We start from the raw sequence: 231,057 nt of genomic DNA, 5'->3' as shown, positions 1-231,057 counted from the left end.
CATTTTTTACATAGGACATATTAGGTTAGGCTTTTTATTGTATCTTTCTTTTGGCCAACTCATGATCTTTTTAATCTTTAGACTGTGAAACTAAACAACCACCCCACAAAAGAATGGCACAGGACAGGACCCAGCTGTTCATCTTCACCTCAAAGAAAAAGGACAACAATGTTCACATCTTAGACAGAGAGGACAGGTGAAAGAGGAGTCAAGGAAGCCATCTATGTTAGGCTGTAAAAACCTTCCCTTAACAGAGGTGGTGGACATCATCTTTCTAGCACATACAATGCAGTGCTTACATCCATTTCCAGAAAGGTCTTATTTGCCCAGCAAGAACAATGGGCTGTCATCCTGTCCCACCCCTGTAGTCTCATAGTCGTTAGCCAGTCGTTAGACAGACACAGACAGTCATAGCAACACAGGAAAGTATGGAGACATTTAGTGCCATTGTTTGTGAGTTTCATCCAGACCCACCCACTGAGGTCCTCCCCCACATATAAACCATGTTTCCCCACCAAACAGATAGAACTGATGAAGCTGCTTGGAGTAGCAGTGAAATGTCTTCAAGAAAACTCTACAAGTGCAGATGCCTTGCTTCAGTCATCTCTACGTATTATGACCTGGATGACTGAGAATCTTCATCAACATATTCTTTAGACTGAACATTTAAGCATGGGATATTGTATAAGCAGTAGCCCTGAACTGGATTTGGATGTGTTCTATGTAAATGTTTGCTTTCAATACATTTTTACATACAGTTTACATAATACACAATCCCTCTGTCCCTAGTGCTTATATCAAGTCATCATGTCTTAAAAAAGGATAGCCACTCCTACACTGGCTCCTGGTTAGAAACAGAAACTAAGGCATGCTTTGGTATAGATCATCACATTGATACACTGGACAGAATCTGCTTGCCATCACAGTCCTATGCTTTAAAACTAGAAGCTTAAAAATGATCTTCAATGGAAATTGTTTTCAGTTGATGAGTGAAATTGCCATTGACAGTTATTGTGTTTCCATTAAGAAAAATCAATGCTCATGAAAAAAGGGCCGTGAGCAGTTGCTGTGGTGGTCACATGCTCTTTTTGTTGCTGACCTAACATAATTTAACATAACATTTTTGTGCATACTTCCCAAAAGTAAACTATCCCAGTCAGTGAGAACATTGACTCCAGATACTATTATTAGTAATAATTGTAAGTCAGTGAACATTTGTGACATTCAGCGTGTCTGGAGGTATTATGTAATACCTGGGACTGTTGAATAGGAAGCTCATTACTGATGGCCAGCCCCTTTTAGTTTCTGCTCATGTTGTATATACTTTCACAGAAGCAATACACACTGATTTGCAATTGGTCTGTGTGTGCTGTGTATCCTGTCAACAGCTCCACCGGCATGAGTTTATGTCGGGTTGTGTTAGTGCAGAGCTGCGTTGCCGGGGCTCTGTCACACAGAGTCACCACGAGAGGGAGGGACTTAGGAAGCAGGACAATACTGGTGTTTGTGTAACGGTCCCTGAGTGGCCGCTGGCTCTCTCAGATTGTTTTCGCTTGACTACCATTGCTGCATGCATTGTTGAAGTGAAAAGAAAGTGGACAGTTTGATCCTGCGTGTGGGATGCATCAGCAGAGGTAAGACTCACATTCCCCACTGCTGTGTCTCTGGATTGGGAGAAAATGTTTTTTAAAAGTTTTTTGAAAGCTTGTCTCGTAGTGCTTGTGCTGTGTGAGCTGTGTGAAAAGGGAGCTCTGGTGCAGTTTTAGGGGAAAGCTGGAGGTTTGCTTGGGGTGAGGCACTCTTGTCTGTGTTTTGGCAGGGTCACCACTGTGTGTGAATGGAGCTGAAAGAAAGTTTCACAGAAAGAGGTTCAGTGAAAGCATGTGTAGAATGTGACTAGGCTCCAGCAATGGGAAATAGTGATGGAAAAATAAACCTAAGACAACTGCAAATCAAGATGAGTTGGAAAAAGGAAAAAAAACCTGATTGTTTCTGTTACTTTCAGTGGGAAAGACAGGGAAAGATATAGTGAAGGTTAACAGTGGTAAAAATAGAGGCAGAATGGAGGTGGAGAGATTAAGAGAGAGATTAATAAGGGTGCTGAAAGACAGGGGAAGTCAGGGGGGAAGAGGCAGAAAACGAACAAAACTGACAGCATAGTAAATGAAAGCATGCACCAACACAAGTTTTCCACTGCATTTGTTCTATCTGTAAAACACGATTCTTAAGCTGGACTACAAACTATCTGATTTATAGAAAGGAAAAAACTTAAGACAGCTCTTTCAAACTCCCTTCAAATCTTCTTTTTATATAGTTGTAAACGTGTGTTAAAGGAATACTGGTAAGCCCCTCATTTTCAGATCTGCCCTCCTTGCTAGATCAAATACTCTTATCCCTTTTAGCTGACAGATTAGAGAGACTCAAGATGTTCTGTCTCAGTGTGGTAGTCTTGGGATATACTGCTGTTCACATTTATGAATGACTAAGGCTGCATTTTATGGAGCCTGACATTCAATGTGAGATGTGTCAGTCCTTTACCACAACCATGCCCACCTACTGCAAGAATACATGTCTCTTTAGAAAGGCTTTGAGACACAGAAAAATACCTCTAACTGCATGTGATTTGTGTGTCCAGACAGTGGGAGAGAGATTGTGTGTTGGTGTGAAGCACAACAAAGCAGAAAGTCTGGCCAGAAAACACATATCCAGCGCAGGTGGTCTTGGCCACAGCAGAAAAGAGGGCGTCCACTCCCGCAGTACCAAGGAAAAAAGGAACAAGGCGGACCACTCCAACCACATTAGAAGAAGCTTTGTGTTGTGGGTGGGCAGGTGAAAGCTGAGCTGCGGTGACAACTTTGGGAGAGGAAGAGGAGGAGGAGGGTGGGTGGAGTAGGAGGAATAGTGGGCCTGGGCGTGGAGCCCAAACACCAGCAGGATGGGGGAGAAAAAAGTTAGGTATGTAGTATATCATTTGTTTGAAGATGTTTTTACTAAATGAAAGCAGCAGCAATGTTAACTTTAAATTATCTGTACTTTCCCAATGAATGAATGTGTCATTTACATGGCTTGTCTTGGTGACTGTGTAAATGGGTCTGCATGCATGTGTGTGCGTGTGTCTATGTTGATCCCTTCACAGTCTCCCTGCTAAGCTGATTAATGGGGGCGTGGCAGGCCTGGTTGGTGTGACATGTGTATTTCCTATTGACCTGGCCAAGACCCGCCTACAGAACCAGCAGGGCATCCAAGTCTACAAAGGAATGTGAGTGGGGCTTCCCTGGCTAAAGTTATTTAACTGTGATTGATCTGTCACATCTGCATACCTCCTTTCATAAAAGCAATGTATTTTGATTCTACTGAAATCACTAGAAAGCCACTGCATTACATGCGCTTTCTAATTAGAGCTCCACCGGGACAACAGAATCTAGATAACCACGTCTCACATACTTTTCCACTGAATCTCAGAGGGCGGAGCAAAACAGCAATAAACTGTTCCCATATTTGGGCCGATGTTTGAGTGAGTTTGTAGCTTTGTGTTATGATGAGCGGCAGTAACTAGGAACTGTGTTCAGTTTTTTTTTACATATTCTGTTACCCTAATTTCAAAGTCTTAAAAACAAGACTTGTGGAGAAAAACGTGGATTCATCTCATTTTCAAGGACCCCTTAAAAATGACTTTAATCAATGTTTTTCTCCAATAAATTCTACATTCTAAGTTTCATGTCCTTAGGAGACACACTGACTGTATTTTGAACAGCACACATCAGGTCGGCATTAATACTGCAGCTGGCTGATTGGGCGTAGCTTCTCCACTGTGTTTAGCATCTGGTGGTTTTCCACTGTGAGTCAGAGATGGAAAAATAGCTCATTTAACATTCTTTTAAAAGCCAAGTTAGTTAAAATGGAGTTTTGCTGTAGTAAAAGTAAAAAAGTAAGAGTTTTAACTGCTACCAGCTCTTGTCTCAGTTTGAGGGCAGGATGGTGTATTCAGGTGATCTACAGTCATTGCAGATATAGATACAAATATAATGGACAATTGTTTTGTTTGTTGTACTTCAAGGCTTGACTGTCTGGCAAAGACCGTACGTTCAGAGGGCTATTTCGGATGCTACAGAGGTATTCTTTGCTTTTCTAATCCCTGTGACAAACAGTACTACCACAGTAAACGTAATCCGGCCACCTAGGCTGTTGTTTCTCCTGCGAGCTCTAAATCTATTTATCATGATAACCAGCATTCACTGCCATTAGCTCCATAGCTGTGAGCCGTAAGCTGCCATTGAGGTGTTTGCTCTATTTGTGTGCTTGTGGCGGAAATGGTTGTGTGTCATTGACATTAGCCTATTTGTGCTCTTCAGGTGCTGCTGTGAACCTCACGCTAGTAACACCAGAAAAAGCCATTAAACTGGCAGCCAATGACGTCTTCAGGCAGAAGCTGTCTAAAGATGGGTAACTTCATTTTTGTGCCTCTGATTCAGTAAAGCTAGTCTAAAACAGCTTTGAATTTATTGCACTACAGTATGAAGCCAAATTATACCTGTCTTTTTGCCAGTTTAACATAATATATTAAGCAGATGGATGGCTTCATATCTGCATTTAATATATTATACATTCCTGTAAGGACTATACAGGCTCTTGTGCTTGCTGTTGTATTGTGTATGTGTTACTGACGTTATTCTCTGTCTCCAGGCATTTGCCCCTATGGGGAGAGGTACTGGCCGGGTGCGGGGCTGGGACCTGTCAAGTAGTGGTCACCACTCCTATGGAGATGCTCAAGATACAGCTGCAAGATGCAGGTCGCCTTGGTGAGCTGTCAAATAGTGTGTAATTAAACAAAGCCTAATGTGATCACAGTGTTCATAAATTAGAAAGTCAAATTTTGGCAGCCGTCCTTTGTTCAGTAACAAAAATCATCCACTGTGACTGCTGCGTTGTTTACATTTTCCTCTTTGTGCCTTCTAACCTGAGGCACTTTGTGTTTTTTCATTTAGCTGCACAAAGGCCTGTGACTGCTCAGGCTCAGGCTGCTGCTACTGGTCCAGCTCCATCTTTGGTGGCACCCCCACCGCAGGCTCGGTCGACCCCTCCACCACGGCCCTCAGCCACTGGCATCACTGCGGAGTTGCTGAAGACTCGTGGCCTGGCTGGTCTCTACAGGGGGGCAGGAGCTACCTTAATGAGGTGAAGAAACAAAGATATACACACTCACAGCATACACCAGTTATTTCACTTTTTTGTCTTCATTTATATAGTACATAACTCTTTTGTATATTAATCATGCGACACAATCCACTGATGTTGCTCACTTATGATACTTGGGTGCACTCTGTCTCCTTTAATTCACTTCTATCATCACGGCTTTGATAAACTGATTTTAGATTGGATAACTCATGGTATTTCCTAACACCTCTCCAAATCAACATTGGTCAATAGATTCCTCCAGCTATGTCTGGCTGCCATGCTGTTTTTGATTCAGGCCATGTCTGTGCCTCTCTCTCCCTGCTTGTCTGGTGACCTCACCTCCACTCACATTCCCTTTCTAATCTTACATTTAAAAATATTTATTTTTCAGAGATGTCCCTTTCTCAATGATCTACTTCCCACTGTTTGCCAACCTTAATGCGCTGGGCCGAACAGGTAGCCAGGGTGATGTGCAGGCACAGGCACCATTCTGGCAGTCCTTCGTGGCAGGCTGCTCTGCTGGTTCTGTGGCAGCTGTCGCGGTCACACCGCTGGATGGTGAGTGGGAATGAGCATGGGTGGGATGTAGATGAAACCTTCAGGCAATGCCACTAAAATAGGTGTTGTTTTGATGTTGCTTCATCATGCATACGAATTTAAAGTTCCAGTACAAAACACTTAAGTAACCATTAAATAGTGGGTAGGGTTTGGTTTAAATGATGTATATTCTGGATTTATGTGAAAGACACTTCTGTTTTCAATACCCATAGTAATAAAGACCCGTCTGCAGACCTTGCAAAAAGGTGAAGGAGAGGATTCTTACAGAGGAATTCTTGACTGCACAAGGTAAAAATACAGCATCTAACAAATACCTTCAGCCCCCAGTATTCATTAAAGCAAAGTGCCTAGTAACACTTCCCTTTTCTTGCATCCTCTGTGTACTTTGCAGGCGCATACTGACGCGAGAGGGTCCATCAGCATTCCTCAAGGGTGCCACATGTCGTGCTTTGGTCATTGCTCCACTTTTTGGCATTGCACAGGGTGTCTACTTTCTTGGGGTCGGGGAGATGGTGCTGGGTTTTTGGGGATAGCAGTGTTTTGTATTGGTGGCAGCAATTGTGGTGTTTTTGTACAGATAATATGCTGTTTTAATCTGCAGTGAGTAAATGAAACAATTGACTGAGCAGAATTCATTTGAGAGAATGAGGAATGCAATCCACTAACCAAAGGAAACTATATGGGAAGGCGCTCTACTAATTTGCGTATTTCTTTATGTTTTTACATGCTGTCAGCAGGGTTCTGTAGGTCAAACAAGGTCCTGTGTATGTGTGACTAATCTGAGAGTATGTGACCCAAGCTCTCTGTTATCCCAGGATGCCCACTTGCAATATGCCTGGGTCTGGTCCTTTGACTTGGGAGAGCTAAGGGAGGTTAAGAAAAGAGAACAGCTACCTGTTATTTTGAGGCTGCCAATGAAAATGCCTACCAATCTGACCAGTTTTTTTTGGTCTATGTGAGTTTATAAGTAAAAACCACCCCCTTTTTAATCTTTATCTAATATTGCATAATGTTGAGAAAGTCTGGCCAATTGTTCGGACTTCCATGTCTGAAAATGAGCTTGGTATCTTTCTACCTGCTCTTACACATTGCTTTACTCTGTCCTGGAGGTCAGGCTTATAATCTTGGATTCTTTCACTGAAGTGGGAGGCATGATCAGCCTGTGTCTCTGGGGTAATTTGTTAATCTCACTCTAATGCTTTAAACCCTGTATAAGCATACAATATACACTAACACACAGCTTACTTCCTGCTTAAAGGCCACAAGTTACACTACCAGACAACTCTCTTAGAGAGTTCACTGGATCGCTGTTTGCCATGGTTTAAATAAGACCTGAAATAACTCAGGTTGAAATTTCTGCTTTGTTCTATCATGACGTTGCTTCACATAATGTGCACACTAAAGAAAAAATGTATACCCTCTCTTTATCCCATAGTTGTAATCTTGAATTCTTTCACTGGACGAGGAGGTGCTGCCTGCCAGTGTCTTTGAGGTCATCTGTTAATCTGATGGTAATGCTTTAATCCCTTTATTAGCATACAATATACTCTAACGCACAGCTCACTTCCTGTCTAATGGCTACAGGTTAGACTGCAAGGCAAATAGCTCACAGACCTCTTTTCACCACTAGTCAGGGAATAAAATAAACCGAAAATACGCCTTGGGATGATTTCACTGCTTAGTTACTCATAAATATGTTGCTTCAAATGATGTGCACACAATAACTAAAGCAATTAAAGCCTTATCATGCTGATAGTTTCTAATACAACAAAACTGTAAGTCTTAAATGAATTCAGTGGAAATGGTGGTGTTGGAACATTGTTTTGGTACATGAGTCTATTTTTAGCAAGGACAATTATAATTGTTAGACCCATGGAGGGAGTATGGCACCTTGTCTTGCCAACTGTTTGCCATTACTTAAGCCCAATGGGTGGCACTAAAACCTTTTTTATATAAATATTTTTAATGTAAAACACATTTTTGATGTGGCTAGCATACCTAGGCTACTACATTTTCCTTATGGTAGAGTGAATATAGTCCAAGTAAACTATTTGTTTACAAGCTGTAAATAAAGATATCTCATTCATGCTGAATGTGTCTCACAAATGTATTTATTTTTTGCTTTGTGTACGTTCATTGCTTTAGAACAATGTTTGGACCACAATGTGTTTACACACATGTGACAGACACACAGACACGCAGACACACACACACACATACAAAAGTTATATTTGTCTTGTTATCAATCTCATTGTAGAATGTTATATTTAGAAAATGTGGTGAGCATCTTTGGTGACCTAATATTTAGCTTAATAATATTTGCAGAGCCATTGCAAATAAAAGTGTCCTTCAGAAAAAAAACACACACAGAGGTAAAATAAAGGGCACTTGAACAAAAGTAAAAGAGCACTTGTTAAACCAATACTTAGCCCGCCAGTATTCAGTTGAAGGTTTTCTACCCCCACTGGCAAATGGCAAGTGGTTCCACAGTTCTTTACAGTGATAGCCTGTGATCACCTGAATTATTCCACCTGTGTCCACAGTCTGTCTTCAAGTCCACCATTAATCCATGAATTTACGGTTTTGGTTGGGGCCAAACAACTTCACTCTAATTTCAGGCATCATCTGTTTGGATTAAAATCAGAATACAAATAGAAATTTCAGGAGGAGAAATCTGGATAAATTACAAATGTATGTATAAATGTCTGTTCTGATACCTTGTGACAAAATCTACAAATAGTTACCATTTTTTGAGTTAATGTAGTTTAAAATAATAATATCTGTAATACCGCTGTAAGAAACCTATTTAAGTTAGGTCTGCAGTTTTGTAAGAAACATAAAAAATACCCAGAACTAATTTCAAAAATCTGCATAATGGTAGATAATGAATATGAAATTAGTTTTATTGCTTCACCTGAAAATGAGAATTAGCTTCTTCATTACTGATGGCATTACTCACTCATAAATATAGTAAATGAGCATGTAAGGTGACTTTCAAGCCTGAATCCCCAACCTTCAAGCATTGAACATGTTTTCTAACTAAAACCTGTTGGGTTGTGCTGCCCCCCATTGACAAGCAGCAGACACTGCACTTAGGCATAATCACTGATAATTTGTATTTTAGAAACTTTATTTTACCTGTTGTGCCATAAGTTCAAGTCGACTCTCCAAAGTGTTGGACACCTTAATCTTCCCGTTATCATTATATACTTCAACTCCTCCACAACTGTCAAAATACAAGAAACAGTCATGCCAGTACATGACAGAATTAAACAGCATCGTTTTTTTTTTTTATCTTTCTTACATTTCAGAGGGTAGAAAGCGTTCTTGGTCAATCTTGACGACTATGTTGCTCTTCACTGCCTGTTTGTAGATAGGGATGTTCTTATTGACGGCACCCTGTCAGTTAATAAATCAGAAACTCTCATCTTGTGCTTTTATCAGTAAAATTAAAATTATGACAACTTGCATAGCTTGATCTTACCTGGACCATTTCTAAATCCTGTTGTCGGCAACGAATGGTAACTTTAGGTTCAAGCAGCTGGTAAAATCCCTGAAAAGTTTAGAAGCACAAACTCTGAAAACACAACGTAACTGACTAAATAAATTGCTTGTTAACCTCAGCAGCTGGGAGATTGTACCTGAAGCACCAGGCCTTCTAACAGCGTGGAGTACTGAGCAGGGTTCTTTGCAATCTCTGCAAGTCTTTGTCGGGCTTCACTTAATAGATCCTGGGAAAGAATTGAATTGGAAAACTGAGAAACAGGCTGACTAATATAGATTATTCATAATGCCTTGCAGAATCAATATACTTTATGTTTAACTCTTTGTTCTAGCACACAGTTTTAGCTTTTCTAGGATCTGAAGACTATTGAAGACTAAAGAGCATTTGAATTTTTATAAAATAATAACTTTGAACTCTAACCGTGATCATGTCATCTCGGGCCTTTAGCACCTTCAGCCTTGCTTGGTTCTTCAAGTTTGACATTTGGCTGTGGGAAGTACATTATTTTTTATTAATTTTAATCAAACAGAAGTAGTTAAGTTAATTCCTCATAAGTGGAATCCTGTCTTTCTTTTTGGTGTTTTTGTAAGCTCAATGTTTGTATTATGGTGTTTTGATGAAAAACGTTCAAAATTACAAATTATAATTTGTAATTTTTTTTAATTATAATTTTAGAAACGTATTATAACGAAGTGTAAAACAAACAGCTAAACTCACATTTTCTTATGTTGTTCAATCTGTTTTTCCTTCTTCTCGTAGTATTCCATGATTTTTACACGCTGAGTCTGCACCAGACGGCCTTTCTCAATGTTGAACTCTTCCTCAGCCTGTGAACATAAGATCCATTACCGATCACTGTGGCAAAAATCACAAGACTGGCCAAATGACAGACAACCTTCAGTTACCTTAGCATCAATTTCCTCGACCTTCTCATTGGCTTCTTGTTCAATGAAGGCCATCATGTGCTTGATCTGCCACAAGAGATGAACAGAAAGTAGCCTGTTGAGATCCAGATGTCCGGTAAAGTCTTAAAGCTTGTTTACCAAAATGTTGAACCTATTGATCAAAACATGGTCTAACCTAAATTTAAACTTTGGGTTTACAATGATTTTTAATGAAGATACTCTGCGCCAAAAAACGTACGGAAGAAGAAGAAGAAGAAGAAGAAGAAAGAGTGTGAAGAACAATAGTTTGATTGCGTAGCAACGGCAATCAAACTAATTAACCCTAAAAGTAAAAACTTAGTTTGCATTGCATTGTGCAAGTGAAGGAGGCGCACTCAAATGCCAAACATCCCCTGCATTTATACGCCCAAAAATGTACAACTATGGCAAACAACAAAATGCCAGAAAATTAAACTGACACGCTATTTATTATCCAATCAAAAAGTTCGTACAACACTGAAACAGCTCTAAAATGCGATTTCCTGCAGTGCTTTGGCCCGTTAGCTGAAGTTTGCTGTTTACATAAAGTTAGTGTATAACGTTAGTGGCATAAACGAAATTAAACTAACATCGCCTGCTTTACCTGTTTCTGGACGTCAGCGTCTGTGAGCGCCATGTCTATCTTTGAATAAGTGAAGTTCTTAAAATCTGACAAAACTATCAGTATTTTCGATAACTTGTGTAGCTGAACAGGACCCAATGGAAGAACAGACTTTCACTAGTCCCGTTTCCAGTCGAGCCAGCTACACATGACGGAACAGTACTTCCGGTCAGATTTTTCAAAATAACGCGCCCGCAAAAAGGTCAAACGGTATGCTTCCCTTTTCTGTAAGGATTGTTATATGTACCCAAATACTCGAATTGCATATCTACCCGAAGATTGTAACATTTACTTGAGTGTCTTAGGCGACATTACACTTTGGTACACTACACTTCAGAAATAAGTGTTATAGTTTCTTGAAATGTAATTATATTTCTATTTTAATCCACATGAAATGGATAGTTACTAAATACAGATATTAACCCTTCGGACGGTTTTTATAAAATCGAAGGGGATTTCAGAGCACATTTTCCTAAATATATTGCGTAACTATTCAGATGGATTAATAAAAGTGACAACTGTGTTTAAAATAGACTGCTTTGTTGTAACTGCAACAGACATGTAATTTATAACTGTAAGTAAGTTAGAGAGCAAACCACTGTCTGACTTTCCGGTTCATATAAAGCCACACATATCCTTAGCTGCTGTAAAGTCCACTCGGGTACCGTGTACTGTGTACGCAGGTTGCTAAGATATGTGGAAATCTTTATTTACTTTCCGTCCTGCCTCACTTTAACTTGTTACTTTAAAACGGAACAGTGTCCGCTAGCTAATGCGAGTGTTACTGTGAAGGCTGTGGCAGGAAGGCTTGTGCCGTACTTTCGCTAGCTTGTGTACTGTCCAAAGCACACTGTGTACTAGCGTGCTACTGCTCTCTGTCTGTCAGTGGTGATCTGCGCTCTTCAGCTACTGCTGCAGGATCCTGTATCGCACATTTCCCTTCACCTTGTCGTCTGTCAGCACCTGGTTGCCTTTGGACAAGGGCGGTAAGTAATGGACACCATGCTTTGCTCAACTTAAGTTAAAATGAAGTTTTGTGTTTCCATAAATAGCATCTGTAACGTTGAGCTAGCTAACAGTAGCATACATGTGAGCGTTCCAGCACTGACGCGTCCTGTCTGAATAAAATCGGTATGTTCCAGAGTTGTAGATTTGATTTGTTATTTATCAGGTAGTTAATTAGCTCAGATACATGCTTGGTTGTCAGTTGAGTGTTAGTATATGATATTCTTATCTTTTGATGCTGAAATCTTGTGAAAACGTGCAGTAACTGCAGTTACATATATTGTAATAGGTAATAGGTACCTGTTTATTAGAAACATTTAACGTAATTAAACGTTTGAATAACTGTGAATTCATAACTGAACAACAGGTTTTATTTTGACAGCTAAAGTCGGAAGTGTTGTTAATTTGGCTGACTTGATTATTAATGCAACTTTTGGTCCACATGGTGTCATCTCTATCTTTCTTGAGGGCGATGTGAGATGATTAAGAGTCGGAGGAGCTATTTACATCTTAGTATCTCCTCACAAAGTTGTATTTTAATAAAGGTTAAGACCCTCTGTTTGCCACGTGTGTTATGTAAGTTGCATTGTTTCATGATGAACGTACAAAACGTACCCATACACGTCTTTTGCCATTCTTTGTCTTATGTAGTCACTGAGTATGTCTGTTAATTTAACTCCATTTAACATGTGGGTAACGTGATCACATTCAGCATGGGGCAGTGTGAAATCGTGGGACATCTGCCTATGTCATGCATGCTTCAGCTGTTTTACAGTCATCAAGAAAAAAAACAGTCTGACATGGGTTGCTTTCATTTTCTGAATTGGCACTTTAACCACAAAAAATGCTGTGACTGTAGTTTGTGCTGTGATGATTGTCACAGTAACCTGTTCTTCCCCTGCATTTGTTTCAGGTGAGACGTCCAGCTTTGACTGTAAGAATTAATGTGCCTGAGTGTCTGACACACGTCTCTTCAATGGCTACCTCGGGCTCCCCCCCTTCTGCCTGCACCACTGCCACTGTGCCTGAGGGTTTCCATTATGAAACCAAATACATTGTGCTTAACTACCTGGGAATGTTGCCTGCTAGTAGAAATCAGCCAACAGGTCAAGGTGAGAGGATAGACTATTGATTTGTGTCTCTTTTCTTGTTGTTGTGTAATCTAATTTACTTTAGTCTCAAATTAAGAGACAAGTAGCCATTTTTTTGTCCTTTCTGGAGTCTTCATCACATTGCGCACACACACACACATAACCTTCATACTTCAGGACACAAATAGGTTTGTGTGCACATGCACACAAAATATTTAGGGTGTGCAGGCACGTAGCCACCTGTTTACTGGCTTAAATTAGCCCTTACAGACTTTGGCATAGAAATGTATTCAAAAGACCTGTGTGCCCACTTCGAATGATGCCAAAGTAGCCAGTGGTTGTAAACATAATACATGTCATGTAACCCCCTCATCACCCTAGCTGCAACCCTTAAAATATTTGTGAGTAGCTAAAGGCCGCTCTGTGCCTTTACAGCAACCATGTGCCATGACCTCCGGCTTGCAGTCTCTTGTTTTTTATCTTCCTGTCTTTGTGCACAGCATACAGAAAACTAGACCAGTTTGTTTTAACAGTTGCAGATGGCTCATGTATAATTTTTTTGTACTGCAAAGTTTTGGTTGTTATGTGATGTCATACAAAATTTGTAGGGGGAGGCAAATAGTGGGTTGCTCAGACAACCTGGAAAATGCTAATGTATTTTGGGGAAAGAACAAAAGGGAGTAATAGTAAAAAAAAAGGAGGGGGACTTCTCTGTATTTCCTGTCCATTTTATTGTTGTGTGCATGCTTAGAATGGGCGGAGAATGGCAGATGAGTGGCTGATCCCTGCTTTCCGCTTGGCCCGGTCCAATTTCTGACAGCCTGTCATGTGTAATCACAGCAGGATTACTCACACACCAATGGATCAAAGCAAAATAGTTGTCTGCTTAGCTGTCTGGCTAACTGCTGAAACAGCACCAAGCCCAGAAAAAAACCAACACTGGTCCTCAGGGTGCTCATGTATGAGCAGCATATACAGAAGAGGAAAGAGAATTGACTTTTTCATTCCAGCCGTTATAATATCCCTGTGCAGTCATTGTGTCAGTTTTGCCCCCTGCGTGGTTCATAATTACACCCCCAGCAATGTAGACCCAGTCTTGTAAATAATTTACCTCTGCTTTGTGTGCATGTGACGACAGAGAAGCCATTATCAGCTTTTCTTTGTCTGAGTTCAGCAACGTCACGCTAAAGAGGAGAAGGTGAATGATGGTGTTATTATTAGCTGCATCTAACCTAGCAAAGATGTTCACTCCAGGAAAGTTTGTGTGCCTGCATGGCTAATCACAGTTTGTTTAAAGTGTGCAGGCTTCATTGCGTTTATTCTGTAGGAATCTGGAGATGGGCCATGTTCACCATGCATCCTCCTCCTCACCAGTTACATTACATTGCATGTTTATACTTTTTTTTTATTCTATCCCAAATGGATTTTCTGCATATTGTCATTCATTCTTTGTTAAACCCGGGCACTAAATTTTCAGTTAAGATACACACTGCAGTAATTATTATACCTCTATAGTCATACTGACTTTAGAGGTATAATAATTACTGTTCTCTGTATGTTTTCTATACTGTTTTCAAGCATGATCTCTCTTTTGCATGAGCAAAAGAGAGATGAAAAAGGGTTAAAATGTCATATTTACTTTGAACTTTTTCAGAAGATGCCCAGAAGGAGAAAGAGAGGATCAGAATGATAAAAGACCAGATAGAGGAAGAGCTGAGACAACTGGAAGATGAAATCACTGCCTGTAAATGGCCACACACACACACACACACACAACCAGTTCCACGGCAGCTATCTCTGTGTGTACATTTTTGGTTGAATGCTTTGCTTTGATGCTCCCTAATAACACACATCATTAGTAATTTACGAATGGTACTGTTAATCAGGAAGACACTAATGTGTTGCAACATTTTCAAATTTTCTCAAAATGCCTTTACATTAAGTAAACCAACTGCTCTACTTGGTCTGATATATCCTTCTGTCCTGGTTGCAGCTTTTTCCAGCACAGGCTTTGACTGCCACACGTCGCTGGTGTTCAGTCCAGCCAACCCAGAAAGCTCCATTGAAGACTGCCTTGCTGTGGTGGGAGACAAGGTGGCTCGAGAGCTTGAGACACACTTGGCAACAGCTGTACAGACACTCCTCGCAGAGTAAGTTTGAAGAGTTGAGATTGTGCTAAAAAAAAAAAACACAATAAGCTCCAGACAATAGACACAATGTAGATTTGTAAACTCTCGAATGTTTCCCTTTTGTGCAACGAGGTAGAAAAAACTGTATTGTAGGGAAGTGGATGGTTTGCATGTAATGGTTCGTTTTGTAAACTCCTTTACATTTAGACCTTGCTTTGTTTTGTTTCAGACCTCTGGACTACCAGAGATTCAGAGACACAACTGTGGATCTGTCAACACACACACAGGGAGGCTGGAACAAGGTGATTCTGACATGGGTTCCACTACTGTTGACCTTAAAAAGTTAATAAATGATAAAACACCAAACACATACACACAAAACAAATATTTTACTGTACTGTCATACATTTGACAGCTCCTCCTTGCTACTGCCTTTGTGTAACCACTTTTTTTCCTCTCTTTGTATCTCCTACCACCACCACCAGGTGCTCGTGCCTTTGGTGCTGCTCCAAGCGTTACAAAGTGAAGGCCAGTCTTTGACAACTCTGCTGCATGTGGGACTACGCTTCCTGGAAGAGGATGAGGCTCACTACATCATCCAGCAAGGGGGATGGGTGAGTTTTAACCCACATTACCTAAGAGGTATTATAGATGAACCAGGAAAATTATATTTTGGGCAAAGTAAAAAATTAATTGCATTACATTTGGAATAAATATGCAGATCTCAAAATGTCCAGATGAGGGCCTTAGAGAGCCACAACAACCACATTACTATACACACGAATGGAATAATTATCATTTAATGTGATAAGACTATTAAATCTCAACAGATCACCTGTATAAATAATCTGGCAGCATCTTAGTGTAACCATGTGTGTTTAAATAATAACTAGATTCAGCATTAAATCATTATTAATATTGCGGTAATACTTCTGTCTGCACATTTATGGCAGATGACATACTTTTTCTTAAAGCTTCCTCAACAAGAGCTCCCCTCTAGTAGAGCCATAATTTACATAAGCTACACTTCATTCTCTGTGCATGTCCTCAGGTGAGCATAAAGATAACTTCACTCTGATATTGACACTTACAAATGAAGGGATAGCAGGAACAGACATTACAAGATCTCTCTTTTTCTAATCTTTTTCATTTGTTTTTAAAGTTATACATATATATTAGTGTGAAGAATGTAGTTCTCTAGTGCGTATAAGTGGAACACTGCAGTAGCTGCGTACGAACAAGGTCACGTGACTTAACATGTTAACCGTTGCTCTAGTCGCCATTACCTCATGGCCATGAGGCTCCTGCTGGGTTTATGCACTGTAATGTGAACACAGTGCACCGGCTCCAAACAAAGCTACATTCTTGCTCTGCGTTATGTCATCAGGGATGAACGGATGATAAGCAGGATCAGCTATGGAGGGATGAAGAGAAAGAAGGGTGACAGAGAGAGATGGGGGAGGGAGGGAGAGGGGAGGGGAGGGAAGTAGAGGGGAGGGGTGAGAGATGAGGGAGAGTAAAGGGAGAGTAAAGGGAAGGGCACAGCAAACCAGTGAGAGCAAAGTGAAACCTCCATTAGTTTGACAGCTGCCTGCGTGCATACTTCTCGCCATCTGGCTTTCTACCTCCGCTGCATCTCTACTTCTCCTTTTTTTGACACTAAGGAGGTTTCGAGACTTCGCTCAGAGGTAGGACACTTAACTTGTGATGCAACCACGGAGTGCGCTCATTGGTCTTGTTGTGTGCATGTTTTCTGCTCCAGAAAACAAGAGTGAGCGTGCATCAGCGACAAAGTCTCCCAAATCGGTCTTTCCGCTGGCAACATGTCCAGCCCATCTTATTGTTCAAGGGTAGCACATCAGCATTGACTTTTTTTTAAGAGCTCCTTGATCGGTGTGTGATTTGTGAACAGAGCAAAAAACAACAACAATACTAAGTTCTATAGTTGTTTGTAAATAGTGTTTTAAGTAGTTCTATTTATCTTATTTATGTGGTCACATAGTGTCTCAGGAGTAGATAGAAGTAGATTCATCTGTTGTTCTGATTGATGGGTACGTGACGCACCATGTAATATTTGGGTGGCTCTAATAATGCCAGATTATTATGACCCTAATGTGGCTTACACTTCATTTGGCAGGAACAAAACCAGTAGCCTTCAGACGGCACACAGCAGGGGGTGGGTAGGAGGTATGCATGGTTAGGGAGGGATGACAAAGAAAGATGGTGGAAGAGTAGTCACATAGACTGTGTGTGTGTGTGTGTGTGTACATGCTGGCGTGCTGTTGTCAGCCTGTCCTCAGAAATCAGGCGGTTGTCCCTCTAACAGGGAAAACTGCTGCATTTCATATTGCAGTTCTTGTGAGTGTGATGTAATATGAAGCCTTTGGCACACTTGCAATACACCTGACCTCTTTGGCTAGGTTAGAGAGATAACAGCAATGTACTTGATGGTAAAAAGAGGATTTTTAAAAGATTACAAAGTATTTCCTGGAGTACCTCAGTTTATAAACGGTGAATAATATTTTAGGGACAAGGTGCATGAGGATTCCATCATGGGCCCTGTCAGGGCACGTCATGCTGAACAGTGTAACAGGAGTTATGTAAGTCAGCTCCAGGGGTAAATCTATGCATCACCATGCCACTGGATCAGCATCAGGCTGGACCAGAGAAGGAGTGCCTGTACAGCCTGAGGAAGCCCCCAAAATAACTCTCTAATAATCCTCTAAAAACGTCATTACCATGGGCTTGACTGACCCACTTGTAGCGTGTTGGAAAAAAAAAAAACTTGCAGCACACGGGCTGGCTGCCAGTGTTTAAACAGGGTAGCAATCCATTTCCCTGTCCCTCTGTCTATCCATGACTCTTAATGCTGCCTCAACACTGTTGATGACTGGCCAAAAAACAGCATTTACTGATGAAAATTGCATAGCTGCCCCCATCATCATAATTTGGCATCAGTACAAAGGGGAGTTTGCCACAGGCTATCTCAGATGTGTCTGATTCTATTAACACACCCTCAAGGTGGCAAAGTCATACTAGAATTACTGCACACAACTATCTGTTTTTCATAAGGGTCTTCTTATTTGAATTGTTAGAACATGCGATAATATGTAAAAACATAGTTTCAGGGACTGTAATAGTGTGTTTTGATGCAGAATATTGTGATGAAAATTACAGTTTTTTTGCTGATGTGCAGTCTAGCCAGTCTCTCTTTTAATCAGCTGCTATGTGACCTCTCACAGTGCCTGACCACTACAGTAAATGACAGTAAGGACATAATCCTTATAAATGCCAGGAGTGCTTATGTGCCAGTGAACATTACATTGATCAAAAATAATCCCAAAATTGAATGTCAGTGGTTCATACTGGATTTCTGTGAAGTTTGATGTTTTGTAGAAAGTACGCTTTTTGTAAAGATCAAATATTTGCATTAGGAGGGGCATGTGGACTGTATGCAACATTCCTCTGCTAAGTGTCGCAAGTGCTTGTGACAACCATGTAGATTTGGCATCTGTGTTTCTTTCTGGTTTTAGCTGGATCAGTATTTTACTCAAACCCTCCAATGACTGGGTTTCTTGGTTATTGTTTAATATCAGACCTGTGTAAAGTTGTTTAAGAGCAGAAAAAGGCAAAGCACTAAGGTAAGCTGCACACCTTTGGCCTTGCAACAAGAATGTGTGCTCTTTTATAGAGTTTGTCTTGGGGCAAGGGAGGAGAACTGAACCTGATAACATGACTTATGTTAGTGTGATTCCAAGCTTAACAGTGTTAAGAGGGACAACACACACATCTGCAGTCAGCAAAGTTAGAGCTAATTCAGACAGATCCAGTTTATTATTCATTCCTCCAAATCATGTGATTTATAGTTGTCTCCAGTGTAGATATGGTCTTCACCTTTGCTCTCTGTGATGTCGGTTTACAAGGAGCATGCATTATTTCCTGGATAATCGACAGCAACACCTTTGCTGTAGATTTTCTACTCCATAGCCAACCTTGACATGTTGTGTCCAGCTGAAAAGTGAGGCTGTGTCCCGATACACTCTTGCTCTCTTCCACATGCAAATCAGCTTATGGAGAAAGCAAATGTTGGATAACGATGGAACACTGTTAGATTTAATCTCTTTCCTGCCTCCCAGGAAGCAGCTGCTGTGCATAACACTGAGTGTCCTTGTAAGGAAAATAGCCTTCACTGATTAAAGGTTATAAAAATGGTGTTTACATAGATCAGGAAAGGTTTTACATATTGTTGGCATCCAAAGAAGGTGAGTCAGATGCAAGCTGGTGGTTAGGGACACTGTCTGTTAAGAATATAATGGCATTTTATCATGATTTGCCTTGGGAACTGGTCTGTGTTGTCAGAAGCTTTCTGTCAGCGGTTCGCAGACACATGCACAGGCGCCCTTCCTGTTAGAGAGATGCCTCTGTGTATACTGTCTGTTTGGATCTTGTTACTTCAGGTCACACTTATGTGGCATGCAACCCAACAGAGAAGCCTGCCCACTGTGTACAGCACCAAATAAAACCTTGTCTTAGCATTTTTGTGAAAGGTCCACCTGCTGTTTGTAGCTTTCCTGACAGAAATATCTCAGCTGTTATTGGATGGAAAAATGTGGGATTCAAATGAGTGTTGTTTTCTGAATTTCCCTGCCGTGCCACTACAAGTATTGAACACAACAAATACTGGCCACGTTCATGAGTGCTACCATGCTAATGTAGGATAACAATCATTTGGCAACAGCTTGGTATTTTAGCATGTTCTGCATTATATTTTATTCTAGCAGATAAGGGTTTGCAGTGTAAGAGAACAGATACAAATGTGGACATGTGAAAGTGCAAAGTTCAGGACTACATGGCTTGTTAGATTTTTAATTATGTAATAATTTAGATGAGCAAAATAACCTAGGATCTGCTGGTGAAAATTTCATCCTCAATATCTTTTTCAGTTAAACCAGATGTTGACATGACAGCACAGCTTTAGGAATTAGTTTGGCCTTTTGATATTTAAAGGTCAAATGTGTATTCAGCAAATTTACTCAAGTATTTTGCTCCAGCACGCTGACCTCAGTATTATTCGTAGCCACATGATTGTTACATAACCCGAGCCTTGTACAGAGTTCCTGATCTGCAGTTGGTCACTAGGTGGCATAAAAACCTAACCTTAAGTCTAAAAAGGTGCAGCTTTGTGTCTTAATTTAACATTTTCTTGGATTTCTGCAACATTCTAATTTAATTGTCACCTCAGCCTTTATAATGTTCTTGTTTTGTGACATTTTGATTGTGAATGCCATGTTTGTTCACTTCTGTCTACCACAGGGAGAATTATTCAGCCTTGTGTCAGAAGAGGAGCGAGGTGTAACTATCGCTGAAGACAGCAACGACATTTACATCCTCTCAGGGGAGCAGCATCCTGACCAGCTCAGCCTTCCCTCATCGCTGCTCTGTGTGGGAGACAACAGCAGTGAGCAAAGCTCCTGGCAGACAGAAAGCTTACCCGTGTCTCTGGCTGGCCACGAGTCCTGGGCACAGGTTGGTACAATGGACCCTGAAGATGTCAAGAGCCTGGACAGCAACGAGGGCATGGCTCTCGCTGAGGAACGCAGTGAAAACAATTCCTCAAATTCAGACATTGTCCATGTTGAGCGTGAGGAGGCTGAGCTGTTGGAGGAAGGTGGTGAGGTTGGAGCAATAGACGAAAGCATGATGAGTGTTTTAGGCACAGAGAGCGAGCTAGCCGAGCTCAGGGAGGAATTCAGGGACCAGATTCCACCTGTCATAGCAAAGGAGGAGTCCACACCGCCAGCTTGTCTCATTTCATTAGAAGAGCCAGTAGTGATAGAAACGCCTGCAAGCTTGTCAGCAGAACCTTTCTTCATCTCCTCAGAGCCAGAGCTGCTTCCCCCTCCCCCAGAACCTGCTGCACCTTCTCCTGCTGAGCCAGAACCTGCAGCACCATTGCCTGTTCCTGCAGTAGAACCAGAGCCTGAGCCAGAACCAGCTTCTGTTACTGCCCCAGTGCCTGCTGAGGTGGCTACCCCACCTCTAGCAAAGGAAATCCCCACAGCACCAGCAGATCCTGAAGCCACATTAGAGCCAGCTCCTGAACCAGAGCAGGAACCAGAATTAGTCACAGTGCCTCAACAGCAAGAAGAAGCCCAGCCAGAACCAGAGACTGTGGCAGAGCCAGACATCATTGTGGCTACACCACTCATCCCAGTGGCTGCAGAGGCCCCTGTGGAAGCCCCTGTGGAAGCCCCAGCGGCGGAGGCCCCAGTGCAGTCGGAGCCACCGGCAGATCTCCCACTGCTGTTTTATGGAGGTGCTGCACTGATCACTCTAGCAGCGGTTATGACATATGGTTTCATGAGTTTCAGGAGGAAATAGTTAAAAGTCTGTTCCTCAGTGCAAATTAAAAGATGCTACAGTAGAAATAAATGTATTCCTATACACATTTAACTTCCAACTTGTTTTGCATTTATCAGATGAGAATTAAAAAAAAATTTGCGATACATTTGAAAACTTAGTAAAAGTGGTCCCTGACACACGAAAATCTCAGCTCATCATCAACGTCACTGCTAGGAGCTCTGGCTGTTTCATTCGAACAGGTGCAATCACAGAATGGGAAAAACACTCCACTGTACTTGTTATTTTGCTTTTTAGGTTCACTTTCTTTTTGACTCCAACCTCTTTGTAGGACTTTCACACCCTGCTGTTAGGTTTCTGTGGTGTCTATTGCTTTCAGTTTTTTCTTATTTTGTCAGGAACCTGGATGCAAAGTACTGTTGCTCTTCCTTTCCTATGCAGCAGTGGTATTCATAATCCCCCTATAACTGTGACCTGTTAATGTGATACTTTTATGATATATAATTGAAATGAGTCATTTTGGATTTTATGTTGAAACCACCCCAGACACACACCAGGTCATTAAGATTAACAGCATTTTTGTGTTGACACAGTTAAGATTTTGCCCCACTGTGGCTTAAAGTATTTAAAAGTACCATAAAGTACATTACTGCTGCGTTTTTATACATCAAGCATTCTGACATACTTCAAGATTCTAAGTCATTCTTTAATATACTGTGAAAATCTAAAAAAGGAAGTATTGATTAATTGCAATGCTCTTTTCCCCGGTATCAACAGTGTCATATAGTGGTCTTTAGAAATACCTGATTTATTTTTGTTGTCGTTGGAAACCGCACTAGTTTTTGGTTACATTAGCAAACAAGAAAATGCCATCGCCTAGGCTGAAAAGAGGTTTACCAGGAATTTATTGACAGCACATTAAGTCTTCCCTCATAAGGAAAAGGTTGTATCGACTCAATAGGCAACTCTACTACTGCCCTAGTGAATGAACACAATCTTTTCAGCCAAGTGTCTGTAGTCCCCCTTTCTTTTCACAATGTACCCAAGTCTTTTCATAAACTTACCTGTATAACATTAATTTTTGACCCTCCATAAATATAAAGAGAGACCGGAACTGCTGTGAGACATAAAAGACAAGGCAAGTTTTTTTTGGTGACAATCAAAGCAGTATTACACTATTGGTGCAGTTTCACATTAAAGTCAAAATTTGAAATATAAAAATTAAAATAAAAAAATCAACACAAATTTAACTAATCTCTTGTGGTTCCTAAAAATGTTTTGCATTATTACCCAAAGCTGACAAAATCTCAGGCAGTACATAATAAAGTTCATACACAGTAAGTGTGAGCTGCTATGATGGAACTACCATCTGAACTCCTCCGATTCAGCTTGGATTGAAAATAAACAGCCATGTCATTGTGAGACAGTGGTGTTTAACCCCTCACCACTTCAATATTTTCTCTGGATACTTATTTTTACAGAAAATTCACAAATGTCTGTTACAACCTGGTGGCAATCTTTGTTTAATGAGGTAATACTCAACTTTGTCTGGTTTTAAAGGGAAAAGTGCTAAAAGTGCATGAAAGGATAGATGGCAAAACATCTAAAAAATGTACCATGATTATCCTACAATATGCTGTTTGAAATGAGAATTAAAAAAAAAGTTTCAACTATTTAGGAATTGGTGGGTTTTTATTATTTACTTTCAACTCTATTCCTGGGAATTGCTTTATTAACGTTTGCATGCCCCAAATATATCATCACAAAAATAATCAAGTATTTTTTAAGTACAAAAAGAAAGAAAGTTTCAGGAATGCCAACCAGAAGCATTAAGATTGACATTTTGACTGATAAACACAAATTCAAGTATAACAAACTCGGCTTTCCAGTTCATTATATCAAATACATCATTGAGTCCCTTCAGTAAGTTAAGTGTTTACTGCTACGGTTAAGTCAACATAGGTCTTCTCACTTAATTGTCAGAAGGCGAAGAGGCCAGTTTCAGGGTTGTTGTCTTGTACCATGTTTCGCCTGGCCTTTAACATCTGAGCCTGCTGCTTAATAGTCACCTTGCCCTCAGAGCCATGATGTACTGAATTGTTGTGTTGAAAAGGATTCTTAGCAGTGATGGCGTCTGCTCACACACTCTCTTTACCAGTGTGAGAGTGAGTGCCATGATGACTCGCTCTTGAGGTAGATGCTCCAGACCAACGCCCTCCCTCATCACCCTCTCCACCTCCCGGGTCAGATGATTTTTCCAATGCTGGAAAGCAGAAACAAAAACATGGATCAATCAGTAGGAAGGCAGTACCTCTGGTTCTTAAAATTATATTTCTAGTTTAACTAATCTCATCAGTAGCAGCAACTGTATCGATTAAGCATTACTTTTAGACTCCAAAAATCACATGATCACCACAGAAGATTCCTTAGTTCAGCAGTTTTGTATTTATCAGATGAGAATTAAAAAAAAATTTGCGATACATTTGAAAACTTAGTAAAAGTGGTCCCTGACACACGAAAATCTCAGCTCATCATCAACGTCACTGCTAGGAGCTCTGGCTGTTTCATTCGAACAGGTGCAATCACAGAATGGGAAAAACACTCCACTGTACTTGTTATTTTGCTTTTTAGGTTCACTTTCTTTTTGACTCCAACCTCTTTGTAGGACTTTCACACCCTGCTGTTAGGTTTCTGTGGTGTCTATTGCTTTCATCGATTAAGCATTACTTTTAGACAATATGATCATGAACATGATCACCACAGAAGATTCCTTAGTTCAGCACAAACTCACTTCAGGGGAGGAATCTAAAATGTTCCTGCTCAGGTTCTGTGTAGCTCGAGCCACAACATTGTGTTCCAGCAAATCTCCAATGTGTCTCAATTCCCCTGCAATCTCCTGAATGGCTTCTGCTTCCACAGGGTTCCCTGCAGGAAAGAAAACACGTGTACACTTTAGTCAACATAATCTACATATTGATACATAAAAGACGTTAGACAATAACCTCGCTTCCTTAAAGTAAGCTAGTCAGACAAGAGACATATGAATGTGGGAGTGCTTGAATAAAATGAGTCACCCAGTGGTTGACAGCTTCACTTCCTGCTTGTAACTGGGTGTTCTTACAGTGCCTGAAAGCATCTCATCAAATGTGAATTTTAATACTTGATTTTTGGTTAGTTATCTTAATACAACATAATACAAACATGGTACACAACATTTGATTTTTCCTGTTGTCAACTTCAGGTTTTTGTATTTATTTTATTTTATTTACGCTTACTGAGAGACATTGTGGTGCTAATATGAAACTCTTGTTACTGATCTTTTTACTTACTAAGCCCCAGCAGTTCCACTGAGGGATGAATATCTGATAAGGAGACTTTACTGGGCAGATGGCCGTCAGTTTCAAAGCCTCCATCGTCGAAGCTCTGTATGCAGGACTTGTTGTTGATGATCTGGCCCAGGGATAAAAGCTCCTCGCGGTATTCTGAGCTTCTACAGTCCGCTTGAAGGAAGGACAAAACGACCAGGGCTGTGTTTGGCCCACGATTCATATCGCTCAAGGTGTCCATCAATAATTATTTGCCCCTTCAATTACAAAAAGGTGAAAGTAACTAAATTAGTCACGTACAATTTCGGACTCACGACAACAGTATCGTTTTAGCGAAGAGTATTAAAACGAGACAGCAGTGTCATTTAACGAATTATAAGTAAAACAAAGGAGCTACGTGTCTCAGTCATTTGTCATAGTTTGGTAAATATGGCTGTACTAGTTTAAGCAAATGCTACGCGTTGCTAATGTTAGCTTTCCACCATCAAAGTCAAAGTCTAACAAAAAACAAACAAACTTATTACTAACTATGGCTACCGGCTAATTCCATTTGAAATAATATTGCTTTTACTCACGGTTGTATCTTATATACGGCATTAGCTTCCAACTTCATGCAAACAAGTGATACGGAGGAGCCAGCGTCGCCTCGACCCCTCTGCTACGGGATTGGGGTCCGACGGTCTTGTGAAGTTACCTAACTCTGGCTGACGTTTTGTGCGTGATGACGTGTACAAACGTCATCGGAATTTTAAGTTAAAAGGGCGAGTCGTAAACAGAAACAAGGTGAAAATTTTATAGTTGCCAAAGCAGTATATAAGATTAACTGGTATGTCCAGTCTATATTTAATTCCTTCAAAAACAAATTGGCTGTGTGACTTATGTTTGCTGCTTTTAAATACATTTTTAAAATGTAAAAACATGATTTAAATATTAAAAGCAGCTTCTCAGAAGGTCTTGGCATTACCAATATCACGTGACACGCAATACATTACAGCGCGATAGCTCATACTTCCTAAGTCACACACATACAGTTGACTGGAGTTTTAGATAACACTCCACTGGAAAGTCCCTGTTTTTTTTAGACCACAGAGTACTGCATTAAGTAAAAACAAGTCTTGCAATCACTTAAAAATGTTTATTTATAGGTTAAAAAATAAAATCTTGACCAGTCAAGCATATTAGTCAAAAGCAGTAGTAAACGTGTTTATCACTCAATACATGCATTTGAGACAGATTAGTCCTTTGAAAATCAGTGCTGTACAGTGTTCTACAGTTACAGGTCACTCAGATGACAGAATATTGCCCACAAAGCCCATTCTCTACTACACACTAAACAGGCTCTTCCTGTTTAGTGTAATTGTAGTGTGTCTCAGGCCACATTTTTTTAAATACATCACATCACAGCTAATGCAGGCTTCACGTTGCCCCATCATACTCAATAACCAGGACAACCAAAGCTCATCGACCGTGCTGTCCTTCTACCAACAAGTCTCCTCCCCGTTTTGGGTAAAGACCCCATCCCAGCAGAAGGTTCTAGGCCTGGTGGGAGGTTCTGCGTTGGAGGCAGAGCAGCCTGGCGAGCCTCCTGGAGCTCTCTGCAGCAAGATAAATTAAATGCTTTTAACTACAATCAATGCAAACCTTTCTATCTTCTATCTGCCAAGAGCTGTTTCTTAAACTATATGCTATGAACAGGACAGCCCATGCATTGTTGCCGTTTTTCAATATATAGATATTGAAACTACACCACCTGCTGGCCATGTTTATGTACTGTACACCAGCACATATAGTCTCAGGTAAGATAAAGCCCATTATCACTTTAGTTTGTAGTAGTATTTGTATATAAAATATATATATATATATATATATATTTTTTATCTACAAATACTTTTGGTTCTCAACCTCATGGTGTGCCGAGTAATTGAAAACAAACTTTTTTATATATATATTTACTATTATTATATAAATAAAATAAAGTTTTTCAGTTTTTTTTCAGAGTTGAAATGTGATAATTGAAAAAGCCACTGTACTAAACTCATTAGGGTTACTTGGCCTGAAAAAAGTCCAACCCAGTATTTTCCTCTTACTTTTCAAGCATGGCCGTCCTGAACTTCTCAACATTGAGCTCCCTACGTAGCTCAGCAGCCAGTCTCTCTTTCCTTTTCTCCCTCAAGGCTGTGTGCTTACAAAGCTCCCTGGCAGACGGCCGCTTCATCGGATTTGGGTCTAACAACAGCTAACAAGGAGAAAAAAAAGTATGTCTGTATACATACACAAACAGCAGCTCTGAATCCCCATTAATTTACCCGAAACAGAAACATCAGCCTGGTATTACCTGAAGCAAACCGTTAAAGGAAGGGGAGAGCTCCTGTGGTACCTCGGGAAGTCGCCCCTCTCTGAGGCTGTGCCACTGATCTCCATTTTGTGGTAGAGGAGGAATACCGGCTGCCAGCAACACCGTAAGCCCCAGAGCAAATATGTCTGCCTTGGGGAGGTGACTGTAATCCTAGGGAGAATATAGATGCCCAATATGAGAAAGGAACTACAGAACATGCACAAAAAAAGCCACAATCATTCGTTTTCTTCATTAATCGTTACCTCATGCAGAACTTCACTAGCCAGAAAACGACTGTCGCCTTCCTCAACTTGAGGACTACCTATTGACGTCACATGACCGAGATCACCTGCCGAAGCAACAGTCAATTTTGATGGTGAAAGGTAGCGATTTATTAATGATCAAAATGTTTACCAATTTTATATATGACACCGGCCAAAGTAGTGTCATCTTCCTCCTCACTCTCCCCTTCGCCTGCCGCGCTTGTGCTGGGACGCTGGCAAATGAATATATTACCTATGAAAACAAATTGGACAATTTTTCAGGTACATTTTTATGAGTATGGCAGAAAATGAATGCTACACCAACAGTGAGACATACTTGGTTTGATATCAAGGTGTACAAGGCCTGAGCTGTGGATGTACTTTAGACCCATAGACACTTGTAAAAGCAGATCTTTCAACTCAGGCTCTGTAAACAGCTCATCCTTCACTTGTCTCTTCACAATGGCGTCACTGAGACTTCCACCTAAAACACACACACACAGTATAACAAATCAAATCAATTTAGTCAATATCAAGTCTTTAAATGTTATTGCAGAACTTACCATCACAGTATTCATTCTGAATAATCATGTGATCATCCTCTGCCCATGCTGAATAATACCGAACAACATGTGGGTGGTGTCCAAGAACAGCATGTGCATATACTTCCTTTAGCGCCAGCTGCCTGAAGATGACAAAGTGATGTCACTAATAAATTTAGAAAAAAAGTGGACATTTCTGGCAGAGTGTGACACAATGTTGACTCACTCATTGGCAGATCCTGCCAGGGGTTGGCGAGAGCGTTTTATGGCGTATAAGCAACCATCCAGCCTCTTCACACACTTGTAAACTGACCCAAACTCGCCCACTCCAATGCATTCAAGCTCCAAGAACTCACTCTCGTAGCGCGACAGCATTAGAGCTTGGACAGCCTGTCGCTGCCAGATAAAGAAAAAGCCATATGGAGGAACTTGTGGTAAAACCAAAAGACATTTTTAAGAGTGAACACATCAAATGGATCAGTTTTGACAACAGCAGGGAGCTATCTTTGATGCATTCCCAAATATGGTAATACTTCCACAAGAAAGTCTTTTGTGGAGATTCTGACAGTGATGCTGGAGATTCCTGAGAGAAATCCCGGAAGTAGAACTGGCAGCATGTAATTTTGGACAAAACAAGAAGTGAGGAGGAAGCTGAAGATGACAAAGCGTGATGATGAAATCCTATGAGAAGCATCTGAGAGGGAGGGTTACAGTACATTCAAGCGCTGATAAAAATAGATGTACCTTTGGTGGGAGAAAGGCTTCATCATCCTCCTCTGATGACGTTAGGCTGTGTTTTAACCTGAAAGATTTAGAGGCCATTTACAAATTCACTCCTACCTCAAGGTGCAAAATTATTAGTCACATATTATAAGAACGTGTAGTTACCTGCGCCCGTAATCATCATCATCATCACTCCTACAACTCTTCCTCCACTGCTGCTCACTGTTCCTCCGTACAGTGTCTGGTGTGAAAGGATTCACATTGACAGAGGGAGCCTGAATAAGGATTGCTGTAGTTGAGATGGAACGCTTGGCCCTCTGATGGCGACGGATCTTGGTGCTGGAACAAGGCTGGGATGACTTTGATAGTAGACTCTACAGGGAGACAATGCCACTCATTATAAGGAAGAAAAAAAACGGATTGACATGCAACGATTACTTTTAGATATTAGTTAGAACAAAAAGAAAGACACTCTAAATTATCCCCCACCTTGGGTGTGCTGGGAGAGTCACAGAGCCTCAGCTTCCTCCAGAAGGAATGAGGAATGGGGCTGGTGCACTGGTAAGGGGAGGATGAGGCGTTGCTTCTGCTGCGATGGCGTTGCACTCTGGGCGTTTGGCAAGCGGAGCTGGGGCTCCGAATCCTGGGGCTGCGGATGCTGGTAACACAGTCATCTGAGTTGTTGTCACTACTGCTCCCTTCCTCACCACAGCTAGAGAAATCCAGCTGCTGGTTGATCCCATCAAACAATCCAGCCATGCCTGGGGCCTGAATTTTGGGAGAGGTTTCTTTCAATAGTAGGAGTCCACATCTGGCAGTGCAAACACTACATTGTTTTCTTTGGACTTATGTCATATCTTAAAAACAATAATAAATCTGAGGCCTGCGTTTAATACTTTGTGGTTTGTTGAGACCTAGATATATCCAGTAGGGGGAAATGCATTATACACAGACTTCTACAACCACAAACAGGTTCCACTATTTGATATATAGTCACCATTATTGGTTTATGTATTGATTATCCTAGGTTATTATTTAAGTGAGGTTTAACGCCGCAACGGAGCGAGCAGCCCAACTGCAGTGTTATTTTTTAGACACAACCGGAAGTTCAAACGATCTTTCACACTAACGTGTACATTACAGTTAAATATTTATGTAGGATTATCACTTATACTCACGAACAAGTCGCCTTCCGCACCACCGCCACCACGCTTGAATTTCGCGCCACATATGCAAAAGACTTCCTGTTTAAATAAATGATGCCAAAGGGGTTGTGATCTTTCGCACTCTGATTGGTTGAGATGTTCCTAAACCATACACAATACCTTAAAATGTGTTAAATGCACACACAATTTTCAGTATCAAATATTATATTTGTTATATGGAATCATCACAGACATAGAACAGTATATTTAATGTAACATAAAAATAACGTGTAAATACTTCAAAATATGAAAAGTAAATACTAAAAAATACCAAAAGAATGATTGTATATATATATATATGAGAAATATGTAAGATAACCAAACTATAACCAAAATTAGGTCACTAAATGAAATAGTAATATAGACACGTGGGCGGAAGTCATGTACGTCATCAAAACAGTGAGACAGGAGAAGGATCAGCAGCCGTCAGTGGATGTGACACGCTTACAGATACACAGAAAACAACCCACGAGCAGCAGGAAATCATGATCCGGCCACAGCAGCGTGTTTAGCCTGTTTGATACGACTGACCGTCGGAGCTTTAAGTGATTCTTCTCCCTTCCCGTGACTGCAGAACCAGCAGTACCATGGTGGAACAGTCGGACCGAGCCCCGCTGCTGGACTGGGAGGAGATCCCACCGCCCGATCCTAACCAGGCGGCCCAGCCACAGCCTCGAGAAGAAGACGTTCCGCCGGAGAAAAGTTCGCAGCCAGCCGTGACAGGCATTGCGGCTGGTACTGGGTGGAGCAGCAGCAGCGGGAGCAGCACCGCCACCTCCGCCACCACCACCATCATACGCAGCCCGACGCAGAGCGGAACAGCTGTTGTTGTCAGCGGGGACGGAAGTCAGAAGCGTACGCGGACAGAGCTCTCCGGGCGCAGGTGGGAGCGCCCGCAGCCTCTCGGTGCTGATCGTACCACCCCGTTTCCCGGCCTCCTGATGAAGGATCAATGGGAGGAAAAAGACCAGATCGTGGCTGTGTTTGTGGTCACATTTGATACGAGATCAGGTAAGCAAGGATATCTTTTATCTGTCATGTTAAAAAGAATTTCAAATATTGATGAGATGACCACTGAAACTAGTTGTAATGCCTTGTTATCTTAGGTACTCAATATATTGAGTGCGTTTGTAAAACAGCTGTAAAGTCAAATTCCTGTTAATCCAATTTTCTCCAAGCTGTCAAGCTGCAGAGTTTATCTTAGTTTTGAATCCATACACTGAGATTGAATTCATGAATGTCTGATTTGTATAAAAGCACTTCTGTTATAAAAATCAAACACATCTTAGAAGGAGTTCCAGATGTCATAGTGTCGCTTCATTTAAGAAAGAGGTCAATGTTTGGATATGTACAGTAGCAGTGTCAGTGCTTTCTTACTGTCACTAACTTCTTTCTACTATGAGAATAAGGGGAAGTGGCCAGGATGAAAGTGGGCATTATGGGAAGTGACTCACAGCTTATTTTCTGTGTGTGAATTGAAGGGAATATGGTGGAGTGGTGCCTTCCTCATGACATCAACCTAGATGGAGTTGAATTCAAGTCCATGGCCAGCGGTTCCCACCGGATAACCAACGACTTCATGTATGTACTCCTAGAGGCCTGATCCAGTTCTGGAGGAGTGGGTTCTAAAATCTGCCTGTCCTGTGCTCACGCCTGTTCTTTTGTTTCTGCTCTGTGTAGATATTTCCGTAAAGGCTGTTACTTCGGGCTGGCCTGTTTTGCTAACATTCCTGTGGAGAGTGAGCTGGAGCGAGGAGCGAGGATGAAGTCTGTGGGAATTCTGTCTCCTTCCTACACTCTGCTTTACCGCTACATGCACTTCCTGGAGAACCAAGTCAGGTAAGACGTTCCACCCTTTTTAAAGCCTTTGAACTTTGTATTTTGGTTTCATTCACCCTTCACACCAACCTGTTTGTGCTCTGTTTACCTTATTTCATCACAGGTTTCTCTTCCTATCTCTGCCTCTTTGTTTGAGATGTTCTCATCCATTAAACATGAAGCTAGAGTCCCACTTAGTTACAGCATTTGTTACAAGAACCCATTGACATGCATTTTTTTCTATGAAGTCTAAGCACAGACCTTGACAGCCTCTTCTCTTCTCTGTTCTGTAACACTGCTTCAGTTCTCTCATAAAAAAGCCTGACTCTCATTGACTATGTATGAATATATGACACAGCATCAGAGTCTAGTTATAAATGTGAAAGCAAACTTTGCTGTTTCACAATCTCAAGATTTAAAAAAAGTACATTTGATTACACTGAATGCACCACAGCAAGTATAATCCGATTAAAACTAGACTGTTTGTGTCCCCTAGACACCAGCTGCAGTGTCCAGGCCTGTACTCTCCTCTAGAGGCCTTCTATGAGGATAAGAAGGCTGTTCTCCCACCTACAGGGAATGGCTTGGTCACTGCTTGTCCAACATGGAGCATCACCACCATCAACCGCTGCATGCACCCAGAGATGAAGGTCTGTGCAAGCATGTTTTTAATGTATATAACTGCTGATTTTCAGTTTCATGAAATAACAACCTCTTGCACCACCACCTGCAGATCACCCACCCGGCTGGCTGCATGTCCCAATTCATCCAGTTTTTCGGGGAGCAGATAATGGTGCTGTGGAAGTTTGCGCTGCTTCGGAAGCGCCTCCTCATCTTCTCTCCTCCACCTGTAGGTGTGGTCTGCTACAGGGGTGAGCAGCTTCAACACACTCTCTCAGCTTGTTGTAATGTGTGATGTAACACTGCAATGGGCCGGTTGTGACACTTATGTTGTTGGTGCTAGTTGGTTGCTTAAATGCGCATATAGTAATTCTTCTGTCCCTTCAGTGTATTGTTGCTGCTGCCTGGCCAATGTTTCTTTACCTGGAATTGGAGTTTCTGTGCCTGAACTGCGGCCTTTCTTCTACATCAACATCGCTGACATCAGTGCCCTGGAAACTGAGCTGTCATATGTGGCCTGTGAGTGAAGCTTTGCCATAAATGGTTTATCTGTAGTCAACAGAAAAAAATCATATATGTGAGCATGTTTTCATGTATTTCAAGGCACCACGGAGAAGATCTTTGAGGAGAAGAAGGAGCTGTATGACGTCTATGTCGATAACCAAAATGTTAAAACTCACAGAAGTCACTTGCAGCCACTACTCAGGCTAAATGCAGCAGATAAGGAGAAGTACAGGAAGCTGAGTGAGCAGAGGTAAGGCAGAACTTAAAAATATTGCAAAAACAGCTGCATGTTTGTAGATTTAACTATTGTTTGGATTTAATAATGATAGTTGATTTTTTTTAGGCAAATGCTATTGTACTCTCAAGAGGTGGATGAAGACTGCACTTCAAATGAAGAAGATCTTTTCATTCTGTAAGTCCTTGACAAGTGCATTCATAGCTTTTATAATGCTTGTTTTATTCTTCCACCTCCACACAACATTAATGCAATGATCTATATCCTGTTGTAGGTTCTTTATGGAGCTGAATAACCGCATCTTCCAGACCCTGTCAGAGGTTGCAGGGAGCACCGATCCCACCCTCACTGCTGAGCATGTGAGGGCTATGGGGCTGGACCCCCAGGGTGATCGCTCTTTCCTGGTTGATCTGCTTGAGGTGTACGGTATCGATGTCACTCTGGTCATAGACAACCTCTGCTGCACCTGAGCCAACTTTTACCCTAAACAACTCGGATACCACTGGATTATCTGTGCCTTCAAGGCCCACACACATACACACACACACACCAAAACACTGAAGACACTGCCTCCACATCGGGACTTTGTTCATTTTCCACCATCCTGTCCCCTTACACTCTGTGTGTGTGTGTGTCTCATCTGACCTGTGGAGACTGTTCCTAACCAGTTTAAGGACACTTAATTTGGTGCACTGGTTTACAGTGGCTGATGGAGCACTGGCAGACAGTGCTGTGCTTGTAGTCATTCACATCTTATGTCACTCAGTACTGTTTTGTGCCAGAAATGTGCGTTTCCTGTGTTTGATTCAGGACTGAAACTGGATGAAGATCTAGGAAATCATGATGACATCACTGCAGAATGACCGCTGTTCTCCTCTGCACAGATCTCACTACCAGTCCTTCAGCTTTAGTGTCCACTCCTGGATAAGAATAGATGTATATTTGCCTTTTCTGGTTAAGATTCAAAACTTCTGCTGTAAACCTAAACTTGCAAATCTACTTCTGGAAATAGTGAAATGAAAGCTTTATTTGCTTTACAAAAAGTTAAGCAATAGGAATTTCACAAAGATATATCTGCTGTCCTATTTTTTATAATGGTGAGGGTTAATTAATATGAAACTGAATGACAAGGGAAAAGCTGTTTTTGTTCACCTCTGTGCACCTTCAACACAAGCTGGTTACGTCTGGATAACTGGACATTTACTGTACCTTGTATACATTGTAGCTTCTCATTTGTCCTAAATGGTGGGGGTATTTTCAACGAATGTGATCCTGTCAACACTATCTGATCATGAATGCTGCACCAATTCCACCACTGGACTGTTTCCTGATGCACCTACAGTCACACGTAACCTTTTTTTATATGCTATGTTATATGATTTACAGTCTGAGCCAACACAGGAGGGTCTCTTTGTGTGAACTACTGTAGAGCTGCAGAAGCTAATATATGTCCTATGACCCTGCTGAATGATGAGTCCTCGATGGAGCCATTTGTAGTTTACTTGTTGATCAGCTTCAAAGGGATCCTCTCTGCTTGTCTGTGACAAAAATCCCTTTGTTTGTGTGTGTGTTTTTTGGAGATCTGTTGATATCCTGGCGAGAGCTGAGCAGAAGCTTTGACTCCTCCTCTGCGGGCACACTTACAGAGAGGAAGCCTGTCTGTTGCCGCTGAGGGGTTTCTCTCAGTCCTTTCATCGCAGTCCCATTCAGTGAATCCAGCTTTAGTTGGGCCAACTGTGTCTTTTGAATACTCCTGGCAGAGCACTCTTTTTAGTTCCTTCATCACGTTGTGATAATTTGTTCCATGTTGGAACACATCAGGCTGATGTTTACTTTGTATAAATTTGACATCCTCATGCCTGCCCACTGATACAAGCTGAACACCAAGTATTTTTTAAATGTGTTTGTAACTCACAAGCTATTATAATATATAAGAATCTTCTGCTGGATAATTGGGCAGAGTAATGATGACTTGGAGTCTGAATTGTACTAAGACTTGACCTTCCAAAAATGTTTTCTGGATTGGTTTAAAAAAAGGTGCACTAAATACTGTACATAGAAGAAAAGGGAGTTATTAATTTTTTTTGTAACTGGGGCCTTAAAAACATGTGACTTTCTTTCTCTCCAGCAATGTGACCGCCTCGTTTCTGTATGTATTTTATTTGCTTGATGATAAAGTCCTTTAATTGGCCTTAGTGTCTCCAGTGATACTTGTTGACTCGGGACAGGTTGACCTGCTTATCAGCAGATGTTTTCTCTATGCTCTCACAGCGTTTGCTTAACAGGTGTAAGGGAATGTACACAACGCACACCACTGTAAAAATGGCCTTCTTTGTAGAACTGTTCACACATTTGTACCAGCATTAGCTGAACAAACTGTTTGTACAGCAGTGTCACCCAACTGAATGTCAACTGCGGCAAAAAGCATTGCACACATGCAGCAACACATCTGAGTAGTGTAACTGTTTTCTTCTTGATTGTAACTCACAGAATAATAAATTCACCTGTTACTAATGTGGATGTCAGTAATGTACACATGAACTCAACAGCATGAGCAACTGTCAGTGTCACTGTACTGCCATTGTAAAAAAATAAAACATTGATACTGTTTAATGTGTTATCTAATCCTTTTCTCACCTCTCCTCCCGCTCTTATAAACTGTACACACATAACCAGCATGACACAAAACCTTTAACTTTAATGCCCCACGCCCCCAAAAATAACACCACTGTTTTTGAGACTTTCAGGGTTTTTAGTATTTAGTAAGGCAAGTAGTGTCGAATTTGGGATGTAAAACAGAAATGACCATGTCTAAGGTAGTCTGCTGTATGCTAAGTTTTTGATTAATCCCAATAATCTGGAACATGCAATAATCTGGAAGATGCCCAAATTGTTTCATATGAAACATTCACTTTTTATCTGCAGTTGAAACAAAATGCTCTTAATTCTTAATTGTTATAGTTTTTAATTTACTGTTTTAATTCAGTTACAGTAATGTGTAATTCAATACAGTTTTAATAGTAAGGAAATTGAAAACAAAAGAGTGAATGTGTTTTTAAAAGACTTTTTACCAATTAGCAATAATAAACACCTACAGCTCCTCTCTTTGCCTTTTTTCTAAACAACCAAATATGATAAGAAGCCAGCAATGAAGCCACCAGCTTAATCCTGCAGATTTTGTCTACACCATCTGTCAGATCGGACCCAGCCTCAACGAGCACTGTGCCAAAACTCCTGGTCCATGCTTCAATAACAGAACAAAACAAAATCTCTGCTTTATAACACTCCTATTCTTTAACAACAACAGCTTATCTTCATTATTCTAACAGCTTAATAGATGCTTCAATTTCCGGTGTCGCCGGTAGTAAAAACAAAAACAACTTGTGCTGAAATGGAACAACAGTGTTTTTATTGACGGAGTCCGAACGCGACTACTCATAGTCATATAAACATAATGGGTTTTTTTTTTTCTCAGACAAGTACATGGCTCAGAAAAGAAGCCTTGGTCATTTCATATTCAGCAGCCTGTAATGTGATCTTGTGTGTAATTGTTTAAAAGAACTTCAGTATCTGCAGCAGGTATCAGCACATCACCATAGACTGTGGGTTTGATGGCATCAGGTCCTTTGCTGCCTGTGTCTCCTCTCATCACTGCATCTGTGTGAGAAGCTGCTCTCTGCGCTCTGCACTCATGAAGAATTGTAGTTTCCGTGGCAACAACCGTACCTCCACAGGCATGGCCTCAAAATGCTCGTTGTCAATATTGTAGAAGCCACTGACGCCCTGTAGGATTGGGGCACAAAGTTAATGTCAAAATAAAACTCAAACACTGGGCTTCAGAATGACTGACTCTTGGTTTGTTCTAATGTGACACTGTGAATCAGGCTTTCTGACCTCTGGCAGCTTCAGCTGGCACGCACTGGCTTCCAGTTTTGTTGAGTTTTTTGTAAAAACAGTGGGGTCCTGTTCTTTTTTATTTCTGTAATAAAACATTTACATGAACTTTCTATTGATACAAAGATAGATTATGCAGTAAATGGCAAGTACCTACCCAACAGAGATGAACTCGCCCACTGTGAAGTTGTCGGGCTCTGCACAGATCATCAGCGAGTCATTTACGCGCTGACAATTCAAATAAAAATATAGGACACAAATTAGAAACTGATAAGAGATTGATGTGGTTGTGTTGTGATTTTATAAGAGAAATCCTGAGGTTTATAATGGATATATTTAATATCATTTACTAACCCTCTCCACAGGATTTTTGTTGTGTGTTTGAATAAAGAGCTCCAATGTTGACAGGTGCTGCTCCTCCCACTTCTCTGGCTCTTCCACTTTTGGAGGCTCTGAACAAACACACACAAAAAACACGAAACTTAAGGTGGTGTCATGCTTCAATGTTTAAAGCAATAGCGCAGTGACACACACTCACCTTCCACTGGTGGGTTCCAGTGGTTCTTTAATCTGCGGATGATGCGATACAACAGGTTTGGCCTCTGGGGCTTCTGAGGAGGCAGGTCAGGAGGCCGCAGGGTGGGCGCCAAGTAGGATAGTGAGACCTCTCTCACCAGAGGCCACTCCTGAGGGATTGTAATGCAGCATTGAAATACACACAATTAGATTTAGACCAGGTGTGTTTGAGAGAAAAGAGGGGGCAGCATGAGGCAATGATGTAACATTTCTATCATAACTTTTTTTTTTTTTTTTTTTTTTTTTTAAAAATGGTACAAGAAAAATAAAAATACTAAAAATACTCGACTATAAAGAAAAAAAACGGTAACACTAGCCAACATGGCTTTCTGAAACCAACTTGGTACAGTATGATATGGTGACTACAAAGAAAACTCACCCTTAGAGTGCTAAACCAATGCGCCGCATTTGTCTTCAGTGGTCCAAGGTACCAATACCTGTGAGTATGGTTATTAATTACACTTACACATATAATTCCCGTTTATCCAAGGTTACAGTCTGAGTAATCTTACTTGCTGATTGTTTCAGCCACATCTCTAAAAGCACCCCAACGCAGCCCCATCAGGGCAAAGACTGGCTGCTCTTTCTCTCCCTACGAAACAAAAACACACATTTAAACTTCTGTTGAAGGTGTAAAACCATTGTGAAATTTGCAAGTATAAAGAACTAATTATCAGGTCACGTGGAAAAAGAATCAGTTTCTCACTTTGATTTGTAGCACATCCAGAGGTACAGTCTCTCCTTTTAGAATGGACAAAGTTGCTGATGTAATGTCCCTGTAAAATATTTACAGAATAAGAAAAAATGAGTATTGAGCAAAATCCAGTGCACTGTTTCAGAGTGACAATACAATCTGAATCCAGTTAAGTATGAAGTATCTTACTTGACTTTGTTATCACTGAGTAAATGAAGACTTGGACTAAGAGAATTGTGGGATCCCAGTGGAATGAATCCTATAGGTGTATTACAGAAGGCCTCCTGTGGTGAGAAAAGTTTGGATTAAATGCTTTAAAATTAGTTTTAAAGATTTGTAAAAGCAATTAGAGAGCATCACAAACTGCATTATACCTACCTGATCTGGTCTTCGCAGTAAACCTGTAATGACTTCCTGTAATGTGCCATCCCCTCCTGCCACAATCAGCATGTCCGTTTGATCCATTAGCTCCATTAGTTTTTTTGCCTGGCCTTCATAATCTGTCTGTAGAAGAGGAACACATAAACATGGTGTTATACTTGGGTGAAATCTTCATGGTTCAAAATGAATAAACAAACATACCTTGACTACTTTAATCTCCACACCAGCCAGGTATAAAATTGGAGCAGCATTCTTTTCAAACAAGTTGTTGGCTTTCCTAAAGAAAAAAAAATTCATAATAGATGAAATATCTATTCAGAATCAGAATCAGAAATACTTTATTGATCCCAGGGGGAAATTGCTTTCATTCCAGGTGCTCCATGTATACTAAAAAAACAGGTTAGAAATATAAAATAAGGTAAAGTAGTAAGAGTAAAATAAAAATAAAACCTAATAAATTCCAAACATTAATAAACATTCAAGTAAAATCCAGGCAAGTGAAGACTGTCATATATAATACAACTAATACTGTGTGCAGTAAACTCTTGTCTACAATAAATCCAATATGGATATAGTTACAAGACAGTGTGTTAGATTGTCTGATCTCAGAGGGAGGAGTTGTACAGTTTGATGGCCACAGGAAGGAATGACCTCCTGTGGCGCTCAGTGGTGCATTTAGGAGTGCACTCTATAATATCTACAAAAGTCTATGAAAAAAAGTGTTTATAGCTGTGACATTAATTTGTTTTTCTTACCCACTGCAAGCTGCAGGATTTAAAATCACAGTTGCTTTCCTCAGCCGCTCCTGTGGCGCGATCTGTTGACGTCCAAATTCCTAACAAAGATTGTGTTAATTAGATTCTTAGCGACTTATATGGTCTTTGATTGACAATCAATGAGGTAAAATGAAAGATTCCGTACCCTCGCCAACAAACACGCCTCTCTTCGTAGAACATTGTCACTAATAAGACAAAATACACAAATTTAAGACAAGCAAGCCTTTAAACCAAACAAAATGTCACAATAGAGATACTTACCAGTGTTTACCATACAGCCAGTATCCACCATAGGACAGGACGCAGAGAGCAACTGTGGACTTCTTCCAATGATTCCTCAAAGTCCGAAACACTTTCACGACACGAGCCATGGTGTTAAAATGTCCCCAAGCTTCTATCTTAATGTGGTGCTACATTTAGAGCGGTACGGACGATTTACAGACACAGCAGACACAGTTTGAGCACAGCGGTCACAGAACGACAGGCTGTCAGACTAGCATGGACACCTTGGTGTAACATCAAAATAGTACGGACAAAACAGGACTGTAACAATGTTGGTTCCGTATAAGTTTAATCAACGTGGTTCAACACAGCACATGTTTTATTTTATTTGAGATGCATATAAAATTATATTGCAAAGATAAATAGAATACCAAAATATTAAATAAAATCTAATCCCTAGGATAGGGATTAGATTTTAAAATATTCCGGTTGTTACTTTGCACCAGAAAACTACAATTCCCATCAGGGCTAAAAGAATAACTCCAACTTTCCGAGGACCTCGCCTGACTTAATTACGCAGAATGATTGCAATGTATAAGACATCAGAATGACGTAATTATGCAATACACAATTTAAATTGTATCGATAGTTCATGTCCAACAATCGTAATCAAACAGTTTCGAAGTTTCATTTTAAATTTTACACCGGCATGAACCAAGAAACTTCTGTCCAGTTTTCCTGAATGTATCATGGCGGCGCAGATGGCGGTAAATTCGGGTAACTATGCCTATTACATTGACTATTTAAGCTAGCCTTGCGTATATCTTTGCATATTGATTGTTAATCTATAAGTATAAACGATCATCATCATTTTTGTCGACAGTCGGGGCAAATAACATATGGTGACCACATGGTGTTGGATCAGTCAAGTGCTGGCTTGGGCTGTTAGGCTAGGTTAGCCTAGCCCTGCTCATGCCAATTAAAATCAGTTAACGACGACACATGTAGATCTCATTTTTACATTATAGGTAATACCACGGAGTGGTTCCCTCCCATGGGTCAGCTGACTAGCATACTTGGAAACACAACTGAAACTAAAGTAGTTGTGTTCATGTTATGATGTGTATGGCATCTATACGTGTGATAACTTAATATACTTCTGCGTTTCTTTTGTAGTTCTGAGTCTTACATACTTAGATGATTGTTACGTTAACGTTAGGCTCCAAAATGAAATTCTTAGTGCTACTTGCTGCTAACGTTATTTTAATGTTAGTTGATAAAATACCAGTAACAATGCCTGCAGACAGTGTCATTTAATGCTATGTCACTTGGCCACACTCTAAAGGACTAATTTCCAAAATCATATCTGGCTTTTGCTGAAATTAAAAAAAACATAAATAGTACAAGAGGGCAAATTAGTTGTATATGTCTGTATTTGATTAGCAATGATTTTTTTTTAAAGTATATGTATTCACCCAGGAGCAAGTCTGTGGGGGCCACTGAAAGAGCTGTGGGAAACAGTGGATGGAGCTGTGTTGAGGAGACAGCCAGAAAGTGTCCACCTCCTGGACCTTCAACTGAAGAAACACAAACCACATTTTCTCTCGCTATTTAAGAATCCAGTGAGATATTGCACACACTGCTATCAAATGCATTGATAAAAAGTAGGTTATCTAAGACCGTTCTGTCAATAACATCTTGCCTTCTCATCAATTTAGCCAAAAAGTGCAGAACAGAGAGACAAAGTACGTAAAGCCAGCACAGAAGGTATTGCCATCCAAGGTCAGCAGGGATCACGCCTCCTTCCAGAACAGCTTCTGACAGAGGCCTTCATCCTCAGTGATTTGTTTGATATTGGAGAGTTAGCTGCACTGGAGCTTCTGTTGGCAGGTAACATAAACATATGACAGTCATTTTGGTGACTACGTATTATGTGCTTAAATGCGTTTGAAATTATTTTTTGTCTGTCCTGATCTATTGCAGTAGTAAGACATTAAATTTTCAATTCATCTATTCCCATCAATTGTCTGATTATATTTGTCTTTTTATAGGTGAACAACAGCAGCCACATTTTCCAGGTCTTACACGAGGTCTTGTGGCTGTGTTACTCTACTGGGATGGAAAACTTTGTATAGCCAACTCTCTGCGCACACTCATCCAGTCTCGCCATGGCAAGACCTTTACCCTGGATCTGAGGTAACTAACTTCAAGTATTACATTCAGATGGTGAGGGGTGCTGTTGAAGGCACTCATGATTAGCATGCTGTATTTTCCTGTGAGTAATTTTTTCATATATAAATATATTGTTTACATTCCAATGTTTCTTGTTTTTTCATTCAGTGGAGAGCTGGTCACTTTGACCACACGCTTTACAGATGAGCTAATGAGCCAGGGTCTGACCAAACGCATCCTTGCCCTGGTGTCAGAGATCAGCGTGACGCGAGAGTTTGAACGGCTGCAGAAGGAGCGTGGACTGGGAAATGAAAAGCACAGGAAGGAGGTGGGAGCAAATTTTCTAATAATTTTCAATGTCAATCATACATTAGTAGTTGAATGTCACTACTTGTAGCTCAAGAAGAAACATAGACTTGGGAATTTTTGAACAGACTTTGATTCTGACTTCTGTCACCAGGTTTCAGATCTCATCAAAGAATGCAGGCAGGCACTGGCAGACTCCCTGTTTTCATGGACCTGCCAATCACCCTTGACTAAAGATGACACCCTCACTCTCATTGGCTATCTGGAAACAGTGACAGCTCAAGCTGATGGCTCGCTGGACACTGTGAACTTAGCTCTAGTAATGGCACTTCTCTACTGCTTGGATGTTAGCTTTATAGAGCAGGGGACGGAAGACAGAGAAGGTACATATCAAAAAGTTTTATCTGGTTATATCATAAAAAACTAGCTACTCATTCTGAATACATTCAAGCTAGTTTCAGTGTTTTGCTTTGATAGATATTGAGGTATTGCTTGTTTCTTGTGTTCCTCCAGATCTCCTCCAGACGCTGCCATTGCTCACAGAAAGACAGTATGTGTCTGCCGTGCACAGTAGGCTGATGGACGGCCAACCTTGGAAGCTACCTGGTCTACAAGCTGTGTGTCGACTGGCCTGGGCTCTGTCTCTAAGAGTTCTTTCCCAGCTACCACAGGGCTCAGGTAAGGCCTGTAGTTCTTTGACCTGCAATAAATAAAATAATTCCTCGCTATTTGATATTAATTCTTAAAAATAGCAGCCAATAACTGTAGAAGTGTGGGTGTATGTGGTTTGCAGCCCTGGTTGAGTTCACTGAGGCAGATGAGGCTCTGGCTGATCAGGCTCTATTGGGTGACGTCTTCCTGTTTATGAAGGAGGGAGTGTTGGGATGTGAGAGCTTTGCCCAGGAGGAGTTTTACATTCGCCGCCTTCATTCACTCATCACAGACTTTCTGGCACTCATGCCAATGAAGGTGAGAGATGACGTTTAAGTATAAATATGTTTGGTTAAACTCATCAGAATTAGGCATTCTTTGTTTTTTCATTTATTTCACTGTTGTCTTGTGTACCTGGTATTATCTTACATTCTAACATTTTTGCTTTTTGCAGGTGAAGCAGCTTCGCAACCGTGCTGATGAGGATGCTCGGCTGGTGCACATGTCACTACAGATGGAGAGTGAACTTCCATCATCATTGCGCAAAGACTTGGACCATCTTATGTTTCTGGTCAGTCATGTGTCAGCAAACATGTTTAACTTGCTCCCAACAGCCTGAAGTTGATGGAAGAGCAACAGATGTTACTACATGCTCCAGTGCTTTTTGTTTATGGTTGTCATGGTGCTGGTTTGTCTTTTCAGATAGGAGAGTTTTACAGTAAAGATCCATTTGGGCTCGAGCTGGGTCTGGAGTTCTGGTGTCCTACAGAGTCTCTCCAACACACATCCCTACAGGGATCCTACCTGGGAATGGCCTTGCAAAGACCTCCACATAAGCAGGTAATTTTCATTACTTTAAGTAATGTCTTAAATTGTAGGGAAAGGTAAAATAAACAAAACAAGAACATTAAAGTTGTAGTTTGGCCCTCTTGGAACACCACCCTGATTTCTTTGTCTTTTCCTTGGATTTAGGTGGTTCTCTCCAAGTTTGTTCGTCAGATGGGAGACCTTCTGCCCTCCACCCTCTATATCTCTTATCTCCGAATGTTGAAAGGTCTTGCCAATGGTCCTCAGTGTGCTCACTACTGCTTCAGTCTGCTAAAAACCAACGGAGCCACACACAGTAAGAACAACCTTCAGGGATTTAGTTAGTTTTCTATTTTGGTCTAGAAGTTTTTTATGATATTCCCTGAAAAGCTTTTAGTGTCAGCAAATGAATAACCACAAACTTCTTGTCTGTATGTGCAGGTGACAACATCCAAGGTGTCTCAGGCAGCCCAGTGTCATGGGAACATTTTTTTCACTCTCTTATGCTGTACCACGAGAACCTGCGACGTGACCTTCCAAATCCGGATGCAGCGCACTACCGCCACCCACCACTCAGGGGCATCACCCAAAGAGAGCTGGAAGGACTAACCTCATTTTTGCAGTTGCTTACCACCATCATTACATGGGTATGACACGGCAAGGATGTTGGCCATGTGATTGGTGCACAGACTGTATGTGGCCTTTAAATGATTTATTTTTTATGTCCAGAGTGAAAATGCTCGACTGGCTCTGTGTGAGCATCCACAGTGGACTCCAGCTGTAGTGATGTTGGGGTTGCTACAGTGCAGCGTTCCTCCCATCCTGAAGGCTGAGCTCATGCACTGCCTTGCAGCATTTGGCAAGTCACCAGAGATCGCTTCTTTACTCTGGCAGTCACTGGAGTACACTCAGGTAGAACAGAGCTTACTCAGATGATGATTTTTAAGAGCAAATCAAAGTGTACTGACAGTGTTTTGACATTGTTTTGAGGTCTGCTGTCTTTTTGTGTTTTAAACTGAAATATTTTTTTGTACCACAGATACTTCAGACTGTGCGAGCCCCAGGACAGAGGCAAGCTGCAGGCATTGAGGTAAATGCATGTAATGCTCATTGTAGACAACCTAGTTGAAGGTTTTGATTCTTTTCTGTTTCTATGAAGAAATTAAAAAACTGGAATTGACTATTTTTATTTCAGAATTTAATTTGTTATCAGTGTTATAATTGCTCTTTAATTTATAAACCTGTACAAGAGAGACACACTGGGCAAACTTTCTGGGGTTTCAAACTTGTTTTGGCTTTTAGGTGGAGCTGAATGAGATTGAATCGAGCTGTGAGGAGTACCCGCTGACCCGAGGCTTCTGCCATCTGATCAGCACATTGGTTGAGAGCAGCTTGCCTGTTAATTTGGGGGCAGGCCTGCGTGTGCCAGGCTTTCAGCCTTATTTGAACTTTTTGCGTGACTCTGTATTCCTCCCCTTCCCCACCAGAGCATATCGACGTCCAGCTGAGAAGGTACAGTTCTGTCGTTGTCTGGTTGAACACATGCAGCTGGATCATGCATACATTAAATTTTTGCCATCTCTCAGTGGGAGGTCGCGGACTCAGTCTTGGAAGTGTTTCACAAGCTGTTGCGGGACTATGAACCCCAGCCATCAGACTTTGTCCAGGAGATGGTGGAGCTGCAGGGTGAGCAGGTCCCAGCCCACAAGCCCCCCGGACACAGCATTGTGTTCCACCTGCTCAACGACTCGCCCATGCTGGCACTTTGCCTCAGCCTTCTGGAGGAAGGTGTGCGCCAGCTGGACACCTACGCACCCTTCCCTGGTGAGAGAACATATGCTGTGGCTGTCAGAAATATGGAAATAATTCCTGCAAATGCATGGAGTTGTTCTGACACTGTTCATACACACCCCTCACAGGTAAAAAGCACTTGGAGTCTGCAGTGTTGCACTGCCTGTGCCTTCTAGACTTGGCTCTGCAGAAGGAGGTGGTGTTCATGGACCTGCTCAGGGAGAGCCAGGCTTCCCTGCTAGTTTCACCCCTGGAGCAGCTCCTCCAGGGAGTCAGTCCTCAAACCCGAAGGGCTGATCACATTGTCAATATTGCCAGGTAAATGGTGATTCTCACTATAGTCATTATAAAATGTATATCAAGTAATTAAACTCTAGATGCAACTTTGTCTTTGGCAGGTATTTGTACCACAGCAGCTCAAACCCAGAGGCTGCTTTCCAGAGTGCCAAGATTCTGCGTCGGATTGCCAACTATCCTAACATTCAAATTAGGCTGGTGGGAGATTTTACACATGACCAGGTATGTGTTAATCTGAACACTTAAGAAATATTTTCTCTCTGCTATGTAACCATTTACACCAATGTTTTAAGAAATGCTACTCAGAAATTTGTATGCACATGAAATTGCTGTTGAATTTCTACTTAAAGTGTGTTTATGTTTCTGCCATCCAGGCTGTGAGTGACAAGCTTATGGCAGGCTTTGTGGAGTGTCTGGACAATGAAGAGGCAGAGGAGGGAACCGAGAAAGGAGATGGTAAGACAGACATTCCTTATTTTGTCTGTTCAACATTGTAGCCTACAAGCTATATCATCTCAGCCCTGTTATTTAATTCTGTGAAACATAAACTGTCAAACTGTTTAAACTGTTGCTTATATCTTCCAAATTGCCTCTAGACTTAGACTCACAAAAGAAGGTGGCAAGAATCCGACATGAAACCCAGATCCACATCCTGAACTTGCTCATCACCTCTTTGGAGCTGAAGACGCCAAATCTAGCCCTGTATCTGTTAGGTTATGAAGTTAAGAAGCCAGTTTCCTCAACCAATCTCCAGGATCCAGGTAAGGATCTGACCTTAGCAGCTTACTTTTTGTTGTGGGTGGTGTGATTTTAACAGTATTTGTTGTGGTCTGTCATAGGTGTGTTGGGATGTCCACGAAGCTGCCTACACGCCATCCTTAGTCTGCTGCAAAGAGGCACTGAGAAACGATCGGGACCTGTACTCACTCAGCAGGCTCCGCACCTGGCTGAGCTCTGCTACCAGGTAATTAGGTGTTTTGTCATTTAGAGCAGTCTCTGCAATAAGAAATATAGCATACTTTTTGTTAAGGAAAATAAATGTGTATTTTCATCCGCTCAGGTGATCTACCAGCTTTGTGCCTGCCCCGACACATCTGGACCCACCATGCGCTATTTGAGGACCAGCCAGGACTTCTTGTTCTCTCACCTGCAACATCTACCATTCATCTTGCAGCGTAAGCTCAGAGTCCCTGCTGATCTTGTTCTTTAAATACAGCTAATAAAAGCTTTACAGATTTAATGAATACAAGACATGAAACCAGAAATGAGTTGGTGTATTCGGGTTCATTCACTCTGCTTTATTTTCTTAGCAGCCAACCAGATTGCTGCTCTCTCACAGATGTCTTGGCTCATGAAAACCGCTGCAATTGAACTAAGAGTAACCTCACTTAACCGTCAGCGTTCCCATACACAACGCCTTGTTAGCCTCCTGTTGGATGATCAGCCACATAGTCAGCATGCAGGTAAGGGATAAGTTTACGGATGATTTTGATAATTTTATTTTCCAAAATGTTAATTTAGAGAAACAGATGCTACTCATAATAGAGACTGATCACATATTTAAAAACATGAAAAAATGGTGCACCCACATTTACAAGCAGAGCCCTTTGATGTGTGCCTGTATGTCCTTTTTGTTTTAAGCTGATGGAGAATCAGGCATGGAAGAAGAGACCAGATCAGTCAGTGGTTTCCTGCATTTTGACACAGTTTCTAAAGGTTTGTGCATCGTTAATACACAATCTTTTCACATAATGCAATTGAACAGTTAACACTGAATACCTCATTAAACATAATTAAAGCATCAATGTAAACAACTATTGATGTTGCCAAGAGTGATAACATTGTCTTCTCATCATCAGTTCGCAGGAAGTTGCTAAGTGTGCTGGACGTAATTGATTTCAGTCAAGACATGCCTGAGTTGCTGCAGCTGGATTTCTTTGAGCGGACTCAGATTGAGCAGGTGATCTCCAACTGTGAGCATGTCAATGAGCAAGGACACACTGTGTGCAATGTTAAGGTAGGCTTCCAGAGAAATTGCATAATTTGATCTTTTTCTGATGTGCTAAGTGGGTTTAATTGTTGGATTTTTGTCATTGTTTGTTGTAATTTTCCTCACAGTTGCTTCATAGAGTGTTGGTTGCTGAGGTGAATGCACTACAAGGGATGGCAGCAATTGGACAGAGACCCATGTTAATGGAAGTGAGTGAATGGCAATTGAAGTTTTTCAGCGCTGCACATACTGTACTTTGGCTATTTGAATTTTAACAGGACTTTATAGTTACAATAGTGTTTATAAAAAAAGAATACATGCAGTTAATTTAGTATCTGTGTGTTTTATCATAGGAGGTAAACTCCATTCTGCAGCAAGTGGTGGAGCGTAATCGTGTGCGTCGGAGTCTAAGTGCAAAGCGCCATGCGCTGCAGTCCTGGAGGAGCCTGGTGGAGACGCTGCTGACTGCCTGTCCAGCTGATCTCATTCCTGCTGATGACAGGCAGCTCATCATTAGAGACCTTTTGCTGGACCTGCACGATAAGGTCAGTGAGCATGTTTGGTGTAGCAAGGTTAAAATAAGTACAGCAATAGTGTCTAAAGATGCATTTTACAGTATTTTATTATCTCCCAATCTTATCATTAAGTATTTGTGTATTGTAATGTGTGCTGTGCACTGTTTAGGTATTATCGGATGACGCAGCAGGAGAATTGATGCCCATTGTTGCCGGGGCAGTTTTCACTCTGACAGCACACCTCAGCCAGTCAGTGCTTTCTGAGCAGCAGCAGGGGGTGGGATTAGAAGCATCCTCAGGCTTTGCTTCTATAGCCAACTCTGCCCTGCACTTGATTCTCCGCAAGCTGTTGGATTTTATTCTTTGTACCGGTCAGTAAAAACTGCTTTCACATAGAAATCCATATTTCTCACAGGCAAATATTTTTCAATACATTAATAATGTGGTTTACACTTAAAGGAGGTGGATATCAGCGTCTCCGTGCTCATCTGTATGGCTCTTTGCTGTACTACCTGCAAATTGCCCAGAAACCTGAAGAACCAGACACTCTGCAGACGGGTACAGAAATGTCTCTTTCATGAAATTCAGTTTTCAAAATGAGCTGGTATTTTTAGTGAACAGTGTATAGATGTTTTCAGTCATTTTTATTAAATCTGTTTTGCAGCTGGCAAAGCAATGTGGGAGCGTCTCACTGCTCCTGAAGACGGTTTCTCCAAACTGCAGAGAGAGAACCTTGCTATCATTGAGAGCTATGGCAAAGCACTGATGGAGGTTGTGTGCAGGGACGCCTGTGATGGCCATGAAATAAGTAGGGTAAGATCACTTGCTTAAAAACAATGTATGCTCAGAAAGAAATGATTGCATCACCTCAACAACAAAATAACAAACTCTTTTTCTTTGTAGATGTTGGCTCTGGCAGTGTTGGACCGTATGCTGTCTATAGACCGCCAGAATCAATGGCTGGTGTACGTTTGTAACAGTGGCTACCTCCGCTCATTAGTGGAGAGCCTGAGACAGGATGATGCTGCCCTGCAGAGCCTGCTTAACCCACAGCCTCCTCTCCTTAAACCCCTCTACCTATATGAAAGCAAAATGGTGAGGAGATCATCAAAGAGTTTTGCATATATGTTCTGAAGACTCTAAAAGACCAGTAGTCCGTCTGAAGTATGTAAGGTACAACCTCTGTTGTGTGTCTTCAGGCTCTGCTGACTCGTGTGGCTAAGACAGGTCAGGGAGCTGTGGAGCTGCTGCGATGTGGACTGGTGGCACAGCTGATTGAATGTCAAGTGTTTGACATGATACCTGACAGTGATGCACACAGGTATGGAAATACAATGTGTAGACTTTCTGCAGTTCCAGAACCTGAGCTTATAGTGTAGGTTTATACCTTAACATTTGTGTCTCTTTCCCTGCAGGGTGATGAGGGATCCATCAGGATTCATCCCTAGTCCTACAGACCGCTACAGGCAGATTCTTTTACCAGCCTTAAGACTCTTTCAAGTGATCCTGACATCAACCTCCATAAATCACCAGCAGGGGGCATCACAGGTAAGCACAAATAAGTAGTAATAGGTGCTGTCTTTTAGCTGTCTTGGATTTGTTGATCCCTGGCTAGCAAAATTACATATAACATCAAGTGTTTGTGTGTCTGTATAGGTTCTGCAGTGGCTGATAGTCCATGCAGACACGATCCAGTCCCTGCTGCGCTGCCAGGAGCTCAGTATGGGAGCTCTGCAAGAACTGTCTTTGCTCACTGGCATCATCAGTAAGACTGCTCTGCCAGGTACAAAAATAACCAAAGATCACACCAAGATGAAAAAAGACTTGAATCAGTGGTAACAATCCACTTGTTTGTTTTCTCAGGTGCCCTCGAGATGGGTGGAGAGATTAACAGTGCTGCTCTTATGGAGTTCCAGGGTCACATTAACAGATTCCAGGTTTCACAATCTTCTTTGTTTTTAATATTTATCAGTTCTTTAGTTCCTGCTAATGCATCTAGTTTTCAGTGTGGGAACTTCACCGGTAATGTCTCTCCTCTTTTGTAGCGTCTGTGTCTGTCTCTGCTTGGTCGTCTGGCAGGCAGTGAGCGAGAGAGGTTGCTAAAACAGGCTGAGATCTCGGCACCTGGAGAATCAGCTGAACGACGAGAAGAGATGGAGGTGGCAATGCAACAGGTCTGTCAATCATTCTCTAAATGGTGTAATAGGTGATGTCTGTCAGTGCCCAATTTAAATGCAGTATGAGGTCATCATGCACACATTCCAATTGTCAGTTTTATGGAAAAGTGATGATGGCTTGTGGGGTTTTGTGTCCACGCATGGTTCACTAGTTTTGCATTGTCACTGACCTGGGACACTCTGTCCTCTGTCCATAGGTGTGTGCTAACATCATGGAGTACTGCCAAACCCTCCTGTTGCAGAGCTCTGCCCAGGCTCAGTTCAGCATCTGCCTCTTCAGCCCGTCTGGCAGCGAGCCAGCTGGAAGAGATGGAGGGCGTGCAGGTCAGTGGTGGCCTGCCCATACTTAAAAGGAAGAAAAGGGATTTAACAGTGTTTATCTCTGTTAAATAAACTATGGTTTTGTATATGATCAGTGTAGACATAGTCTGTACACTCGTAAAAGTCTAATGTGCTTTTTTTTTTTTTTTTTTTTTAAAGATCTCTCATCCACTCTACCATCCATGGCTTACTCCCGAGTGCCTAGTCTGGGTCTAGTCTTATTTTTGCTGAAGAACAGTGCTGCAGACTTCTTCCAGTTCCACCAAAGTCACAGACAAAGCCTGGGAAAACTGCAGAGTCTGGATCAGCTGCCTCCTGAAGAGCTTAAGGAGGTATATTATAAAACAACAAATACAGTAGTAGATAGTAGTATCTGTTGTTTGTTATAAAAAATCAGTTCTTATGTTATAAGTGACATATTGTTTACTTTATGCACTTGATTGGCCCCATTTCTCTTCGTCTTCAGTTCTGACCACATTTCTTCTCTGTAGTTGTGCCAAGGTCTGGTGTCAGGCCCAGGAGGGGTGGAGAAAATCTCATCAGTCCAGAGGAACTTGCTGGCCAAGAGAAGACTGGTCCAGCTTATCAACAACAGAGCCAAGCTGCTGGCCCTCTGTTCATGTATCCTTTGGCCCTTGTAGACAGAGATTTAATTACAGGACTAATAATTAAAAATTTGTTTTTTAATCCTTTTCAGCACAAAACAATTAGGAAAGAATCAACCTGCACATTTCCCCCTGTTGGTTTCCCTCCATGTTTTCTTTGTCAAACAGATTAGAGCTAAAATAACATTATATAGAGATGCCGCATAAGTTGCTATGAAAGGCCTTGACCTCCTTCTCTCAGATGTTATTGAGACCTGCTTGTTCGTGCTGTGGCGCCACCTGGAGTACTATCTGTTGCATTGTACGCCCACTGATCCAAAGGACTCTGTGCTGCCCGGAGCCAGTCTGTACAGATCACGCCTCACAGATGGTAAGAAAATATGTATCCCCTACTTTTATCTTCTAGGAAATACTTTGTCACTTGCTTATTTGGTTAGGACTGTTTCCCTTTCTTGGTTGTGCAAATATTAGCATCCATTTTCTGTTTATTTTCTTTAGACTCCTTTGGCGGGTTGCAGGCTAGTGGAGGCCGCGGACTTGGCCTGTCCAGAGTCAGCCAACAAGACTTAGATCTGGTAAGAAATAGCACCTAGTTACTAGTATATCTGACACACTTGAACATGTCTGACATATCCACTAAATTTTCTTTATCTTGCCTCGTCTCCTGTTTGAATGCAGTTGAAAAGTGACATGGCTGCAGGATTTGGGGAGGCTCTGCAGAGGAAGCTGCTCGATGTGGAAAGCTTGTACAGCCAGGTCCGATCTCGCTACACCTTCATCCAAGCCCTGGTCCGCAGGATCCGTGGCCTGCTCCAGCAGCCCAAAAGTTGAGACTCTCACACACAAAAATGCAGAGACTGGCCAAGACCTAAAATTCTCTCTTTCTGCCATGCATAAGGATACAAACCAAGAAAATCTACTTTTGGCTATTTTTTCCTCAATCACCATTTCTACTGACTTTGCCCAGTTCTTCTCTTGAATATTGTGGAGGTTAAGGAAATGTGTAGCACTTTGTGTGACCACTTTAATTAACCAACACTGCAAGGAGCATTTTTTTCAAGAAATGCAGTCTTGCAGAATACACTTTAGTACTTTTTACTTGTTGAGTAATTTGATATTCTTTAGTTTGGTGTGATAACTCTTCTTTTTTCCTTTTGTGAAAATAAACATTTTCTAAATCCATTTTAACTGTCTAGTTTGCGCACTCATCACCCCACAAACAACCCCAACCACACCATTAACTAGCTATTTGAATACTTATTTGGTGTAGTAGAGACAGTGTGTATGGTAAAGAATCGTCTATCATGTAGAACTTAGGCGACTCAACCACAAACGGCAACTAAAGAGTTCACTTTTTTGTATGTCTGGGTCGATGCTTTATGAAAATGTAGTTGTCAGGAGAAGCAAAACAAGGAACCAAAACGAGACATTCTTTGTGAAAGTAACATCGCAATAACTCAATAACTCAGAAGTGTCAGACTGCTTTGACTGTAATATGCACTGTCGATCAAGTCTTTCATTTAATCTTATTTTATTTCCTTTAAAGGTACACTTTGTAAAGTGCGTCAATCTTTTAGGGTGGGGATGGGAGGAGGTGAAAATCTGCGTATACATTCAGATCTAACACAGAAGTTTTGTGCTCTCTTTTATCTGAATACTGAGGAAGGGAAACAGTTCATAAAGGTGAGCACCAGCATTGAGCACGGAGTAGAACTAGACCATGAGAATGAACACACTCACTGTGGAAAATATAGGCACATTTCCCTCCCTAGCAACACCACAGTCCATCCAGCACTGTGGTCGCATGGTTAGTTAGTGGAAATAACATCTGCTCTCAGGAAAAACAAATCTACCTAATGCACTTCTTAGTTCTTAGACAGTGAGGGAATAAAATTGTGCTAAGTTTTAACAGATCATGCGCATCTTACTCTATAAATTACTTTAAATAATAAAATTAATTACAGCATTAAAAATACATTTACATTTGTCGCACCAGCTTGCTATGTCTGATTGTGCTGCATTAGCATCTAAACAGAAAACTCTGACACATAAAAGATAACAATGATTTGACCCCAAGTCTCTTCTAAAACTGTTAAGACTGACATCATCCTCAGTTTTTGCTGTCCACAAACAGCATTGTGCAGGCCAAGATTAGGACAAGTTGGCTTCTATTTTCTAAAGCTTTGATTTCTTCTTTTAGCTCAAGCAAAAACACTTACAGTCTCAGGGTGTTTAAGCAATCACTGAGGGTTAATAGAGGAGAGCTGAAACCATTATTATCTGCCACATGATCATTTTTACACTTTTGGAACCATCTTCTCAAGCAAAGTAAAGGGGAATACTGTAAATATGTTATATTTACTGCCCTCTATTTTATAGAAACAAAGTTGATGGCTAATGTCTGTGCATTAAAAACAACTGATTAAAAAACATTTATACTGTACAGCTACACAGCACCAGCAGACTTAGTTTTGCTTTGATTCACAACAGGTTGCTTTTTAAGTCTGTTAATCCACTGGCTCAGGTCCATAATGACGGAGTTTGAGCTGTTCATAATAGTGCCTGTTTGAGGGAAGTTGATGCATCCTGAGGCCCCTCTGCTCTAGTGTTGATTGTACCAGAAATGTCGGTTAGTAATCCAGCACAGCTCTAGCAGTGAAGAGAATCCAGGCATAACTTGAGTGATTGGAGGAAGGGCAGCTTATCCAGCACTTACGTTTCCACTTTAAACATTCAGAATTTAAGAACAATGGGAGAGTGTGTGTTTGTATCTTGTGCATGTAGCACACATCTGCACATTCCATCATTCTACAATCCAAAAGCAGTTTGCAGGAAACACGTCCCTTTATGTGCTATCAGTACTGGCTTCTGGCGTGTTGTTGTTGTCCAACATGTTGGCACTGCTGCCGTTGGTCTGAGGCCGTTCCGGCTTCTCTCCCGTCACTGCCACTCGAATCACTTTCAGCCAGCGCTGCTTAAGCTCCTCAGTTTCTGCAGCAAAGTTGTGGATGGACTTGGACTGGGTAAGGCGGAAGCTTGCTGGAGGGTCTGTGGGTCGGGCGCTGTCATCCACAGAATAACCCACGAGAGGGATGCTGCACTGGGCCTTCACATCCTGAGAGGAAAAGGCCAAGCATCACTTAGAGAGCACAGACCAAAATATTTTTTAGTGACACTGCTTCTTATTTTACCTGTGGGGCTCCATAGAGGTAGAGCACCAAACATTCCTTCTCAGGGATGATGCACCAAACCTTCTGCCAGAGTTTGCTCTTCTCAGAGTACTGCAGGAAGCCACACATGATGCTGCTATCTGTGAACTGACCCGCCTCAATCTGCAGAGCAAAAATGGTCAGAAATTAGCACAGAAACTCCAACTGAAGATGTTCAGTTTACAGAGATCAGGACATCACCTCAAGAATGCCCTTCTTCTTTTCCTCAGCTATCCCCTCTCCCTTAAGGATGGAGAAACAGTCCCGGCAGACTTTGTTCACCTTGTTACCATCATATTCAAGTGCCACCTTGTTGTCTGAACATTTCCAGCACACCACCTGTAGGAAAATTAAAAATCTCTGTTTGTTCCCTGAGCAATATCACAAGTGCATCCAGTGGAAAGGTCTCTTTTAATATAAGACTTTATGGTTAGTAGCAGTAGAGAGGAATTATTCAGATCTTGGAATATACACCCCCACCGCTCCACATCCATTATGTATGGCACAACAACATGAAGATTACTTACATAGCCACAGGCCCTGCAGTGGTGTCTCCGCCGTGTCAGGGCATTGAAAGGCTCCTTACACTTCATACACATCGTCACTTCATTGTCACGGATCCACCGAGGGGCACGCTTCCCCAGCTCAGCATTCTGCATTCAAATGAAAACATACTCAGCAAGACGGCACAGACGTGTTCAGACTGCGTACCATTTTGATGCAAAACTGACCGACACTTCTTCAGCATCTTTCAGTGCATTTTTGAATGACTCATTCTTCTGCTGGAAGATCTCAATGGTTTCCTGGAAAGCCTTTGGAAGAATAAGAGCAACATGAAATGCTGCATCAAAATGAATCAAAATACATCTAATAGTGTTGTTATTGTACTGCATGTGTACCTTTATCCAGCCTGCCTTGTCCTGCTCTGAGCTGAGAAGTTGGAAGAGCAAGAGAAGAAAAAGCATTGGGAAAGGTTGATAAGTGTTTTCATTATTTTTAATGACTTATTATGACCCTTTCAGACAGAAAGCAATTAAACTCATGTGTACCTGGCCTGGAGCTCCAACGTCCTCTCCTTCCCTGACACCTGGAAGGTATGAGGGTAGTCGTCATTGGTTGTTTCCAGGACTTTCATGCCATCAATGCCAATTCGTGTCCTCACTGTGTACTTGGGCCCCCCCAGGCTGAATTTGGGTACGCAGTACAACAGCATGTTGTTGAACTAGCAGAGAAAAGAAACACGTAAATAGACGGATCAGCACTACTGCAGGTTACTTGAATTACACAACTGGGACATATTGTGTGTGCGGCTAATAAGAAACAGCCTAAACATAATCACATCATCTGGTAATCTCAGTAACTGGGAGAAATCCTATGTGCCTCTTATGTCTCCTTACACAGAGGTGTTCCTGCCATGTAATGATGCACGTGTGTCAATTAAGTGGTCAAAAAGCCTCAGCATATTATTTCCCTGCAGCGTCCTTCATTAGACAAGTCTGTCTCTTACCAGAAAGAGGTATCGCTCCATTGCAGAGGTGTTCCTTGCTGCCAGCTTCAGGATGTGGCCCTCTTTTATGAACTCGTTGGAGGGGTGAACAATGTCCTCTTCCTCGCCCAGCATCTCATAGATCTCCATCAGTTTCTTCAGGTTCTCCTGGATGATAAGGAATTTCTCACATTAGGGGAAAAGTCTTGAAAACATTCTGCAGCCGGAAAAAATCTTTACTTACAGATTTTCTTATGGCGCTGTTGGAGTGAGTAGCTGCTGTGGCAATAATTTCTAATGATTCTGAAAAAAATAGATTCAAACTTTAAATAGAAGTAGAAAACAATACACCTCATTTTAAACGTCATTATTTTTACTTACTTTCTGCATCTCTTCGGTCAGGGTCGTCCTGAGGCAGCTTTTTTAGGTAGTCTTTAAGCAGCATCTCATATCGGGGAACCCGCTGCACCGGCTCCAACATGTGATGCTGAAGCGTGAGACATCCACAGACCTCTTGGCTCTGGCCGAATATAATTAGGATGCGTGAATATTTCCATCACACACACTCTGCTCAATGCTCTGTTTTCTGGTTCTTGGTACGTATGTACCTGTATCTCCTGAATTATGCCCTTGAACTGAGGCGAACGGTCGGTCCACTGTTTCAGCAGCTCCATGGCCTTGTCGAAATTCTTCACGTACTCTGCATACATTTTGAGGAAGGGTGTGAGTTTCTGCAGGATGTCCCCAATGCGAGGTGTGGACGCCCTGAAAGAAAGAAGAGATGAGCAAAGTGAAAGTCTTTTTCCTCCTATCCCAATTACAGTAGCATTAAACATCTATTTTCACTGTGTAGACTTGTTTGGAGCTCACCACTCGCCCATGCGTTTCTCCAGGTCTGGAAGCAGAAACTGGCTGTGAAAGGCGTGGATGGAGCAGATATTGGAGAAGATGTTCTTCACCACGTCCACAGGGAATGTTCCTTTATTCGCCTCTTCCATTAGCTTGGCACAGAACACCTGCAGAGCCGTGTTACAAGATGTAAAATAAAAAAACAACAACAACAAACCAAGGAGATGCGGCCTGAAGCCTTCAGTGAATTCCTCACCTGGTCCAGCAAGTTAAGTCGTGCTACGTAAGCCTTCTCGGTGTGCAGGAGCTCGCTAGCGATGTTGAACAGCTTTTGTTCATTCGTCTCCTGAAAGACATTAATGGGACTGTGTGTAAGGATGTATTATTTTTTGGAATAAAGTTGGCCTGACAGTCAGAAACAGGACCAGTTTTGCGGTTCATAGGCTGTATAATGATGGTTTCAGCCTGGTACTTGTCTAATGATGAGTAATATTCTGTGGCTTAAAAGGGCCTTCTCAGGTATCAGCACAGAGAATGGAGTTAATCTGAGATGACAATAATGCAGAAGTGTGGAGCAAATTGTCTTTATTACAATTACAGTTTATTCACACAGCTTTGCTTTGCATGATCATGCTGGTTCCTGCTTGGCTCAGAATGGAGACCTTCTCTATTTTTTAAAGAGCCATGACGAGTGAAGGGCAAAGCAACAAGGAAATGAGGCATTCATTACACTGATGTGTGTTCAGCTGCAGCATGTAGCACCTTTGTAGGTCATTAGCAGTGGGCTGACAGGGTTGGGCTGTGGCATTAAGAGGGACCTCTCAAAACAGGAAATGAAAATGGGAAAAGGGAAATGACCTAAATTTAACAAAGACACAAGTTTGTATGAGTGGAGCAAAGCCTGGGTGAGAGGCCACCTACTAAACAATAAATCACAATAATCATCACACAGCGCACAGACTTCATGCTCTGCATAAAGACAATGAAGTGTAGCCGGAGAGATAATAGTAGCCAGCAGTAGCTATACTGTATATAGCTATACTTCCTACCTGTGGCTTGCTTAACACAGTACTTTACCGACAGAAAATAAAATAAACGTCCACTTTCACCAGCTACACTGATGCACACTGTTAAGTGTTAATTTTCCGATAACAGTCACATATATATCAGGTTCACACTGTTGACCTATTACACTGTTGACTTTCATCAACAAATAAACAGAATTAATGACAAGAAGACTAGTGTACAAAGTCCAACACAATAAAAAAAGTTTATTACCAAAGTTTTAACTTTCTCTTTCTCAAGTCAACAACACAAACTAGAATGTGCTCATCTGCTGCTAGCATGATCTCTGGCAGTGCTCTGAGCTTTTCCTCTCTCATACTGCGTAGTTGTTTTCATCACCGAACAGACAGATTGATCTGAACCTGAGATATTTATAATCTGTAGACAATGGCAGCACCACAGGTTCTCATGGGGGAGGCAGCTGAAGTACAAACGCAGCTGCTTAAGTGTTCGACATCTGTTTTGCCCTCACAGAAAATAACCCCTCAGAGAAACCACTCACTCACACACACAAATGTGATGAATAATATTTAGACATGCTTCCCCTCTGGTAACTCTATCTTCACGATGTTATACTGACCCAGAGATGAAGTAGTTCAGATGATTTAATTGTGAACATAAAGGCTGACGGTTGGTTTAGGCAATGAGACAGCTCTGTCACAACACTTACAAACCTAAGGGCAACACAAATGGAAAAAAACAGACAGCACTTACCTTAGTGTGTGTGCTCCCTTCATCACTTCTTAGTTCACTTTGTGTTTTAGCCCCACTGTCATCATTCTCAGTGTGGCTGTCTGTACCAGTCCTGTCTGTGTCTGCAGGTGAATGATCATCCGTCTGCTCCGCGCTCCCCATATCTCCATTTACAAGCTCTGCCTTCTCTGTCCTCACGCTTTCATGGCTTTCCTCCTCCTTCTCCCTGTCCTGATCCATCTGCACTACTACCCCGTTAGCTGCTGGTTTTGGGGCATCCTGTGTCACAGTTGTTACTGGGGAAAAAGAAGAGGAGGAGGAGGAGTGGTTCTCTTGAATCCTGCTGCTGCTGCTGCTGCTGTTGTTGGCCTCCGTTTGCTTCTGGTAGGCACGATGAGCCGGGCTGCAGTTGGAAGCCTTGCTGATGTGTTTGAGTGGTGAGGTGTCTCGCTTGTTCTCTGTGTTGCTGGAGGAACAGAGGAAAAGGCAAAGAAGGAAGTGGGTCAGCTTGGCAAGAGCAAAAACTATTAACCTTCCCCAAAAAAGAAGAGGAAAGACTAAAAAACAAATAGATTACAGGGAGGGGGGTATATAGCAGCTGGCATGTTATCACAGAGTGTGGGGCAGAACGGTCCACAGAGAGCTTTTACATGTGAGTGTCAGAGTTAAAAATAAACATGTGGAGGTGCACTAACTTCCTGCTGTCTTATGAGTGTGCTTTAATGCAGAGGAAGTGTGAGCAGACCAAGACAGAATGGCGGTACAGTAATAAGGAGGACAGGAGGAGCAGTAGTACTAGAAAGAGGAGGGGCACATCCCAAATCCCATGAGGTGGATGCTGTCCTATTTCTACAAACACACACACACAGAATCTGCTTTATATATTGCACTGTAAGGTCTCTTATTCTTTACTCAGACATGAATGAAAATGTAAAAACCGTGCAGCACAGGAATGGAAGTTGGATAAAGACAAACACAAACAATGTCACCATTCAGCTGCTTGACATCCTGTAGCTGCAGTCAGTGCAGCTGTTTCCCTGTAAATCCACCAAGCAGAAACTGTATCACAGCTCGCTTTCGCTCATCTAATTTCCGCCGTCACAAAAGCGAAACTGTTAACACGTAAAAAGGTTCCCTTGTCTCGCCTCTATACATTCTATAACTGTTACCTTAACCTTTACTTAGACTAGCAGGTGTTTTTTAGATTCGCCCTCTGCAGCACTTGTATGCTACTGCCCAGTAGAAACAGGAAGTATGTATAAATAAAGGAACAACAAGAAACACTCCACAGACAATTCCGTTTTGGGCCATCGGCCACCTAAGCTATGCGAAGCAACATATTTTCACCACATTTGACTGGCATGAGATGCTATTTAATACTGCCTTTATACACAGGCTTTACTTTGTAAGTGCACACATTGGTTCCTCTTTGATTATAAATAGCACAGTAAGTGTTCCGCCACATGACAGTGTTTTAAAAACAGGCTGAACTAGACAATAATTAACCTCGCTATGTGGCCATCTGAAGGCAGCCAAGTGCCATGTGAACCAGATTAGTATATTAGTAGGCTAATTCTGTTCTCTGAAGCTGTGGACCTTTCTCTTCTTTCTGTTTCAGGGCCACTAGAGGGATAATCCAGACACACCCGATCACTCTGATTAACCTCACTCCACGTTAGAAATGTGATGACAGGTGTGGGGAATGCCTGGTTTTATTCAGTCATCCAGTGCAGAGATAGGGGGAAGCTACATAGCACAGGGTGCAACTGTACGAAGCAGTTGGGACAAGAGCACCATTGTTGGAGCAATATTTCTGGGCCTCTCTCACAGAGACAGAGACACAGCTACGCACAAAATTGGCATCAAGCACCACACAAAAAAGAGGATGTACACAAGTAAACTGCCTCGTCACTAAAGCATTAGAATCAACAGTTTTTCATGTAAAACCACACTTCTGAATAATTATATCACCATGTAAAAATGAGGCGTGACAAGTTGACAGAAGGGATCCTACCTTACTCTTGTTACATCTCGCTGTCCTGTCCTGCTACTGAATGAGGAACTGTGTTGCCCCCCCTCCCTCGCCTGTACAAATCTCCTTTCATCCCCTTGCTAACGCTTGGCTCGTCAGACACAGACTAATCTCCACTTACTCTCTCTCTCTCTCTCTCTCTGTGTGTGTGTGTACATAGCTCTCCTCAGAGGTACAATCAATGAGTCAAGGCTGGAGAGTTTAATCAAGAGACTTCTGCTTTTCATCCTTGATATAGCCCGAGTACAAACTCTTAGAGAAGACAAAGCTTTCCGCCGCTGTGATTACCACAGAGTGTTGGTCTATTACAAAAAGCCATGATGTGACGTAGACAGAGTTATTCAACCAGAACCAATCTATCATGGCAAAAAATTGCTGCTCACAAGCTGTTACAGTGTTGTGAATCAGCAAACATTTTTCAAGCGAGAGTAATGCTGAATAACGCTGAATAACATTACTGAACACATTGGATAAAATCAACTATTTACACAGAACCTTCAGTAACATAAGAACTCAATTCATCCTTTCTACTTCTAAGTTAGCTCATACCTGTTCTCCTCAAACCGGCTGATCAGGTCTGACACTTTGGAGTGTTTCTCCTTAGGTCTCTCCCGGGTCACAGCCCCCGTTTTTCCTCCTCCAACCCTATCCTCCATGCTGGGTCTGATCAGTGTTTTTTGGATGTGGCCAAGGGGGGACGAGAGCTCTGTCACTGGGCTCTGAAGGTGTGGTGGCTTTGGAGGCACTGCGGAGAAGAGCGAGAAGGTGAAATATCTTGCAGGCTGTTAACTACACTTTTGGGGATGTTGCTGCAATCTCAATTTCAAGCTGAAGGGGGCAGCATAACATACCATGAACAGCACTTAAACCTCCCAAAAGTATTACACGTGAAGTGTAGAGTAGGCATTTTTGTATCCATCAAATGCTGGGCTTGCTACTGAATTCCCTGCTTGATTTACAGCAGCAGAAAACAAGAAGCCCAGGCTTTGGTCCTATCAATGGAGAATGATTTACTCAGCTCAAATAAAAGAGGAATGACTCAGGTGTCTGCCAATCCCAGGCCAATTTATATAACGTTTCTTTCAACTGCTTCATAAACATGTGCACAGCCATTAAATGTGCAGTGATAAAATACTGAGCAGTGTTTTTCAGACAACAACATTAAAATCAGTGGGAAGGTCCAAGTCTGTGTGTCAATACTATCAGATATGAATCACAGACTCATTTGATGATGACGCTTTCTCCGAACTTTGCACTGTGCAATGTGGCTGTGGTGACATGCAGTTCTGTACCTTGTGGTTTAGACTGCAGCCAAGGCCTGCCTCCAGAGCCTTTTCCATTGACCCCTCCCCTGCTCCTGTTGGACGCCCCTCCACCCGCCCGGTTCAGACACGCCTGCACGCTGGGTGCGCTGCTGCGCTCGCACGCTGGGCTGCTGCCTAGAGCTGAAGGACACAGAGAGGCAAAGAGGGAAAGGATTACAGAAATGATACATTTATATCACCATTTGGAAATTATTACAAATATTCCATTAGATTACTCAAAAGTTGGAAAGTATTATAAAAAACTTGGATTACTTCAACATTATGTCAATGTCAATGTCAATGTCAGCTTTATTTATATAGCACATTTATAAGGGCGTCGCCCACCAAAGTGCTTAACATTAAAATACATAAAATAAACTCAAACTGATAAAATACATAAAAGAAATAAACTGCAGTAAAATACAATAAAACAAAGATACAATCATAAAACATAAAATCCCCAAGAGCTGCCAATACTCAGGCAAAGGCCAAGGTGAATAAGTAAGTCTTAAGTAGAGATTTAAAAGTGGTGAGGCCATTTGCAGAGCGTTCCACAGAGTGGGAGCCACGACTGAGAAGGCCCGGTCACCTCTAGTTTTTAAAAGAGATCGGGGGACCTCCAGAGCAATTTGGTTAGCAGATCTCAGGAGAGCCTCGATCCTCACCCGGACGCCACCGCGTTTCCCCCGTCTCCCTCGGCGTTTCTTGTGGGTTAGATACACAGGAGGGCGCCTCAGGAAGGCCGGTATTTCCTCAAGGAACGGAGGAGAGCTAGTCACCGGGTCAGTTGTAAGCTGATTGCAGAAGCATCCGATCTCAAGCAGAGTTTGCCGATCGTATGTGAGAAGCGAGAACACCTCTTGACAGCACAGGTAAAGCAGCATCCACATCAAAAACACAGAGCATAGCGACAGCCGGCCAGCAGCAGAACACCCTAGCACCATCTTGCCACTGCTGTCAGTGGTCAGCTTAATAGTTAAAGGTCTGAGGTATTCCTGTGCCTAAGATATTACCACCTTGTATTCATTGCTGCTTCATGATAACAGCTGAGGACTGGATGTTAGGGAGTGCCAGACACTTCAGTTGATTATCCGACTAATGATCCAGTTGACTATTAGAAGCAGGAAGACTTTTAACTAACCAGCTGTAAGCAGATGGTTTTTTGAAGTACTGGCAGTGTTTACAGTAACCTATCTCCAACCTCTCTCTCACACACACACACAGACGTCAAATACGACAAATGCCCGTATATAGAGAGCCAGGAGAGTGCATGCACTCTCATTATTTAACACACTATTAGTCCATTAGGTTCCATTTAAGGCGATCACATAAACAGATGTGTGCGATTGAACAAAAGGCACCGATGTATAGGCTGAATGCACAATCAATGCAGCGATAGGCTATCTTGAATATTGGAACATGAAGTATATACGTTCACACTGTGGTAAAAGTTAAACATCTGTCATTTGTGTCTGGTCTGTGTTCAGTCATAAAGGTCTGCAGTACAGAATGTGCAGTATGGTCTTCATCTGTTTTGCAAAGAAGAGGCTAAATCCTCCATCCTTGGGCCATAAATCATTGAGAAGACATCTTAATTTCTTGATAGACTCCTCTAGGTCTCATCTTGTCTAAAAATAGATCAGCCATCTGCACTTTGAGGAGAGAACATCCTCATGCAGGGTAACCATTTCAGGAAAGGATCCTCTACTCTTATAATTATGGAGGAATGATTAGTCCAGACAGAAGGTAAAATAACACACAAACTACACAAAAGTGCAACACAACAGTGTCTCCTCCCATCTTTCTGGTTTCTTACATTATTTAATCAAATGTTCAGTTGATTAATTAAAGAAAAGCTAAACGGTTTGTTTACAAAACTTCTGTTACTACATGCCAAAATGGTGCTTGGAGGCCTATATTTATTTTCCCTAGAGTGATCTTTATCTTACCAAACCTGAAACAGAAAGAGAAAACAGTACCACAGAATGATACAGTCATAGCTTCCATTTTTACAGCCTGACCGTAATTAAAGACAACAGCTCTAGCAACTGTCTGACTGGAAATGGTCCCACGCTGTGTTTGGGAAAGCAGACTTTCTAAATATGGCCCCGAAATTACTGATCAATTAAGAAAAGCAGCCTTGGGAATTTATCTTGATTAGGTGCTTGACTTTCACTTTACCACCACATTAAGAGACCACAAAAACACACAGAAACAAGTTGTTCATTATTATAAGTATATATGACCAGAAATAACATCTCAGCTGGGAAACTGCAGTTCTGCATTTATGCAAGAAGAGGGCAGGGGGTCCTATGTCCACTGCTTCGCTCTGTCTTCTGCATGGTTCTTAGTTCAACCATCAATCCCACAACTGTACACTACTACCACCCTGCCAGCTTTTACTTGAACCTGAGCAAGCTGTGCAGATACCTAAAGTGCTCGAGATAAGACGTAAACATAGATGCACATTTCTGGCATCTTCTCATTAAATCCAACTTGGCACAAGCGACAGACTGCTGTGTACAGTAAATTACAAGCAGCCAGCCACCACCCAGCATAAACACTTTGATTCTGCATGACAGGGAAAGGAGCACTGCTGTCTAGAGCCAACATACAAACAGCAGGGGTGGATAAGGACGAAAACACAACCTATATGTCAAATGTGACGTCTTCACGTGCTTGTTGTGATTTCACTGTACAAAGGAAGTCTAGTTTACACAGAAACAGAAACACTTCAGGAGCGCCACAGCAATCCAGGAAGTGGGGACTCAACATGTCAAAATGAGACACAACCTTTGCCTCCGTCCCTGCGTGTTGCAGGATGGCGAGACCTGCAGCCATGGCAACCAGCCCCAGCTTACTTTCTGAAAAAACATTTATTTCAGTACAGTCTGCAGTGAACCAGAAGGCATCTGCATCCCTGCACAGCAGAACCAAGAAACAAGAAATGTTATTGTAAAGGTCAAGTATCAGTAGCAGAGCAGAAGTAGTGAGTGCAGTCTTGTGCTAAATTATAGTTTGCAATCAGTCTTGAGTACACAAATATACTCAATGCTTAGAAAAAGAATAGCATGTTTTATGTTTTTCTATTAATATGTTTGTCAAAACACTTGCTAGAATATGTGGTTTACTTGAGCTTAAATTCAGCCCTGCATGCACAACCTCACTGCACACAGCAGCGGGGGGGGGGGGGGGGGGGGAACAAGTTCACTGCAGGCTGACAAAGGAGGCTGAAGGAATGTATCACTGCAGCCCAAATGTAAAAACAAGCAATGTCCTAAAATAGTGCCCAAAATAGTTTGGATCCAGGCACAGTAGGTTCTGCCAGTTTGGCAGTCAAACACTACAGCAAGTGCTGGTAGATTGTCGTGGGATTTTGTAAAGTCTTGATGGATCCATGAACATGTCGCACATGTCTGAAGGACATGCAGTCACATTAACAGGTGGGAACACACAAGAACCAACTGAAAAGCAGGCATCCAAGGACCTGATCAGGTTTATAAATGAAGGACAGGCTACAATCCTCCATCAGCGTGGCGCTGAGGTCGATGATGTAACAACTAAAAAGTGTCAAAGAGAAAGCTGTTTCCATGTTCCGATCTACTGATTAATAACCTTATTTTCTGCTACATCTGTGATGTTCAATTAGCAAACAAAAAATACAGAAGAAAACTCGTCTACTGGAAATCAGAATGGAACTGTAATTCATGTCACAAAGAGGCTACAAGGTGCACCCTCTGAGAACCACAAATCCTTAAAATATACTTTATTAATCCCTTCAGGAATGTCCCTCAGGGAAATTCGGGTAAGACCTTCAGTCTCCACCAAAATATAATACAGCCACAGCAGATTTCATGCATTTAAAAACAGCAGATACAGAACAACAACCCTTGTGTCTGTACAGGTGCAGCTGCTCCAATCTGCCCTGAGGTATTTCTACTGCATGTTCACGACATCAGCACCTCCCTCACAGGCCTGCCTGACCTGTCTTTTAGTTGTCCCTTCGCCTCAACCTTTTCTTTTCTCCTCCCAACACCCCCTCTGGCAAAATGTGTCTTTATAGTGAGACATAAAGCAAAAAAAAAAAACCTGTGGCACGGCGTGGTGAAACTAAAGCTTTGTCTTCTCGCCTCACAGCCCAATGGGTGTGACACTTGGATCACAAGAAATGTCTGACAGGACTCTTTACAAATTCTGCTTCTTGTCAGTAAGGCAGTGGCATACTTAATACTGTCATGCTGGCTTTTACACAGCGGTTGAAGTTAAAAGCTGTCTGCAGAAAATCCTTTATACTTCAGTGTCCGCTTAGTCATGAAGGGGCTTACTATTGTTCCATATGTTTGAAGTACATGTGTGAAGCTGTCTGTGCACACGAAGAGCATCAAATAAAAGGCTCAGAAATTTCTGAACTGTTGAAGCTTCTCTCAAAGCATGATCAGGTAGAGTACTGTAGATCACAGAATTAGACAGAATCACATGCAATAGAGGGTTAAGACAAGACCAGACAATGCAGGGAGAGTTAACATTAAACAGCAGAAAACTACAGACACAGCCATCACTTCAACTCACCCTGCGCGTGTGTGAAACAGAGGTAGAGCCAGTCCTCCTCAGTTGTGATACTGAGAGCGTGTGCGTCCCAGATGACCACTAAGTTTAGGTTTCATGCATCTTCCCAGGCAGTACTGCCGTGAGGAGACTTCACAGAATGAGCAAGACTCCTCCCTCAATCTTGCTCACACACCCTTTATTTAAGTGGCTTTTACAAAAGTACACACCAGCGGTCCACAACACACAACTCTGCACCTCTGACCTGCAAGCTTAGACTTTGAACAGGAGTGCCAAAAGGCACATTTATCATGATTAACAGTGAACAAAGAAAGAAAGAGGTTAGGATTCACAACATTTAAAATGCACAAATTGTTCTCTCTCCTTTCTTTAATCTCTCTAAATACATCAGACTCAGTGTAGTCGTGAAACAGACAACCGCTTATATAAGAGACAGCACATGTCTCATTGTGTCCACCCTGCTCAGTCAGTCAGATCAATGATTGACCGACACAATAGCCTGAAGTGTTTCAGTTGTATCATTAGCCTGCTAGAATCTACATGGAGCTCTGCAGCTTCTAATCTAATCGTTTCATCCCCCTGCAGGCACCCTTCTTGGCCAAATATTTGAAGTAACAAAAACGAAGAACCAGCCATGTTGAGCTCAAACTAGAAGTGAAAAATCCACAAAAGCATGTGAGTTTTATGAAAATGATACCAAGATCCAGACAACAAACACATAAACTAGATTTACCTTTTGCAGAAGTCAACATAGGGAAGTGGAACTCAGGCTTTTCCATGTTCAACTGATATCTCTATCCTGTGATAGAGCTTCTGTGTGACAGTCATGCTATAAGGTGCTGACTTATTTGATCTACATGGGCGTCACAGTAAGAAAAAAAAAAGCCAAACCAGCAACAGGAAGCCTTTATTTAAGGCCTACAACATGATATAACAGAAACTGTATGCATCATCTTGCTGTCTGTGAAAGAAGAGGTGTGCTCTTTACACACACACGTTCTCACACACACGAGAACAGTGTATACTTTGAGAGACACCTGCTTGCTCAGTGATGTGCATTGTGTGTCAGCTGGGCCGGATTAGAAGGAATGATAGGCATTATTTTGCTCTCTCAGTAAACCTGTTGGACCAGGACAAATTCCATTCAATTTCCGTCACCTTGCAAAACTTCAAACAAAGAGCTTAGGTTATGATCAGTTGCTCTGTATCTGTATAACTAAAACAGACAAATTTCTATGTTTTTAATGATCTATTTCCACAGTGAAAAAACTCAGGTCAGTGTGAATGGCTAATGTCTGCAGATATCTGCATTCTTTGGTTGGCTGGCTTTCACTGTTATCTGGGGAAATGGGAAATGCTTCAGAACAAGGGGCTGCACCAAACTACACTCACATGTTTCCATACTATAAAAGAGAAGCAAGTTGTTATGATGTCATGTTGAGATGGGCCTCTGCTATATTCAACTGACAAACTCTGTGAAGTTGGTTAAGTGTCCCTATACATCAACTCTAAGCCTAACCTTTATATCAGGTGTGTCTTTTGTGTCAGAATCTCTGCGCATCTTTTCCACACGTCCACATTTTAACAACAATTTTTTGGTCATTTTTGGTTTTGACACTTTCAGTGCTACATAACTCACAAATCCCAGTTCCTGGTGCCCTAGATTAGTCAACGAGATTACACAGTGTAGTTACAGTCTGGATTTACAGGAGGCGGTCATTATGCCCATCAGGCTGGCACAGACTGTGTGTGTGTGAGGCAGCATGACAGACAAAGTGACAGATAACCATTACCACCAGGGGATTAGCTGTTTCTGTTCAACTACCCAGACTTTCTTCAGATTAACCCTGCATCATCCCCTCTAATCCGAGGGCCAAAGTGAGATTAGAAGCCCAGTCTGCTTTAAACCAGGAGGCACATGTGGGGGCTCATGGAACAATCAGATAAAGAAGAGGATGGAGAGGGGAACCAGATGGGAAAGACAGAGGACAATGACATAAAGGCAAAAGAAGAAATTTACAGGAGGGAACTAGGAGGTAGAAAAAAGAATGATGGAAAAGGTGAGAAATAGGAAGGTGCAGGGGGCTGGAGGAAAGCACCAATTCATCAAACGAAGCAGACTATGAACAATTCACACACACATGCAAGTTTGATATAAAAATAGAACAGAGACCTGCAGCTTTCTTCACACCGCTGCATAGCAGAGAGCTGCAGTGTGGGTGTGTGCAGAGTGTTTATAGAGCCTTTCACAGCATCATCCTGCACCCTTGCTGTGCATTTTAACTGGCCAGTTTATTTAGAAGAATTAGAAGATCTCATTAGATGAAGTCTAACTGCAAAAGTTCTGGAAGATTTTGAAAACTTTTTTTGAAAGCAAATACACACAGCCCCCCTGCTGTAATTATTATGTGGTGACTAAGAAGTAACAAAGCTTTGCATCTTAATAGGGTTTGTAGCAGCGCTGATCACAAGATAAAAAGGCCAATGCAAACTGCTCTCAAACCATCACAAATGCAGACAGACAGGAAAGCACAGTAAATGAACAAAGTAGTTCTCACATGTAAAGATCTGCTTTTAAAATAAAGATTGAGGGGTGATGAGAAACATCAGCCACCATGCAGTAATGCTACCTTGCTTTCATGTTCTTATCACCTTCAGGAGGTCAATGAGGACACGGTGGCCTGAAAGATAATCCCAATCCTGGAAAGCATGGTCCTCTTTCACCAGGACAAGACTCAAACCCACATGTCATGACATGACATCCAGAAATGTTGATGAAGATTCCCAGTCATCCAGGTCATTTTCATTCTTGAAGACGTTTCACTGCTCCTCCAAGCAGCTTCATCAGTTCTAACCGTTTGGTGGGGAAACGTTCATATGTGGTGGAGGACCTCAGTGGGTGGGTCTGTGAGAAACCAACAATGGCTCTAAATGTTTCCATACTTACCTGTGTTGGTCTGCCTGACTGTGGCAGGTGTGTCAAAGACTGGTGACTATGAGACTACAGTGAGTGGGACAGGTAGACAGCCCATTGTTCTTGCTGTGAGCATGTGACTTGGAGTGAAACTTCCTGGGAATGGATGGAAGCACTGCATTGTATGTGGTAGAAAGATGATGTCTGAGTCCACCACCTCTGTTAAGGGAAGGTTTTCCAGCTTAACATAGATGCCTACTTGACTCCTCTCTGAGGTGGAGGTGAACAGCTGAGTCTTGTCCTGTGGACGTGGCTCTCCTGTGCCGAGCTATTCTTCTGTGGAGTGGTTGTTTAGTTTCTCCAATGTACAGATCAGAGCATTCCTCACTGCATATTACTGTATATACTGCATGGACTGCATATATCATATTGCTGTGTTTTTCCCTAGGAGTTTTATCCTTCGGGTGAACCAGCTTGTGTCTCAGTGTTGTCATCGGTTTGAAATGGACTGGGATGTCATGGTTGTTGAAAATCCTGCAGAGTTACTCTCATACTCCTGATATGAATGGGATGATAATATTCTTTCAAGTGCGAGTGTGACGAGTGCCCAATTGGGGTAGCCACAAGTTTGCAGGGCCTTGATGTGATGCTGCTCCTTCTTCTTCCCCTCTGAGCTGGTGGGTACAGCTCGTGCTCTGTGCTGCAGGACTCCTAGCTTATGTTCCAGGATGATGTTCAAAGGACGAATCTGTAAACTCTATGACTGCTGGAAAAATGTAACGTAGAACTACACTAAAAAAAAACACCATCTATATAAAGGTACACTCTTAACCATCACCCTTGTATTAATAGGTGAGGATTACAGGAAGGTGAGAGGGGCGATCATTCTTACCTCTGGACTGTTCGATTTTTACGGCCACGCAGGCCTCCTCAGCACTCCTGGTCTTGCAACAGGGAGCTTTTCCTTTTCTCTCTGCAACAACAAAACACAAGATTTGCTTTAAAGAAGCTGACACATGCTGTGTAGAATATAAGCAAACAAGAAAACAGGAAGATATTTTAATACTCAACCCAAACAGTTTCAGGCATCCCCAATGTTTTATTTATGACAAACTGCAGCTCAAAATGAGAATGGGGGAATGGAAACAGGAGCACAGCATTTTATTTTCCAATACACTCTGTGGTGTAAAGCAGCTGAGGCTATAAACAGGTCATATATGGAGAACTGGAGATTCGAACGGCTCTTCTGGAGCCTGCATTTATCAAGATCTGGAGACTTGGGTGTTTGTTTTGAGAATGAAAAGGAATACACCACCCCTTGGAGACAGAAACCCTAATTAGCCTGTCTGTGATATGTAGGGCATTGTCTGTGGGGAGATCTAACACTCTTTCAACACAGCCGTTTAATATGCACATAAAAGATTAAAGAGAAAATAGTGGTTGTAAAAACAATGATGAGCTCAAAAGCATCGCTAAGTCCCCAAATGTACACATACTGTACGTAACTCATACAATACATTAACCAGACTACAGCAAACACACACACATGATCCTGGTCTAGTAGGAAGCATCAAAGCTGCAGGATGATCAGTGCAGTTGTTGACATGCAGCGACATGTGCAAGTGTTGCACGGCACTGTGTCACAGCTGTACGACAAAGTACTTTAAAGCTGAGCTGACCTCACTGATCAAAAATGTGCATGGCTTGGTGATGTGATAATGATAGTACTTCTTTTGTTTTTATCCAACCTGGAAACACTGCAACGACAGATAAATTTCTCTAAAATGTAACCAAGGATGTTGGACAACAATATGAGTCTACATTTTGTAAGCTTATTCATGCATCACTAGGTTTTAAATTTAACACTGTGTCAGTCAGAGTGTAACATCACGGCAGTGCTGACCTGAGACGACATAATGGAGCGTACATGGATAATGACATGTCAAAGAAAAGTGGGCAGTCCCAGCAGGAAGCCCTACAAGCAGAGCAGAGGAAGTACGGATGACGTTGTGGTTGTGTGTATGTGTGTGTCTGTGAGGAGGAGGGGGGGTATAATATCCTGGCTCAGGGATTAAAGAAGGGCTTTCTCCACCCACCATCTGGACTCCTCATGACAGGCCTGCCTGCTGTTCACACACACATATACATAAAGTTATTTTACAGAACAAGAGTTGGACCCCAATCTGTTCTATAAGTTCCCTATTGAGAGTGTATAACACATGTAAGCAGCTTATCAAAATCATTATGTAGATATTGGACACTTTTCTACAGAGAAAACCCCCATCTTCTAACTGACTCTCAGCCCTGTCACATCATACGGCTATTGTTTCCTGAAGTGGGGGGATGTGTTACCATGTCAGCACTAAAGACACACACACACACACTAAAAAGACAAAATGTTATGCTTCTATAAGGGATGAGAAAGTTCTATAAGTTAAGTTAGATCAAACTTAATTGATTAAAGATTACTGACAAGGGTAAAGGCTTCTGGTCCAGCTCCTGGTTTTGACCCCTAAAACTTCCTCTTCCTCTTCATTAACTTCCTGTTTATTTTGCTTTTTTCTATTATCTTGATGTTTTATTTTTTAAGCATAAAAATACTGAGAATCACAGCAGAGAGAAAAACTGCACACACCCACACAGAATTTGGGAAGTGGTGTAAACACAGTATATCATTGTGGTAACATATAGCTCAGCAATAGGCAAAAATGCATTTATTTTAATTACTAAAAGAGGAAGTGAGAAAAGGGGGTAGATTTAGACCAAAAATGTCTGCATTTCTTGTAAATACAAACTGCACACATTGTGGAGGATACTTTGCTGTAATACATATTTCTATTAATTTATTAGATTTGAACATCTTAAACCTAAGAGTCTACAGGTTGTTATTAGTCACATGACTTTTATGTTCTCTATACTATAAAACGAACCAGGCCACACCAAGAAATCAACAAGGTAGAAGCAGGATTTGTCATGGCGAGGGTCAGAGAAGTTTGCAAACCATCAGCACAAAGCAAAACTGCCAAACACTGCAGTTCATTAAATCTGCATGTTAAAGGCACAGCTTAACAACAGAAATCATTCTGTATATACAATATGTGTTGTATTAATATATCAGCACAGGAGGTAAAGGTAAGCTTCCAGATTTCTATGGAAGGAAGTAAAAGAATATGGAGGCTTACTATTAGAGCCAGCACCACAACACCACAATGATGGTTTGTGTTTAATTCATCTGTAACAATAGACTAATTTAATAAAAAACTGTGTGCTAATCTGTTTGTACACAGCAGTCAGAGCAATCATCAACACTGTGTGTAATCGGTATCTCACCACCATCTAAAAGTGGTGCAAACAAACCTTTTATCATAAAAATCACTCTCCTGACTGTTTACATACCTGCTCCAGAGCAACAACAGGACAGAAAATCACAGCCTTTAAAAGTCATCGCTGGTGTTGTTGTTATATTATCCAGAATGCAGTGTGATTATTGATGTCTATTAATCAACAGAGCAAAGCAATCTGATTTGAACTCATAAATAACTTTAAAGATTAGGTTGGAAATATACTCCTGTGTGCCTCAGACTGCTCTAAAGAGACACCAAGCGTGACATGCTGTGAACAAGAAAAACTGTCTCAAATGTCTTAAATTGTCTGCATGTTCGAGGTAACTACACCCACACTTGAAGACTCACCAGTCTAGCTTAGCACCTTTGTTTGTGGGTTTCTGTGTTAAAGACAGCTTCCTCCAGCTTTATTTCTAACTCCGTGGTTCACCTCTAGACCTTTAACAGAAACCAAAATGACTGTATTTTTTTCATGTAGTCAAACTGATGATACCATATAAAATACCTCACAGTACCTGTTATCCCTCCCCTCGAGCACAGCCTGGTTTTCCTGTCAGCCATGGGAAGTTTATCCATCTCTTTTCAAATGATACGAATATTAGAGTACTTTTCTTCTGACACAAGTTTCCCTTGCTGGCTGGTTTGTTCATGTCTATATTTATCCACTCAACCTTAATTGTACCTGCCCCGTCACTGCACAAACCGGTTTCCTAGAAACCAGAGTCACCAGGTGAAGGAGGTAAAATGACAGGAAGGGAGGAGAGAGAAGTTGTCCTTCAAGATGTTGATTCACGGTCACTTTTAAACATTTCCATAATAATGTTTTGTGGGCTAGCCAGCATTCAAGGACAAAGTCAGGATAGGAGGGTAGGAGGAGAGAGAACAGGAAGACAAGAGCAACCAAACACTGTAAATCATTGCAAGAGAAGGGCGGAGAGAGGGATAGAGAATAAAAAAATGTGAAAATTAGCAGACCCTAACAGTTCATATTTACTTATCCACAGTGCTGCCAAATAATGCAACTGTTACAGACATTTTCTGTTATTATGAACCATGCCATTTTCTGCATCTGCACTCTCCCCATCTCCCCCCAATCTCCCCACTCCCCGAAGCCCAATTTTAAGTTAATCTCAGCACTGATATACTGCAGCAGAAATGAATGTTACAGAGAATCTAAATTAAAGAAACATTACAGAGGGGCGTCTGCACTTATCACCCTATAATGAGGAGAAATAGATACCATTAAATATAAAAAAGACACAAGAATGTAAAGTAACCTCTGCTTCATTTGCATGGCTGCCCTAGATTGAGATAAGTACCATTCAAATGTAACTCATAAATAATGGAAAGGGGTGAACACATTAACATGCCAAGTCACACCCCTTTAATCATACTGATGTTCATGCTGAACATGGTGATAATGTGTGTGCAGAGATTGGACACTGAAAGACACCAGATGTGTCTGTCTGTGTTCTCTCCTGTCCTTCAACAACGGACAATTACCAGAGAGTGATGGCTTTCTGTCACAAACATAATAGACTGAAAATTAAAAGGCCTTGTAAAGCCTTTATGTGGTCAAGCTAACCAGATGGGACCCCTGCTTCCAGCTCAAACACAGGGATGTAACGTTTACTCTCCATATAATTATTCAGCTCTAATGCAGAAAATAAACCAAATCAGCCAATCGCTTTCATTTAAGACCAGCATTCACTCTCCTTTTATTTTTATGCACCTTACTCATGATAAAGCATTGGTTCAGTAGCTGCTCTGTGTTCACATGATAGGTTCTGATAAGAGCTACCCTGCTGTAGCCAAAAGCAATGTGAACCTAAATATTGACTTCATGGCTTCAGCAGATGGAAATAGTCACGTGAAACCTGTGTAATATAAATACAGATAATAATACCACTTGTGGGATGCCCAACATGCTGCAAACGCACCAAAGAGATAACAATAACTGAGTATTCATTTTTAAGTTTTTCACCATTAAAGCTCTGTTCACCCTGGACAGAGAGCCCATGAACATCCACTAAGTCCTAGCTTTTGTCTTCAGTGACACTGCATATTTCATCCAGCTCCATTTAAACAATTCAAAAACTATCCAGTTGATGTAAAGTATAAAATCAGTTGATGATGTAGACACTGTTAGCTCTTACTGAACCTGAGCAGTGGTCATTCCTTAGCAAACCAAACGTTTGTTTTGCTCTTCATGCGTCATAAAATGTGCAGACGCCATCCATCCCCTCTTCCTGGCACACTCCCTTAATGGCCCCAGCATGTGAAGATAAGCTTTTAGCATGATCTTAACATGCTCTCTGGCCCATGTCTAATAAGGGCAAGGCCAACTGGGTGTGTTACGATCCTGAACCTGAGCAGCGCCTTGATGCAACACTTTGTCGTCAGACTTCTGAGAACATTTAGGGATGGACATGCTTTATCTGGATGACTTGAGCATACTTGAACATGCTCTGGACGTCTGGTGGCATGAATATCATGCTTTGATATGCCCTGAGTGTATAAAAGGATTAAGATAGAAGCAAAAAGAACCAGTTGTTGTGGCACCATAACTGAGATCCAAAGAAGCAGTGTAGTGAACTCTGATCATGGGGTCCTGGGGAAGGGATTGATTGTTGGAGTGAGAGCAATGGGATAACATTGACAGGCGAGTCATTCTCTCTTCTGCTATCTTACTTCGCCTCTGGTCTTTCAACCAGCCTTTCTTGTCCCTTTCTCTATCACTTCTTTCTCCTTCCACCCCCACCTCCAAATGACCTGCTGCTGTACCTTGAAAAAAAGATCACAGCTGCTGAGCAGAAGCTCTCAAATGTGTCAATCAATATCCTGTCTGCCTGATTACCACGTCTGACTGAGTCCCAGCAGACCGATGTGTTCATAAATGAACAACAATGCTTATTCACAGCAGGCGCTTTTATGACTCAACTGGACCTGAAAGGTCTCACAGATTAACCGCAGATATGTGAATGTGGCCTTTATCCAGCCTAACAGAGGGGTCCGGCAAACAGCTGTGTTTTCATGCAAAACATTTCGAAGTAAAATGTTTACCAAAATAATAGTTTAAATTTCCATCAGCCCTGCAAAAGTAAACGACTTTCTGAACCTAAAATATAACCGCATCTCCAAAAATAACCCCATGAGAAATTCCCACAGGCTATTTTTAAAGAGTAAGTTGTTCTTACGCATTTGAGGCCGTCATGAAAGATCAAAACAATGACATGCACCAGTTATACTCAAATACACAAGTAACAGACCACAACATACATTGTGTACATGAGGAAGAGTGTATGTGTTGGATGATCATGGTGATGAAACTATACTCTTACCGACTACTGTCTCACTGTCAATCAGGTGTCATTCTTAAGATTTCTGCACACATTTTAGATCCTAGAAACTGGGAAACTATCTTTGAAACTTTTTTTTCGAAATGTTCTTTTATTTAACAAATGTAAACACTTCTTATAGTTGTTGCATGTAAAATTCTCCCATAGCTAGCTCCTCAAAAGACCCTGAACCAGGTGTCTGTAAACTCACCATGCAACAATTCAACTTTCATTAAAGGTAGCATGTAGCATGTTTTTGGAGAAGTTACTGTTACATTAGCCACAAAAGTTTACAAATGAGTGCATTACCTTCCTTGTACCTGCCTGTAAACATATTATACAGGACTTTTTAATGTTGGGTAGCCTCAAGTGGCCACTAGAGGAACAGCAGTTTTGGCACTACAGTGTTGTTTTCATTCTGCAGCCTCTAGATGTTGTTGCTTGAGAAGCAGAGATGGGATTAGCACAAGTTCAAGCTCACTCTTGATGAATACTTCATTTTGAGCTTCTTAAACTGTCTCTTTGCTCAGCTCTGTCTTTCTGCATTGAGGAAATAGCAAACAAAAGAGAATCATTAATGCTGAGCAGATCTGTTTTAATGCATTATGGATGAAGTAAATAGATGCTGAATATAATGCCAATCAAACAGTGTCTCAAACAGAATCATTGTGCTCAGTATGAATGAGCCCTTCAGACTAGAGGCACTACAGCCCATATTCTCAGCACCGAGCTGGAATGCACAGAAAAGTCCAGCAATTCTGAAAGCAAGCCTGCATGTAAGCCTGGAGCCAAGGCTTGGGCACTAATGAGGCAGAAAGAGAAAGACAGGAAGCAACGATTACCATGACACAAACTTCCTCAATAGGTGGTGATGGAATTGACTTTTTTTTCTTCCTTATTTCAAACCTCATGTTTGTCAAAAACGTTTCCTAAACTAGCGTGCATAAACTCAGTCACTATGGACTAGATGCACTGACACGGTGGAATAAAGTGTCGAACAGCATCAGCGTTTCTGGTGTGTGTCAGGAGAGGCTCAGCAGAAAGACAAACCACAGAGGACAAAATGACAAGATGATCACCCGCCAAAAACGGAGAGAGTGATGCCTTTGCAGAGCAATGACACAGCATTTTCACAGGGAACGTGAAGAGACTGAATCCTATAATGATTAGCTGAGGCTGCTGCAGTGCATGGATGGCATTTATATCCAGATACCTGCAAAAATGCAAAGGCAAGCCCTCCTATTAATACAGTAGGCTTTAGAGGCAGCACTAGTGGCTTATTTCATTGCGATGAAACTCATACTTCTGTCTTTTTGTAGTTTCTTATAAGAAAAGAGAAGCTCTCGCCTTTTTTAGTGCCATTTTGGTCAGAGTATGCATCTATAACTCGCAGCCTTTATGAAGGGTTGTCTTCCTCTTGAGTTAAGATCTAACCTTTGTTTCTCAGCCATTAATCACACTTCTGCTTTACTAGACAACATACAGCACAGGGGTAATGGGTACACAAAAGAGAAGGATGTTTAAAGTTGTCAACCACTAATCTGCATGTGTCCTTATCAGAGTCTGTGAAGAAGCTCAATGATTTGGCACTTTATCACAGATAAAGTGTCTTGTAGGTGATACTTTAGATGTTTAGTTCTGTTTGGTCCTCCAGGTTTCATGAACAGTGATTATAAAGCTCAATGGGATGGCTTGTGGGGATCTTGGTCTAATGCTGCCTAAATTCAGGCTAAATAAGTGGAGCTGTGGCAGGCGGGCAGCTAGCAACCTGTGACAGCATCATCCTGTGGCTTAAGCATGAACACCACTAAACATGCATAACTCTTTATTAACGCTTTATTCTAATCAAACCATCTCCATTATGTTGTAGCTATAGAATCATTGCTTCTGTCAGGCTAAACACATGTGTATCTCTACTGTCAAGTGGCTAGTTGTGTGTGCTGAAACTAAACATGAGCTAGAAAACCAAGATAAAAAAATTTGATGTTAAGTGAAACGGTCCATCATTACCTGCATGTAAAAAGATGCGAGTTAACGACACCTCAGAGAGAAACTGTACACAGCCATGATTGGTAGTATTTAACAAATGATGATTTTAAGCAAACAAAAAGCAGCATCACACAAAGAGCCTTCATTAGCAAGAGGACAACTCCATGGTTACCTCCATTGCAACAGAAGCGGTAGGATCTGAACTCTGTGCCTGTTCATAGAAACCAAGGCTTTGAGTGGACAGAACACAAAATATATTGCTGTAGATAAAGTTAATGGTTTCAGCTGCAGAGATAGCTGGCCAAATGAGTTACAGTGCACACACCAGGGAGATGAAGTGAGAGAGGAAAAAAAATGCATGTGCATGTTTCCTTTTTGATGTGCAACGTTTTTATTGTTATATTTATTTCTAAAAATATTTGCAGAGCCCAATTTTCCCTGTAGGAATCAGGATAGTGTAATGGTAAAATGGTTATACTGTATTACAGTGGTGATGACTTCAAATGGTATACGGACATGCACACGCATGCACACACACTGCCTTGCATATTTTCCCACAGTTTACTGTGGACAGCTGAGGCCGATCATGCCAATCATGGCAAACAGAGTTAACTGGAATCAACAGCCCCCGTGAGCTGTAACGTGTGTGTTTGTATGTGTGTGTTGCACATCCGTAGGGCATGTCTGCAGCTGAGAGGCTGAGTCAACACTGCCTTAAAGAAAATTAATAGTCCCCTCCAGCCAGTACAGCTCCCAATACTTAGAGCACCTACAGAGCTCTCACTCTCTCACACGCGCGCGCGCGCACACACACACACACACACACACACACACACACACACACACACACTCTACCACACTCAGCTCCAGCAACCCTCTAGAGGAACATCCCATGGTGAGATCTACGGGTTTGTCTTTTGTGATGTGTGCTCCTCCCATTGTTAACCATCACCCTTAGCAGGCGAGGTGTTTGTGAGCATGGCGAATGGTGAACAGCGTTTCAGTGTGGTCATAAACCACACACACATTTCGTCTGTCATCTCTGTTAACCCACTGCCCCACGCCTGTTTTTCACACTTGATGGTTGCAATGTACCGGTGCTGACTGGTAAACCAGTCTAAAAGCAGAAAAAGCGCACTAACCTGAGTGTCCAGTGAGAGTAGTAAGGTGTAGTCCAGTGAGGAAAATCCACTGTTACACTGAAGTGAAAGACCTCTCCCCTTCCTCTCCCTGTGCGCTCTGCCGATCGCACTGGAAGGTTCAGGCTCGTGTTAAACTGCTGCCTCTCTGCATTGGTTGCATCCTCCCTTCCTTCCCCCCTCTCTTTCTCACTCCCTCTCTCTCACCCACTCACACACTTCAACATTTAGTGACAGACCAACTCGCCCTTTAGCTCAATCTCTTGAAGCCTTCCTTCTCCTTCCTCATTGCTCTCTCTTCCTCTTTAGTGAAAATAATCACATTCCAGCGGAGACAGGGGCATATTGCGGGGGAGCGACTCTCAGCCCCGGAGTAAAGCCCCCTCTGTGTGTGAGTGTGTGTGTGCGTGCCTATGCCCGTCTGTGTGTGTCGCATGGACAAGCGGTCCCATTGTTTTGGACGAGGGGAGGGCCAGTGAGAGGGGAAGAAGCCAATGGCCGTACTCATCTGCTGTCCCTGCTGCTGCTGGTGGCTGTGGCAGATATAGGCGCTGAGCATGACACAAAACAACCCCCTCCCTTCAGGAAGAGAGAAGACGGTGGGGTGGGGGACACAAGAAAGGCAGGGTCTTTGATAAAGAATTGATCTGTGTGTTAGAAAGAAGAAGCCTGAAGTGTTGGGTTATAGAATTACAGTTGTCATTTGTTATCTTTCAGAGGTGAGCGACGTGTTTTGAACACATCGTTCAGGGTTCACTCTGAGTAGCAAAACAAGTCAGTGGGAGAATTGGGTGAGTCCCGCCAGTCACAAATCTTTAAATCCTGATGTTTAAGATCATCATTTTTTTCCATATTAGCTTAATAATCAGAGCACTGATACGTGAGGTCCTCAACAGCCTTGTTATACATCTATGTATATTTTCTTTCCTTTTTTAATCATAAAGACTGTCTGTATCTCAAGTCAGTCAGCACTCAAGCCTGACTCATGTTCGGATCTCAGATTCACAGCTCTTGTGAAAGGCCATCACACAACACATTCATTTCAGGAACTAACTATTTTTTTGCTTAATAGTGCATGTCTTTTTTTACCCGCACGTTTTAAGCTGGTGTCATAAACAAACCCACACAGAACAACTTCAGCTAAGAATGAAAAAAATGCAATGCAGCCAAAGACCATCGATGAGTCTCTACATTAACAGATGCAGTAGATGTGTTTGTATTCCTCAAGTGCATTGTCAGTCACATCAGCAGTACAACCGAACAACACAGCAAAGCTAGCCGTGTTGTGGTTGGCTGAAATAGTGTTAGTGTTAACATGGTGACAAAGAGCACTGGGCTGTTCTCACATTGTCAGACCTGTCTGAGAACATGACCTACAGGCTGATGAGCGTCGCGCTGGCACATAGGGGGAAGTGTTGCTTTTACAACTTTTGTAAAAAAAACTGCATGTTGATGCACATACCTTAGGTTCTGAGCTGAAAGGAAACCGTCTTTATGTCAAGTAGCCTTCACTCTGCCCATTTATTTTCTAATTTGTGCTAGCAGCCTAAGCAGTACTGACCTACTTTTGATTTTCATTTCAACTTCACCTCATCCTCACTGCTTTTTCTTAACTAGTTGTTCCTTCATTCCTTTCTGTGTTTTACCACAGCTACAAATTCCACGTAGAGCCACTGAAGACTCAACACACACTTTAAGCCTTTACAACCAGTGCCGGACGTGAACACCCATTGAAATTAAATACTTTCAGCAGCTCCATGAAATGACCTCCTCTCTCTCAAACACACACACACACACACACCTTAAAACACACAGTGAGTCTGGACAGGCCTTATTATACAACACAGTAATTAGTGACTGGAAGGTCTAGAGAGCAATAACTATATCCAGACCTCACCAACAACATCATGTGGAGCGTCCTGCATGGTTCTATGGTGTGTATGCTTAGTGTCTTTCTGGCCATTTAGTGCACAGTCATTAGCACAGGCAGGTCAGTACTGCTGCTCTGGGGTCACACAGCATGCAGACAAAAACATACACAGACACATGCAGATTCAAAGACTGGAGGATCGACGCTGCAAGAGCAACACTTAAATTAACAAGTAACAGGAGAGTAAAGCTGTGTTTTAATGTTTAGTTTAATGGACACTTAAAAATAACATATAATCAAATTCATTTCAAACTGTAAATCAACGAGTTTATAATACTTAACAGCAAGGACCAATTGGACTCAATTTGAACAATATGTAAGCAATCTGATCTGATCTGATCTGATCTGATCTACGTGATCACTGTCAATGGGAGTATTGACGGGACAAAAAGCAGGTTCCATGTCAATGTATTTGAGCAGTTTTCATATTGTTTTGTGTGAAGCAATATATAGCACAGACAGCCATGTGGGCAACTGTGGGCAAAGTGTATCTGTAAATGTGCTCATTCACCATTTATTTTACTACTACAAACAATGCACCAAAGTCCTGTTTGTCAAGGTAGTTCTGTAATTCAAGCTGCAAATGGGAATAACACGACTTCTGCAAGTCTAAAAAAAGTGTTAATATGGCCTTTGAACAGCCTTCGAATGAGACAGAGGTTTATAATATTGCTTGGGGGTGCTTAGAACATAATGAAGTGCAGTGTTGAGTGTTCTTTGTTGGCACATTTTAAATGGCCATGCTCAGCTCTAACAAGAAAGTGTACTTACGCTAAATCATATTATGTGAATTAATGTGATCAGCTGGGAGAAAACAAGCATCTATACAAGTAGTAACTTCGTGTAAAAGCCACCGTAGGCTCTGTTTGGCAGAGGTTGTCAGTGAAGTTAGCTGTGCCTTATTTAACAAGGAAATAACTAAATGCACGTTGGGTGGGAAAAGCCTTTTAATATAATGTTATCAACTATCACCTCATACAAACAATGAGAAGGATTGCCTGTTGTTTCCATGACTACACCTAAGAGAGTAATTGGTTTTCCGACAGTGACTAATGGTGCTATTTAAGTATTCACTATACAGTCTGCAGTGTAATGTCACTGCATATACTGTCATGCAGGGGACACATGCACATCTAAAAGACACGCGGCAGATCCATGGATCTTATTCACAGGAGCCTCATGCACACAAAGACAGAGAAATGCAGGAGGAGGCACGAACTAACACATGCAATAAAGTACTTAATGCACAATCACTAAGTGATGAATCACTTTTTGGATGGGACCCTGGATCCTCTCCTATAACAAGCTAATGTCAGGGAACCCTTAATGATGCCATGACTGTCAAGGTGATTTAGTGTAGTAAAACTTGCAATAGAGGAGTGAGTCAATTTCAACTTCTGACTGTGTGCAGCATTAGGAGTGAAGCCAGGTGTCCGTGTGTTTTGGTCCAGTGTATAAAAGGCTTTAATTGGCTTTCTATAGTTTATACATACATCTATATATTATATATATACTGTATATTTGCTGCCAACAAAATATATATTTGCATATATTTTCTTCTAATGCCTCACTACCTTCTACCCACACATCACACACTGCCCACCTCACACCTTTCTTCCCGCCTCCAGCTGCAGCTGGTGTGTTTCCTCTCCTCCTGCTGTCTATGCTGTCTCTCTATTACATCCACCTACCTCTCTATCATTCTGTTACGCTGTCTCTCCTCCTACTATCCATCTCTTTCTTCTGTCTTTGGCCTGAGAAGCAAGGAAAGGGGGGGGGGGGGGCAGCATGGCTCTGGGCAATTACCCATCACATCTCTATAGAACCATGGGTCTCCCACACATACATCATTAATTAAACACACACCCCTTATAATGCAAGCACATGTGCATGCTTGTTAGTTCGCACACACGTATTTGGCATGCACAGAATTTGAGCCCTTGCTGTTTTCATTGACTCTCCTCCATCCTGGGGCAGCACACACATTATGAAGGTCAGTGATGAATGATGGGTATTGTCTGCAGACACACACATTTGTAGACACACACATCTAAGAATAAAAGCTACAAAGACACAACGAACAAGGTGCTGAGGCTAAATCTCTACAGAACCAGGGCACATCTGTCATGAGAGCACAACAGACAACGGATCAGCATCTGCCCCCGCGTCACTGCAGCACACACACACACACACACACACACACACACACACACACCCTGGATTGGTTCCCATTATCTGGCACACACACACACACCATCATGCCACCCTGCTGTCAGTCTGGCCCTCAAAAACCCAATACAACCTGCTCAAATCAATGCTGATTTGAGCAGTAATGGTTCTGAGCAGATCCTGAGATAATAACAAAGCCAGACAGTAGAGTTTATCTAGACAGCAAATTGATTACACAATTAGTTTACTGAGAGTGAGAAATGCTTGGGTGCTTTCATTATCCACCTTATCTTTCCTCGCAGTAAACATGCAGAATAAATCCCACAATAATCTACCCTGAATTAAAAATGAGAGGCAAAAGGATCACCGGGAGAAATTAGTACATTATTTTCATGTTTGTGAGCACAGCAGTGACAGTATGTGTGAAAATGTCTTCACAATATACACACATATTTGCTGATCTTTTACAAGGCTGCTTTATCAAGTCAAGTGCCATTTCAATTGTGTGTTATTGATTTACCTGTCATAAAAAGTCGCACAGGTTGTGTGTAAAAGCACCCTGCAGAATATACCCACAGATCCACGCTGCCTGCTCCAATTACTATTCTGTGTGAATGCTTTACAAATCATGTGCAGGCTAACAGGATTGACTGCGTTCTCCTTTACATCATTTAACACTAACAGGGCAATCACGTTTCAGCCGCCTGGGCTGATCAGGTCCTTGGTTCTGAATGATGACAGGCAGTGTGGGAGGGATTTTTTTCACAGCAGGCATTTTGGTATTTCACAGTAAGAAAATCGCAGCTGTAAATAATGATAGGAATTATGAAGGATTTTCAATAAGCTGCCTTCATATCTGGATCCTGGTGATGCTGGCTCATCACGCAGAGTTAACACCAACATTAGTCTGCTATGACAGATCAGCAGGTCTTTTATGGGCTAAAGCACATGATTCTCAATTTTGATGCTGCCACATTTCACAAAGTAAACAGAAAGCCCCCCGGTGGCTGCAGGCAGGACTACAACCTCTGTTCCAGAGAGCTTATTTTCTCCCTAGTATATTAAAAGGACAGTGATTTAGCTGAGAAACTGACAAAAGCATATGGGTCTATAGTCGAGATAGCAGACAGCATTTTTCCATGATTTTTTTAGGCCAAGAATGAAAAACATTTTGCAAGATAATCATACTGATGCAAGACACACAATCAAAACCGCAACTACAGATCAGTTGTGTTTGTACACACAGGGAAAGTTTGCCTGTATAAGATATGCATGTGTGATTGTTTGTTTAAGCATATCCTAGTGACAGAAAGATCACTAGTGTAAAACAATCTGAACATGATGTCAATATTTGGAGGGTCAGGAGGTATGGTGATAAAAAAGAAAGAAACGAAAGGAAGTGAGACACACACACACAGTCTTTCAATAAACATGATGCTTAAGCTTCTGTAGAAGTATACAGGAAAAAAAGGAAGTAACAAGTGGCTCTCTAATCTAAAAAAACAACCACTACAGGCTATACTGTTACAATATAATACATTTCCTTGCTCATAATTTTATCATTTTAAGAGACAGGTCAAGGTGTTTAATGAGATTACATTTTAAACACTGGCATGGACAGACACAGTCTCACCAATTATACAGCAATGACATAGCTGTGCTGCATCGTTAGACAAACAGATGGAGCGAGTGGCAGAGTCATCTTTAGGCTGCTGGCCTCACACACATCCTTCATCACTTCTGGACAGTCATGAACACATGGCGTTTAGAATGAAAACAGAGCAGGAGAAATAGCCTGGGGTCTACACACACACAGACACACACACTCTCTCTGTCTGTCAAAACATTCATGAATGAATGCGTTGTGATGCAACTAACTGTAAATGTTTTCCACATGTTAGTTGTTATTGTTTGTGCAGCAGGGCTCAAATCTCTTATATGAACTAAGAGATTTGAACTATTTCTATCTAATCTCAGTATTTTGATATGATTTAAATGTTAAAATATTGAAAGCTACTTCTTTTTTTGCGAGAGTCAGGTCACCACAAAACATTTGTAACACTTATAGATAATGTTATCTATAAGTTATCTATAAGTTATATAGATAACACATATAGAAAATGAGTCCACCTGTACAGTATAAGCACTGCTGTGTCACTGCTGCTTTAGACACCCTCTCCCATGTTCAAACAATGTGTGGTGAAAGGACCCAAGCCTGCTCGTGTTCCCAGCCTTTTCCTTCCTGCCAATAAGAATGAAAGCAACATTGTTTCCTCTGGTCTGCTATTAAACAAGGGTGACTCAACCCCACTCACCAACAATGCAAAGAATCCCCCAAAAAGGTGCACAGTTGAGGGGTTTGCAATGTTACAGCACACATTTCAACAGTACACTACTGCACAGTCAGGCCATAGGGGACGTTGCCAAGAGGCCAGAGTGGTTGGAAGAAGGTCTAAAGAGGGGGAACCGGTTCCCAGGCCTCTGAGAACAAAACTCCCCCTTTTTCCATCATGGTGGATTTATCTGCTGCCTCGCAGGCTGCTGTAAGGCAGCAGCTCAGTAAATCAACACACACAAGGTACATGACAAATACATTTGCTGACCACTGACTACAAACAAAACCTCATTGAAACTAGAATTACAGATGTAGGACAGGGACCTAAGATCATTTGTTTTGTGCAGCATGTATGTGCAGCACATGTATGTGGGGCAGCTGCAGAATGATAATGTTAGAAATTGGATTCTGCTCACTCGTAGAAAATAGAGATTAGATAAAGGCCAGTCAGGAATGAAACAAGCGGTGGAGATGAAAAATGGGTAGCAGATGGACAGGAAAAAAAATCTTTTCCAGATATCCAAATCTTACCATAACAGCAGAGCAGACACATCTTTGCGTTTTTACCTTTCCGGCTCCAAAACCAATACTTGCGGCGTTGTTTCATTATCAGTCCACTGTCTTCTAATTTAAAAAAATAAAACCCTCCGTCTACCATCGATGTTCAGTGAATTAAAGCGTCCTTACACCATCCTCCCTGTGCTTCCTAGCATACAAGAATCACCTACCCGAGGAAGTGAACCTCCGGTAAACACCGGCTAGGTAGTCCATGGTGAAGTGATGGAGAGAGGGCAAGGAAACAGTGTTCTAAAATACTTCTCTTTCTTCAGGACTTTCTCTCTTTCCTTCCTCTGCCTCTGTGCACAAAGAAGCAGAGGAGACTCCCTGATGGGACACTCCACAACTCAGCTAAAGATAACAAACACCTTCAAGTCTTTCTGTCCTCTTGCAGAAGTGCTGTCTTGTATTTCACAAAAGTTTGGTGGCTCAACTTCACATCTTCTTTTCTGTAAAATGACTTCCTCAAAGTGTCTCCTAGTCCATCAGACCTAAGCTTGTTAAGTGCTAGAGAATACATTGGCTTTGTGGGAAACACCTTTCAGACTAACAATGTACACACACACACACACAAGAGTCAGGAAGCCCTGACTGGTGCTTGGAAAGGAAAACAGTGTGTCCGGACTGAAACACAGCAGGGCAGGTTTGAATGGGCACTAACAGGATATCTGTGCATTATACAGTTGTGATAAGGGTTGGACACAAAATGTAAAAAAATGAAAAGATGGGAAAGTAAGATGAGGATTAAATACTGTTACCACATCACACAAAGCTAAATGTGGAAACATTGTTAGCTTCTCCTCCTTGTGTTTCCTGTGGACATGTCCCGGGACAGCTGGGTATTCCAGAATCACAGGAATATTGTGCCTATGTGTTGTATGATGATGATGATGATGATGATGATGATGATGATGATGATGATGATGAAGATGAAGATGATGATGATAAGTAAGTGTAAATCTTGTTATGATGAATAGTTAAGAGAGCACAGTAATCAGGAAAAGAAAGGAATTCTGATTATCATCACACACTGAGCACCCAGAGGATGACACATTTCTGAGCCTTGACTTCCCCCTACTGGAACATCTGCAAACTGCAACAACACTTCAAGTGTGACAAATTATACACAGGTACATTACACAAACACACAGAGCCATTTCCTGCTGCATGTAGATGACACCCAGCATGATTGTCATAATAATCTCCTACTCACATCCATGTGTACTCACCTACACCCAGAGACATCTCTAGACACAAGGCAAACATGGAGGCACAATTCAAATAAGGAAATCAAGTAAATCTGCACTCCTGAACATGACACAGTTATGAATTAACTTCAACTTCTTTTTTTGTTACTATAAACATCTTAATAGCTTGTATCTACACACAGCTTTCTTACTTCATTCAGTGCAACATACTAAAAACAAGCATTACAAATGTATATCTAAGGGTCTGCTTTTCCTCCTTATTGTTTTTGCTCTAAATATTCCACAGTGATCACCTGCTTGCCTGCAAGAGTCTACGTTTCTTCATTTCCATTTGGTGCTGGGACTACTTTAAAAAATATACATTAGATAGGAGTTAAAACCAAAATAATGGCCTGAAAATGATAAATTGCAGTGTACATTTGAAGTGATGTGCATGGTGGGTGCCGCCACATACCTTTATATTATATTGCAAATAAAAAAAAAACCCAATCACACACGAAGCCCTCCTAGTGTTATAATTTATGGGCACTTTGTATTGATATTGATTTGGATCAGCAAAGCATAATCCTTTTAAAAACAGAATTAACTAATCTACACAAGAGAAGCACTATGATGCGAAGTGAGTTAAAGCCAGTAGAGGACAGTAAGAGGGTTCAGCTCTGGATAAATGGGCATCAGTGCAGCAGAACAATAGCAGTAACAGCAGGCTAGCTGGCCACACAGCTTCTGATTCATAGAGTCCCACTGCTTATACCATAGCACACAAAACACAAACAGCTCCATTGTCAGAGGCTGATACAGCTGTCGTTCCACAGCTATTTGAACTGAAGGTTAACTGTACATGTTTTTAGAGACAGCTGATCACTTACTGTACAACTTCACATGTAGAGAAACAGACACAAACACAACTCTTTGAAGTGTATGACAAATTAAAAGAGGATTTATATTTATATCAACCCGTTTGCTCACAAACTGTCACACTGCATACAAGTATGTGCTAATAGGAGAGTGTATTCAAATGTGACCATCTGTTAAAAGACAACAAACTTGCGGGCTTAGCTACTTATCTCCCTAACTATCTGTCTGTGCAGAATGGATCAGAGCAGACATAAATGATAGCCAAGCATCTTGAAGTAGAGTATAAAATAATGGCCAAAAATCTCATTAGTGAGCCTATCTCTCCTGTGAATCTTCTAAAACTGGCCCCGGTGAATGGATGAATTTAAAACATGATAGACCATTAAAAGTATAATATTGAGTCTCTCTGCTGGAACTCAGTCAATATCTCTGGTCCAACAAATGCAGGCTCGGCCAGGCACAATAAAAATGCTGGATCACTAAGAGTAGGACTGAACCCCATCAGATGGAAAAACGCATTATCTCTGTCGCACTCTGACTCGGTGCTTCATCCGTCTCATATTATCCACAGTTCATGTGCAGGTTAGTTGTGTTTTTTTGTGTGAGTCTACATGATAGATTTGTTTACTATAGCAGAGTTCTCCCCGATGATTGATATGTTTATGGCCTCGGGTTGAAAGAGTCAGTTCCATAAGCACATTTATTTTGTAACAAGGAACACTCCTATATTGACACACTTATAATGCAACAGTCTTCAGTTTGCATATTGGACCTCCAGAAAGTGGCACCAATGTCAAAATGGCAAATACTGTGCTCTTTTTTCATGTCAGGTAAAAGGCCATATGCTGAGGTCATCAAATCGGGTGAACAGGGCAGGTATTTAAGTTCACCACATTCCTAAATGGGAGGCCCTGTAAGAATGTGATCATTTTCAAAGTCCATCAGCATCGACACCAGAAAACAGAGGCCTGTTTGTTGACAGTGACCAGCCTTCTCGGATGGGGGTCATCTTCTGCTCACTTCTGTGCCAAAAACTTCACATCCATTTAACTAAAGCCACAAATATCATCCTACCTTTGACTGAAAAAATACCACCACAGTGATGAAACATTAAATCACCTAATGTATGGTGCAATACATAAGAAAAATACAACCTAAAAGAACATGCAGTGATTCATTGGCAGGTATTATCTATTAGTAATCTATGATTTACCTCACTTCCTGTCTCAGAGATCATCCCCTGCATGCCTGTGACACAAGCTGACTGCAAACAGGTAAACTGTGCTTTATGAGCTTAAACTAGATCAGAGCAAAGTTCACATCAAACTCTGAATACAGCAGATTTGTCAACTGCATGTTTGCACAAGCACTCCACAGGGTTGCAAGATAAGAAGAAATCATGCACCTCCTCCTGTTTGAGTGAATCATGCCCAGACAGTACACATGGCAGCTGTACTGACAGGTATATGGATTTTTTCTTTTTTCTTTCCTTTTTGAGAACTATAGTGTGAAACTGAAAGCTTACTGAAAGCAGTCTGCATGGAGACAGATTTCCATTCTTTTACATCATATTTTTAAACAGAGCCTCAGATTTATATGGGAGTCTGCTAAGGAACAGTCAATGCTGCTCAATCCTCAATCCTGAGCAGACAGAATTAAAGGACTCCCTGTGAAGTACTGTTCTCCAGAACGCACAGGAAAACATGTGCCCTCCAGCCGGCAGATGGTTACACAACAGGTTGAGACTTGCCTTTGAAACCCCTTCATACCTGCTGAGCAGTCATCAGTAAGCCAGCAGTGGCGTGTAAACAAGGCTTATAATGTAGGTGTGTTACAGTCTGGCTATTCCATGCTTTCCCAACCAGACTGACAAACACATTAAAATATGATACCACAGGACGCGTAAAAGCCATGACACTGAATAACAATGCATGCGTTTACCCAACACTCCCACAGTCCAAACTCACCTGACTCTGCTCGCTCCGCAGTGTCCAGGCTGCGTTGTTTCTTTCGAAAAGCGACTCTGCTGAAGCCGTCCATTTTTCTGTGAGGCGCTGACCGTTCAAGCATTCGGATGTTTTCAGTGAAAGCCGCTCAAAGTGATCGAAAGCAGCTACGAAAAGTTCGCAGTCTCAGCGAAGTTGAGCGGCATGTCCAGCTGCGCGGTGGCGCGCCTGTGTCCAATCTGTCCGGATCAACGATAAACCATGTAAGGGAACACCGGAGTGAAATAAACAGCATTGGTAGTAGGCTGTAGGTTGGTGTGATACACTGATCACCCACTAAAGTCACCGTGATGAGTGTGTTTCTTCGAGCCCCGCCCGCCTCTCTCCTCCGTGGTGCGTTCTAGTGGTGCAGACCTCCTTATTATCAGACCCAGACAATGCCCGCACTGTGGCATGTATGTAACACACACACACACACACACACACACACACACACACACACACACTATAAGAAAATAATTATCACCTGGAATGAATAACAGAGCCATTATTAAAATATGTTTAGTAAGACAGAGGTGGCTCAAGTCCAAACAAAAGCAACTTTCTGTTGTGTGTTTTATTACAGTTCACTCATTTAATTAGTTTTTAGTTAAAGTTTATTATTATTAATATTATTTATTTTATATTACATTTTAAGCCTTTTATTTACTTGTTACTTGTTTTCAGTTTATTAACTACACTAATGAGAACCCAACACAAACACGTCACATACAAATCCAAGAACAAGTCTTTTATTTACTTGTGAAACCAATGTAACACTGTTATGAATGGCAGAGAAACTGTAAAACCCACTGTAGTGCAGTCTTCTTTTTTAACCATTTCATATCAGTCATTAGATTAGTATCTCTCCATCCACATGTGCAAACAAACCAAGAGAGTAAGGTCATCAATGAGCCTGCATGGGTTCAGGGGCTACTTTTGGACCACAAATGTTGTCATCACTTTGTAATTGTAAAAGTAACAATTTACAGTGTTAACAAAGACAAATCCAACAAATGTACATACAAACGCAGAGTCCAGTCATTCAGCAATGCTGTAACACAAACACTAGATATGTACTGGAGTTTTGTGAAAGTACTCAGTGCAGTGAGGAGAACATTATGAGGCTAGATGGCTACAGAATGATTGAACTTTTCAAATAGAAACAGTTATGTAAGGGGAAACCTTTTTATTAATGAGGAAAGTCTGGGATGCTCCTTCTGTGGTATCGTTCTTGTCTGCTTGCTGTTTCATTCATGTTGACAGAAACCGTTGCAGTCAGGGCTACTGTATTGCTCTAATGCGTAGTGCATAATTGTGCTTTTACAGTACTACATACTGTTTGGAGGAAGCATGAGACAGCTAAACAACAACATGTTGCACATCTGATAAGAGTGAATATCGAAACTGAATTTTAATTCAAGGCATGAAAAGAGAAACTTACAGTGAAGAGAAATAATACTTTATGGTGAGAATACAACACTGACAGTAATTGAAGAAGACTAAGAGGCACACCTTTGGGGAGTCCTCTGTTTTGTTTTTTTTTCAACTAATGTTAAAAAGAAGGAGGTCAGTCCACTCCATGGTCACTGAAACTTGTGCAATTCAAAAGGGAGAAAAAACCCCTCTATAGTCCTGATCCCACTCAGCCTCTAGTCTATCCTAGTCTCTGATGAGACCAACACATCAGCAGAGTCTGCTATAAAAAAAATAAATCAAATAAAAACATAGGTATAAAAATGTCTTGATATGCAAAAAAATCTCTCTGTAAAAAAACACAAGCATCCATGACGTTAGAAAGGTAGCTGAAATCCACCCTCACCACCACAAAAACATTTCTTTTTACAATAAAATGTTTACCCTCATTAGTTTGCTTGCAATGCCAATCTCAATGGGCTCTAATGCCCCTAAGTAAAAATGCCATATATGGTTTGTTTTTCTGATTATACTGACAAAACAGAATACTTTAAATGTATAATATGGTTAGACAAGTTTTAAAAAGCATTGATTTGCATTCCCTTTCTGTAGAAGAGAACTAAAATGGCCATAGTAAAGAAGTGAATGTGTCAGTCTCGATTTTCATTGTAAATGACACAAAAACCACAAAAACATAGAAGTAATAAATATCTCAGAAATAAATAACAGAGTAAATTAATTATAAATAAACACTAGTTGGAATCCGAGGAAAGGCTCCAGTGCATTCTCACTGGTATTTCCACTTCAGTTCAGTTCTCAGGTTTCTGTGTCAAGGACAGGAAGTCACTTCCAGACAATAAGTGCGTCCCGCTCCTCTTGTATGACCAAGGTAACCAGGAGGCCTGCCAGAGCAGGGCCGTGTAGCACTCAGGGTAGTCACAGAGTCCAGTAGGCACCAGGTTGGGCTGCTGGGGTGAGGGGGTAGTTTTACCGTGGGTGCCCCCATCCAGAGTGTCTCTATCTCTGCAGAACTCCTTACAGGCCCAGGCCAGATGGGGAGTCTAGGTTGGAGCTGCAAGGTTAGGTGCCAGAGGGTGTGAGGTTGGTGGGCCAGACAGTTACAAGGGTCGCAAGGGGAGAGAGGGCTACTGCTGCTGGACAGGACTGCTCACTGTTCCTGGGGGTCTGCAGCAAATTTAGGACTGAAAGGAAAGACATAGAAGAAAAGAACTGAATAAATAGGAGTTAAAGGATGGCCACAGGTGCAGAAAGGTGTGCTTCAGAAGGCAGAAAAAATGTTAAAAGAATAAAAAGCGACAAGAGCAAAAAGTTGTTGTGGTTATCTTAAAAGATAGGTGGACATCTGGGGACAACACGTTCATGCCAAGAGTTAGGTGAAGAGTTAGGTGTTTGCCCTGCCGTACCCATTCACTTGGCAAACATTCTCTCCATTCATGGGTCTGGAATCCCTCCCCTTCTCAGCCTGTTCCACTCAGAAAGTCTGTTGCGTAAGTGATTATCTACAATGCTGCAGGCTTACTTGCTGCTTGCCTTGATCAAAAATATTTTTTGCCTTAGATTTTCAAGCTTTTAAACTTCATTCACCAGTATACCTACTCTACTGCATGCCATTTTGAATATCTTCTGTTAATACTAGTCTGGTAGTTGCATTACCCACACCACATGCTTTGTTTCTCTGGTTGTAATCAATTCTGACTGACTGATAGTGGTTGCTTTTATATTTAATGTACAAACGTGGAGAGTGTCAATCTTTTCATCTGAGTTTAGGAAACAGATTTTTTGTATCAAAGTGTCTGTGGATAATTCCTACAGATTAAAACAAAGTTGGAAAGAAAAATAACAGCACAGAAACAGAACCAAACACAGCAACAGACTGTCAGCAGTCACCTTGTTTGACTGTATTACCTTATTGCCCATTTTGTTGGATTGTGTAACACAATCAATTCTAAATTCTAAATACAGATATTAGTTATTAGTTACAGATGTGAAAACTACAATGATCCAACGTTAAAGGAACAGTGAGGAGGATTTAGGTGGATGCCTAAATGGAATATATATTTTCATAATGGATGATATGTATTATAAGTCATTTATATGAGAGTGTTTCTACAGAGCCATGCCATGTTGTGTGCCATGTTTCTACAGTAACCTGGAAAGGACAAACTAAACACTGGCTCTACAGAGGGCCTTTCACTTCTTTTATCTGAACTGGCGAACACTATAAATTCTTCATTACGTGCCTGGAAGAGGGGGGATATTCAGTTGGCTGCAATCTGCAACCTCACCACTAGATGCTACTAAATCGGACCTTTAAGTTTGGCATTTGCAAAGTAGACTACTTTTTATTTAAGTATAAAGGAAAACTGATATCAAAACTGCCATGCAAAACTGTACATGCAAAGTGAAAAACAATGTCATCTCTCTCATGGCCAGGGTGTTCATTTTTCCTGCAGTATAAAATGCTTATTGTCATACATCAATACTTGAGGGCATGCAGCAGGAATCCTCTTGATGCAGGAGTGCTACTCTAAAAACTAGTTTGTAACTAGTAATGCAGTGTATGTTTATTTAGCATAGATAGATAGATAGATAGATAGATAGATAGATAGATAGATAGATAGATAGATAGATAGATAGATAGATAGATAGATGTTAGAGAGCCTTCTATGAGCAGGTTCTACATCATGTTACCTGCGGGCTAGGGAGACTCTCCCTCGCCTTAGTTGTGGGGAGAGTGACGGTACTGAGGCAGCAGGCTGCTGACAATCTACAAGAAACTGATAAATTAGACAGATATACAAAGTGGTGACACTCGGGGTTAAACAACAGGACAGAGAAAACAGGGTGGACAAGACAGGGGAAGGCATTGTCAGAGACAAAGAGACTGAACGCTGCACTAGTCTGACTCTGGGCTATATACTGTCATCATAATGTAAACCAGTCTCATCTGACCACATTGACCAGTCAAACAGCACTACATGTAGAAAACTCAAGCCCAGACCAAGAGACATGGACATATTTACAGACAAATACTTGCCAAGTTAGTATTGTATTGATTTGCAAAAACACTGAAAGGACAGAGATGCAACAAGTACTGAACAATCCAAACCTGCTCAGCTTTTAGAACACCTGCTGCATGTGGTCACCATGATCCAAACAGTTCAACAAGTGTTTTACTTGATGTAGATAATTAATGACAGCAGGAATGTGGAGAGAGAGAAGGTCAAAAGTGTGGTCAAACATTGCCACCTTGTGGTATGAGACACACTGCAAGGTACTGTAACATTTATGGTGTATTCACCACAGTGGGAGTGAGTTGTTTTTTCCTTGTCTCCAATGAGAAGTCTGAGGCGCCCTGAGCAGGGTGAGGCACAGAGACTGACTGGTACTCTCAACAACAAATTAACCTTATAACTCACTTTAATTATGTCAAATGCCTTTTGACAGAATGCTAGATATGACAAAAAAATTAAAGAAAAAAATATTTGATGTAATTCATAAAATATGCCACAGGGAGGTGCTGTAAGCCATCAAAAATGAAAAATAATGCAGCCAGGTTTACTTGGTTGTTTGAACACATCAGTTTTGTAGACGTGTGTTAAATTAATTCTCTTTAGTTTAACTAATTAATTGGGAGGATGTTCTGAGGATATAGTTCAACCCAGAGACACTGGAAACCAGTGTTCCCTTCTCTCTGTATCCCACCTCATCTGTGGGAACAGTGTACACGAAGGTACTGAGGCTGGGCTATAAAGGTTTTGGCTGGTAGATTGATGCAGCTGACCTCCGTTTTGTCTTAAATAAATGACTCGTCTGATCTAGGGTGAGCCGCTCAGAATCTACATGAGTGTCCAGAAACAAACTGGAGTGACCCGAGTCAGGCAAAGCTGAAGCTGAGTCTGATGTCCACACAGACATGGACGGACAGGTGGTTAGCTCTACAGAAGGACTACGGAGGGTCAGGGAGGTGTTCATGGTGGTGATGATGGAGCAGGTGTGGAGCCTGGTAGGACTGACGGAATCTGTGAAGGCTCTTCTGCGACTTACTTTGGGCGGGCTGCTTTTAATTTTGGGCACTTTAGCCCCACGGCCACGGTGAGTCTGCTCATGGTCAAACTCAAGATCCTCCAGGCGCTGAGTCAGAGCTAGTTTCTGCTGGATAGCCATACGCAAGAGGGAGTTCAGCGTCTTCTTCTCATCCTCTGCTGCAGCTAGCTGCCTCTGCATCTCATCCAGCTGGGTAACGTACTCATCACACCTGCAGAGAGATAAACGGATTTAACATGGTAGTGTTCAATACAATATTCATTCAAATTCCCCTCTCACCTCGTGGCGAACATGGCTCTGAGAGAGGAGAAGGTGGCAGCATCTTCTTTAAGAGCTTTTAGCTCATTCCTCAGCTTCATCATGGTCTCTGTCACCATTGCCTTTTCATTCTCGTACTTGCTCTTCAAGTTGGCAAGTGCAACTTCTGCTGTCTGCAAAGGATTATGTTTTAATTTCATAATTCATCAAAATGTATAACTTTAATGATATTTAGAAAATCCCTTTATACCTGCTTATTGGCTTTGAGCACCAGCCTAAGTGTGGCTATCTGCTCCCTCTTGGTACTGAGCAGGGACTTGAGCTTGAGTATCTCCTCCATGCAGGACTCCTTGTCCTTGTCCAGCATTGGTGCCAGCTCCCTGGCTGCAGCCCTTTGCCTTGACAGCTGCAGCGATCGGTCCACAGCCCTCTGCAAGTGTTTGATCTGGTCTCTTATGATGGCATTCAGGTTATAGATGTTCATCGGCTCCTTCCGCAGGTCCCCACCTGCATCTGAGGGTATGGGAGATGGGCAAGGAGAAATGCTGATGGATGGGGAGCCGGTGTGGTTGCGGGTAGGGCTATTGTGGCAGGATGGAGGGTCTGCTGAGTTGGATGTCGTCTCGCTGTGATGGGCATCTTTGGATGGGGAGTCATTGGGACTGCGCGGGGAGTCAGAGGAGCAGGCTGCAGATGCTGCAGCCAGGCGCCGTGCCAGGCGAGGTGAGAGCAAAGCCCGGGGGTCATCTGAGCCTTTGAGGCTGCCGCTTCGCGTGATGCGGCTCTGGCGATAGTAGTCCAGCATGACTCGGTTTGGTGTCTCATTATTGCAGAGACAGACATGGTGGTAGAGCTGAGCCAACTCCTCGCTGAAGGTTACCAGTTCATCCTGTGCTGTATTCAGCATGCCCTGGCTCTCTGTGGCAGTGCTCGTGGCTGCTCGGAGCTCTGCCTCCAGGCTCCACACCCTTTCACGGCTTTCACGACAACTCCGCTCCAAATGTGTTATCTGAAAGGGAGTAGTCATTCAGCACATGCTGCATGAAGCTAGAAGTACTGAGAAAATGGAATGAAAATCTAAATGTACAAACCTGTTCACTCAGTGCCTGGACCCTGTCGTCGCTGTGGCTGTCTCCCTGTCCCTCTACTGTCTGGTTGTACTTCTCCTTCAAGGCTTTGAGCTCTGCTTTTAAGTCGATCACCTCCGTCACTGCAACTTTGTACTGCCACTCCAGGATCTCAAACCCGTTGATATCAGAATCATGGTTGGCTGGTGGTGATAAGCAGCCTCCGTCAGGTTTCTCGCTCTCCTGTGGGTCATCGAGCTCTTTGTCTCCATTGAGGTGCTTTATGGTGCTGCTGCACTCCGTGAGGTGATGGAGTCGCTCATTCTGTTCGGTCAGGGCCCTCTGTGTGTGCTGTAACTGGGTCTGTGACTCCTGCAGGTTCATGAGCAGTGCTGCTTTTTCACGTTCCACCTGCAGGACAGAAGTGCAAAATAATGCTGTTTTTATACTGTATGTGATATGTGACATTATATTGTTTGTGTTGATCACAGCTGCTGAAGGCCTAAATTAAATTTAAATTTAACAATTTGAACAAATTTACATGATCATAACTTGATCATTCTTTATGCTTACTCTCACAATGTTCCTCTATAAAATGTCTTTCTGCCTGAACAACGACATATAATTCTGGGTCCTTGCAGGAGAGTGAGCTGCCTGTGCTTGATTGAACTCTGAACAACCCCAGAAAAAAACAAACAATAACTTAAAAATCACATTTTGTTATGATAATATGTGCCTAAAATGAAACAATGAACATTCCTTAACAGTGTCTATAATCACATATTAAAATGGATTTTTACTAAATTCATTTAGCAGTTATAAGCTGCTGGCGGTGTTTTACATCTTCCTCAGACTAATCAACCTGAAAGAGAAAACTGATTAGTGAGTAATTGGGTTTACGGAGAAAGGCACATCAGTAATAAAGCAGCCACTAATCTAATTTTCTATTTCCCACTGGAGCCCACCTCGAGGAAAAATGCACAGTAATGACTTAATTTGATTTAAGTACTAATCTGATCTACCCGACTTCAGTTTCACTGACACTGTATGTAACCATACAGAATTGTGTACCTTTTCTTAAGTGTAATTTAGTGTTCAAAAGAATACAACATTTGTATAAAAGGATAAAGTCACAATTAATTCCATAGTGTGTGTTTATATGGACTGCCACTGTACCTCTAAAATAAAAGCAGAAAGAGAATCTTGTGCACAGGAGAGCTTTCAGAGTCTCTGTACTAAAAACGGATATATGTGTAGAAAGCAGATCAATTGAGCTTGCTTCTAAACTGCTGTGTGCAGCCAATAGTGGCCCTCAGCAGTACCTTGTCATAGCAGTTTCAAGATTCACTGTGGCGTTAATGTGGTGTCACTGGTGTCCTTGAAAATGAATGTAATGCTGAACAAAGTAATGTTATTTCAGTAGCTACTTTTACTTTTAGTAAAATAACATTTTGTATGACCCACCTGTAGGAGCTGCTGTTTGAGCTTCTGCATCTCTGACAGGTTGAGCTCACTGAACAGGTCCGGCACTGGGTGCAGGCCTTCTCCTTTCCGGCCTGGTCTGTAGTCCCCATTCATCTTAGCTAACCCGGTGCCTGTGTGGAGGTGACCATTGCAGCGGTTGCTGTCTTCGTTGTTGCCATTAGCAGCAGGGATGGTGCTGCCGTTGGTGCCGTGTGTTCCATTGGTCTCTTCGGGGAACTTGAGGCCCTCAACTCCAGTGACGGTGAGAGCCAGATGGGCCCCTGCTCCGTAGACGCTGTCACTCAGGCTGATGTGATGGGCTAGTTCTTTTCTCAGATTGTTCTTCTGCTCACGCTCATTCTTGAGGGAATCCAGAGCTTCTTCTAACTGGCCCTCAGAGATATCCTTTAAGCGCAGCGCGTCTTCCAGCTGGCTGTTAAGAAGTACGGTCTCCTCCTCAAGCACCTTAATTTCATGTTTCAATCCTTCATACTCCACCTTAGGGGAAACAGAGGAGACTCAATTTAATTACCGGTATATGATTTATCACTTTATTGATAACCACATTTATTTAGTATGATAAGATACTGTATAATATCATGTTTAGATTATTACTAAGATGGTGTATACATTGCTTGTGTGTGTGAAATAATATTGGATGAAAGAAATGGTGCAATAATGTGCAAAATCATCACTATTGTTTCTAACCTGGCTCTGCTTAAGTGTAGACACCAGCTTCTGGAGAGTGATGTTCTCCTCCTCCAGCTCAGTGTAATCCTGAAGCAGACGGGTCTCTCTGAACTTGTACTCCTTGATCTCCTCCCTCATCCTGTTCCGCTGTAGTTCCAGCATGTTATTGTTCTGCAGAAATAAAAAGAGAGGAGGGGGAATTAAAGACATATACTGTTCCATCAGTTTAAGATTGTATGACATGCACATCCTCGTAAAGCTTACCTAATATATTATAGTACATATGTCTGCTTATGGAACAATTGTATTGTGTTATATGCAGTGAGTCAGCACCCTGACGCTCCTGAACAGATTAGTTCAGATAACCTGCGGTGCACGGACAGAAACTCGAGCATATGCTTGATCAGATAAATATTCGATAGGAGAGTAGCAGCAACCACAAAAGTCATAAATCTATGTGCAGTAGGAGTTACTTTGCATCCCAGAATATTTTGAGACTTCAGCAAAATTAGAAAAACAGCTTAAAAGGTTCCTGTTAAGGTGGGCTACTGGTTTTAGTGGTGATAAATATGAAGAAATGTATACATTTAGTCTGCAAACTACATATAAAACATACTCCTAAGATTAACCATGCATCATTTCCAAGTGAGGTGAGGAAGGTGTTCTTATCTTTGCACAAATGTGTACAGTACATCGCCACTTCTGTGCAGAGCACTCACTTGAAGCATAGCCTACCAAATATTGCGCATTTGTGTGCGCATGTGTGTACTTCTTGCTGCAGAGCTGTCTGCAACCCCCTGCAGCTCTCTGTGCATATGGCAGAACTGCTGACCCAGAGACAGTGTGAGGAGTGTGTGGTAACACCCAGGCAGGAGGGAGACTTATAGACCCAAGATACATATCACACCGCAAAAACGCCTGCACGTGTGTGTGTGTATAATTCGCTTGTAGAGACTATATGGTTGCTTTTAGAACTGGCCTATAACTAAAGGCCACTGATACATTGTTTACATGTCTTGGCTTGTACTGTGGCTGACAGCAGTTCCTATAAGCTTGAGGCTAACAGCATGGCCGCTTGTACATCAGCACTGACATGTGAAGCTATAGCAAATCAAACACAAAAACACATTTCTGAATAGTGTATTACTGTTCATGAAGGGAATTAAACTGAGCAGAGTATGAAGTGCACAGGATTAGAGGCCAATTATCCATCAGTAAGGCTCAATAGTAAGCCAGCCAATCGGGGGACTACAGCAGCCAGGGGTCAGGGACAGTGCGGCACACAACACTGGCACTGAGCCAGCCACAGGACACCAACCAATCCCCTGACCCTGAGTTCACAGCAGAGAGCATGACTGTGAAAGCTATCCGACAGATTCATGATACGATAGTAACCAAAGAAGAATCCCACCAATGTGGTATTCATCCATCATGCCTGTCCAGTTCTTGAGAATAAACATGACACAGAATAAGGATTATATATATTGTCCACTAATTATTATATAGTGTACTTTGAGTGATGCACCAGCCAGCATCCCAGGATTGGTGTAAACTTAGTTTTTACATACTTTTCATGATATTTATCTTTTCCACTTCTGTGTTTTACCAGACACAACCTTTTTAACTCTCTCTTTCTTGAAATCTGTTCACAGCATCTGTAAAAACCCTTTGATTAGCTGTGACCTGTGCCAAATGAAGCCCCCCAGTGCGGCTGCAACACCTGCAGCTTACGATCAAAGGACCCCTCCTCCTCATTAATCCTCGTGTGGAAATGAGGATTTCAAAGAGAGGCTTTTTATAAACAATGTTAATGGAGAGCTATAATTATGGGTGACATTTGTGTGTGGAAGCTTGTCAGATAATTAGCTTCCTAATTGAGATATAGGTTTAGTCCTGTATGCTACATCATGTTATAACATCCTCATTTATGGAGCTGCTGTGTATTTATGGCTGTATTGGAAATCAGACCCTAACACATACAGAGTAACAACAACCCCACACTACTGCCTGATCAATTTAGTGAATGAAAAGGTGTGTGCTGTGGGTGTAGTGCTGCTCCCTCTATCCCTACACATGTGCAGAGCTCAGGACATTTTACTTATTCCCCAGCTTAGTGCCGGATTTGGCCCCCACAATGGGGTCGTGGCCGCTGTGTCTGACCCCAGCTCGAACTCCCGCACTGCCCAACACAGTGGCTGCATGCATGCTTGCATGAATGTACACCCTGCACATACGCACAGTGTATATAGTTTTCTCTGTACTATCTATACAGTGACCTCGACCTTTATTAAATGCATAGATCTCCGATTGATAATCTCCTTTAAACTCAATGAAAAGAAACAGATTTAGTCTCTTTTCTATCTCTAGTTACCAAATGATATGCTCACCTCTCGTATCTCTTGGACAAGTGCGTTCAGTCTCTCGTTCTCTGCCTGGGCATTGGAGGCCACGGAACGGCTCAGCGTCACCTCCGTCTGCAGCTCCAGCAGGCGGCTCATGTAGTAGGCCTCCTTTGAGGCTGACTCCTGCAGCAGCGTCTCCTCATTGGTCTCCCCATCCTCTGCAACCTTACGCCGGGTGTTGTAGGCCTGGCCGAATGCCTGGAGAAGTAATAAAGAGAAGATGGAAAGCACAATCAGTACTTTTGTAAAGCAAAAATGAACATTTTGACCACCTTAATCCATGTGAGGGATATTGCAGCCACTGCCCTGATTCATAGTTATGCCCGTTAGGTGTACTCCTGCTGTACTTTTGGACTGCTGATAGGACAAAGCACACTTGCAGAGGGTGCCCCTCAAGGATACCTGCCTGTCTGTCTGGGGGTGATGTTTCATTGTGATCAATAGACACAGTGTTCCCATTTTCCTGACACAGGTTTTCACGGCACTGAGAGCTGACTTGTCATGATGAAGGAGCTGAGGCTTGATTGAGAAAATCAAAGCAGCATCAACAAGAAAGAACAGACCAACTCCTATGGGCCTAGTGTATCACAGGTCTGCATAGGCCAGAAGTTATTTCCTGCAGAATTTTATGCCTGGTAACTTCACACTCTGACATCCATGCAGCAGCTGCTTCGGTGGTTTGATATACTATGAGCCATCTTTTACCTTCCTCCACATATCAGCAGGAAAAATGGGGTTGGTGCCTGCAGTAGTCAGTGTGTGAGACAATGGATCAATAATCCTACATCTGAAAAATGTTTTATGGTTTACGAGTGCAATGCAAACGCAAATGTAAACAATACAGCATGTATAGTTATCAAAGTCCTTACCAAATTGACCATGCAGCCTAAATGATAGGGGAGCAATATATTTTGGGCTAGATGTATAAATAATTCACACACAGGCCTCCCACCTCAGCCTACTAACAACTTTCTTTGAATCATTTATAAGGTACAAACATTTGGGAAGGATCTGGGAATGAGCCCAGAGTGGAGCTGTTGTCATTTTGATTCATGAGCTAACAGGTTAAGTGAGCAGCATGCTGTCAGGCATGGAGAAATTATTATACAGTAATTTGGATGTGTTTTAGCAGACATCTCGGAAAAGACCTCAATGAAAAGAGCTTTTATGGATGTTTAGCCACTAAATGGAACTAAAATAAATGAGTATATATATATATATATATATATATATATATATATATATATATATATATATATATATATACACACACCATATATATATATATATATATATATATATATATATATACACACACCATATATATATATATATATATATATATATATATATATATATATATATATATATATATATATATATATATATATATATATGATGTATATATGATGATGAGCTCATACACACAAAATAATAATGGTCGCAATTGCATTTAGAAAACAATGAAGGACTTTTCCATTTTATCAATCCAAGCCCACACTTTTCATCTACACTCATTCTCAGAAAATCAATAGACCCTTTTATTATGCTTTTGAATAACAAATATGACAGTTAGCACATGAATAAGTGCAAGAAATATTCACTGCAGTACAGTATAATTAGCCACCAACCACAAAACTGTCCTCAAGGACTTTCTAAAATGGCTGAAAAACTGTATTATGATTCTTTTTTGTTTTTCCTCCCAGTCTGTCTCTATACATCTCTTTTGTTTCTCACTCTTTTACACTCTTTTGCCCTGCTGCCCTCTCCCGCTCTCCAGGGAGGCACAGTGTGATTGTAGTGAATGATAAAGAGGAACGGCCACTGGAACAAAACAGCTGATTAATTCTGGGCACAGTGTGACTGAATGAGCTCACATTCTCGCCTCAGATGAAGAAGCTGTCAATGGTCAGAGCAACAGCTGAGCCTTCTACTGGAAGGAAAATCTGCCTGGAGACAAAACATTCTACAAAACAGCATTGTCTGTAAGCTACTGAGCTCCTGTTAGCAGCCAGTTTAGCAAAAAAGCTGGACTAAGGCGGAAACAGCTGAAAAAAAATATAATTTGAGTTTGATGAGGTTACCAGGCAGATTGTAGGAAGCAAAAAAAGATTTGATTTTTTTTTGGTTTTTGTTTTTTTTTTATAACACACTATAACCTACGTATTCAGCTGCTGGCTCACAGAACAAATGAAAGTGAGGCAGAACATCACAACTTCAAGTTCATCCTTGAGTCAAAGTGTTCCTGGGCTCCTGTCTACTGCTCATATTTAACAGGCTGCTTCCTGGACAAATACAGAAGTGGTAACAATCTTCTAATCTAACTCATCTGACACATTCTGTTCTTAATTGAACCAAATTCAACAGGCCCACTGGCTGACAGGCAGAGCTGCACTGTAGCAAACACTCAGACACAGACAGACAGACTGCCCCATTTATGGGCAGTGATTCAGCAGCTACTCATCCAAGGAGAATCGGTGGATGCACAACAAGGGTGCAGATGGTTTCATAACAACCCTCCATCATGGGCTCTTCCGAGTCCTTCTGCTCCATCTGTGTGCTACTCATCATCTTAAAGAAAATCAGTGTTTACACATAAAGGGCCACAGTGTGCTCTGGCCGTCCTGTTGCACATGCATATCGTCTGTTAGGCTAAATATGGTACTTTGACAGCACTATATTTTTGATGCTAGTTATGTATGATGTATCTGCACTGACACTTTATCTGTGTCCTAATTGGCACCCTAACATATGAGGAACAGATGACAAGATTAAAGTTTAATACCATTTCCTCAAGGATTTTAATATGGAGTCACTCACAGGCAGCCTGTTTGGATCTGTGTACGGAAAACCACATAACATATTCAGTCTTGAGGCTCCTCTGCCTTGACTGGTTGAAGTCCTGACAATAGAGCCTGCTGCTATAGATATTCATCCCTGAGGCCACTGAAAGAGGGGTACAAACCCAACGCTGCACCACTCTGAGAGGAGGGGTGTGTGTAACCCTGAAATCCTTCCCTGTCTGTTGCAGTCCCTAATGAGGAGTCAGGGGAGGTCCTCTGGGTGTATAATTGTGTGTGTACAGCAAGGCTATTTCTACAGGCAGGAGGAGAGAAGAGCGACTATTTCTGCATCAGCAATTAATCTCCACCGAACCTCAGCAGACTGTAACATGTTTATTTATAGAAAGTGATGCAAAGTGAGCAAGGGATATAGACTCTAATTAAAATTTAAGGTCAGAAAGCAACACTTAGGATAAGCAGTTCAGAATTATGGATAAAAATGGAACAATTTAAAGATTTAATTATGTATTTAAGTTCTAATTAAAGAGGATTTTAATTAGATGAGCCAATATTTTATTAATCACAGTGACAGGAAAAGGAAAAAATAAAGTAAGGATTTAAATTGTATCATGAACATTGTGTTTGAACAGGCAGCTATAGGAATGATCACTGAAACATCCATCGAAGCAGCAGCTTGTTGAGCTCTAATCTTTACTACTGCAAAAATGTTATGAGGAAGCAGAAATCATGGTATTAGTTCACTCATAAGAAGGAAAATTCTTATGAATGACGTACACACTAACAGAAACACACAGAGAAAGAGACACACATTGCTGTGTCCTGTCCAGATGGTCGGCCCAGCCAACAACATCAGGGATTTCAGTACCATGGAGAGAGACATGTAGGGCTGCAGCTGAGAAGCTACACAGCTGTTGGCATCATGATCACTGTGTGTATATGTGTGTGTCTGTGTAAGACAGAGAGAGAGCAATAAGATGGCAAAAGACTGATACTGTTGATGGATAAAGAGAGAAAAGAGAGAAGAAGTATGATGCAGGATGGCAGCTTTCACTATTCATGCATAAAAACACTGTTACAAGTGTTTGACAGCTTGCCAAATAATTCATTTGTTGAAACAAAAACACTGCGTCAGAACCTTATAAATAATCACAAGAGCATCAAGAAAAAAGCAAATGAAAAAAGACACAAGTTAGCAGCTGCATGCGATGTGTCATCCTGAAGTCATAACACAAACACAGGAATGTTTCCTGATTCACTTCTGACAAAGACTGTACAGAGGTAAACAGCACAGCAGCAAGGAAAAGAAATCAGCGTCTACTTTATTATTATAACTTATTTAAGTCTAAGTTCCAAAATTATTCCAATGTTATTTCTGTGTCTGCTTTATGTTATTGTAATACATCATGTTACTTTATACCAACATGCCATGTACTAACTGCATTAAAACAGTATGGAGGATTCTTAAGTATGTCCACTAGCTTAAACTCAGTATATAAATAATAATGGCCAATATTGGACAAAAATTGCTTTTCATGATCAGCAACTAACCTTTTATGTGTAAAGTTGTGTGCCTTTTAAACAATGGGAATACTGCTTAGTGAAAAAACAAAATTTATATTCTGTTTATAACACTACATCTCCCACAGATATCCTCGGATGCCATTTTCATGATGAGGCGCTGAAGAGAGTTTATGATAAACACAGCCCTGCTATATTTTGTCCTTTAACAAGGACGCAGAAACATCCCCATGTGCTTCTCAGCCATGGGGAAAAGTGCCAAGTCAAGAGATCTGTCATCTATAAGGACACACAAGCACATTTCCACAAGTGAGGGGAAGCTGGGTAATCATAGCCCAGCAAGAATGGAGGTCACATAGAAGAAAAACACAGAGAGTAATTGCATTATTTAAAAATCCATTTGAACAGTAGGCTACAACCATTCCTTTAAATGTATGTTTGTGTGCTTTAGGCCACAGAAGTCAAGAGGGATGTTAATAGTTTGTTTTTGTAATGTGGACTGCCCAGGCATGCTCCACTGCACAATTTAAACCCTTTAGTTTAATTTCCCATTTTGGCATAGTGCTGAATAACCATCCACGAACATTAAGCTAGCATGTTATTAACATTACACAGATAGTAAGGAGGATGGATGGCCCTGCTTTCTCTTCCTACTCACTGAAATCCTATTTAATGCAGTGAAGCCTATTAATTCTTCTGATAACATGTTATTATGCTGACACAGGGTAAAAGAAATATATAATGCAGCTGTCTTAATGTGGTTCATAGTGAAGTCCATGCCCTTTACCAGAAATACACAATAGTGTGACATCTGCTGCTTGGTCACCAACACAATGTGCCCAGTCAATGCTCTGTGAAGCTGAGAGGTCTGCCAGGGAACAGGCTGTGTTTGGTAAAAAGGCTTGTTCAAGTGATTCAATTTGGCTGCTCCTGATAAAAAACGATGCTTGGATTCTGTCCCAGAATGTCTATCACTTATGTGTCCTCAGTCTTTGTCTGACTGACTGGACTGATAGAGAGGCAGCTGAGCATAAGATCCCAAATGAGTTTTTGTTTAAAATCCTTTCTCAACAAATCCATCCTTATTGTCTGCGAATTTAGGAAGCTAAGCTCTGCACAGCATGAAACTAAACAGTGGACCAGTCGACAGGAAGAAACCCCCATCAGAGGACTGACAAACTGCACAGACTCCACCAGCTGTAACTGTGTCACTCTCTTTGGTTGGTAATGTGCCCTGCAGGAGATCCTGAGCTAGTCAAGCACTAAAACACACACACACTACACACACACAGCAGAACTTTTAGCCATTCCTGCCACACAAGCACATATTTAAAAATACACATGGCTACAGGGCCTCTCATACAGCACTTCACTGCTGACCCCTGTCATTCATTTAAAGAGAAAAATGATTGCCCAAAAAAATGCCATCTGTAAAATGAAACACTGTCAGTGTTCCAGTCTTACGACACTGCAGCCCAGATGGGATATGTCATGTGTGAATATGTGCGTGTGTTTGTGTGTGCAGGTGTGTGTGAGGGAGGGCTGTGTCCCAGACAAATCCTATCCCTCTGGAAAGAACCTAATAAACACAGAGTGCTGCACAGACAGCGAGTTCACAGACACAAATCACAAATAGATAATTCAATGCTTATTAGAAAATGCAACTCATCTGTCTTTCCCCTGTGAAATATTCCAGTCTAATATTTTTCATAACTTCTACCTGCATCAGAATCATTGAATAGTTGAAGTACTTATGGGTTGAGAGTTCAGGAACTTGCCTGGGGTGAAGAAGAATTAGAGCACTAATGCAGGGAGTGCGGAGATCGACCCATTCTGTCTCCTCTGTGCTACACAGCACCATCCGACTGTGATTCTTTTTTTTGACCTAATAAGTTTGTAGAGGCAAAAAGCAAAAAAGTGAAGAATGTGCAGAGGATAATAATGTTGAGAAAAAATAAAGGTGTCTGGAAACTTACAGGCTGATTGATATTCTGTATTATTGCCAGCAGACACACCCAGACAGGCAGCCAGAGGCACGAGAGAGCGAGAGAGAGAGAGAGCAGATTCAACTGATAAAATAGTCTCTGTCTCTCTGCAGTGGATCTTGCCTGATATAAAGAGGACAGAAAGACACTGACTACAATAGAGAGGTTAGCCTGCACACAGTGACTCTCTTGGTATTGACACATGGGACCTCTGGGTGACTCAGTGCTTTTGTGCAGCCAACGGAGAGTCTCCATGCCAAGCCCGCAGACCTGTGGGAAACCTTCTAAAAAGCTGCTGATAATGACAGCAACACAGCACTTCAGCAGACGTGTTTTTGGATGTTTGATTATTCTGCACTGTTTTTTCTGAATATATGAATTCTGCTCATTAACTTTAGCAGTAAAGGTCAGCAGCTGTATATTTCAAATGAATTAAATGCCAATCATATTTTCCTAGTTGAGGTGATTCAACATCTCAGGGATGCAGTTTGTGATTTTAACAGACAAGATTTTAAGACACTGAGGAGGCATGTTGAGGAAGGCGTCCAGCAGACTCTGCCCTTCTGGCAACACTGGAACGGCTTGCTTGCATTGTTCGTAGTGGAGCATAGTTTGGCTGTAATTCACCTCCACATATGAGACTACAGGTCTTCTCCAGAAAGATTTAGGTGAGAAGAAGCTGTCTCAGATGGATAAATTAAGTATCTCTGGGTCTTGTTTACAAGGGTAGAAGAGACCTCTGCAGCGATGCAGTCATTTCACGTTTATTTATTTATTATTTGTGAAAAGGTAGCTTAGCAGTCAACCTACTGTATGTCTTAACTCTTAACCTAAAGTCAAAGTGAAATCTGGGTAATGGATGAAAAAAATATCACCTATAAAAGTGGTTGAGGTGAGGATTACTTTCTAGAACAGGATCAGAGGAGATCCACTGCTCCAGCACACCCAGCGGTGCCAAGGTCCCGGACACAGCCCAGTGTAAGGGCATAAGGATTATACACTATCTCCCTGCTGAAACTTACTGGAGACAGGAAGGCCTGGATATCTTTTCTTCCACAATCCTATTGGAAACCTTGACATCCATATCAGAAAAATGCAACAATTACTATTGGTAGTTTTGCATTTTACATTTACAGCTTTACATTTACAGCTGTACTAGAGCTAATAATAGGAGAAATCTACCTGCTTACATTTAAAAACATTTGACATGTACTTCCAGACAAGACCCAAAAAATTTACCCTCAAATTAAGCACTATAAATATTTTGGAGAATGGAATTTCTCTGACTGACTGGACCATGGTCACTTTTATTTACGTTTTTTATGATGAGAAATCATGAGAAACATCATTTTGCTGCACACAGACACACTGTAACAACACTGTATCAGTGTTACAGTCATCTAACTTCAAATCAGCCCCTTGTAACAAATGATAGGGTTAATTAAATAGGTTAAGTATGGGATGATTTAATGCCTGTCTAACCCTATACATCTCCTGCAAGAGTAGATGTGGCAAAGACAGATCTCTGACCCCTTTCACATAACCACTGCATGTGTGTGTGTATATTTGGGTGTGCGTGTGCTCATGCATACCAGTGTGTATGGGGAGAGAGAGAGAGAGAATGGGTGGGATTATGCTCGTTCTCAAGCGCCCTTTGCTGGACATAATGGCCTCTGGTCATCTAGATAGGAGGCTTCTCTTTCTTTTTCTCTGGCATGCAGGGATGATAAGCATGAACTGTGCAGTCAGTGAAACTAAATTGCTTTGTCTGGACAAAACCACAGCACCATTACTGCAGTCAGTAATGCTAACTGTCAGAATATTTGATAATGACAAAAAAAATTTAAACAACAGTGTAGCCCTAAAATAAACAAAAGGAGTATCTTTGGGTTTTAAAAGTGAGAGAGGATGGGTGTTTTTTTTTTTTGCTATGCTTTCAAAATTGCAGCACACACAGCTAAAGTAGACGAGTAATCAATAAAACAGCCTGCAGACAGGGGAGTCCTGGTCCTACTATATTTCACTGCAGCAGAAAGGAGCCTTCTGAAAAAAAAAACTATGCAGAACTAAAGTGTCTCTGCAGACTTAATAAAGCCTTTTCATGTGAGAATTTCAGAGACGGTCAGATGGACACAAAACAATAAAATATTAATGTCTCTTTGCATTCTGCTGAGACATCACTCTATATGTAATAAGCAGGCCACACTTGGTCTCTTCCTTCCCTCTTCTCCATTGAATCAACACAACCATAAAAACATAAAACAACAAAAAGATCTGAGCGATGGGCTGGAGTCACTCATCACCACTCCACACTGCCGTCCCCCCAGCTCTGCTCTCAATCACAACATCCGCAGTGAAACCCCCCATGGTTCAGATAGAAAAGAGAGAGAAGCCACATGCAGCCCTGATCTGTGACTCATATGTGACCTTCCCTTCAGGATAAACACAGCCATGTTCCACCCCAGAGAGCAAACACAAGGGCAGACAGGTCCTTATCTATATGCTCAACTGCATCCCTTAGCCTGTTGCTGGGGTCACAGGTCAAATTTCAGCTCACAATTTATGACAGTCCTATGTCTAGTGCATCCTGCTTTTTATTTTAGTATCCTATCTATCTATCATATTATATCTAAACATCAGGCACTGTCAGCAGGGCTACACCATACATGGTTGACTGCTATCCAACAGACAAAGACCCAAAACATTTGACGTTTGATCTCTTATGAATCCTTTGTAGGTGACTCAACAGCTGTTCAGTCAGACATCCTGTGAAGAGATGTGTTTCAACAACATGGACCAATTTCCACAACACAATGGAGTGCAGCTTCGCTATGACATGATACATTTTCACCACACAGAGGAGAAATCGATGCATAATTCCCACTTCACTGCTGGGTGGGGGGTGTAGGGAAATGTGGGGGAGGAGAAGAAGATGAGGAGGAGCCTGGTGGGCTGATGGTTTTAGAGCTGAAAAACAGGCAACACCAGCTCAGTAGGTATTGATTGAGCCCTGCAGCCCGTGTTTACGAACCCCCAGTAATGCAAAAGAGGGGCATAAGGGAGGAATAACAGAACGGTCAGATGTGCACAGCAGGGTAATGCTTCACATGAGAGATGCAGCAACATTTTGCTCTTCACTTCTAATATATTGTTGTTGTGTACTTCACAGAAGGTGCGAGAAACACTGTGACTTTCCAGAGGTCCTTCACAATGCCCCGTAATTTATTCTTATTGAGGCAACAGTTTCACAGCCCTATAGTCCCTGATGACTGAGAAGTGGCATGATATTAACTTGACATATATGCAGATAGGGACAAGGGACCAAATCCCAGGAGTAATGGACTGATGGATAATCAATCATTTGCAGTACAGGTGGGTAGGTTGTGGGTAGGCTATTTTTAGCCTAACAGCTAGCATTTGGGAAAAATGAGCAACTATATAGACCTGACACTTTGACAATGATGATTGCAAAAAGGCCAAAAAAAAAAGACTCAAACAAGGTTCAACTCATTTTTAAAACTTTATCTTCACATCACCCAACCTGATTTTATGTGTTACACTGGTGTACACCAATAAATATTTTTATGCACTGTGTATATTAGGCATGAGGCTGCGCATCTCTTTTGCTCTGCCATTTAATAACAAAAATTACACACAAAATTTACAAATATAGACACGACTAAATTTGGCAAGGACTGAAAGGTAAGACTTTAAAGAAAGCGTAATAGCAAACTGTTTTTCACTAACTACTCAATAACCAGCTTAAAATAACATTACATATCACTTTACCCAAATGTCAAACTTCTCCTGTAACATAAGATAAAAGAAGCATTAATACTGTTATTTTTGGACGGAGGTTTCAGGAACATGAAACACATCGCTGTCTGCAACCTTTCCACTGGTGCAAGTGTTGCAGAGAGAAATGGTGCACAGCACACACACACACAAAAGATGATTTCATGCTGACCTGATGAATCATGACTGAGTCTTTCTTTTTTGGTATTTGAAGTTATCATGTAAAGAATTTGATGCACATCTCAGTTGGCATTTTTTTCAGCCTGCAGCGCTGAGAACAGAACTGACCTGTGAAGTGTCTGTTCTCAGCCTATCACAAATGCCAATTTTTCAGCCCGCCTCTACTTCAAAGTGCTAAAACACGAGGTGCTTGATATGACTATTTTTCACTCCACACATCTTTTCAAAGCTGGATTTTTTAATGTCTGGAAGACTCAAGCAATTACCCTCCAAATGAGTGAGTACAGAGAAATCAGGAGTTCATGATTAAAGCTATGATCAACAGTCTAAAGCCATAAGAACACACTGCTCAGACCGTAACATCCTCCATCTTCCTGCCCTGCAGTGATGGCATCCTCCTTTTTCCTTCCTGCCTCTTACTTTGTCCTGTCTGAGGTTGATCTGCCCAGAAACAGAACTAACAAGCCAGGACTACGGGGCTAGGGGTGTCTCCGTCACTGCTTAGGCAGCTATCCAGAGATATACAGTGGCTCCACACTGAGAGCAATGAGAGAGTGATTGGGCCAAGAGGCAGAGAGTATAACTGGGCGAGTGAAGGGAAAATGTATAGGTGCAGAGAGGACACTACAAAGGAAGAAAACACTTCCTGCTTCCAGCATCCCAACACACTCTCAGCATGCTATTTGTGGTCAGGCCCTGCAGACAAAAAGCATGCAGCTGTTTCTGAAGAAGACACAGGGAAACATTGATATGATGGCCTGCATTAGATCATTAAAACATAATAATAGCGATTATTTTTATTGCTGGATTTGCTAAGAGTTGTTGGTCTGTGTTTTTTTTATGGCTTGTTTTAAACGTAACCAGACCACAAGACCAAATTATTACAGTGTTACAGCTGCTGAGGCATACATGTCTTGCCTATGTATTTTGTGAGCTGCTCTCCACCAGCTGGAACCTGTGCTGAGGGCAAAGGACCAGAGCATGTATGACATATGTGTGACCACTGAACACACGCAACCACAGCATGCAAATCTGGCAAGGCCGACATGGGAACACTCACAGCGGTACACACTCTGTGTCGTATGTGTACAGATGACAAGTCAATTAACTTATGTGCAGATTCAATAATGAATTCTTCATGGCCTCTTTCACAATTATGAGTTATCCCATATAAATTATTATAAATGATTCCATAGAAATTATTCCACAAGCTGCTTCGCTTTAATCTGCACTTTCCCTGCCATTTTATAATGCACCTCTCCTGAGTGCAGGGAGAATGGATGGTGGTGTTATTTTTTGTGGCAGAGTGGCACTCTGTCATGTGGTTTCATATTCATAGGAGGTGTTTCACTGTGGAGGTAATAAGTATGGAAAGTGTTTTCTCTGTCTGTCTGGCTGGGGTTCAGACAGACAGTGCTGCAGATGTGAAGAGATGACAGGTCACACAAAGAGCTGTGCTTCTTATAGCTGATGTGTTCTCTGAGTGCCAAAAATTTACTGCCCACACTTTATAACTTGCTTTTATTAAACAAGATGATGAGCAATTGATTTAAGGATCATTATAATATAGCTACAGCAGTATGTTTGCTCTTCTTCCTGTTTCTGCCATCCTTTCCCTCTCCTCATCGGCCAACATCTTCAACAGCTCCTTTGTCGTCTCCGTCTTATCATTTTCTCCAGCACATCAGCCATCTTCCAATAATCCATATGTGTGAGATATCAGAGGGACAGCGTGGTGCTACTGGCTATTATGAGGCTGTCTCTTCAGCTTAACTGTCATGTGCACAAATTTCTCTCCGATTCTGCATGCAAGTCAAAACAACATGTTAGGCTCGGGAGTGGAATAAAAGGGCAGAGGGAATATATATACCCACAGCATGTATAATGTACATGGTGAGTGCCGCCTGACATGCCGTGGCAGCTGGGCATGTCATCCTATCATGATTTTTTTATTTGCCTTTATTTGGTGAGCCAACTTGTGCAAGAATGGCCACTGATGGAATTCATTGATACTTAAAACAGTATTGTAGCATCAATGTGCTGTTTTAAATGAAGGAGTTAGGTACAGAGAAAATACCAAACAAAGACTATTATAATACAATTTATGGCTTATCTTGGATAAAAGAATTAATGATAATGTTATTGTGATAACTAGGATATTTAGAGAAAAAAGTATCTACATAGTGAATTTCAAATGTTTTATTTGTCTTATTCAAGACTGGACATGGAAGCAGAAAGTGGTAAAGAAAGATGGGACAATGTAAGCTCACACAATGTGCCTATGTTGTGAAAGGTCCATTTCCATTCTATACTAGTCAATCATTTACTTTACAATTTTAGTAATTTTTTGCTAATCTTATTCACACCCTAACCTAAGTAGATTTAATGCCTGAACCTTCATGTCACATTTGCTAACAAAACAAAGAAACAGCCACATGAAGCCCAGGTTCCTGGCTGAAAATCTGGGACAAAGTTAAGTTTTAGCAGCCATCCTCCTGAGGCCTGTGGACTTTTGGCACAAATCAGCCTGACAGCCAGCTCCTAGCAACATCTGTTATTTCTGAAAATTGGTTGGAAATGTGCCCTTCGTGTGATGATTTGTTTAGCGAGTCACTGTCTGTTTTTGCTTTTCTGGTTTAATATAGGTGAAAATAGCATTAAGATGCATTTCCGCCGCCTGCTATAATGCTAAGATGATTTACTTTAGTTGAATTAAATAGAAGTATCCAGTGCATCCAATGACTTCTATCAGACCCATCACTCTCTCACAAATACTCATGCACTATGTAGCCAGCCTTCAGCTCCACCAATACACCTGAGCATCACCATAAACGACCTTGAAATGTGAAGCCCTGTCAGCACCTGCCTCTTGTTGCTATATGCATATATGCATTAATGAGTGGATATATATAAGCACACCCAGCATTCATTATCCAGGTTCCCACAGCTTCCTCCTCTTTTTGTCTAACTCAAGACCACTGTGACACTTTGACACAGGAAGAAATTCACATATGTCTGGATGAAATACTTCTGGTTGTTTACAATCACTACACTACTGGGCCACAACACAAATTGTAGTGAACAACTCCTCCTGAAGATACAATTACTGTGGGATTCTTGAGAAAAAAAGATATCTTGGCCAAACACCAAAGGGCTCCCAGCAGAGTTGCCTGAAAGTAATGACTGTCCCTGGAAGGAAAGGACTCATGAAACAATGAGAAACACCGGTGTGGGAGGTGCAGTGGATTGTTATCGTAGGCTATGCTTGCAGAATCCTGAGTTCGCAGTGCAGACACTGTGATAACTCGCAGCATATTGCTCCGATCAACAAGACATCACTCGCGGGCAAGAAGGAGGTGGACGCAGCTGGTCCCACACACCTGACTGCAGTGCCTTTCCCTCCCAGCAGCACTCCCAAACAGCAGCAGGGTAACGTCTTACCTCCTGTAATTGCTCCAACTCCTTCCTAAGAGCCTCTTGGTCGGTCTCCAGCTCTGCATACTTCTGCTTCAGCGCCTGGTTCTCCTCCAGAACCACCAGACCGCACTCTGCCGCGCGGATCTTCTCCCGGTTCGCCTCGGCCAGTTCCTGCGTGAGCCTCTCCACCTCGGCCCGGTACTGATCCACCGATTCCCCGCATCCTCCACCAGCGGCCATCGCCCCTCTCTTGCTGTTTCTCTTATCTGTCCCCCTGTCGGTCTGCGTTCCCCTCTCTCTCTCTCTCTCTTGCTCTCCTTTTGGACGGAGGCAGAGCCACAGAGGCGGGCGGAGGCTGAGAGATGCTGAACCCCCTTTCTCCTGGGAGGCAGCTGCAGCATACAAAGTAAATATTATTATAGTGTCCTCTTCAGCGCTGTGACCAGCACACAGCGGCAGAAAAATAGCATTATTTAGCTTAAGGATATAGGATTTAAAATCAGGTCTGTGGTGTCTTGTCTGTGACACTGCAAAACATCGCTTCTGCTTATTCATGCGTGCAAAGGCGCCACCTGTCTGTCAGTGCTGAAACAAGCAGTGCTGAGTGTATTAAACCAGATGTTTGCTACACATAACGAGTTAGGCAGAGATAGAGGTGGTGTGCAGTGTGCACAGCAGGGAAAATCTATTATTGATTGTCTTACTGTGTGATATAAACTCAAGCGTGCTGATTTAATGTAAAATAAGACAAGATATAAAATAGATGTATTTTCAACATGGGGAGCAGACAGAGATTTTTCAGGCCTAATTATATGGCATCACATAAGTGTCAAAATTCATTATTGTCGTGGTGTTACAGTTTATTTCCTGTTTTATTTTGATATTCCTTTTATTTTGCTTCCTGTGTTTTATCCCTACTGTGCTTGACTACTCTTCCCTGTTTTATTTTCCCTGTGTGTGAGCCCTTTGTTTTCTCTCTTTTGTTATCATTTAGATACTGCATCTTTGCCTCACAGCAAGCTATTGAGGTTCATTAGCTTCATTGCACTTCAATCTGCTTCATGTATCCTGAATGTGGGTTCTCTTTTACTCAACATTATAAACACAAACTTTATCACACAACAATAGGCTACAAACAACAGACAACAAAATACATTACAAGTGATTATTACATATGGATCACATTTTCCAAAAATCATAGATCAGAGAACATTTTTAGTTATCAGGACTTTATTTGTTTTCCTTTTTTCTTTCAAGGTTTATGAGTTCAAAGTGTATCCACCTAGCTTGTAAATTGCTTCACTGACACTGATGCTTCACTATATTAATGATGTCATATAAAATAATGTATCAGTCAAGGGCACCAGTAATCTTATTGTAATACTTTAACTGTAGCTGGCTGCATGCCTCTGTATGTAAATAGGAGTTTTCATGCAGTGTATGGAGTTTTTTTTTTCGTTCAGACATTGAGCAGCACTTTGCAATAAATAATGCAAACACACACCAGATACAGATTGTTTAACACTTGTTAGCTGTAAGTGTCATCTAAATCATAGTATTATTCAGAAGAACGAGGACACAGTCTTTGTTATTGCTGTAGAACCACATGATAAAATTATGATTATACAATTGTGGTCAAGGTTTTCCATTGCTGTCCACCAACTTCAACTATTTTTGTCCTCTTTAAACCTGCCCAAACAGCCATCAGTACAGTCCATCTTACAGCAAACATGTAATAAAAACAGATATGACCAGGGTGAAAAGTTTACTTGTACTCACTGCCTTGTTAAATGTAATCAGTTATGGTCATCATGTTGGTTACTGAATAGATTACGGAGGTGTGTTATCATTCTTATAATTGGTCATTTTTTTGAAACATGCCATAAATCCTGCTTCCTAGAAAGAAGGTGATGTGAACACAAGGCCCAGTTTCCTAGAAGATAATCACACCAAAAAACAAAATGGCGATGAAATTCAGCCTGAGTTCACACTGTTCTGACTGAATGCTGTTTTTCAGCTAGTATTTTCCCCTTTGATCCGATCTGACAAGTTCTCCTAATTCCCCAGCTGACCTGCCAATAACCCCATTTTACAAGCCTAAATTAAGATAAGGACAGGTTGTCAGAACGTCAAACAGTTGAACGGTTCATGGCTATCTTATCTCTTAGGGAGTGTGGTGTCATGAAAAATGTCAAATGCTCTCCTGCACAATAACACTGCACTGACACAGCTCCCTACTCAGAGGAGGAGAGTGACTTTAAATTTGTCAAGTTATCACTGTGGTCTTATATTACAGAGAAATCCAACAGAATGTCTTCAACTTCATTAGTGAATGAAAAACATGTACTTTTGGTACAATTTAACAGCAGATATCATATTTGAAGAACACATTTGAATAATTAAAGATAGATAAATAATTGTATGTATCATCAGGAAAAAAATAAAACAAGACAGGAGGATAAGACGGGTGCTATTGTTCCAACCCCAGCGCGTCAAAATAAAGAGTCCTGTGACCTGAAGAATGTGAGCTGGTCAGCACAGCCGGTCTGAAGTACAGTCTTGATTGAAAAGGTTTAGGTAAGCAGCACGGCAGCCAGCACGGTGCCTGCAGCTGGGGCTCCTGTTAGAGCAGGGAAAGTGCACAACAAAGACAAAGTTTTCTCACAAGAATGTTTCACTTGGGAATGCCAAACAATGTTAAACGTTTGAGTAAACAAAGTTCTTCAGATGATTACTTCACAGATCTGAAAGATAATTCAGCTATTTTGTTAAATGTATGAAAATGATACATGAATATCTAAACATACGTTGCATTTTTATTTGCATATAAAATTGTTACCTCATAACGAAACAGGTGATAATTGTGTTGTCTGCTCATCAGCTCGATGTCCTTCAGTGTTTCAGCCTTCCTCCATTTGGCTCTGCGGTTCTGGAACCAAATCTGAAGACAAACGTTTAATCAGAATAATACATAAAACATAAGTAATAAAAAGAAATGTTTATGGTAGTTTAACATTTTTTTGGTTTAAAGATCTTGCCTTAGCCTTCTTAGCCTAAACACTGTCAGTGGGGTAGAAACAAAAAAAGGGATCGTTTTGACTATTATTTTCTATATTACTGTTGAGTTATTTGCAATAAAAGTCAAACAAATGATTAAAAACAGTGACATGGAAATTAGAATTACAAGAGGCAGGAGTTAAGACTTCTAGATATTTTAGTTTGTGTAAATATTCCAACAGCATTTAACCCAATCTGGTCAATTATTAGCTCAAAATCAGGTTTATCTGATCATTAATCATATTGGAGGTAATGACTTGTGAACATTTTTTGTCTAAGGACAATTACTGTTGTTGGATTGATTATTTTTTTATTATTATTTTATTATTTTTATTATTTTTCATTTTACTTTTTGAGAACATTTACTTAACCCTTGTTTCATGTATTCACTCAGCTTACAAAGGAAATAAATTGCAGAAACAGAGGAATCAATGTTGAAAGAAGTTTGTTGTACATTTACAGAGAACAAACACACACACAAACTGGATCAGCAGGCAGGCCCACCTGTATTCGGCCCTCAGTGAGGTGCAGGCGCGAGGCTAACTGGTCTCGCGTGTGGGTGTCTGGGTAGTGACTCTGCTGGAAAACCTTCTCCATCTCAAGCACCTGGACTTGTGTGAAAGTGACCCTGGTTTGTCTCTTTCTCCTCTGACCTGTATACAAATGACGGTCAGCATCATTTAAACAGAAACCTGCTGCTCTTTGCCTTTCACTGTCTGCATGTATAAATATGACCCTTACTCTTACAGTCTGTGGAAGCTTTTGGAGATGCTTCCAGGAGTCTCATTTTTGCAGATTCTATTGGCAAAGAAAAGATGTCATTAAGAAGATCGTATTTGTTCAAGTCCGATTTTCAAAATAAGAGTGAACAACGTACCTGTACATGAGTGCTGGCTGGATACTGTGTTGTTTTCCTTGATGACAGACCAGTTGCGATGGACTCTTTTCTCGACACATGTGGGCCTTCTCAAAATGTCCTCAATTGAATGGGAAATTCTGTTGTGTGTCTCAGGTTCACTTTCTTGGTCTATCTCTTTTTCTGTGTCCTCTCTGGTCCACATTTCCAGTAGTTTATCTGCTGCCATCAGCTCATCTGTCATTATATTTATATTTAAAAGCTTAGACGCACTATTAAAGAGTTTAAAAGATCCCCAGTATCATTTGTGTTCTTTCCGGCTTCTCAGGGTAAGAAACTCTTGTTCTTGTGTCTACGCCCTGTGAGGTAAGGACTTACTATTGTCCTCCCTCTCCTGTCAGCCTGTGTTTGACCTGCATCACATGGCCATCATGAAGGAGGAGCGTCTGGCTTCTATGAGAAGATCTTTTGATATTAGGCCTGTGCCAACCTCAACTATAATTATCTGTCACTATCATTATTCACACTGAAAGTTTAATACAGCTTCTGCATTTGTTTTGCTCTCCAATTAAAGAGGTATAACAATAAATTCTTACATCGTAGGACGGGGCCAAACAAGGTATCTTTGTCAACACCTAGTGAATACTTAGCAATAAAACATATATTTAAATTGTTGCACTTCTCTTTCTTATCTACTGATTTATTGCACAGCTTGTTATCACTTTGGCCTCAGATTGCCCTCTTACACTTAAGTTCACCTCTCAGAAACGCTGGGAACACTGAGCTATTGAAGCCTGAAGCAGAAAGAGAGAAAGGGTTTGTCTCCATCTAGTGGTGAATTCACTCTCACTTCAACTCTGAATGTAAAATTATGACATTATAAGAATAGCTACGAAGACATTACATTAGTTTTTGTAGGCTAACCCTGAGGTCCAGATGTTGTGTGTGTTCACTCCACACAAGCTGTGCTTGCCTGTTTCGACCTGTATTTTGAATGCATGATGCTGTAAAGGAAATGATAAAACCCCACTGTCAACATTATGGGTTAAATGTGGGTGCCACATTCATCTTGAATCTGTCACTTCCTGTCAAGTTTTCTTGTTTTGTTTTCGTCTTTTTTCCGGTCTGTAGCTCAGTTTATCTTGTTTGTCAGGCTTTCCTTCATGTAAGAAACGATAAAATATGCCGAAAACAAACATTTATTCGAACAAAATTTACAAACAGACAGGAATATAAACAGGGATACTTTCACCCCTGTTGAGATAAAAGTGCCGACCCTGATTGCGTTCTACAGATTGTCTGGCAGTATTGTTAGCTGGTTTATGGGCCCAATGTCTGTGGCTCAAAACATGTTTATATTTACAAAAAAAGAAAAAATATTTGTCATCATTACTAAGTCAAAAACATCTTATCATAAATTAAACTTTTAGTATTTACTAGGAATGCACATTTTTACATTACTGGAAAATTTAAACTAAATAAAAAAACAACTATATTTACATTATGGTACAAAATGTGATCCAAAAAAACATCAACAGCAGTACAATATTGAAGGAATGTTAATTACATACATTTTTGGGCTACTGTTTAGTGAATGTTGATAATAGGGATTGTGTAGAAAGAACTGTAGCTTTACTACAATAGGTGCAAGCTACTCACACCAACACAACAAAGTCAAAAATATAAGGCATAATGTATATTCAAGTTTACAAAAGAATCTGTAAACATTTAACAACAACAGCAAAAACAGTTTCTCATTTTGTATGTTGCAGAAATCTGGTCAGAGCCTTTCATCATAGCTGCAGTGAATTCAGCAATGTTGATGATGACAATGTACTATATAATGTGTGATATAATCAGGCAAGGAGTAATTCAGCTCCTTTGACTTTTTAGTCTCTCCTTCTCCTCTAAAGATTGTCATCACTCTTGTTCACAGAATGTGTCAAGTCCTTCCTCATTCTTTAAGAAAATCATCACAGTTTCTTTTCTTTCCTTTTCCCACCATTCTCCTCCTCATCCTCACTGTTACTCTCACTTTCTATCTCATTGCTCTGCTCCTGGGATACACCCTGAGGCAGCACAGAGAGGCGGCATCTGGAAACTGAGCTAAATGTTGTGGAGCTAGCAGAAGTGGGTGATGGCGTGTCCAAATCTCTGTCTGCTCTGGTGCTGGAGGCCGGAGATGGTGGAGGCAGGGAGGAGGTGATGGATGGCTAAGGAGATGATAGGAAAGGGGAGGAGAAGAGAGGAGAGAATGAACTTCTATAGAACCTAGTTGTTCCATCAGGTGTCCTGGTGTTTTTTTTTATTTACCTGTAATGAGATAGTGGACTTGTGGGTTTTCTCTTTGACTTTAGCCAGAGCTCCTTTAAGCCCAGAAGATCTCTCGGTCATCTCAAGTGCCGCCCTTAGCAATTTGGGGGTCTCTGGCCTGACAGAGGCCGCTGGCACTTGAGTGGGTTCTTTAGGCTCTTCTTTGGGCTCAGGCTTCTTTCCCTTGGTAAGCAACTTCCTGTTGTTAAGACAGTAACAATCAGACTCACAAACACTGTAGTCAGTGAATGCATATCAGAGGATGTTTTGATCTGGTGGATCACTACTACTGTAGTAAGAGTAAGAATATGCTTCATGTTTAACCTGGCTTTCTTGCGGAGCAGTTTCTTGGACTCAGGATAGTGGACCAGGATCTCATTCAGGTCTTTTTTGTCCAGGATGAACAGATTAGCAAAGCCGTGAGCGATCACATTGGCTGTACGCCTGTTAACCCCACCGACGGCGAGCAAACTGCCAATCAGATAAAGTTATGATTAAAAATTGCATTTTCCACAATTTTACAGTTACATTTCAGGAACGCAGAGGCCCTGAATTTCATCCTATTTTTTGATTATAAAAGATAAAATTGTATAAGAAATGTTCTTCATTCCACATCAGATCATTACCTGATCTCTCCAAACACTGATCCTGCTCTGAGTGTTACAAACACTGTCTTCCCATCAGGTCCTCCAACCACCTGCACCTCCCCTGCCTTTATGATGTACATTTCACGTCCTACTTCACCCTGAGGAGGATTTAAAAAAACACATTTATTAACAGACAGTTAAAAAGCTGTTATTTCATACAAGCAGACACACGGTGTACCTTTTTGCAGACATAATCTCCTGGGAGGTAAACCACAGAGCGTAGGCTTTTTAGCATGTCAAAGATCATCTGCCTGTCACAACCCTGCAGAGGGTACAAAACATCAATAACAACAATAGAGTCTCCATTCACATGACACTATGATCATTGTTTTAAAGGAATTCCTACCTGAAACAGAGGGACTTTGCTCACAATGGAGTAGTTGACATCTACAGCTATGTCCAAACGCATTTTATCTGGCAACTGATTCAGCAGCTCCTGCTCGTCTGGATAGTGAAAAGCAAAGTGTGACTGAAATCTAAAGATAAAAGTATCATGCAAATATGTGTGTGTGTGTGTGTGTGTGTGTGTATTCTCCTCCTTACCCAGCATGCCTTGCGATTGCCAGGTGTAGTTGTACCAGGTTTTGACCCGGTTCTGGACATCTTTTGGGATGCGATAAGAGGACATGTATTTAATAGTATTGTCCACACATGTGCGGTAGTATGTTTGACCTGCTGTGGCTGCACCAACGACATCACGCATCTGATAATACAAAACAAAAAAATTAATCAGAATAGATTGTTATATATATATATATGGAAGGCACACATGCCTCCGTTCTCTACTTGCCTGTCCAATCATGATGGAGAAAACAAAGACCCCGATAGAGTAATTGACGAGCTGGAAGACAGTCTCAAATTGGGTCGTAGGAGCTGGTACACCCCCGATGGTAATGAGAGTCTTCACCGCAAAGTAGTAACAGCGAATGTAACTGAGCAAGGAGACAGATATTTTGTGTGACTGCATGAATACAGGCTTGGGTGTGCTCTTATTTAGACACCTTGCTCATTTGTCTGTACAGATTTTATCTGCTGGGCACCTATCAATCAACAGTGTTTTTTTCCACCAACCTGTTGCCCTCGCCATTGTACACCCACTTTGTAGATCCCAGTCCAGCGAAGTCAGAGACCCAGTAGTAGAGACAGGCATTACAGTGGAGGCAGTAAAGAAGGTAGGTGGTGGTCCTGATCACCCTGTCAGACAGTATAAATCCAGTTATTATCTCTGTGTCACTGCCTGGCATTTAAGCACACCCAGTAGACATCATCATATACTGCTGACCTGTAGATGTAGGCTTTGGTCAGGATGGCATCTAGACGCTCATTGAACTCAAAGAAGGAGCTGATCTGGGGAGATATGTATAAAAAACAGCAAGATATTTTGTGGTTGTGTTTCAGAACTGGTTATTACAAATTTGAAACTATTTCTCTCATTTGAACCTCACCTTCAGCAGCCTAGGTATACGGAGCAGAGGGTTTATGCCTATTTTAAAATAGAAGATCTCCAGAGGAACAAGGCTGGCCACATCCAACTGAAAAACAAGGCGATATGACCTCACTTCACCTTGTCTGCACAAACTGCACTCATTAGACTTTCACACAGCTCCATGATTGTTTACCTTGAAGCGTTTGGTTTTCATGTAATTCTTCCTCATCTCTTTTTTGTCACACTGGGAGGAAAAATACAATTATGAACAATAATCCCCCGTACTGAGTGAATCCCATTAGACCCCACATGGAAAAAAAGTCAACCGAAATGTTTATTCTCATGCATTGTTGTTAGAGTAATATGCTATTTGTGTTGTTCTACTCACCACTAAGTCTCCTCCACGCACAAACTGCAGACGTGGTTGAAAGATTGTGATGTCCAGGATATAAATGAGGTCACACAGGTAGTCCGTCAACAGCCAGTAGTAAATATTGTCTGGGGTTTGGTAAGGAAAAGCTGAACGCACAGGGATGAACCATACATTCCAGTTCCAGGCCAGAGACACCAAAAACATCCACAGCACATACATTAGGTCTGCAAGTAAGAAATACAGAAATTAGGTAATCCAGGAGAATGAATGGAGTAGTGTGTACAGATTAAACCAATAGTGTATCAACTACACAATGCATTAAATAAGCACCATCTAAGCTGGAATATATCTTTGAGCTAAACAAAGATAAGGCTCGGGCTTATTATTAGGTGACTAGTGTCTTTATAATCACAGGGGTGGTGCTTTTGGTTGGGTTCTCACTGGTGAAGGGGTCGATGCTGGCAGGGAAGCGGTAGTGCATACATGCTTGTATCCACCGTGGAGCTTTCACCTTACAACAGTGACTAGCCTGCTCCTCCTCTGCTCTAATCTTCGCTCCTACTCCAGATGGACCTGCCTGTGTCTCCTTCTCATCCACAGCTCCAGGAGGGGGCTCAGGAGCCGGGGGCTGAGGAGGAGCTGAAAGGACGTGACAGACAGACATACAGTCAGGAGATATTTCAGAAGCACAGTGGTATATAACATAACTAAAGGTTGATGTAAGAAGACAGATTAAGTATAGTTATAAAGTTTAAAGATCTTCCAGGTGTGTTACAGAATACTTAATAACATGACTACATCACAGCTAGCTACGTCCTGACTGGTACAACACCTTTAAAAGAACTATTTGTGCAAAAAGAGAATCAGTGCAGACAGAAAATGTACAGAATAGTTAACTAGGATACATCCAAACTTGCAAATATTTCAGGTCTGTAACTAAGGAAGCAGGATAACACCTTGCAAACAGGCCAATGTCTATCAGTCTCTCACACCTGCCACTGTGTACACTTCTAGTAGCAACTTGACAAGCACGAGTTGATAGACATAGTCTAAAGCCCCTACAAAAGCCTTATTCATTGCAATGGGATGCTAAGCATTCACTATGGGATGAATGGTTAGTGCTGCTGCTACACAGGGAGTCCGATGGAAGCAGTCACTGTTTCCACTTACCTGTGTGTGACTGTCATTTGGCGCTTTTTTGGGGGGGTATATATTAAATCAGTCCAGTGTTTATAGGAATGGCTGGTGTCCTGCCTGCTCTTGGCTGACTCTTTCAACCTGGAATTAAAATGTACTGTAACAGCCGCTACATCTATACAAGAGACTCTCCTCTTGTTTTCTTCTCATATTTGTTTTGTGCACCAGCTGTTTGTGTGTGTGAATGACAGCAGAGAAAGACTTGCTGTGACTTGCACTCACAGGGGACGATGCTGTCTTCATCTGAGCTGTCTGGGTCAATGAGTTTCTCCTTTGCCTTCTCAGTTCTCTCTTTAAACATCCTGACCAGCTCCTGAAGTCTCTCATTCACCACAGTGCTGGTCTGACTGGCTGAGGAGGTTGGACGTTCTCTCAGACTATGAGAAAGGTGAGAAATAAAATAAATTGCTGCACTGAATTCGACTCTATTTGCTGGATGATAAGGCGTGTGTGTGTGTGCATTGTGCTCACATATCTTCTGTGCTGTGCAGGCTGGACTGGCTGGGCCAGGCTCTGACAGGGAGGCTTGCTTCATCGTCATCATCTTCACTTTGAGAGTGTAGCCTCCTACTGTCGAGAGTTTAGTAGAAACATAATTGGTTCAACAAAATTCCTAATTTAATGATTTAATAAAATAAAATCCAATGAGACGTGGCTTCACTGTGTATTATGTTAAGTGATATATGTGAGAGAATTTGAAATTTTTTGTTACAGAATCATAATTTTCTCACAAAAATGACAAATGTGAGGATTGTAGACAATGAACAATGACTGACCACTGCAACATATGGATGGATTAATGCCTGATGATGACATATGGACAGATGAATAAATAGATAGACAGCACTAAGAGCTGGGTATCTTACATCTTTGTCCAGATAGTCCTACGATTCCTTCCACTATTGTCGTGAATGGTCAGAGAAAGATTTAAGAGAGAAAGAGGTTTTGTGTGTGCCAAGGGGAAAACATAAAGTTATTCCAAGCAAAAAAAACATAATATAGAAAGGGATAAATCACCTACAGCTTTCTTTCAAGTAGGTGACACAGTGATAATGCAAGTGCAAGCTTGTGATGCATTTGTTTATTGACTTTTGTTTGCTACGTCACGACAACAACCATAGTGTAGCCAAGAGCACAGAGCCATGCAAAAGTGAACAGAGACAACAAAACAAAACAACACAAAGCAAGAGAAACACTTTTTGCAAACAGTTTTAGCTCCACAATAAGTCATTAAACAACATGTGCTGCTAGTTTTGTGTCACTTTGGCAGCTCTTATTGTTATATGTAAAAAAAATTTTTTAACTTCATCAAGAAAGAATCTAAGCAGCTGAATTCTTGCACACACATGGTTTCTGCAGGACACTAAAAATAAAGTAATACAATAAAGGTGGAAAGACTGCAGAGTGAGAAGATGGACAGTAGAGGGCAGTAAGTACATTTCAGACAGCACAAAGGACTAAGTGAAGCATCTAATTCCAAAATCTCCATTAAAGTCCATTAAATCCAGTTCTGTAACTGAAGTTCATGAATTTCATGAAGAAGAAAAAAACTCCTTTTAGATCCAAATGCTTCACTTCAGAGAAGATCAGAGAAGCTGACACCACGACAGACATGCTACTTTATATTTCATTGATATAAAATGTACTACTATGAACGCACACATATTGCAAATGTCATATTTTCAATGGTCACAATACAACTACAACTCAAACAATCCATGCAGTTTCCTTACTCTTTATCTCCTTTACTGTGGAGGCAAAGCATGATGAGAAAGAAAACAGGAAAAATATTTCAGAGCATAGTTCAAATGCTTTGAATATTTCCATTATAAAAACTGCTTTAATTCACTATTTGTTAAGTATCAATAACCTGCCTGCAATTGTTTAGAGATTACAGAGCAAGGAGCTGCTTATGCAGCTCTATCTTACCTCTGACGGCCTCCTGATGGGGTCACAGGAACAGTGAGGGTGGTAAGTTTGGGATCCTGTGGAGTGAGGATTTGGGGAATATTACTCTGTTCCTCCCCTCCTCCTCCTCCTCCTCCAACTCCTCCTTGCCCTCCTCCTCCTCTCTCATGCTCTGAATCAACATCCTCTACATTAACAGCTGGGCGAAGGCTGAGGCTGGAGCTCTCTGTAGAGTTTAACACACAATACACTTATTAACATTTAACATTTAATCCAAGGCATCACAAACAAAACAATAATATGATAAAGGCAAAGACATGTTGTTATTGTTGCATGTGAAGCACTGCAAGGGGCCAAAAAGGACATAGTTATGAGCAGAAGCAGAGCAGGTCAGGAGACAGGGCAGATTTACCACGCAAGGCAAGAGCATCTAACAGTGAACTAGGCCATGTATAAGAGTGCCCTCATAGCTAAGGATGAAGTTTACTTATGTGGCAAGCCAGTCTGAATAATAATCTGGCTGAAGATACCCCGGCACAGTTCTGTTTGTTATCAGTAAAAACAAATTGTATACTCTGTATACTGGTTGTTAGACATTTTATCAAAAGCATAATCTTTTTACTTAAAAATGAAGAGTTTAAGGCAAGCAGTGATATCAATAGCTTAATTATGGAGACAACAACACACTAATAAAAAACATTTACATTCACAACACTAAACAGCTACTGTGTTATCATAACAGTGTGACCATACTCTTGAACACAGTGTCAGTAAGCTGACATCTGAACTCAAACATACTAATGTAGATTTAATGTTACAGCTACAGGGTTGAATGAGTTCAGGTATGCAAAAGTAATGACACTCCTCTTATGCGGATTCACCTGCAGGTGTTATTGGTGGAATGTCATCTTCAATGAAGAATGCTGGGTTAGAGAGGCCAGACAGCTGCCGGGACAGGGTGCTGAGCTGCTTAGATGGGGGGCTGACGATGGGTGGCAGGCGTGGGTAGGATGGCACATTTGGCAACTCGAGGGTGCTACTGTTTGGGGAAGATGGAGAAGGAGAACGGGAGTGCAGGTGGGGGTGATGAGGGGGAGAGAGGGGGGCGTGTCGCACAAGCTGGTTGAGTTCTACATGTTGCTGATTCTTGTTTTGCTTCTGTTTTCGCTGTTGTTGTTGTTTCTTAGGCATCTTGAGGCATAAGGCTGTTGAGGCGGTTCCGCACGTTTAGAAAGTACTGCTGAGATCGGCTGGGGAACTGGGAGAGCTTTTGAGGGATGCTTGCAAAACTCTGGGAAAGATTAGACAGGCTGGGTCCCACTGAACCTTCTGAGTTTTTGGGTAAAAGCTCAGTCAGAGTCTGGGCAATATTTCGAGGAACCTGTGTGAGTCGGATTTGGGACAACTCTTGTTGTAACTCAGGTGGTAGGGAGGGTATAAACTTGGTAATGTCAGAGAGCTGGGTGGGAAACTTAGGCATGGAAGGAATTTTGGGTGGAGAGATGCCGTTCTCTTTGAAGAACGCGTTGATGTTGCCCAGGCACTCAGAGGTGTGAGGAATGCGCATCAGGCAGCTCTTAAATGCATCACAGCTGACTGGAGCTATAGAGGAGACAGGTGGAGGCAGATAGAGTCAGGCAGAATACAAGCAAGGTGGGAGACTATTGACAATCAATAGCAAACAGCAATCGAGTCATTTACAATGACAATGTCCAACTACTGTACACTGTCATTTACAATGACAATGTCCAACTACTGTACACCTATTAAATACACCTACAGTCACCAAGTGACATGTGCTCTGTGCCAAAAAGGACAGGACCCTGTTCAAATCCTAAATATGTGAGCAGCTGGTGTGAATGCACCATTATCTTGTATGCAATGTACACAATTGTATTCTGAGCCTCAAAATAGTACATACCACCACTGTCGTCTCCAGTAGCTTCCTCCTTCTGCGAGAACATACAGTATGAGAACAGGATCATCATAATATTCTCAAACAGTGTTTAACTGTTTCAATTGTTTTTCTGCTGATGTGTAACACAATCAACAATCAACTTTCTTACTCTACTCAGAAACATAGTAACTTGGATTACAGTCATGTAGATAGTGATTTAAAACATTAATAGTATACAACTCTATCAGGGACATTACTTTTTCAGCAGCTTTGTCAGCTTCAGTGACTTGATCGTCTTCTGCTTTCTGTGGCTGCTTGGTGACAGGCTCAGCCTCTGGATCAGCACTGGCTTCTTGGTTTGTGGTCTCTGGTTCCGGAGAAGGTTCTGGTTCTGGCTCTGGCTCAGGCTCAGGCTCAGGCTCAGGCTCAGGCTCAGGTTCTGAGCTCTTCACTGGTTCAGGACTTGGAGGTGGAGGGGTTGAGACTTGCTGTGGCTCTGCTTCCTCATTTGGCTCTACATTTTTTTAAGATTGATTTTATTAGCATTGGAGTGCTACACAACAATTATTCTGCATTTGTAATTGTTTTAAGATTGGTTATTTGTTTGTAGTCTGATAATCAATTAAAGCACATTTGATTTCACTACAGTTACTGATATTATAAGTGATCTGACACTGTAGCAGGGCCGTCTACCTGGTTCTTTGGCAGCAGGCTCCTCGGCCTCCACTTGCTGCTGCTCCTCAGCAAAACTTTCTTCTTTTCTGCAGGACAAGAGAGGGGAACAATACAGTCAAAACATTACAAGGTTATTACAGTTCAGTATGGGTGCACATGGTGGTATAACTGGGGGAAACCTACCACAACACAGAATTTTAATTTGTCCTGTAGTTTTGGGAGTGTGAACTGAAATACACACACTATATGGAATGACCTGCCTTTGTACATTAGACAGGCGTGTGTGTGATTTACTGTAGGCTACTGCATGATTTTATATATTTACCATGTAATGTCCTGAATTATTGTTCCAGTTACAGATGTTGAATGAAATGTTTTGCAGGCCCAGACTTGACCTATGTTTATATTAGTAATATCACATCCGACATAATGTTCCCCATCCTTCATGGTCTGGTATAACACAAACTGAAACACAGGAGCATCCATAACACTTCACTGAATTTTAGAAATCGCGGGAAAAGAACTTTACCCAGCGTAAGCTTTACTGTCTGTTTACACTCACCAGCCACCTGTAACGTTACAATCTGAACTACTGTTTAAAATTACTTTAAAAACACGTCAAAACAAGCTTGACCACCGTGCCTGACCACGACGCTATCATACGGTACTCACTTTCTCCGTCAATGTGCGTTTATCGTCCTGACATAAAAGACGAACTCGCCTGTGAGGTCTCACAGTCCGGATATGCTCATTTTGGCAAATGTCGAAAAGCAATGAGGGAAAAATTCCGTTTGTACACGTCAGTCCATCAGTTTCTCTGCGAGAGCTGCAGCAGGTGCGCACTGTTACCGAGGGAACCGCGAAGAAGAAGAAGAGGGGGACGGGTGGACGGTGGGAGGTCGGCTGTTGCCAAGGGAAGCTGTGGTTGCTATGACACAGCGTGTGATGCTGAGGCAGCGCGCGGCACAGATCACATAACAAGAACCCACGGGATTTGGGGACCTGTTGACAGCACGATATCCGGAAGAAGTGTTTACGTATACTGCATATTACAACAAATTAAATCATCAATCAATCAAGTTAGTTAAATCATTAAACGACTGAATGCTGACCTTTTACTTGCTAATGTGCTAATGCTAAGGACCTACATTCCTTCCACTTTAATAAGCGGTACGATATTTATATAGGCACAGCACACGAGGAGTAAGAGAGGTGGACTAAAGGGATGAAGGGGTCCACAACGAAGGTTCATTTGCACTCTTACTCTGAGCCACTGTGCTCCACCTCACTGTCCTCTGCTTGTGACACTGGCAGCCTGGTAACAGTAAACACACAGTGTCACATCCCTTCACAAATCTCACTATATAAATGTTTAAAGGCTCAAACACATAAACTTGATCTCTTTCTCTAGTTGAAGACAGCAAGCTCTTACTCAGCTTCAGGCTCATCCAACAGTTCCTGACTTCCCAGTGAGAGTTTGAAGGACTGCCCCTCGCTGGCCATCTGTCTGATAGCCATCTCAGCTGTCTGCCTGGCCACCTCTTCAGCCATACGTGCCATCTCAAGCCTCTCTTGAAGCAGACTGCAAGGAGATAAGACACGTCTATGCTTGAAAACATAAGTTATTTTAAGAAAATGTCTGAATGTTTTAGTTATGATCATTAAATTAACCAGAATTGGCCTACTCAAAGAGATGGTAAGTGACTGACACACATATTAAATATTTAGATCTGCAGCATTTAGTTTACAACTCTTTAGGACCTGTTTTTCCTCCTCTCTGCGTTCCTTACCGTTCCTCCATGGTGGCTAAAGCAACATCTTCCGCCTCCTTCTTAATGCTCTCAATAAATGGTGTCCAGCGGCCTGTCTGCGTCTCAGCATCTTCTTGAGATGTCTTTGTCACGCTCTCTGACTGTGGTAGTTCCAGGTTAGTGTCGGCACAGTTCTGAGACATCACTGAATTGGACCGTGACTGCTGTGTGGCTTCTGGCTGTGGCTGTAATGTGGGTGATGGTGGAGTCAGGGTTGTAGATGGAGGTGCAGTTGCAGGTGTAAGGTGATCTTGCTGCGGGCCCTCATTGTCTGATTCCACATCCTCCAGGACCATGTCAGGTTTGAGTTTGGATGAAGCTGTGGGTTGATGAAGGATGAAGTGTGACATTGTGGAGAATGCAGAAATGTTGGGAATTTGACTTGCATTAAACAGTTTGAGTTTACATCTTAATACATCATTTGTTCAAGTAAAGGTAAGACTGTACTGTGCTCTTGTTTGAGCTTTAAGAGCTCAAAAGAAAATGTTGTTGTCAGGTATGCACATAATTCACTAATGTCATTCAATTTGAATGATAGAGGACATGGGGGCTCTGTTACTGTGTATACTTTATGTATATAGGGTAGGTTATTAATAAAAGGAACAAATAAATCAGTTCACACACTCACCGAACCTTTATTGATTACAGTATTGACATATTGGCTATTTCACAAATTTTCTTTGTGAGCAAGTATGTTTCTTTCAAATCAGTGAAACACTCTAGACTGCCACAGCACACATTTCAGGCCACAAGTCACAGTTCAATGCCGGACAAACAGACCAAGTGGATCAAAGTGGGCCTTACACTGCATCTACACTTATAGTTTTATGTTGTGCAACATCCACTAAAGCCTTGGAGAGGCTCACATGATAAGGGGACAGCAGTGGCGCAGTGGTATAGCGGTATAGCAGGGTTGTCCAATAACCGGAAGGTTGGTGGTTTGATCCCAACTCCTCCTTAGTCACTGTTGTGTGTTCTTGGGCAAGACACTTCACCCTAGCCTGTGGCGCGCCTTGCTAGTCATTGTATGACACTGCTTGGCAGCAGCCTTAACGAATTTCCCTCTGGGATTACTAAAGTATCTAAAATAAATAAATAAAATAAAAATAAAAATGATAAACTAAAGCACAAATAAGGAGGAGTTAAAAACAAACTTTCCTCTACAGTAGATCAAGTATAAATAGATACATTAGATTATAATTTGGCCTAACATAAATGAACATAGCTGCCATTTAATCAATGTTTCTGTCAGGTTACAAAGATATTTAATCTTGAGACTTCTGAAGACTCATGACCCATAATATTGATGATTATGTTTCAAATTTATGATCAGTATTTCCTCTGATCCTTTACATCCCATTTTACTTTATCTGACTGTTTTCTGGATATTGAAATGGCAACATGAATATATAGTGTCCCTTTAAATTGGTTAAAGCACAATGAAACAACAGAAAATATTCTGTCTGCAATCTTGTTGTGCATAAAACCTAAAATAACTTCAGATACATGGCAAATAACTACTTGTTTCTGTGTCAAATAGAAAATGTGCAAATTCATAATATCACAAAGACAAGAGGACAAAAACACACCTAAGGTTGCTAAGAATAATACAGTACGCTTTTAACTTGTATCATAATACATTCTTGTAAAACTGTACTGTGTACAGTAAGGTGAGTTGAATATATCTCTATATTCTTATGATAACAGCTGCCTATAGTTTCTGCACTGAGCTGCACGCTGTACAGTTCTGCCAACTGCACATTATGTCTATTGGTATCTATCTGTCTGTTTGTGGTAAATCGGAGTGCCCCCCCAGTCGTCTCCTCCTGCTGTTTAAGGGGCTCGCAGCGCCTTCCCCCCTGAAACAGAAGGAGAAGAGGGACTGAGTTAGGCTCCGGTCCGACCAAAACACCTCTTCAAAAACTATGGGGGGAAAAACAAGAGGGTGCTTCAACAGACACACAAGATTACAATACAACAAGTATTAATCATGAGCAATGAGATGTGCCCCATTGTTTTTAAAGAGGTGTTTTCCAGTAATTCTTTGATGAGAAAACATTATCTGATATTGATCCACTTGACTGAACTGTGAATTGTGGCACTCCGGAACAACAATGTTATTTTACAGAGGGAAGCTACAAGTCAATAAAACCTCAACTTACCTTTCTGTAGGACTTCTGCTGCACCCTGAAACAAAATAACACAGTATAACATACAGTATAACATACATAACATACATGTACAGCTATACATGGAGAAAATCAAAGTAACAGGGGAGAAGTCCTGAGCCTACCCCAGTATCATCTTTGGGGGGAACAGCGGGCTGAGGCAACTTCAGACCCAGACCTGAAACAAACCAGCTGACCACACTGCGGAGAAACGAGACATTACCAGACAGAATCCACATTATCACTGGCTGGAATGGTAACATTACATGAGAGTTTCTCTGTATGTTAAGGAATTATTAAAGTTAATGATGTCTGAAATCAATGTCAGTTTGGTGGTTCTGGTCTTGTGTCATAACTTGTGGTACTTTCTTGGGTAAGGGGGTGACTCTTCCTTGATTAAAACTTACCCTGAGGCCTTGCTGTCTGTGTCCAGTGAGATTCCACTGAGAGATTCAGGTGGTGGTGAGAAAACTGCAGAATGGACAGAGAAATAAAGGTCAACTTTAGCTGTCAAAAGTTGTGAATCTGAGATGTTTGGGTTTAAAATTACTTTTGTCCAGAGAGGAGCGGGTTGACTTGGGTGATGGTTCTATGGGCACAGCACCAGGGGGCAGTATCACCGGCTGAGGGATTATCCGCGTTATCCAGTTTACCACTCTAAACAGAAACAAGAAAAGGAAGATCGAACCTTACTGGTAAATAGAAGATTCAATTACAAACGGATGTAAAATTATATAAAGTATGTGTGTAATCATTATTGTTTGTGAATATGTAGTATGAGGTTGTTCACACTCACTTGGGCGGAAACTGATTGGTTGAACTGTCTACTTCTGACTCATCTTCTGACACCATCTCCACAACTGGGATGTGTGGAAGGGGCTCAGCATCTGAATACACACACCATCATGGATATCACATAATGATTTTAATCTAATTATTTCATTTTTTCATTCATAAATAAGTCATCACACAGTATGACTGAACGTGAATGACATACCTGGCATTGTTTCTACATCATACACCTGTAGGAGGGAAGAACAGGCTTTTTATATTGAGGACAACACATTACTGTTAAAATAAATCATTAATTCAATTCATTGTTAAAATATAAGAAATATGCATTATTATTTTCACTAGACATAAAAATGAAGGCTACAGCATGTTAGTCTTTAATTCCTGCAGGTATGTGGTGGTCACATGATGTGTCTGGTTTAAATAGCAGTGAAGGTAATGGAGGGGTTTAATCTGGATAACCCCCCTGTAAATTCAATAAGCTTAATCCCTACACATGATTAGTCTTATAAACCCATAGGTCAGTTTTAAGTTGCTCCAGTCAAGTGTCATGCTGATCAAAGACATACAGTTGATGTCAGGACATACTTAGTACAATTGATCCAGTTGATCACCTATATGTAGGGTAATTAAATGAGGTTGACAGCCCCAGTTAACTGTTCCTGGTGATGCAACGTCTTTTATGTGTGTTTACAGATGATCAGACTTCTGCCGTTTGTGTCTCACTTCTGTGTGCTCCTCATCTGTGGGTTGGGTCTCTCTGTACTTTTCGTCAGGCTGAGGCAGCACTTTGGTCAGACCCTGAGTGACCCAGCTTATCACTCTAGACCTGGCAGAAAATCAGACTTTAACTCATCTTTCACAGAGCACATTGTTATTCAATAATCTCCATTTATTTAATATTTACTACCTTTCTCCATCCTCTCCCGTCTGATGTATAAACAAAAGAAAAAGAAAAAATGATTCCAGCTCTAATTTAAATGATTAATGGTGAACACTGACAAAAAAGAGGTCCACTTTCAGCCTGATATGTCACAAAATAAGTCAGTCTACACACTGTAAACTCACATTGGCATCAGAGTTGGCTCTGCTGAGTCGAGGAGAGCCAGAAGGCTGCGGCAGGGAGCTAACGAACCCATTAGAAAGCCAGCCTAATACTCCAGACTGTCCCTGGCTGCAGGGAAGACAGAAAGCTGTCAGATGTACATGTCTACACTGAATGATAACAAAAAGCTGTTCAAAAGCTTTACCTGTCCTCTTCCTCTGCATTTTTCAGTGGAGGACTCTTCACTGTGGAATAAATTATATTACACATTATAAATGTCACACCTCTTCACAATGTGATCTTGTCTATGGGTGCCACACACTACTTTAATAACAGTTCCAAATAATCCTTACCATCTCTGCTTTTTGTGGGTTCCTGTAAGGATTAAAAAGCAGAAAAAGAATAAAAAGACTGATGACTAACTACGTTTAAAGTTGGCATGATGAGTGTGCATACTGTATGTGTGTGTGTTGTCTTACAGTATTAGAGTTTTTGGCAGGTTCATCTGTCCCAGTGGTTTCAGGGGGTTGGGGAACCACTTTCACCACCCAGTTAAACATTCTGTTAAGCAAACACACACAAAATTAGCCTCTTAGAAGCCCTCCATCAAACATTGTTGGCACTGCTGATGATAATGAAGGATAAACTCTTTCCTTCATTAAAGCAGCCACTTCATCTGTCTCACAGAGAGCCCTTAACTGCAGCTAATGAGGTCTGATTAAGGACATTCACCTTCCTTCTAATTCGCTTTTAAACCTCCTCTCTGTGGTCTGAACTACTTTTCCCAATTTAAAGGTCTCTTGGCTTGTCAGTCTGTTACTCGTAGAAGATACAGAAGTCAGGTCCATGCAAACTCCCACACATAAGTCAAAAGTTAAAGAACATTAGAAGGCAGAGGTTTAACCTCATTGAGGCAGCAGCACAACATAAGCTGCTTTACCGAGAGGCTCTACAGGTGGAAATCACTTATATCAATCAACACACTGAGGAATCGAACTCAAATATACAGGAGGAGGAGTATTTAACTAACCCAGCTGCACAACGATGAAACAAATAGAGAGTCTTAGAGGCAGCAGGGGTGCCACTTGTCTGATTTAATCTCAGATGTAATTATTATCCTCTGCGACAGTATATCTGCTGAGATAATCCACTTAAGGAACAGACCTGCAAGACGTCCTGCAGCTTCATCTGAGGCAACCACAGCAGTAAAAAGTGATTATTTCCATTAGCTAAATGGTTTCTGTTGTCTTTTACATTACATATAACAAACATATCACCATGAAATGCTTCAACAAATCACCCAATTTCAACCCTGCAGGAGATTCTGGATTTAAGCTGTGACCAGATAGTGAGGGTTACTGAAACAACCTCTAAATTATTGGACATTTTTGTGGTGGAATTGTTTGATTGAAAAAAATCCACGCACACAAACTTTTGTTGTTGTGATCTCAGTTTGTGATTCTAAACGGCTTTGAAACATTAGATTAAACAGTGCAGCTCTGCAACCTCATTCTCACTCCTTAAGGCCTGAATATCGTCACATATTTCATTTACAGTCAACACAAACCGGAGGCAACAATCCAAATTACAACCAGACGGTCGCTAGCTGTCACAATTACAATATCATAATAACTGTAAAAACAGCCTACTTCAATGTGAGGGTAGCACTGATGAGCAATACTTAAACTATCCATAAACAGGTATATTTTCCTGCGCCAGGCTTGTTTTCCTTACCTGTGTGCCTACAGGTAGTTCTGCATGCCGGTGGTGTCGAGATCCAGAGTGCGGCACAGCCGGCACAGATCTGTTTCCACAGCGACTGCCTGCGGCTAACGGGATTAACCTGCAGTACCTGAAGGTCAAGGCACAATCCTGGACTGTGAGCAATCGCAGATTAACAGTAGAGAAATGTTCTGTCGAGGCATCATCCCTGTAACCTATATACTGTTGTCACCCCACCAGAGAAAACTGTGTCCTCAACCTCTTACCTTCTGCTTCCCGTTATCTTTCATCCTCACTATAGTTTTTATTATAGTTTTATTTTAGTTTTTATAAGTCAAACATGGAGCCTCCTGCCAAAAAGTATATCTATTGAATTTTTGCAGCTATTTACCTTATTTGATGACATTGTCCTGAATTTATTTTTGTGATTTGCCAGTCATTATAATAATACTACCTGAAATGTGTGTTGCCAGCAGAGGCGTAAAGTATTAACTACAGATTTGACTTTCTTGTACCCCTTCACAGGACCTTCACCTGTTATTGTGCATTTGCATTAAGTTTAAATATTTATGTTACTCCTGTAATCCTAAGAAAAGAGAAAGGGACGGGGATCTGATATCTGTAATGTTTCTGATCTGTTACAACCTTATTGAATTTGCTAGGTCTTTAAGATTAGTGGTAGCAGACTCTCTCAGAGCAATAAGATCTCCAGCCCACACACACAAACACGTGTACAACACTTTAGTTATAAAAGGAATAAAAGATATTATTGAACATATATGTAGAGTCCAGGAAGAGGTAGTGATCCGTAAATAAGTAAGGCTCACAGTACCTTGTCCGCAAGCATTCAACAGTAGGAAAGAGAGGATTGTTAGAGATGAGCAAAGAGGGATGAGGAGGAAAGAAAGCATGGCACAGTGCCACTGACTGATTAACAAGGATTCAGGACGGTCTTTGTTGACTGACCAAAGGTAAGCAGGACGTGTCACATTTGTTGTAATGAGCTGGGGCAAAGTGAACTCACAGATGGTCGCAAAGACGAAACATTTGCCATGGTGGACAGTTTTTATGAGGATCCACATGGACATGGACAGACAGGGAGGAGCAGAGGAGGAGCAACATTTATGATCACACCACATTTAATTAAGGCCTGCTGTTGTATTTGAGAATGAGAACCATTAACGGTGCTGATGAGGCAGGAAGCACATCCCATTATCAGCTCAGCACGAGATAAGCTGAGGGAACAGGCCGATGACACAGACCCTTCCTTGGCTCCTCACTAAAATATATGGCAGCACCACACTGACTGGGCCTCAGTCCTAAATAAACATCTGGATAACACCTGGTAACAGAGGTATTCTAGGAAAAGACCTGCAGGTGTCTCAAATTATGTGGAAACTGCATTGTAAACAGCTGCCTACACTTTATTACTGATAACTGTTAAATGCATCATTTTGACTGACTAAAACGACACGTGAAAACTAAAGAGAGATTTACAGTAAGAAGGGGGAAAAGATAACAGAGGAAGCAGGCAAAGAGGTAAAGCTGTAGTGGATGATCTGTGATGGAAGCTAATCCTGATTACCTCTGACGTAAAGGCACGCAGAAAGGCGCTCTCACTCACAACAGACAATCGCAGACAGGCAATCACATGCACTGCGTGCACAGACCCTCACACTAACATACATCACTGATGTACAGTGCAGGTAAAAGTACTCAGAGGCTTCACCCTTAGTAGTAATAAATCAATTACAAACACCGCATTGCGAGTAAATGGTATGCATTCAGAAATACATGAGGAACAAAAAACAAAAACTACATACAGCTAATGTAGCTGTTTATTTCACAGTTTGATGTATATTTAGATATACAAATAGAAATTATATTTTATGGAATGCGACCAACATATTGATTTGCTGAATAGCCGTACTTGATTACATCCATTTTGCTGCATTCTAGCCTAGCATCAGCATGTATATACACATATACATGTATTTGCATGAGGATTTATTTGTAGTTTTTTTGTTATTTGCAAGTAGTGTGTTTCAGTTTTAGTTTTTTGGAGGGCAACGTCTCCCTCTTGTGGCAAAAAGTAGAATCAAGTCCAAACTTGACACTACAACATCAGTTTATGGGTGTAAAAGCCTGCATTGAATGGACTGACCTTAACCTTTGGAAGCAAAACAGAAAGTTCCTTGCCTGGATTGTTGACACCTATGCATGCTGGCAGGTTTTGGGGTGTATCACCAGATCTATAGCCATAAACAGTAGAAAAAAAAGGAAAAAAGAAAAGAAAAGAAGACTTGTTGCTTTCCAATTGTGAACCCTTTATTGTACTCTACACAGGAGTGCACAGGCCTTACAGAACATGCCCTGCATGCATCATCATTGTCATTATAATCTATGACAAAAATCTGAAATGTACAAAACTACAAATGATAAGTAGTGTAAAAAAGGTAAAAGAAAAATTTCCCTCATGCTATTTATAGTTTAAAAAATGCCCCCCAGTATTCACAGAAATGGCACAAAGGTAAAGGATTATAACATGTTGATAGTGGTAAAGAGAAAATGAAAGGATAGAGGCTGAACAAACACAATCACATCACATCCTGCAGATGTTTCTGTGCATTAATTATCTTTTAAATGCTTGAGCTGACTTTCCAGAAGAGTGGAGGAGAACATGAATACATTTGGGAACACAGAAGGCAAAGCAAAAGAGAAAGAGACAAACAGACTGGATAAACAAAGTGAACGAGAGAGCAAGATAGAGGAGGGAGGGAGCATGAGAAGAGGAGCTGAGTGGGGTTTTAGTGGCTAAATCTAGGTCAGGAGGCGCAACGCCAGCATTGCCCCTCCTCAAAATCCTTCCAACCTCCATTTCTCCTTCCTTCCTTCCCTCGCTCCTCCTTTTCCACAGAAAAAAAATGCTGACAGAGACCCCTCCTCCATTTCTACCTCCCCCTGTTGTCTTTATTTCCCTACTCATCTCATTCTTCCCTCTTACTCACTACCATTTATATATATATAAACTTCTTTTCTGCATTTTTCCCCTGCTCCCACCACCTCCTGCAGCCTGACACTACTAAATCAGCAACATGTGGGCTTAATGGAAACCAGACCCTGACCCATTCTTCTCAGGCCTGCAGGCTTCTCCCTTGTACACTTAATTAGCTTCAACTCTGTTTACCTTTAGCATAAAGAAAGCAGATCCAGAAAGACAGATACTGTTGCTACACAAGTCAGGTTTGGTTGAGATTGCAGAATTTGCAAAAACACTTCTTTGATTATTCTCATAAAAAGGTGAAATAAATCTCAGCACTGGCACCAGTCATATATCAATATGTCTCCGCTGGGATTGTGTTTTTAGTGGTGAAGTCTGAACAGTTGTGGTGGGAGGAGGGGAGGCTGGAGCCTGTGTGTCTGTGACTCAAAAACTCTATGTGCCTTTGTAAGGGTAAATGGTCTCTGTGTGGACATGTATGCTCAAATGAGTGCAGATGTTTTTTTTTAGATCATGTGATGGAGCATGTGTGTGAGAGAGGGCAGACATAATAGGCTCAATGGGAGACGGGCAGTCACGGACACGCAGCTGTCTAACATTCCTGTGCTGGATGGAGGACGAGCTTCATCTGTTTCTGTGTGTGTTTAATAAGCCAAAAGTGTTCTGCTTTGTGCAAACACACTCAGCAGAGAAGCAAAGTCAGCACAATTACAAAAAAAGAAAAGTGCAAATGATCTGTTCTAAACAGAAACAACAACGTTTGTCGAAGCACCTAATTTTCTTATTTGTTCATATGAACACGTAGGGGGCACGTAGGGGACACGTATTGATTTTAAGCCCTTATGTTTTATGTATGTACACTATGTGTGCTTGTTTATGTGCTCTGTTGACTTTGTCTGCATTTTAACTACTAATCAAGTCACTCCAATGTCCCTCCTTGGTCCAATTAAAACTGAAAGAAACAGAGATTCCTGGTGTGCCTTTTGTCTTTTGCAGTACCATAAATCTGAAGTGAAGTATTTTGCATATTTTGATAAAAAAAGAAACAGACATTGGAAGGCACAAAGAAACTTCTGGGCCAAAGTTGAGGCCAGAATGAGGGATAGTGTAGCTCCACAGGTACTAACTTTACTATTTTTTATCATTTCACAGGAGCAATTAAAGTCACCCATCATCAGCTTCTGAAACTTTCCCCCACGCCATGAGCAACAACAAATAATGGCAGCAACTGCACCAGCCCAATGATGAATACCCGTTCTATCTCTTCTAATTCTGCGTGTCACACCCAGTCCTGCAGCGAGCGCTTGCAGTGCACCAAGGCCCTTGGCGTCTCTTTGTTTTGCAGAGTCCTGAGGATGGCGTAGATTAGGACGAGGATGCACAGGATGAGCACCAGAGGGACAGTCACCATGATCAGCGTCATGACCTTCGATTCATTGTCAGCCAATGTGACTACCACGTTTACCTCTTTGTCCTCCTCTCCCTCTGTGCTGTCAGGCTTAGCGGTCCTGTCTTCCTCTGAATCTTTGTCCTGGCCCCTATCCGGCTCTTTGTGCTCGTCTTTGCCTCGGTCTGAGGGGTTGACCGGTTTATCCTCTGGCTGTGCCTCAGTGTCTGTGTCGGGCTTGGGGTCGGGGACTCCTACACAGCCCATGAAATCTTTTAGGATGGAGCGAGGGTAGCCTTTGTCTGCTTCTGATTTGTGGTTGTCAAACCTCCAGTAATTAGTGCCTTTGTAGAAATAGGTGTATGCTGCAAGAGAGGAGGATAACTTTAGTCATGCAGTTTGGGACACTCAGACCAACCTTTGCTAGCAGTTTTCCTCAGCTGCCCATCTTTATGCTAAGCTGAATGAACTGGGTGCAGCTAGCCATTAGCTTTATATCAGTCATCTGACTTATCTAACTCTTCAGAAAGTAACAGATAACCTTTCCTTTTTAACCTTCCTCATTTATGTTACCATTATTTTTGACAGGGTAAAACTAGGGTCAGTTTTTACACAAACACGAAGGAATGTTTCTTTAGGGAGTAGTTAAGCTTTCACACACTCCTCAACATGAACAACATTCGTGCAGTCTTTTCTTGGGCCAGACCTGATGCTGGTGATTATTGTACCATATTTAACATAAATTTGTCAACAGGAAACAATAAAGCAATAAATCCATATGATGCCTCAAAGAGAACCACATGCAATCTACTTGGGATAGATTTCTGGGTGTAAATGTGGCTCTGTAGTGGAAACCAGGCTGCTGGCAGAGACATTAGACTAACTAGGGTGGAGATGAGATCTGACTGTTACTGAGTGCATTTCGAGCAGCTCTGCCACAAATCTAATTTCCAAAGGAAGGACGGGCCAACCCTCAAACCAGAGCTCTCATTCCTGTCCCTCTATTCTCTCTCACATCCCCGCACCCTTCTCTCTGCTCTGTTTGCTCCAGCCTAACCAGCCTTCACAGTATTATTTTCCCTCTGTCTTTTACACACCCCATTTCACCCCTTTAACCTTCCATTCCTTCCCTCGCTCCCCCTTTTCTCTCTCTTCTCCTGGTTGCAGTGTACAGCTTTTGGCATTTTTTGTAATTCTCATAAAGCAAATGCTGCTCTGATGTTTCTTTTCCTTAAATACAAACTGTAAATTGCCCAATTTAAAGTGATTACTTACCACCATCATCACTGAGGAAGGCTCCTTTAGGGGAGGAAGGGATCCTGCCCCATCTGCTAATTGGTTTAGGGAAGTCACGGTCCATAGTCCGGCTCTCCTCGTTGTATCTCCAGTATCTGCACACAACCAGTAAAGCACATTAAATTCTTATGAACCAACAATAAAAATGATAAGTCATAATTTATCATATGAATATGTCTGGATTATACCTGTCGCCTGTGAAGAAGTATGTGTGCCCGTTGGGCTCCCACCAGATAGCTGTGTCGATCTTGTGAGCAGGAACTCCACGTCCATACTGATGTAAGGGCTGTGGGTACCCTGGCAGAACATCAGCCTCCCTGAACACCCAGTATTTATCATCTGTAGGGACAGTGGGGCATTTATTTGTCTGATAACAACTGATAATGTTGAAAAAAAATAACAAAGAATATGAAGGAAAGAAGAGAAGAGAGGAAAAAGCAGGGGCAGATGTGGAGAATGTGATGGCCAGAACACATGGTAAATGTCATGGGGTTTACCCACTCCAATGAAAAAAAGGTAGAAAGGACAGGCAAGCCAGAAATGGTAGGCATAACATGAAGTTTCCATTATTTCCTTATGTGAAAGCCAAATTCTCCCCTAATCCTAACATTTGAACACAATTTCAGCCTCTTTCCAGTCCTCCTGCCAGGGCACCGCAGCACTGCAACATACAGTACTGAAGTGTAATGAAGTGTGTGCTAATAGAGTACACATACTTCAAAAAGCAGCTCACTCGGGACCCACTGTTCCAAAATGATGTATGTTTATTTGCATAGAAAGTGGGGGAGTGTGATCTGCATTCTAACAGCAGGTGTGAACAGGGAACTTTTCAAAATACGTTCAAAAAAAAAAATCACCTTGAGAAAGATTGTGACTAAACAACAAGAACAAGGACAACAGCTCTGTGTATAGAATCAATAAAAAGCTCCAGAAATCCTGAAAATTGTGTGAATCATGAATGAATCATTGCATGGCTTCACTGTAAAAGAGCAGCTGTTTACATCTGCAGAAAAGGCTGATGCAATCCTTCACCTCTCCCATGAGGCTCAGCTGGAGCCGTACTGGGCCAACAACAGCTGCCACGCTACTCAGGCCGTGTTCGAGACACCCAAAGAACTCATAAACAGCATTAACACACGCTGTGACGCAATTGTACGCACAAACACAATATATATATTTGCAGCGAGTCATTTGGCTAAAGGGAGCCATTTCCCTTTCTGCTAATGTGTTTTAGATACAGAATTGTAGCTATCTCCTTGTTAATCATGCGGTGTGGGGGAAAATGCTGACCAATTTTAATCAAAGCACAAATTTGCGTTTTACTCCCATTTTTGTGTTTATAGAGCACTAAACTGCTGTGAAAAAGAAAGGAAACAAGCTGGGTGTCATGCCCTGAAGCAAGGAACGATGTTTACCATCCTCTTCCAGGAATGTTTTGACATAACTCATCACACACAGGGCTACGTGGGTGGTTTAGTGAGGATTGTTACCTTTAAAAAAGACAAATTTGCCATCGTGGCGTTCGTAGGCAGCATCAATATCATTGGGAAGACCGTTCCAGAAGACAGATATCGGCATGGGGTAGTTATCCAGGACCCGGTTCCTGCGCACCCGCCAGAACCAGCGACCCTGCACAACAAGGACAATCATGACATGTGTGCATCATCAGAATTATTTATAGTTTACATCACAGATTTATCATTCACCTTGAAAACAAACATTTCCCCCCTCAGCAGGGTTACTGTGTCAAAGTCCCCATCACAAATGTTGGGAGCCTGGTTGTCCGGCAGCTTTGGAGGTCGAGGAGGAGCAGGGGGCCTGGGAGGAGGCTGGGAAGGGGGAACATCTTTTCTCACAGGCGGGGTCACTGGTTCGGGCTTAGGCTGGGAGTCTGTGGGGGTGGAGGTGGAGGTGGGGAGGGTGGGAGGAAAGGTAGGACTGGGGCTTGGCTCCGGTTGAGCTGGTGAATCTAGGCTGCCATCAGTCGTGTCAGGTGATTTGGGAGCAGGGTCGGTGGGAGAGGAGGAGGTGGGTTTGTCTTCAGGTGGAGAAAGGGAGGTGAGGTGGTTAGGTTGTTCATCAGGGGCGGGAGAAGAAGTGGGGGAGGCTTTGGTGACCAGAGGAGGACCTGCAAAAGAAAAGACAAAAGACTTCATTTCAAACGGAAAAAAACTCCTTCCATCTAAATGAATGAATTCCTGCAGGCTGTGGGGCATCAGATATTATTAGTTACTAATGCTCCCTTTTCACTCACAGAATCCTCTCTGTCCACAAGTATTTTCCATTTTGTGCTGTGGCAATAAGCTCACTTGACTGATTGTCTCTGTGCTGCTGCTCTTTGGAAAAAAATGCCCTTTTCTGTTGCTAAGAGAGGAAAACACACAGATACAGACTGTTATGTAAGATGTATGGACAGCTGATGGGATTAAAGATGTATTGAGTTACACTGAGCCAAAAATACACAGAGGCCAGTGTGGGTCAGGCTGTGCTATCATTGTATGGAGAGGAGCTTTTCACCTGTAACCCAGTTTATGGACAGTAAATTGAGTCTTCGAGGTATTGAAGCAGCACAAGGAGCTTCTGTGCTCACCTTATTACTTCATCCAGCTTATTTCTAAGAAAACTAATTATTACTGGTTTTCTTGTATTAGTTAGGATCATTAGCCATTGATAGGATCAATATCTTTAAAATACTGCGGCCACATACACTGGATTTGAATGCAATGCTCTCTCTATAACCAACATGCCCACACACAAAATGGGATTTGTTAGATAACAAAGCCATCCATTCTGTCTGAAAATGATGAGAACATTGTATCGGTATGCAGACATGCTGCTGTGAGTGACATCTGTGTGTGTTCACAATACTTCCTTACAAGGCTGATTATCTACCCTTCCACAAAGATCCAGATGTGATACATGCATGATAAACCCTCTGATCACATCAGAGAATTTGTACTCCAACCCCACTGTGATTTCAGAATTTAAGCATCATAAACATGAAGATAAATCATCAAGAACTTGGCGTGCACTGTTGTTTTGCAGTGTGACTCCTGCACACTCTGCTCAAGCAGGCTGAAGACAATAAAAATACTTGGGACCATATTTTCCTAGTAATTACATTCCTGAACAAGTAATCTAAACTTAGGATGCTTTATCCATTCTCACCGTATATGTACTGTATTCCTCTGATGTCGTCCTCGTGCAGTGTGAAGTTTTCTGTGTGCGTCCACTGATAGAAAGGAGCCATGGTGGCACGGGGGTCATCTGAATGTTCCAGACCCAGAGCATGACCAAGCTCATGGACTGCAACCAGGAAAAGGTCTATACCTACAAGATAAGTGAGGCACACAATGTTTAATATTTGTAACACACAATACAGGAATATACAAACATGTATACAGAAACATACACAGGCATTGTGACTAATAGGGGAACAAGGTACAACAAATCCAACCTTCTGGGTTTTGGTTGTCCAGTGTCCATGGCTCATCTGCATCAAAGTGTGTATCCCCACCTATTCCCGGTCCTGGATAGTAGGCGTGTGCCAGCGACCCGCCCTCACCATCAAACAGTGACATATCACCATGGAAACCAGAGGCAAACAACAGCAGGATGTCAGCAAGTTGTGCCTGGCTGCTGTTGTTTTCAGCAGGTAGCTCCTCAAAGGTGAGCGGTGTGACCTGTCTCCACACATCAAAGGCCTTTCGGATAGCATCATACGTGTGCTCCTCTCCCAGCGAGGATGGGATGTGTTGGTTCATTATGCTGAAAACAGAAGAGAGAGTGCATTAGAGCGCTGCTGTGTCAAACACACTGCTTTTATTTCTGTATTTCTGCGCTGTGAACCTGTAAGTGATGTGGTCTTTGTCCCACTGCTGCCCGGTAAGAGTGTAACGTTTCTTTCTCGCTCCATCAACCAGCTCCTCTGGTTTTCTGTCAGGGAGGCCACAGCGCGGCCGACGCATGGCCCTGCACAACCACACACACATACACACACACTTATAGACTGTTTAATTTAACATTTCTCTTTTATGCAAACTAAAACAGTGCTTATTGCTTATCTGCCACCAATGAACTGAATATTGAAGACTGTGTTTAAGGATGACATCATTGCGGTGGCTGCATCCACCTTACTTAGAAGTACGAACCCAATGACCCAATTTTAATATTAAACATTGGCCCTGATATTGGCTGGATTGATATTAGATTGGCAGCTACTGTGATGTCTGCAAAGGAAATTGTATCAGATTGGTATGTGTAGCCCAGGAAGAGTATGGCATATGAATGCATATTATGTGTGTGAGTTTTATGAAAATATAAAAAACTGTATTAACCATAATGCTACACTACTATTGTAGAATAATATTGTTGAACATGCATAGTGTGTTGTGGGTCGTAACAGAATATAGCATTAGTAAAAATGAACTAGAGTAGAGACAGTGAAACATTTTCAGTCAGTGGTTATAACAACACATTATTTTGGAAACATCATGGTGTGTTGAGGAAAAGCCAGGAGTTGATTACTCCAGGATGTGTGGTTGCTGAGTTGGGGTTAGTTGTCCTAATTTCTTAAATGACAAACCAAAACTGGACCAACTTTCATTTCTTCAATACCATAAAATGTGACAGTGCAAGTAAACAAAAAGAACCCCTACATGCTCATAAACGCCGGACAACATGCCAGGATTCACTTTGTGGTCACTGCACACAAATGTTTTCTTACGCTGCCTGTCTGTCAGACAGGAACTTACGCCACAGTAGCAGGGTCCATCTCGCCAGTCACCTCCAGCCCGTAGAAACGCTGCATGTCACTTATGGCTTTGGACAGAATCTGAGCCGACTGCATGGTGGACATCTGTCTGCTGGCCTGGGACAGATAGCCGAACTTACGGAGCCAAGCCTGTGAGGAAATAAACAACAGGTTTCTGTTAGTCAGCAAAACAGTGTGTATGTTTATATGTGGGTGACAGTGACAGTTGGTAGGAGAGGCTGTCATGGTAATCCAGGAATAAGTCGATGTCTAATGAGCAGAGAAAGTATCTGAGGAGTTAAAAGAGAAAGCAGATATATAACCCAGATGGTTTGCATTAACATTACGACATTCCTGCTCTTTCATTCCTGCACTGACAGCCAAGATGAGGAGAGGAGAAAATGGAAACAGGAAAACGAAGAGTCTTGACAATACTTAAAATGTATGTCAGAGCAGCAAACACACAGCTCTGCATGTGTGCACCTCTGGTTGACAGGGACACATGTCATAATTTGTTTCATATGTGCTGGAAAAGAATCAGAGCTTGTAAAGCCACGTTGTCAAGAGGACAGCTCCAGAGGAGGAAAAAAAACTTCTGTTACGTGTTAAGTTCTGTCTATAAAGAAGAAGCAAAACACCACCACAGGTGTTTTTTCCCCTTTTTATTGTAGCATAGTGAGACAAGTCACAGCCTATGTGATGTCAGAGTGTGTTTATGCCCACTGGTATCTAATCAAATGTGCATGTGACTACATGTATAACAGAACTGTCCTGTGAGCTCATAGATATAGTGACAGATACACTGGCAGACAGACAGATGCACTCTGTCCATGTGTGCGCCATGTGTGCAGCGCTGCTATTTGGAAAGAGGGCCGGAGGTCAGCTGACCTCCCCGCAGCACCAGCCCACTTGGTGTTTTGAACTTGCCTTGTTTGTGAAAAGCTGAATATCAAAGAAAAGCTTTTCACAAACAATGGTGTCGTTAATGCAAGATGTAAAAAGCCAGATTAGCGCATTATGCTGGATAATCTGTGGTATACCGAGCATTATGGTACCTCAGCGCTGAAGCCGTCTTCCTCTGGAACATCTGCCACAGTGCTGCACAACACCAGAGAGAAAAAGGACGCTGATGTTATGGTGATGATGAGGAGGAGGAGGATGTGTGTCCAGAGTTGTTGGGATGCCATCTTCCTCCTTGATCTGCTGCCTGTATATTGTCTCCAGATGAAGGTGAATAAAAAGTAAACCACGACTCTTCCTTCCACAGGTTATGTTCTGATCAAGTGCTGTGGGTTTATTCTCTTGGCCTCCTCTTATACATTTAAACACGATCAGCTCCGCAGCGAGTCGGCTATAGGCTCATTTTTGAAGTTGACAACGCGAAAAAACTGAAACAAAATGAAAAAAGTGTTAGCGGACCATTAGAAGGCAGACCAATCTAGCCCGGGACAGCAGCCTCATGGCTCATGCAAGCGTTCATTCGGCTCTCTCTTATATCCGTGCAGCTAAAGCAGCATCCAGCGGGCAAACGATGAAGTCCTCGCCCCCTTCCCGACGTCCGCAATGGCTGAGCAGCAGCAATGGATCCAACCAGATATCCTGCAGCTACACTCCTTTTGCAAACTGAAGCATCCGAGCACACGAAACGCTGACAAAAAGTGCCGCAAAAGTTCCCAAAATTAGTGAAAAACGCACCTTACAGACACATACCATCTGAACTTAAAAATGTGCTTTTAGTGCGCGAGTGGACGCCTTCAATGTTTAACAAAGAGAGGGGGAAAGTATGTCAGCCCACCATCACACAGCTGTATGTGTGATAAAAGGTTTCTCAATGATTTCCTTCGCAGAGGGCCTCCTTCCTCTTAATAAACCTGACCCACATCAGAAGGCCAGAGAAAGCAGGGGCAGCGCGCCATCTGCTGGGATCTAACAGAACTACACCAAACATTTACACAACTTGAACTTTGCCCTAAAACGTCACACGTGCCACACAGTTATGGCATTTTTTTCACCTTACTGTCTGAGCTTGCTGTATGGACAATAAAATGAGGACAGGAATAAAGAGGACTTGACTTTTTTTACAGTTTTATTAATGCTGGCAAAGCACAGCAGCACTGCTGTCAGTGCTCCTCAGTTTGTGTTAGTCTCTTGCTGCCTGCCTTGGCCACAGTGATGAGGATGATGAGGAAGAAGCCCACTGTCCAGACACCTGCTACTGGCAGCACCACTGCCATCAGTATGTCTGAAACAAACATACAGTATAATTGTATCTACATCGCTGAGGAATCAGGATTTGTGGCCTACAGAGGAAACAGCAGTATAAAGACTGAAGAGCTCACTGGACTGTGATCTGTCTGGCATCTCGATCCTGATGGGTCCATATGATAAGAGGCCCTGGGCAGGATCTGCTGTCATTGCTCCTTTCCTACTGACTAAATTACAGTCCTGAAAAAGAAAACAACAGCTCCTTAGGATAAGTAACAAAATGTTGCTTTCTGACTTCCATGTAAAGAAAGTTTTTGGCATGATTGTTTGTCCTTTAGGCTAATAAATAGGTAAAAGCTCACAGGCGTGCAGGACTGTGGGTCGTCTGGCTCACACAGCTGCACAGTGCAGTGCAGATAGAGGTCGTGGGGTTCTGCTGTGAAGCGAAACATGTCAAAGCTGTAGCGAACAGCTGAGCTTTGTCCGTTAGGTCCAGACTGTCCCTCAGTCATGTTAAAAAAGGAGACTGTTTGGTCGTTCACACACCTGGGTGGAGAGGTGGAAAAAGTGTTTCAAAGTTTGCAGGACAGAAGTAGCTGTAAACACACACAGATGCTCTGACCCATTCTGAAGCAGAGTGTGCACTGATCCCTCTGTAGTGTTCGGCTGGGGAGACTGCGTGGCCCAGCATTCATTAATCATAAGGAGGAAGTAATCTGCAGGCTCGGCCACTGACACCTCGACGTACACCTGCACAGAACACAAAGGGAGTTGCGTTAATATTTGGTTGTGGCTTATGCTCTTATCAAGCTAATTATTCAAAGATCACACTGTTTTTAACATAAGTTTAAGTTTGTAGATACTTCAGTATTTATTATGTGGGTGTGTGTTTGTCCAGATGATGCAGCTGGACAATGAAATGGTTCTTTTTTAGTGTAAAATTTCAAAGATATAATAATCAATAAACAACAGCTTCAGCACTCTCTCCTTCTTGTCATGTCAGGCGCCCTGCTCCTATCCACCCACCTCGTCTCTGAGTTCAATGGTGGGTGCAGAGCTGTAGGCCTTTGTGTATGTGTGGTCTGTGTACAGCTTCATGTCTATGGTGGCATCAAGTTCATTGACACGCATCACTGTCTCACTGGAAAGCAAAGAACATACAAATGTTGATTTCACATGCTGCTAAATAATAATGGAACATTTCATGTTTATTTCTTCTCACCTGGAATAGGGGACGACAGGAAAAGGCAGACTGACTCTTCTGACATATGGATAGACACATGTGAAGTCCATCTTAATGACTGGATTTCTGATTATGTTCCCCATCACCTGAGGGTCTGACAGCAGACTCAGGGAATAGGACATGTGTGTGAAATTAGTCTGCAAGCAAAGAAAAGAAATCAACCTCTGTGTGCTGACATGCATGTTTAAAGTAGTCAAGGATCCAGCTTTACCTTGAGCGGCTTGCCTCCGCAGGTCACATATGTGTCTTTGGATATCTTGGACATGTAGTATGATACGCCGTCAATGACCTCTCTTTGAGCACGACAAGATTTGTTGGGCAAGTGGAGCGACTCCAGCGGGACGTTGTGATACTTGAAAAAATCTTCTATCACTCTGATTGCCATGTAGTCTCTGCCACACATAACTCTAATGTGAGCATCTGTCAGAACAAAGTAGAGTAGAGAAGACCTAGGACTCAACTGAGCTCAGGATCAGAGACACAAGTCAAAGGAGAAGACTGGATTTATTTCTGATCTCATATTCTGACCAGGCATTAAAAAAATAGTATGGCAGATTGTCAATTTTTAGACTGGGTTTTAAGTTAAAGGCCACTTAATCATATGAAAAGAGAGAAGTTAAATCTTGTAATTCTTGAAATGATAGCAAAGTGATTAACAAAGTTTCCTTTTTCCTTTTTGAAAGGTGACACAACCAGCAAAACTCAAATTTAGACTAAAAAAGTCCACCTTTGTCACACCGGTCAGCATAAAATCCAACCGCACACTTGCAGCTTCTCTGGTCTGCAGACAGAAGACATCTTGTGCGGTCAGTGCAGTGCTCCACACTGCAGACTCCTGCAGAAATACAGTAAAGACAAAGACTAACAACTACACAACACAACTGACATTTACAAGTACTTTTTTTCTTTTCACCTTCAACCCTACAGCCTGTGAAGCTGAGGAGAAGCACAAGGACCATGATCAGCTGTAAACAAAAAACAAACAAAAAAACCCACTTTAGTCTTTACATTGTTGCTGATTAAAACAATCATGTTGCCCAACTGAGGGGCCGTTTCAAATGTAAGTTCACACCCACCTTCAAGCCGCCTGGAATCATTTTTGTACAGATATAATTCAATATGTTGGTTTTAAATGTAGAAATGTCTGCAGTCAGACTGAAGGTTCTTCTGAGCTCCTTCCAGCACCTGCAGCTCTAATGAGGAACACCTGTGTTTGTGTTGCTGCTGTTAAAGAGCATAAGGATCCACTCTGTTAGGCTGTGTGCTGTTAAAACATCTTTTAAGGACATGTGATGATTTTATTCTATAGGATTTTAATGCAAATGATTTGAAGGTTAGGTTTGTAAACGATTTTTATGTACTTTTCAGTCTCTTAACCTAATATTGATCAAAGATTAGTGGAAACATAAACATTTTTCCCTAACTCACGTTTAGCATGTGTTGATGTGTTCACCAGAGATTATCAATAAGTCTCCAATACCGCCATAAGCGTCCACCAGGTGTCTCCATTGTCATCCTAGAGTGGTTCAGTGCTTTGTAAACTTCACTACAATACCATCTTTTTTAACAGCTAAAGATGGCGCAATTAGTCTTGATTTATAAACACTCTTGCACCACCCATTACAGTCTCTTAAGGTTTTCTGCATTTATTTAATAGTTATTAAGGGAGAGAGCTGAAAAAAAATAAAGCTGGACTCAAAACTGCAGCATTGCAGTGAGTCCTCAGTAAATGTTGCATCCACCCTACTTAGCTGAGCTGTTTGGGTTAGAAGGTTAGAAGCTCAATTTGGTGTTATATTCGTTTTTGTGACCGTAAAAATAGCTGTGTGCTGACCAAGCTATCACCAGTACTGAAAAGCTACCGGTGAATAGATGTAGACCATTTTTTGTGTCAGCAGGGCAAAACAGAGGGGGCTCTGCCATGATGGGTCTCTGGTACTAAATGACAGTGTCTCCAGGGTAAGCTATAAATGGGTCACTGTACTTCCTACTGTGCCAACTCGTCACACCCGGAGGCTGCAGTCCACATTCTCAGACAGGCAGGCCTCAGTCCTAACTGGGGTGAAGAAAAGCCATCTGCTTTTGATAGGATGGATTAGAAACAGAAACAAAGCTGGTTGAATATGTTTTATTATGTGTACCTTTAAAGCTACAGACTGGCAGTGGGGCTCATGCTGCCAGAGAAATTAACTGATTATCCATTCTTGGTGAGGCAAAATCTCTATACTCTCATGCTGAATAACTGAAATATTCTCCATGAGAAACACGTACACTCTTCAAAACTGTATACATCTCACCTTTAAAAGCGGGGAGCTGCATGGTCCTACTTTAGTTAACCATTTACTGTGAATATTGCGTGAACATGACAATGACAGCACATATTCACAGAGAAACATTGGAAATTTATTAATAAACAATAAAGAAAATGTGTGCTTACAAATTTCAGCAACATTTTTTAAAATGTGCCAGGGCTTGTGAATGCAGCTTGTAATAAACTAGTAGTAATAAACTTAAGTGAAAGCAGAAAATGTGGTCTAAATAGATTCAAATATATTAAATAACAAAACTAATTTTGTGTCTTTTCATTTTACAGAAAAAAACAAATACAAAACAGCATTGGATGTTGATTCTTCATCTCGTCGGCAGTGGTATGGTGCCACCCTGGTGTTGTGAAATAGCCGGGTTATAGGAGGTGTCTGTCATCGGCCTGATTCACAACACCAGCTGCAGCACACACACCTGAGAGAGAGAGAGGCAGGTCTTCTGAAAACACTCGCAAGCACATAATGTGTCTTTGACATTATAAGCCCTGTCTGAACATTTCAAAGTAGATGTAAACATGAGACAAATAGATGGTTGTGTACAACAGCATGGAGAACTTGGCCCGGCTCTGTCTGTGGCCACAGATGAACCCAAACATCTCTTCGCAGTTATGTGGAGCAGCAAAAGACAGAATGAGACTCCATCTGTGTTCTCTCAGGCCAGACTGAAGGACACAGTGTGTGGGCCACAAATTTAACGGGGGCGTTTCAAACAAATCTCAGCTGAACTCACGTTCTAGTGCTCTAAACATCAGACAGGAAATTGATCATTACTTTTGGGGTTTTCAAGGCAGATTGCTTAACTTAAAACTATGTGGTATAAACAATCAGCAAATTTCAACTGGAATTGAGCCTAAATTTTTCCCATAATTCTCTCTAAGGAAAAAATGCATACACACACACAAATCTTGTTACGTTCATAATATTGAACTGAATGGTGCCTCTTGCTCCTTTCAGTCTCATATTATAAAGCCTAGCAAAACTGGTAAAGCATTTTGTGCCCCTTACTTTTGTTAGCCTAGCGATCACCACAGACAGAAATATCCCTTCAGTCCTATTGCTGAGCTCAAGCCAATAACCATCTGCCAGGGGACAGGATGTGTCACAGATACAGGATACAGCCTGCAGCACACAGGAGCGAGGACGACTTGCATGTTACATTTTGCTTTGACTCAAAAGCAAATATCTGTAAAAGGAAGTACCGTATGTAGCTTGTCTAACAAAAAAAGATAAAAGCTGTTTGCTCCTCACTTTTAGTAATTAGAGTGCAGGCTGTTCTCCTAAACCAACTTAAGTGTAAGCAAATTATTTTGTTGGCTGTCCTCTGATTCATCATTTATTCATATAAGTAAATAATAAAACGGAGTACACAAATTAAGACACTAAGAGGGACAATATTTCTTCACACAAATTGCATATGTTAGTATGCCTGTAAAACTTGACACGTTATTGCAGAGCATGAAAAACGTATAACACGGTGAATGTAGAGAAAAGATATAACTATAATACTAATTCTGGAGTAAAGCCACTTCTTCAATTAAGGTGACCGAGGGGCCACCGAGAGTAAATGAAATAATTACAGTGAAACTGTAATGAATGTTAGACAGAAAATTAAGGAAAAACAAAAAAATGTAATGGACATAAAATGTTTCAAAATAAAAAGACAACAAAAAATTAAACTTTTTTTTTTTATTCCAAATTAACAGCAAAAGGGGAAAACAACAAAAACACAGAACTCAAGAGGGAAAACAACAATGTATCTGTTAACATGACGATGAATGCAAATTTTTGTACAAAACAAAATGGCAGACAGCTGAGTGCGGTTTCTGTGTGTGTGTTGATGTCTCAGTTCATCAATAATTCCATCTGCACCAGTCTTGCATTGGTGTCGCCGGCCATGTTGTAAGGAATCATACCAGCAAAGGTGATCAGGGCTCTGGCCTGGCTGCGCAGTTGCTATTTAGAACAGAAGATGTGTTGACAAAGTGGCACTGTACATATTCAGACTGCTAACAGAATGAAAAACTAAATGTTTTAATACAAAGTTTTGAAATAATTTATGGCTGTGATGACAATAAAACATCATGCTATTTTCTCACCATGTCTCTGTCCTCTATGGTCCTCTGTGGTCGTCCTGGGGTGCCTGCTGCCGCCCCCTTCAGGCGCTTGTACTGAGTGAAGAGGATGTTCATGGTAGCCAACAGCACTTCAGAAAGGTTGTGACGCACCTGTGTGGAGCACAGAGAACTTCTTTTATAGGGTAAACAATCAAGTGTGGTTGTGAGAAAGTTGAATTATGTACGGTCATCCACACCTCATCACTGAAGTTTCTGAAAGCAGCCACTCTCTCCTCCACACTGTCCTGACTAAGAGGAAGAAGCTTTAGACGCTCCATCACCTAAGGAGGATCACATGGATCAGTTATTATCAGATCTGTGATCTGTAAAGCAAATGCAGGTCAATTTTACCCATCCTTCTCTTCTCTATTATTATTATTGTTGGAGCTGCACTCACGTCATAGGCTCTGTCCACGTGACCTGCATGGTACTCATCAAAGAATGTTGTCAGGTCCAACAGCAGATAGAAAGTACTATCAACTGACTTCTCTCCTGCTATTCCCTGAGAACGATACCTGCAGTGCAAAGACAAAATTACTCAATTTTAGTATTTAAGAGTCAATTTTAACAATTTTGTAAATAGTATGTTTGCACCTTACCTCTCAGCGATGGCCACAGCAGTGTTCTTTAACCTCTCCTTGTTGGACTGAGGCGCGCTGACCTGGGCGATGACTGGACTCAACAGCCTGTTCATCAGCTCCAGCACCTTATCTGGGTTCTACCATGAGAAAGTGAAAGCAGTCAAAAATCAAACAGCTCTACAGAATATAAAGATGCAAAGATTACAAAGTGGTCAGCTGACCTTAGCAAGCTCGTAGAGTTTGACCGCCTCCTCAAACAAGCCTTTGTTCTCAGCCTCCAGAGCCACTTTACTGATGATAGCTTTGGTGTCCCCAGCAAACTTATCAATGACTCCAGGCTGTAGAGAGGAAGGCCAGAGTAAGTCTGAGGTCTGATGGTAATAGCATTTTTGAGTAGTTTGATTGCCACAATCAACACTTTATTTGAACAGAACGTGGAAAGTCTGTGCTTGGTGGTGATGTTAAAGTCGTGATTGTAGTTCTAACACTGGCATTATATTTTTGTTGACAGTATTTGCTGACTTTAAAAACTAACACGTTAAGCAAGATTATGTTGCTGTTTTAACTCAATATTGCACCAAGTGTGTTCTGTCTGCTGTGTCGTGCATGGCAAGCTGACATTACAAAAAAATCCTTCATAGAAGTCTGAATGCATGTCAAAATAAGCCACCACATATTTTTAGACAGTATGTAGGTACATATTCAGACGCTTGGGCATTTAACATTGTCAGTTGTGTGTGGGATGAAATGAAACATACAGTGATGTGAATTTGAAGGGGTGCCTCAAACATCACATCATGCAGAGTGTTGCAGACTCTCTGAGAAATATCAAGAAACTTTAGAAGTGAGGCTACAATGAAGCATAATGAGCTTTTTTGATCCATGACAGTTGAACAGACTGCTGCTAAATGGGGTGTGTCAAAATCCGTAGGAGACTTCTTGGAGGAAAAGAAGATTTCTGACCATGTCTGACTGAACTCCCACAAAGAGTGACAGGAAAAGACAAAAGGACAATGTGAGGCAGAGAAAAAAACGAGGACCTGAGAGCAGGTGATATGAGGTGGAGAGACAAAAGATTTATTCATCTTACCTTCCTACTGCCGTCCTTCTCTAATCTTCCCAACAGCATGTCAAACTGCAAAAAAGACAAAGTCAAAAATAACATTTCAAAATATGTCGAGTACAATAAACTTCATCATACATAAAGGTTCACCTGTATACACAGTAAAGGCCCTGAATCTCACAAAGTCTGATTTATCAGACAGGTTCAGGAGCATAATTATCCATAATAACTCTAATGTGGTAAAGATAACAAACATCACCATAGAAAGGCTTTTGCAGATATTCCTTTAGTAGAAGCCTGATATAAGATCTAGCTGTGTTGACCTGCAACATCTCCAGGTCTCAGTGTCACTCACCTCTCTACTCTCGATGACAAGTTCACTGACACAGCGCATGAACATGCTTTCTCCTTGGCTGTCTTTTTCATTTCTGTAGAACAACACAGAGTAAGAATTCAAAGGCATATTAGTAATTATTAAACAAGCATTTGTTAGATCTGGCTGACAATGTTCATCACTTAATAGCAACCTCTATAATGACAAATATCTATATATCAATATATAATATTACATAGTGTGTGTCAGATTATTTACCGTAGGAAGTAGAAGTACTGCAGAGCCTCCCGCGGATCGGTGGACTCAAACTTGCGAGTGTACAGCATGAGCAGACGGATGAAGTTGAGACGACGTACCATGGGAGGGTCACCCGGCTCCTGACTCACTGCAGAGAAAAAGTGACCAGTTCATTGAATGCACATTTCTTTCTCCAGTGTCTGCCTTGCAGAGTGATGCTACTCACACAGCTGAGCACTTTGACCAGATGACTTGAGCAGCAGCCGCAGCTCATACAGGACTAATGCCACATGCACAGCATGACTTCGTAGTCTCTCAACACGGAACAAGAAAGCCACCGCCGCCTCAAACTGAGCAGTCAGGAACAACACCTGGAAATACAGGAATGGCTGCTGGCTCGCAGAGAAATGTGATTCTCCTGTTGGTCAAACAGAGACAAGGGGCAATTAAAATTAACAACAGTATACAGTTTTCTCTGTTACATGAAAGTATTGCTCTGTACAAAAACAGAATGAAATGCAGCTTGTGAGAGGGGAAGAATGATCTGCAACACGGTCCATCCCCTGTCTTTGAACCATGTACATTATGATGTTTACAGCCAAGCCTTTAGGAAATTCACACATCTGGCATTACATTCTAACCACCACTGATCTTTAATATGTGAGTAAAAATTAATTGCATTTGAAGAAACAGTCCCAAGAACAAAGAATGTGTTATTTAGGGATTCAAAACACCAGCAAATACAATCCTGCAACATTAACCCTCAGGAGTTAATGGACATTTTTGGGCTCATTTATCACTGCCATATAAAAAGATGCATATCTATTGGACTAGCACAAATATATCTAGAGCAGAGAACCAGTAATTGAGTCAGTACTAAAAGCAGAAATAGCATATTGGTGCCAGTCTGCAAAAAGAGCTCCTCTAAAATGTATCAGGAAAAAAAAAGCACTCACTAAATTCACTAACATTCACTTTATGAACCAATAAGACAGACCAATACTGTCTCCCACACAGATACCAAAAATAGAGAAGACAACACAGGTACCTGACACACTAACATTAGGTTATTACAAAATAATTAAAATCACTGGTTTAATAAAAGAAGAAACTGATGCTGACTGCTACTCAAACTGTAACAGACCCAGTTACAGTCAATGTCTGTGCATGGATTGTCACCTTCTTTACGTGTGCGAAGAAATTTGAAAACATTCTGTTGAGCACAGGTACTTAGTCATCAAGTTTACTTTTTAATTATAATTCTTAATCCTCTTGTTGGCTGAAAGTTTGAGGAGTAGAACAGGGTGGACCATGTCAGCCATTTTATAGCCTTATCTCAGACTTACAGCATTTTAGTTCAAAAAGCGAGAGCGTATGAGAGCAGGAAAGAGAGAGAGTGATGAAGAGGAGAAAAAAGGATGAAGGAGGAGAGATAGGAGTGTGGGCGTGAGAGGGTGGGGGCTGCAGCCGAGTGTGCAAACAAGAAAATGAAAAGAACAAATGCATATGCGAGGAGAGTATGTGGAAAGAGGGCAAAAATCAGTGGGAGGAAGGAGGGATGGTGAGGGTGCATGTGTGAGGAGAAAGAAGGATAAAGAGATAAAGAAAAGAGGACGGGGATGGAGTGTAAGAGTGATGGAGAAACAGAGCAGATGAGGCTGGTGGTATGTGAGAGAAATGAAGATAGGTTTTAGGCTTTATGTCCTGCTGTGAAGCAAGATGGAGGACAACAAGGAATACTGTGCCAGACAGTCGATGGAGTCAAGCAGCACAGAGAAAACAGAATGAGGCTTCAGGCTGTACTTCCCACTGAGCAGCGAGAGTGGGAGAGGGGGAATGGGAGAAGGACACTGAGGAGAGAGGGGGTGAGTTTGTAGTCTTATCTGAATAGAGCAGGATTGGACCATGGAGAGGGCAACTCCTAGGGGAAAGCTTTGCTTTCCTCAGCCTGTGGAAAGAAGGCCTAATGGCCCTTCTCTTTCCTTTCTTGTTGTGTCAGGGGGCATGTGGCTGTTTCAGTGGGTCTTTTTTGAATTGACTTTGATAAACAATCAAAGTTTGTCTAATAGCTCTTGGCTTCATTTATGTTTAAAGATCTGCTATCAGATTTTGCAGACATGGGGTATTTAGTTTTATGGTTTGAACAGAATGTAGGAGTGTGGACTACTTACACATTTTTTTAAGTTTGCCTGTGCAGCACAAGAATGCCTTTGGGGGGAACTATCTGAAAGTTTGCTCCTAGTCCCTTCTTTCAATTTTCATTGTTGTGGGGCATCAAGAACACAGGATTCTTGGGAAATCAGAAAAACAGTGTGATGACAGCCAGGAGGAGGTGTGGTTGGACAAACACTGTATGACCTAAATTGTTTTGAGCATTCTTTACAGAATTACTTTTTTATTAGTCCTTTTACCCTTATCTTTAAGCTAAAGGGTCATTATTATTTATTTTCTGCAGGATTTAGAGCTGTAGAAACATCCTAGCAAGAATTTCTCTCAGCTTAAATCCTAAGTACAAAAGCTGAGCAACTGTGTTTCTATTTCTACATTTAGCTCTTTAAAAATCAATTTACAAGTCTGAGTCTGGCTCAGTTTTCCAAAGACTCATGAACTTTTGTTCCAGCCTACAGTGATAAAGCTGTGAGTCACACTTGACTGGTTGTCTGTGGCAACAGCTGCTAAGGCTCATGGGTACTGTAGTACTTAGATATGGTCCTCTTGCCAACGTGAAGGGGAAAAAATATGAATGTGCAGAAACAGAGTTTAAATATTCATAGCTTTTTGCTTTAGTGCTGTTAAATTATCCAAAAGACTCCTTTACTTCTCTGTTGAGAAAAACTAAAGTTTAACATCCAAAGACAAATCTCATGAGACTGAGATAGACCCTGCTGTTTTGCAATTTTGGCTGTTTTACAAAATTATATTTTTATCATGATTCATACACTTTTTATAAAATTCTCAGTTTCAGTGTATCGGATCAATTTACATCAATAGCAGGTACCAGGAAAAAAAGACTTGGCTAACAGCATTCGTAAACTAAGGTGGTGCACTGTTTTAATCTTAACTGGAGGCACTCTCATTTCTGAACAACATTCCGTGAGCCTTATAACATTGAACAGCGTGTGAGGCAATGAGCCAGCAGTAACCCACTAACACATCTGTGCCTGTTTCCCCTCTGCAACATCAAGCACTGCAGAGGAAAATGGAAAAATAAAAGGTAGCCAGCGAGGCGAAGTGATGCATCACAATTCTCAAGACAGAAGACAGCAGATCCTATGTTTGTGTTTTTTTCTGGAGCTGAAACAAACATGCAGTCCCATACCATAGTCTTCCAGCAGCTGTTTCTGTAGTTGTGGCAGGGTGAGTCTGTCCTGTGGAGAGCTACTGCCATCATCATCAAAACACACCTGGTTCAACTGCAGAGGCAAAAACAACACACACATTATGTAAAAATAATGGGAAAAAAATGCCTAGTTGAAAGAAGGACAGCTTTATAGCAAAAAAGTACTGCACCTTAAGCCAGAGGTAGTCCTCAGTCTTGTCTGCCACATCTCCGTGGTTATCACTGATGTCACATTTCCCGATCAGACAGTAGACAGCTCTCTTGTAGGGATCAGCGCTGTTTCTTAGCACTCTGCGGTAGTGGAGGCGAAGCTTGTTCTCTGAAGTCGGGGAAAGGCTAAAAGGAAGAGATCAAGAGGCAAAGCAAATGAAAAGCGATGCAAAAGTAACACTAGTCTAACATTCCCTGACCTGTGTCCAAAGGACACTGTGAGTTGAGGCATTCTCACCGTCTGTCAGGGGTGTTCATATACTCCTGAAACCAGGTCTTAAAGTCTCCCAGCTGATGTTGCACTCTGTTCACCACCTGCATGGCTGCATTTAGATCACCACAACGCAGACAGTAGTAGATCACAGCCCACACTGGATGGCCTTCGATCTCTCCATCCTATCACACACACACATTAAATGTATTGGTCAAAACAATTTTGTAATTTCACTGTTAATTTTAATAAAGACTGTGCAACCACAATGTATCTTTGCCTGCATATATATATAGTGTATTTCAGCTACACTAGCAACTCAGCAAGCTTCGTACCTATTACTAACAGCAAACACACGCGAGTTTTACCTGCATGCCAGGAAGTGGCCCTGGTAGTTTGATGTTTAAGAAGCTGCGGACTAGTTGGTATGTACCAGGTACTCCTCCGAGTTGGGCCTGATGGAGGTTCCCAAAGACAGTCACCATAGTATAATTTTTATAACTGGGAAAAAGGTAAAAGAATGGCATGGTTAAGCTAAATGCATATCTATCACTTGTGTGTAAATCTAGAATAACCATTGGGGTCAGTTACCTGTTCTCAAGGAAGCCGAGTGCCTGACGCACAAAGGCCATTTGCATTTCAACACAAGTGCGACTCTTGAGTGTGTCTTTGGCTGGAACCAGCAACACATCTGTCATCTGTTTCACCATAAGCCACATGTCTGAGACATTCTGGAGGGTGTAGGCAGAACATGACACACTGAGTAACAATAACACCACCGTTGTTTTGTTCAACACTAGTACATCTAAAGATAATGGATAACTTCATGAAACAGCAGATGTGACATTTCTTACCTTGTCATCCAGGCTTTCTGCTACAGAAGCACATAAATCTCCTAAATTTGGCTGAATGTGACCATTCACGATCTTCTCATTGAAGACGTAGATCTAAATGAGGCAGAGGTGATGAAAAGTCAGAAGACCAAAAACGGTTACAACTGTTAGTAGTAGCTTCGCAATAGTAAAATCTTCATTTTTCTTTAAGTAAAGGACAATTTTTTAAATTGTTTCTACAAATCCACCCTCGGCTCTGAAAGGCAAAGCAAATTCTATGTCCATCGAGTAAAATTGTTCACCATAAAAAACAGCAAAAACAGAATTAAAATGTTGAAGAAGTCATCAAAGAGGATGACAAAAATCAGACAAATGACGCCGCATGCAATGTGTCGACACATGGTCGGGGGAAAAGCCACATTTAAAGTACTGCGTCATCTAGCAGATCAGAGAGAAGGTCAGATAGGATGTTGAGGGGCAGTGATGGTGAAAAGATAGAAAGCCAGAGAGTTTTCCCCTCCCGAGCCAAATGAATCAATATGTTTGATCTGCCACTTCCTGGCTTACTGTGACCCCATTTCAACCAAATGATCAGACTGATGGCATGAGCTGCATTTGAGTTGAAGTGACTTTAATGACAATGTTGCTTAACCAGAAATATGTGCCCTATAGCAAATTAATTTATTTTAAATTATTATATATTCTAAAGATCCATTCAAAATTAGAAAATTATCTTTTATTATTATCATCATTATCAATTGACAAGTCATACTGAATTTAACCACATGCAATGTGTGTCAAAATAATTACATAATAGTGACTTACCTGTCGTCCATAGGCCACTTCCACGCTGTCCAAGGCACTCCTTCCTGGAACTGTCACTTCACTTACAAAGCTGGGCTGTAACAAACACAGAGGCAGATGACTGAACAGCCACACTGCATCTTAAAAGATAAACAGCAGGCATCCTCTCTGTCTAAAGAACTAACAAACATCTTAGATGGATTAGTTTTCTTCCTGAATACTCTGTATTTTCAGAATTTCCCAGCACAGACAGACAGACAACCAATTCAGAGTGTTTACATAGCTCTTGCCCAGTGCATGCTGGGATATGCAAAGTCCTATTTTACTGAGGTGAAAATAAAAATAGCATCAGTAAGTCTCAGATGAAACTACTATTTTGGTTATTTTAGATGAGTGGATATACAATTAAGAGTGCACATATTCAAACAATCTGCTGTGAGAAACTTTAAATTTGCTTTTAAGTAGACATAATCAGGTAAAATATGTTTAAAAATTGACACTTTCTGTGTGACCAATTACATGGAAAGGAAATGACATTGTTTGCCAATGATTTCTGTTAATATATATAATTTTCCAAACCATTGCAGTCAGTTAAAGTCATTGCATCCTAATTGTGATAAATCTGACATAGACTTAAAAAATATTTTAAATCTTAAACAGTGGAAGACTGTTTTCTTGTAATAAATATATTTCTTTTGCATGGGACATAAAACAACAACATATTTGCTGTACCTCCACATCCTGACTGAAGTCTAGAGCATCTTCTCCTGCTCCCAGGAGTGTGTGCAACACCCTCTGCTTCACCTGCTCCCATTGAACCAGCATAGACTCACGGTGGTACTCTTCAGCCAACAGGAATGTCTGAACATAAGATAGAGCATAAACAGGTAACGTGGAAAGTTTGTCTATTTAGCGCACAAGTTTACAATTTTTGTGACAAACTAGTCACAAAATGACTAAAATTAAAAATAAAAATAAACTAGACTAGACTAGACTAGTTTACTGGGATTTTTCAGCAACTGCAGATGATAACATCATTTAACTGTTCTATTGTAATCTATTTAAGGACACATTATGTAAAAAAAAGTACACCAATGACACACACACACACTAACACCACTTTAGCAGTAGACCCGTCAGGATTGTACCTCTCCACAAGGACAGTTGCAGTCTATTTTAACTCTCCATTGAGATTTAAAAGTGAGATAATGGGAACATGAGATAATTGAATCTCCAGCTCAGGGAGACACTAATCTAGACTAACCGTTTACTGGGTTAATATGGTCGCTGCCTAAATAACATGAGAGCTGCAAAGCCATATTAAATGTCAAAAAAGACAGAAATGCCTCAACACCTACTACAGAGCCTCAGATCTTACTGATCTTTTGAATTAAAATTGAGGTATAGCGTTGAAAAGCTTTTTTTTCCAGTGGGATTTTCAATAGCAAGGTGATCAGCTTATATTTACACTCCTTTAATGTGTCTTTAACAATCAAATTTGCATTTTGAAAATGTTTTATTGTTCAATTAGCATTCACTACATTTGATATGTTAATGAACCAAAGAAAACCACGAAATATATAATTATTAAGACTTCAAATACTTAAATTGGTATTAGATATTAAAATCCCAAACTGCAATTAAAATACTTTAGTTTGTCATGTCAAGTAGTTGCTTTAAGACGAGTGAGACCAAATTTGTCATTTAACAGACTATATTTTCCCTTATTTAAAAGTTAATGCCATGGATCCAAATCTGGAAGAACATCTAACATCCACTTTCTTTTTAATCCTCAGTGTATTTGTTTTTTTTCTCCCTCGCACACAAGTCCTTTTTCCTCTCTTAGGGAGCAGAGAAAGATAATGGGAACGGCAGCTAATTAACGCAAGGCCTATTAGCTCTGCACATCAGGGAAGCCATTTCAAAACCATTCCCCAAAGGTTCACACCAGAAGGACTTTTAGATCACAGCGAGAGGAAATTACTAAAAATTTGGTTTTCAAGTGTTCAATTTTGTGAAGTGCTAATGTTCATACACATTGCAGTAATAAAAAGTCATGTGTTTGTAAAAACTAAATGACAAACAAGGAACACTAACTGTCTGCAACAGCAGTGTAATTACTGCAAACTGTCCTTTTAACCAAATTATCTGTAAAAAAAAAAATTGAAAATAATAAGACTACTGCAGGCCTGTCTGACTGTATAAGTGCATCTGAGCAGCTTTCCTAAACTGTAAGATTTAGATCCTGAAACTTTTTTAACCAGATACTGAGCAGATACTGACCCTGCGGCGAGATTCCTCGATGGCTGACAGGAGGGCGTTGTCCCTCTCGTTCTTCAGGAAGCCCTGCGGATGAGACAGAAACAGACATGTGGAGAGGATGAGACACAGTGACAAACAGGAAGAATAGACATGGATAGAACAGAGAAGTATCACCATTTAGACAATAGGAAACAGAAATAATCTGTATACAAAGAGTTCTAGGGGGGCCGTGTAGCACCATTTGCCTTTCAGGAGACAAGAGATGCGTCTCAATTTTTCATCCTATTTTATCTGCCCTTCTCAGTCAGAATCAATGTGGTTGTCACTTTTTTACAGATGTAGAGGCAGGACAGAGAAGTGTCTATGCCGCACGGCATAATCAACCCAGCCTCCATTTTGGTGTCAACTCAAGATGGCTGCAGCTGGGTACAATAAACATACCTCAGTTCTGGTGTTTTCTGTGAAGGTGGTAATTATGCATAATCTATGCAAAATTATATAAAAATGTAAGATATCAAGTGCATAAGTAGCACTTATTTAAACCCTGGAGCATTCAGGAGAGAACACAGCAGCACTTATCAGCAGGTAGGTTAGCGAACACAGATGTGTGAGATAACAACAAAAAGACCACATGAAAATGCTTTTTATTGATCTTAATCAAATCCAGATGGAGACAAGTCATAACATGAAAAACAAGCACAAAAAGTAAAACATTTTCTTAAACAACAAATGCAAATGTAATTTTCAAATGTAATCATGATGCAAAATACTGTGTACCAAATATAATATGGCAGATCCTGAGCTGATGAAAACAAATCAACTTTGCTAGGAAGAACAATTTACTGTACAAAATGCCTTGCTTTTATTCAGTTTATGACATTAAATATTTGTCAGTTTTGATGATGTGCAGATCAATACACCAGCTAGAAACGGCTATAGCACAATCTGAATGAGGATTCATATGAAGTAAAGTACTGCCACTCCTTAATATACGAAATAAGCCTGAGATTCACTGAAATGTATATAACCATAGGCCATCTACCACTGACATAATAGCCTCTTAAGTTGGAGAAAGGTTGCTCCCTCTGTCAGATAATGGCCTATTCATTTACTGATGACATTTTTGGCACCATCGGTCCTTGCATCTAAAGCATGTTAGCTTGAAGAACAAGCACCTGGTGAGACACATAACATTTGTCAAAGCCAGCACGAGATTATTCTGCTCTCCAGGGATGTGGGTGCTCTTGGCTTTCTCCTCGTTTACTCCTCTCCTCTAGTGTGTGCCCATGTTGTTGTGCCTGCTTCACTCTCATTTCTACTGCTTCCTTGCTTTCCAAGCTCTCAGAGCTCTCCTCTGTCTGTCATTGCATTCACCTGTTCTTACATTGTCCTCCCTCTGTGCTGACAAATAAAAGCAAGCTAAAGGCAAACAGGTTCCCCTTGCATTTTCTGATATTCTGTTATCAATATGCAATTAAAAGATATTCAAAAGCACTAAACAAGATATTGATAAAGAATTAAATAGCATTTACACATGTTATGTGTATGGTACATGTATGGTACCCTGATGTTTTCCAAAGTAAGACATCTGGATAATGGAAATTGAAAATCTGCTGCAGTGGCAGGATAAGTAAATCTAGAATGTCGTGTGTCACTCTAACCAGCTACAGTTCGTCACACAAATAATATGATATAATATATCTTCATTAGGAACAATAACATAAATCTGCCACTTGTGCTGGTCCAGTAGTAATTTTCTCATAAACCGTGTGTATAAAACTACAGAAGATGTTTTATCACCTGCCAAGAGAAGAAGTCACAGTGCAATAACTGGGCTAAAAATGAAAAGTAAGTCCTTGCAGGCTGGTGCTCTACTGCAGAAAATAGGACAGAAGTGTACAGTATTTTGCTGCAGCATGTTTGCAGGTGTACAAGTTAACATGAAAAATAACTGGTAACTATCTTTTGCTGCGCTTGTGCTTTTGACTTCTTGTTTAGTCATAGTGAACAATAACTTGCTACTTTTCAGATGGGTCTGTAATGTGCCAGACAGATCACAGTCATGCACCTCACAACGTAACAGAGAAATTCAAGAAGACAAGTCATGGTTCCTGATAACCAGGCATAAAAACTGAAGTCGAGAATCTATTTCTTTACCCAAAAGACAACAAATTGTGACATTATGCAGCAGGAGCTGGCTTATTTTTCCAACATATTGCATTTATACATTTAATTAGTTTGTTTGGAGATTCTTTCCTCTCCAAACTCCCCCTTTGGTTTATTCCTCAAACCCTTGGTTTCTCTGTCCGTCTCTCTTTCTTTCCCTGTCTCACTTTTTCCCAGGAGAGCTTGAGAATAGGTCTATATTTAACCACTCTTACCAAAGAGCTCAGGTCAATGCTCACTAGAGAGCTGCACTGAATAGAATGGAATAGAATAGAAATTAATGCTTGTGTGATACAGATACTATAATGTATAGGAGAGAGTATTAGTCATAGTGCTGACTGTTCCAGCAAAGTGGAGAAAGGGATATGAAGCTGACATCTTTTACAAAAACAGGCAGGAGTGAGAGGTGGAGACTGCTCTTGTTCTTTCCAATCTAAAACAATGATAGCATACTGAGCAACACACTGGACAAGCTTCGGACAGGGTTGCCTCAGCATTTTTTGCTTCAACAGTGGGAAAGATTTTTCATTGCTGTCATTTTGTTGCCTGTTGCCAGCTGCACTTGTGCTGCCAATGACTTTGCCTATACGCCATGTTTTGTGCCAAATGTAATTTGACAACTTGGCCAACAGCTGTGGCCAAAATTCTTATTTGTGTGACATGCCAATGATTTTCTTTTTGTCTTTTAAATTATTTTAGCTCAAAAGGCTAGCCATTTCCTGCTAATACTGTTAGATGCTAAGTTTTGCCTACTTTTTACACTTACTAACTACATATTGTTTTTTTTTACCTTTTTATTCCTATTTATTCTATTTTTAGCTTTTATATTACTACTACTTTGAATGTGTGCACTATAGACAGCATTGCATTTTCATAATTCCTGTGTATGTCTGGTACCATATGGTATTGACAATGAAGCTTGACTTGACTACATAGTCCCTTAAAGATCATGCTGGAATAGACAATTCTAAGTAGTTTTAAGAGTATTTCAACAGCTTGTAATTGTGTATGTGTGTATATGCTGTCTAATTGTGATTCTAACTAAACATCTAAAAGAGCAGGCATGTTTTTAGTCTGTATATTATGTCACAATGATTGAACACTGCCAAGGCATTCATTCTGTAAGGGCAAAAAAAACATATAATAAAGGAAAGCGTCATGTTAAAGAGCCAGACTGAGATATTCAGACCACAAAAAAAAATATTTTTAGTAAGGACAAGTGCACGATTGTCCCCCTCAACTATCAAATCAGCGCTGGGCAATTGTTATATCTAAAGATATATGTATGTATGTGTCTGTTGCCCCACCCCTGTATTGTGTGTCCTCAGAGATCTGACTGCAACCCACTGTGAACACCCAGAACCTGCTTGCCAGACAGCCCAGAATCTTCTACAGGAGGGACAGAAAATTATTCTAAAATGGCTGAATATCAGAAGATACTCCATTATTATAACATGCACATGGTTAAGGTTCAAAATGAATAGGGAAGAAACTGCCCTGAAAAAAATAAATATGTAATAGAAGTTTAATTATTTATGATTTCAGCTAGATTGTACATATATAGCAAAAGATCAACATGGACATAAGACTGTATCTAAAAGAAACATCTTTTTTTATTTCCCTGAAAGTGATCTTGACAAATATGTGTCAAATTTTTTTTAACGTGGACAGATATGCTCTTTTGCCGTAGTGGCTTATACAAGTCCCACTTCCACTATCCATGGTCCAGAGAGTGACACGGTCTATGCCAGGATGGAATCTTAAGATATGTTCTGAAAAATCGGATGCACTAATTCCATCAATCTGACTTCATGCTTATCATACACTAGGAAAAGAAAAGTATATAAAAAGATTGATTTGTTCGTCTCAAGGAGTCTAAAGGCTAGATAAGGATACAGTTGAAGGGCAGTTAAAAGGAGAAAGGTGAATAGTATTTGTTCTAATTCATGGTGCAAAAAAAGTAGCAGGCATTGCCATGACATAATGAGGTGACCACTGTCCAAATGAATGTGTGTGTATGAGAAAAAGAAACCCCACCCTTCACTTCTTCACTTCCTGTGTGGTAAAAATATATATACAGAAAATACAACAACATGTATAATAATTCTGTGTGAATTCATTTAGGACAATGTTTGCCTCCTCCTACTGACAATGAATTCCTTCATTATGGTGGACATTATGGTGGCTACATAATAAAGCATAACTAGAGGGATGACGAAAGAAAGAGGTGACAAAAAAGTGTTACAGACAAAGCACATGCCTGCCTGAGTTGCTGTGTGTATGTGTGCGTATCAATGTGTGTAGGCAATACTCACTCATGCCGAGAGCCTTCCTGCCTGCCTGGCAGACAGAAAGACAGATCAGAAGACAAGATGAGACAAGGAAAAGTAAAAAAATAGTTTTTTGTTTCTTTGTCTGCGCCTAGGTACCTGGGCTTTGACAGCCCAATAGCCCGGCATCGCCCTTCCACCTCTTCATCCCACTGTACTGCTGTGCCAGGGCAGCAGCAGTGGCCGCCATGCTGGGGCGTGTTCCCTGTGCCCTGTAGAGCCGGCATGGCGGTCCGCCTGCAGCCTTTTCCTGTTCGAAAGCAGGTCAGTGACTCTTGTGTCTGAGCCGGAGTACTGAGTGGAAGTGCCACATCAAGACTCACTGGAGGTGGTTTTATTGTCGGAGGGCTGTACCAACTGAGCATTCAGACACAGGGGGACTTGACGAGAACAAACTATGGATTCATATAGAATATCAGTTCCTGCCATCAGCTGACACCCCCCACCCCTTTCTTCTAGCCATCATCCTCCATCGTCTCTCGCTCTCTCTTTCCTTCACTTCATCTGAGCATCTCTGATGGGCCACTGCCACCTCCCTCCCTCAGTCCCACTCATTTTCTTCTTTTTCTTTTTTAAATCCATCTTTGCATCCTTCCTTTCTTCCCTCTCTCTCTCTCTCTCTCTCTCTCCTCCCTCCCTCTGCTCAATGCAATTATAGTAATGGATTTTTTCCCCCTTGGTTGATGGCTTCCGACATCCTGTCTTGAAATGAGGCTAATCATGCTCTTAAGGGTCATGTTTAGTTAATGAAGGGTTTGGGAGGCACATGGGGAGGAGTGGGTGGGGGCATTCCTATATGCAGGCTATTACAACACACATACAAAACAGGTATGTTAATCCACTCACCTCTGCTTAAGGTTTTGTGCACACAGAAGAAGGCACATGCTATAGCTACATTTATGCATGAGTCTGTACTGACAAGAATGAGGTACTCGTGTGCTAACCCATCTACATATACACATGTTCATTCATAATCATAGGGAGAGAGACACTGTATGGCAAAAATGGATTGCGACTGACACAGATACAGACATGCAAACACAGCACAAGGAGGCTGTACACAACACGCACACACTTACACACTTGCACGTGCACATGCACACACACCCTGTGAAGCTATGTCAGGAGTGTCTGTGTATCTCAGCAGATGCTCTGGGCTTAGCCAACTGCATCTGCTGAATGGATGCCATCACTGCTGAGGGATATGTGTGTGTATGTACAGGGATGGGGAGGGCGGAGGAACAGAAAGAGAGGGAGAGAAAGGATTAAAAAAAAGAGAAAAATACACAGGAAAAAGGGTGAATGTAAAAAGGAAAGGAGAGAGTATGTAGAAAAGCTACCAGAGGAGGGAAAGGGAGCGAGTCCTGGTAGGAAAGGATGTAAAAGCGAAAAGTAAGACGAGGACACAGATAGAAAAAAAATACAACCGGCCGCCATTTTTTTTTTTTAACCAGCACAGCTCTTTGACTTTCACTTCCAGTTTTTTTTTTGCAATTTATTCCATGTAATCTCACTCTACATCTGACTGTATGCAATATTCCTTTATTTTTTGTTATACAAATATAAATATAGGAAGCACAAATAACCCAAAAGCACTAAATATGAACCCACACTGACTCATAATATATAAACACAAAACACACAGTATAAATATCACTCTAACACAGCATAAGAGATGGACTGGATTCTAAAGTCTTCTGTTTTTACAGAATGCAGCTTTACGTTTGCAACAAAATTCAAGTATTGCTAAGAATTGAGCCATTTCATTTAATTTTAGCCTGACTATACTTAAGTCTACATAATAGGCGATGCAAAAAAAATGGAAAACTAAATTGGTATTAAAAATCATCCCATTTTCATTTCCGTTTTTTTGTTTTGTTTTGTTTTTTGAAGATGGAGAACTAAACTGCCCATTAGAGTAAAAGACTCGCTGTCATTTCCTATAATGAAAGGTCTTCAAGTGCCTCCACAAATAGGAAGACAAAGATCCTGAGATGACCCGGAGACAAAAATCCATTAACCAGCAGTTGAATGGTTGGTATTTATGTGACAGATACAGGCCTAGATAACTTATTGGTTAAAATTAAGAAAAAATATCACATGATAAAATGATTTCTGAATAAGGTAAAATGATTTTAAATTCACTTCAATGTAGATAATATATACACGTATTCTCATATTAGCAGTTAACTGGATAACCTCAATTAACATAGCAAACAAATCACCATCAAATTAATTTGGAATACACTGAACGCTGCATCTGCATTGTATAAAAATGGTCTGTACATTACTACAGCTGCTCCCACATCCACAAACGGCTCCTTTAATCTAGGACCATGTCTGTGTACTCCTCTATAGTAAGATCCTTGTTAATTTGTGCTCAACCATATATGCAGACGCATCATTCACACATGACTGCCCTCTGAATGCATGTGTGTGTGTTCCATGCAGGAACCGTAGAGGCATGTATCAGCTCACTCAAGCAAATACATAGACACACACACATTCATAAATAATGCCGGCACGTTTGCATTTCCTTTGTGTCCTGTCTATCAAGCTTGAGCACTCCAATCCCTATGGCCTCGCGTTCTTTAAACCAAAATTAAACACAATGCTACGCACTCAAATCCAGTTAAGATGCTGCGCATGTTAGCAAGGATGAACCGATCTGATATGCCGGATTAGTATTGGTCCCAGGGCTAGTCTTATTAGGCGGATCAGGTGTCAGTCAGACGTCACATATACACAATGAATGCAGAATCATCTCATATACAATTTTGTGTTTCTAAGATTTACCTTCAATTAATCATATTTTTTGGCACCAAACAATCTTACATGAAGATGACCCTAGATTGTGAGGTAGAAAGATTTTAAATATGTAAGTAAGTTTAGTTGGCTGGAGCTATTACTGATAGTGAATATAAAATGTTGTGTTCTGCTTGTACCGTTACTGTACTATCACTCCATCCAACAGCTGCATTAAACTGGATGGATTTAGATGATATTTCAAGCAAAACTCACTCACTCCATTACAGAAACAGTGTCGTGCCTTAGATTTTTGTCATTACTTGTACATGTATGTAAGTGCTGAAATTTCAGATTTAGCATCTGATACGAAGGCTGGTTTCCAAGCCCAAAAATCACAAAAAATTGCATTGCCACATCTTTTACATTTGAAGGAAGACATTCATAAAATCTAGTTTTGTTCATCAGAATGATACAGCTTATAGTGTTTCTTTTGGACCAATTATCTTGCCAAGAGCAATACAGTGTTAAGACAAAGTACTAATCATTGTTTTACAGCGCTGATGTCTTTTTAATCTCTGTACTAATTAACCTCTTTTCTCTTTAGTGTACTTGGTGACGCAAAGTGATTGAGGCTCTTCCAGGGAGATTCTGTTTCTTTCATACAGAATATTCCTGTATTTTCTGGCTGAATGGGCACAGATTAGACAATTAGTCACAACTTTATCTTAGTTGTTACATTTATTATCAACGGTCCTCTATTATGAAGACCTCATGATCTTCATAACCTACCTGTGTATTTGTGAAAAAGACCCAAGATAAATGCTAACACCAGTGTTTATTCTCACAAAATTCCTAGAATTTAGCAGTTGTAAATGAAGCTGTGGTCGAGCCTCTGAAACAGCAGTAGATTTTGTTCTACAGAATTTCTTCTGAAATGTGAACTTTGCAAAGCCCTTTCCGCCTATAGCCCAGTGAGAGGAATGAGGGAAGGAGAGGGAGAGTGAATCAGTATCTGAGAGTGAGTGTGAGTCTGTGTGTGTGTGTTTTCATCCCACACTGCCAGAAGCTAAGTGCTCTTCCAGTCAGACTGTCAAACCCACCCAGTCAGGCAGACATCCGGCTGACCAAGAACAATAAAATATGTGTGCATGAAACAGAGGAAGTTCAAGTCAATGTAAAAAAGAGTTGAACAGCAGCAGAGAAGAAAACAGAAGAAGGAGAGCAACATATGGTGGTAAATTGATGTAAAATATATGGCTAAATATTGGAGAGAATAAAAAAGATGGAAAGAGCTGAAAGACACACAAAGAGGGTTAAGCAGAGCAGAGAGAGTTTGAGGAAATGGGGCAACCTATCTGAACTAGAGGAAGAGAGTATTAAATTCAGTAAACCAATGTCATGGGATACTGGACATAGATCTAATATTGTTCTTCCATAAACTTGTAAGACTCACAACTAAGTGGAATTAATGTAACAGGACTAGACTTATCACTTGGAGTGTCAAAGCCTTGTGCCTACATTACCCACAAGAAAAGTTGACAACTGACAGATTGGTATAGGATTCATATGCATTAAGATTGTAATAGCTAATTTAGCCTCAAGCCATTTGCAGAAAGCAAGAAAAGCTGCTGTCTGGTATAAACATGTTGTTCTAATCCCACAGCAACATTTTCATTATAAACTTATAGTCTTCAGACCTAACCAATGCTTACTTAAGTGACACTGCCTCAGGCAGTTAGTCAAAGTTCTCTGCTAATGCACATTTAAAACTGCACACGCGCAAGATTAAAGTTTCACATAACAAAATAATTTCACTCCTAATAGCCACCACAACAACTGTAATAAGTGTTAGTTCCAACAAAGTTCACGGCTATAGCATTGTGCATAATGGTTCAATGTCATCAGAACACAGAGGGTAGAACCAATCTAATGATGGAAGTACTTTTTGTATGAGGTGTCATGTATTATATAGCCAAACAGAATGTGATAAAAAATAATATACAGCAAGGTATTTATGTAAAAATAAGACACAAATTCAAACTGAAAGAGAGTTATTCTAATGTGACAATAATAATGTCCCTGACTATTACCTTCCTCTTCTCTTCACAAACATAAAACTTTGATGTAGAAGAAAAGCTGTTTTCCATGGGGAAAAATGCTTTGTGTATGTAAATTTGTTACCTCCTTTATTTCACAACTCACAGCCAAATTTCAGTTGACATTTTCAGGCTAAAACCGACTCATTTTGTAGGAAATGTTCAGGTTGTATGAGGCTTTGTTTTGTGGGGGGCACCAGAAAACTATATTAACTGTGGCTAATTAACATTACTTTCAGATCTTGGGCTCAAATCAAATTTTAATCATTTATTAATGCAATCTCTATGCAAGACACTATTTGCACTGTGTATTTTCAGCCATAGTTTCTTTGAAAAACCACTCACTACTCTCCACTAATCAATCAATAGTGTCAAAAGACTCTATTGTCCGCTTGCTTACAGCAGATCAGACACTCGCTGTTTCATAGATCAGGCCTAGAAAGTTCATACCTGTATATCAGTGTCTTTGACAGGCTCCAGGGGCTCAAAAGTGGTGGCAGCACTTAGACTTTCCAATCTCTGAGAAATGTGGAAGATATCTAAACCTCTGGAACCAAGGAGGATTGATCTGAGATAGAAACAGAATACTGGTGAGAAAACCTACCATTAACAGAAACTTTATCTGTAGTTGTGTTCAACATCCACTAGAGGGAACAAGAGGCTTTGCCATTATTGCAGGACTAACCACATGAGAATCACTTCAGATTCCTAGAAGGTATGAGGGCTTATAAGGCAAATATAAAGACACTGAAAGTAATTATAAAGGGCCAACATATTTGTAACATAAGGTACAACTCATTTTACATATTTCTGAAAACAAAACAAACTTTGTTAGCCACACGTTTTCCTTAACTTCCAATAATCCATAACAGTATTTCTACTGCATTGTCTTGTACATATTCTGAATATCAAGTCAAATACCAAAACCAAAAAAAAAATTACAGACATATTACTTACGCTTTTACGTCTGCAGCATCTTGTGATGTGCGTGTCAGGGTGCGGGATCGAAGCCTCTCCCCGGCCTGCTGGATCTCCTGAAGGTTCCTCTCAACGTGTGGCAGCTCAGACACTGCTTCTGTCTCAGCAGCCAGCTGCTCTGCCTGCTGCAGCAGCTCCCCAAAACCCTCTGCATCCATACCACTGCACAGGGACAGAATATGGGAATTTACAAAGCTATTCAATGTAAAAAACTAACTCTAACCGTTTCAACTAACTAACGGTTTCTGTGATGGCTGAAGGTTTAAGTATATGTTTATGTATTTATTGGTAGTAAAGACTGAAACAATAAATATGATAAGTTCCTCTGATTTTTTTTATTATAATCTTTGTATTTGATTTGTTCCTTTTGATTTGAAAGCACTGCATTCCTACATTCCGCATCACATGGGAATGTACACAATGTTAAAATATTGACACCTGGCGCGCGCGCAGAATGCGGAGGGTTAGCTAAGCGTTAACAGGGTGTTAACAAGTGTCCAGTACATGGTCGCTTTACGGCTGACAACAACAAAATATTGTTTGAGTAACTTCCAGCTGATAAGAATGGATTAATGTGCCACATGTTTTAACTATTTTCTTGGCGCTAGCCTTCCGGCCTAGCTTTGTTAGCATACTACAACTTAGCTCCTAGTCAGAATGAACGGCGCTCCAGAGTCAGCTAGCAGGCTACGTTGCTAACGTTTTCTCGCACGCTCTTAGATAAATGTTGTACTTTGGCCTGTCACAGGCCGACATACACTGTTCATACCTGTGATGTGAGGGGGTGACGAAAGTATAAGCTTGTCTGTACTCCTCACGTGAATAAGATTACAGGTAAAGCCTCTTATTTAGTTTTGTTCAGCATGAAAGTATGTTATTTGCCCCGGCACTTCTGGAGTAGGATGTGATTGGACGATACTCAGAGCGTGCCGGATGTTCCTGTTCTCCGTCACATGTGATAGCGGACTACACACAAACGTACACAGTGCACGACGCCACCTACTGTTCAGGAGTATTAAACATCCCTTAGATTAAATTAGGATGTTATTAAACTAGTTTTCTCTAAATTTCTTGTTTGTAAATTTATGGCTAATTTTTAATAGTATAAATATATAAACGTTTCATTACCCTCATTGATTACCCGATTGAGTCATTCTAGTCATATGAAATAACAGTCATAGGAAAAAGCATAGAGTGCCTAAAGCACTAAACAGATAGGGTCATGCAAGTTAGTGAATGAATAGACTAATTTTATCTGTTATAAATCCAGGTAAACAGTGACATGCAGGAAATAACATTTACAAATAAAATACAAAACAATTTCAAAATAGATCGTAATGCAATGTAAGATTTTTCCGAAAGCTGATAAAATCAGAATAATTCTCCAGTCTAAAGGCAAGCAAAGAAAAGGCTACTTTGGCTTGAATTAAAAAATAAAAAAATAAACACCATCATCATTTGCCTCTTTTTTGTTAGATGTCTCAATGAGAAGAAACCTCTGGCTGCAGCTTTAATTACAAAGGCCAGATGGTTGATGCTTCCAGGCTTCAGTCTGTTGCTTTGTTAGGGGAAATCTGTTAATGTGGAGCATACACCCCTAGAGCAATTTCATTATATAATACACTTTGTACAACTGTTTCCCTTATATGCTTGAAAAAAGACTCTGGATCAAGGGACTTTAGTTATTAATTAACCCTGTGATTAACTTGGGTCTGTGTCTTTGGATATTTAAACATCATCTTCATATACCATCTTTATATATTTTTAAGGTAGACTTTAGCAATTCCAACACATGCATGGCTTAAACTACAGAATATAACCATATTCTATACTATATAACTATTATTACTACTATTATATATACTATTATATATATATATATATATATTGGATTTATTGTAGACACTGTCCGATTTTACTGCACACAGTATAGGTTGTATTATATATGACTACAAGTTTTGACTTTCCTGGATATTACTTGAATGTTTATTGTTTACAATTTTATTTATTTTTTTTTATTTTTATTCTATTCTTACTATTTTAGCTTATTTTTTATCTCTATTCTCTGTTTTTGAGTATACATGAAGCACCTGGAATGCAAGCAATTCCCCTTGGAATTAATAAAGTATCTCTGATTCTGATTAACAAAGGGACACAGTGTTAAAAGTGTCCCTACTTTTTTTAATGTGTTGCTGATCAAATTCAAAGAACACTAACTCAGTGTCAGTATATTGTCCCAATCAGTTAAACACAGATTTAAATGACTATAACTAAATCTTTAGATGATAAGATCAATGCATTGTTTATCTTACATAACATCAACTTTTATGGAAATTGGGTTATTTGTCTGAAGCCCTAAATACTTCTGCTTTTCTATCAGCAGTAGCCAAGTTGTCATCCAGACTACAAAGCACATTGCTGATTTGTCCTGTTTTTTTGCCCTACATTGAGTGCCTGTCCTGTTGGTTATAAACACTGACCCATATTCACCCATTTTCTCATGAATCACCGTATGACACAGGAAACCTCCATCATCGAGTTTATAGTATGACTGTTGTGTTTTAAACAGTACAATTGAGAACTATAAATGTTTATTAAAAATATAACCAAAATACAATAGTAACTATGTACAGCTAAGGAGTAACATAATAAATGAATGTACAAATTAGAACATCCAAGTAATCTTCTGCATTCTGTTGAGTGTAGTCCTTTAAATGTTTTCCTTTAGACTTGTGTTTTTCTTTCAGTGTGAAAAAAGGCCCGGTGACAGCAGTTTCTGATCTCTATTTATCAACTTTCAATCAACTTTGCATAATTATTTACTTAGTCAATGACCTTCTGGGCTTAACGCAATTACCTGCAAAATATTTGCATTTAGACAGACTTAGGTATTTGTGATCTAATTATTAGAACTGTCAGTGAATTATAGTCACATTAGTTTTGTTACCCTTAAAATAAACCATTAATTTTCTAACTGAAAGACCTGAAACTATGACGCCACAGAAAACGCTCTAAAAATAACAAAAACGTTTATTTTTATTCAAAATAACATTACAAACTAATTTAAGGTCTGCTCCTTCACTACAAGGTCACAGCAAGAAAAAGACAGAAAACAACTATCAACAGTCCAGATATTGTTCTCTCCATGTATAATAGAGTCCAGATTGAGGTTTGTGTAGCTGCAGAACTTCCTCATATGCCAGTCCCAGTCACTGACACTTATCTATTTGAACTGATTGTCAATGAGCGTGCCCTTCATCTTCGCCTTCTTGGCCTCTAGCTCAGCCAGCTCCTGTAGCCTCCTCTTGCTCATGCCCTTCCTCTCCAGCTGCTTTTCGATCACTTTCGCGTTTTGGGCGTAAGAATCGGCCACCTCCCTGGCTTCGATCTCCTCTTCCTCCTCGTCGATAGTTGACACTGTGACGGAGCTGAACTTGCCCATATCTTTGGTCCGCTTGGTCATCATCACGCGGACTTTCTTTGGAGCTTCCGGCTGCTTCTGGCTGTAGACACTGGTGTTGCCGAAACCTTGTCCGAACTTGACGACGGCTCCGTCCACGATGAAGGTGGCCGGATTGTTCTTCTCCTGGTGCTGGTAGAAGAGCAACAGACCGCATTTGCCGCACTTCTTGCGGTACTGCCTCTCGATGCCCTCGGCTCGTTTGATGTACGTGTTTTCATCCTCCTCCACGTTGCAGAATTTGTGGGCATGTTTGGCCGCATCAATCACCCGGGCTCGGTCCCGTGGCCTCATGGGCAGCTTCTCCAACTGGCAGTCTAGAACCAAAACCATCTGACCGCACAGGCAGTAGTAGACATGAAGAGGCTTCTCTCCGTCGTCGTACTCCTCTCTGTCTCTGGTGTCCGAGCACACCACACTTCTGGACACGACCTTCGGCATATTCCGACGGTTACAGGTATTCTAATAAGAAGTCAAATCAAATACTTCCACTAAACCACTATAGCGAAGAGAACAAGACCCCTGGTAGAAAAGTGTAAGCTCCGAATACAGAAACAACGCAACATTTCCTGTGTACGTCACTGTTCTCCTTCCTGAAAGGAACTGAGTGTATAACTTTAGTTCCGCACCACTTAGTTCCGCGGAGGCTAAGGTCAATTTAAACATTAAAAAAAGACAATTGCTGTTTTCTTAATATGCATATAACTTGACAAACATGTCTTGTAAACCTTTCAACTAAGGCTATAATTAGGGCCCGAGCACGAAACGTGCAATGTCTCTATAGCGTCCCCTAACGTTTAGCCCTCTGTGTTTTAGCTTGGAACGTTGCCATGTCAACAGTCCACTGATGTCTTGTCTTGTCTCCACTGATCAAAGGAGACAAGACAAAAAAACGCATTCCAAAACTCTTTCAAAAGTGTTACGGTGTGGCGGGGGCGTGGCCTCAAAGTTGACCATTCGCCATTACAGAGAAACACTATTTTCTGCAGTACCACCAACATACTTCAATGTGGACACAATCTTACAGTACTGCTATGGACCCGAGTCTGAACAGATATATATGCTAATATGATGATACCGTCACAGCGCCACCTACTGGCAGCAATGCTGCTTGCAGCTTTAATTCTTATTGTTCCCCGTTTACTTTAATTACTGTTTCTCCTTGTCATTAGCGTTTCTTTCTCAATTACCCTCCTTTAGTATTGACTGTGTACACTGTTAAATGTTCCAAGCTGGCAGGAAGTCTCAAAAAGCACAACATAATCATACATCTTTGTGATCCTTTACAACTCAAGTACATAAGCCCTATTAAAAAATGTTTTATTCAAGTTATATTGAGCATGTATCTCATTCAGAACAAAGGCTTGTCTTTTCCACTTAAATACTTTTAACATTGTATCCAAGTACAACCCCTCATCAGGATTTCAGCTTTATAGCTTTAGATGTGTGACCTTGTGCAAATGACCCCATCACTGCAGCAATCGTCAATATTGCTGTCAGTTATCACTACACTTCAAAAGTCAGACAACACAAAAATCTACATTAAGCAGACATGTTTATTTAATCACTGAAGTACAAAAACTCGTCAACACATGCATAATTTAGAGCACAAGGGCTCCATCATAAGGGTCAGTAGTGGGCTGCTGATGCTGCGTGCTCCTCACTTACAGCAGCTGGCGTCACATGTCTTCCCCTTGCACACGCAGCCAGAGGCGCACTTGCTGCAGCCAGATGGGCAGCACATGCAGCAGCCTGAGAGAGAGACAGAACAAAAGTGGTCAGACATACAGCTGAGACAGCATTCAAATATGCAGGACATTTAGGCTTCCTCAAATGTATCAGGCATCAGATTTTTGATTTGGGGGAGAATTGATACACACAACTAAGGGCTAATCACATCAATTAGAGTCACCTGGGTAGCTGTCCATAATTAGGACTGACGAAGACTTGTAAACTTCATCACCAAACAGACCTCAAGTGTATTTGTAGAATTTTGCATTTGAAGGTTTAGAAACTAATGGCAATTGCCTATAATGAAATTTAACGCCAGCAAGATAAAGGATCATACTTACTCTTCTTGCAGGTGGTGCAGGAGCAGTTTGTGCACGTGCAGGATGGTCCGCAGTTACAGCTTCCAGCTAAACATCAAGAGCACAAAACCAGATCAGTCACACGTGATCCCTTAATAATCAACTAAATCACACCTAAGCGTTGAATTTACCACTGAACAAAGCAAGAAGACTTACTCTTGGAGCACTCGCAAGGGTCCATTTTCTTAGATGAAGGTTTGCTGGTCTTCAGATTAGGAAGCAGGTGTGCTGTGTGTCTCCTCGTCAGAGTCGGTGTTGTGATTCAGGTTGAAGGGGCGGCTCTTTTTATAGCGCGCTGGGACAACAGAACCGTGTGCAAAATGTGCATGTCACGCTGCGCGTAGGCACGTAGTAGCTGATTACAAAGGGGTTGGTGCACACGACGAGCGACAGAGGACGCTGAATGAAGATTATGTAAGACACCAAGGACCTCATTTCAATAATAAATGGAGGTCTAGTATTTACAGAAAAACAACATTACATTAGGCCATATGAGGGCACGCATGGTCAGCTCTCTAAAGTTAATCAATCGTTTTTTGTTTGTGTTCTTTTTTCAGGTGTATAAGAACATAAAATTTCCGAGTCACATGACAATTTTACTTTTGCACACGTGTGTTCAATATGCGTATTAAACTGGGAGAATGCGCATGGATTTGCGCACGGATTAAAATACCAGTTAATTTATTCATTATGATCCAGGCAGAAATACTAGAACTGATTATACTGTTTTTTTTAAATAAGGCCGAGAAAAAAAATCTAAATTCAGAGTTTAAAGAGGTAAAATTAGCTAATTGTCTGCTTATCTAATTCTAGTCATTAGTACTCACTTTGGCGTTTAATCATTCACAGCACAGTAGCCTACTTAATCTACATTTTAACAATGTAAACATCTTAGTTCTCTTATTCTGAACGCCACGTATTTCCGAAATGCTTGTTGTTAAAACGGGCCATCAATTTAATAAGCCAACTGCTCCACAGTTCACTATACACTGCACATAAAATTATAAGTAATTTTCCATTTTTCCCGCAATGTTCAGATTGTGATCAACAGTTTAAAACAACCACACTCAGACACAACAGTCGATATTTTATGAGACTTCATTGTTTTCGTGTCTGTGCACACGGCACAAACTGTTTTCTGTCTGTGTTGACAAAGCTCCTCTTCCTCCTCTGCACCCGGCCTCTTCATCCGGCACTCGTGAGCAAACGAAACAGGGTATTGGCATATGCTGCCTTTACGTACCGTGTGCTGTAGGAAAAGTCTCAATTCAGAAGAGAGACGAGCGCACACGCAATATAGGACATAGGTTAGTATAAAACCTGTAGATATGTCTAAACCATGTGTCATGGCGGATATGACATTGGGCTGTTCATGGGGTTTCTTTTAACTAATCTATGTTGTTATTGTTTACGGCTTATTCGCACATTTCTGATTTAACAGGTTGTGAATGGAACTGAAGGCAACCCTTTTTTGCTCTCGCCACCTAGTGTTTTCCCACACGGGCCATTTCCAGTAGGCTGTCAGTACACAATGAGCTAAGTCATTATGGAATGTGAACCACAAATAAACAAGTCATTTAGAGATGAGTGCAGAGAAGATGAGAAGCCAAAATATTCATTCACACATCAAGAAGAAAAAACATCATTAAAAACTCATTCTCCTCCTCAACTCAAATGACAAGGACAATTATTGTTTAGTCCACACAGCTTTGTTAGTAGGAATAGGACCAATAAAAAAACTGCCTAAAAATATTTTAGTATTATATTAGTATTTATCCAGATCAAGTTTTTGAATGGAAATAACAGATGGAGCTTTTGCAAAAATAATTATGTTCAATCACCCGTTTGATCATAACAGTTGTGTAAAGTGAGTCATATAATAAAATAGGAATATATACTTTATTTACCTCAAGCTGGGAAATTTCACTATTACAGCATCAATTTACAGGCACTCTAAACAACAACAACAGTATAGACATGATTTACAGAAAATAGACATTTGAGAGTTAAACCTTGTGCAAAATTGTTCAGTTATCTATGTGGTGATTGTAAAGAGGTATTGAATATGATAATATAATAAATGAAGAACAACATAGGCTACTTTACAGTGCTCCAAGATCTTATCGTGTATATAAAGCTAACTCAGGTGGAGAAACATAAACACAATTGTTTTCATTTATATTTCCTCCTTTGCTGGAGCTGTACAATGAAAGTTTAGTGAGAGACAGGAGACCGACAGGTGCTGTTTGCAATAGTGACCTCTAGAGGGAGACATTTAGCCTATATGTAGACTGTTTGCTCATTTGTGCAGAGGATTTTTGGACTATCTTGGTTATATCTTGCTTACATGTATTTTTAATGCAACGTAATCCACAAAAACGTGTTTAACGATATAACATCAAAAAATTCAAACAGTATATAAATGCCTGTGTGAGTAAGACCAACCAGCAAAACAGGGATCTGATCTTACAGCTTAGCATGGCAAAAAGAGAACTCCTGCATAATACGGCATGGTCCTTGCCAGTAATTTATTAATGCAATATAACAAATTTAGGTGCATTTCAGTGACTTGAATACATTTTCAGATAACTTATTAAATATTATATTAAAATAATTTTACTTGTTATCCAAACGTTGAATTCTATCACACATTCAAAAATCTATAATATATAAAAAAATGTCACTGCATGCATTGCACTGAAAAGAGCAGAAACGATTGCAAGCTCATGTGCTGTCATTGAGCTCCTTGTTATTTGCTGAGTGTGCTGAGATCTTGTTCCACCAAGTCATCGCAGACAGGCCTGAGTCTCCCTGGGCTCCTTAACACATGATACAAACTACCTCAGCAAAATGAAGCAAAGCAGTGCTTCCCTTTAATTTCTGTACCTGCTGAAAAAAGACATACTTTCATATGTGGATAAGTGACTAGAATGTTTGATAGACTCATATCAGCTGTGTGCAGATCTGCCAATGAGCGGTTTGGCACTTCAGGCCACATGCTTTCTGTCAGAAATGATACACTGCCAGACATGCTGAGTGTGGAGGAATGAGGGATCATCTGCTTTCAAGGAAGGTCCACATAAACCTGATGTCTTCAGTCAGTCAACTTCTCCCGTAAATCCGGATGATATTATTCCTGAAAAGTTGTTAGGCTTTGGATCTGACAAACAAGGTAAAATGTTTTACTCTGCTGCTGCCACAGTATTGTAGTGGTTTTTGTATTAAAGAGCATGCCAAATGTGTGATGTAGTAATTGGAGAATAATCTGTCTATCTTGTGAATCACTGATTGAATCACTGAACAGTCTTGATTATGAGAAAAGCTCATCAATCAGGAAACAGTCAGTCTAACTTTTTGCAGAGAGCAGTCAACTGCTGAAGAGACGCTGCTGTTATACCTCAAAGGGCCAGGTAAAAAAGGAGAACAATAAGCTGTGTTGTGCCCTTAGTAGAACAATTAATCTTAATGTTTTCAGTAAATCTTCAGGAACCAGATTTTTTTAATATTAAATAAGCGATGTATCACGTTATGACTAGGAGTAAAGCCTTATGTTTTACAAAATGGTGTGTACTTTCAAACAGGCACTCTGTGGACCACTAGAGTGCAGCCTAGTACACCTGTAAGATGATTTCGACTGCTGGGTCATGATTGTTTTGTTTGTCTCACCCAAATATTTCTAAACTGTATCACGCAGTGCACATTGTTCATTTCTCTGTCTTCACAGTTTGCCATGGATCATGTGCTGAACATAGCTGACTATTACGTCTTGACTCCATATGTTTATCCGGCATCTTGGCCTGAGCACTGGGCTCTTCGTCAGATCATAAGCCTATGGGTGGTGACAAATTTGGGAGCGCTGCTGATTTACTTGGGCTTTGGTGCTCTAAACTTCTACTGCGTGTTTGACCACAAACTCATGAAACATCCACAGTTTCTTAAGGTAGATGTTGATTCCCTTACTGATATTTGTCTAGTGTCACTGAATGGATGGAGAATGTATAAACTATTAGGTACTATGTTTTTTTCATTGCTTAACAGTAAACTAAAATCAGAGCAGATATGACTGTAGTCAAACTCTTGTCACAACTTTGTTTACAGAATCAAATAAAACAGGAGATCCAGCTGGGAACTGTCTCCATCATCTGGATGAGCTTTCCAACTGTAGCCCTTTTTTTCTATGAGGTCAGAGGACACAGCAAACTTTATGACAACATCAGTGAATCTATCTTTGGTGAGGCTGGACAAAATCTTAAAACCCAGAGCAGAGTTCATTCTAATTTCAGTGTTGAGGCTGTCTGTAAAACTTTCTGAAAGTAAACTAAATCCAGCCGTGAATCAAACATCTGTTTCAGGTTGGCCCGGTGTGTTCCTGAGCATCTGCGGTTTCTTGTTCTTCACAGACATGTGCATCTACTGGATACACCGCTCCATGCACCATAAGACCATTTACAAGGTGAACTTTAGCCTGTTAATTGCCAACCTCTACCCACTCAGTTATAGTATTAATGCATGGCAAGAGGCATCACCTGACTTGCAGTGATGGAATTATGACCAACGTCTCATTGTCATTGCTCACATTAACTAGATGCAATATGCTTCTAAAAGTACACAGCACATAACAGCAAAAACAGCAGACAGGTGATTTTAGTAAGCTCATATGGGAACAGGTAGCAGATAAAACACATTCTTATATACCTGATTATTAGAATGGTCACTTTTGCTGGCTAAAAAAATGTAAAAAAAACCTTCCACTTGTATTATCAAGGGTTTTGAAAACAGCTATGAATACATTGTTTGCCTTGTGTAGACCATTTGTTTCTCTCCCTCAGCACTTACATAAGCAGCACCACATATTCAAGATACCCACACCATTTGCCAGCCATGCCTTCCACCCACTAGATGGCTTCCTGCAGAGCTTACCCTACCATGTCTACCCTTTCATCTTCCCCCTCCATAAGGTACTGCTCTACATTTCACTTCATGAAATCTTCAGAATTTCTTATGCTGAATGCTTAGGGAAAGGGAATATTATTATAAAATTCTCTGCACATAAACTGAGTGAAATAATTTCAAGTCTTCTTTCAAACACTTGATTGTAAAATGTTTGAACTGACATTCAAAATATTTACATTGCAGGCAGTTTACCTCTCACTCTTTGTCTTTGTCAACATCTGGACCATTTCCATACATGATGGGGACTACCGCCTCCCAGGCCCCTTGATATTTTTTATCAATGGTGCAGCTCACCACGTTGACCATCACCTTTACTTCAACTACAACTATGGACAATACTTTACACTTTGGGATCGCCTTGGGAAATCCTACCGACACCCCTCAGCACTGCTGGGGAAGGGGCCACATGATTACATTCGCAAGCTTGTGGCAGCACAGCATAAGAGTGAAACACACTTAGGCCTTTCTCTCTAATTTAAACCCTTCAGGGAGGTTTCTAGAGAGCCATGAGTGAATAGATTGTTAGACCCAACCAGCTACAGCTAAAGAAAAAAAATATAAGATACCGCTGAGAAAATATATGCTTTTTTCTGCTGAGGGAAGCCTCGTGGTGCAATGGTTAACACTGTCACATTACAGCAAGAAGGTTCCTGGTTTGTACATTCTCCCTGCGCCTGCGTAGGTTTTCTCTGGGTTTTCTCTAAATTGCCCATAGGTGTGAGTGCAAATGGTTGTTTGTGTATGTTGCCCTGCAATGGACTGTTGATCTGCCCAGAGTGTACTCTGCCTCTTGCCCATAGAGAGCTGTACTACAGGACAAAATTGGATTAAATATCTGTATGAGCATGTTCTTGATGTGAGGGATTCTAATCAGATAATTTTCTTTTTCTTTCTAAAATGCAGCCTGTACCTTCTGTTTTTGACACAGTGTTTGCTCTGTCATATCCCTAAACCAGAATACTGTTCATCCCCAAACAGGCACACTCATAATAATAGTAATTAATGCAATAACAGCTAATTGTTGCTTTAATAAATGCTAGTATATAAATAAATCTTACTTGTAAAATGTACATTTGGCATAGATAAGAAAGCTGTTAGACCAGTTTCAAACGACAGATTGTTTTAGTAAATTTCAAGAATGTGTAACATACCAACACAAACAGGACATTTGGAGCAGACATATTACAAAATATTGAAAAGGATTTGTCATTACTACTTGACAGGACATGCTGCAAATCTTTCAGTATACATCAAATTGAATACAGCATGTTTGAATCTGTGTGTTGGTGTACTTTACAGTCCAACTATAAAGTTGTCTTTCAGCTTCCAGTACTTGGTGTGTTTTCATGTAGGCTCTGCAAGGCAAGGTCGGTCCACTTCATCTCTTGTTCCTTCACGGACTCTGTGGATCCTCCATTGTCTTGTTCAGCCTCTGGGAGTTCACTCTAAACAAGAACACAGATAACAGGTGCAATGAAGAGGTTGATCATCAGTGAAAGAACTCAGGAACACAGCTACAAAATCTGGCTTCTTCTTTTAACCTCCTCGAAACCTCCAAATCAAGACATTAATTCTTGCTTATGCTAACATAAATAACCGGACTTACCAAAGGGATAGTGACATCTTCATATGGCAGCCTGTCTTCCCTCCAGGCATCATCAGTGAGATCTAAGACTCTCCCATCTCGTTGGATTTCACTGTCCATCCTGTGAGTCCTCCTGCTAAGGTCTTCACCCAGAAGCCAGTCGCAACTCTCACTCGTTGCAGCAGAAGCTATCCAAACCCGTGCTGCCCTCTTAAATATACCAGTTAGACTTCCAAATAACGCGAAAGCAACAGTGACAAACTCTTAAGTGTTTGAAGCGATACAGTTTGGCTGCAGGTAGTTATTTTTTGTCCGTTTTAGGTCAGAGTACTGGATGCTGCAAATGTGCGTAAACATGTGTCGCCTGGTGATGACGTTGTTAATGACGTCTAGTTTGTCTACATGTACGCCGGAAATGTCAACGAATGGCCTGAATGTAAAATATATAGTATTTAAATAATATATTACATTCAGCTTCGATTTATTTAAAATTACATATACAATATATAATATTTATTAAAAATGCCAGGAAAAAACTAAGTAAGATTCTGTTATCAAATAACGGAGTCACATGATGTTTAGCGTTTCCATGGTAACTTAACACTCCTTTTTCAGACTGGGCCATAAATGCAACGTAGATTATTGTGCTGACTTCTTGCATTTTCAGGTAACAATATCAAGCTAATAACATACTTAAAACTGCAGAACCTAATGCAGAGTTTAGTCAGTGAAACTATACGGAGAAATAACGCTTGCTAATGTTAATGTTACTTTAGTAGATTAGCTTAGACTGCTAACTGTATTAGCTAACTTCATATTAGATTTCCATACGAGGCTTTATCCAACGATAGCAAGACAGTACTGTACTTACCAATGTAATCTCTATAATTAATTCCTTACACATTAAACATGTGCACTTGCTATTGTTGACATAAGACATGGTGGTGGGTAAAAACTGAAACACTGTGTTTTTCATTATTCATTAAAATAATAAATCTACTCCTTTCATAGGGACTTCCATGATGTCACTCTCTCAAGAGAAGCACGCAGAAAATACAGAAAATACACACACATGTATCAACCCTGGAAATCCAGTTTTCTCCTACATAAAAACTACAGCAGTTAAAGGGGGGGTGTCAGCAGCGGATGTCCTGTACAGAACCACATCAAGGAACTATGGCTACCACTCCCCAACTTTTGAGAGCTCACCCTGTTCATTCCACCCTAAATCACTGAGATTCTCTGAGGAGCTGAGCAAGTCTGGGAAGTACCGTGATACCTCCTTTAACACACAACTGGATCACAGCATGGTGACCAGAAGTTCCCATTTAAAGCGCACCACCTGAATGTACGTTTGAGTTCAAAACTGCCAAGAGATGTCAAACTGCAGTCACCAAACAAAACTTGTGTTGTATTCTTCTGAATAAGTTTAACAAGACAGTTTGTTGAATTGTTGTTGTTTATAATAAATGTAATCCTTTGAATGACTGGTAAACTGAGTCTGTGTAATGTTTTATTTTATAGTATTTAGTTATTTTACCAAATTCTTGTTTGTATCAGTGGTTAAAGAAACTTTATTATGATACATTTTACCCAGATTTTTCTAACATTCACCCATAGAATCATGTATTCCTATAAAACTAATATGTTGCAGAAATAAAATACACTCTAGTTTCTGAACAGATTCAACAGGCTACAATAGAAACTTCACTAAAAATAAACAAGAAAACAGATTGGTTTTATCTTCAAATTCAAGACGTACTTCTCGTCTTCGCTTATTGAAGGTTTGCTATTGCTGTATCTTGACGTTGTATTTAACAGAAATCCTCCTCCCTCTACCTTCAGCCTCGCCTCCGCATCCACAGCTGATGATGACCAACCTTTTAGCTGCCAACGCTACGGAACTTAGCAAGCAGCTAGCGGTTTAGTAGCGTCGTTAATATGTGGTGTTACGAGGTGTTCGCTATGAATGTACTGCTTTATACCTCAGCAAAGCTGTGTTAAAGGAGTATAGACGGGTCACGTTCCTATACCCCCTATACCGGGATTTAGTACCCAGTTCGTTACTACTCCCATTGGCTAACTTGAGTAGTCTGACAGGAGAATCAGACGAGTACCCAGCTTTCGAGGCTAACAGCTAGCATGTTAGCTTCTTAGCTGGCTAGAAGCTTTCTGTTTTGTTAACTATTTTGGTCTGGCTCTGCTGTATTTAAATGCTGCTGTTTTTCAAGTAGTAGAAACGTAAGTATATATTTACGTTGAAACTGAACATTTTTAATTCAACGGCAAAATGAATAGTGCAAGTTTGCGAGACTTGGGTTTTTATTTGTAACTGATAGCGTTGTAACGTTTGCTCTGTGGGTGGCTAGGTTGCTAACCAGCTAACTGAAAAGCTCTTGTTTGTCAACAATACTAAAATATGTCATTTCGTAGCTATGTCATTTGCTTGTTGTGTTTCATCATAACTGTTTATTTAACACAGCTTTTGATTAAAACGTCGTTTAGCCGTCGTTGCTTTGTTTGAGCGATATTAATTAAATGACTAATGTTATTTTTGGAGTAGTTTTGACTGAGATGCTTAAGAAATATAGCTTACATTAATCTAACTTGTTGTGCCACTGCAACACGTTTAAAGAAGTAATGACAAGATGTCTCTATTAGACAAATAAACATGGAGCTATTGCAGACTTGACTTAAGGACAGTTTCAAATGTTTTCTACTGTTTGCGTTTCCTTCACAGCTCTGCAAGCCCTGGATGAGAGCTGGACATGAGCCATGGGCTGTCTATAATGTCCAGAGCTGTTCCCATTGCACCACCTTGCCCCTCCTGGTCCATTTAACCAGCCATACATTAGTACTCCCAACAAATCTTTACTTGGCAACAGTATGATCCTTTACAGTGACCCCACAGAGCCCACAGGGACAAGAATCCTCCAAAACCAAGCTCTCCAAATGATATGATAGTAGCCGCCTGGATCACTTTCTGTGCCTGCAGGAGCCTCGCACGGGTTCTGCTCTTCTTTTCTTCCTCAAACACCCTTCCTCCTCTCTGGGAGACCCTTGTCAGTGTGGTCTCTAGCCCTGGTACAATGGGTAACAGTTGTGTGTGCCGAGAGGATAGTGACTTGGAGGACCATCATCATGGGTCAACAAGGGCGACTCGAGGGCAAGGAAGACGAGTAGATCATGGTACATCTGTAGGCGTCGATGCAGGAGAGGCTCGGAGCAGTCGACCTAGGGATCCGGTGAGGCCACCACGCCGGGGGCGAGGGCCCCATGAACCTAGAAGGAAGAAGCAGAATGTGGATGGCCTTGTGCTGGATACATTGGCTGTCATCAGGACACTTGTAGACAAGTAGGTATAGTACTAAGATTTATTAGCTAGATTTAATTGGGATGTTTTTAACAAGATCCATCATTGTATCTCCAGGTTGTGTTTTTAGATAGGTAGATAGATATACTTTATTGATCCTGCAGGGGAAATTATTTCAACGTAACCTGTGTGGTGTATATTGCAAGTGTCATCAAATATGACGGTTCAATTCTCTTCTCACTTTCTTCAAAAGTTTATCTCATAGTGTGATTCTCATTTGTTCTCATTGGAGTTCACCTAGTAAAAGGGGATTTTTTTGTGTCTTTTAGCTGAAGTTCTTGTGATGTTGAGTTGCATGAAATTAAGTCTTTCAAGGAGCATAGATCTGTTAACCTCATGATTCATGGCTAATTGTAGTTTTAATATTTCATCTCTAGTCATAAGCTCCACCCTTTAACTAAACAGGAAAAGAGTTTAAAATTGCAGATTTTAAGTTTAACATTCCCATAGGTGTCTGATACTCTATATCCTTGTGTGTATGGGAGTACAAAGACAATTAAAACAGGAAAATCAAAAAGTCATATGCAGTGTAAGGATTCCAACACCCACAAAATTGCTACAATTGTGACTTCATTTTATTTTGTTATTTGTCAGGGACTTATAATCTAACATACATAACATATAGTATAACAGATGCTTTTTGAAAGTAGCAGCCATGCCAGATGTGTCTATTAATGTAGTCACAGAACTGGATAAAGGTGGAATTAATTTTATATTATTACAGATGCAGTGACAGTCATAATTACTTAACCAGTGAAACATTACCACCAGTTGTGCAAAACATGGACATATGTTAATGCACAGGAGTTTATGCTATTCAGTTAAAATGAAAAAAACATGTAAAAGTCATTCTGTAATCAAGCTGTATTTCTTATTCTTTCTGAACTCTCCTTTGTTTTTCAGTGACCAAGAACCCCCTTACTCCATGATCACTTTGCATGAGATGGCAGAGACAGGTAAGAAGAATATACTTATATTACATATTTTGGCAAAGCAATAGAATATTTTAAATAATAGATAAAGACTTTATAAAAAGGGATGAAGCAAGGAAATTTTATCTCTGGTTAGGAAATGGTGAAAACAACCCTGCTAGTCAGTCAAGATTACAGTATGTGAACTTGGACTGTCACTATAAAAAAATCTGTAAAGATTTAGTAAAGCACCTTGAGGCAATTCTGATTGTAAAAAGTGAAATATAAATAAAATCGAATTAAATAATGGTTTTACATCCCAATTTAAAGGATGCTGTGCTTCACAGTATGATACTGACCACTTCTAAGTGATGTTTGGTTGATACTGTCATGTTCTAATTAGCTTGAGTTGTGATGACAATGTCAGTGTTTTTCTAATAGCCAAGTCTACAAGGACATAAAGGTGCTGGTGATGTTGCCAAGCAACAGTAAATATTCTAGCCATTGAGGCTAACATTAGCTTGCAGATTATAAAAAGTATAAATCTCAACTCCAGTCTTTGCTGAAGAATAGACAGCTTTTAGTGACTCTTTGGCCATTTCCTTATCCAGACCTATAGTCTGGATAGTCTGCTATAGCACTAATGTTACATCTAGTTTTTGCACCACACTCTTCATTTTGTTTACATCTGTTTCTCTATGTGATCACATGCAGTGCAGTTTCTGGTGCAATGCTTTTAATTATATTTAAATTTCATTTTAAGTTCAATTTAAGTTTCAATTTAGGTTATCAAATTGTATTCTACCGTTATGTTCTAATCCAGTGGTGTGTAAGATTAAAGAGAAGAAAATCTGTAAGGTTTCCTTATAAGTGCGTAATGCTACCTAATTTCAAAATTGGTTACAATTTTGACCGCTTTAGTCATTGCTCAGCTTTATACACAACAGTATTACTAATAGTAAAGAACAAATTGATCCATCCTTTACTGAACAGATAATTAGGGCTGCAACACCACCTGCCTGCTGCTTATAGCTCTGCTATAAAACTGTTGCTTCAGCGTCTCAGCAGTGCGGCCCTAGCCTCTGGGCATATTACATCACTTGGAGTAGGGACATAGTCACGCCTTACACCACAGGCATCATGTGTTTGTTGTTACATTATCACTCTAATCTTGTGATCTAAATAGGGTTTAAATGTTTTTCTGGATATTTTGGCCAGTTTGCGCACCAAGTAAATAAAATGTATTCCTAAATTACCAGTAGTTCTTTGAACATTATGGTTTTAAAGCTTGAGCAGATGTTTGAGTACATTTCTGGTGTGTCGTGCATGTACTTTCTTTATACAGATGATGATTAATGGATACTCTCTGGCTGTGTACGTGGAAATATTTGTGTGGATATAACCAATTCTTGTGTTTTTGGCCTTGTGTCATGCACATATGGTGTTTTATGCTCACAAGGCATGGTGTTGTGTAGCATGACAGCAGCCAAGTTGGCTATTAGCTTGCAGATCCAGAGCCCTGAAGCCAGCAAGTCAGTCAGCCAGCAGGTCACTTTCTGTTTGACATGTGCTACAATGTTACATTATTCATATGCCAGTTGGCAAGTGATAGTGTAAGAGTGAATTTGCACTGAGTCAAAGTGGATGGAGTGGACAGAAAATGAAAAGAAGGAGAAACCTTTTTTCATGAATATGCATAATGAGAAGATTAAAATGATGTTAACACATTATTCAGTTTTAAGAAACAAATAGAGAAGATAAACTATCCATTAGTTCTTTCGCCAGTTAAGCTATTGATCCAAACTTTTCTTGTCTACTCATAGATGACGGTTGGCTGGAGGTTGTCCAGTCTCTGATACGAGTGATCCCATTGGATGATCCTCTTGGTCCTGCAGTGATCACCCTTCTACTGGATGAGTGTCCTCTCCCCACCAAGGTAATATAATAACCCTTATTTAAAAACTATGTATGAAATCTCTGGAGGGGCTCTGCCCTGATTCTACGTGAAAGTACTGCAACAATTTTGTGTGTTTTGCAGTTTAGGTAAATCAGGCAACAAAACATACAAAAACCTTTACTGCTGCTTTATTTTTATTGTTTTTGTTTGGCCTCTGCCGTATCACCCCTTTGTTAGGACCCCCTGCTTCCCTGACTAAAGTAACCTGAGGACAGAGGACATACCATGACAAAAAATGACTCTGTACTCTTCTCAGTATTGACCAGATATGTCCTGGATAAAAAAAAGCACATCACAAATTTAACCCTCATGCGTTGTTCGGGACATTTTTGTCCTCTGAGAGAAATTTTTCTGTTTATTTTGGCCATAACTTTGTCAATATGTGGACAAATTGAATCATTTTTCCTCAATAAGCTTAATTTTACATAAATTTTGTTAATATGATTTTAAAATTTTTCATAGGTCAACGGTACACTGTGGGCAAATTTTACCCCCTAATGTGTTGTTCGGGGACAAAAACGTCCCCTAACTTTAACGGTTTTAAAAATATATTAGATAAATATTTTTTTGAATTTTTTTTGCATAGACCTTTTAATTAACTTCAGTTCTAATCAACAGTAGTGAAAAAATCATTTTCCCCCAGGATTTTAACCCTTTAATCACCAATTTTATAAGGGGTGGTGCTGAAAATTGAAAAAAAAAACACACAAAATGGCTCATTTTTAATAGAAAAGGTGAATGTGGACTGGATTCTTTTTAACCTTTATTATAGTCTTGGTCATGTCAAACATCAGTAAAAAAATTGACTTTATTGCATTATTAGTTTTTGCACAGCACTGGATTTTCTTTTTTTCTCCCATTTTGTCCCATAGACTTACATTATAAACACACTTTTTTTGACTGCATGGCACTAAATAATCATGCATTCTTGATTGTTGGTGGTTTACCCTGTTGGTAGGAGGTAAAATTTGTGATTTTTACAGTTAACAACTTAATTACCATATTAACCCTTTACCTGCAGGCCTGTGCTCATGTACTGTAGTTTCTGGCTTAAGTATATGGAGTTATAGGGAGTATTTTAGCACATAATTGTGTGTCTACACACTGTGTGTGTATGTTAGAGAGGAAGAGAGCCATTTGCACACTGTCAGGGAAGGAAAGTCAGGAAAATAAAGTTACTAAGTAAGTGAAGTGTACCTAATTCAGACGTACAACGGCAATGCATAAGCATGTAAAATGAAAACATCCAGGAGTTCTGGCGTCTGAAGTTGTGGATGGGTAAAATAGCTGTTTTTTTTTTTTTTTTTTTAGCTTTCGGAAAACACGTCCTCCAGTAGAGTGACTTTACTTTTAGGTTAGTGTCTCAGTTGAGATCACTGAATTAGTCTAAGTGAAGTCTAAGTGCCCCTTTTCCATGGTGTGTTGCGCTCCACACGACCATACGTACATGTGCATGTTACTAAATAGACACCATAGATAGATAACTTGATAACATAATAAATAATCATTGACTAACCAAATCTAATCTACAGTTTAGTCCCCTACTAAAATTAGTATTAAAAGTAGTTTAGTAAAGTAAAGTAAAGTAAATTTGTTGCAGCCCTAAAAGTAAGTGCCGGGCCCTTTGATGCTGAGAGGTTCAGACTAAACAAAACAAAAACACTAGTGGACTTGCATGCATCCTCCTGGTCATTTAATGGTGACAAGAGCAGCAAGCAGCATGAAGAGAGGATTCACCTGTGCATGAGTGAAGGATTCACTTGTGAACGAATGAAGGATTCGCTTGTGAACAAGTGACGGATCTACTTGTGCAGCCTTCACAGCTTCACAGCCTGGCCCTTCATAGAGCCAGGCTGCACAATCATTTCCAGAGATTGTGCACAAGTGAATCCTCTCTTCATGTTGCTTTCTGCTCTTCTCACCATCAAATGACCACAAGGTCACATGTAAGACCACTTGCCTTTTTGTTTTGTTTAGTCTGCACCTGTAGACATCAAAGGGCCACACGTGCATAGCAACACTTTCTTTGTTTTTGTTTACTATGAAGACTCTGTGGTTGTGTGTACTCACAGACAACAAGATCAGTGTGCAAATGGCTCTCTTCCTCTCTAACATACACACACAGTGTGTAGACACACAATTATGTGCTAAAATACTCCCTATAACTCCATATACAAGCCAGAAACTACAGTACATGAGCACAGGCCTGCAGGTAAAGGGTTAATATGGTAATTAAGTTGTTAACTGTAAAAATCACAAATTTTACCTCCTACCAACAGGGTAAACCACCAACAATCAAGAATGCATGATTATGTAGTGCCATGGCTGTGCAGTCAAAAAAAGTGTGTTTATAATGTAAGTCTATGGGACAAAATGGGAGAAAAAAAGAAAATCCAGTGCTGTGCAAAAACTAATAATGCAATAAAGTCAATTTTTTTACTGATGTTTGACATGACCAAGACTGTAATAAAGGTTCAAAAGAATCCAGTCCACATTCACCTTTTCTATTAAAAATGAGCCATTTTGTGTGTTTTTTTTTCAATTTTCAGCACCACCCCTTATAAAATTGGTGATTAAAGGGTTAAAATCCTGGGGGAAAATGATTTTTTCACTACTGTTGATTAGAACTGAAGTTAATGAAAAGGTCTATGCAAAAAAAATTCAAAAATATATTTATCTAATATATTTTTAAAACCGTTAAAGTTAGGGGACGTTTTTGTCCCCGAACAACACATTAGGGTAGTGTTTGCGAACAATGCATGAGGGTTAAAATCTTGTACTCAATTTTAGAGACCTAAAACACTAAACTGTTATCCTGCAGTTTTATTAGTGTTTGAATGTAAATACAGTGCCATGCTTTTAGATCACCAACCTTCTTTACTTCTTTACTTTTTTTTTCTCTCTCCAGGATGCTCTCCAGAAACTTTCTGACATACTAAGTCTGAGTGCGGCTGTTGCACAACAAGATGCTCTGAACCCTGCTAAACACAGAAACACCACAGCAGTCCTGGGATGCCTGGCAGAGAAATTAGCTGGTGAAGTTTATTTTTGTGTAGTTGATGTTAACATTGGAAATCAATTGTTTGCTCTTTTGTATGTTTGCTCAGACTAACCTGCCTCAGTTATATTAACTAGCAGCTCCTAAAACACTGAGGCTCATAAACTTGTCTTCTCCAAGTATAGACATTTATTTGTATTTTTTGTAGGACCAGCCAGTATTGGATTGTTGAGCCCAGGAACCCTTGAGTACCTTCTGGAGAGCCTGGTAAGCAAACATTGATGCCTGAAAGATAATTGTGTGCCGTAAAACGGTAAACGATGTTGCTGATACTTTCTCAATTCTTAGTCACTGATGTGACAGTTGTTGAACCAATGATGATAGGTACAGGTTGGGGTCATCATGTCTATGATATGATAGAAAACACTGCTGCTTCCTTTCCATTTGTTGCTGGTATTGATTGAATAAAAGCTTCACTGTACTCTTGATCTGCTCCACTGTCTGCTTTGACAGAGCTATAACAAAGTCAGCAAAGAAACAACATTATTTTGGATAAGTTGCCATTGATTGTATTTGATTTGTATTTAACACAGTGTAGTTTAGCTGTTTAGTTTAACTGTTAGACAACATCCAAAGCCTTCTTGCTGTGAATTGTAATGAGTTCCAAAAGTTATGTAGTAATGTATGTCTGTAACGTAGTAGCTGTCAGATCAATCATTTTTTGCTCTGTCCATCTTCTTTCAGAGTGCTGAGGCACACCCTACTGTCATGCTGTTTGCTCTCATTGCTCTGGAGAAGTTTTCCCAGACCAGTAGGTTCTTTTTCTTTATCTTAAAATTATGAATCATGATTCCAGTGCAGAAACAAGGCTGAACAAGAAAGTCTCTGTGACAACATGCCATGCGTGTGTGTGTGTGTCTGTGCATGTGTCTGTGTGTGTGTCTGTGCATGTGTGTGTGTGTGTACACACAGCGTGCCTCTGTGCACAGACAGCAGTGGTGAATTGTAAACGCACAACTATGCAGAGACAGAAATGACATGCTGCCATGCAGATTATAACATGAGCTGTTTAGTTTGTTTAATGAAAGAACAAGGTGTAGACCTGTTCTATAGTAAAGGTTCTCTTAAATGGCTTCTGTTATGATCTGGTGCTATATAGAAATTAAAAAGAAATGAAATTGACTTGACCTGATATAATGATGGGGAAACACTGAACTAATTCTTAAATATGGTAAATGTTGGATGATTAGGATATAGTGTATATTTTGGCTCATCTATGGTATTTCCAGAGTGTTAAAATTAGGAAAAACCTCAACATTGTAAACCGAACCGAACCGAAAACCGTGACCTCAGAACCGTGATACGAACCGAACCGTGGATTTAGTGAACCGTTCCAGAATACTTTTATTTTAAGTATCAAGTTTACTTTTACAGCCTGAAGCCTGTTTTTATAAAGGAAAATTTACACTTTCCACACTCGAAGTTGGTTGTCAACTACATCACAATCCTGATCAATGCTTCTCTTTTTCTTCCATATACCTGCATCACCTTGCCCTTAGGTGAGAACAAACTGACAGTGTCTGAGTCTTCTATCAGCAATCGACTTGCTGTCCTGGAGTCTTGGGCAGAACATCCAGACTACCTAAAGAGGCAGGTTGGATTTTGCTCACAGTGGAGCCTTGACAATCTGTGTGAGTAGAGAATTGGTCAGTCTTGAATGAGGTATGTGTGTTTGAGTCGCTGATGAAATGTCTCTTCTTCTGTCCAGTCCTAAAGGAGGGTCGTCAGTTCACTTATGAGAAAGTCAACCTCACCAACATCAATGCCATGCTCAACAGCAACGATGTCAGCGAGTACCTCAAGATCTCACCTACTGGACTGGAGGTCAGTTTGTGTGTGTCGTGCTATTGCTAACATAATGCTCACAAAAAGTATATATACTATATACCTTTATATAATAAAATTATTGAAACGTTTACTCTGTGTGTTCAGGCTCGATGTGATGCCTCGTCCTTTGAGAGTGTGCGTTGTACATTCTGTGTGGACTCGGGTGTTTGGTACTATGAGGTGACAGTCATTACATCAGGTGTGATGCAAATTGGATGGGCCACGAAGGATAGCAAGTTCCTAAATCATGTAATCATCTTCAGTGGTTTCAGAACATTCTGTCATGACTTTAGTACATCCATGTATGATAAAGCACTTTTGTTTGTGTGTTTTAGGAGGGTTATGGGATAGGAGATGATGAGTACTCATGTGCGTATGATGGCTGCAGGCAGCTCATCTGGTACAACGCTCGCAGTAAACCTCATTCTCACCCCTGCTGGAAGGAGGGTATGCAAGACAATGGACACACTGTCATAACTTATTTGTTATTTCTTAATCATCCAGAAAGAAAAAGTCAAGGCAGAAAAGAATGGATTAGAGAGCTTATGTTTCACTCAGGTTAATCTTTTGTTTGGAAATTGCTTTGCTGTTTTTGGTGCCTCTGGAGTGTTGTGATATTTTTAGCACCCACGCTTTACTGTCATTGCCAACTATCGATTTCTAATGTGCCTCTTGCATAGTGAGATAATTGTAATAAGAACACGCCAAAGGCTTATTTCTGCTTTGTGTCCTGTTTAGGAGATGCCATCGGCTTTCTGTTAGACCTCAGCAAGAAGCAGATGATCTTTTATTTGAACGGACATCAGCTGCCGCCAGAGAAACAGGTGTTCTCATCAGCCACGTAAGAGCTTCATATTTATTTCCATTCTTTGTTCATTATTTTTTCTTTATTGCCTAACCCTTTTCTTACAATAACCCATTTGTTTCTTTTTTCTCTTGGTCAGGTCTGGTTTCTTTGCAGCAGCCAGCTTCATGTCCTACCAACAGTGTGAGTTTAATTTTGGGGCCAAGCCTTTCCGTCACCCACCCTCTGTCAAATTCAGCACCTTCAATGACTTTGCTTCATTGCTGCCGAGTGAAAAGATCATCCTCCCAAGGTAAAATGTGAAGTTTAAAGTTAGTTTTTTTAAAATAAAGATGCAAAAATAGAGATACTCTGAAGGTTTTGGGGAAGAGTAAACTGCTGTCTGAATCATGTTTGCATAAAGGTGAGTGTGTGTATAAGACATTATACAAATGTTCACACTAGAGGAAGATTAGAATGATGAACCAATCTGTGTTCCATTAGTTACATTGGATTTTCATTTGCTCCCCAGACACCGGCGTCTGGCCTTACTGAAGCAGGTTAGCATCCGAGACAACTGCTGCACGTTATGTTGTGACGTCATGGCTGACACAGAACTGCGGCCCTGTGGACACGGGTATGTGTAACTGCTGGACATCTGGAGACCAGACAAGATATTGTCTGTGAATGAATGCTAACATTTTTTTGTCCCATCTTCCAGTGGTATGTGTATGGAGTGTGCCTTACAGTTAGAGACGTGCCCCCTGTGCCGCCAAGACATCCAGACCCGCGTCAGACTCATTGCACATGTCTCCTGACACACTTTTTGCCCTTCCTCCAATAAGGAGGGACACACAAACCCTACAACCTCCTCCTCTAATCCCCTCTTACCTAACTGGGCTGTGAGGATGGTGCCACAATGTTGTGATGTTGCCAGAATTGTGTGTTCTGGTATAGGAGGCAGTAATGGAGGGGTCAAGAAAAAGAAAGCAAGGAGATGAGAGGAGGGGGAATCAGCTGGATCCCCAAGAGCTTTTCCTCATTTACCTGCATCTTCTCTTTTGTATCCTCTTGACAACTCATTGCAGAAGCTGGGCCACAAATCGTCACTTTCTACTAACAGTGCATTTTTCAGACAAAAAGAGCAGAAGTAAGGAGCACAGACAAAATCTGCAAACCCCAGTGTAAAGAAGTAATTAAACATCCCTTCAAATATAAGGTTGTCATTGCGCTTTCAGTTCAGAGGCTACTACTATTGAATCCCAACATGTTTGCAGATCTACAGGGTTGGGTGGCAAAAAAAGAACACAGCCTGTAGTTCAAACCTAAGGTACAGATAAAATTTTAGATGTATCTCACTTCCTTGCGTTTGGCTATAGATATTTTGTTGTGTTATCTGGGTAGAATTTTCATTTTCTTGTCCAACAATTTTGGCAGCTTTACTGTCAGACCTGATTGATTGCCCACTTGTAGGGTTTGTCATCAGAAAATTATGTTTTGCTCTTGTTGCCAGAAAACTCAAAAATGTTGTTTTCTGATTTAGTTTACAAAAGTGTTTAAAATCAATCAGCTTTCCCATAAAAAAGAAAAAGACATGATTCATGTTTCACAACCAATAACAAACTATAAACATAACAGTCTGTATTAGAAATAACTGATTTTGGAAAACACTGCTGCTTTTTGTGCTTTAATGTCTTTGCTCAGATGTTGGTATTTCCTCAGTATGTATGAAACGACAACAATCTAGGATTAAAAATTACACAAACCTTGTGAATTATACCAAATGGTTCCCCCCTCTAATTATGAATGCACATTTTATAGAATTGGTGAGCAGGAAGTGCACAGTGAAGCTTCCATTGCTACCTTGTGAAGTTATATGATTTTGTTTGATTGGTGCTAACAATATAGCAACATCTTCTAATGCAGTCCCACTATGATTCAGGATCATTTTAAAGGCTGAGTAAATTAATGTCTTAATATTTGTGTTGACAAACACGTGTCTGTGTTAAGACAATTTTCAATCCACAAGATGTGATTTCATTTTGTATTATAAATGAGGGTGAACACTGATGTTGACAGATGTGTTTTATGCAGTACATTGTAGAAAGAAAGTGTGAAATGTTTAAAGGTATTCTTTTTTCCCCTCTATATTAGTTTACAGGGTTGTCCTTACTGACTGTAATTTTGGGTCTGGGTCAAAATCAGCAAAACAGCTACTTATAGCATAGTGATGTAAAGCATTCAAACTTAAGTACGAAAAAAAAATGTCCCACTTGCTATAAATCACAACACTCTTTCCTGACTACATAATTGATCCTAACAAAAGCAGTTTGTCCAGTTGAAGGGTGCCAGACTAAGTAAAATGTGGTTTCCTTCTTTGTGCCCTGTATTACATTACACGTCTTCTACTATTTCTCTACATTTCTCTCTCTGTCTTGTGTGTTTTCAGTCTTCTGTTCATCCTATACTTGAACCCTCTTGACATTTGTACTTTGGAAGCAGGTGACAAAACACGTACGAGAGATTTTGTTTCAAGAAATTTTCTGTTTGTACATTTCAAAGTGAAATGGCATTTCAAATTGCAAATGATTGAAATGATCATGGTCTAATTGTTAATGAAAGGCTTCTTAAACAAACTGCATGAACAGAATCTGTAAAATCATTGATACTGTAATGGCTATATGAGGTTAATTTCTCAGTGTGACAAAAGACTGATCTGGTATGTGTTACCTTGTATTTCCTGGAGCACCTTATTATATATGGAGGTGAGAGATAAGTTGTCTCTTGTGGTTGGAGATGAAATTCAGGATTGTAAAGAAGTTGTTAGTTCTATTTAAAACATCTATAAAGGAAAGTTGCCCCGGATTTCCCAAAGATGTGATTTATTAAAGAATTGTCGTTTCCTGAATTGTGATATTTGTAATAAATGTATGTTAATGTGACTATTCTGTACGACTGGCTTGTTGCTCACACAACAAATCTACTAACGTGTCTCACAGTGCTAATGAATATTTTCTTTGGGGGAAATGTGTAAATATATTTACATACACTGATGTCTTGAAATAACAGTAGTTTTCAGAGCAGATGCAGGACACAACACAACAGTGATGCACTGGCAGTTGATAATGCGAACCTACGTTAGCTTCTGAGGTAGGAACCAATGTGTATGGATTTTGTTTCATCGGAAGCGGCGTAAAGACGCACAAAGACGTCGTTTCCTTGGCAACTGTTTTCGATAGTCCAACAAATATCGGTGAATTTCAACATTATGGCTTTACAGGAACGGGGTAAGTGAATTACAATAAATTTAAAAGCATTAATAAAGCTTAGGAAATGTGGATATTAATATATTGGGGACCGGAAGTAGAAAAACCAGCTGAAAATACGTGTTGATGTAACGCAACATGTGTTTGCTAAGGTTAGCAAACATTTATGCCTCGCAAACTGATATGCAGTTTTTCTACCAAACAAGCGACTTGTGTAATCAGCTCTAAGATGATTGTTGTTAACGTTAGCGTTTAATAGCTAACTCGCAACAAACGCTACTAAAGCATTATAAGTATTTGGTTGTTGTCCCTTCCTCCAGATGTCCAGAGCTGTCCAGAGAACTTCGTTGAAATCGTTGAAACAGATGAAGACGACTTTGCTATTTCCAGGTTGGTGTCTATAAGTTGTGACATACGGGTCGTATTTGTCAGAAAAATGTCGAACGATACACAACCTGCGTGCTAAAGCTGTGGTCCATGTTTGCAGCAGTGTTTTTTTCCTTTCAGCTACTCGCCCGAAGTCACGGCCTTCGATTCTGTTATTGACTGTATATCGACCATCGTCATTGGTAGGATAAGTGATGAAACCATTTCAAGTATCAGACGTCTGTTGAAATGAAAAGGCATGAATAAAACATAGTTGGCATGTTAGTGCAAGAGAATAAACCTAAATAAATGTGGGAAAAGAGGCTTTTCCTGACAGAAAATGTCTAGAGACATTGGGTTTTTAGCTGATTATTCATGTGGACAGGTTTTCAATTGTGAAATGGCTAAAATGCGTAATTGACTGATGGCGTATAATTCTTCAGTATTTACACTTTGAATAGTGAAGATATGAAATGTCCTACTGTTCTTTTAGACAGTGGGTTCCAGCAGCTTCAGCAGAGTTTCATGCAGAAGTACTACCTAGAATTTGAGGACTCTGATGAGAACAAGCTCAGCTACACCCTGATCTTTCATGAATATGTAAGTTTATAGATTTTGCTACAGTGCGATATCCAGTATAAGCATCTGACATCTGAAATTGGAATCTATTGAAATTTCTCATCCCTGTGAGAGGCAGGCATTAATTGGTTAAACATTCATACAGTTCAAATCCAGATGCCAGTTCTAGACATCAGATAAACACTATAGATACAAACCCTTGCTTTAGTAAGTATAAAAAGTGATGGTATTTCTGCTGTCTAGGTTGAGCTGTTGGAGAAATACCTGGAGGAGCAGTTGATGGAGAAGATCCCCGGCTTCAATATGGACAACTTCTTAGATACACTCATGTAAGATCACATCACAAACTGTTCTCATCTTACAGCAGTCAGATGAATTCAGCTGGTGACACATGAATAATTCCACAGAAATCAGCCAGATATCATTTCTGTGTTTCAGCTGAAATGCCAATAAATAGGATTTTAGATCAAGCCACAAGAGGGCATACCTGTACATTGAATGGGTGTATGTCTCCCTATGTGTCTGCAGGCAGCGCAAAGACGAGGTCCCAGAAGACATTGTTGAACTTTTGCTGTCATTCACTGACTTTATGGCCTTCAAAGAGATGTTCCTGAACTTCAGAGCTGTGAGTTGTCTTTATAATACCCCTTTTGATGACAGTTAGGCAGATTGGCCTGTTGTCCATAAGTGTGTGTCAGGTATTTGGATTAACATTAATTATCTGTATAAATTTGTATGTTTGTAGGGTCAAGATTTGGACCTGGACCTGCACCTGGAACAAGCATTGAAGGTCACATCTCTAACCCCAGCACGTCAACGACCCTGAACCCCTGAAGTTACACACACATACAAAGAAGTCAAACACTTGAATAGCTTCTTCTCCATATATTTAATTAAATTTTGTTTATATGTAAATGCGTTACCTTCAGAATACAGTGTCACCGTTTGTCCTCTGTACTAGATGTGGATTCATATGCATTCCCCTGTGCTTTAATTTGGATTTTTTTTTTTATTTTGAAATACTTTAATAAAAAAATTAAAAAGTAAGGCTAGGTAAAGTGCCTTGCCCAAGGACACACATCAAGGACTAGGGAGGAGTTGGGATCAAACCACCAACCTTACGGTTATTGGACAACCCTGCTCTACCACTGCACTGCTGGGGGGGTGTTTAGAGAGCTGCTTTGTAGTTAGTCTTTTACAAATGAGACTCACTTACAGTGATGACTACTTGAACAATTCAGATTCCAAAAGTGTAATTTTTTATAATCCCTGTTTTATGAGTTTATTCCTATTTTCATGTAAATATTAGTTAACTTAATGGGCCTGTCTGTAGAGAAAACATTGAATGTGATTGTTGATCTTTTCCTGGTATTTTTCATTACAAATATGTTAATTGTTCACTAAAATATTTTGTCAGTTTTGTTTCTAAAGTGATTGTTACTGTGCTGTTTGTATGTGTCTGTATTTTTCTACAATGTCAAACAAGTATGTACTTGTTTTAATTTCATGTGATATCTATGTGAAATTACTGTTACGGTTAAATGCTTTTGTCAGATTTGTTTGTTATAAAACAGTTCAAATAAACAGACAACAGACAGACACATGCTTTATGTAGTGCTTTATTGCAAGTGCATGTTTAAGCACTTATTAGACGACTTCTATTTTCATTCAAGTTCTTGGTACAAAAAGACAGGCACATACAGTACAATGGGAGCTGAGCAACATGTATGTTGCACACCAGTGGAACCATTAAATGAGTCATTTATGTTCAGTAATCCTTCAGGGAGTCTGCTTCATGGAAGAATGGATCATTTATTATATATATATATATATATATATATGTTAAGCTGGTACAACAGAAAATACAATTTCTGTTCTACCAATTTTCAGTGATTATATTTTTTTAGGTTTCTTCTTTGTGAGCTCTGGACATAATGCACTTAGGAACCCACAACCTGCTTCTTTACATTTATAGATTGTCATCCTTTAAGTTGATAGTATTTTTTTAAAGACTAATGAGTCCAACTAAAAATGAAAGCAAGCTGTGGATAACGTCATCTTAAACACTGGGTTGATAGTTAAGTGTTTCAACACTAAACTACTTCCTGGAATGCTGGAATCTTAGGTTGGCACTGTGCTGGTGGCTGCATTTCCTCCATCTCCCTTCCACTCTAAATAGGAGAAGAAAGCGCTGGCACCATATGCCACAGTCACCACGGCACCAAAGAACTGTACAGACAGGGAGTAAAAGAGGGAGAGGAGATACAGTTACACCACACAAATAAAAAGAAACAGCAAAAATCTAAACAGCCATGACACATCATTAACAAATGTAAATTGTTTGATAAAGATCTAAGGTACTTGTCAGGTACCAGCTTTAACAATGCATTAATGGGCCATCATGTCTTAGAAAATACTATGTTACTCAGAGACAATAAAATGTAACTGATGAAGGTCAGGGCTGTGAAATCACATACTAGATGCGTCCTTAGCTGTAAAACAGAATGGCCTTTAGCCTGTAAAGCAGAATTACTACATTACACTGCTGTGTATAACTGAACAAAGGAGTGGCTGGAACAAAGTTAACTAGACTTTCAGTCATATGATGTCCCTCCTCCTTCATCGCTGACATACTCAACAACACTAAGGTGTGGTTGTGCTACTACCACAGTCTGATAAGATATCAGAAACACACCTAACCAAATGGTGATGGCAGTGCAAGATGGATCAGGATACACAGTTTCTTGCATATTTAACAAGTCCTTTGTAAGTGAGTGTGAGTGGTGTCAGGCATCTTACAGCAGCAGCTGCCAGATGTCCATAGTACCAAAAGTAACTGTGTACAGATACTGCATTGGCTAGAAAGGCAGTGACATACAGGATTGTGGCTATCCCATTATACGCCATCACCTAGGAGAGGGAGAGAAACATTAGCCACAGTCTTTCTGCTGCATGTTTGTTCCTCATTATAAACATCAACTTTTGAATCAGAAACCACAATTATAACTCACTACCCTCCTCATCCCTCATTACCGTCAGGGGCCAGGGGACAGCAGGCACTTTACTTAGTGTGTCACACAGGTGCATGAAGAAGAGGATGGTGGTGAGGAGCCACAGAGTGATGGCCACAAACAACACCCAGCCATATGCTGGTGCCACTGTGTAGGGGGTACTGGCAATCAGTGCCCAGTGGAGTAGGCCCAGAAGCTAGAGCAGTGGCACAGAAAACAAAGAAAGCACATTTTTACACATTTAACACAAATACAGGTTGATTAAAGGGTTTGCATGCTAATGTAACTTTTCACTTTAGGCTTCTTCCAAAGGCACCTTTAAAAAACTCTTAACGATAGATGTTTAGTAGGTGCCTGCAAGTGTCCCCCACTTGCCTCAACTCCACTTTCACTCCACATATTCAATTTTAGGAGAAGGTGTAAGTTAACAAGATGGTGACAGCTGTACCTTCAAAACTTCTATAGAGGAAAGCTATGATGTCATATGCATTCCATCCACCTCTTTCACAGTACACAAGGTTATTTGAATAATGCTCGTGACACACCCATCATCTGGCTGTTTGAAAATCTAGAGCATCATTAAAGTCACTCAGTTTCATCCTATTGTGTGTTTGCAGATCAAGTTAAAAATAACTCCTTAAATCCAGACAAAAAGCTGGCTCCACTCTTTCCTCTTCCTGTCTGGATGCTTCCATCCAGTGAGAGAAGACACGAAAGTCTATTATATATGCAGTGATCATGTTTCACTTTTTAAACACCTGATACACACACACACACACACGGAGCGGTCTGAAAACAAATCCCCTGTCTCAACAAAGACCTATAAAAGCAAATAACTTCAGACTAAAACAGCACAGTAATGTGGACTTACCACATGCAGTGTGACTAGCACAGAGATGACTCTGAACCTTTGATTATTATCTGAGCAAAGCATCACTATATTGGAAGTGGGTGAGATTAAGGTGAAAAAACACCTGTGGGGTGAAGAGTACTAAACTGTGCCCTCTACCACAGGACCCACTGTTAATACATTATGCAGATGCTTTTTTATAATGCAGTGCATCATTTATTAATATGGCAGAAGTTTGAAACAGGACACTATTCACTGACGAATGGATGAAGATTGAAAAATGTGTCATGTGACAATGTTGGTATTTTTCTTTGTTTCAAATTTACTATTTTGGAGGAGACCAAAATAAAGCTCCACGAACGACTTACAGAAAGTCAAAAACAGGACTCCAGTTTAATGCTGAAGTTGCTCTTTAGTAGCTGGATGTGTTAAACAGTATAAACATTGTGGATTGATGTCTGTGTAAAGCTCGGTTTACAACCAAGTGACCGAACATAAATGAATTCAGGTTCAAAGAACAAACAGCTCAGAGCTTACTTGTGGTTTATGACATCTAAACCTGTTTTACTCGCTTATAACTTTATTTTACTGTTATGAGGCAATGTTGGAACCACTTTATATTAACCCTATGACAACTTAACTACACACTAGACTGGGATGTCATCATTGCTGGGGTATTGAACTCTTCACTGCTTCACATTACTTCTACTACATTAGTGTCAAGTTTGTCCAAAATAAATAAGATTGCTGCTGATTTTCTGGAATATTGGGTTGAAATGTGAAGCTGTTCTTGATATTTGCAGGGTAAATGTTGACACATGCTATCTTGTTATAATCTCTTAGTGTTTAACTTAAGTAGGTAAAACGTTACCTGCCACACCTCAGAAACTATTGCTGTACTACATGTACTACTACAACACCATGTAAAATCATTGAAAAACTGTAAATCCCAAAGCATAAGGGTGACAAATGTTTAACAGGTCGTATAAGAAGTGAACATTAACAGTGGTCCCTCTGTCCTAGAAGCACAAGCTGTTGTTCCTGTAGTCTCAATGTAATAAAGGGACAACCAGAAGAGTGTGACAGGAGAGGAGAGGGGCCTCCAGGGGACAAAGATCCCCTCCACTGGTCAGTCTTTCAGCCAGTCACATGACCTCTGTTTGGCTAGGCTAGTACAAACACATGCATGAAAGAGCCAGCCTGGATTGAACATGCCACTCCCCGGTGCCAAACAAGACACCTTTAGTCAATTTTGCTCCTGGTTGATACACAGTGACTTTTATGGTGCAAAACACTGTGTCACTAGATTATGAGTGCAGATATTCAAATTTCATTATCTACAGGAACTGACAACAACTTAGTTTATCGCATGGTACGATTTGCCTTTAACTCCGAAACAATGTACAGTGTGGTCTATATTTAGCAAGGGTCTGTGTGTTACTGATTACTTACAATGTGTCCTCAGCAGTTCTTTGGTTTTTACTGTCATGGTGAAATATGACACTGTTTAAGTGGGACACATCGACCTGTTGGTTCCTGTGTTTGGGTTGTTTTCTGGCATACTGGGCAACTGACTTAAAACTAAAATTTGGGTTATTACAGTGACAGTTTGTGCAAACTGTAACACAGATTTGTAATCATCTGAGTGTCTGAGTGTACAGAGAGGAGTCATGCTTATTACAGGAACAGTTCAACTCTGCTTATGGCAAGTACGTTTTCTCCTGTTTGTAGCTCAGTTATCAAATATAATTTGTGTCTCATTTACTGTAATTATGAATGCACAATATTGAATTTTTGCTGATGCCCAATATGAGCACAGATACGATATTTAACTTTTTCCAGAGACATTATATTTTTTTTCTACCAAATGCCAGCTAATATTGTGACTCCCTTAGACATTTTATAACAGTGACAAACAGATCAGAGTATGTAGAAGTTTGTGCTCCATGAATAAAAAACCAGAGCAGTGGAGGTCTGTTACGTACTATTTCAACAATCATGAGGATGGCTTTGATGCTTCGGAGAAAGGACATGTTCATCGTGGCGGCGACATCCGCAGCCAGCCCTTGAAGACTGTTCCCCCCCTGCTGGGAGCTTTGTGTTTGGGGGGAGCTGGTCTCTGTGGTGACCTTAGATGGAAAGTCTGCCATGATCCCACAGCTTATTTGAAGATGAGCGTCTCAGCAATAGTAGCACTAAGAACAAAGTCCTTAGGAGTGAGATTAGGAGTGAGTCCCAGAGTAGAGTTATGAAAAATCCTTCCTTCAGCTGTTGTTACTCCTCAGAAAACAGCTGAAATTGTGGTAAAATATGGTAAAACAAATTTATAAAGTCTGGATAGAAAAAGTCCAGATTAGCTGTCCAGGAATTTGGAAATTTCAAGGTTCATATATCCAACAGCCAGCCTCTCCACCTGCACCGACAGGTGTCCAACAGTGCTGTGTGAGACTACACCTACACCTACTCCTTTCTCTCTCTCTCTCTCTCTCTCTCTCTCTCTCTCACACACACGTATTAAGTGTTTCATCACCTTCTCCCTACCTGCTCTCTATCTCCCCATGGCACCTCCCATATGGTTCTCAGAGGCCACTCACCTCAGTGACTCATTACTGCATTTGAAAAACTATGAGGAGGAGGAGGAGGAGGGAAGAAAAACAACAGAGAGACAAAACTGAGGCACTGGTGCCACCTATGTGTAGTTGTGTTTTATGTGGTCAGCAATTGTTATTGCTCAAACAGCAGCTGACTCTAAGCTAGCCAATCCACATTACAGTCACATCCTTTTTGCAGTTTTAATACAGATACAGATCAGCCTCCCTGGAACAAAGCTGACAGCAGACGCAAAGCAGACCTGGGCGAAAACTGTAGAAATAGCAACCAAGGACAGGCTTCGTAATAAAAATATAGCTGTACCTGTTTCCATAGGGGCTGCATTTTGTAGAATGTTTTGTTAAGTATTTGTAACGTCCAACGTAATGTTGAATATGTATGTAGAATAATACAAGTGACCAATAATTCCTTTGGTTTCAAAATGCCTAACATTAACAAACTCTTTCCATTACAGAGATAACTGACACTTTGCTGGTGAAGGAAAGTTCATGTGAGTGAGACATTAAGCCGTCAGCTGATCACTTTACCACCCAGGGGGCCGCGCTTACACTATAAGCCAGTATAGTTTTATTAAAATGTGTATGAATGCACTTTTACTCTACTGTTTATTCAAAAGAATATATGAATAGATTAAGAAACCTTTATTAGTCCCACATTGAGGAAATTGCATTTTTGCAACAGCAGATACAGACAGCAAAGGATAAGTTAAGAAAAGATATATACATTATAAAATAGACTACCAATAAAATATAGAATAGAATAGAATCAAAAAACAGTTTACATATTGACAGTTATTGCACAGGTGAGTGGAGGTAGAAGTGGTATGTAAGAAACTGTATGTAAAAACTGTACATAGTGCATCAAAAAACTAAATAAATAATTTATTGTACACTGTGGTGTGTGAATATTGCACCTATCAGAAGTGGTTATTATACAGTCAATACAATACAGCAGCAGGAAGGATAGACCTTCTGTATCTCTCCTTCACACACCGAGGGTGGAGCAGTCTCCCACTGAAGCTGCTCTGCAGGGCTGACAGGGTGTCCTGCAGGGGGTGGTACTCATTGTCCAGCATGGATGTCAGTTTTGCCAGGACCCTCCTGTCACCCACCTCCTGCACTGAGTCCAGAGAACAGCCATCGCACATGATTCCTGCCTCCAATAATAATGACTGCTGACACACAAGTTTCTAGTCTAATTGTTCATAGGGCACTTCATTATAATTACATAAGATAAGATAAGATAAGATAAGATAAGATAAGATAAGATAAGATAAGATAAGATAAGATAAGATGTTATTTTCTGTCTTGCACTCTGTAATAAAACAGTCCACAAAAGCGCATCCAGGCAGGAGTCACCGGGGCGGATGGGCGTTGGGTGTTACGCTCCTCAACCTCAAGAGGGCGCCAACGCACCACATATGACAGGGTTGTCGGTCAGCCCGTTTTCTCTGCACAGATAATTGGGCTGCCTGCACACGGTCAAAATGGGTGTTCAGAACCGTTCAGAAGGGTTACAGACTTCAATTCAGAGCCGTTCCACCTCATTTCAAAAGGATGATTTTTTTCTCATGCTCAGGGCGAATCCGCAAACATTCTCCTAGAGGAAATTTCCACTCTGAGGAAGAAAGGAGCAATAAGAGTTGTCCCGCCCGAGGAGGCCCTCTACTCGAGGTATTTCCTGGTTCCAAAAAAAAGGGGGGGGGGGGGGGGGCAGGGGTTGAGGGCCATCCTGGACCTCTGAGCCCTGAACCACTATTTAAGGAAATACAAATTCAGGATGCTGACACACGCCTCTCTGCTGCGTTTTGTGCAGGCAGGCGAGTGGTTCACATCTGTCGACCTGAGGGATGCATATTTCCACATTCCAGTGTATCCTCCACACTGGAAGTTTCTCAGGTTTGCTTTCCGAGGGACAGCATACGAGTTCATGGTGCTGCCGTTCGGCCTGTCATTGAGTCCCAGAGTGTTTGTGAAATGCACAGAGGCAGCAGTAGCCCCACTCAGGGAGAGAGGCATCCGCGTGGCCACTTACATAGATGACTGGCTTGTCGCAGCCTCTACACCCCGGGAGGCGGCTCACCATACAGATGTTCTCAGGAAACATCTGGTGAGTTTGGGGTTTTGCCTGAATATGGAAAAAAGCATGTTGACACCTTCTCAGTGCATCACCTTCATAGGCCTGACTTTGGACTCTCTCCAAGGCAGAGCTTTCCTGTCTCAGGACAGGGTGGTGGCAATGAAAGGAAGTCTTGCACTGTTTCACAGGGGCAACACGGTCACCTCGGTGTCAGAGGCTGTTAGGCCTGATGGCCTTATCTGTGGTGGTGATACCCCTGGGGCACCTGTACATGAGAGGGCCTCAGCGATGGGTAGCCTCCCTTGGCCTAGATCCTCTCCGAGATGGTCATCGAAGGGTGAGGGTTTCTGTGGACTGCTCCCTGGCTCTGCGCCAGTGGAAGAGCCCAGGGTTTCTGACCCAGGGTGCTACCATAGGAACTGTTTTGGCCAGGAAGGTGATCTCTACAGATGCCTCTCTCACAGGCTGGGGTGCTACACACGAAGGGAGGACAGGGAACGGGCGCTTCACCCACATAAATGTCTGAACATGTCTGCAGCTAATCGCTGTTCATTTGGCCCTAAAACATTTCCTCCCCTGGCTGCGGGGACACCATGTCCTAGTGAGGACAGACAACTCCACCATGGTAGCCTACATCAACAGGCAGGGAGGTTTGAGATCTCTGCGGTTGCATGTGCTGGCACACAGACTGATAGTCTGGAGCAATGTACACTTTCAGTCACTGAGAGCGACTCATGTTCCAGGCGTACTGAATTGTGGGGCGGACCTACTCTCCAGGGGGATCCCTCTATATGCAGACTGGAGACTTCACCCAGAAGTGGTGAAGCAGATTTGGCTGCGGTATGGACGGGCGAAAGTGGACCTATACGCGTCAGTGGAGAATGCCCAGTGTCCGCTGTTCTTCTCCCTGCACGACCGAGTGGCCCCGCTGGGGATCGATGCACTGGCACACGAGTGGCCACGTGCTCTCCTGTATGCCTTTTCCCCAGTGGCTCTCATTTCTCAAACTCTGGCCAGAGTGAGGGAGAAGGGGCTGGTCATGATCCTGGTGGCTCCGCACTGGCTAGCGAAACACTGGATGGCAGAGATTTACCAGCTTCTGGTGGGCACGCCATGGCAGCTGCCATTACGCAGGGACCTGCTATCCCAGGCACGAGGGGAAATATTTCACCCTCACCCAGAGAGGCTGGCTCTATGGGCCTGGCCCGTGAGTGGTTTAACCTGAACTCAACAGGACTCCCAAACAGTGTCATTGAGACTATTCAATGTGCTAGGGCTTCATCCACTAGGACGTTGTATGGGCTTAAGTGGTAATAATAATAATAATAATGCATTGGTCTTATATTGCGCTTTTCTGCTCTGTTGGGCAGGCACTCAAAGCGCTTACATTGAGATGCATTATTCTTTCACACCACATTCACACAGTGGCAGTGGTAAGCTACCAGTGGTAGCCACAGCTCCCCAGGGGGAGACTGACGGAGACGTGGCTGCCAAGGTGCGCCTACGGCCTCTCCGACCACTGCCAATTCATTCATAAGCATTCATGCACCAGTGAGTGCACTGGAGGCAATGCGGGTAAAGTGCCTTGCCCAAGGACACACAACAACGACTAGGGAGCAGCTGGGGTCGAACCGCTGACCTTCCGGTTATTGGACAACCCTGCTCTACCACTGAGCCACTGCTGCCCTAAGTGGTGTGTTTGAGAGCTGGTGCTCAGAGTCCCAGGCCATTCCTTTTCAGTGTTCTGTGGGGGTGATTTTATCCTTTCTGCAGGACCTCATTGAGAAAGGAAAATCTTTCTCAACCATCAAGGTGTACCTGGCGGCAATCTCTGCTTGCCATGTTGGTTTTGATGGTAAATCTGTGTGTCGACACCCTCTGGTGTGTACATGAAAGGTGCACAGTGTAAATTGCCTGTATCTAGGTCTCGTACGCCGTCATGGGACCTGCCCGCGGTGCTAGATGCTCTTTCTGATCAACCTTTTGATCGACTGGATCAGGTGGACTTAAAGGTGCTATCTCTTAAGGCAGCGCTGCTCCTGTCCTTGGCCTCGGCTAAGCGTGTCAGTGAGGTTCATGCCCTGTCTGTGCATGAAGCTTGTACCCATTTTTCACCAGGGGCGAGAGGGTCAGTATGCAGCCTTTATCCCAAAGGTGGTTGGGTCTCTCTCCCCAATAGAGCTGGTTGCTTTTTATCCAACGCCTTACTCCTCTGAGGAGCATCGGCGTCTGCATACACTGTGTCCCGTCCGTGCACTAAGGACCTATCTGGACAGGACACAGGGTGTTAGGCAGAGTGACCAGTTGTTTGTGTCCTGGGCTAAGCCATGTGTGGGCAAGCCAGTCTCAAAACAACGCCTTTCCCACTGGATTGTGGAGGCTATTGCTCTGGCTTACAAGACCAAAGGTCTTCAGCCTCCTGCTGGACTGCGTGCGCACTCCACTAGGGGCCTTGCTGCTTCCTGGGCTGAAACCCCTTAAAGAGAGCCAAATTTGTGCAGCTGCAAGTTGGGCTTTACCCCACACTTTTGCTAGGTTTTACAAGTTGGATGTTACGGTTCCAACCCTGGCACATTCAGTTCTTGGGGTAGGGCTTTCACAGGGTACAACCCACTCTTCGTGAGGCCCCTCTGGGACAGTTGTCATTTTTACAGGCATGTCTGGCAATCCGGGAGTCAGTATTTCTCCCATAGAGAGACAAGAAACGAATGCTATGAAAGAGAACTGGAGGTTATGGCTATAACCATGGTTCTCTGATTAGCATGAGTGAGTGTCTCACCAGACCACCCTCATTGCTATGAAAGCGAGGAAGAGGTGAGCTTGTTTGAATGGCGACTGAAGCTATGTCAGCCTATTATATAGGGGGAGGGTCCCGGTCCCTTCCGACATAGACGTCACTGATACCAGCCCCAAGCGCTGGTGTAATTAAAGCTTCTGTCGGGATCACGCAGGGGGCGTTCTCCCATAGTGAGACACTCACTCATGCTAATCAGAGAACCATGGTTATAGCCATAACCTCAAGGTTTGTTGTACCGGGCTGTGAAGTAGTTCCTGCTATATAGTTGTGTATTGTTTCGCCTTTAGAAACAGCCCCCAGTCCCCCTTGTTAAGAGAATTTTTCAGGCTAAAATATGAAAGAAATGTAAAAAATTACATGTTCATTTGTGTAACAGCATTTTGATTGAGCCAGATAATTGCTTTGCTTTCTTAATCCACTGATGCTGTTGATTTACTGATAATAACATGGAATTATAAAGAATTTAGGTGTGGCAATTAAACACGACTGGGTCAATGTTGTTCACTTCTGTTATTTTATTGATGTGGAAATCCTGGAAGTTTGAATAAATCTGTCTTACTTCTTACGAACAGAACAAGATCTGTGCTTCCTGATTTCTTATATTGCTCAAAGAGAGGTCACACTGTGATGGCTTAAACTATGAAAACAGAAACAGGAAACTGCATGAATTGTGTTACAGCTGCTGGTGAAGGAGAGTTCATGTGAGCGAGACTACACCAAGCAGTCAGCTGACAACTTTACATGTTCAAATATTGACCCAGGGGGCTGTGCTTACACTATAAGCCAGTATAGTTTTATTAAAATGTGTATAAATACACTTTTAGTCTACTGTATATTCAAAAGAATATATGAATACAGCTAATTAAATATATATTCATTAACATCCATGCCTTTGAATGCTGTTAAATCCAAGGTTTGTCGGAGCAAGTGCACATTTGCCTCCAATAATAATGACTGCTGCTTGACACGTTTCTAGTCTAATTAGGGCACTTCATTATAGTTACGCTATGCGCATGGTGGATTTAGAAAAAAAAGATCTATCTTGAAGATTTCAATATTTTTAACAAAACCAGACACAAACAGCATGTGTTATCGTGATTTTTTTCAATCATTATTGTAATCTTTAATGACCTTCAGTTATAAAGTTGTTCAAGTTGCACTTAAAATGTGTCCAGAATCATTCAGTTGACTTGGATGGATGGATGGATGGATAGATGGATGGGTGGGTGAGTGGGTGGGTGGATGGATGGATGGGTGAGTGGGTGGGTGGATGGATGGATGGAGAAGCAGCTTTGAAAAAATCTTGAGAAAAAGGCAGTTTGTTGTACCGGGCTGTGAAGTCATTTGTTCCTGCTGTATAGTTGTGTATTGTTTTAGAAACAGCCTCCAGCCCTCTTTGTTGGAGCTCGTCTCAGCCCAGCTCTAAATGTCATTTGCTACAGTTTCTTTTTTGATCCCCTGCTTGTATGTCTTTTGGAAGAAGCAAAGTAAAGGTAGGTAGCTGCCCAACTAAAATTTGATCAATGTTTTTTGTTTTTCACCCCACATTTTGGAAAAGGGGATGTTATCATATTGTCTGCATGGCTACTATATGTAAGAAGATTAGTTAACGTAAATTAGAGAAGAGCTGTAGGTAGCATTCAATTATCTTCATCAGTGTTCAGTAGTGATCTGTAGTTGTGTCATTTTGTTAATCTGAGTTCAACCTTCATGCGAAAAGGTTTAGGAGTCATACTAATTCCAAACTGTGGTATGTAGTCTGGCTCTCCTGCATCCTCGGGCCAGATGAACTTAAACTTCCTCAGCAAAGTCACCATAATGAGAAAGAGCTCCATACGAGCCAGACCCTCTCCAAGACACTTTCGAGGACCTGAGGGAGAGAAAAAAAGATCCCAAAGTCATCAATAGTCTATGTGGCCTTCCAAGTGTCACTATGATAAGGAACAGCTTCATACAAGACGACACCCATCCAAGAAGGTGACCAACACCCTCCTAATGGGACAGGGTTTTTTCTTTGTGTACCTGCAGAAAAAGGTATGAAGGCCTCTGGCTGAACCAGCGCTCCCTGATCATTAAGGAAGTTTTTAGGGTTGAATTCATGTGGAAACTTCCACTGTCCTTCCTCGTTCATCACTGATGCCAGGTTCTCAATGATCAACGTACCCTGAGGAGAAAATGGAGAGGGACTAATGAGGAATGAGGAGAAAAATCCAGAAGAACAAAGCATCTATGGCCAAGACCTAGTTTACCAACTGCCTCTTACCTTTGGAATGGAATATCCCATGAGCTCTGTGTCTTTAGTTGTGTAATGATACACACTGAGAGGGACTGTTTTGGTAATCCTCAGCACTTCATGGATCACAGCCTTTAAAAAGGAAACAAAGCGCTTTTCTTTGTTTTCAAATTAAGCAAAAGTAATACTATGCAGGCTCCCAGTATGTAGCCACATAAGCACAAGTGCAACAAAATGAAGCCACAGTTTAACACTGAGACAGCTGTTGAATAGGAAACAATGTCTAGTTTGACAACTTAAGTGCATATCAAAGAGGAGTGATGTTTTAAGGATAATTCTGTCTGCTGATGTACAGCACCTGTGTGTAAGGCATGTTGATTCTGTCGCCAAAGCTGGCCCGATCCTTCCCTTCCAACACCTGGTCTATCTCTTGCTGACATTGCTCTGAAGGGCCAAGATAAGATTCCACAGAGATGATCACAGACATGATAATAATGTATGACTGAAAAGTAAATCAACATCACTGTTTGTGTGGAGGCATGGTTTACGGACACACTTCAATGAAATGAATAATTCCGGTCTACATGCATAATTTAGTGCTTTTTAGGCAAAAAAAAATATGAATTAAAAATACAGACTGTACAACCTGTTACGGCCCCTGGGACCTTATTTGTATGTGAGTGAGTGTGTGTAGGTGTGAGTGTGTGCTTCAGCCCTCCTGGTGTGTTTGGAGGCGTGTGCATAAGAGTTCCTGTAGGTAAATACAGCTCCTCTGCGATTGGCTGGCAGGTAGAAGCTCTACACCAATGGCCGTGCTGCACCTAATGAGTGCTGCCTTCAAAACAGTGGCGTAGTCATCACTTCGATGGAGACTGCAGTTCTCTCCAGCATAACCAACATTTGTCATGCTGATCAGCTGTATTAAGAGTAGGACTCAACCAATTGCAAAAGTGTATTTATATGTGTAAACATACCTTGTATGTGTGGGTAGGTCATAAGGTAAAGAAAGCCAGTAAGCAGAGTGTTTGAGGTGGTGTCAGTCGCAGCAAAGTGAAGATCAATAATGTAAGGAACTAGGTGTTTTTCTGAAAATGAAGGATCCTCGCCTTTTGTCTGAAACAATAGAATGATAATTAGACAAATGCAAAAAAAAAAAAAAAAAAAAAAAACAAGCAATGCTGTGATAGTTAAGGAGTGTTTGTATTATGTTGTATTGTTGTCATTGGTGTTTGTGTCTAGTATAGAAAAAATATGCTGCATGTTTTAAGCTTTCTGCATGGATCAAAGCGTTTTCCTTGATATTTCTTCCACACACCTTTTGCAGCTCATCCAGATAGCAGTCAATTAGGTGCCGTGGTTCTCCAGGGACTCTTCTCTTCTTGTGCTCAGCCACCACACAAGTAACAACATCCTTACAGGCCTGAGAAAAACACAAGCTTTTAAACTTTGTTTGTTTCACGGTGGATTGAGAAACTATTGATCTTGAATGTATAGCTGAGTTAATATCACCTCTGAAGTCTTAAAGGCCTTTCTGATGGGCAGCATTATTTTTCTAAACATGGGAACAGAGTCATATAGCTGTAAAGAAATATAAATCATTAGCTTTATTCCCTGAAATTTTTAATGGAAATCACAAGAATTCCACAGAACTCATTATCCTCACATTTATGCAGGAATGGGAGACCAAACTGAGTTGTCCATTTACAAATAAGTTTTCATAATTCATTATTTAATGCTGAACTTTGTCTTTGTTTACTTAAGAAACCCTAAAACTCCAGCACTGCTAAATTGTGAGCAAATGAAACAGGGGGAATAAACTGAGGAATAAATGTACCATTCACTCCATGTAAACTCAATCACTGGAAACCAGGATTGCTGCAGTTGAGCACCAAGTGTGCCCCCCTTTTAGACATTTAAACGGACACACAGAAAAACACCTCCATCCTTAGCTTTTCTTTCCCTTTAGACTTGTAGACTAGTCTATGAACATGTTCACTACTTAATTTAGGAGACAAGGGCAAGAATTTGAGGTGTAGATTTGTGGTAGTTACCTATGAAGGTTTGTGTGTTTTATTTATTCAGAAAAAGACTTTGACTCACCACACACCATGGTCCATTGGCTACCCTGCCCAACTCAGCAAAAGTTTCAATGATGATTCTGATGAGCTTGTTGTCATATTCATAGCGTGTACCAAAAATAATCTGGCAGATAACATTAGAGGCCACGTTGTGAAACATATGATCAGGACTCAGGGTTTTGCCTGTAAAAGATGTAATGCAAACTAAAGCCTGACATAGCACTGAACATGAATACAGGAAAAAAACTCTAGCTATGTGGACCTACAGGTGACATACCAATGCTCTTTTCCAGTGCATCAATAGTGTGTTGGATCTCAACATAAATTGTGTCCTCCATTTGACTCTTCCCCAGACCAAATGTCTTCAACATCTTCAGACCAAAGCGACGATGTTCCTTCCAATGATGGTTATAGTCCTCTAGAATCACTCCCGCTACAGGTGCACCAACACAAACAGCTTCAGGGTCATTTCATTTCACACTTTTTCCTGTCCTGCTTTTGGTCTGACCTGTTTTTTAAGAAGGACCCAAGAGAGTGACTAAACGCATGTTCGTACCTGACACATTCGGTCAATTGAAACAAACTCTGGTATTGTTGGTCCATTAGTGACTTGATTTGCAAGTGAAGGCTACAAAAACATTGGTGCAAACCTCGGGCACAGCATACTTCAGACGTGTCTGAATGGACTAAAACACACTTGTCACTTTTGTGGGTTTCTTTTGTGTTTGAAGTTTCAGAAACATATTACATACATTATGGGTTTATCTGCCCAGAGCTGGATGGGTCCCTCTTTTGCTTTGTTAAACTAAACACATCACAACTGCTGCACAAGTCTACACAGAAATGCCAAATTTAAAACTCAAGCTAAAAAAGGCAGTATAATACCCTGGTTCTGCAGATAGAGGATGTTGTGTGTCAGAGTATCTTCTGTCTTCATAATCCTCATTATCTCACACTATCCACTGCATCATAGTTGTTCTTTACTCATGCATTTACATGTATGTACACATGTAGTAGGCTATGTTTTAGAAGACTCACTGTTCAAACAATATGTAAATCTGCATATTGTCTGAGGACAAACGCTGTCACAGCTCACACTGATGTAAAGAGCTGTTACTAATGATGATGTTGTATGTTGTGTATGTATTTTGTGAGGTGGTGAAAGTTTTCATGTGCGTCACAGTCCGAATTCTGAATCCAGTAAATGCGGAGAGAAAAGATAAAAATGAGTAGAATGGCATGTGTACTCTGTGTTTTTATGAGGTTGTATGTATGTATGTACTGTATGTAACTGTGCATTATCTGTCCTACAACATGATGTCTACCTTGTTCTTTGCTCAAGTCATTAAGAAACATGTCCTGGGGTCGTCCAGCGAAATCAGCAGCCTTTATCACCATAGCCTCTTTTATGGCCTTGAATCCATTAATGACTACAGCTGGTCTTGGACCAATGAACAGACTGTAGACATCTCCATAAGTCCTCTTCAGCTGTAAGGGAACAAAAAGACCAAATGTCAATGTTTGAAACATGAAGTGATGGTAGACACAGTAGTTAGAGATTTACACGTCCACAGTCATTGACAGTCTTACACTATTTAACCACTTCTCTGAATAAATATTTGTGTCACTATGATCTTGGCAAATTGTGTTACATAATGATTTAACTGATCATTTTATCTTGCTAAAAAAACAAAAAGGGAGAAGATGTGATTCCTCACAAAGAGCATTGCTGCTTGCACATGTTTTTTAGACCCACAAATAAGCCACATTTGTCCACCAGATCATTGTTTCTGTTGATGGATATTTTTGCATTGCATTTAGAAAGATCCAAAGACCACAAATGAGGTAACATGTTGCATACACAGCTGTATTGTTAATAAAGCCAGTGCAAAAACCTCTGTGTTTTTGACAAGCGGCTTTATATGATCTAAAGGTTCTATAGTACAACAGCTGCAGAAACAGTTACTGTTACAAAAAGCAAGGATTAACATTAGACCTGATCACAAACATTTCAGTGAAAATTATTGCAACAATTGAAGGCATTTTGTAGCATTAGCTCACCCTGTCCAAGTCCTTCAAGGGGTTGTCTTTGTTCAGCTGCAAAAGGTTCCCCAGTATGGGCAGGGGTGGCGGTCCTGGAGGAAAGTTCTTGGGTCTCTGAGGTTTGAAGTGAAGAATGGTGAAGAAAAAGCAGAGGAACAGCAGTAACACAGTGAAAAACATGGCTGGTTGGAATGGAGTGATATTCGTCCTTGAAATTGCTAGAGATCATTCACTTAGAGAACCTCCTCATCCGACAGCAACAGTGTTTTTTTCATGTTTGATGAGAATATCAAACAGAGATAGATACACAGCCTTCAGGTTTCCCTGTATGTTTCTTATGTATTTTGTTAATTTTTAAGTTGACACAGTGCCTTAGGTCCTGTAATGCCTCCCTGCAGGTCATGCAGGACCAACTCAAAACATAATTGTTGATAAAGCTGCTGTATTTTATTTAAAGTTAAAATAAAATAACCTCAGGGAACAGAGCAAACAGATGAGACATTATTTTCTTTACACTAGAATGTTGCTCAATGGTATTTCTTTACCACACCCCAGGGTTTTCCTATATCACCACTACTTGTCACTCCCCACTATACTCATATTTTAATTCAACCTTTAACTAACAGGAGTGTTCTCTGTGCAGGAAGCTCTTTATAGTTGATGCTCTTTATCATAACAGCTGAGACATGTCAGATACTTTTTATTTTATTTAAATCAGGCTGTACACACAATACTTATAAAAAATACATAAATTATGGGATTAAAAGGGATTAAAATAAGTGGACATTTCTTTGACTTCAAGATTAAAAACAGTGCAGCATAATACTTTATGGATACTACAGATTAGATAAACATAAAGCTAGATAAAGACCTTGATCTTATCACTGTATGACTGTGGGTCTCGGTGGCAATCATTTAAATTATTGATCAAGGTCCAAAAGCCAAGAGAAAAAACAGAAATTAACTTTTACAAACAATATATGTAAACAAAATAATCATAATATGTTTGCATTTCTTTGCCCTTTCAAAGGGGAAGCTGGTGTCTAAAACATAGTGGCTTTATATGAATACATCCAGCTGGTACAGCTACCATTTTACATTATAAGACATGTTAATATCATTTAGCACAAAGATGCATTTTTTAATAGGAACTGGAATTGAATTATGGGGAAAATTTCTCTTTTTCTTGTGGACAACCACGGTGACGGCTCCCTTCACATCCTTCAGTCTGTCAGAGTCAAAGTCCACCTATAGCCTCCTCATCCCTGTCCTTATGGGAGAGAATGAGAGCTTCACTGACACCCTCTGGCCTGGAGAAATATCGAAACTGAAACAGGAAGAGGGATAAGCTACATTAAGGTAACAAATGGGAAATGTTTTAACTCTTCGAGTGCCACTAACATTCATCACCGTTACAGTGGTGAACTGTTTACTTGCTCTACATGGATCTGAGTGGCAGACAAAAGACCAGCCCCCTCCACAGTGAACACACCACGCTTCAGTGGAATGGGTAGAGGATTAATAAAGGAGATGTATGCTTTCACTTTATCCCACACAACAGTCTTCCCAGGAATCTCGAGAAAGAGGAGACCCCTTTATGTTTATGAAACAGATAATGTTCAGAAGTTTAAACTAATTCTTGCGCACTACCCACCTGTATGAGGAGTTCGGGTCTGCTCAGTGGGATGTTAGCCACAGTCATAATGGGCTCGTTCTCACCTTGAGCATCTAGGAGTGCTCTCACCCTGATCAGATGATGCTCAGAGGCACAACTAGCATAGTCATCATAGTGAAGACGAAGCACTTCTCTGTGGACTGAACACACAGTATTAAAAATCAAATCAATCTGCAACTAAATGATAGGAAAAGGAAAAGCTATGCAGAGAAGACACACAGTAGCATGGATGTTTGTGAGGCTTTTGTGAGTTTACAGACCGTTGTGAGCAGGGACAGACACAGCAATGGTCTGCCTCTGGCACTCCCCTCGGTGGAAAGAATTGTAGGTTACAGCGCTGCCGAGAATGGTCAGCTGAGCAGGAGCATCTGTGCCTCCTTCAGTCTTTATCTACACACAGTATGGATTCATTGTTACTTATAACTAATTTCAGACACAGATCTACTAATTATATTCATTTATTAATTCATTTAGCTGTACACTTTATACCTCAACTATTACGTCAAAGTCTGTCCTGAATACAGGCTTAGCGTGTTTGATTGACAGCTGCAGATGACCTGGTTCCACACTGTGATTGGTTGGCTCAGTGACACGTTGTCCTGCCTTCTCATACACCTCTCACTTCTGTTTGGAGCCTGTTTCATGACAAGAAATCCTACTATTATTGCTCACTGACATGACACAATATCTTAGTCGAAAGTATTAAGTAAGTAAGAGGTAGAAGAGCAATGAGGAATAACTAAAGCTGCATCAGCGGATATCAGTATTTAATTCTGTCTGTTTTCTAACCTTCAGGATACATGTAGTGAAGAGTGACATCTTCTCTGTAGTCACCGTAAACACTTTTAGTGCTGATGTTCCTCCCCACGCTGCTCTGGTCCACTCTGATCTGTAACAATAGTAATCATCATCACTTAGATCTCTTCTCTTGGAAAGTACAGATAGAACTATGACAATAATCCAAACAGAAATAATTCACCTTCTGTCTTCCACCGTCTTGTTGGACAATAAAGTAGGTGATGTCAGCATTGACCTCAGCAAATATGAAAGGAGCATCATACTTGACTCCCAGATTTCCCTCTTTAATGGCCGTCACTAGACATGGACCACAGCAAAACTCCCCTGATAAACAAACATTCATTAATGAATTAATAAATGTTCAAATTAACATTCATTAATTTACAAATCAGCTTTGAATTCAGCGTTTCACATTTCTTTTGATACCAAAGCAGTGATGGTTCTAATAACAAGGATACATGCTGAAGACTGAATAGGTAAAAGTAAGACATGTACCATCACTTAGCTCTTGAGGGGTGGGGTCCAAAACTTGCCAGCCATCGTTGCCTTTAGGGAGATCCTCTCTCCTCATCCAGGACTCAACCCAACAGTGGAAGTTCCTGAAACCATGTCAACACAAGACACATGATTTTACATTAAATACTTCAATCATCATTGTGTGTGTATGTGTGTGAAAGAGAGAGAGAGATCCTACCAGCTGCTATCTTGTCTATCTCTGCTCTCAATGCTCTCCAGCCTCTCATCCAGCAGGAAGTCCAAAGAGAGGTTTCCATCAACATCATGAGCTGAAGAGAAGTTGGTGATGAGGCGTGTTGGGATTCCCAGACAGCGCAGCACTGTGAAAAGATTACCCATTCACTCATTAAGCTAGGTTTTTCAGGAGTAAGTGATGCATGTGTGTGAGCGTGTGTGAGTGTAACCTGTGAAAGTCTCACCTGTGCATGCGACAGCAGCAAACACCCAGCACTGCCCATATTTGACTGCTTTGAAGCCGGCCTTGCTCCACTGCTGGAGGATCGGCATGCTGCCGGTCCAGTGAGATGGTGAGACTCCTTCCGAGTACGGCTAGCCAGCACACCTTTGTCACCGTTCGCATTCACCTGGACGGGTGAAGACAATGTGTGGATGACAGTTTTAAATCTGAAAATGACTGCATAAAGGACAAGACAAGACAAGACAAGACCTTTATGTCCTATAATATGATTCCTTTTATTGAAGGATCACTGTAGCTACACTGGTTCGAATAAATATTGGCCATGCATCGTACAGATGTCTTTTTAGGGGTTTTATTCTCTCCTCAAAACCAAACACCCGACACCGTCTGTGACACTGTGAAAACGTGTGTGCCTGTCGAACCACATGTAGAATACGCTTTCTCTCAGAACGTGCATCACATTGCATTCATGCTAGCATACCCATAATACCTTGGTGTAAATTAACTTCCGGCCATGTGACCTCTGCTCTTTGCTTTGTAAATAAACATTCAAATAAAGAAGAAAATTAAACAATAGTTCATTTGCTTGTTCCATGTCAGTGTGTGCTCACCGAGGTGCAGGACCAGTTCCAGGTAGTGTCTGGGAGGCAGAGAGTCAGAGCACTGCAAGGTTATGTAGAAGGGCTGACCCCTGCGAATAATCAGGCCCTCTCGATCGATCTCTCTGGTGCGGTGAGCCAAGTTGTTCTCACAACTCCTCACATCCACGTCAGTTATCAAGCCTAACAAGACCAAATCATGAGCATCAAATAAATATGTAAAACTGAAAGTGTATCACATTTACAACGTCCCTCAGGAAAAATTAGAGAGTTATACAGAGCTCAGTGTTAAATCAGACATCAGTACATCACACACATCATGCATTCACACAGATGGACTACGCACAGACATTTACCCTTGTGGTTGGCCATCGTAGATCTTCCTCGTTGCTCTGTCGTCAGATTCTTCGTCTCATGTTTGATGTCCAGTGCCGTGTGGTATTTATACAGACAGGCCCACCCACTTCTGTGACACTCACCCCAAAACACTCCCTCACTCACTCACCTCACCTCCCTCTCTTTCACCTCTGACCTCTGATTTCACTTCCCAAAAACCTACAGAGCTCTGTGGGTGTGTGTTTACATAATGTGAGTGAAAGTTTAAAGTGTGTTTCTCATCCTTTTTGAGACACTGAGGTCTTTGTGGTCTAAAGATGCTGTCAGAGTTCATGAATGCATATTAAGGGAGGGTGTTAAGGTCAGTCAGTGGTGCTGTAAAATGTATTCAGACCTTTTCCTACAAACCTACTCTGCCGTTGTTGGACTGTCCAACTGTCCAATTTTCCACATAATTCTCTGCACAATACTGTGACCTGTACAAATTTAATAATATTTTGGATCCAGTACTTACAACCAGGAAGTACAGGAAATCTGATGATATTGTTGTAACACCACTATTTGAATCTTTGCCACCTGTAAACACGGGCCAGACTGTGTGATTGCAGACTGAGAAAGGCAGAATCTTTGGTAGTGACTTGTTATGTTGCCACATAGTGTTACGTTTGTCAGCATCCACTGTGTCCATCTGATAATGAGATCTGTGGCAGACTGACATTGCTGAGAACGCACATAGAATAAACACAGTGGAATAAATAGCACGGATGACAGTGCACACATAAACAGCCAATAATGGACTGGCACTACTCAAACAGAGTCGATATCAGCTGTGTGTTCAGAAATTCTGGTTGACTGGAAAACTGTATTTGTATCAGTCTGAGTTTTGTCTGTCAGAAAGAATGAAGACCCCAGCTGATCTGCAGTCAGCCCCCTTTTTTAGGCTAGTGTTCAGCTAAACTAACAGTCATCCACTTTCAGGTAATCCCTTTATGTTATCCATTGCTTTTAAAACTCTAAGTCTTGTCACATAAAATGTAACTGAGTCATGTCCCCACAAGAAAGAAAGAAAAGCTAACATCAATCCAAAAAACTAAGACTAAAACTAAGAAACTAAGTTTTAAGAACAGTTGAGTGGACAAACAAGACAATCTCTGTGCACTGTATAGGTGTGGTCGTTTTGTCATACATATGGCCATGACTGTATGGACTCAGCATTAAGTTGACTTTAAAAACTTTGGAGGCATGGATTCATGGGGCACTGAATGTAAATATTTCACTTACAATTAATTTAACTAAATGAGACAAAGTCCACAGCACTGGACTCTCATTTTTGCAATACTAAAGTATCCACTGGGTGTCAACACAACCCTAACAACCTGCATTGATCACACAACTTGCAGAGCAGGTGACCATTATTTATGTGTTAACCAGGGCTTGCAGGAGTGAGGTTTTTATCCTCTGTTTTTATTTACTTATTCATTAACTATCAATAAATGGATACTGTTTTTCTTTATCAAAACAGCCGTGAATGCAGGGACTGCTGAAGGTTTGAGTGAGATCTGAGCTGTGCTGCCACACTTGGAACCCGTTTACACATAGCCGGGTATTTTGAAAAACAAATATTTTTGTCCCTCTGTTTTCCAAAATAACACCATGCACATGTAACTCGGGTGTAATTTAGAGCCACAATTCTATTTATGTATATATACTTTTTTTGCTTGTGATCAATTACAAGTCATGTACATGTATTGTTATTATTAGCGATTCATAATGATGCCTATCAAGCATTATAGTGCTGTGACCCCTTTAACTCTAAAGCTTTTATTCTGAAATGTAATTGTGTGGTAGGGTTGTAGTCAGCTTGATCCAGCCGCTAAAGAAACATCCCATAAGATCCCGAGCCTTAAAAAGTAGATTTTCTATGTGAAGGATAAGAAGTTACATTCTAAAGAAGCAGTATGCATCCACCTCATTTCTACTGGAACAGTGTTCAGTAGTGATTATAAACAGTGAGCAGGTTCCGTGTTTCTGCAAAAACACTGGTGATAAAGAACACTGTAAGTGAGCTACATATCTTGACATGTCTGTCTGACAGCTGCTTGCTCTTTCTGTTGTAGGTTTGATCTTAAACCTCCTGTCTGTGGTTGCTGAGGTGAGTACATCTGTCTACCTGAAGAACTCTGACTCTGATGCATAGGTCAAGGGAGTATCCAAACAGGGGGAAGTACCATCGTTGTGACTTGGTTGGTGTCTTGTACAGGTGAACCAGCATGTCTGAAAGGTCAATGCCACCCATATGCTGAAATTTAAGCAAGTATTAGTGATGGGCATTCGATGGGAATCCTTGCTTTGCTATCTTTGCTCCAATGTTGGACAGTTGCAAGAGGTGTGATCCCACAGGCATTGCTTAGAAGTGTGACACATTTGTTGTCATACGATTTTACTTTTTATTTTAAGCACCCCTTCTGCAGACGTGTAATCAAAAGCTCCACGTTCTCTCTTCATCAGTTGTTTGTCTTCCACCAAGGTAGCTCCACCAACGTGGTTTGCTCGGACTCTGCCAATGGACTTGAAACCCAGATTTGTGTGCAGGCTCAGGACAAGGTTGAAACTAGTAAAATAGTTGTCAAAGAAGACAACTGAGGACCTTGGCATGATGTCAGCTATCACACTGAAGCGTGATTCAGGTTGCCAGTAGCCCTCCATGGCTGGGAAGTTGAAAAAACCCATCAAGAGTAGCATGGTCTGGGCTGGTCTTGATTGGATCCTGGGCAGAGTACAGATTGGTGTGGTGAGCAATATGTTGTATCATCTCGCCAGTGAAGAGCAACATCAGGGTTTATAAAACTTGAATCAGGAACTTGGAATTTCACAACATCTTCTTGCTTCCAGATTCTCCTTGTGCCTTTCTTGGAGCCTGGTGGTAATCTTGGCTCAGGTGTGTCATGTGGCCCCATATTGACTGATTTTACGGTGTTTTTTCCATTTTTCTTCTGCTTACGGGGTGGTGTAGTAGTGCTTGTTGAGGACATCTCATCTTCATCCATTGCATCAAAGGAAAGATCCACCTGTGCTTGTGTGTGGAGATAATCAGGATCTGTAATGATGTCATCGTCATCACTTAGATCAGCCTCAGAGTCTTAAGGATCTTCTGGTACAAGTGCCAGGTAATTCCGTGGCCTTGATCCATAACAGAATGTAGCATCCATCTATAATTTGTTAAACAGAAACGGAAAAATACCAGAATTAGGAATCATGCATGATTCTAATGCTAATAATATGATAGCACACAACATGCTTGAAAAATAATGATTAGAAATCATATTTATGAAAATCTGTCAGCATAACAGTACTAAATGTAACAATTCATGACGTGTGTTTTTTTTTACATAAAAAAATGATGATTTGTAGTGAGGTTAGTTTAAATGTTGCCAAGCACAAAGTTTTCGATAAAGTGCTAACTCAACCATTTGGTCGAGCACGTTTTAAAAAAATAATTTGACCCTTTTAAGACATTTCTTTATGGCACCATGTTACATAATTTTGTTTAATAACATGTTAAATCATATAATGTGGCAAGAAAACCAAGCTTATCTTTGAAATTTATCCAAAAATAGTCCACATCTCAGTAGTGCTCTTCTTCACTTTCAACTTCCTGCTGGCTGACCGAATAAAAAAGGCCTATTGTGATCTGTAGAGTGACATCTAGTGGATTTTTTTGATCATAGCATAGGTCAATCGAGTGGTAGAGATGGCTCAATGGCTGCTTGAATGTCATTGCTTAGACCTTCCTAACAAATAATATGTACATATTTTTTCATTTCATGTTGGTTGTGTTGGTGAAAATCGAGGTTTTATACTTGGCAACAATTGTTGCCGGTGGGAAACTGCATAGTCTGAACATACACAAATGATAGTACTTGACCAATTTACCAATATATGTATTGAAATAACGTATAATAGACTGCTCAAAGAAATATAGGGAACACTTAAAGAACACAATGTAAAGTCAGTCACACTTCTGTGAAATCAGCCTGTCCAATGAGGAAGCAACACTGATTGTGAATCAATTTCAGCTGCTGTTGTGCAAATGGAAAAGACAACAGGTGGAAATGAGAAGCAATTATCAAGACAACCCCTATAAAGGAGAGGTTCTGCAGGTGCTGACCACAGACCATTTCTCTGCTCTCATCCTTTCTGCCTGATGTTTTGCTCACTTTTGCATTTTGTCAGTGCTCTCAATTCAATTCAATTCAATTCAATTCAATTCAATTCAATTCATTTCAATTCAATTCAATTCAGTTTTATTTATATAGCGCATATTACAATCAGAAATTGTCTCAAAGCACTTCACAGGAACCCCCCTAAGAGCACTGTGGCAAGGAAAAACTCCCTTTAAGAGGAAGAAACCTTGAGCAGGACCCGTCAACTTAAGGGGGAACCAGTCCTGCTGCTAGTCAGAGAGGATGAGGGAGAGAGAGAGAGAGAGAGAGAGAGAGGATGAAGGAGAAAGAGAGAGAGAGAGAGAGAGAGAGAGAGAGAGAGAGAGAGGATGGAGAGAGAGAGAGAGAGAGAGAGAGAGAGAGAGAGAGGAGCAAACATGATACAAACATGATACAGTACAGAGCAAACATGACAGCAAGATGAAACAGTGATTATATTGTAATAGGTATTTATATATATCGTCAGTCCATAAGTAGTAATAGCAATTTGATAGCAAAGATGAGCAGCAGGGGCTAGTGAAGTCGATGAGCACAGGAGAGATCAGGGGCCGGACTGCAGGTCAGCATGCAGGTCTTGAGACCTGCAAAGAGAGAGAGCGAGAGCGAGGCACAGAACTACGAGGAAGACAGTAAACACAGACTATGAGACGATATTACCAGTATGAGCCAGACTAAGGAGAGTAGAGGAGAGGTCAGAGGGTGAGGGGGAAACTGCTCAGAGGATCATGTTTGTGCCCCCCGACAACGTAGGGCAAGAGAGACTTCACGGGCCGGACTGCAGGTCAGCATGCAGGTCTTGAGACCAGTGTGAGCCAGACTAAGGAGAGAAAAGGAGAGGTTAGAGGGTGAGAGGGAAACTGCTCAGTGGATCATGTTTGTCCCCCCTGACAACGTAGGCCTAGAGCAGCATAGCTGTGCTACACACTAGGTCTAAGGCTAACTGTACGCCTTACTAAACAGAAAAGTCTAGTCTTAAAGGTGGAGGCAGTGTCTGCCTCTCGGACCCAGATTGGTAACTGGTTCCATAAT

The 231,057-nt window shown here is 41.0% G+C and overlaps 23 protein-coding genes and 2 pseudogenes across 40 annotated transcripts; 8 read left to right on the top strand and 17 right to left on the bottom strand.

Annotated features, from left to right (window-relative positions):
- Window positions 1–1,339: 1,339 nt before the first annotated feature.
- Window positions 1,340–7,826, top strand: slc25a18 (solute carrier family 25 member 18). The gene is made up of 10 exons (XM_028408247.1): window positions 1,340–1,634; window positions 2,636–2,955; window positions 3,137–3,259; window positions 4,058–4,113; window positions 4,353–4,443; window positions 4,684–4,799; window positions 4,986–5,175; window positions 5,567–5,733; window positions 5,946–6,021; window positions 6,125–7,826. The coding sequence occupies exons 2-10, from the start codon at window positions 2,936–2,938 to the stop codon at window positions 6,264–6,266; spliced, it is 981 nt and encodes a 326-aa protein (XP_028264048.1). The 5' UTR covers window positions 1,340–1,634; window positions 2,636–2,935; the 3' UTR covers window positions 6,267–7,826.
- atp6v1e1a (ATPase H+ transporting V1 subunit E1a) lies at window positions 7,827–10,918 on the bottom strand. Its single transcript, XM_028408246.1, has 9 exons — window positions 10,766–10,918; window positions 10,144–10,209; window positions 9,956–10,065; window positions 9,659–9,725; window positions 9,375–9,464; window positions 9,218–9,286; window positions 9,038–9,132; window positions 8,872–8,959; window positions 7,827–8,358 (listed from the first exon to the last, which is right to left on the bottom strand). Exons 1-9 carry the CDS (start codon window positions 10,796–10,798, stop codon window positions 8,296–8,298), a joined length of 681 nt encoding a protein of 226 aa, XP_028264047.1. The 5' UTR covers window positions 10,799–10,918; the 3' UTR covers window positions 7,827–8,295.
- A 577-nt stretch (window positions 10,919–11,495) lies between these two features.
- On the top strand, window positions 11,496–23,041 carry bcl2l13 (BCL2 like 13). Its single transcript, XM_028408003.1, has 7 exons — window positions 11,496–11,769; window positions 12,702–12,900; window positions 14,534–14,623; window positions 14,873–15,029; window positions 15,238–15,310; window positions 15,494–15,622; window positions 20,322–23,041. The coding sequence occupies exons 2-7, from the start codon at window positions 12,765–12,767 to the stop codon at window positions 21,387–21,389; spliced, it is 1,653 nt and encodes a 550-aa protein (XP_028263804.1). The 5' UTR covers window positions 11,496–11,769; window positions 12,702–12,764; the 3' UTR covers window positions 21,390–23,041.
- bida (BH3 interacting domain death agonist) lies at window positions 23,042–25,403 on the bottom strand. Its single transcript, XM_028408004.1, has 4 exons — window positions 25,270–25,403; window positions 24,698–24,951; window positions 24,160–24,293; window positions 23,042–23,631 (listed from the first exon to the last, which is right to left on the bottom strand). Exons 2-4 carry the CDS (start codon window positions 24,933–24,935, stop codon window positions 23,434–23,436), a joined length of 570 nt encoding a protein of 189 aa, XP_028263805.1. The 5' UTR covers window positions 24,936–24,951; window positions 25,270–25,403; the 3' UTR covers window positions 23,042–23,433.
- Window positions 25,404–25,815: 412 nt separating this feature from the next.
- wee2 (WEE2 oocyte meiosis inhibiting kinase) lies at window positions 25,816–30,422 on the bottom strand. 3 transcript variants are annotated; one of them, XM_028408353.1, is made up of 13 exons: window positions 30,294–30,422; window positions 29,736–29,801; window positions 29,047–29,325; window positions 28,723–28,931; window positions 28,579–28,636; window positions 28,061–28,230; window positions 27,856–27,977; window positions 27,630–27,776; window positions 27,444–27,545; window positions 27,293–27,378; window positions 27,030–27,200; window positions 26,782–26,930; window positions 25,816–26,289 (listed from the first exon to the last, which is right to left on the bottom strand). In XM_028408353.1, exons 3-13 carry the CDS (start codon window positions 29,314–29,316, stop codon window positions 26,130–26,132), a joined length of 1,644 nt encoding a protein of 547 aa, XP_028264154.1. In that variant the 5' UTR covers window positions 29,317–29,325; window positions 29,736–29,801; window positions 30,294–30,422; the 3' UTR covers window positions 25,816–26,129. The 3 variants fall into 3 exon arrangements, with proteins under 3 accessions (XP_028264154.1, XP_028264155.1, XP_028264156.1); XM_028408354.1 differs by having other exon boundaries at window positions 28,061–28,224; XM_028408355.1 differs by lacking the exon at window positions 26,782–26,930.
- dennd11 (DENN domain containing 11) lies at window positions 30,325–35,550 on the top strand. The gene is made up of 9 exons (XM_028408357.1): window positions 30,325–30,773; window positions 31,244–31,343; window positions 31,443–31,601; window positions 32,077–32,230; window positions 32,314–32,452; window positions 32,589–32,720; window positions 32,805–32,955; window positions 33,049–33,117; window positions 33,215–35,550. Exons 1-9 carry the CDS (start codon window positions 30,350–30,352, stop codon window positions 33,408–33,410), a joined length of 1,524 nt encoding a protein of 507 aa, XP_028264158.1. The 5' UTR covers window positions 30,325–30,349; the 3' UTR covers window positions 33,411–35,550.
- Window positions 35,551–36,327: 777 nt separating this feature from the next.
- agk (acylglycerol kinase) lies at window positions 36,328–39,768 on the bottom strand. The gene is made up of 14 exons (XM_028407962.1): window positions 39,523–39,768; window positions 39,407–39,446; window positions 39,241–39,320; window positions 38,687–38,762; window positions 38,483–38,608; window positions 38,294–38,388; window positions 38,117–38,186; window positions 37,923–38,002; window positions 37,790–37,847; window positions 37,373–37,520; window positions 37,189–37,286; window positions 36,992–37,062; window positions 36,835–36,919; window positions 36,328–36,723 (listed from the first exon to the last, which is right to left on the bottom strand). The coding sequence occupies exons 1-14, from the start codon at window positions 39,630–39,632 to the stop codon at window positions 36,589–36,591; spliced, it is 1,272 nt and encodes a 423-aa protein (XP_028263763.1). The 5' UTR covers window positions 39,633–39,768; the 3' UTR covers window positions 36,328–36,588.
- A 411-nt stretch (window positions 39,769–40,179) lies between these two features.
- Window positions 40,180–52,303, top strand: nup205 (nucleoporin 205). 3 transcript variants are annotated; one of them, XM_028407451.1, is made up of 42 exons: window positions 40,180–40,260; window positions 40,963–41,105; window positions 41,202–41,373; window positions 41,535–41,679; window positions 41,824–41,983; window positions 42,116–42,344; window positions 42,475–42,639; window positions 42,755–42,930; window positions 43,067–43,183; window positions 43,315–43,452; window positions 43,585–43,735; window positions 43,861–44,066; window positions 44,149–44,331; window positions 44,459–44,509; window positions 44,722–44,931; window positions 45,006–45,243; window positions 45,339–45,528; window positions 45,609–45,729; window positions 45,882–45,963; window positions 46,104–46,268; window positions 46,347–46,471; window positions 46,568–46,682; window positions 46,821–46,970; window positions 47,149–47,223; window positions 47,367–47,524; window positions 47,626–47,706; window positions 47,851–48,042; window positions 48,182–48,383; window positions 48,472–48,570; window positions 48,677–48,825; window positions 48,916–49,107; window positions 49,212–49,333; window positions 49,428–49,560; window positions 49,669–49,795; window positions 49,876–49,949; window positions 50,058–50,186; window positions 50,387–50,513; window positions 50,670–50,842; window positions 51,002–51,131; window positions 51,357–51,485; window positions 51,614–51,690; window positions 51,794–52,303. In XM_028407451.1, the coding sequence occupies exons 1-42, from the start codon at window positions 40,233–40,235 to the stop codon at window positions 51,944–51,946; spliced, it is 5,982 nt and encodes a 1,993-aa protein (XP_028263252.1). In that variant the 5' UTR covers window positions 40,180–40,232; the 3' UTR covers window positions 51,947–52,303. The 3 variants fall into 3 exon arrangements, with proteins under 3 accessions (XP_028263252.1, XP_028263251.1, XP_028263253.1); XM_028407450.1 differs by having other exon boundaries at window positions 46,818–46,970; XM_028407452.1 differs by having other exon boundaries at window positions 40,209–40,260; window positions 40,966–41,105; window positions 46,818–46,970.
- Window positions 52,304–52,464: 161 nt separating this feature from the next.
- On the bottom strand, window positions 52,465–90,411 carry fgd4a (FYVE, RhoGEF and PH domain containing 4a). 7 transcript variants are annotated; one of them, XM_028407454.1, is made up of 18 exons: window positions 90,069–90,411; window positions 70,126–70,206; window positions 61,742–61,894; window positions 60,999–61,194; window positions 58,439–58,883; window positions 56,916–57,005; window positions 56,681–56,826; window positions 56,419–56,575; window positions 56,192–56,330; window positions 56,055–56,113; window positions 55,832–55,978; window positions 55,374–55,546; window positions 55,224–55,254; window positions 55,056–55,136; window positions 54,852–54,977; window positions 54,526–54,663; window positions 54,307–54,447; window positions 52,465–54,230 (listed from the first exon to the last, which is right to left on the bottom strand). In XM_028407454.1, exons 1-18 carry the CDS (start codon window positions 90,169–90,171, stop codon window positions 53,961–53,963), a joined length of 2,676 nt encoding a protein of 891 aa, XP_028263255.1. In that variant the 5' UTR covers window positions 90,172–90,411; the 3' UTR covers window positions 52,465–53,960. The 7 variants fall into 7 exon arrangements, with proteins under 7 accessions (XP_028263255.1, XP_028263258.1, XP_028263254.1 ...); XM_028407457.1 differs by lacking the exon at window positions 90,069–90,411 and adding an exon at window positions 86,206–86,539; XM_028407453.1 differs by lacking the exon at window positions 90,069–90,411 and adding an exon at window positions 86,009–86,126.
- Window positions 90,412–92,163: 1,752 nt separating this feature from the next.
- bicd1a (bicaudal D homolog 1a) lies at window positions 92,164–115,390 on the bottom strand. 3 transcript variants are annotated; one of them, XM_028408027.1, is made up of 10 exons: window positions 115,175–115,390; window positions 101,437–101,649; window positions 99,068–99,220; window positions 98,360–98,857; window positions 96,920–97,306; window positions 96,079–96,837; window positions 95,850–96,001; window positions 95,571–95,781; window positions 94,215–94,300; window positions 92,164–92,704 (listed from the first exon to the last, which is right to left on the bottom strand). In XM_028408027.1, exons 1-10 carry the CDS (start codon window positions 115,388–115,390, stop codon window positions 92,671–92,673), a joined length of 2,709 nt encoding a protein of 902 aa, XP_028263828.1. In that variant the 3' UTR covers window positions 92,164–92,670. The 3 variants fall into 3 exon arrangements, with proteins under 3 accessions (XP_028263828.1, XP_028263829.1, XP_028263827.1); XM_028408028.1 differs by having other exon boundaries at window positions 94,215–94,290; XM_028408026.1 differs by lacking the exons at window positions 92,164–92,704; window positions 94,215–94,300 and having other exon boundaries at window positions 95,166–95,781.
- A 1,095-nt stretch (window positions 115,391–116,485) lies between these two features.
- Window positions 116,486–119,423, bottom strand: LOC114437629 (intestine-specific homeobox). Of its 2 annotated transcripts, none has more exons than XM_028408439.1 (5): window positions 119,085–119,423; window positions 118,949–119,005; window positions 118,712–118,860; window positions 117,990–118,091; window positions 116,486–117,770 (listed from the first exon to the last, which is right to left on the bottom strand). In XM_028408439.1, exons 1-5 carry the CDS (start codon window positions 119,305–119,307, stop codon window positions 117,621–117,623), a joined length of 681 nt encoding a protein of 226 aa, XP_028264240.1. In that variant the 5' UTR covers window positions 119,308–119,423; the 3' UTR covers window positions 116,486–117,620. The 2 variants fall into 2 exon arrangements, with proteins under 2 accessions (XP_028264240.1, XP_028264241.1); XM_028408440.1 differs by having other exon boundaries at window positions 118,955–119,005.
- Window positions 119,424–120,755: 1,332 nt separating this feature from the next.
- On the bottom strand, window positions 120,756–137,327 carry LOC114437815 (cyclic nucleotide-gated cation channel beta-1-like). The gene is given in 39 exon segments (XM_028408748.1): window positions 120,756–121,276; window positions 121,377–121,575; window positions 121,701–121,847; window positions 122,003–122,121; window positions 122,202–122,285; window positions 122,370–122,467; window positions 122,567–122,726; window positions 122,814–122,955; window positions 123,095–123,217; window positions 123,306–123,370; window positions 123,469–123,555; window positions 123,643–123,693; window positions 123,838–124,046; window positions 124,264–124,461; window positions 125,242–125,396; window positions 125,491–125,589; window positions 126,949–127,004; window positions 127,119–127,153; window positions 127,809–128,132; window positions 128,254–128,529; window positions 128,708–128,879; window positions 129,082–129,263; window positions 129,500–129,585; window positions 130,758–130,814; window positions 130,932–131,081; window positions 131,290–131,629; window positions 133,473–133,497; window positions 133,604–133,679; window positions 133,886–133,949; window positions 134,029–134,135; window positions 134,275–134,365; window positions 134,476–134,500; window positions 134,997–135,099; window positions 135,181–135,200; window positions 135,339–135,444; window positions 135,521–135,560; window positions 135,669–135,690; window positions 137,050–137,187; window positions 137,304–137,327. Coding segments are annotated over 39 exon segments (4,695 nt in total). The 3' UTR covers window positions 120,756–121,036.
- A 2,016-nt stretch (window positions 137,328–139,343) lies between these two features.
- LOC114437631 (matrix metalloproteinase-15-like) lies at window positions 139,344–148,661 on the bottom strand. Its single transcript, XM_028408443.1, has 10 exons — window positions 148,530–148,661; window positions 147,476–147,624; window positions 146,571–146,693; window positions 146,179–146,489; window positions 145,890–146,051; window positions 144,428–144,849; window positions 144,212–144,350; window positions 142,910–143,060; window positions 142,701–142,816; window positions 139,344–141,790 (listed from the first exon to the last, which is right to left on the bottom strand). Exons 1-10 carry the CDS (start codon window positions 148,659–148,661, stop codon window positions 141,318–141,320), a joined length of 2,178 nt encoding a protein of 725 aa, XP_028264244.1. The 3' UTR covers window positions 139,344–141,317.
- A 933-nt stretch (window positions 148,662–149,594) lies between these two features.
- Window positions 149,595–152,096, bottom strand: zpd (zona pellucida glycoprotein d). Its single transcript, XM_028408465.1, has 10 exons — window positions 151,999–152,096; window positions 151,836–151,887; window positions 151,650–151,757; window positions 151,134–151,342; window positions 150,902–151,059; window positions 150,706–150,820; window positions 150,302–150,429; window positions 150,042–150,225; window positions 149,814–149,919; window positions 149,595–149,716 (listed from the first exon to the last, which is right to left on the bottom strand). The coding sequence occupies exons 1-10, from the start codon at window positions 152,017–152,019 to the stop codon at window positions 149,595–149,597; spliced, it is 1,203 nt and encodes a 400-aa protein (XP_028264266.1). The 5' UTR covers window positions 152,020–152,096.
- Window positions 152,097–154,917: 2,821 nt separating this feature from the next.
- Window positions 154,918–176,461, bottom strand: nup93 (nucleoporin 93). 2 transcript variants are annotated; one of them, XM_028408611.1, is made up of 22 exons: window positions 176,323–176,461; window positions 175,533–175,715; window positions 175,026–175,143; window positions 165,257–165,319; window positions 163,706–163,834; window positions 162,995–163,069; window positions 162,191–162,283; window positions 161,928–162,067; window positions 161,705–161,837; window positions 161,364–161,521; window positions 161,086–161,251; window positions 160,895–160,988; window positions 157,802–157,993; window positions 157,597–157,723; window positions 157,360–157,432; window positions 157,032–157,076; window positions 156,163–156,279; window positions 155,960–156,078; window positions 155,758–155,875; window positions 155,558–155,641; window positions 155,343–155,471; window positions 154,918–155,199 (listed from the first exon to the last, which is right to left on the bottom strand). In XM_028408611.1, exons 2-22 carry the CDS (start codon window positions 175,709–175,711, stop codon window positions 155,089–155,091), a joined length of 2,463 nt encoding a protein of 820 aa, XP_028264412.1. In that variant the 5' UTR covers window positions 175,712–175,715; window positions 176,323–176,461; the 3' UTR covers window positions 154,918–155,088. The 2 variants fall into 2 exon arrangements, with proteins under 2 accessions (XP_028264412.1, XP_028264413.1); XM_028408612.1 differs by lacking the exons at window positions 175,026–175,143; window positions 175,533–175,715; window positions 176,323–176,461 and adding an exon at window positions 169,717–169,745.
- A 2,104-nt stretch (window positions 176,462–178,565) lies between these two features.
- steep1 (STING1 ER exit protein 1) lies at window positions 178,566–179,600 on the bottom strand. The gene has a single exon (XM_028408137.1). It carries the CDS (start codon window positions 179,452–179,454, stop codon window positions 178,777–178,779), a length of 678 nt encoding a protein of 225 aa, XP_028263938.1. The 5' UTR covers window positions 179,455–179,600; the 3' UTR covers window positions 178,566–178,776.
- A 951-nt stretch (window positions 179,601–180,551) lies between these two features.
- Window positions 180,552–181,400, bottom strand: mt2 (metallothionein 2). The gene is made up of 3 exons (XM_028407553.1): window positions 181,260–181,400; window positions 181,086–181,151; window positions 180,552–180,765 (listed from the first exon to the last, which is right to left on the bottom strand). The coding sequence occupies exons 1-3, from the start codon at window positions 181,282–181,284 to the stop codon at window positions 180,674–180,676; spliced, it is 183 nt and encodes a 60-aa protein (XP_028263354.1). The 5' UTR covers window positions 181,285–181,400; the 3' UTR covers window positions 180,552–180,673.
- An 892-nt stretch (window positions 181,401–182,292) lies between these two features.
- On the top strand, window positions 182,293–187,229 carry LOC114437114 (lathosterol oxidase-like). Of its 3 annotated transcripts, none has more exons than XM_028407550.1 (6): window positions 182,293–182,410; window positions 184,828–185,043; window positions 185,202–185,334; window positions 185,456–185,556; window positions 185,933–186,061; window positions 186,240–187,229. In XM_028407550.1, exons 2-6 carry the CDS (start codon window positions 184,834–184,836, stop codon window positions 186,528–186,530), a joined length of 864 nt encoding a protein of 287 aa, XP_028263351.1. In that variant the 5' UTR covers window positions 182,293–182,410; window positions 184,828–184,833; the 3' UTR covers window positions 186,531–187,229. The 3 variants fall into 3 exon arrangements, with proteins under 3 accessions (XP_028263351.1, XP_028263350.1, XP_028263352.1); XM_028407549.1 differs by lacking the exon at window positions 182,293–182,410 and adding an exon at window positions 184,084–184,275; XM_028407551.1 differs by lacking the exon at window positions 182,293–182,410 and having other exon boundaries at window positions 184,696–185,043.
- Window positions 187,082–188,010, bottom strand: anapc13 (anaphase promoting complex subunit 13). Its single transcript, XM_028407552.1, has 2 exons — window positions 187,663–188,010; window positions 187,082–187,501 (listed from the first exon to the last, which is right to left on the bottom strand). The coding sequence occupies exons 1-2, from the start codon at window positions 187,759–187,761 to the stop codon at window positions 187,376–187,378; spliced, it is 225 nt and encodes a 74-aa protein (XP_028263353.1). The 5' UTR covers window positions 187,762–188,010; the 3' UTR covers window positions 187,082–187,375.
- A 1,495-nt stretch (window positions 188,011–189,505) lies between these two features.
- On the top strand, window positions 189,506–201,816 carry rspry1 (ring finger and SPRY domain containing 1). The gene is made up of 15 exons (XM_028407546.1): window positions 189,506–189,882; window positions 190,382–190,996; window positions 191,918–191,970; window positions 193,749–193,861; window positions 196,791–196,917; window positions 197,089–197,147; window positions 197,625–197,691; window positions 198,440–198,571; window positions 198,649–198,764; window positions 198,873–199,016; window positions 199,103–199,214; window positions 199,506–199,608; window positions 199,712–199,864; window positions 200,084–200,188; window positions 200,273–201,816. The coding sequence occupies exons 2-15, from the start codon at window positions 190,599–190,601 to the stop codon at window positions 200,367–200,369; spliced, it is 1,779 nt and encodes a 592-aa protein (XP_028263347.1). The 5' UTR covers window positions 189,506–189,882; window positions 190,382–190,598; the 3' UTR covers window positions 200,370–201,816.
- Window positions 201,817–202,709: 893 nt separating this feature from the next.
- arl2bp (ADP-ribosylation factor-like 2 binding protein) lies at window positions 202,710–205,124 on the top strand. The gene is made up of 7 exons (XM_028408370.1): window positions 202,710–202,838; window positions 203,138–203,207; window positions 203,325–203,386; window positions 203,677–203,783; window positions 204,006–204,091; window positions 204,291–204,387; window positions 204,508–205,124. Exons 1-7 carry the CDS (start codon window positions 202,820–202,822, stop codon window positions 204,586–204,588), a joined length of 522 nt encoding a protein of 173 aa, XP_028264171.1. The 5' UTR covers window positions 202,710–202,819; the 3' UTR covers window positions 204,589–205,124.
- Window positions 205,125–205,363: 239 nt separating this feature from the next.
- On the bottom strand, window positions 205,364–210,151 carry pllp (plasmolipin). Of its 2 annotated transcripts, none has more exons than XM_028408807.1 (4): window positions 209,609–210,150; window positions 206,796–206,969; window positions 206,562–206,672; window positions 205,364–205,991 (listed from the first exon to the last, which is right to left on the bottom strand). In XM_028408807.1, the coding sequence occupies exons 1-4, from the start codon at window positions 209,771–209,773 to the stop codon at window positions 205,884–205,886; spliced, it is 558 nt and encodes a 185-aa protein (XP_028264608.1). In that variant the 5' UTR covers window positions 209,774–210,150; the 3' UTR covers window positions 205,364–205,883. The 2 variants fall into 2 exon arrangements, with proteins under 2 accessions (XP_028264608.1, XP_028264609.1); XM_028408808.1 differs by having other exon boundaries at window positions 205,875–205,991; window positions 206,458–206,672; window positions 209,609–210,151.
- Window positions 210,152–212,541: 2,390 nt separating this feature from the next.
- On the top strand, window positions 212,542–214,935 carry LOC114437814 (uncharacterized; annotated as a pseudogene).
- A 1,856-nt stretch (window positions 214,936–216,791) lies between these two features.
- LOC114437332 (cytochrome P450 2D14-like) lies at window positions 216,792–221,643 on the bottom strand. The gene is made up of 11 exons (XM_028407965.1): window positions 221,482–221,643; window positions 220,746–220,908; window positions 219,698–219,853; window positions 219,443–219,603; window positions 218,852–218,920; window positions 218,658–218,762; window positions 218,317–218,455; window positions 217,701–217,786; window positions 217,373–217,474; window positions 217,132–217,273; window positions 216,792–216,979 (listed from the first exon to the last, which is right to left on the bottom strand). Exons 1-11 carry the CDS (start codon window positions 221,641–221,643, stop codon window positions 216,792–216,794), a joined length of 1,473 nt encoding a protein of 490 aa, XP_028263766.1.
- Window positions 221,644–222,255: 612 nt separating this feature from the next.
- LOC114437813 (protein-glutamine gamma-glutamyltransferase 2-like) lies at window positions 222,256–225,883 on the bottom strand (annotated as a pseudogene).
- Window positions 225,884–231,057: the final 5,174 nt, after the last annotated feature.

This window comes from Parambassis ranga, chromosome 6 (assembly GCF_900634625.1).
Source record: "Parambassis ranga chromosome 6, fParRan2.1, whole genome shotgun sequence".
In the NCBI taxonomy this organism is placed as follows: Eukaryota; Metazoa; Chordata; class Actinopteri; family Ambassidae; genus Parambassis; species Parambassis ranga.
The sequence above is the reverse complement of the archived record's forward strand: the minus strand, read 5'-3'. Positions and strand labels throughout refer to the sequence as shown.

Bases quoted from the DNA above. Each gene is read 5' to 3' on its own strand.
- agk (XM_028407962.1), bottom strand. From the start codon at position 39,632: ATGGCTCGTGTCGTGAAAGTGTTTCGGACTTTGAGGAATCATTGGAAG. The intron at 38,187-38,293 runs GTAAGATACTTC...AATATTTTACAG, and splicing joins CTCAGTGATAACAAAGTCAA to GGACATTACATCAGCAACTT. The intron at 37,063-37,188 runs GTTAGTAAATGA...TTGAATTGTCAG, and splicing joins ACAAAAATCCTGTGGAGAGG to CGCGTAAATGACTCGCTGAT.
- arl2bp (XM_028408370.1), top strand. The intron at 203,387-203,676 runs GTAGGATAAGTG...CTGTTCTTTTAG, and splicing joins TATATCGACCATCGTCATTG to ACAGTGGGTTCCAGCAGCTT. The intron at 204,092-204,290 runs GTAAGATCACAT...ATGTGTCTGCAG, and splicing joins AACTTCTTAGATACACTCAT to GCAGCGCAAAGACGAGGTCC.
- dennd11 (XM_028408357.1), top strand. From the start codon at position 30,350: ATGGTGGAACAGTCGGACCGAGCCCCGCTGCTGGACTGGGAGGAGATC. The intron at 30,774-31,243 runs GTAAGCAAGGAT...TGTGAATTGAAG, and splicing joins CACATTTGATACGAGATCAG to GGAATATGGTGGAGTGGTGC. The intron at 32,721-32,804 runs GTGAGTGAAGCT...ATGTATTTCAAG, and splicing joins TGAGCTGTCATATGTGGCCT to GCACCACGGAGAAGATCTTT.
- steep1 (XM_028408137.1), bottom strand. From the start codon at position 179,454: ATGCCGAAGGTCGTGTCCAGAAGTGTGGTGTGCTCGGACACCAGAGAC.
- wee2 (XM_028408353.1), bottom strand. From the start codon at position 29,316: ATGGCTGGATTGTTTGATGGGATCAACCAGCAGCTGGATTTCTCTAGC. The intron at 27,978-28,060 runs GTGAGTCAACAT...TGTCATCTTCAG, and splicing joins CTGGCAGGATCTGCCAATGA to GCAGCTGGCGCTAAAGGAAG. The intron at 27,546-27,629 runs GTATGTCTCACT...TTGTTTTCATAG, and splicing joins ACACCTTGATATCAAACCAA to GTAATATATTCATTTGCCAG.
- bida (XM_028408004.1), bottom strand. From the start codon at position 24,935: ATGGACACCTTGAGCGATATGAATCGTGGGCCAAACACAGCCCTGGTC. The intron at 24,294-24,697 runs GTAAGTAAAAAG...TCTTTCCTGCAG, and splicing joins AGTGGAACTGCTGGGGCTTA to GGAACCCTGTGGAAGCAGAA. The intron at 23,632-24,159 runs GTGAGTTTGTGC...TCTGCTTTCCAG, and splicing joins TTTTAGATTCCTCCCCTGAA to CATTGGAAAAATCATCTGAC.
- bicd1a (XM_028408026.1), bottom strand. From the start codon at position 115,390: ATGGCCGCTGGTGGAGGATGCGGGGAATCGGTGGATCAGTACCGGGCC. The intron at 96,838-96,919 runs GTTTGTACATTT...ACTCCCTTTCAG, and splicing joins TCCAGGCACTGAGTGAACAG to ATAACACATTTGGAGCGGAG. The intron at 96,002-96,078 runs GTATAAAGGGAT...AATCCTTTGCAG, and splicing joins TGCTCAAAGCCAATAAGCAG to ACAGCAGAAGTTGCACTTGC.
- anapc13 (XM_028407552.1), bottom strand. From the start codon at position 187,761: ATGGACAGTGAAATCCAACGAGATGGGAGAGTCTTAGATCTCACTGAT. The intron at 187,502-187,662 runs GTAAGTCCGGTT...GTTCTTGTTTAG, and splicing joins AAGATGTCACTATCCCTTTG to AGTGAACTCCCAGAGGCTGA.
- pllp (XM_028408807.1), bottom strand. From the start codon at position 209,773: ATGGCAGACTTTCCATCTAAGGTCACCACAGAGACCAGCTCCCCCCAA. The intron at 206,673-206,795 runs GTAATGAGGGAT...TCCCTCTCCTAG, and splicing joins CTGTCCCCTGGCCCCTGACG to GTGATGGCGTATAATGGGAT. The intron at 205,992-206,561 runs GTAAGATGCCTG...CTGTCTGTACAG, and splicing joins GACATCTGGCAGCTGCTGCT to TTCTTTGGTGCCGTGGTGAC.
- nup93 (XM_028408611.1), bottom strand. From the start codon at position 175,711: ATGGATGCAGAGGGTTTTGGGGAGCTGCTGCAGCAGGCAGAGCAGCTG. The intron at 162,284-162,994 runs GTAAGTCACTAT...TGCCTCATTTAG, and splicing joins AAGTGGCCTATGGACGACAG to ATCTACGTCTTCAATGAGAA. The intron at 156,079-156,162 runs GTCAGCTGACCA...TTCTCATGGTAG, and splicing joins AACTCTACGAGCTTGCTAAG to AACCCAGATAAGGTGCTGGA.
- nup205 (XM_028407450.1), top strand. From the start codon at position 40,233: ATGGCGGCGCAGATGGCGGTAAATTCGG. The intron at 42,345-42,474 runs GTACATATCAAA...GTGTTCCTCCAG, and splicing joins GGGGACGGAAGACAGAGAAG to ATCTCCTCCAGACGCTGCCA. The intron at 44,332-44,458 runs GTAGAACAGAGC...TTTGTACCACAG, and splicing joins AGTCACTGGAGTACACTCAG to ATACTTCAGACTGTGCGAGC.
- fgd4a (XM_028407454.1), bottom strand. From the start codon at position 90,171: ATGCTTGAACGGTCAGCGCCTCACAGAAAAATGGACGGCTTCAGCAGA. The intron at 57,006-58,438 runs GTAAGTGCTGTC...AATGTCTTTCAG, and splicing joins AAGGGAGCACACACACTAAG to GAGACGAATGAACAAAAGCT. The intron at 55,137-55,223 runs GTACACATGCAG...ATTCTTCCAAAG, and splicing joins ACAAGGCAGGCTGGATAAAG to GCTTTCCAGGAAACCATTGA.
- zpd (XM_028408465.1), bottom strand. From the start codon at position 152,019: ATGATTCCAGGCGGCTTGAAG. The intron at 151,343-151,649 runs GTGGACTTTTTT...TTGTTCTGACAG, and splicing joins TGCTGACCGGTGTGACAAAG to ATGCTCACATTAGAGTTATG. The intron at 150,821-150,901 runs GTGAGAAGAAAT...TTTGCTTTCCAG, and splicing joins CCTGTCGTCCCCTATTCCAG to TGAGACAGTGATGCGTGTCA.
- LOC114437332 (XM_028407965.1), bottom strand. From the start codon at position 221,643: ATGTTTTTCACTGTGTTACTGCTGTTCCTCTGCTTTTTCTTCACCATT. The intron at 220,909-221,481 runs GTGAGCTAATGC...GTTCCCTTACAG, and splicing joins CCTTGAAGGACTTGGACAGG to CTGAAGAGGACTTATGGAGA. The intron at 216,980-217,131 runs GTACACAAAGAA...TCTCTCCCTCAG, and splicing joins CTTCATACCTTTTTCTGCAG to GTCCTCGAAAGTGTCTTGGA.
- slc25a18 (XM_028408247.1), top strand. From the start codon at position 2,936: ATGGGGGAGAAAAAAGTTAG. The intron at 2,956-3,136 runs GTATGTAGTATA...ATCCCTTCACAG, and splicing joins ATGGGGGAGAAAAAAGTTAG to TCTCCCTGCTAAGCTGATTA. The intron at 3,260-4,057 runs GTGAGTGGGGCT...TTGTACTTCAAG, and splicing joins ATCCAAGTCTACAAAGGAAT to GCTTGACTGTCTGGCAAAGA.
- LOC114437114 (XM_028407550.1), top strand. From the start codon at position 184,834: ATGGATCATGTGCTGAACATAGCTGACTATTACGTCTTGACTCCATAT. The intron at 185,044-185,201 runs GTAGATGTTGAT...CTTTGTTTACAG, and splicing joins AACATCCACAGTTTCTTAAG to AATCAAATAAAACAGGAGAT. The intron at 185,335-185,455 runs GTGAGGCTGGAC...CATCTGTTTCAG, and splicing joins CATCAGTGAATCTATCTTTG to GTTGGCCCGGTGTGTTCCTG.
- LOC114437631 (XM_028408443.1), bottom strand. From the start codon at position 148,661: ATGGCATCCCAACAACTCTGGACACACATCCTCCTCCTCCTCATCATC. The intron at 147,625-148,529 runs GTACCATAATGC...ATTTCCTCACAG, and splicing joins AAGACGGCTTCAGCGCTGAG to GCTTGGCTCCGTAAGTTCGG. The intron at 144,850-145,889 runs GTGAGAATGGAT...TTTCTTTTGCAG, and splicing joins AGGAATACAGTACATATACG to GTCCTCCTCTGGTCACCAAA.
- atp6v1e1a (XM_028408246.1), bottom strand. From the start codon at position 10,798: ATGGCGCTCACAGACGCTGACGTCCAGAAACAG. The intron at 10,210-10,765 runs GTAAAGCAGGCG...CTCTTGTGGCAG, and splicing joins ACGCTGACGTCCAGAAACAG to ATCAAGCACATGATGGCCTT. The intron at 9,726-9,955 runs GTGAGTTTAGCT...TACTTCCCACAG, and splicing joins ATTGAACAACATAAGAAAAT to CCAAATGTCAAACTTGAAGA.
- rspry1 (XM_028407546.1), top strand. From the start codon at position 190,599: ATGATAGTAGCCGCCTGGATCACTTTCTGTGCCTGCAGGAGCCTCGCA. The intron at 191,971-193,748 runs GTAAGAAGAATA...GTCTACTCATAG, and splicing joins GCATGAGATGGCAGAGACAG to ATGACGGTTGGCTGGAGGTT. The intron at 198,572-198,648 runs GTGAGTAGAGAA...TCTTCTGTCCAG, and splicing joins GTGGAGCCTTGACAATCTGT to TCCTAAAGGAGGGTCGTCAG.
- bcl2l13 (XM_028408003.1), top strand. From the start codon at position 12,765: ATGGCTACCTCGGGCTCCCCCCCTTCTGCCTGCACCACTGCCACTGTG. The intron at 12,901-14,533 runs GTGAGAGGATAG...GAACTTTTTCAG, and splicing joins AAATCAGCCAACAGGTCAAG to AAGATGCCCAGAAGGAGAAA. The intron at 15,030-15,237 runs GTAAGTTTGAAG...GTTTTGTTTCAG, and splicing joins GTACAGACACTCCTCGCAGA to ACCTCTGGACTACCAGAGAT.
- LOC114437629 (XM_028408439.1), bottom strand. From the start codon at position 119,307: ATGACAGATGAGCTGATGGCAGCAGATAAACTACTGGAAATGTGGACC. The intron at 118,861-118,948 runs GTAAGGGTCATA...ATTTGTATACAG, and splicing joins AGCTTCCACAGACTGTAAGA to GTCAGAGGAGAAAGAGACAA. The intron at 117,771-117,989 runs GTAACAATTTTA...CTGCTCTAACAG, and splicing joins ATCACCTGTTTCGTTATGAG to GAGCCCCAGCTGCAGGCACC.
- mt2 (XM_028407553.1), bottom strand. From the start codon at position 181,284: ATGGACCCTTGCGAGTGCTCCAAGA. The intron at 181,152-181,259 runs GTAAGTCTTCTT...CTTGATGTTTAG, and splicing joins CCCTTGCGAGTGCTCCAAGA to CTGGAAGCTGTAACTGCGGA. The intron at 180,766-181,085 runs GTAAGTATGATC...TCTCTCTCTCAG, and splicing joins CTGCACCACCTGCAAGAAGA to GCTGCTGCATGTGCTGCCCA.